Source organism: Vulpes vulpes, unplaced genomic scaffold, assembly GCF_048418805.1.
Source record: "Vulpes vulpes isolate BD-2025 unplaced genomic scaffold, VulVul3 u000000652, whole genome shotgun sequence".
NCBI classification, from domain to species: Eukaryota; Metazoa; Chordata; class Mammalia; order Carnivora; family Canidae; genus Vulpes; species Vulpes vulpes.
Genome location: NW_027325771.1, coordinates 247,219 through 510,011, shown reverse-complemented (window position 1 = coordinate 510,011; position 262,793 = coordinate 247,219). Strand labels below are relative to the sequence as shown.

Sequence of the window (262,793 nt, the reverse complement as noted above, 5' to 3'; positions counted from 1 at the left end):
GGACACCCGCGACCACGAGCGGCGTGAGGCTCAATCCCACGACCCCAGGACCACGACCTGAGCCCTAAGTCGGGGCTCAGCCAGCTGGGCACCTGCGCCCGCCCTGCTCCGTCTAGCTTGCCTTCCATCCTGATACTTCTTTGTGTTCTGTTTAAAAACGTTCAGAGCCGGAACAGACTTTTAAAACGGGAGAAAAACGTGTCATTGGTACGTACTCATCTTTGTGTCGTTAGGTCCCAAGAGACTTTTAAAATACTGAATTTCAGAATGATTTCCGGCCGCGTGTTAATCTTGCAGCGTTAAGTGACCCGCCGGGGACTCCCAGCCCTGCGGCAGCGCCCGGAAGAGGACGTGCGGTGCCTGACGGCCGTGGCCTGGAGGCCTGGTCAGGGCGGCGCCACCTCCTTAACCCGAGAAGCCTCGAGAAGGCGGGGTCGCCAGTAGGAGCGGGGAGACGGGGCTCTGCAGATGCCTCGGGAGGGGCGGACGCAGGGGAGGACGCAGGGGAGGACGCAGGGGAGGGCGGAGGGGGCACGGAGAGGTGGACGGAGAGGAGGATGGAGAGGTGGACGGAGGGGGAGGACGGAGGGGAGGGAGGGGGGATGGAGATGTGGATAGAGAGGTGGATGGAGGGGAGGGCGGAGGGGGGATGGAGGGGAGGGCGGAGGGGGGGACGGAGGGTGGGACGGAGGGGAGGACGGAGGGGAGGGAGGGGGGGACGGAGATGTGGACAGAGAGGTGGATGGAGGGAGGGCGGAGGGGGGATGGAGGGGAGGGCGGAGGGAGGACGAAGGGGGCACGGAGAGGTGGACGGAGAGGAGGACGGAGAGGTGGAGGAGGGGAGGACGGAGAGGTGGACGGAGGGGGGACGGAGGGAGGGACAGAGGGGAGGGCGGAGAGGAGGGCGGAGGGGGGGATGGATGGGAGAACAGAGGGGAGAACAGAGGGGTGATGGAGGGGAGGATGGGGGTAGACAGAGAGGTGGACGGAGGGGAGGGCGGAGGGGCCTCGGGCGGCGCTGACCTTGCGGGGTCACGAGATCAGCCACCAGGTCCCGGGCGGCCGCGGCCAAGGAAGCAGAAAGAACGAGGGCGAGGCGAGGGAAGGCACAGAGAAGGGGCGCCCGAGGGCGACCGCGGAGGGGAGAGGGCGCGGGGGTCGCTGCCACCCTAGGGCGGCCCAGGGGTGCCCGGGCTTCCCCCGACATCCGTCCCGACCTCGACGGGGGCTTCTAGCAGGAACTAGTGCGGCTCTGCCACCAGCGACCCACGCAGTCGCGTCTCGGGGAGAATAAGGGAATTTAACCCCGAAAGGTGTGACGAACACGGGGGTTTAGTATCACGGCTCCGAAGTCAACTCGACACCAGGACCTTATCCACTGCGGGAAAGGAGGGGCCGGGGGAGCGGCCGGGAGGGGGCCGGGAGGGAGGGGGCGGGAGGGGCGGGGAGGGGGGGCAGGGGGAGGGGGGCTGCACCCCGGGAAGCAGGGAGCGAGGGGAGAAGAGGCAGGCCACGAGGTGGGGGGGGGGGGCTGCCGCTCCACGCGCGTCCGGCGGACTCCAGGGCCTGCGGGCGGCGCAGCCTTGCGACTCCTCCCCAGCCATGACCCGAAGAAGCGCGCCTGCGAGGAGGCTTCTGGAAAATGTTTGGCTTTTCGGTCAAAAGAGATGGATGAGGCTCAGTCCAGCTCAGGCCACGACCCGGAGCTGCGCGACCGCCCTGCCACCTGGGCCACACGACCGGCGACACCAGCCGGGGCACCGCTAACGCTGGAAGCCCGGCCCGCGGCTGCCCCAGGCCTGAACGGCTGTAGGGGGGCCACCCCCGGTGCCCCCTTCCCCGCGGTAGCCGAGGGCAGCCACGGAGCGAAAGACCATCCTAAGAAGATGTCTTGGGGCGCCTGGTGGCTCCGCGGGGGAGCATCCAACTGCAGCCCAGGGCATGACCCCGGGTCTCCGGATCGAGTCCCGCGTCGGGCTCCCTACATGGAGCCTGCTTCTCCTTCTGCCTGGGTCTCTGCCTCTCTCTCTCTCTCTGTGACTATCATAAATAAATAAAAATTAAAACATTTAAAATAGTAAGAAAAAGAAATGCATTTTCTGCTCAGCCCCATCCCCCCAGCCCCTGAGCCTGAGCCCCTGGAGGCCATGTCCGTGGTCTCAGTCCGTGGTCGGACGGTCCATGGTCCGTGTCCATGTCCGTGGTCTGTGTCCATGGTCCATATCCGTGGTCCGTGTCCATGTCCACGGTCCGTGTCCATGGTCCGTGTCCGTGTCCGTGGTCTGTGTCCGTGGTCCTTGTCCGTGGTCCTTGTCCGTGTCCGTGTCCGTGGTCCTTGTCCATGGTCCTTGTCCGTGGTCCTTGTCCGTGTCCGTGTCCGTGGTCCATGTCCGTGTCCGTGGTCCATGTCCATGTCCGTGGTCCATGTCCGTGTCCATGGTCCTTGTCCATGGTCCGTGTCCGTGGTCCGTGTCTGCAGTCCATGTCCAAGGTCCATGTCCGTGTCCGTGGTCCATGTCCATGTCCGTGGTCCATGTCGGTGTCCGTGGTCCTTGTCCGTGGTCCGCCGCCGCAGCGGCCCTGCCCGGCTGCCAGCGCCCCACTCTGCGCACCACGCCCGCTGCGCCCTGGAAGCCCCCGAGAGGCCCGCGCCCGAGCCCAGGGGTCCCCGTAGAGGGGCGATAGCAGGACACGCAGCAGGACAAGCGGAGCCAGGGCCAGGGCCTGTGGCCACCACCCAGTGCGGCCTCCTCCCCCTGAGGTCTTGCATCCCGAAACTCTGACTTTTGAACCTGATTCTAAAGGAACTTCAGCACCTGCAGGTCTAAAGTCACAGGAAAACTCATTCACGTTCTGGAAGGAAAGGCCGTTTCACAGACTTCGGGGCTTTCTCCAGGAAGGAGCCGCGCAACCCCCAAGCTCCAGGGCGACCCGGGGAGCTGCCCCACGGTAGTCCGTGCGCCCTAGCACCCTGGGGCATAGCAGGACTTCGCCATCGCGTCCTGACCCTTGTGACAACGCGGTGATGGTGACACAACAGGTGTGACTTCCAAAACCATGTTTTAGTTCAAAGAGCAAATATTCATTTGAAAAGTAGGTTTACTCTCAGCTGATTGTGCAGGTGTCCATCGCAGAAAGTTATAATACGTAGAAAAGTAGAGAAAAAGGGGGAAAAATCCTCCGCACCCCAAAGAAAACTACCATGATTTTAAAGTAATTTTTTAAATGAAACATAGTTGACGTGTAACGTCATGTTTCCAGCATACGATTTGATGTTTGTATGGGTTGCAAAGCGCTCAGCATCGAGAGTCTAGTACCGGTCACGGTACCGGTCCCCACGCAGAGTTACATAGTTTTTTCCTTGTGAGGAACACTTTTAAGGCCTGTTCTCAGAGGCTCCCAAATACGCATGAGTGTCGCTCACCGCGGTGCTTGCCGCGCCTTCCGCCCGGTGAGCTTCTCGTTCAGTCTTTGCACCTTCACGCTATTTTGACTCTGGCATTCCACCGCTTGGACGATTTATTTTGCACTTTTTTTTTTTACCTGCCGTTGTAACATGCATATTTTCTCAGGATATTGTTACTCTTATTGTCCTTTTTTATGGTTGCATACTACGATTTACTTATTACCAGTAAAGAAATGCTTTTCCCGTTTGCTTCCAGAGTACCTTGTTAGTGTCCTTCAGGCAAAAATCTTCAAGAGTTTGGCCTTCGTAAAATCTACCCGGCTGACGAGTCCTCCTAACCGCGCGTTTTTCCTCAATCCTTCATTGTCTCATGAACATCCTCAGGTACGAATTCCTTCTCCATCTGCTACATCTACTTTTCCAGGCTGCATTATCACAGGTGGAGCTGCTGCTCTAAAAGAAACAAAGTTTTGAGGTGCCTGACTGCAAAGCTGCCTCCCAAGCTGTGGTGCCAGCCAGGGCGCCCCAGGCACCTGTACAGTCCGCCCTCGCCGCACCGGGTGGGCATTTTAAAAAATATTTACTTGCTGGTAAAAGGTCATGTCTCATTATTAGATCAATTTACATATCTTCGATGACCACTGAGATTGGTACATCTTTCCAGCAATTTATTAACCACCTATATTTCACGTTTTCTGAAGGATTTCGGTCCTGGGTTAGAAGCAAACCTCACTTTCCCGCTAAGAGAGAAAGCTGGCTAAGTCAGGGAGCCCGGGAAATAAGTAATTTGGCCCCCCACCCACTTTTGTCTTTAACTCCTCAATATCTAACAAAACAAGTACTTTTTAAAAGACATGCCGCAAGCTGGTGCATCTCTGCCAGTTTACAAATGGGTAAACCGAGGCCCGCAGCCTCACAGGAGCGTCTGTTGCAGACTCCACTGTCCGGGGACGAGCTGCCCGGGGCCGTGCGCCCTCCACTTCTCTTAGGCTTAAGGCCTCCGAGGCCCGCAGCATAGAGGCGGTTTGTGTCGGAACTTCCTGGGCAACGGAGGAGCACAACTGAGAGCAGGCGTGTCCAGACGGGGCTGTGGGGACGTGTGCTTCGAAGTCAGGAGCCGCGGCCTCCGTCCGTGGCAATAGAGGGGTCCCGCCTCGGGCAGCGCAGATGCACGAGGGAAAACTCACAAGTGGGGGGACTGGCCAGCGTGAGCGCAAATCCGTTTTTAAAAGACCAAGACACAGAAATACCACAACCTCCACTTAAATCTTAAAAGATGGATTATTTTACAACGGGATCCTGAGCACGTGGCAGCGACACAAGCCGCCGACCTCTGGCAAAGGACAAGTTGGGCCCGACCTCGAGCAGCGCCCGAGGCGCTCTGGTCAGACGGGCAGCCCGGGAAGGTGAGACCTTAGAGAACGGGAAAACCCCACATTTAAGAAAAGCCTAAGAGCTAGAATCTGATTTCGAGCTGGCAACGCCTAAAAGCTAAGAAAGAGAAGATTCCTCAAAGGAAAAGATGCAGAGAAAAGAAGTTTAAAGCATCGAGACAAGAGGGGAGAGAGGGAAGGGAACCTGGCCAAACAAACCGAAATTTCCAGCTCCTCATCCAAGCTGAGGGGCGAGGATCAAACCGGGATCGCACCGGCGACGCCCAGAGGAGGCAGAGCCGGCCTGGGTCACTGGTCACCTGTCCCGGGCCGGGTGGGGCCAGCGAACACCGGGAATGGCGCGCAGAACACAGCCCTGGAGATAGGAGCCCATCCGCTCGCTCCGCTCCAGTAATTCGACTTCCAGGAAAGAACCCGAGCTATAGAGAGGTTTTCACATCCAGGGACCTGTCATAGATTATTTATGGAAATGACAATTTCTGAAAAATGTAAATGTCTCAGAATGAACTAGTTCGATAAAAAAAGGATCTCTCCATCAAAAGATATTTAATAAAAAGGGGAAAGTGTTAGTGGTGTTCGTAGTGACAAAAATTATAAAGTACGTGTGTGAGCAGTGGTGATACTCGATATAGTCACGGATAATTCCTTGGTTTTCTTCTTATACCTTTCTGTGTTTTCCACACTTTCTAAAATAGCTGCTGTGAGTGTGCGTGGTGCGTGGTGTTGGTTGTTGGTTCGGGAGATTTGTGGGACGGCAGCCCAGGGAAGTGTTCTAGATAGCCCCGCTCCCCTCCCCCTCCACACATGTTTAAAGCATCTTGTTGGAGCCGCACAAAGGACTATAAAATCGAGACTACACAGGTGGGTTACCAGGTAAGCTTTCTTAATGAGAAATTGGGAAGAGTGAATAGCAAGTTTGACGAAATCATTTTTTCATAAAGCTGTAAATATTATAGAAGACACATAAGAGCATAAACGACTGCAAGATCAAAGACTCTGTGGAACACATCCACTAGGAACGAAGGAAAATTTATAGACCGAATTCTTTTTCTGAAGCCAGTTCTCTGTGAGTGTCCAGTTTAGTGACTGCTTAAGTTATACCTGCAATTTTCTGAGCTGTCCACTTACTTTTCAAGTTTGTAAACCAACACATCGACAATTCCCAACCAATGGGCTAGCATTTCTCCAGAGAGCTACGAAAATATACCTTGCATTTTAAATGTAATAAAAAGCATGACTAAACATGCCTCTGTTCTTCATAACATAGAAGGACAACATCTGGTCATAAAAAAAATGCATTATACAGAGTTGTAAGGATGCCAGATTCTTATTACAGAGAACTGTTTTATCCATTTAGCCCAATTTTCCAGATGTTTTATTACTTGGAGACAGGAGAATTGTTGAAACTAGTGATTGAAGCCTATTTATTTCAGGGGGCTCGTCTGCAAGCCATAGGAAGCGGTTCAGGGACAAGTAATTTATGACAGGCCACAAGGCGCTGTTTGAGGAGGGCTGTCATCCGGGCACAAGTAATGCCAACAAAGGGCAAAATACCCTATTTTATTTTATTTTTTTTTTAAATACCCTATTTTAGAAACACCCAGCTTCATTTGCAAAAATCGCCTCTCACTTAGTTGTCATTTCACATGCAGATATTATGCGTGTAATTGGAGCAATTTCCATAATAGTAGGTCAAGTTGGCAATGATCCCGAGACTGGCCCGGGTTGGCTGTGACCAGAGCCTGGTTCTCATCGTCCACGTTCAGCAAAATTCTCAGTTGGACCAGTTGGAGGTCTTGTGCTCAACAGGATTAGGTTCAACAGGAGCAGGTGTCACTTCCCCCACCTTTTCACCAACAAGTCTCCATCGCGCGTGCGCGTGCACACACACACACACACACACACACACTAGCCTTGGGGCATTAGTGGAGGGGGGCCTGGCAGCCGTAGTCACTGCAGCTAATTAGAAGGCACCAAACTGTGGCCCATTCTCCCCATCTGTCAATCCAAGTAGGGATTCCAAGGGAGTGGAACCCTTCTGGCGTCACACCTCTGAAGGTAGCATCCCGGCCTTCCCTTCACACTCAGAGGCATCGTGGAGATGTATTCTCAGGCTAAAGGGCCACGTTGCAAACCGATTCAAGTCCCTGTGTCTACAGCAAGTGTTAGGTAGCTCACGCGTGTTCGGTCCTACGTGCTGGGGCCTCGGTGCTTGACTCGGCAGGACACAGGGAGAGGACGGTGTAGCCTCTGCATATGCCGGTCCTCCGCCTGACAGCCTCGTTTTATTACAATGAAAGGGAGTCCCAGAGCAGATTGTGCAGCTTGTGCCCCCGTTCCCTAACATGCAGGATGAAGATGACCCGAGTCCGCTCTGCTGAGCTGGGCAAGGTCCCCTCCTCAGGCACTCCCGTGTTCCAACCAGCTCTCTGCCCAAGAGGCTCACTCAGGGAAGGAACGAGGTTTTTCCATCAGGATTAGCCAGATTCCTGGCTGGGTCAGGGAGCTCAGCGCACGGCCACCAGGAGAGCACAGGCCGTGCGAGCCTGAGCCGCACTGCTCCAGCGGACCCAGGCTGGGCTCCCGTCCTTGCTCAGCCTTTCCAGTCAGCCTCGGATGCCAGTTCTGTATTCCACCAATGGGAAACCGCTCCGGGCATTCCTTTATTTTATTTATTTATTTATTTATTTATTTATTTATTTATTTTTAGGATTTTATTTATTCATGAGAGACACAGAGAGAGAGAGGCAGAGACCCAGGCAGAGGGAGAAGCAGGCTCCACGCAGGGAGCCCAATGTGGGACTCGATCCTGGGTCTCCAGGGTCATGCCCTGGGTGGAAGGCGGTGCTAAACCGCTGAGCCTCCAGGTGCCCCACTCCGACATTCCTTATGCTGGTCAACTGCACTTTTGTCATTAAATTTCAAAGACAATAATTGAATGTGTAGTCCCAGGGTGTATCTTCTTGGTTAGGGTCCTTCGGGGACTCACTTCTCATGCCTCAAAGTGTGAATTTCTGATTACGGGTCCTCAAAGGCTGTTTCCACATGCATCACACAGTTTATGCTGGATAATGGTAAACTGAATCATCCCCAGTTTATGGCATCCACCATCTAAGAAGGGCAGATTGGTCAGGGTCGAAGGTTCCCAGAGCACAGACACCTATTCTGTTGCTCCACCAAAGGGTGGAGCCTGGCTCTTTGATATGCAGCTGTAAACCAGCCTCTCTGAGGCTGGGCTGGGGGCAGGGTCCCTAATGGAGACCCGGATCGGTTGTGGGGGCGCCTGGGGGGCCGGGTCGTCTCCTGAGCAGCAGCAGTGAGTCTCTTCCAGCACCTACTTTTGTTTTCTCTGCACACTTTGTTCTTTGATTTTGAATTCTGCTTTTTACTTCTCAGACTTCACTCTGATCTCTTCTTTATAACCTCTTCATCTTTCTTCTAGAAGGGGCGTTACGGGGGAGGGAGGAAGCAGTTCTTTAGATTCAGGCTTCAACAGCAGAGGCTGCCACCTTTACCAGCTAAGAGTGTCTTTTCTTAATGTTTGTCTATTTGTTTAGGTAATCTCTGCACCCAGGGTGGGGCCCACCCTCGTGACCCCAAGATCAGGAGTCACATGCTCTCCTGCCTGAGCCAGCGAGCCATCAAGCCAGTGGGGGGCCCCTGCCAGCTGAGAGCACTTCAGAGAGGAGCCTACCCCAGTGGGAGGAGATGGAGAATGTGCGTTAGGCCAGATGGGGCCCTAACCCTGGCCCTCGAGCCTCCCAGCAGTGCCCCTCTGAGCTGCACTTTCCTGATCTGTAAAATGAGCCAAGCCCTCCGCATCTTGGAAGGTTGTCCTAAGGGTTTGAGAGACTGTGCGTAAAGATTCTGGGAAAAGCAGGGCTTTTCAAAGGATAGCACCTTAGCCTCCAGGAGCCACTAGCTGTGGGCACAGCACCCACGGAGACACAGACACACAAGTCGTGGGCAGTTGACCGAAGTGTAACCCATGAAGTGTTCTAACCGTCTTTAGTCTTGAGTAATTTGGTCTATAAAGGATGGTGTCTCATCTCATTCTGTTTTTAATTGTACACGTATTTGAACACAGCAAATAGGGCTGAACATTTGTTCATAAACTCCTTAGCCAACCTCACCAACTGTTCCTACGCCATTTATCGACCACCTTTCTTTGCCCTGCCCTGTGACGCCTTCTCCAGCCCTGTCACATTCTCACGTCTAACATGTGAGGCCAGAGCTCGCTGCTGTTGGCCTGTCCCATTGGCCGAGAGGCAGCGCACTCACGGTGCAGTGCTGCGGGGAGTGCTGGCGAGCGGAGCCGGGTGACAGGGGCACCGCGCGGGGTGGCCACCCAGGGGCAGGCCTTCCAGGCCACACGGTGCCATCTGAGCATGAACAGGGCCAGGGGGCAGGTCGAGGCTTCATCAGAGAATGGAAAGCAGATATCTGGGCTTGGCTGGAGATGAGGGATATAGGGGACGAGGGAGAAGGATGGGAAAGTAGCAGGGGCCGCAAAGTGTGATGGGCTGGAACCCAGGTCAACAAGGAACTACCCCGGGGGCTGCTATAGGGGTGTGTGACCGTGGAAGACATCGACTTGCTGTCCTTCAGGCCCAAGGCCGTGCGGCCACACCAATGACAAAACGCCAGCTGTAAGCAGGGACGAGAGTGCCACAAGAGCATCCCCACCAAAGTGCTCCAGGCCGGTAGACTCCCTGTCTTCTGGTTCATCCTACCCAGATGTGACCTCACCTCCGCCAAATCTATGGAGGACCAGAAGTGACCCAAAGGTCCATCACCTGGTAAAGGGGAAAAGCCATTTGTGGTGTATCCGGTGGAGTATGACTCAGCAGTTCATGGGAATAAGGAGGGACACATGCCACACGAATCTCAAAATAATCATGCTGAGTGAAAACAGTAAGATCAAAGAAGAGGACAAACTGTGTGGCTTTATTTCTATGATATTCTAGACAATTCCAACCGATCCGTGGTGATAGGGAGCTGATCAGCCGTCGTCTGGGTGGGGTGGGCGAGCTGAGTGGGGAGGGGAGGGAGGAGGAAGGGAGCGCAAAAGGACTAGAGGAGACATTTGGGGGTGATGGATCAGTCCGTTATCTTGATGTGGTGATGGCTCCACTGTCACACACATAAAACCTACCAAACTGTATACTTTAAATACGTATACGCGGTGTATTATATGTCACTTACACTCTATAAACTTGTAAAGAAAAATCACCTTGCCTTACTCCTGCTAGTTCTCACCGGACAGATCTGGGCAGGGGCGCCTGGGTGGCTCTGCGGTTGAGCAGCTGCCTTCAGCTCAGGTCATGACCCGGGGCTCCCGGGATGGGGCCCGATCCCGCTCAGCCGGGAGCCTGCTTCTCCCTCTGCCTCTGCTGCTCCCCTCCTATGCTCGCTCTTCCCATCTCTGTCAAATAAATATATAAGTAATCTTTAAAGAAAATGGATCTGGGCTGAAGCTCAACCGCCGACTCCCAAGGTGAGCCTGGTGCACGAGGAGGTTGTAACCTCTGGATATCAGAGCTGCTTCCTGGCCCTCATACTCTCTACAGTCGGGTGCTGGGGCTTCCTCCGCAGATACGAGGAACGTATTTTCCTCTCGCATGGAGTCCGGCACCTCGGAAGGCCCAGGCAGTGGCCACTCCCTGACTATATTGTCCCTGCCTCTCTTCTCACCCAGGCCCTCGTGCGCTTTGCTCCTGGGGACGCTGCGATCTGAGCTCTTTCAGCTGTCCCCGCAGATGTGCTGCTTGCTCTCGGGCCATGGCCCGTACCCTCACCCCCTCTGGCCTCACGATGTCGTGAACTGTCGGGTGCGGTGACCAGGTCTTTGTCCCCCTGCCCGTGGTATACCCGTGGGCCACTTAGGCTGCCCCCCTTGCTCAGATGGGGCGGCTCTCCGGCAGCCACAGCTCCCTCATCCAACCAGTGCACCTTTCTTTTTTTTTAGATTTTTATTTATTTATTCATGAGAGACCCAGAGAGAGAGGCACAGACCCAGACAGAGGGAGCAGCAGGCTCCACGCAGGTAGCCTGACGTGGAACTCGATCCCGGGACCCCCCAGGTCACACGCTGGGCCGGAGGGGCCGGCCAGGCCCGGACGCCTGCTGTGGCCAGAGCGGGAACGCCAGGGCCACACTCACAGGCCAGACCCGGCTCAGGCCCATTCCCGGGGTCGCGGAGCCTGAACCCCACACGCTTCAGGACCGAGGCCGTGCGTGGAGAGCCGAGAAGTGCTGTCGGGGGGCCATGCAGGGCCAAGGTCGGAGGAGCCGTCCTGCTTCCTCGGGGGCAGGGGCTGCCCAGGCCAGGCTGTCTGTCCCCCTCAGTCAAGTGCATCAGCTTCTGGGGGCGCCTTACCCTCCCACCCCGCACCCCCGCTCCAGCCCCTCACAGGCCTTTCCTGGCCCGAAGGCAGAGTGTTCCCGTCAAGACTGTCACGGGCCCAGGTGGCATGAAGCCAAGAAGCGATGACCCTTAACTCACGTGGAAAAAATGCTGAGCTTTCCCAGACCCCCAAAATAACCTCTTTTAGCTTTTCTGATACCGGAAGACACGCGTCGCTAATGACACGTGGAGACCAAGCGCGGGGTTCGGTGGCTGTCCGAAGGCCAGGCGGCCTGAGGCTCAGATGCTGAGTGTGGTCCTGGGAAGGAGGTGCCCCCCACCCCCCGCTGCCTCTTTTTTTTTTTTTTTTTTTTTTTTTTCACAAAAGTGAAAGCCCTCTTTGAATTTCCTTCAGTCAGTGGAAACTGCTGCTAAGGCAGGTCTTCTGTGACCCGCGGTGCCTGCTGTGACCTTCCAGGAAGTGGGGCGTCTGCAGCAGAGAAGCTGGGGACTCCCCTTGCTCTGAGGTCCACGTGCTGACCAAGCTGAAATCACAAGTGACTAAGTGACAGAGACGGTGCCCCAGGAACCCCTTTCCTGGCACCACTGGGAACTGAGCCGGTGCGACTCCAGGCCACAGCTGTAGCACGGGCTTCTGCACGGGGCGCCTGGCTTTCTAGTCCCGCAGGAGCAGTCGCCCAAGGGAGTTCGGCCGCGAGTGGCTGTGGGCTCTCACAGGCCTGAGTGAGTCACACTCCTGAGTTCATAGCCTGCGCCTGACACCCTGTGGCTGATGCTGCTACAGCGGCCTGGAGTGGATCCTGCTCCTCACAAACTAAGCCTTGAATGACGAATAAATTGCCCACCAGGCTGAGTGAGAAATATAAATTTCCCGAATGCCTCTTTCCCCCTCAGTCCCCACGGTTCATTGATCCACATAAATAGTATCTAAATAAGCTTGTTTTAAAGAAAGAATTTTTCTGGCATTTGTTAAAATGGGAAGGAAGGGACGCCTGGGTGCCTCAGTGGTTGAGCATCTGCCTTTGGCTCAGGGCGTGACCCCGGGGTCCCGGGATCGAGTCCCGCATCGGGCTCCCTACAGTGAGCCTGCTTCTCCCTCTGCTTGGGTCTCTGCCTCTCTCATGAATAAATAAATAAAATCTTTTTTTTTTAAAAAGGAAGGAAGACTTAATTCAAGACCATCACAATAGGTGTTAAGACTACCAAGAGGGGGTGCCTGGTTGGTTCAGTGGATAGAACATCCGACTCTTGATCTCAGGGACGTTGAGTTCAAGTCCCACAATGGGCATGAAGCCTACTTAAAATAAAAAAAAGGGGGGGGGTATTGGGATCAACTCTGAATACAACAAAGACAGCTGGGGGTTTATAGCCAATGAGCAGAGTTGGGCTGGGGGATGTCAGTGGATGGAAAGTTACTGAAAGGAAACCTCTGCTGTAGGGCAGATGCTTGCTAGACGACCTAAGAGGGTTGTTGCTAGAGGAGGCCAAGGTGATGGGGTATGGAAGCTGGGGGGAGACTCGAGGAACAGACTCAGTAAGAGTCTTGCTGGGACTGGGCTCTGCTGGTCAGGAAGAGGGCTCAGAAAGGCTTGACCCAAAGTTGAGTCGAAGAGAATGTCTCTGTCAAGCGGTACGTGCAAATATGCTCGGCCCAGGATATAGAGGCTGTGCTAGTTCTATTTCTCTTCCCCATTTTGCTAACGTCTTAGGTCAGGCTGGGAGAGAGGCTTTATAGCTCAAGGAATGGAAGTCACCGAAGGTCAGAGTGCCCGGAGCAGGGTCATCCACGGAGGAAGTGCTGTGATCAGAGAGCTGGGCAGACAGATCCTGTGCCACTGTGTGAATCACTGGAAGGAACATTGTACTTTGTTCTCTGGGCAGGAGGAAACGAGCCATTGATATGTTTTGAGGAAGGAAGTAGCATGACCTAGTTTATATTTTACAAAGATTTGAGCAAATGTTTCCACGCTGGTTGAGGTGGAAATGAGGCTGGTGGTATAAGTAGTCAGTGGAAAGATCTTTCCAGGCCAATGGCCTAAAGCTCTACTTCATTCTTTTGTCATTTCTGGGGTGGACTGGGGGAGGAATTCTATAATCAACAAAAAAATGACAGACCTAGGAGCATGCCTAAGAAATAAGAAATAAGGAAGTCCATGTAAAGTCATCTATGAGACTTTGGTGACAAGCATAAAAACTTTATAAATTAAGGGAATTATTTCTAAGTGAGCAGACTCAGTGATGACAGTTCTCCCCCAGTTCATATACAGAATCTATGCCATTCTAATAATATTCGACAACTTTTCTGAACGTTGGCAATCAAGTCTTTTTTATCTCAGCAATCAAGTCTTTAAGTTAATGTGGAAGGAAATATGATTTTAAAATGCCCAGAAATTTTAGAAACAAGAACAGTGTTTGTGTACGTCCTTCGATATATCAAAGCACTATTCAAAATTACAGTGATTTTAAATATTATAACATTGATAGTTTAGCACTTGGACCAGGAAAAGATACATAGGCCAACAGCACAGAGATCCTTAGAATTACATATCTCTATGAAAATTTAAAATAAAGCATAGAAAGTGAAGAAAGAATGGCCTATTCAATAAATGGCATTTTGACAACTGGCTATCCATCAGGGTGGGAAAAAATTTACAGCCTTACCTCAACTATGCACAAAAGTAAACATCAGTTGAGTAAAGTATATACTTCAAAAAGGAAACTGTAGAAGCATTAGAAAATAGGAGAATTTGTATCATCTTTGAATTCTAATCAAGACAAGTCTTAAAGCCATAAAAGGAAAATTGAAAAATAAGAGCTCAATCTTTCTCTTTTTTTACGATTTTATTTATTTATTCATGAGAGACAGAGAGAGAGACGCAGAGACACAGACAGAGGGAGAAGCAGGCTCCATGCAGGGAGCTTGACACGGGACTCAATCCCGGGACCCCAGGATCATGACCTGAGCTGAAGGTGGCACTAAATCGCAAGCCACCCAGGCTGCCTGAAAAATAAGAGCTCAAAAATCGTTAAAACCACTTTAAGACAAAATGTCACATAAAGACAAAAGAAAATGGAGGGACTGGTAGAACATTTTTGCAGTATACAGTAGAGATTACTGTCCATAATTTTTAAAACATTCACACAAATCATTAAAGAAAGAAAACCCAAGGGATGTGAAAAAAGCTCTTACTGGAAGAATATATAAAATGGTCATTTTATTCAACTTCATGAGTAATCAAGGAAGCACAAATTAAAACATGTTTTCAAATTGGGAAAGATTAACAACATTGTGATATGAAGTTGTGGGGAAATGGATATTCTCCTACACTGTTATCGATTTTGGAGACAAACTTGGCACCATCTATCAAAATTGTATTTGTATACATCTTTTAAGTGTTGTTAATGTGTCAGACAGCAATAGGTTAAAAACAACTATTTTGGTCCCTGGAAGTCAGGCGCAGCCATAACGCACTCCTAAAATGAAGGAGTGCTCTTGGATTCAGGCAGGGGACAAAAGCTGGAATGATTTTGAAGACAGTATTAGTGAAATCATGACCTGCCTTGAAAAGACTGTTAGTAGAAGGATATAGACCTGAGGAGGCTCGGTTACACTAAGGAGAGCGAGGAAACTCCTGCTGGAGCCTGGAGATGATGTGATCCTTGTCACCCTGGCAGGAAGCCAGCAACGCACTGGCCTACAGGAAGATGTGCCTACTAATGAAGATTTCCAGCTAGAGTATTCAAGGTGCCTCCGAGCTTCATCTTTCTGCTGTACTGAAATGTAAAAGGAACAAGATAAAGGAAAGGAAGGACTGGTAAACATCTCGCTGCCAAGACTTAATCGTTTTTTATAATTTCCAAATTTTCAGGGGCATTTGGGTGGCTCAGTGGGTTAAGCATCTGCCTTTGGCTCAGGTCATGACCTCAGGGTACTGGGATCCAGCCCTGCATTGGGTTTCCTCCTCAGCCGGGAGTCTGCTTCTCCCTGTCCCTCTGCCCCTCCCTCTGCTCATGCTCTGTCTCATATACATACATCATATATATATATATGTATATATATGTGTATATATGTATATATATATATATAAAGATTTTATTTATTTATTTATTTATTTATTTATTTATTTATTTATTTATTGTAGATAGAGGCAGAGACATAGGCAGAGGGAGAAGCAGCCTCCCCGCAAGGAGAGCCCCATGTGGGACTCCATCCTGGATCCTGGGACCACGCCCTGAGCCGAAGGCAGACGCTCAACTGCTGAGCCACCCAGGCGTACTGGTCATCTAAATATTTTAAGGGATGCCTGACATCTAAATATTTTAAAGGTATGTTTCAATAAGACAATAGGGTTTCCAAGGATGCCATTCTCAGCAGAAGCCCAAAGTAGAGAAGTGCGTACCTTAAAGAAATTGGTGGGCATAACTTTTGTGTAATGGCATGAGCCTTAGTCAGATTCACAGGGAATCAATGGTTTTTAACAGAAATACATCAGCAGAAATGCCTCCAGTCTGAACTGAGAAATAGGGGCAGTGCCAGGAGAAAAGATGTCCTTGGACTCCGAAGTTCCACAGGTGGAGACGCCTAGTCAGTTGCAAATGTGTACTACCGTGAACGAGAAACTGTGACTCAGAAGGTAGAACCCAAAGCCAGAGAGTGGAGTCAAGAGTCCTGGAGAATTATTTCCAGGCTTCGAATCCTAATCAAGGAACCTCCAAAATTTGCCTGGCTGGTTTTGGGAATTGCTATAGACGCCTTGGTGCTTCTCATTTTCCCTCTTTTGAACGGAACTGTCCATACCGGTTATCCCAGGTCTTTTGCACCATAGTATTTTACAAGTGTACTTGTCTCAGATTATTTATTTATTCAAGAGAGTTCTGTAGTTCAAGAGAAACTGTACTAAAGGATTTTAAGGATACATTTAGGAGCCTCATCCATACTTAGAACTAACTTAGATGCCAGCATTCTGGATTTCAAGCTAATGTTCTAAAAGGATGAGACTTTGGGGTTTCTTGAGAGGAAGGGAATATGTTTTATATGTGGAAGGAATAGAAGTAATTTGTGGTCAGGGAGTAGACTCCTCCCTTCAAAAAGTGTAGCCTAACTTCTCTCCCCATGGATGTGACTGTCGTTAGCAACACACTTCTGTGAGCGTGAATGTTGCGGAAGTGTCACCTACAAGACGAAGCCATGGAAAGGCGTCGTAGCTTCCTCTTTGCTCTTGTTCTCTTTTGGATCACTTGGTCTGGGGGAGGCCAGCAGCACAATAAACCCATGGAGAGACTCACGTGGCAAGTAACTGAGGCCTTCAGCCAACAGCCAGCAAGTCACTCGGGTCTCTTGCCGACGACCGCGTCAGCCAGCTTAGACTCACATCTTTGGCATTAGCCACGCCTTTAGAAAAATGTCTTCGGATGATTGCAATCTCATGAGAGACTGAGCCAGAATCACGCAGCAAAACTCCTGAATTCCTGATTCACAGAAATGGTGAGATATTTATCATCTTACCATTTGTTGCTGTGTTTTTTTTTTTTTAAGATTTTATTTATTTATTCATGAGAGACACAGAGACTAGGCAGAGGGAGAAGCAGGCTCCATGCAGGGAGCCCGACGCAGGACTCGCAGGACTCGATCCCGGGTCTCCAGGATCACACCCTGGGCTGAAGGCGGCGCTAAACCGCTGAGCCACCAGGGCTGCCCTATTTGTTGCTGTCTTAAGCTATGTTTTGCAGTAATTTGTTGCAGCAAGAGACAGCTAATACACAAGGTAAAGTTGTCATTAAGGATATGGTAATTGCAACAATACGAATTGGAGATTAAATCTTGGATAAATTATGCTGTTAGCCTTCAATTAACAGTAAAAAGTGGCAGTGAAGGTGGATACTGCAAATTAAATTTATATTAATTATAAAAAAAGGGAAAAATAGTGTGCCACTAATGCTTGGTCTTATGGAAGAAGTATATTTTAGGCACGCCCCATAAAGTTTCTTTGAAGTCTTTTCTTACAGCTCTTTGCCAAAATTTTGAGAATCCTTACTGTAGTAGATATGCAGTTTGGGCCTGTCTAGCATCCCTTTCTCTTTCTTCTGGTAACAGACCACCCTGTTAAAAAACAAAATTCAACTGAGTAAATTGTAAGATCTAATTGGCTTTATTCAGCGATTAATGAATCAGACAGCATTCCCATCCAGCAAGTAGAAGGGAGCTCTGCTGAGCTAAATAAGAGAAATGTTTTTAAAAGCAAGATAGGGCATTAAAAAAAAAAAAAAGGAAAGCATTTATTAGCAAGGAATACATTGGTTAGGCAAGGATGCCCTCCTTAGGAGTGTATGGGGTCTATCAGTTAAGTTTCCTAATGTTGACTGGGAAAGCCCATGGTGACCGGTTAAAGGTTATATTCCTGGGGGGTCGAAATCATATTTAGGTTAGGTATTAAATCTTGGTTTACTGACTCAGGGCTTTAACGTAAGTGATGCCGTTTTGGGACTGGAGTTCTTTTGTTTTGGTTTTCAGATTATTTATCTATTCAGGAGAGGCAGAGGGAGGAGCAAGCTCCCTGCCCGGAACCCGATGCAGGACTCCATTCCAAGCCCCAGGAATCCTGACCTGAGCCTGAGCCGAAGGCAGATGCTCAACCACTCAGCCACCCAAGTGTCCCTGTAGTTTTCTTTTTTAATTTGGGGAATATCAGCATCCTCCATTCCATGTGGGTCATGTGACTTCACTCAGTCTGCCTTAGGGGTGGGTGTGAAATTGAGCTTTTCAACTGGGATCTTTTATCAGGAATGATAGGGATGAGTGGGGGACCTAAGCTTCCTGGACAGGTTGTACCTGCTACCCATGAAAAGGGCTATCACGAGGCCTGTCTGACAATGAAGCCAACAAACAGGGAGAAAGACTGAGTTGAAAAATAGAGGCATATATGGAGAGGAGAGAGGAAGGGGGGGGACATCTGATCCTCACGGGGTCTGGTGACATTGTTTCTGCTTGCTTCTAGGTCTGCTATTTTATCTCCAAATATTTAGAGGGGCCTGCCACAGTAAGTATTTAAGTTGTTCTTAGGAATTCATTATAAACGGAATCTTTCTTATCTTTCTTTCTTCCTTTTTTTTTGGAGGACGGGCGTTTCCACGTTGGGTCAAATGGTGAGGGCTGAGTCATTGCAGCACACTTCCTAGTTGTAGAGCTAGTTTGCGTCCTTAAACTTTGCTCTATTAAATTGTCTTTGAACCAGACTTATTTAATAGTCTAATAAGGCCAATAAAGTATTCGACATATTTTTGTTCTCTTTTGTAATTGTCCTGTTTTTAGTTTTCTTGAAAATGACAGTCTGGCAATAATATTAATCCTTGGTTAAAACCTATTGCCTCTTTATATCAACTGCCTAATAACCTGGGTCCCTGGTGTCCTTCAAGCGCTTCAGGCGTCCTCGGCCAACAGCCTCTTTTAACCTGCCCCCTGTTGCGAACTCTGCCCAGGGCGGGGGGGGGGGGGGGGGGGGGGGGGCGGCTGTCCGCCGGGAGGTTTCAGTTCGGGCTGAGCTGCGGTCGGAGGACCTTCTGCGCTGCGGAGCCACCGACCCCCCTGTGTGGGCGCCCTCTCCCCCCCGCCCCAGGCCGGTTGGGGCGAAGGCGGGGCCGGGGCATCGGGGGCGCGGCCTGGGCTTGGACCGGGGGCGGGGCAGGGCCGGGCCGGGGCTTGGACCAGGGGGCGGGGCCGAGGCTGGCTGGGGCGGGGCGGGGCTTGGACCGGGGGCGGGGCCGAGGCTGGCTGGGGCGGGGCGGGGCTTGGACCGGGGGCGGGGCCGAAGCTGGCTGGGGCGGGGCGGGGCTTGGACCGGGGGCGGGGCCGAAGCTGGCTGGGGCGGGGCCTGGACGGGGCTTGGACCGGGGGTGGGGCTTGGACCAGGCGGCGGGGCTTGGATCAGGGGGCGGGACCGGGGCGGTGGGGGCGGGGCCTTGGCCTGGCGGGGGCGGGGCCTGGGTCGGGGCTTGGGCCGGGGGCGGGCCGGGGGCGGGCCCCGGGCGGAGAGGGCGGGGCGGGGCGGGGGGGGGGGCTGGGAGCAGGAGCAGGGCCGGGGCGGTGGCGACGGCGCCGGGGCCTGGGGCGGGAGCATGGGCGGGGCCGGGGCGGAGGGGGCGGGGCCTGTAGGGGCGGGGCGGGGGCGGTCCCAGCAGCCCCGGGGCGGGCCCGGGCGGGGCGCGCGCTGTCAGCTGACTCCTCCGCCCTGGCGCCGGCGCTTCCTTCCCGGGCTCGGGCGGGAGGTCGGGTCCCGGGCTGCGCGCACCTGCGCCGACCGGCGGACCGACCGGCGGACCGACCGGCGGACCGACCGACCGACGGACCGAGCGAGCGCGCGCAGCCGGGCGGCCATGGGTCCCCGCGGACTGGGGCTGCTGGCGCTGCTGGCGGCGCTCTCCCCTCGCTCCGCCGCCGCGTCGGGCCCGGCGCTGTGGCCTCTGCCGCTGTCGGTGCGGACGACCCCGCGCGCCCTGCACGTGTCCCGCGAGAACTTCTCCGTCTCCCACGACCCCGCGTCCAGCGCCGGCCCGTCGTGCGCCCTCCTGCAGGAAGCCTTCCGGCGGTGAGCGCTCCGGGGCCGGGCCGGGGCTGGGGCCGGGGCGGGGGGTGGCTCGGAGGGGCCTCCTGGGCGCCGGGGCTCGGGGGCCGCGGGAGGAGGTCTGGGGAGAGCCGCGCCCCCGGGACCCCGCGCTCGGCTGGGCCCCGCACCCCGAAATCCCTCCAAGGAACCGTCGGTCTCCGTGCGGCGCCCTGGCCGCGCTCGGGCCCCCGCCCCGCGGCCCCCCGCGCAGCCGCGTCGTCCCGCGGAGGCCCCCGGGCTCCCCAGGTTGCGCCTCCTTCCAGTGCGCACTGCGGCGTGGTTTTCCCTGCAGGACAGAAGGCAGCTGGTGGGGAAAGAAATAAAAAAGCGAAACCAGAGGAACCTGCTGGCCCACATAGGCCTGGAACGTGAGGTCGGGGTGCAGAGACCCTGCATGGCTTATTTTTCGCCTTCACTTTTGCACTGGACACGGCCACCTTAGACACGCGCTTCAGTGAGCCTTTGGGACTGAATCTGCTAAACCCCATCCAATGGCCAGACTCGGGGTGAAGTAGTAAAACCAAGCTGGCTGGTTGCCGCGGGATACTGAGAAGGAGAAAGGTCATCCGGAAGGAAGATCGTGGCTGGGAGATCTTTTTAAGAGGCAAACAGGGTGAACACACTTGCATTGGGACTCGGTCTGTAAAATTGTATTTTTCTTCTGTGCCATACCGTCCGTTAAACAAGGACTCAGGAATATGCTTAAAACGACGAGGACTGTGGCAAGAAGGCGTGGGAGACAAGTTGATGGTGTGATGCCCGAGGCTCCAGTCAGCTGTGAGATGGTTTAAAAACAAGGCTTGGCATTTTGAGGCAGCGCGGGTGATTAGCTGAAATTTGGCTAATTCGTGCCTGGTGTGTGAGGCAGCTGTTGCTAATCATACCCTACATTGTTAGGAAGCAGGTTATAAAGCATCAACCTGGACGCCTAGGACGTGAAGGTATTCGGGCGAGCATTCCAGGAACTCAGAGGGGTCAGTGTGGGTGTGGACTGCAGGGATGACAGGGATGTCCCAAGGCACTAGGTGCTGGGGAGCACGCAGTCCAGGCCCTAGTAGGTCAGAGGCTCCTATCTTCGAAGGGCCCAGCCTACATCACAGACCCTGCTTTCAAATACTATGCATTTTGCAAGCAGAGAGTTTGCTCTGGTGCGTAACAGCTTCCTCAACTCGTAGAGCAGGATCCATCACTCATACATCTTTTTTTTTTTTTTTTTTTTTTTACAATGAATAGCTCCATTCCCTCAGCTCCTGAAAGGCAAAATTAACCCCTGGACACCACTGCTTTAGAACCCTTTGAGTTTTCGGTTAGAAGTTTTAATACCGGGATCCCTGGGTAGCGCAGCGGTTTGGCGCCTGCCTTTGGCCCAGGGCGCGATCCTGGAGACCCGGGATTGAATCCCATGTCGGACTCCCGGTGCATGGAGCCTGCTTCTCCCTCTGCCTGTGTCTCTGCCTCTCTCTCTCTCTGTCTGTGACTATCATAAATAAATTTTAAAAAAAATTTAAAAAAAGAAGAAGTTTTAATGCCCAGGACCAAGGTTTTCCTTATTTGGGACAAGCCAGCAACCAAGTCAGATCTCAGAACTGCTGGCAACTTTAATTTCCTTGTTTGTTTGTTTGTTTTAAATGTGCTTCACTGTGGTAAAATATGTAGACGATAAAGTTTACCTTCTTAGCCATTTCTGAGTTTATAATTAGTGATCTATTTTTTTTTCTTTCAAGATTTTATTCATTTGACAGAGTGTGTGTACACACCTAGCAGGTGGAGTGGCAGGAGAGGGAGAAATAGACTCCCCGCTGAGCAGAGAGTCCAACGTGGGTCTCCGTCCCAGACCCCTGGGACCACGACCCAAGTCCAAGGTGGATGCTTAACTGAGCCACCCAGGCGCCCCAGCAGTTCAGTGATCTTAATTTTCTGTCTGGTACCCACATACCAGAGAAAGGGGAAATTAAAACAACATTTAAAAGTATCAGAAGACCAAATAAAGCTTCAAAGTAATTCTTTAAATAACATTTTAAATAGATTTTGATAAGCCAGAGAGGTTGTGTATGCTACTTATATGTAAGAACATCTTGTGTGTTTCCAGAAAAGTAAGGAGAAGTAGGAAAGTTCCAATGAGTTTGGAAGTGTATGGAAGTTAACCAGCGAGAGTGGAAAGGATGAAGAGGCTGAGAGCCCTTCCCGTGGGAAAACTTTGGCAGATTCAGGAGAAAAATTAAGATCGCTGAATTGTTGGGGTGCTTGGGTAAATTTTCAAGGCCCTGTTGAGAATTCTGTGGGCTGATGACCTCTTGGAGGGGGGAGTGGTGGTTATATATTAGCTTTTTGGGGAAGATAACAGGAACTGTGACTGAATCAAGCTTAAGCAAGAACAGCTCTTTTTTTTTTTTTTTTTTTTTTTTTTAAGAACAGCTCTTATCTCATACTTGAGGAAGTCCAAAATCAGAGAGGGTTTTAGTTGACTCAGTGGCTCAGCAGTATCGTTAGGAAATCCATGCTCTTGCCATCTCTGCCATTTTTAGTGTGGCTGCCACCAGTCCAGGTGTCACGTACTGAAGAGTGGGGCTCTTGTAGCTCACTTGGTGTGGGAAACCTATGCCCCCAGCACCCCTGATGGCCCACCTCCTGCTGGTGATCATCGGCTTGGGTACCCAAGAGGGTTGGGATTGCCATTACTGGTTCTTTTTTTTTTTTTTTTTTAATTTTTTTTTTTTAATTATTATTTATTTATGATAGTTAGAGAGAGAGAGAGAGAGAGGCAGAGACACAGGCAGAGGGAGAAGCAGGCTCCATGCACCGGGAGCCCGATGTGGGATTCGATCCCGGGCCTCCAGGATCGCGCCCTGGGCCAAAGGCAGGCGCCGAACCGCTGCACCACCCAGGGATCCCGCCATTACTGGTTCTTAACAGCAACTTCATACGAGGCACTCGGAAGTGTGGGGGTAACTTCTCAAGTTCCCGTGCCTGTATCCCACTCGCAGAGATTCCGAGACGGTCTGGACAGCCCTATTTTCAGAAAGCTCCCCCAGAAAAATCCAATGTGCAGTTGGAGTGAGAGCTTGTTGTTGGACCAGGTCTGGGTAGCAGGGATTGGAGGGGTCAGCTGCAGGGTCCACGGCCACATATGCATCGAAAATGTGACTACAGTGCTTTAAAAATTTGTTTGAATTTATTTCTCACACAGATACCATGGCTATATTTTTAATTTGGACAAGTCACAGCATGGCCCTGCTAAACGTAACAGTGCGGTGGAGTTAAAGCAACTTCTCGTCTCCGTTGTCCTTGACTCGGAGTGTGATCTTTACCCCAACGTCACTTCAGATGAGTCCTGTGAGTACCTGTGCAGCGCGAGTGCAGCGTGTTGGGAGCTGCTCGTTCCGGCCTTACGTGCCCCAAATAGGTTCCATGGCATGAACTATTCTGAGTTCGTGGTCAATGAGTTAAGTTTTAGTTTTAAAATTATCATTAAAGTTTGATGATAAAAGTAATACCTAGTCATTGTAGAAAATCTTTAAGTGTTAAGTGCAGTAAGTGAAGAGGAGGAAAGAAATCGTTCATAACCCCAGTGCTTAGTTAATGACCGTCGCCTTGGCTGTGTTGTTTCTGTAGATACGTTTAAATATTATATGTAGATTTAAGCATAAACCTATAAAAGGGACATGAGAATGGTGTAATTCTGCTCATGTGGCTTTTGTATTCTGCTCTTTGGCCTAACGTTATAAACATGTATTAAATATTTTTCTGTGAAATCATTTTTAGTGCAATGACTTAATTGGCTAATCCCTTATTTTTGGACATCTAGTAATTTTTTTTATTTTGAAGATAAATCTATGCTTATATCCATGATCTCTATTTATAATCTAATTTGATACAAAGATAATGCAGAATGGGGAGTGGGGTGGGGCTATTTCATTTTACAATACAGTCAACATTTAGCTATAGGATCCTTTTGTTGCCTAAGACGTTCGGGCCTTTCCCAAATTGTGCAGGAAGGAATAATTGGGCGGGCCTTTTTTCTGGGCCTCTTGACTAGGAAGAATATGGAACTACAGCAAGGAGGCAAGGGAAGCCACGCGAGGCCGTAGGTGCTAGATCAGTACGCACAGAGCAGACTGTGGGCAGGGCGGAAAGATAGGGGGTAAGAGAGGGGCCGCTCCTGTGTCCTCAGACTACCTAACAGACAGTTGAGTGTATCTCTTCATCCTTTGCATAGAGATCAGGTTTCTTTCTTTCTTTTTTTTAAAGATTTAATTTATTTATTCATGAGACGCAGAGACCCAGGCAGAGGGAGAAGCAGGCCCCTGCGGGGAGCCCGATGCAGGACTCGATCCCAGGACCCTGGGGGGTTACGCCCTGGGCCGAAGAAGACAGACGCTCCACCGCTGAGCCCCCCGGTGCCCCGAGATCAGATTTCTTAATACATCTCTGAAGAATAAGTACATTTCTCTTCAATTCTCTAGCTGTTCACAGAGAAACAAGATTTTCTGACACCATGTGACACGTGATTTCAGTTGGCAGCACTCAGACCCTTCACAAATTAGGTTTTGTAATCTGAATTGAGACAGAAGTGGTCATTCACTCCCTAAGGAATCTCTGCTGTCTGTTAGCAATACTGATGACCAATCGTAAATTCCAGAAAATGGTAGTGTTTTGAAACTGGAGGGTTCTAGCTTGTCATCAATTTGGCTTTGCAAACTTCTTTATTCTGAAAAGGAGGCTTCTTAGGACAAGCTGGTTGTAAAATTTTCTCATTGAAGGATAAACTAGTCAAGTTTTGAACTAGTTGATGATAAAATGAACACAGATGCAAATATCAACTGTGGTTCCGGAGTGTGAGAAAATGTTGAAGGAAGTGACAGGTGCTACAGCATCACGTATTAAAATGAAATTATTATGCCCTGGGACCCAGAAGTGGACTAGTTTCTGCTGCGGAGAATTAATTACATGTAATGAGGATGTTCGACGCAGCTTGCTTGAATGTGAAGAGCCCTGAACAAAACTACTTGTTCATGGGTCCGGGGATGACTGGGTAGACTTCGTGAGCTGGTGCGGAGGACTCCTGTGGAACAGTGAGGAATGAAGGCGCAGAGTGAGAGAGCGAGCTTGGAGAGCCTGAGGTGCACAGAGGCCCCATGCAGGAGTTGCTACCGTTGGTGTGTCCGCACACGGGGCAGTACTGCGGTCGTTGCACGTCTGTGTGTCAGTGCACAGGGGGAGGTCTGAGAAGTGTCTTCTGATGAAAGTAGAGGGAGGTGAGTGGGCATCTCAGGCCATTTTAGCCTTACCTGTTTTATTTTTGAAGAATCCTGTCTTGATGCTGTTTGTGTGTCCGGTCCTAAACACAGAGTAGTTACAGTTACAGCACAGAGTTACAGTAGTAGCAGTAGAGCACAGAGCGGGGTAACTGAGGTCAGGGGTGCCACTCCCACCCCACATCACGGAGGTCGTTGTTGACACCAGTAACTTGGTTTTGAAATAAAACTTGAAATTCTACAGCTTAGGTGTCTGTATGTACGGGACACAGTGTCCTTTTACCTGCTCTGTCTGGGGGTTTTGCATTGAGTTGAATCAGGACCCTTGTTACGATCGGCCATCAGCTACCGAAGTGTTTAGCCCGGAGAACACACACGTTAGTGGCTTTTAGGTGACTTGTGGGTGACCGTGTCGCACTATTTCTGAGAGACCCCAAAACATGTGCATTAAAAACTGTTGTGAAACAGCGGCCAGTGAGTCTGGTGGCCAAGAACTTGATGGAGACGGAGAGGAGGCCGGATTAGGCCGCAGCCGAGGAGCAGGCCTGCTAGCCTGGCCGTGAGCGCCCTCGGCGCCCCTCCCAAGGAAAGGCCGCCTCGTCAGAGGCTGTCACCCGGGAGGTCGCATGCTTCCTGGCCGTCGGTGGAACCCGCTTCCGGTAGGTGCTGCCGGGTGCCCTGGGAGCCAAGCCGGAGGGCGAGGGCGACCCCAGCCCGTAGCGGGGCCTTCCCTGCTCTGTGGCCGGTCCCCTCCAGGCCTCCCCGGGGTCTTGGGGACGGCACAGCCCAGCCGAGTGGCATTCAAGGCCCTGAAGCGTTGCCCTCCGTGTCCCCCCCCGTGTCCCCCCCCCCAAGCAGTGGGGAGCCGGAGGAGATGGGCGCGCACTAGTCTGTTGAGGGGCACGAAGCTGAGTGTAGCTCGGGTGAGGTGGCAGGTGTGTCGGGGGAGGGGGGGGACGTGCAGGCTCCACAGGGGTTCCGGGGGTGGTGGCGCTTGCACCGTTGATCTGAAACCATACCACGGGGATCCCCGGGGGGCTCAGCGCCTGCCGTCGGCCCCAGGCTTTGATCTCGGGTCCCGGGATCGAGTCCTGTGTCGGGCTCCCTGCGCGGAGCCTGCTTCTCCCTCTGCCTGGGTCTCTGCCTCTCTCTCTGTCTCATGAATAAATAAAATCTTTAAAAAAAAAAAAAAAAAACCAACCAAGGAACCATAGCCGAAGTAGGAAGCTCTCTGCTGAGGGTCATGGAGGGAAGCGGGGCTGGGGATTGTTGACCTGCGCCCCTGCTGGCTGGAGGCCGCCTGGGGACAGCGGGGACGGGGCCTCAGGGCGTCCCTGGAGAGTACCGGCAGCCGGGGGAGGGCCTGCAGCGGGGGGCGGGGATGGTCCCCAGACACGAGTCTGTGCTTAAATACATCCATCGTGTGTCACTGAGGGATTAACCACCTTCTCCCCCCATGCAGATAGTTTGGTTGTGAAAGCACCGGTGGCTTTCCTCAAGGCCAACAGAGTGTGGGGAGCATTGCGAGGTAAGTTCTGTGTAGTCCGATTGTCGTTTTCGAGTAAAGATTTGTTTCCATTTGGTGCTTTGGAAAATCAAGCACAGCAGGAGTTTGCTTCCTCGGTCCCTCTGCAGGGGGTGTCGGGTATTCCCAAAATGACTTTCACGGAACAGGGAGAGATCTTTAGGCCTCGCAGGGGACGTGGAGGCGCGTTCGTCCACAAGCGGAGGTCGCTGGTCCCTTGGCTGTGTGTCCACAGGGCCTTCCCGGCCGCTGCGAGTGACCTCGTGCGGGGTGTGGCCTGGCCTGCTGCCTCGCGAGTGTGCCCCCCCCCCCGCCCCCGTCTAAGAAACGGACTTAGTTATTCACAAACAAAAGGCCCGAATTGATTCCTGAACCTGCCAGGGCAGAAGCACAGAAACAGATGGAGAACGTCGCCTGTAAGGCCAGCCTCCACGCAGCAGCCACGGTTCCCACGGGCGGCCGTCGGAGGGACACGGGGCCTGAGCTGCTCGGCTCCTCCAGGGGCCTCCTGGGCTCGGTCCTGCTTTTGTTACCGGTTTTCATCGGGACCCTTTGGAGAATTGGGTGATTCTGCTTTGGTTTCTGGGCCAGGAGTCACTTGATCCTGAGAATTTTGTGAGGGGACTGGGAGAGCCTCGGCCACAAACCCGGGGTGGGGGGTCGGTCCCTGGGGCTAGCAGACATGAGCGCAGCCCAGATGCGGGGCGCAGAGCCGCTCCCTGAGGGGCTGGAGGCAAAGGGTGGGAAGAAACCCCAGAGGTCCCTTCTGGATTTCAGAGCTGGGTCAGACTTTGGGTTTTGGCACATTTCCTTCCGCTGTTCAGAAGCTGCTTTCTCTTCCTCTAATTCGAAGAGACTTCCAAGCAGTAGGGCTTTAAAAAAGGAAGAGACTCTTCCTTAATGTGAACGGACCAGGTTTGGGTCCTTGACACCGGGCGGCCTGGGTCTGCTGCGGGCCGGGCGTGAACACGGGCGGCCGGCGGCTCTCTCCTCCCCTCTGGTTGCCTTCAGGGTAACGCAGGGCTTGTAAAAGGAGTTCGAAACTTTTGCCTCCTCCTCTGTTTTTTTGGAAAAGTCTGAGAAGAGCGGGTGTTGCTTCCTTAAATGTCCCGTGGCGCTCGCCCGCATGGGGGGTGGCCCTGGACGGGGGGGGGGGGGGGGGGGGGCTGTGACCAGCGACCCGGCCTCCCCGGCCCAGTGAGCAGCGCTTCCCTCCGGCGTCTTCCCATCTCGGTCCTAGGAGGGCGTCACACCTGTTGCCTTAATCGCTCAGCTGTATCTCATGGTCTTTCTGTTCCCGGGGTGTCACTTAGGGCTCCTCCCTCCCTCCTGACCCCCAGGCCGCCTTGAGGGGTGACAATTGTAAAGGCCCGGCTGCTCCCGTGGCTGCTCCCGCGACTCTGGATCTCGGGTTGTGGGCTCCAGGCCCAGGGTGTGGAGACCAATTAAAAATGAAAATCTTTAGGGACAAAAATCATGGAAAAGTCAAGAGCAGTTGGAGGAACTGGCCCGTAATGGTAGTGTATTAAGGAAACAATCCACTTAAGTGAAAAATGCCCGGGACAGAGTCTGCAGCTGTGAGCAAAACATCGTAGGCCTTTACTTGGGTTCTTATTTATAGCTTCATGGTGGCTTGGGACCGTCTCCCCTCTGTTAACTTTCTGTGATCTCTGAAGTTTTGCTATATTTTATCATAAAAATTCTTTTTATAATGCCATAAATTTCCTTGGTAAGTGGTGTTTTGTTGTATTAAATCGCTATTCATTTTGTGTTTATCATTCAAACAAAACTGTGGGTACAGTGACGGTAAAGCGTTTTAATGAGACAAAAGCAACAGGGATGTTTTTAAAAAGCTGAGCTTTGATTTTAGAAAATATGTTAGAAGGTGTAGGTCTAACATTATTTTTAGTTTTATTTGCCTTTTCTCATTATGAGTGTATGTTAGTATAATGCAACTTTTTTTGACTCAATCTCATATATAAATTAAGGCAATAAACTATAAATTTTACTCTCCCTAGGTTTAGAGACCTTTAGCCAGTTAATTTATCAAGATTCTTATGGGACTGTAAGTATGATTATTATGTTACTAAATTGTTGGATAGATGTATTACTATAAAAAAAAATGTAAAGTCTTTAGTTGTTTATTGCATTTCTTCTTTCCAGATGTTTAGCTTCTCTGGTAAATGTAAATTTCCTACTTGTTCTAAGTCTTTTATCCAGTGCTTGCATAAATGTAGGCCTCTTAACTAAGCTCAAGTCAAGAGAAAATTCTAAAGTTAGTTTTATTTTGTTTTCTAGTTTACCATCAACGAGTGCAACATTATTGATTCTCCAAGGTTTCCTCACAGAGGAATTTTAATTGATACAGCTAGACATTTCCTGCCCATTAAGAGTATTCTTAAAACCCTGGTAGGTGATTATTTTATGTCACCCGTTTTCTATTCTGAAGCTTCGTCCTTTCATGGTGTTACTGTGCGTGGGTTACTGACACTGCTGTATGGGTGGGAATGGGGCGGTTGCCGGTCCTGTACTTGGGCACTGAGCTCTGGAAGGGCTGTTTCCTCCACTGAGAAAGTCAGTGTTAAATGTTGGCACCGCCACTTAATTTATTTGAAGTGGCGTAGAAAGGAGGCTGGGCACTGCCCGTACCTAGGGAGAGGTTCCAGAGGAGCATGGACTTTTCCGATGGTGGGAGTTGGGGGTGAGGCTCCCAGGAACTGTTTCTTCCTGTCCGCTCCTTAGTGGTTCATGCTCACCGTCACCACATGGGCAAGTTCTCCTCCCATGTTCTTTTGCGTCTTCCCTTGATCGCTTATGAATGCACCGTATTATTAGAAAGTGATTTTTATATTTGCATGAATATCCTAAATGTTTTTTCTCCAAAAGACATTATTGTTACTTTTGTGAAAGAAATAAATGCTTGGTCTAAAAAGTTTCAACAAACATGTGGCATAAAATAGGTAGTAATCCCATAATTGCTTTTACCAAAGGTTGACATAAATTTCGGTGTCCCATTTATCTCTTCTTACACTTAAAAATGTAATATATTAACACACAGGACATGGCTTTTTAAAAACCTTGAATGGAATTGCACTTTTTCTACCTCAAAAAAACTTGTTATGGCCATGTTTTTATGAAAGAATATGTAAGGTCTGTATCTTTCTAAACAGTTAATTATTATATTTTATATACCATGATGTGAATTTAACCATTCGCATGCTGATGGACACCTAGGTTAATTTATCACAAACAGTCCTGTAGAGTAAGTATTCTAACATTTGCATATTCATCAGGATTATTTCCCAAATATAAATTCTTGCAAGTCAATTTCCGGGCTTAAAAATGGACACACTTTATTTTAGGGGGGATTTTAAATTGTTACATATGATCAGATTGCCTCTTAGAGAGGTCGTGCAAGTGGTTGCGTGGCCAACAGGGGGGCACACTTTTGCCATATTGTTTGTTCATCTAATATCTCTGTGTTTTAATTTTCACTTCTGTGATATTTTAGTGAATATAAGCCTCTCTTATTAGATACTTGTGTTTTTAATATTGTAAGCTGCAAATATATTTTCAGTGTCCATTTTTTTTCTTCTGGAATATTGATTCCTTGTTGATATAAGAGCTCTTTAATGTTAATGTTATATTTGTTTATATACTTGTTTATATATATAATATATATATATTTATATATATATTTGTTTATATATTTGTTATATATATATTTGTTTATATACAGTGATACTTTGGTATTTGCTTGTTTATATATGCTTATCCCTTGTATATTCTTGTGAAGTTTTCCAGATTTTTTTTTAAGATTTTATTTATTTATTCATGAGAGACAGAGAGAGAGAGAGAGAGAGAGAGAGAGAGAGGCAGAGATACAGGAAGAGGGAGAAGCAGGCTCCATGTGGGGACCCGATGTGGGACTCCATCCCGGACCCCGGGGTCACGCCCTGAATCGAAGGCGGCGCTAAACTGCTGAGCCACCCAGGCTGCCCACTAGATGTGTTTTTTAAACTATAGTGTCTTTTTCTGTAGAAGTAAAAATAGTTTTATATGTAGTATAATATCTTTCAATCTAACCTTTTATTATTTTTTGTCTTGGGAAGTGAGCTAAGAAAGGACTCCAGAACAAGGATATAAATATAAAAATAACCTCCCAAATTTTCTCTTAATATAGTTTTTCAGGGCGAGTGGCTGGCTCAGTTGGTAGAGCATGGGGCTCCTGATCTCAGAGTTGTGGGTTTGAGCCCCACACTGGGTGTAGAGATTACTTAAAAAAAAATGTCAGGGGCATCTGGGGGGCTCAGTGGTTGAGTGTCTGCCTTCAGCTCAGGGCGTGACCCTGGGGTCCTAGGATTGAGTCCTGCATCGGGCTCCCTGCAGGGAGCCTGCTTCTCTCTCTGCCTGCGTCTCTGCCTCTCTCTCTGTGTCTCTCATGAATAAATAAATCTTTTAAAGAAAAAAAAAAAAAGTAGGAAAAATATGTTTTTTAAACATTTTATTTTATTTTTTATTTATTTTTTTTAGATTTTTATTTAATCTAAATGATCATGCTGTCATCTACAGACCTCATTCTTTGATCAGTTGTTCCGATCAGGTCCTTTGTAAATTCAGTGTCTAATCTGGGATCAGGTGTTGAGTTTGTCACGTCTCTTTAGCACCTACAGTTTGGTACCGTTTATCTCCCTTGTCTTTCAAAACCATGACATTTTTGAAGAGTTTAGCTCAGTCACTTTGTAGAATGCACTTCAGCCTGTGTTTTTACATGAGTAGATTCAGGTCATGCATTCTGGCAGGAATAAGACAAAAGTGATGCCATGTTCTCTCCATAGCAGGTGGCACCTTCTTTATTCCATCACCGGTAATGTTAACAGCCAGGATGTTGACACAGGTCATCCGCCAGGTTTCTCGCTGTGAAGTCAACTTAAAAGTATCTTGGATTGGGGACCCTGGGGGCTCAGTCGGTAAGGGTCTGCCTTAGGCTCAGGTCTGGATCCCGGGCTTCTGGGATTGAGCCCCATGTCGGGCCCCTGCTCAGCGGGGAGTCTCCTTGTCCCTCTCCCTTTGCCCCTCCCTTGGTTCGTGCGTGCTCCCTCTCACATAAAATCTTAAAAAAAAAAAAAAAAGTCCCCCAAATATATTTTGTATTTGTTAATAAAAAAAAGTCGGTGTCTTGCGGGTGGTATTATGAGATGACGGAAGCTTGTTCTTCAGGCCACGTTCCTCCGCTGGCCTTAGCGTCCCCCCCGGGGTCCTGCCTGGCCACTTAGTGCTGGGGCGGCTGCCAGGGGCTGGGTTCCCCAACAGGGAGGTGCCGCGTCCGAAGGCATTTTCCTGTGAGGTGGAGCCTCGCTCGAGGTCCGCGTTTTCATCAGTAGGTGCTCGGGGCCTTTACCGAGGGCTGCGGCCGCTCCTGGCCCTGTTGGCAGCTTGTGCCGCCGCCCCGGTGGGGCCTCGCGCCGCATCCTCGGGCAGGTGCTCTCGGCCCGTGACCTTCCGCACCCATCGTCTCTCTTTCCCGGTCCTGGAGCCACTCTTCTCCCAGGAACCCGTGCAGCGGTGCGGGAGGCGGGGGCCCGAAACCTGGGCCGCGGGGACCCCTGCCTGCCCCCCCACCCCCCCGCGCGCAGGCCGCAGCAGGGACCGCACTGCACCTCCACGAACACATACACACTTGCCTTTTCTAACACCCGAGCTCCGTTTGTTCCTGTCACTATTATTGAGCCATAACTAGTGTGCGGCAGCCTGGCAGCTCCCGGGCACAGCCTGTGGCTCCAGCAGCGCATCCTTCCCGCCGCTTGTCATCCTGTCACCCGCGGCTGTTCGGCTGTTCCGGCCTCGACCTCCCTCCCCGCTGCACTGTGGACTCCGCGACGTCCGCGTATCAAGGCCTAAGTCTGTGTGTCTCTGTCTCCTTTAGCTGCTTGGACCCCGCTCGCCCCCCCCCCCCCCGCCCCCCGCAGCTCCCGGGCGTCCTCCGTGTTCAGGGGCTGCTGTCTTGCAGGTTCTTTGTTCGCTGGTTTTGTTGCGGGGATTCGGCGCAGAAGGGCAGTCGTGGGCACTCGTTACTCTCAGACCTGCTTCTCTTGGCCTCCTACCTTCTGGGCCCTTCCGTGTTGTTGCAAAGGGCAAAGTCTCATGCTTTTCCGTAGCTGATTTTCCGCTGTGTGACTGCGTATAAGCACGTGCTACATCTTGTTCATCCACTCGTCCCGCCGCGGACGCTGGCTGCTTCCGTGGCCCGGCCGCTGCGAGCAACGTGGGACAAACACTGAAGGCTGCAGAGGGGTTTTCAAATGAGTGTTTTTGTTTTCTTCGGGGAAACCACTAGTGGCATTACTGGATCATATGGTAATTCTGTTTTTGATTTTTTGAGGACACTCCCCATCCCACAGTGACAGCACCGGTGTACATGGCTACATAGCAAGGCACAAGGGTTTCTTTTTCTCCTCATGTTCCATATCCAACCCTTGTTATTTCTTGTCTTTTTTATCTTAGCCATTCTGACAAGTGTCAGTTGATACCTCATTGTAGTTCTGATTTGCATTTCCCTGAGGAATGATGTTGAGCACCTCTTCATGTGTCTATCGGCCATATGCAGATCTTCTTTGGAAAAATATCTCTTCAGGTCCTCTGCCCATTTTTAATTGGATTATTGGGGGGTTTTTGCTGTTGTATAACTTTATATATTTTGGATATTAACCCGTTACGGGATATATTATTTGCAAGTATCTTCTCCCATTCAGCAGCTCACCTTTTTGTTTTGTCGATGGCTCCCTTCACTGTGCAAAAGCTTTTTATTCTGGTGTAGGCCCAGTAGTTTTGTTTTTGTTTCCCTTGCCCAGTGAGTCATATCCAGCAAGATGTTGCTCATGCTGAGGCCAAACAGATTACTGCCCATGTTTTTTTCCAGGAGTTTTATGGCTTCAGGTATCCCACGTAGATTTTTAATCCATTTTGAGTTTATTTTTGTGTATGGCATAAGAATGTGATCCAGCTTCATTCTTTTGCATGTGGGGGCCCAGCTGTCCCAACACCATTCATTGAACACTGTCTTTTCCCCGTTGTATGTTCCTGCCTCTGCCTCCTCCTCCATAGACTAATTGACCTGTTTCTGGGCTGTCTGCTCTTTTCCACAGATTCGTGTCTGCTTTTGTGCCAGTATCATGGTGCAATCCCTACAGCTTTGTAGGGGTTTGTGTATAATTTGTATATTTTGAAATCTGGGATTGTGATACTACCAGCTTTGGCCTTTCTCAGGATTATTTTGGCTCTTCAGGGTCTTTTGTGGTTCCATACAGATTCTAGAATTAATGTTTTACTTCTGTGAAAAATGCTTTTGGTATTTTGATGGGGATTGAACTGATTCTGTAAATTGCTTTCTGTGGTGTGGACATTTTAACTGTATGAATTCTTGCAGTCTGTGAGCATGGGCTATCTTGCCACTTGCTCATGTTGTCCTCAATTTCCTTCTACAATACTTTGTAGTTTTCAGAATATAGGCCTTTTTTTCCCCCTCATTGGTTATTTCTAGGTTATTTTATTCTTTTTTTTTTATTTTTATTTTTTTTTTATTTTATTCTTTTTGAAGCTGTTAAGTGGGGTTGTTTTTTCCCTTTCTGCCATTTCATTATTAGTGTATAGAAATGCAACAGATTTATGTACATTAACTTCCTATCCTGCAACTTTGTTTTTTAGTGGAGCCTATGGTGGACATATAAATATCATGTCATCTGCAAGCTGTGAGTTTTACTTCTTCCTTACCAATTTGGATGTCTTTTATTTCTTGTCCGCTTGCAGCAGCTGGGGTCTTCTATACCTTGTTGAATAAAAGTGGGGAGAGTGGGCATCCTTGTCTTGTTCCTGACCTTTGAGGAAGAGCTCTCTCAGTTTTCCACCATTAAGGATGATGCTAGTTGTGCATTTTTCATATATGGCTTTTATTATGTTGAGGTCTGTTCCCTCTATACCCACCCTGTTGAGAGTTTTTATCATGATTGGATATGATAATCATATCCAATTTTGTCAAATGCTTTTTCTGCATCTGTGGAGATAATCACATGGGTTTTATCCTTTCTCTTGTTAAGAAAGTGATTGATTTGTGAATATTGAACCATCTTGCATGCCTGTAATAAATCCTACTTGATCATAATGAGTGATTTTTAATGTATTTTTTGCATTTGATTTACTGATACTTTGTTGGGGATTTTTACATGTATGTTCATTAGAGATAGTGGACTGTAGTTTTTTTGTAGTGTCTTTGACTGGTTGTTGATTACCTGGGCAGGGTAATGCCAGCCTCATAGAATGACTTTGGAAGTTTTCCTTTTTTTATTTTTGGGAATAATTTGAGAAGACTGGTTAGTAAAATTTACTTGTGAGGTCATCTGGTCCCTGGACTTGGATTTGTTGGTCGTTGATTACGGACTCAGTTCCATTACTAGCAATCCATCAGTTCAGATTTTCTATTTCTTCTGGTTCAGTTTTGGAAGATGATGTTCCTAGAAATTTACTCATTCCTTGTATATTGTCCAATTTGCTGGCATATAATGTTTTATAATAATATAATCCTTTGTATTTCTGTGGCAGGGGTTCTTTCTCCTCATTCATACCTATTGAGTCCTCTCTGTTTTTCTTGATGAGTGTGGCTAAGAGGTTCATCAATTTTATCTTTTCAAAGAACCAGGTCTTAGCTTCATCTTTTCTATATATTTCTTTTACTGTCTATTTCATTTATTTCTGCTCTAATCTTTATTACTTATTGCCTTCTGTTAGCTTTGGACTTTGTTCTTCTAGCTCTTTTAGGTGGAAGGTTATTTATTTGAGATTTTTCTTGTAACTTGAGATTGTCCTATACTGCTTTAAACCTCTCCTTTAGAATAGCTTTTGCTGTATCCTAAAGATTTTGGACTGTCGTGTTTTCATTTTAATTTGTCTCCATGTATTCTTATTTCCTCTTTGATTTCTTGGTTGTTCAGTAGCATGTTATGTTGTTTAGATTCCATGTATTTGTGTTCTTTCCAGATCTTTTCTTGTAATTTCTGGTTTCATACCTTTGTGGTCAGAGAAGATGCTTGATAGGATTTCAATCTTGATATATTGAGACTTGTTTTGTGGCCTCATATGATCCTGGAGGATGTTCCTTGTGCACTTGAAAAGAATGTATATTGTTATTTTTGGATGGACTGTTCTGTATATATCTGTTAGGTCCTCCATGTAGTGTAATGTGTCATTCAAAGCCACTGTTTTCTTCTTGATTTTTGTCTGGATGATCAATCTATCTATTGATGTAAGTGAGGTGTGAAAGTCTCCTATAGTATTGTAGTACTGTCAATTTTTCTGTCTGTGTTAATTTATGTATTTAGGTGCTCCTGTGTTGGGTGCATAGATGTTTACAGTTGCGACAGCCTTTTGTTGGATTTTTCCCTTCTTCATTATATAGCGCCTTTTTTTTTTTGTTTCTTTCTTGATACAGAGTTTGTTTTGAAGTCTCTTTTGTCTCATGCAAGTATTGCTATCTGGGTTTTTCTTTCTCTTCCATTTGTATGATATATGTTTTCCAGCCCTTCACTTTCAGTCTATCTGTTCTTTTAGTTCTGAAGTTAGTCTCTTGTAGACAGCATGTAGATGGGTCTTGCTTATTATCCAGTCAGTCACCTGTGTCTTTTAATTGGAGCATTTAGTCTACTTATATTTAAAGTAATTATTGATAGGTATGTACTTATAGCCATTTTGTTTATTCTTTTCTGGTTGTTTTTGTAGTTTTTGTCTGTTGCTTTCTTCCTTTGCTCTTTGTGGTTGATGCCTTTGTTTAGTGTTATGCTTAGATTCCTTTCTCTTCATTTTTGGTGTGTCTATTACAAGTGTTTGGTGCTTACCATCTTACGTATATAGCAGTCTATATTAAGTTGATGGTTGCTTAAGTTCAAACGTATTCCAAAAGCACTAAATTTTAACCCACTCTCCATGTTTTATATATATCATGTCATATTCTACGTCTTTTTTGTGTGTGTATCCCTTCACTGATTTTTGTAGATTGGAATTTACTACTAGGCGGTTTAACGTCCATACTGGCATTATAAGTAATCTGCTATTTTTATTGTGTTTGCTTTTACCTATGAAATTTTTTCTTTCATAATTTTCTCCTATTTATTGCCTTACCTTTCCACTTAAAGAGTTCTCTTTGACATTTCTTTTAAGGCCAGTTAAATGGTGGTGAACTCCTTTAACTTTTGTTTGCCTGGGGAATGCCTTTTCTGAATGATAGGCTTGCTGGGTAGTGTTCTTGGTTGCCAGGTTTTTGCTTTCAGCACTTTGTATCATTCTGCTCCCTCTGGCCAGCAAAGTTTCTGCTATAAAATCAGCTGACAGCCTTATAGGATTTCCCTTGTGTGTAACTGTTGTCTGTTGTGGCTCTAAAACGCCCTCTCATTATGCCTGCTGGTTATTTATTTATTTATTTACTTATTTATTTAGAGCAGGGAGTGGGGCAGGGACAGAGGGAAAGGAAGAGAGAATCTCAGGTAGGCTCTGCATTGAGTGTGGACCCCAACACGGGGCTCAATCCCACGACCCTGAGATCATGACCTGAGCCCAAATCAAGAGTGGGATGCTTAACCAACTGAGCAACCCAGGCGCCCCAGCATTTGTTGTTTTAGTTATTATGTGTCTTGAAGTGGACCTCTTTGTGTTTCCTGGATATGGGTGTTTATTTACTGCCCAAGATTAGCTAAGTTTTTAGCTATTTCTTCAAATAAGTTTTTTGCTTTCTTCTCTCTCTTCTCTTGGGATTCCTCTAATGTAAATGTTGTTACAGTTGATGTCACTGAGTCCCCCTAAACTATTCTATTCTTTTTTTGTTTGTTTTTTGCTGTTCATTGTGGTTGCTTTCTGTTATTGTGTCTTACAGATCGCTGATCTGTTCTTATGCATCTTCTAACCTGTTCCCTCTAGTATGTGTGGTTCTTAAAAATTTCATTTACTGAATTCTTTATTCCTTCTTTGTTGATAGTCTGAGCTTCTCTACTCTTTTCTCAAGTTCAGAGAGTATCTTTATGACCATTATTTTCTATAAATTCTAGTTAGTTAACATACAGTATAATATTAGTTTTAGGTATGACCATTACTTTGAATTCTTTATCAGGTGTATTGTTTTTCTCTGTTTCATTGAACTCTTACTTTGATTTTTGTCCTGTTCATTTGGGACCTATTTCTATCTTCTCATTCTGTCTCTCTGTTTCTATGGATTAGGGAGATCGGCTGTGTCTTCTGGTCTTGAAAATAGTGGCCTTGTGTAGAAGAGGTCCTTTGATGCCCTGTAGCGCAGCGCTCCTGTTTCCTCAAACCAGCTGCTCGAGGCAGGTCTTTGGAGGCCACATGCACCCTACCGTTGTGCTTGGGCTGTGTTTGCCATTAGGACATTGCTGTTAGCCCGTAAACCACCGTGCCTGCTCAGAGTACACACTCAGGGTTTGGTCCCTATACTGCTGAAGGGCCGGGGTCCATGGTGGGCTAATAGGTCGGGGGAGCAGCAGTCAGACTAGTTGTCTGGAGTTAGCCTCTTTGTCACAGTTGCGGGGACACCGACCAACAGGACTTTATCTGTGAAGCCAGCTGACAGGCTCAGCTGTGCAAACTGCAGGTGTGCTGGGATACGGGGTATCCTCCTCCTCTCCGTGTGGCAGGAGTCACTTTGGAGGGATACCTGCTAAGGCTGGTGGGTTGAATGGGACAGGCCATATGGTGCTAGCAAGATGGGTGAAGTGTTAGTGTTCAGCTGTCTAGGCTGGGGAAGGAGAGAGAGAGAGAGAAACGGTGCTTGCCAGCACTTAGCTTCTTAGAGAAATCTCCTAAAGATCTCTGCCTTGTTCTGAGATTAGTAAATAAATCTCCTTCGGTCCACCCCAGGCTCTTTCCAAACTGCGACTTTGGTGCTGTGTCCATAGTTGCTTATTATGCTTGTTCTTTAAGGGCAGAACTTCGCTTCCTATTGCCCTCTGGCTCTTAGAGTTAAGCCCATTGATTTTTAAAGTCCCACTGGTTTCCAAACCAGATGTTAGAGAGACTCCTCTTCCTGGTGCAGGTCCCCAGTATCTGGGGTGCCTGGTGTGGGGTTTCATGTCTCTGCATGAGTCCCTCCTGCTTGTCGTTAGGTCTCACCAGGGCTTATGTTCCCAACCCCGTTTCCACTCCTGTTTCATGTGGCCTTCCCTCTGGGATCACCCGTGGAAGGTCTGTTGTGGCCGTCTTCAGTGTTGGCTGTCCACGTGCAGCTGTTACCTTGGCGTGTCAGTGGGACAAGGTGAACTTGGGAATCTTACTACCCTATCTTCTATCTGACTCCTACATCTCTAGGTCTAATTCTATATCTTATCCATATTAGGGGATGGCAAACTAGAGCCCAAGGGCCAAATCCAGTCTGTCACCTGTCTTTGCTAATGAAGTTCTACTGGAATACAGCCACGTCCATTGGTTTATACTTTGTCTTGCTCTACAACTGCAGGATCAATTGTGACAGTAACCAAAAAATGCACAAAACCAAGATATGTACTGTTGGGCCCTTTATGAAAAAAGTTTGCAAGCCCCTGGTCTTTACTGAGGAACTCACTCCTTTGATGGTAAAAATCCTGTCACTATTCAATAAAAAACGTCTACTTCTTTGCATAATTCCCTTGTTAGGTAAACTATGTCCCAAATGCATCAGCAAATCCTTTAAGCCCTGATGAAGGAGAAGGGTTAAGTTTTTAACTCTCTGGTAGGGGAAACTAGTCTCCCCCTCTTATATTTTTTTATCTTTTTCAAGTAGTCTGCTTATATTTTATATAAATATTAACATTGCTTATTCCTCCAGAATACACATAAAATTAATAATGATTTCCCCCCCAAATTTCTGGGAATATTGCGTTTTTACCAGGTTTCTTTCATTTCTAAAGGAAGGGATGGCACTCAAATCTTAGAATTGTGTTGAATTATGTAAATGACTTTTTCTGTGGGGATTATAAATCCTGGTGCTTCGATACCTCCATTGTTTCCCCTGCTCCATTCCCAAATATGATAGCAGCCAAGAACTCCTTTCCATTCTTGGGCAACCCTAAAATATTTGGAATGTACAAGAATGCTACCTTCTCACAGAACAAAGTTCTAGCTCCCTGTTTAGAATTAAATACAAATGCTGAATAGGCTTTTTGAAAAGTGATATGCCGCATGAAGTACAGATAAGTAACTTGGGGGACGTCGGTGGCTCAGTTGGTTACATGTCTGCCTTCTGCTCAGGTCATGATCTCAGTATCCTGGGATCGAGCCCAGCACTGGGTGCCCTGCTCAGCGGGGAGTCTCCTTCTCCCTTTCCCTCTGCCCTCCACTCATGCTCTCTCTCTCCCTCAAATAAAATCTTAAAAAAAAAAAAAAAAGATAATTTAAATTTCTTTTGCATTCTTGCTTTGCTGAAAAGAATTTAAAAGGAAGTAGACACACTGGAAACAATCCTGAATACAGGTAAGTAAATTGAAATTGTATGTGTATCGTATCTGTGATATATAAATTTTTTATATATGTTTTCTTGCAGGATGCCATGGCTTTTAATAAGTTTAATGTTCTCCACTGGCACATCGTCGATGACCAGTCTTTCCCTTATCAGAGTGTCACTTTTCCTGAGTTAAGCAACAAAGTGAGTAATTCATGTTATTGTACTCTGTCTACAAAAATGTTTGTATGGTTTCTTTGGAAGTTTTTAGCTTAAGTCTTACTTATGGATAGCATTAAAGTATAAAAGTTACATGTTTGTGGTTTAAAAACTTTTTTAGTAGGCTGTGGCTTACCAATTTAGATCCATCCATAAAACTTACTACAACTGTTATTATGAATGAAAACAATCTCTAGTAGTTACACAAATAAACTTTAAAAAACTTAATGTAAGAGACCTGAAGCACACATAACTAATGTAGGGTTGAGTATTTTTATCACGTAGTCTGCAGTACTGGATTCTGTAAACGATGTTTTCTCTCTGAAAAACTGCATAGAGAATTTTAGAGATGAGAGCTCCTTAGAAAATAACGGCTGTCTCATAAGTGTTCAAATTAAGTCTATTATGAAACCCTTGGAGGTGGGAACAAGCCTCGGTGTCATCTCGCTTGGTAACTGACCTCCTCATCCAGAGTTGCAGTTAGGAAGGAACTCTGTGTGTTGTCCTCTGGTCACAATTCCCACGCTTTCTCCAGTGTTATGTAGTATAGGTTGAAATGTTAGTGGTACTCCTGTTTGCACTTGCTTTTTATTACACAAAATCTCACACACATGCAGAAGTAGATAATGACTTCCATGTTCTTGCCACATAACTTCAGTAATCAGTACTTGGCCAGTCTTGTATCACCTGTACTCATCCTCCCTTGCCACCATTACTTTTAAGGAAATCCCAGACACCATATCTCATTTGTAAAAAAGGAATGTTTTTGTTAAAACAAAAACCCCATATTATTGCAGCTGAGAAATTAACAATCTAGCTAGCCAACAGTTATTTACATTTCCCCAAGTGCCTTTACCTTTTCTTAATGAAAAAAAATTTATTTGCAATAGGATGCAAATGAGTTCCATATACTGTGGTCAGTTAATATGTCCATTAATTGTCTTTTGATCTATGGGTGTCCTCCCTGCCCATATTTTTTTTTCTTGGTAATTTGTTATTTTTATTAAACTAAATCATTTGTCTAGTTCCCAAAGTCTGAGTTTTGCTGATGACATTTCCATACTGTCAGTTAATGTGTTCTTCTATCTCTAATATTTATTCTAAGTAAGTAGATCTGATCTTGCTTGGATATAAATTTGATGGGGTGCATGGGACAATACTACTTCTTAGGAGTTGAGCATTTATATTTATGTATAACTTAAGATATAGCTTATAAATTATATGTAATATTTATTTATATCTTAAAGGTGCTACAGTAACACCTTTAATTGACCTTTATCTTTAGTTACAACCCATACTCATTATAAAGGGATTGAGAGAAATGATTACCAAAAAAAGCCACTTATCAAAGCATGTCTGAGGGAATTTTTAAAGCTGATAATAATTAAAATGACTTTGAAAGGTGACAGCCCAACTCTGTCATAGTGTGTGAATTTTCATTCTAAAACGGACAAGGCAGTGTATTCAGTTTTCACAGATTTGACTTTGGAAGTCAAACATTTTATTTCTCTTTTGTTGTATGGTTACGAGGTTGAAATAGCATGACGGTAAATGTTCCTGAAACAAGAGGAGCTAGTAGAGATAGTTCCATTAGTAAATCCAGAAATAACCCACAGTGTGCTGAGCCTACTGATAAGATATGGTAAATAGTTTAAATGAGTCCTCCAGGTGCCTGGCTGGCTCAGTCAGTAGAGCATGGGACTCTTGAGGGCATGAGTTTGAGCCCACACTGGGCACAGAGGTTACTCATGAATGCATGAATGATTAAGTATTTTTTTTAAGATTTTATTTATTTATTCATAGAGGTACAGAGAAAGAGAGAGGCAGAGACCCAGGCAGAGGGGAGAAGCGGGCCCCATGCAGGGAGCCCAACGTGGGACTTGATCCCGGGTCTCCAGGATCATGCCCCAGGCTGCAGGCGGTGCCAAACCACTGCACCACTGGGCTTGAATGAATGAATAAGTAAATAAAATGTGGGGATTAAAGAAAAATTTTTAAAACTGAGTCCTCCAACATCACATAGGACTATTTAATACATTGTGATACTAGAAAAATGACTTGTCCAGTATCATTGTGCAAATACAACTGTTGAGAGTATCCTGGACAGATCCATTCCATATATTTTAATAAATATGGCTTTTATAGGGAAGCTATTCTTTGTCTCACGTTTATACACCAAGTGACGTCCATACAGTAATTGAATATGCCCGATTACGAGGGATTCGAGTCATACCCGAATTTGACAGTCCTGGACATACACAGTCTTGGGGAAAAGGTAAGGAGTGTCTGTCTGCAAGTTGCAAAGAATGAGTACCTGAGGTCCTCCATCTTTTATGAGCTGGTGTTTATTCATTTTGTTCATAAGTGTGGTTTGCACAAAAGTAGCACTGTCGACAGATGGAATTGAATAATTATTGTGAGCAAGGTACGATGGCTAGGCACTGCCTAAAATATGACAACAAGGGCTAGAGGAATTACAAGTAGAACATGCTAAGTGATTTTAAGAAATAGTTTCATGGATGAGAAGGACACTTAAAATGCTTTTGAGGGATTAAAAAAATACATTTATGTTTCTGGTAAAGGGAATATCATGAAGAAAGGCAGAAGTTGGAGTGTAAGTGCAGCAAATAGTAAGCACTAGAGGGTGGTTAGGAACTGGCACTGGAGCCACAGAACCTGGCTTTGAATCCTGTTTCTGCTTTTTATAACCTGAATGGCCCTGAGCATGTTAAAGAATGTCTCATCTCAGTTTCCCCATATCTAAAATGTAGTAACTGTCATGTAATTTTGTTGAGGGTTAAATAACAATTATAAATGCTTGCTTTATATTCATTCAGATAATACTGAGGGCAGACATGGGAGATAAATCTGATGAAATACATGTAGAGGGAGGGGGGCCTTGGGTGAGGAACGTGGGCTCCATCAGGACACATGGAAACAAGTGAAAGAGGAGAATCATCACATAATGGGAACCACACTCCGGGGAAACCTATGTGAGGAAGAGGTGACAGACTGGAAGTAGAAAGAACCTGAAGTCCTAGACCAGAATGGCGATAATGGGAATGGAAAATAATGTACGGAACTGAGAGACATTCTGGGTGTGTGGTCCATGGAACTTGGCAACTGACCAGCTGTGTGGAGAAGGACGGAAAGTTCCAGGGAAGGAGCAGGAGCAGCTACCCTAGGAACTTACTCAACAGAGAATTTAGCTTTTGTTAGACGGCATTTGAAGTGCAGCTGGAATATCTAAAAGTGTCAAAAAAAAAAAAAAATAGATAAATTTAAAAATAAAAAAGAGTGTCGAGCAGGGAATCTGAAATACAGATTGAAGCTCAAGAAAAAGGGTTTGGGTGAGCTGGAGATTTGGGAGTTATTAATATTTGAGATATTTGAAGTAGATAAAATAGAATGATGGAAAAGGAAACAGGCACAGGGGATAGAACTCAAGAATCAGTTCCATCATCTTACTTACTTGGAGGAATTTACCAAGGTAACTCCTAGTTAATGTGCTTATTTTTTTCTGTATAAACTCACAGCTTTTTAAAAAAAAAAAAAACAGCTTAAAAATAAAATAGTATAATCACGTGCAAAGCCTTGTCTTCGTGATTAAAATACTACTTCTTTCTTCTAGGTCAGAAAAACCTCCTGACTCCATGTTACAACGGACATAAGCAGTCTGAGACCTTTGGACCCATAAACCCTATTCTGAATTCAACTTACTCCTTCCTGTCTCAGCTTTTCAAAGAAGTTAGTGCAGTGTTTCCAGATCAGTTCATTCACTTGGGAGGAGACGAAGTGGAATTTAAATGTTGGTATGACAGTTCTTTAAAATCCTTATTTTTTTTTACCATTGCATTTGAAGTAGGTATTTGAGGTCTCCACATGAAAAGGGAAGATGTGGGGAAAGATCTCTGCTTGCAAGGTTTTAAGTTAGTAAGATAACTGGAGAATACAAGCTTTTAGGAAGGAGAATCAAGATGTGAGAGACAGTGGAGATTGAAGACTACAGTGAAGGGCGATGATTAAGTGGGGGAGAATTTTTTCAAGTAAAAATGCTCTTTGCCAATAGCCTTAGATGGAGAAGAGAGGCATGAAATAGCAAACTAGGATAACCCATAAAGAAGTTATTCTCTTTTAAGATTATTGATTTGAGAAAGCGAGCGTGAGCAGGGAAGAGAGGGAGAAGCAGGTTCCCTGTGAGCAAGGAGCCCAATGTGGAACTCGATCCCAGGACCCTGAGATCCAGACCTGAGCGGAAGGCAGATGCTTAACCAACTGAGCCACTCACGCATCCCTCATAATAAAGTTTTTAGGCTCAAAACTTTAAGTTTTAAATTTGCACAAATAAAGGTAGGGATGTGTGCTGCTTGACAGAGACTGGGTTTATCAAATTCTAATGCAATTTTAATCACTGTTTTTGTTGAAGGGAGTCCAATCCAGAAATCAGAGATTTCATGAAGTGGAAAGGCTTTGGTGGAGATTATAAAAAACTAGAATCTTTCTATGTTCAGAAGTAAGTTTTTGTAAGCCAACTTCTATTTTATTTGATCTGTGCCTTTTGTAAAACTTTTAGCTGTGTAGTTGTTTCATTTTCTCTCCACTCCTTGTCAAAGTGTAGATACTGTTATACTTTGTTATACGCAGTGTCAGTGAAAAATCATCAAAAGAAAATAGTATCCACAGCTTTCTTTGAAGCAATGCAATGATGACTAAGGCTTGCAGGAAGTGTCGGAGGGTAGCACTCAGCTGCTCAGAGATTTCAGTGCGAAGCCCTGGCTTCCCTGTGAAGTCTTTATCACCGTCCAACCTGTGGAATTCGTTCCCTTTGGTCAACTCCAGGAACATTTCTTTTACTTCCTGTGATGTCCAGTACGATAGGCGCAGCTGCATGGGGCTGTAATTCAGGGACTTAGATCAGCCACATTTCACGTGTTCAACAGCTGGATGAGGCTACTGGCTCCTATGCTGGAAAGCATGAGATAGGATGTCTTGATCATTGCCGAAACTGGGCACTGCTCTAGATTAGTGATCAGTAAGCTTTTTCATTAAAGGCCCAGAGAGTAAAATCTTTTTTAGGCTTCGTGGGCCCCATTCTTGTTTTTTAAACAATATTTACAAGTGTGAAAACCATTCCTCGCTGATAAGCCATACAAAATCAGGCTGTGGGCTGTCGTTTGCCAACTCTTAAATCAAGGCAGCTCAGATTCCAGCCTTTTCCTCTTTTGCTTTTTGTGTGAAATTACATTCTAATTAATGTAATCTAATTAATGCAATTAATGTAATGTTCTAATCTAATTTCTAATTAAGAAATTACATTCTAATTTTCTAATCCTGCAGAAAAATTGGCATTGTCTAAATACCAGGAAGTATTTTTGGATTGTCAGCAATCGTTGAATGTTACGTAGTTGACATCACAGGCCAAATCAGTTTCTTCTAAGATAGCCATGAAATTACCAGAAGTTGTGGTTTATATACTACGCTGTGAATTGCCATGTCTTCCCCACTTTGGGACGTGCTAATTATTGGCCCATTCCTTCAGCACATGACTTTTAAGTCCTCTGCTGTGTGACATTCTACGCCATGTGCTTGAAAGAAGGAACCCCAACTTCAGGTTCTGCTATAAAGCTGTGCTGCAGTGAAAGGCCTGCCAACATGACAATCCTTTATAGAAAACTTTAAACGTTGTTAAGCTCGTGCTCTGAAATAACTTTTTTCCCCCCCAACGGTAGGGTTTTGGATATTGCTTCAACTGTAAACAAGGGAGCCATAGTCTGGCAAGAAGTTTTTGATGATCATGTGAAGGTGAGAAGTATGAAGACTGCTTTTGATTCTGATAATAAGAGAGACTTATTAACATCTTGGAAGGAAGCACAGTTGTCCTCAACATTACAGGGAAGTTAGCTTACCTTTTAAACTTTCTGTAGACTGAGATTGTGCCACCTTTCCATCTCTCCCTTCCACCCTCTCCCACGTTCCTCCCCCCACCATCACATTATGTCACAAATCAGAGTACTTTGAAGTAAATTCTTTTTTCACAAGGGCAGAACAAACAAGAATGAAGGAGTCTTTATAGCTACAAAGGTAGTTTTAAATTGTCAACAAACACGCTTTTTACTTTCCTTTGGGTAACTGACCGTTTCAAATCTAGTTACTAGTATTACCCTTAGAGAAGGGTTAGTGACGTCTTCCAAGTAAGGATAACAGCAGTGTACAGATGGGAAGAAAGCCTTAGTCCGTTATACCTAACTGGTGTCCTGTGTAGGCAGAGGTGAAATCTCCAACCTTAGGGTTGATGAAACTTCTAATTTCAAGGCCCTACAACCATTGTGTTTAGTACTAAGAAGGGGAAATTTTTTTTTTTCAAGAATCTTAGGTGGTTACTTTCCTAATAACTACGATGGCTTCAACTTTCATTTGTAATTGTTGGCCCTAATCGTACATATCCTTTGTAACTTTAATAGCTTCAGCCAGGTACGATTGTTCAAGTATGGAAATTTCAATCATATAGTGAGGAACAAGCTCAAGTCACAGCCGCTGGCTTCCCTGTCATCCTTTCTGCTCCTTGGTACTTAGATTGGATTAGTTATGGACAAGACTGGAAAGGTTACTATAAAGTGGACCCTCTTGATTTTAGTGGTAAGTGACATACCCATTACGTTGATTGGCTAGTTTTCTTCCTTAATTTACCACTAGGATATTATCAACTCACTATCCTCACTTTTATGTTTGATTCTTGATTTCTTAAGAAAAAGAGAAGGCCCTGTTCATTTTAAACCTTGTAAAAGTATCTGTTTCCACCAATGAGCATTGTTACTCACCCTACAGTTCAAAGACTCTGGATTGCATTAACCTTGTATCTCCTTCAATGGGCCTTTCCACTGTAAGACACTGAAGGAAGGCTATAGTCTACTTCCATGGGTTTCGGGCTGTGTTGTTTTTGGATCCTGAGGAGTTAGGCATCCTTCGGGGAGGCGACAGTAAGAGGAACAGAGTGGTGGAGCCTTAGGCTCGCAGATCCCTGTCCTTAAGACCAGCTCTACTTTATCCAGCTTTCTACACCAGATTTCACAAAATTTCCTTCAAGAAGAAGGATTTTAGTGTTAAAAAATACTTCAAAACTGTAGGTCTGTTAGGAATTGACCTTTCTGCAGAAGGTATTTTCTGAGAATCAGAAGGTGCATCACAGGAGTTAATTGTCACAAGTACCCGATTAAGTTTTCATAAAATTGAAATAAAGTAAAAATATGGTAACAAGCACTGTGGAGATAAAGTTTTCTACCCTTTTTGTGTGAAAAACCATGAATACCTCCCACGGTTCTGTGGACCCCAGAAGTGTTGGCCTACAATAAAGGTAGAATGAGAAACCAGTTATTGCCTCTGTGTAAAAGCTTTGAGCAGCTTACTTCATTCCTATCAATTCAATGATTTTAATGTAGGTTCTCCAGAACAGAAAAAACTTGTCATGGGTGGAGAAGCTTGTCTGTGGGGAGAATATGTGGATGCAACTAACCTCACTCCAAGATTATGGTATGGAATTTAAGTGGTAATGTGTGAATTAAAAATTAAAGTGCCTTATTTCTTTTTCTCCAAGTGGGGAAGCACTAGAAATATCCCCAAGCATATACTTTAGATACTTAAGAAAACATGCATTTAAATTGCTTTGGTGGACATGTTGGTTTACCTTTCAGGCCCCGGGCAAGTGCTATTGGTGAAAGACTGTGGAGTCACAGCAACGTCAAAGACCTAGAGGATGCCTACAATAGACTGACAGTTCACCGCTGCAGAATGGTCAGGTAAGACCTTTTCAAAGCAAGGACACGAAGTCCAGGGTGATTTTTTTTTTCTCTCTGTAAATAGAAATGTATAGCCTCTAACAGTTTCCAGTTTATAATTAATCAGTAATTTCTGTAGGAAACATAATTATTCCTATATGGAAAAGAGATTTGATTTGAGAAAGAGCGAGGGAGAAGCAGGGAGCCTGATGAGGGGCTTGGTGCCACAACCCTATCATAACCTGAGTGCCCTGATATTGACCTTGGTGTAACTTTTAATTCCATCTTGACCACTTTAACAGTCTTTTTTCATTAATGAATGCTACAGCTAGTGATCCAAACTATAACATCAATCTAAAACCTCTCTAATTCATACTTTATCTGTTCTAGCCGGGGAATAGCTGCAGAACCTCTTTATACTGGATATTGTAACCACTGAATACAAAACAAAAAATGAGCTTAAACAAAGAAGAAAACGCTACAATCAAGTTGATTATGAAATCATGGAAATTAAAATTTCATATAGTTTTCAAATAAAATATCTTTTTAAAGATTGAACCTCTATCTCATTAAATATTACAAATAGAAGACTGGCATCTTGTTAAAGAAGCTCAAAAAAAATATCGTGGTGACACTGAACATGTTCCATAGTAATAACTTTATAGATACATAATACAGTTCATGTACATAACTTTCAACATCCAAGTTTATTATACAGAGCAGAATGCACAACTCCAGTGCCCCTGTCAGTTCAGTAAAACAATAAAAATTCTTCTTAAGAAAATGCAGTAGGTAGGTGCTCTCGAGTGTGTCTCCAAAGACCTAAAGCACTTGGGTCAAGCCACTTCGCCGGCTGAGCAGTATAGATTGGTCTTGAGGATTCATAGCTTGATAATTAGATAGTTCTAAGGCAAAAGTAGCTGAGCCCGATGTAAGCGTTCGAAGCACAGTTGAATAACCCTAATCAAAATAAAATTTAAGACCGTTGTCAAATTTAACCAGCAGGAAGAGAGAGGTGAGGCTCAGCTCTTCACCATTATTAGGAAAGGTGATGATGTTACTCATGTGACTTAACCACTGTGGCAGGAACTATTTGATAGGGAGATACTGTGGAGGGCAGGTATCTAGTGTGGGTAAGCTTCAGGTGTATTCCCTGGTCTCCACACTCCGTAAGGTAGCTGGCGCCACAATTTGATATGGCATAGCTCAATCTTTGAGGAGAATGGAAATAATCCCACCAAGCTGATGTTATCCCTTGGATTTCCTTAACGATTTAAATCCAAAGACCTAACTAACCTCGCCTCCTATAAATTAAAGCCCCGATTGTCTACTTTTCAGCATAAATATCCCCAGTATTAAAAAGAATATATACTTCACAGTCGCTGAGTACCTACCATAATTTCTGCTAAAGGCACAAATCCAATAACAATTTTGTTTTCCTGACGAGTCTGGATTTCCTGAATGGTTCCTCTTCTTTGTGCCAGATCTGCTAGCACAGGGCTGAGGTAATCTCCAGGCACCGTCACCTCGAGATTCATCAGGGGCTCTAACACTTGCTTATCAGCTTTCTTCAGAGCCTAAAGAAGTTAATAGAGTTTTAAACACCCTTCCTAAAATTAGAAATCAAATTCCCATTAGATTCATAACCACTTGAACACAAATTTTGCCTGTCCTTGTAAGCCTAGAGCTCTAGCAACAAGACATAATAAGCCTGCTTTCACTGTCTACAAAGATAATAAACCAGGTACATGGCCAGGGGGTGCTTAGTAAAGCTTGGTTATATAGAGCACCTATGAACACATGGCCAGAGATAAAATGAAAGAAAATGGTTTTCCCCTTCCACTCATAGTCTGTGTCAGGGCAAATCAAGAAATATACTACACAAACATTCTCAACAAAAGGCAAGAAGAAAAAGCACATAAATGCATAAACTGAAAAAAGCCACTGAGGCACACAGGGCAAGTAGTTACTAGATAAAATGAAAGCACCAGGGTCCCCAGGAGAGACAGTCTCTCAGACTATCGCTACATCAGACAAACTCTGGGTAATGGGTTTTGGAGGACACTGCTAAGACCATAAGTACCAGTGGGTCTGATTTTAAAAGCTGCCTTACTGCTGGAGCCTGCCAGAGTTCAACATGTTACTGTTTAACAAAACCATTTCCTATAAATTCTAAGCCTCTGGTTATTAGGTGGGATGTTATAAACTGAGACTAAGCAATGGCAACTAAATACGGGAGCTGGGGCTCTAGAATGTGCCCTCACCTTTACGGTTAGCTGTTCATCGTTCTGTTCCCGCTCTACCACCCACCCCTCACTTCTTAATACTAAGGCCTTAGAGGGGGCATGATCACTGCCTGTATTGTTAAGTAAAGGTTCTGGGGCCTTGAACCCTTTCGTCCCTGATTTGTCACCACCTCCTTTCCTGCCCTTCACCCAACCATTAAAGATGGGACACATGGGCAGCCCGGGTGGCTCAGCAGTTTAGCGTCTGCCTTCGGCCCAGGGTGTGATCCTGGAGACGCGGGATCGAGTCCCACATCAGGCTCCCTGCATGGAGCCTGCTTCTCCCTCTGCCTGGGTCTCTGCCTCTCTCTCTGTCTCTCATGAATAAATAAATAAAATCTTTTTTTAAAAAAATGGGACGCATGAGTAAAACCAAGAGTATATTCTCCATCAAAATTTCAAAAAAAAAAAAAAAAAAAAACAAAATTTCAAAACACACATAGTAAAACAATCAGTTCTTCATAGCTTTAAAATCTAGCCAACTGAAAGGGCTCGACTATAGAAAATACATCTAACAGTCCTTGAATGAAAATATTACTAAAAAATAATGACCATCAATCAGCAAACAACTATAAATCCTCTCTTTTTGCAATTCTTATCCAGAGCTTTGTTGCCACTTCACGTAATATCTTTTGGCACAAAACGGAGTGGAACAAGATAAGAATTAAAAGGAAAAGTGCTGCAACAAGGAAAGGACTGAATGCTGTGTTACTAAGATACACAGCATCTGTCCTCAGCTTCCTCTTCACATTCTTTCTCTTGGCAAAACCGTACTTTTAAGTTTCAAAAACGTCTATGTAGCTTCCTCAAAAACCTTTATATTCCACAGACTACGGTCTGAGTACTCCGGCCTTTACGCCACTGGCCTGCTTTGCGACAGTGTCCAAGTATCACAGAGCAACCCAAGATGACCCCATCATTTCCTTTCACAAACATTACTGTGTGCTTTCCTACTCTGTGGATGACTTCATAATCTTCAGTTCACCTGGCCGTGCATCTCTGACTTTCCTTTCCCCAAGTAGCTGTAAGATTTCCATTCCCATTGCCAACAAGCTCGTTCAGACCCAGGCCCTTCTCTGTCCTGGACTGTCTCCTCCCTACTAGTTCCTCCTGTATTCCAGGGATCCCTGGGTGGCGCAGCGGTTTAGCGCCTGCCTTTGGCCCAGGGCGCGATCCTGGAGACCCGGGATCGAATCCCATGTTGGGCTCCCAGTGCATGGAGCCTGCTTCTCCCTCTGCCTGTGTCTCTGCCTCTCTCTCTCTGTGTGTGTGTGTGTGACCGTCATAAATAAAAATTTTTAAAAAAATAAAGATTTATTTGAGAAAGAAAGAACAAGCAGTGGGAAGGGGCAGAGGGAGAGGGAGAGAGCAGCAGACTCCCTGATGAGCAGGGAGCCCGATACGGGGCTTGATCTCAGCACCCTGAGATCATGACCTGAACCAAAGGCAGACACTCAACCAACTGAGCCACCAGGTGCTCCCAAGCAAACAATATTTAAATAATGCTTTTGGAATGTACAGTTTTTTTAAATAAAAAAATTTTAGGAAGTATGGACCTGAGGGGTGTCTGGGTGGCTCAGTCAATTAAATGTCAGACTCTGGTACTCAGCTCAGAACTTGATCTCCACACTGGGCATAGAGCCTACTTTAAAATAAAAGGGGTGGGGGGCGGAGGGAGAATGGGAACGCCTGGGTGGCTCATCAGTTAACCGTTTGCCTTTGGCTCAGGGCATGACCCTGGGGTCCTGGGATCGAATCCAATGTCAGGCTCCCTGCACGGAGCCTGCTTCTCCCTCTGCTATGTCTCTGCCCCTCTCTGTGTCTCTTGTGAATAAATAAACAAAATCTTAAAAAAAAAAAAAATACTACGCACCTGAACACACAGAGACATTAAGGGGCACCTTGGTGGGTCAGTTAGTGAAGCGTCTGCCTTCAGCTCAGGTCATGATCCCAGGGTTCTGGAATCAAGTCCCACACTGGGCTCCCTGCTCAGTGGAGAGTCGGCTTCTCCCTCTCCCTCTGTTCCTCCCCCCTTGCTCATTCTTGCATTCTCTCTCAAATAAAAAAAATAAGATCTTTAAAAAAAAGAGAGAAAGACATTAAATTCCACCTTAATAAATAGATAAATAAATAAATTCATTCATTCATTCATTCATTCATTCCACCTTCCTAAGTCAGGGACTTAGGGTATTTACATCAACTTTTTATAATTGTGGATTCAAATGAGCTGTAGAAAATGAAGTCTCAAACACAGTCTAAAATTTTAGAAAATTGTTTTAAAAAGCAAGTGTTTTAATAATGCACATCAGTCACCTACAAAAGTATAGCCTTCCCACTCTGAGAGGAATGCATGGAGTCACCATTTAGCTTAATTCAGCTCTGGTAGCTTACTGAGGCAAGATGCTCAAGGACATGTAGGGAGGTAACCATTCCAAGAAGACCAGATTGCTTGATACTTTCATAAGGTTAGGTGCTTATCCTGAATCTTTTTTCTTTTCTTTTTTTTTCAATGAGACTTCTCTGATTTCAGTGATCCTTGACTAAGGTAATCTTACTCAAACAGGAACTCCAGAATTGGAACCAACATTACATCTTTAATGTCCTTTAGATTATAGTTCATCTTGGGCCCGGGTGGCCCCTAAAACGTCCCCTACTCAAACCACCAAGCTTACCTCTAACACCTGTGTGTCTGGGATGGGGAAACCAGAAATGCCAGTTAAGGAAACCTGCCTCTTTGTCAAAATCAGAAGATATTTCCTGGCCATCATGTTTTTTTTTTGTTTGTTTTTTTTTGTTTTTGTTTTTTTTTATGATAGTCACAGAGAGACAGAGAGGCAGAGACACAGGCAAAGGGAGAAGCAGGCTCCATGCCGGGAGCCTGACGTGGGATTCAATCCCGGGTCTCCAGGACCGCGCCCTGGGCCAAAGGCAGGCGCAAAACCGCTGCGCCACCCAGGGATCCCCTGGCCATCATGTTAAAGAGTAATTTCCTAGGTCCTCTTTCAAAAATAACCCTGGTGGTTAAGAAATCAAAGACTCTCTAAGGTAAAAAAAACTCTTATTGACTCTAAGGCTCAAAAGGCAACAAGTTTAAGGCCATGCGAAGCACAGCTGCCTGTGGAGCAATGGTGCACCACTGTCAGGAGAGTCACCGTAAAGCAAAAAGGATAACACAGGACAGTTCTATACCTTTTGTACGCATCTTGAGACACAGGCGGAAATCATAGTTGTGGAGGTACCAGGATGGATTATCAGGGAATGTAAAGTAATTGCCACATCTTGAATTGGGGATCCAAGCAACGGTCCTAGGCAAGGGGAAAAAACAACTGGGTTAGCACTCAGTATGCAAAGAGGAGTAAAGACAGGGAGGGGACTTCTGGTTGCCAGTTCACGAAGGCAGTTTAGAAGTTGTTACTCTGTTCCAGCAAGAAAGAAGCAGAACAGACTGAAAAATCAACTCTTCTGGAATCCATAAGAGAGATGACAAAGGACAAAACCACTGCCCCAAAAAACTCGAGAGGCAAGTAAACACAGAAGTCACAGCTTCCTGGAGTAGAGGCTCACTAGCCCAGGAACCACTGCCAGGGTAAGAAAACCTCAACTATAATTGATGAACTGCTGGAAGCTCAGTGTGGACAAGTTTAGGAGTTAAAAACTCCAGGGGCACCCAGTCATAAATCATAAGGGGGACCCCCACAACTCAGTGAGATTTACCTCCAGGAGCTCAAGCAGATTCTTACCAAAAGTGTCAGAGAAAAAGCTCCTTATGCTGCCGACAGAACAACAGGAGGGAAAGGAAATCACTGAAATACTCCAGAGCAATCTGTTCTTACAAAGGCTTGCTGTCAGGAACTAGTTAACTAGAGCCTAACCAGCAGGGGCATCAGCAGGACCTAACTGACTTGGGTGAAGTACCAAACTCCAGTCTACCCTAGCCATCCTATCCAACCAGGGTAGGGGTGGGGGTGTGGGGTTGGGGGAAACACGTGCAGTTCCCAGTCCTGAGGCATGGGCTCACTGTAAGACTGAGTCCTAATCCTAGGATTAGACAATGCTTCCCTTCCCCCACACCGACCTCCACATTACTAAAGGTGTGTTTACAGCAGTTCCTTTTAAACAGTACATCATTTCTGGCCACCAAGAAAAAATTACAAGGCATATTAAAAAGCAAAAGCACAATATGAATACAGAACAAACATCAGAACCAGACATGGTAAAGATATCGGAAGGATCATGTCACATGATTTACTACGGACTTGAATAAGGTAGACCACATGCAGAACAGAGAGATGGGCAATTGAAGCAGAGAGAGAGAGAAGTCCTAAGAAAGAACTAAAACAAATGCTTGAAATAAAAAACAGTAAAATAAATGAAGAATGTTTTTGATGGGCTTTTAAGTAGACTGGATACAGCTGAACAAAGTGCTGAGTTAGAAACTGTAGCCATAGAAACCTCTAAAAGTGAAAAGCAAAGTGAAGACTGGGGAAAAAACAATCAAACAAAACCCCCCAAAAAACCCACCCAGAACAGAATATCCAAGGACTGTGGGAAAATGGAAAGGGTGTAACATACATATAATGGGAAGAAGAAAACACTATCAACGCTAGAAAGAAAGACTGAAATAATCTATAATACTAGGAGCGACTCAGGGATTGATTGTGATACTAAAGCTTACTCTTCTTTGAGTATCTTACCTTGGAGGCACGCACTGTGAATTCCATTTTCAATGGCCTCTTGGGAGGCCTTTGGAAGGTCTTCACTAACACATCCAGCATACTTGAGGACTGGCGTAACACAGCACGTTTCATTTGGTTTTACTTCCAGTTCTACGGTCACAAGATGTCGTTTGTCTCCTAAAGTTCTATCTAAGGTATCTATAAATAAATGGATTATAGTACCTCACAGATTTGTTCCAGAAAAGATATCAAGGTGCCACAACTCACAAAATTACCATCAACAAGTTCAAGGTCTTAAGAAGATAAAGTGGGAGAAAACATTACAGTGGCACTAAATACAATATGAACAGGTCAGAGTAAAAAGTTCTACCAAGAAAGCATTTGCTTCCGTCTTTACCAATGTTAAAAGCCAGCTATGAATCACTCATTAATGTTACTTCAGTGTTAAGATGTGTTATGGAAGAAGATCTCAGAGTTTTGATATGCAGATGACACATTTAAACTTTCTGAAGTATCTTACATGAGTGAAATTCTTTTAATTGCAAAACTGTTATTTAACAGTAAAACATTTAGAGTACAAAAGGTTATCTAATGAAAATTAAAAGGCTTTTTTAACCCTCTCACCCCACAAACTGCTAAATTCCATATTCTTCTAGTAATGTTTTTTAAAGATTTTATTTATTCATTCACGAGACACAGAGAGAGAGACAGAGACAGAGAGACAGAAACACAGGCAGAGGGAGAAGCAGGCTCCATGCAGAGAGCCTGATGCGGACTCGATCCCGACACTCCAGGATCACACCCCGGGCCAAAGGCAAGCCGCTAAACCACTGAGCCACCCAGGGGTCCCCTCTTCCAGTAATGTTTTATGCATTATGATTTTTCTCAAAACTAGTGACTTTTTTTTAAAGTATCTCTCATTTGCTAACAACCTATAGCTGTCACCAAAACTATGCTGTATTTACGTGAGGGACCGTGTAACAGAACGACACATAGCCCAAATTCAAACTAAAAATTATAACCTACAATTCCTCTTTATAATTCCTTTTTAAGCTTATTTTTATATTATGAAATATTTTTTTACTTAAAAATAAACATATGCATAAGCTAAAAATAAAGGGAATATTTATGAAACCTAGAACTACACAGAAATAGACCATTACCAGAAACCTACAAGCCTTCCAAAGCAACCACTATCATGATACAATCATCCCTGATTTTCCAGTCATACCACATATGCATGTATTCCTCAACAATACAGTTCACTCAGTTGTTTTGAATTTGCTATTCTATTATGTACCCTGCAACTTCTTTTGCTTCACATTTTTTTTAAGATTTTGTTTTTTTGTTTATTTAGAGAGAGAAACAGAAAGAGAAAGAGAGAGAGAGAGAACAAGCGGGTGGGAAGGGCAGAGGGAGAAGCAGGCTCCCCGCTGACTAGGGAGCCCAATGCAGGGCTTGATCCCAGGACTCTGGGATCATGCCTGAGCCAAAGGCACCAAAGCAGACACCTGACTGAGCCACCTGGGACCCTCCATTCACTTTCAATCTGCAGGTGTCTGTCTGAAATGAGCCTCTTGTAGGCAGCATATAGATGGGTTCATAGTTTCAACTTCTGGTGTTATGGAAGTCCTACCCTAACCTGGTTAGTAAGATAATTCTGTACTTTCTTTCAAAATTTGAAGGTCTGCCTTTCATAAAATTTTGGGGTTTGCTGTTTTTCATATATTAGCATTTCTTTTTCTTTATACTTTTGTGCTATATAAGGAAAATTTGCAATTCTTCTTTCATGTTTAGGTTTTTTTAATATTTTATTTCTTAAATAATCTCTACACCTGATGTGGGGCTCAAATTCACAATCCTGAACTCAAGAGTCATACGCTTTATTGGCTGATCCAGCCAGGCACCCCCACGTTTAAGTTTTCTGATTCAGTTGGAAGTGATTTTTGGTTATGGCATGGGGTAGGAATCTAATTAAATCTCTTTCCATATGGATAATTATCACAGGCCCATTTATTAGTCAATCCATCCTTTGCCTGTAATAACACTGACTGTAATAACACTCTTGCATAAATTAAATTTCCAAATATGTAGTAGTCTGCTTCTAGGTTTTCTAGTGTGTTCCAATAGTCTATTTGTCTGTTTCTAGCTTAATTAGTATCATAACCACTGTGGTTTTATAATATATACTCATGTCTGATACACTTCTTTGGGTAAACTTGGTGGCTTCACAATATTTAATCTTCTTATCAATGAATACTATGGTTGTCCATTTAACTTGGCCTTTTAACTTTTGTTGTAACTTTTAACTTTTAAAAATTTTGTGGATGTACACAATGCCAACCTGCCCCTCATTAGTGATGGATTATCATATTACTACAGCATCTACTTAGTGGTTTTTTTTACCTTGCAACTAATAAGCACTCTGTGCGGAGACACTTCAAAGACTATGCAAAGATATGGTGCTCCTCAACAAGATACCCAATATTAAACAATCACAGTAACTACAAAATTACTATTTTCCCACTCCAACCCTCCTGTCTTAGCATCTAAGAGTCAGCAGTTGGCATTCCACTCTAAGGAAGAATCCCCTCTTCTTTCCCATTTGTTTATCTATTGTTAGTAGGGGACTCACGAATCCCTACTTTGTCTCAATGGCCTATACCTATTAGACTTAAATGCTATTCTAGTTCATTCAAATATGGCCAGTAGAGCCTCAAGTTGGTTCCTGTATGCTTATGACATGCCCCCACCAATATTGAGCATTTCCTTTCTTTTTAATACACCATAATGTTCTATTGCTTATTCCAATGGTCTCTTGTTCCTAATAGGTTTTATCTTTTATTTCTTCAAAAATAAATATCCTTCTTTTATATTCTGCATCCAATAATTCCAATATGAGAAGCCTTAACTGTTCTGATTGATGCTGTTTCTACTGCTTTTATGCTCACTGCCTTTTCTCATGATACTGTAATTTTAAAATATTTTTTGAATTGTAAATTAATACTCCTTTATCTGTGGGACTTTCTTTGCAGAATGGGTTAAAGATACATTTATCTATGTTTGTTTTTTCCATTAGCACTTTATTATTTTTTAAAGATTTTATTTATTTATGAGAGAGACAGAGAGGAGAGAGAGAGGCAGAGACACAGGCAGAGAAAGAAGCAGGTTCCATGCAGGGAGCCCGACACGGGACTCGATCCCAGGTCTACAGGATCACGCCTTGGGCCAACGTGGTGCTAAACCGCTGAGCTACCACCCAAGGCTGCCCTCCATTAGCACTTTTTTTTTTTTTTAAAGATTTTATTTATTTATTCATGACAGACACAGAGGGAGAGAGAGAGAGGCAGAGACACAGGCAGAGGGAGAAGCAGGCTCCATGCGGGGAGCCCAACGGGGGACTCGATCCCGGGTCTCCAGGATCAGGCCCTGGGTTGAGGAGGCGCTAAAACGCTGAGCCACCCGGGCTGCCCCTCCATTAGCACTTTATACTAAATTCTTCTCTAGAGTTTTTCTTCCTAAACCTGGTTCTTATGAATTTAGACTAAAAACCCTATCAGAAGCCAATGATTACAAATTCTTAGAAATTTTGACTCTTGCCCCCAGATATAAACAAGTTTCCTTGTCCTCTTCTTTTATGGAGACTTTCCTAGTAGTTCATTATTTGCATGATCATGTGACCTTCAAGTATTAGGTGAGAGATAACTACTACAGATACCTCCAGAATAGCCAGTAGCTTTGGTGCAGACTTCTTTTCTGAGATTCCTGCTCCAGCTTCCTTTCTGACTTCTGGAAACTTCTATCATGTTCTAACCAGTTCAGACATTAATAAAAAGATGTTATTTAGGGGCATATAGGTGGCTTAGTAGGCTAAGCAGCTGACTCTTGATTTTGGGTCAGGTCATGATCTCAGAATCATGAGATCAAGCTGTGCGTCGGACTTTGTGCTGCTCGTGGAGTCTGCTTAAGATTCTCTCTCAAAAATGAGTGAAAATAGCAGTGAGGGTGACAAAACATGACAGACACCTAACTCTGGGAAATAAACAAGGGGTAGTGGAAGCAGAGGTGGGCGGGGGTTGGGGTGACTGGGTGGATGGGCACTGAGGGGGGCACTTGGTGGGATGAGCACTGGGTGTTATGCTATATGTTGGCAAATTGAACTCAAATAAAAAAAATTTTTTTAAAAAGTTCTCTCTCTCTGCCTCCAATCCCCAACTTGTACACACTAAGAAAATTTTAAAAACTAAAGATTTATATTTTTCCAGCATTTTAGTTTTTCCAAATAAAAAATCCCAAAACAGAAATCCTCAGATCATTTGCTCCTACATTCTGCTTGTTTAATTTTTCAAGTTTTACTGAAAAGTAACCACCCAGCCTTTTTTTTTTTTAATAAATCACTGACTTCCATCTAGTTATCCTTTTTTTTTCTAGTTATCCTTAGTATCTTTTCTTTATTTATTTATTTTTTTTTCCAGAAATCTATCCAGGTTTACTCCTTGGGGGATGAGCAAGCATGACTGTCATGTTTCTGTGCTTAAGAAAACCAAACTGAAACTACCATATACAGAAAAAACAAGAATTCTTAAATTTTGGGACAGAAATATAAAACTGTACTTTCTCAAGAACATCACCAGCAACAGATGATATTATTTTCCACTCTAGTGGTTGAGTAAAAATAACACAGGGACTTCAAGTTCTTATACTCATTCTGGTATTGAGGATTAGCATGAGCCACCTGCACCAAGGGCTTATTCTACCCCAAGACCACCACTGAAAAGCGTACTTCTTTGATGAGGCTTATCATTTGCTTGATGTAATGAGTGGTAAAGGAAGAGAGCTGGGTTAAAACAAAGCAGAACAAAATTCTAAGAAAACAAGAAAACATATAAAACCTATCCCCAAGGATGCAAGATACTAGTGAATGTGAACCCTGCTTTCAGAAAACAGATCCTGGAAAGACAGAGAGAGAGTGAGAGAGAGCGAGAGAGAGAGAGAGAGAGAGAGAAATAGCAAAGTCTAAATGTTTTATTTTTTACCTGTGGCATGAACTACATTTAGGATGGTTTCTCGGTATGCTACCTGGAGAGGCCCTAAATAGGTTTCCAGTCCATATTCCCTCTTGATTCGGTCATGAATAATCTCAATATGTAACTCCCCCATACCACATAGGATGGTCTGGTTAAAAGAGAAAGAAAATAAAACCAAAATCAAAAAATTATGTTTATCATAGAATACTATATAAAGGTATGATATCAATGCTATTTTTTTGTTAATTACAAACTGAGTTTCTTTGCAAATTTTTTTGGCTCCTCCTCAAAACAGTTTAACTTTTCTGAGTGGAAGAAGTCAATTAAAAGGGAATTAACTGCTGGGTACCTGGCTGGCTTAGTCAATAGAGCATGCAACTCTTGATCTCAGAGTTGTGAGTTCAAGTCCCATGTTGGGCATATAGCTCAGTTAAAAAAAGAAACAAAAAAAATTAAAGTGAATTGGGGGAGCCTGGGTACTCAGCAGTTTAGCGCCGACTTAGGCCCAGGGCGTGATCCTGGAAACTCGGGATCGAGTCCCACCATCAGGCTCCCTGCATGGAGCCTGCTTCTCCCTCTACCTGTCTCTGCCTCTCTCTCTCTGTCTCTCATGAATAAACAAAATCTTTTTAAAAAATTAAAAAATAAAAATAAAAAGTGAATTGGTAGGCTATTCTGTCCTTATTACATGGTAGCTTAATCAGGCAAGTAGGATCTAGCTAGTACTATACTCCCCAACCATATAACTTGGTTCTAGTCAATGCGACATGAGTATAACTGATGCAGGCAACCTCTGGCTTATCCCTTTAAAGAAATAATAAAGCCCTTTTTTCTTTTTTTAAAGGTTTTATTCATTTATTCATGAGAGACACAGAGAGAGAAGCAGAGACGTAGGCAGAGGGAGAAGCAGGCTTGATGAGGGACTCCATCCCAGGACCCCCAGGATCACACCACTGGGCCAAAGGCAGAGGCTCAACTGCTAGGCCACCCAGGCGTCCCAAGTCCATTTCTTACTAAAGATGTAGGAAACTGCCTTGAGAAATGCAGATGAGGGCAGCATCTTGTTAACTGGAGGATGGGATAACCTTTTCCCCAAACATTCCCAACAACATTGGCATTTTCCAATCATCCTGGGCACCTTAGAGTTTTGTGAGCAGTCAAATCTTTCAGGCTAGCTTGGACCTTTATTCAACAAAGAAACTGACTTTTATCTTCTTTGAACCAGCTTTATATTTAGGGCCTTTGTTAGAACAAGTCAAATCTGTATGAAAACCAATTAAGACATGCTTTTTGGAAAATTTCTGTAGAACAATGGTTATTCCTTAAGAATATCTTTGTGTATGAGAAACAGTGTAGTGCAAGGGACCCATAGCTGCTCAATCTAACTCTTATGCCACCTATGTAGTGTAGAATTAACCTCACCCAAAGAGAGATATGGTCCTTTCTCTCAGCTACTGGTACATTATCTCTAGGCCAGAATGCTGCCCGACAAAAGTGTCTTTGCTTGTCTGGGGCCTATGCCCACCAGATTGTTTAATGATGTGATTTATGATGTAGGCTTTGGAACAGCCCCTATCAGTTCTAACCTGGAGAATAAAGGTAGTGTAGTCTCAACTTAGAGGATGTACTAGTAACTACAGGTCAACCACATGAGCAGTGTGTAATCAAGCCTTAATAAGAACTCTGAACAGGGCTGGGGTGAGCCTCCCTGGTTGGCAATACTCTTTAAAAAAAGGGTTGGGCAGCCTGGGTGGCCCAGCGGTTTAGCACCGCCTTCAGTCCAGGGCCTGATCCTGGACACCCAGGATCGAGTCCCGCATCCGGCTCCCTGCAAGGAGCCTGCTTCTCCCTCTGCCTGTGTCTCTGCCTCTCTCTCTCTCTCTCTTTCTGTCTCTCATGAATAAATAAATAAATAAAATCTTAAAAAAAGGGGGGGGGGAGGGTTAACACATCCCTGAAGATGAATGAAGATACACATTTAGCATCCTCTCAGATTTTGCCCTATTTGTCTCTTCCTTTGGCTGGTTCTAATTTTATCTTTTTGCTACACTAGAACTATAAATGTAAGGAACAAAAAAAAGAGGAGAGGATTATTCTGTGTAAAGTTTTTGTACTTTAATATAAAGTTATAGAATTGGATTATTTGTGAAAAAGAAGTTGTAGAACAATACAAATAGAATGACTTGTTAGAATATTTGTGTGTGTATATATCCCATATATACATATATATATATATATATATATATATATGTGAATATATATGGCAAAAATATATTGTGCTTTATAACACAGCACAAGACATCTGGTAGTGTGAAAAGTTATTCACATTTTCAGTGGTTACCTGTGTAAAAGACAATGAAAAAAAAAAAGGGAAACTTTAATTTTGTACTTTGTATCCTTGTGTGTTATTTGCTATTAAAAATATATATATTGGCATTTTTAACTTTTTAATTATTTTTATTTCTTTATTCATGAGAGAGACAGAGAGAGAGGCAGAGACACAGGCAGAGGGAGAGCAGGCTCCCTCCCTGCAGGGAGCCCAAGGTGGGACTCGATCCCACCCTAAGCCAAAGGCAGACACTCAACCGCTAAGCAACCCAGTGTCCCAATATTGGCATTTTTTAAATGAAAATTCTTTCAAATAAAAAGTTCGTTTTAACTGCTTGTTTTAACTGTTCGTTTTAACTGCTTGTTTTATCCTACAGTATTAATAAATCACTACCTCATTTAGCTGGCATTTAGGAAATAAAATATCCCTGTTTTTCAGATTAACTAAATCAATTTATCTGTAAAGACAAATGTATAATCTTTTAAAGAAACTTTCTCTAAAATTTTATATACACTTTACCCTGCCTTCTTAAAAGATGAAGAATGGAACATGTGTCCTTCTACTGTAATATAACATACACAACAAACTTCATACCACCTACTTTAGCTTTACTTCCTCCCACTCTGTTAGGGTGTAAGCAGTCACTGCTCCCCCACAGTGACATTAAAAGCACCTGTGCATCCTCCCTTTAGTATGCTCAGTCTATAAGCCTTAGCATTAAAGGCTCAAGGCTTTGTCTTGGGCTGAACCTTATTTCAAAATTTCACAAAAGGTTGTCTTCTGGAAAGCTGAAATGATAAAGAGTGGTTTACAAAAGTGAAGTGTAAGTAATTGTATTGAGAAACTAACAGCTTGACAGTCAATGTTATAATCAGAAATTTGTATTATGAGAGAAATTTTTTCTTTCAGAGGCCCAGATCAAGCTCTTTTAGATCTATGCATTTAAACACACACACATACAGACACACAAATGCTATTATTGAAGGATTTCTGGGATTAATTAATAAAATGTGTACCTGTCCAGAGTCAGGATCTAGCTTCACTTTCAAACTGGGATCTTCACGCTGAAGGCATTTCAATGCATAATCCAAATCTAGAGCATAAACGGTAACTGTTATCTCTACAATTCATTTTTTAGATAATGTAAAATAAGTATTAAAGGGGGAAAGAATGAACTAGCAAACAAACTTTGAAAAAAAGAATTCAAATGGTTATAAATGCTTTATAGAGAACAAAAGAAAATAGTAAGATAGTGATAGGAGGTTATCTGAGAATGAATGATTTGCAAAAGGCCTCTCCAAGATAACTTAAATGAGGGCACAAAAATCCTGAAGAAAAAGAATACCAGACACAGAAAATGGCTGTACTAGGACTGGTACTGCTAACGTAAAAATAACAAGATATAGCCAGAGTAGCTGGATATTAGTGGGTAAAAGGGGGAGCAGCATCAGATGAAGTGGTGAAGGTGTGCCAGGAATCATATCACATAAGGTTTCATAAGCTGAGGTGAAGAGTCTGTATTGACACTGGGAAGCCACTGAAGAGTTTTAATTTGGACAGTAACCATAGATCAATCTAGGAGCTGACAAAAGAGCAAAATGCCTTCAGAAACAGAAGCAATATTGAGAAACTGACAAAAGGAAACTAAATTAAACTGAAGAAAGAAATGCTAATATGATCACTCTATGCTGAACTATCGCACCCAAAGAGGAAATAAGACTATTTACATTAAATATGGGCTCTGAAGTCATATGACATTTAAATACAATCAACTAACTGTTAAATGTATTGTCCCTCTTTACAAGAGATGTTAGAAGTTTCACAGACATAAAATGTGGCTGAAGAGTTGAGCAATGGATTAAAGAACCAACCTCATCAGCCACACATTTAAAGTGGTTTTAGGGACATAAAGCAGGAATACAAACTTCTAGACATGCACTGTCCAAGTAGTAGTCAGTAGCCGACTCATTAGGATATTACCAGTACAAACTGACATGTGCTCTATGTATAAAATACACACTAGGTTTCAAAGACTTAATATGAAAAGAAAGTAAAATATCTCATTAATTTTTTATATTGATTACATGTTGAAATGGTACTGTTTTTGATATACTGAGTTAAATAAAATACATTATCAAAATTAATTTTGCCAGTTTAACTTTTTTTTTTATGTGGCTCTAAGACAATTTTAGGTTAAAGTGGATATTGTATTTCTATGGCATTGTGCTCTTCTAGACTCCTGACATCCTCTAGTCGGGTCCAAGGACCAGCAACACCGGCATCACCGGGGAACCTGTTAGAAATACAATCTCAGGTTCCAGACTGAATCAGAGTCTGCACTTAACAAGAATTCCAAGAGATGTATTATATACGTTAAAGTTAAGGGGCATTATTTTAGATAGTATCTTATCTTCAGATTTTCAAAGAAAGAAAGAATGCTTATGACACTGTAGCTTTTGGAATGAAAACACAGAAAATTTATTATAAATAAATTCATTCAAAAACACTTATAAATCTATCCTTCAGGAGTGTTTTGAGATGAAAACAGGGTGTCAAGTGCTAAAAACATGATTATGGGTTAAATACAATGGAGGGCCAGAAAAAAGAATATGGAGATCTGTTTGAAAGAAGTCTAAGGAGGACTCTAGGACATCCCCTGCCCAGTGGGGCTTGGGACCTCTAAGCTAATGCCCTGAGACTTAGTTTGGACACCAAACTTCTCCTCAAGGAATTAAAGCTGAGGCAGGAAATTTAAAATTGGCCGGTATAACTTAACCTCAATCCCACAATTTGAATTCATGTGCTCACATTATGTTTGAAGTGACTTTCAAACATATTTTTAAAAACTCAGATATCTTGTTTGGGGTCTAATGTAAATGGGCAGCCTGATCCTCCTCCCCTGGAGTCAAGACTACACTTAGTTGACCTCATGGCATTTTAAGGTGACAAGAAAACTGCTGCTACACTTGTTTTAGCTTAATGCTATTTCTTTGCCAACTAGAGAAGCAGAGACCTAGCTTCCTCCAGTATTTAGGGGGCTGTCTTAGACCAGTACTCAGACTTCTTTCATGTGAACTCCAGTTCCAATGGTGAGGAACTAGAACCCCTAATGTGGCTAAGGATCTTCCCCTTTCTTTCCTCCTCAGTACTCAAGAAGGAATCTTAAAAGGAACACATCTTCTTCCTCCTTACTCCATTCCTCTGTCAGGAACTCCTCCGTGATGCCAAAGGCTCTAGTAGCCACTGTGCTGTAACTAAGGACTGGATCTATGCACTCAGAGTCAAGGCAGAAAAACTGGAGGCTGGGTGCCTAGTGACCTGGTAGAGCCACCCTCTGACCCTGGGCTACCAACTCAAGTCATATTTTACAAGGGAGAGAAATAAACTTTTCATTAAAATATCTGTTATTTGGGGGGCTTCCGTAATATGTTAGCCAAAGCTAAGTGGAAATAATACAGCTAAAATCATATTTATATACCATATTAAGGAGTCTGAATTTGTGCTGTAATGAGGAGCCATTGAAGATTTCTGAGGAAACAGGCTAAAGAATGAAGTACACAACACTCAAAAAGGTCAAACAACATTAACCAGAGTATGTAATATCTTCACTGAGTTCTAAAGGTTGGGCGAGGAAGAAAGGAAAAGGAGTATCTTATAAATGGTGATGAGACAATGAATTAGTTATGAATTGGTAACTGTCTATTAATATAACTGGAAAGGCAGTCCCGATGCTGGTTACTTAGAATGCCACAGACAGTACCACAAGAACAAGAGTAGGGAAAAACAGGATATGCAAAAAATGGCCAATATCTAAGAAAATAAGTTTGTAAAAATCAAAGCATCTTAAATAATAAATGAGACTAATCACAAGTAATACTTATCCATAAATTCTGATAAAATTGAACTCAATTATGTAAGAAACCTTTTGAGGACATAACATAACTATTTCTATCTAAATTATCAGAGCACTAATTAATACATCAAAACTATTTGTACCTGGCTGCTTAGCCACTGATGGAGGCTCTATGGTACAGAAGAAAACAGGTTCTGGAATCTCCACCCCAGCCAATAAAAGTCTCTCTGCCTCACTGTTTTGCCTAGGCTTCTTTTCTCCTTCCCTTTCGGCTCGACGAGCTGCAGCTAATGCACTGGACTTGGATGAGGCAATGGTGTCTCCAGTGGCTGTCTGTAAGCAAACAAGATGCCTTGGAAAAAAAAACAAGCTCTTGGCAAGCACTCAGCTTCCACCAAGATTCACCAAATAGGAAAAATTTTCATGTGACACTTTCAACAGAACTTAAAACAGAGACAAATTCATAAAACTTGCTGTAACTTTGCATAGGTAAATTTGAGTAAAAATTCTATCCAAAATGCTGCTATGATAAATCCTAACAATAAAACATTCTCTTTCTTTCTCTCTCTCTCTCTCTCTCTCTCTCACACACACACACACACACACACACACACACACACAGACCCCCCCACATCCAAAATTCATCTGGTAAAACAAATGTACCTTCCTAAATTTTCAATCAGGGCAAAATAGGCTAGTTCTACTAGAAGTCCATTCTAGAGTTTTCCCACCAATAAAAAATTATTTTGGGGACGCCTGGGTGGCTCAGCGGTTGAGCGTGTCTGCCTTCAGCTCAGGTCATAATCCTGGGGTCCTGGGATCAAGTCCCACATTGGACTCCCTGCATGGAGCCTGCTTCTCCCTCTGCCTACGTCTCTGCCTCTCTCTCTTTGTGTCTCTCATAAATAAATAAATAAAATCTTTAAAAAATATAAAAAATTTTTTGCTCTTTTACAGAAAATCTTCTATTAACTAAAATAAGCAATAAACCAGAATTTTCTATGCAAAATTGATAGCTTAATACTCGTTATTTTTTAAAACTATAATTTCAAAAATAAATAAATAAATAAAACTGTAATTTCACTTTTAAACTTAAATATTATATAGTTGGGTGCCAGTTTCCTTCTCTGTAAAGATATTCCCGGGCAGCCCCAGTGGTGCAGCAATTTAGCGCCGCCTATAGCCTGGGGTGTGATCCTGAAGACCCAGGATCGAGTCCCACATCAGGCTCCCTGCATGGAGCCTGCTTCTCCCTCTGTCTATCTCTGCCTCTCTCTCTCTCTATGAATAAATAAATAAAATCTTAAAAAAAAAAAAAAAGATATTCCTACTGAAGCAATAGTTCAAACGTATTTGTGTAACTCCAAATATGTACATGGAGCTCCTGCCTTTGGGAAAACAGAGGATATTTTCAATGCTGAAAGTCCAGTATTTGGACTGTGGTAATTTTATTAATTTTTTTAAAGATTTTTATTTATTTGTGAGAAACAGCGTGAGCAAGGGGAAGGGATATGGGGAGAAGGAAAAGCAGACTCCCCACTAAGCAGGGAGCCCAATGTGGAACTCGATCACAGGACCATAGGATCATGACCCTGAGCCAAAGGCAGATGCTTAACTGACTGAGCCACCAAGTGCCCTGGACTGTTGAAATTTTATACTAAGAGATCTTGATCCGTCAATTAATCATAAAGAGATTAAAAAATGTTCAAAGTAACAATGTTTATCCTAAATGCCAAATATACCAAAGTTTAATGAGAAAATGTATTCAATTTAATCCATATATAAATGAAATGTCCTTATAGTTTTAACCTAGCAAGAACACATACAACATCAACTATTTTCATCCATTTACCTGACGAAAGTTATGAACTGCCTACTATGTGTGATGCACTGATCTAGGGACTAAAGATACAGAATAAAAGACACTAAAATCCTTGCCCTCAGGAAGGATTCTTCTCAGGAAGGAGCCTTCCTTCATTAGCAAAATATCTTCAGTTATTATCTGGATCAGTTATGAGGTTAAACTGTCAGCAGTGATCAAAACAGGAGAAAAACCAGTAGCAAAATATTTATTAAACTTATAACACAGGTATGTAACCATGAATAGTATATTATTTTACTCGAAGTTGAACTTCATGTGAATATACTCCATACTGTTTATAGTCTTCTGTAATCTTCTTTCCTTCTATTATGAAATTCAGGCACATTGATGACTAGGCCTACAATATTCATAATCCCCTACTGATGCTATTTGGATTGTGGGGTTTTGTTACATCAAAATATCTGCTTTCAACTAAGCATTTAAGTTAGTATTTCCTGGAGAAACCATCTGGTCACTTACATGTTTAAGGCCAACTGTCAAAGCAATATTACCAGCGGTCAGTGAAGGGATTTCTATATGTTGGTCAGCAAATGGCAAAAGAAGACGGCTTATTCTCTCCCTGTAAAAATCATCACTCATATTAGTAAAAGAATTTTTAAAGAAATGAGTACAATTTTACAAAATAACCTAAGCTGCTACTTACGTGCAATTTCCATTAATATTATAGATGGCCGACTGGGGTTTTATCGTGCCAGAGTAAATGCGCATAAACACCAGTGGTCCTCGCTGCTTGTCATGAAGAACTTTAAATGACAGGGCACATAAGTCACCCTTATACCACTGCCTATAAATTAAGACATTACAGAAAAGCCTTTAAAATACACTTCTCATGTTTCTATGCAGATCATATCAGAATCATTGAACAAACCCAACCTCAATGTCCTCCCTTTTATCTTCTAGTTTAGCTACTCAGACTGATTGAATAATGTCAGTACTGACTACAATTCCCTTCCTCCACTGGACTAAATTATTCCTCAAAACTAAAATAATAGATCCTTTCACAAATATTACCTCTACTTGCAAATAATTCCACTGCATAGAGTTAATTCCTCAGAAAATATACCTAGGGACATCATACTACTTCTCACAAAAGCTTGTACACGGTATACATATAAGGTAGGTACTTTCCAATTACTACTTTCACTCCTTCCCACTTTCTCTCCAGTTGCATAACCACAGAAATCTACACTATAAACTTGAACTTGTTTAAACGACCAAGATTCTCACAGATTGATGTCCTTAAATTAGTGTGCATTGGTAAGTTTCAGAAAACCCGAATCCCTATGAAATTATCAAATTTTACGAACAGGCACATTTTTCTAAGGAAAAGCTCCTGTTCTCCTCAGTTTCAAAGGCGCCCATGACTCAAAGTAGGCGAGACACTTCTATTAAATATTATTGTATATGTTATATTCTCTGCCATTTTACAGGTAAGAGGTTAAATAACTTGGAAGACCTGGAATTTAAATCCAGACAGCATACAGTCCAAGCTCATAATCACTTTACCATTAATGCTTCTCCAATTGAGAGCACATGTAAAGTGATTCATGTTCTACTTAAAGGATTAAAGCCCATTTCTAACTGCCATTTTGTACAATGCTCACGCAGATTTTAGAGGATTGATCACGAAGTACAAAGCTGTTAGCAACAAAAGAAGTAAAATGATGACCTTTCTTTATAGCCACAAAGTATTTTGAGCTTATTAAAAAGCTTGAAATCTAGTATAAACATAGTTACAGAATATTTATCAAACATCCCCACTATACTGTTTTGTAAAAAATAAGACAGCTTAGTAAACACTTCTACTTTTAAACAGCAAAAAAGCCACACATTCTACCTCTATCTGTAAACATAGCAGGTTACAAGAGATAATGACAAATGTCCCTTTCAAGTAACATAGAGTTCTGTATTATTTATAATTTATTCTTCACCAATGTTATTCAAAAATGATGATTCAACTACTCTTTGTGAAACAAGAGTAAGATTTTTTCAAGGATGTAAGATTTTAATTTAACACGTGCATACTTACAGAAATTCATAGTTGCGCTCTTCGGGTGAAGGCAAGTACATAGTAATAGCATCTAACAAGGGCTGGACCCCTTTGTTTTTCAGGGCACTTCCACAAAGCACAGGCACTGCTGTCTGAGCCAGGGTTACTCTGTGTATTGCAGTCTGTAGCTATAAGGCAGAGATAGAAGTATTCTGTGTGCGGTATACTGGCCTCGACCAAAGTAACTCAGAATTAGATGACCTCCCCAACAACTATGCAAAACAGAACTACTTAGCTCACTTCCACTGTTCTTTCTGGCTTTATTATTCTTTACTTTTCTTTATAACACTAATCACTATTTGGTATCTTGGATATGTATTTATGGTTTATTGTCTGTCTCCCCACCCACTAGAATACAAAATCCATATAAGCATTATAACGAGTCCCAAAAAAACACTGCTAAATCCCCAGAAGCTAGAAAAATTACTTCGAATAAGTAGGTTTAAAAATATTTTTTTAAAAAAAATGTTTATTTATTTATGATAGTCACAGAGAGAGAGAGAGAGAGAGAGGCAGAGACATAGGCAGAGGGAGAAGCAGGCTCCATGCACTGGGAGCCCGATGTGGGACTCGATCCTGGGTCTCCAGGATCGCGCCCTGGGCCAAAGGCAGGCACCAAACCGCTGCGCCACCCAGGGATCCCCTAAAAATATTTCTTGAATATACTTCTGATTTAGCATTTATAGTCTAATAGAGGAACTGACCAGAAAATAAAACTGTAACTATGAATTATAATTGTTCAAAGGAATTAGACCCACATCCAATCAAATCCAAAGAAAAATGAAAAATCAAAGTGGAAATCAAATTTGAAAGACCTCAAAAACCAAGAAAAACTTGGGTGCGCTTGCAAGTTATTGATAAGAGACATGGTGGGTCAATTCTATCTCAGATTATAAGCTTTTTGAAAACAGAAATCATGTTATGCGACTGTAAGGCACAATAAACATCACACCTAACATTTAAACATTGAACAAAAAATAATTTCTATAATTAAGGCATTCAAAAGAAAAATACTTTTTTCCGTTTCTAACTTCAAGGTCTCAAAATTAACCTAGAGACTCATGTTTTTCTTAATTCCTTTTGTGAAAAGTAAGTGATTTTGCTGGGCTCATCCTGGTCCCCATTACACATACCACCACCTAAAAACATGTTACTTGCAGGGGGTGCCTGGCTGGCTCAGCTGGTGGAGCATTCAGGGCCTAACCTCAGGCTCTAAGTTCAAGCCCTCCATTGGTCACAGTTTACTTAAAAAACAAAACAAAACAAAAACCAACTTTAACTGTGTAACTCTTGTTTCACAAAGAAAACTAAAAATTAAGTTTGCCAAATTTGTGGGGTAAGGTTCCTGGCAGAAAATAACAGAAATGCCTTGAAGAAATCTGTCCTAATTCAATGACTACCACTATTTAACATGGCTATTGTCTGGCTTAATGTATTTGAAAAGAAAACAAAAAATTAAAGACCTATAATGAGCTTCCAAGAAAAATTAAATCATATTCAGAAAAAATGAGAAAAATAATCACTGCAGCAGTCTATAAAACAAATTTTCAATACAAAATTTCTACCTGTAATTTACCTTAGCTACTTAGAAAAATGATCTCAATGAAAATGCTGCAAAGAAGGAACATTTAGCTTATGCTGACTCAACAGCAGTAAAGATTCAATTTCTGATTTTGTAAAGTATATAGGACAAAAGCAAATCATTACCATTATTTAAGTACTTGTATTAATAGCGACTTTACCTTAAAGTTCTCCTAATGCTTTCTAATGCTATGCAAAGTTGAAAAAAACAGGACACATGAGACAAAAATCATACCACATCCAATTAATAAAATTTCAAAGCAAATGAATAAAATTTACCTTTTCAGCTGGTAGCAAATCAAAATTTTCACTAAATTCTCCTAAAACCAAGTCAGCAAATTCATCATCCAAATCTGCAACCTATAAAGAAAGGTTTTAGTTCTGTAACTTACTTTTATTGTCACAGCTGTTAAGTCCAAATACCATAAATGTGCATTATCCAAATATTTCAAGACAGCTACATGATCTATCTTATCCAGGTCAAGGAACTCTCCACATCTGCTCAGGGGACAAATAGTGCTTCTTTCAAAGGAAAGGAAAAGGGATTAAAAGCTGAAGATAGGCTATTATGAGTTCCCTATATTATTCATGGAAGCAATAGCCAGATAAAGTATGTCAATAAAGTGCTATCTACTCAGAGTGCTCAAAAGACATAAGATACAAAATTTACCATCAGTGATAATATATATGATGGATTGCTGTTTTTAGATAAATTTGGAAGTCTTAGTTCATAAAGTTTCACCTGGTAGTCCTTTCACATTATAAATGTTCACATCTCCTAAGGCACTCCAATTAAAATAACTCATCTTATTGTAATCCTGCACTGAGGGAACAGATTTAAGTTGGGGGTGGGGTAGGGATCAAAGGCATCATTTCAGCAATAAAAATGCAATTATCTAATTCATGTTCTTAATCATCTGCCTGTATGAAATAGAATTCAGCTGACAATAACTTTAATAAAAGTTTCAAAAGTTTGTGAAAGTACAAGGGAGCAAAACATTCAAACTTGGGGGAGAAATACTCCTAACCGCTAATTATTGTGGAAACATAACTAATCATTCTACTGAAAAGCAGCAGATATGATGGTTAAACACAGCTTCTGGAGTAGCTCCACTACTTACTAACTTGTTCAAAATCTTAGGTCAGGTTACATCATCCCTCTTTACCTTGGTTATGCATGCAGATAATACTAGTACCTACCTCATAGGACAAGGATTAAATAACCAAATCCTCTTTCTAGGACATACATAAGTATACAGTAATTATCACTATTCACCTCCAGAACACAGGAAGTTGATTCTAGTCCACATTAATCTTACTCTCTAAAAAAAATTAATTGTGATAAAATATAACATAAACATTACATAAAATTTACCATCTTAACCATTTCTAACTGAACAGCTGAATAGTGTTAAATATATTCACATTGTTGTAAAACTAAACTCTGGAACTTTTCCAATCCACAAAACCAAAAAATCTGTCCCATGCAACAAATTCCTCCTCAACCTCCACTCTCTTAACCCATGGCAACTATGATTCTACCTTCTGTCTCTATGAATGAGACTACCGTAAATACCTCATATAAAAGTGGAATCACTACAGTATTTGTTTTTGTGATTGGCTTATTTCAATTAGCATAATTTCATCAAGGTTCATCCACATTGTACTATGTATCAACAGCCTTCCTCTTTAAGGCTGAATAGTATTCCATTATATGTATATACCACATTTTATCCACTCATCTTGTTGATGAACACTTGGGTTGCTTCCACCTTCTGGCCATTATGAATAAGGCTGCTATGAATAAGGATGTGCAATTATCTCTTCAAGACCCTGCTTCCAATTCTTTTGGCTATACATCCAGAAGTAAAGCTGCTAAATCATATGGTAATTCTATTTTCTGGTTTTCTGAGTAACCCCCCCACCCACCCACCCATTTCCCACAGTGGCTGCATCATTTTCATTCCTACCAACAGTACACAAAGGTTTCAGTTTCTCCACACCCTTGCCAGCACTCTTCTGATTTGGAGGTTTCACAGGAGATATCCTAATGGGTGTAATGTGGTCTTAAATTCTAAATGCATACCTACATATATATTCCTTGTAATTAGCACGTTATTATTTTGTATAAGTCTCAAATTTTATTTTCATTCTATACCATCATGTTCTAAGACATGCACAGACAACAAAGAAAACCTCAAAGGGGAACCAATTATGTACCCATTTATTAATAAATGTGAATTCCACTTTCATTATGTTTATGGCCTCCCAAATTAGAGAAGTGGTTTAGCAAAGTGGCTAAGAACTTGACCTCCAAATGCAGACAGTCCTGGGTTTAGATTCCAGCTCTGTTACTTTTTAGCTGTGTAACAACTTATTTAAGGATTAAATTATAATGTAAAACACTTAAGCTAGATCATCATAGGTCCTCAGTAACTGTTACCCAATAATAAAAGTAACAACAATTGATATCCTGTTAATGATAAATTTAATGATTATTATGTAGGATAATGGAAAATAATTACTTCAAAAAATTAATTCATACAAAAGATGAATGAAAATGGTGTGAGGATCTATTCTGAACAATTTATTTTTTTAATTTTTATTTATTTATTTATGATAGTCACAGAGAGAGAGAGAGAGAGGCAGAGACATAGGCAGAGGGAGAAGCAGGCTCCATGCACCGGGAGCCCAACGTGGGATTCAATCCGGGTCTCCAGGATCGCGCCCTGGGCCAAAGGCAGGCGCTAAACCGCTGCGCCACCTCAGGGATCCCAATTCTGAACAGTTTAATTTAGAACTAAAAAAAAAAAAAAAAAAATCGGGCAGCCCCGGTGGCGCAGCGGTTTAGCGCTGCCTGCAGCCCGGGGTGTGATCCTGGAGACCCGGGATTGAGTCCCACATCGGGCTTCCTGCATGGAGCCTGCTTCTCCCTCTGCCTGTGTCTCTGCCTCTCTCTTGCTCTCTCTGAATGAATAAATAAATAAATCTTTTAAAATAAATAAATTAATTAATTAAATGAATGAATGAATAAATAAATAAATAAAAAATCAAATGGTTTGGACTCCAATATTTTTCTCTACCAGAAGATTCAGAGAGTTTAAGGCATGTTTTACTTATTAAACTATATATACCAACAGTACTATATAAATATTCTAAGTATTAAGAATCTTAGTATTTTTCATTAAAATTTGAGGGTGAGGGCACCTGGAGAGCTCAGTCCGTTAAGCATATGCCTTCAGCTTAGGTCATGATCTCAGGGTCCTGGGACTGAGCCCTAAGTCATGGAGGGGGTGGTGATGAGGGAGTCCCTGATCAGCAGAGAGTCTTTTTCTCCCTTTCCCTCTGCCCCTCCCCCTGTCATACTTCACTGTCTCTCTCAAATAAATAAAATCTTAAAAAAAGAAAAAAAGAAACCTTGAGGGTGGATGAGGTCCAGAGTTCTTTATTAACTATAAAATTAACGACTTTAAATTTTTCTAAGTTAATGTGACTTTTGATACAGTAAAAGATGGACATAACTTTTGACTCAGTAATTCCATCCCCAGGTGTGATCCTAAACAAATTCTTTCACGTGTACACAAGGAGATACCTACAAAGATGTTCACCACAATACTCTTTCAAACAGCAAAAAATACATAACCTCAAAGTCTATCCACAGAAGAACAGACAGTAAGTTGTGGTATATTACTTCTTGAACATTGTACAAGATTGAAAATGAAGCATAATCACACATAACAGGAATGAATCTGCAACAAAATGTTATAGAGTACAAATAACATCATTTCATTTATGAAAAGTTGAAAAACATGGAAAATTAAGTCCTTCATGAATATATCCATTTGTAGTAAAGTAAAAAGCAAAGCAATGAAAGAAAAACAGTAGAGTCAGGATACTGGTGGTGACAGGTGTAAATGATTAGTGGAAAAGAGAGAGAGAGAGAGAGATAGTAAATGGCACACAGAGATTCAAGAGTATTGCTAATATTCTATTTCTTAACCTGAATGGTGCAAATGTGGGTGTTCATTCTATTATTCAGTATACTTCATATCCCATATGCAATTTTATATAAAATTTCACAATATATGAAATATTTCTAAAGTTTCTAAATATGTATACAAATAAAAGTATTTATTTCACCTGTTCAATTAAGGCATTCCTTGCTTCTGTTGTCTCCTTCAACAGTTTAGCATCACTCATTTCCAAGAGAGGTTTCCTCTCAAAGTCTTTTCCATCCTCTGATTTACGATTCCAAACAAGTTTTTCTTTACTTACAACATCTACAACTCCTTCAAAAGCTTTGCCTTCACCAAGTGGTAACTGCAAATCAGAGATTAACTTTGTTAAATGACCACTCAATTAGAATTGCACTGGTGCTGATAAAACTGATCTTTCTCTACTTTCCCCCAACTGTCTATTATCATTATTACCACAGTCTTTATTTTTATGCCAACTTCTTTCAAAAAAGATGTGAGATAGTTTTAGAAATAGATAAGTCGCAATAAAACAACAAGCTGATAAGGAAATGTAGAGGGTTTTTTTTTTTTTTTTTCTGTTGTTTTTTTGAGAGAGCGAGCAAGCGAGCAAGTGAGCACAGGCAGCATGTGCCAGCACAGAGGGAGAGGCAGAGGGCGAGGGAGAAAGAACCTTAAGCAGGCTCCACACTCGATCCTACAACCCCGAGATCATGACCTGAGCCGAAATCAAGAGTTAGACACTTAACCAACCACGCCACCCAAGTGCCCCTGGAGTTGCTATTAATCAACCCAATATTTATCAACCAACCTGTAAAAGCAAAGGCTTTGCCTTCAACTTCTCTCTGATGCTTTCAACTGCATACTTAAAACTGCAGAAAGCAAAATAACTAGAGTTAAAAACATTAAGATTCGGGCACCCCAGGTGGCTCCAGTTTAGTGCCACTTTCAGCCCAGGGTGTGATCCTGGAGACCCAGAATCCAGTCCCATGTCCGGCTCCTTGCATGGAGCCTGCTTCTCCCTCTGCCTGTGTCTCTGCCTTCCTCTCTCTATCTCTCATGAATAAATAAAAATAAAATCTTTAAAAACACAAAAACAAAAACATTGATTCTTAAAACAGGTTTAAGAATGTTCTCTAAAATTAGAACCCTTTGTACTGTCTCTCAGGTTCATCATTTAAGTTTTCCATAGAACAATATGTTGAAAAAACTTTCAATGTCAATTTCAGATAAGAGTGCTTGAGTATCTACTGTAATCCTGCCACACAGGTATCCAGGGTACTACTGTAAGTTTCACTTATACTTTGAAATTAAGATTCAATAAACTGATTAAGGTCACTGATAATAAAATGCAATCAGGAGATTCAAATGCATGATTTGTGATTACAAGTCCATAATTCTTTCCAACAACTTGCTATCACAAACAGCTACCTTTTTTCCAAAAGGCAGCCTAATTTTTCTATACCTTTATCTTAGGCATTCTTAGTATCACGTTATCAGTTTTAGAATTACTGTAGAGAATTAGATAAACAGAAAGCATACTGCGTGGTTTTAGGAGAAGGATAGTTTATGCTTTGTTTTTGCCACTCTCGTATCACAGACCAAGATCTTTTTTTTTTTTTTTTAATTCATTAAAGACACAAAGATACAGAGAGAGAAAACATGAGCTGGGGGAGAGGCAGAGGGAGAAAGAGAATCAGACTCCCCACTGAGTTGGGAGCCCAACATGGAGCTCGATCTTAGGACGTGGAGATCATGACCTGAGCCAAAAGCACACTTAACCATGTAAGCCATCCAGACACCCCAGATCTCTCTCATCACATTTCCCCAAAATTCTTAATATTCTTGATTCTCTGAATTCTCATTTCCTCAGAACCATTTATCCATTTTGGATTAGCATCCTGTGAGTCTTTGAGCATTACCACCACATCTCAGGATTAACCTTTTTGCCCTATATGCAGGTCTTAAAACATCTATATTCTCTCCCAGTTGCCAAGGGAGAGCCCATTAGCCAGTAACTAAGGAAAATCAGGAGACGGGAAACAATCATCTATCCTCTACCTTTAGCAATGATGAGAAGCACCATAGCCTTCAGCAAAACAGTGATTATATAATACTGCCCTAGACAGAACCAGTGGAATCAGCAAGACATCACTGTCAGGATTCTAGAAAATAGGATACAGCCTCTCTGCGTTAGAATCATGATTCATCATCTGTCAGCTCTCTATTAATCCCACACTGCTATTCAAGCTACGAACTACCTGCTTTGAAACTTTTAAAAATGGGATTGAACTGAGATTCCATGGAATATTTATACTCTACAGGAAACAGCTGTTTGTAAATTTAAGTTATAGTCCACTAAAGCTCAAAGTGTATTTCTACTTTAATAAGTGAAAACACAACACTTAAAATACCTTGCTCCAGTTTTGTCCATTTTGTTTAAAAAACAGATTCGAGGTACCTTGTGTTTATCAGCTTGTCTCCATACTGTGAGAGTTTGTGCCTAAAGCAAAGAAAAAGGAAGAAATACTCATACTAGACAAAAATAACTGTTACTATGTATGGAACAAACAGATCTAAGAAACTATTATAACATGGAATTGGGCTCTGTTCTAGCACATAATTAGTCCTGTTGCATTCACACTTCTAGAGGCAGTCACTCTGCTGCTAGTAGGCTAACAAAGCTAAGAATGTAATGAGGTCTGATGAAGAGCAAACTTCAAACTAAGAATACTAATTTGGGTGATTTAGGTTGCTACACAAAGAGAACAATACATCTGGAAGGTACGGAGAGTCATGGAAAGATGCCTTAAAATTAAAAAATGTAATTTTTGTCTGGTTTCACCTTACTTAGTACAGATCAAATAATACTGAACTCCTAAGCTTGCTGACCTGTGAAATATGGACTTTTGTCTTAATTCATATAGTTGTGTCATTAAAAGAATAGGAGTGTACTACAAAAATGCTATTGTAATAAAAACATGTATTTGTGAATGTGTGAATGTTGTTGTAAACTAAAGAGGATTTAAAGAAGAAAAAAAAGCCAGTAACTGTATTTTTTTTTTAAGATTTTATTTATTCATGAGAGACAGAGAGGCAGAGACACAGGCAGAAGATCAACCACTGAGCCACCCAAGTGTCCCCAGTAACTGTACTTCTAAGTAGCAATTCTCATATACTTTTCTATTTCACTCCTTTTAATTCTACTTTTTAAAAATATATTTCAAAAAAATAAAAAATAAAAAAAAAAATAAAAATATATTTCAATAGTTCCAGTCTATTACAATATCTGTGCCTAGTGGATCCCAAAGCCCTGAAACAGCATAAAAAGACTAATGTAATGACATTAGCTAAAATAGAAGCCACTTTATAATTTATTAATTAAAATTTATATAGAATAAAAACACTCATCTTAAGTGTACAGTGAGTTCTGATAAGTATAGTATAGCTATCCCAATCAAAACATGGAACATAAGTTTTCTTATGCTCTACCCCCCAATAACAATCTGTTCTCATATTTGTCACCACAGATTCATTCTCCCTTGTTTTGAATCTCATAAATAACGGCTTTTTTTGCTCAACATAAAGTTTCTGATACTCATTTATATTGTTGGGTATACCGGTTCATTTTTTCTTTCTCTCTTCTTTATTTTTTTTGGCTAAATTCCTTTGTATAAATGTGCCAGCTGGTTTTCCTATCTGCTTGTGGATGAGCACTTAGATTATTTCTAGTTTAGGGCTATTACGAATTTAGCTGCTATAAACATTTTGAACAAGTCTTTAGAGGACAAATGTTCTCATTCTATTGGATAAAGATGTAGGAGTTTCAAGTGCTGAGTCGAAGGACATGTGCAAATTTCACTTTATAAGAAACTACCAAGGTGCCTCAGTAGCTCAGTCAGTTAAGCATCTGCCTTTGGCTTAGGTCATGATCCCATGAGCCCTGTGTCTGGCTCCCTGCTCAGTGAGGAGCCTGCTTCTCCCTCTCCCTCTGCCCTTCCCCACTACTCATGCTTGTTCTCCCTTGTGGTATCTCTGTCAAATAAATAAATAAAATCTTAAAAAAAAAAAAACCCAATCTGCTAATCTTCTAAGGTTTAATTAATATTTTATAGTCCCACCAACACTGTATAAGAGTTGTTCCACATCCTCAACCAATATTTGCCATCATTATTCTTCTTAATTTTGGCCATTCCTGTGGGTATGAATTGTCTCTTTGTAATTTTAATTTGCATTTCCCTGACAACCAGTGAGACTGACCATCTTTTCATGTGCTCATTGGACCATTCATATATCTTCCTTGGTGAACTATCCACTGAAGTCCTTTGTCCATTTTTTTTTCTTGGGTTGTTAGTTTTTATCACTCATTTGCAGTTCTTCAGATATTCAAGTCCTTTATTATACCCATGTACTGTGAAAATTTCAGCACATACTTCCTAAAACAATGATATTTTCCTACATACTCAGTAGTGTTAAAGCACTCTGGAAATTTAACATTCATACAATACTTATCTAACATGACAAATTTTCTCATAGCCTACAACCTGTCTTTTAATTTTTTAATTTTTTTCATTTTAATAAGATGTAATTTTGGTACGTTCCAATGAATCAACTTTTCTTCTGTGTTTTTTATGCTTTGTGTCATTAAAAACTGTTAACCTATCCCTAAGCTTGTAAACAAATGTTACTTTTCTTCTACAAGTTATACAGATGTAGCTTAACACTATGATGCACTCCAAGTTAATTGTTGTGTATGGTGAGGTGGGGAAAGGTACACTATAAATTTTCTAAGAAAAGATACTAAAAAATAAACAAAAACTCCCATCAACACCTGCTAGCTAAAAGTCCACCTACCGTTGTAGCATATAAGTGGTTTCTGTGTCACAAATTCAGAAACTTTCTATTCCAACATTTTCAATCTTGTAAATGCCATCTGTCAATGACTATGAAATTTACAAGAGTCATAATGACAGAAGGAACACAACCATTAGGAAATGAACTGATTCAGAAAGAGATGGAAATAACAATGCATAATCAACCTCAGACCTCAGGGTCAGGCTTTAGATCTGCCTGTCCAGAGTCCTCAGGTGAGGCTTTCAAAAACTGTATTATTTCCCCCAATAATTTTTCATTAAGAAAAATGTCAAGCCTATAAAAAATGGTGAAAGAATAATACAATAAACATCTTTGTACCCTTCATCTAGATTCACCACATATGAACACTTTGCCACATTTGCCTTTTTTTTTAAAATACGTACATATACACACATTACATGAGTGACTATGGGAGTGTGGCATTTGGATCTACAACAAAGAGCATAATTAACTGACAGCATGGTCTCCCAAAGCCCAGCTAATGGCTGAGTACAGCAGAAACGCTAATGTAAGCTATTCCTTTAAGACACGTGGAACTTAAAAAAAAAAAAAAAAAAAAAGACACGTGGGACTTCTCCAACAGGTGATTTTGGCTTGAGGATTCCCCATCAATTTCACCAAACCCTTTTGGGAACTGCACTGTAATCTGAGCCTCTTCCTACCCAAACCTTCTTTTATGGTCTCCTAATGGACAGATGTCAGATCTGCCCTGTGGTGTGATTCTTCTCTCCCATTGCTCTTTTCTCTTCTTTATTCTGCACAAGCATTTCCCCCAGTAAATCTCCTATATATCTAACCCTATCTTGGCATCTACCGCACAAAGTACCCAAACTAACAATATACGTGTATATGTGGGTGGAAGGTGAACCACTAGATTAAGATGCACGTATCATGACATTTTGATCCTAAATACTCCAGCCTGTATTTTCTAAAAATAGGGATATTCCCCTACATAACAATTTTCAATGATCACATTCGGAAAAATTTAAGCTGACACAATACTTTTTTCTAATAACATATAGGCCAAATTAAAATTTTTCTGGTTTTCCTAATGACGTCCTTTTTAACTTTCTGGTTTTGGATCTAGGATCCAAAAGATCATATTACATTTAGTTTTCTTGTATCTCTATTTTTTTTTTTTTTTGGTTTTTTTGTTTGTTTGTTTTTGCTTTTTTTTTTTTTTTTTAAAGCAAATTCTTTTTTCTTTTAAGGTTTATTTATTTATGATAGAGAGAGCGGCCAGGAGGAGGGAGAAGCAGGCTCCATGCAGGGAGCCCGACGTGGGACTTGATCCCAAGTCTCCAGGATCGCGCCCTGGGCTGAAGGCAGGCGCTAAACTGCTGAGCCACCCAGGGATCCCCAGTATCTCTATTTTTTAAAAAAGATTTTATTTACTCATTTTAGAGAAAACACAAGTGTGGGGGTGGGGTGGGGGTAGAGAAGGGCAGAAGAAAAGGGAAAAGCAGACTCCCCATGGAGTAGGGAGCCCAATGCAGGACTCAATCCCAGGACCCTGAGATCATGACCTGAGCCAAAGGCAGATGCTTAACCAACTGAGGTACTCAAGCACCCCTTATCTTTAGAATCATTTAAACCAAAACAGTACCTCAACTTTTTACTCCCAATCATTCACCTTCCTTGCATTTACTTTTTTTTTTTTTTTCCAATTTCTGAAAAGCCCCATCCAGCTGTTTTACAGAATGTCTTTCTGTCTTTCTGTCTGAATGTCATCTGTCTTCTCATGATCAGATTGGGGCCGAGCAGTGTGTCAGGAATATAACATTGGTAAAGTTGTGTCCTTCTTAGTGCATCCTATCAGGAAGCCCATGGTGTCAGTTTGTATCATTTGGAGTTATGTTAATTGTGATCACTTAATTAAGGTATCATTTTTAGTAAAACTTTAAAATTAGAAGAGCTGAAGATGATTCTATATTCAACTAGAAGAACTGAAGATGATTCTATATTCAACATGGAGCCCATCTTGAGATTATAAGAAAAATGGAGATAGATGTCAACTAAAAAGTGTGTAAATAACCCCAATATAATTTATTATAAATCCATTTTTAAGATTTATTCAAGAATTTAATACGTATTAACTGTTGGGAGATAATTCTTCATGGGTTTTTAACCTTTCTACATATTTTGTTAAGAGAGGCAGTGAATGCCTGTTTTTAAAAGATGTTGATATAATCAACAGCTTAGCAAGACAGAGACAGTGTCTCCCTCTGGATTGAAAGGTCGATTTTGCTTGTAACCCTGGAAGATAATGTCTGTCTCCAGAGCAAACAGCAAGTAGGTTTACTGCCCATTATAAAATATATGTGTTTTCCAACCACAGGGTTCCCCTGTATGTGCAGCTATCACTTGGCTCCCTTTGGGTCATCCTGTGGAACTGGGGCTTAGGGAACTAATTCAAGATAATATTGATACTCTGGCTATTGCTATTTCATTGCTATTTCTGTGACTAATAAAGTTCTTTGTCTCTGACTCAAGAGTCTTTTGTCTTCTGCCACCATGCCATAAAACTGTGGCAGATTAACTAGTTAGCTCGAAAGTAAGGTAGAACCTCAAGCCCGTCATGGTTCTCACCACAACTTTCCTATTTCCTACAGAAAAGAAACTTTCCTTTTACTATCAAACATCTGAGATCACATATAGATCATACTACAATATTAAATTCCAATTCTTTCATCATAATTTGATTTATATAAACCCCTATCAGGTTATAGTTAATTAAATCTGATACATTCTACTTTAAAAAAAATAATCACGTTATTGTAGCTTCACTTTACTTTGGCAGTATTTTTACCTCTACACCAGCAGAAGCATCAAACACAGCTACTGCACCATCCAACACTCTAAGGCAGCGCTCAACCTCCAAGGTAAAGTCCACATGACCTAAGAAAAAGATGAGAAACATACACTTAATCTTTAAAAAAGCATGATCCAGCAATCCTACTTTTGGGTATATATTCAAAAGAACTGAAAAAGGAGTCAAAGAAATATTTGCAAACTATGTTCATAGCAACACTTTTCACAATAGCCAAAAGGTGGAAACAACCCAAATGTCCATCAATGGATGAATGGTATACATATAAAGTTTTGTATATATACAAATATGTTATATATGTAAAATGGAATGTTATGCAGCCTTAAAAAATGAAGGAAATGAAGGAAATCTTCATATATTACAACACAGATGGATTCTGAAGGACTTCATGCTAAACAAAAAAAGCCAATCACAAAAGGACAAATACTGTATGATTCTACTTATATGAAGTATTAATCTCCTAGATAAAAAAGGGTAGACAGGTAGTTAGTTACAAGGGACAGGAGGTGGGGACAAACAAGAGTAGTTGTATAGTAGATACATAGTTTCAGACCTGAAAGATGAAGTACTTCTGGAGATCAGTTTTACAACAATGTAAATATACTTAACTACTGAACTGTACACTTAAAAATGTTTAGGATGGTAAGTTTTACCTTACATATATATTTTAAAGATTTATTTATTTGAGAGAGAGAGGGAAGGAGTAGGGGGAATGGGTTGGCAGGGGGAGGAACATCCTGCTGAGCAGGAAGCCTGACCCAGGACCCAGAGATTATGACATGAGCCAAAGGCAGACACTTAACTGTCTGAGCTACCCAGGTACCCCTATATATATATATGTTTTGTCACAATTTAAAAGAAAACACATCCACAACAAAAACCTCCAATAATGTAGCATCTCTGCATTGCTAGAACAGTACCATACCTGGAGTATCAATCAGATTGACTCTATACCCCTTCCAATCAAATGTAACAGCAGCAGATTGAATAGTAATGCCTCTTTCTCGCTCTTGAGCCATAAAATCTGTCACCGTGTCTCCATCATCAACATCTAACAAAGAAGACGACGACACAGTTAAACTTGATACCAAATACATTTCACTGCGGTATGATATCTACTAGACAGTTTATTTATTTTTTTGCAGAGAGAGAAAGAGAGATACTCTGAGACAGAGTGTGTGGAGCGTGAGCAGGGGTGGAGGGACAGGCAGAGGGAGAGAAAGAATCCCAGGCAGTCACCACCTGAGCAGAGCTAGATCCCAGGATCCTAAGATCATGACCCTGGGCTGAAATCAAGAGTAGGAGCTTTAATCAGTGAGCCATCCAGGTGCCCTTCTACCTGACATTTTAATTTGCTTTAAGACTGTTCATAAAATATTTGGTTTAAAAAAAAATATTTGGTTTAATATTTATGGCCCTTAGATTAAATAAGTCCTTATTCTAGAAAAAGCTTTTCCAGCAAAATTAGTAATTTTTCCATAAAAAAATAGTTTTTCTGTAATAACTAAGATAAAATTTGTTTAAATACTTTAATTTTACTGAACTTGATATTCCTTTCATTTTTTCCCCCTAGTTTACCTTTCATTATCCTTTATGTTCCTCATGGCTGATTCCTTGACAGGGCAATGAAAGGGCCCAGACAGACCTAGATTTAAGTCCCAACTTTACCATTACTACTCTATTATCTTAAACAAGTTACTTAACCTAGTTTGTAAAATATGAATAAAGGCAACCTTGCAGGGTTGCTCTAAGAATGAAATGAGTAAGTAAATGGCAGGTACATGGAACAAGGTAGAGAAAAAATTCCTCCAAAGTTAGATTCTCCTTTTCAAACCCTTTTCATTAAATGTTCCCCCAAAAGGCATTTGTTTGTACAAATGAAAATAAAATCTTGGTAGAATTTCTACAGTACAAAGCCATGGATAAAGTTCATCTTGACTAAGCAAAAGGTCAAATTATTCTGCATTAAAATTCTTGAATTATATACATTGTATTCTGATTAAACTTATATAGAAGTAATGAAAATGAGCTCATGTTTATCATTCAAAATTCAAAACCCAAATTATCATGGCCTTATACTATGTCAGCTTATGTAGTATCAGTTCAGTTATCAAGTTCAGTAAAATTAAAGTATTTAAACAAATTTTATCTTAGTTATTACAGAAAACCTATTTTTTATGGAAAAATTACTAATTTTGCTGGAAAAGCTACATAAGCTGACATAGTATAAGGCCATGATAATTTGGGTTATGTAGCATGACACTACTTATGTCAGCATTAAACCTCTGAAATCCTAGCCAGGTTCCCCACTGTTTATGCATGTAAACGTGCATATAAATGTATAATGTACCAAAAGAGGGAGAAACAGCAAGAAATATGGATTTGTCAGGACCTCCAAATATCTATGTTAAAGAATTACATCATTATTCACAACATAACCAAGCAAACAAGCAGCATTAATGAAACAATAACCAAGTAGCTAACCAAAAGTTCTAAACAGTTTTTTAAACATCTGTAGGAGGAGGGAGTACAAGATGACAGAGTAGGAGGACCCTACACCCACCCCAGTCCACGTTTACCACTAGGTTATCACTCACATCCACGTCCATTAACTGGAGAGCAATCTGAAGACTAGCAGAACAAACTCCACAGCCCGATGCAGAGAAGTAGCCAGCCTGGGAGAGATTAGGGAAAGCGGAAAGGTGGTGGAGAGGTGCCCGCAGGAGGGAGAGAAGAAAAGAAAGCACCAGGGAAAATAAATCCCTGTACAATCTGGCCTAGAAACCAGAAGGGCTGAATTCCATGAGTTAGTATAACCAGCAGACTTGGAGTCTGGAGCTCTGAAGGTCAGCTGACTCAGCACTAGGTGAGCAAGGAGGATGTGCGATAGCCAGGTCCCTGCCCTTTAAGAGGTAAGAGTCTGCACAAAAGGCAACATAGAAGCAACAGATGGCACAAGGGGAAGGAGATCCTTTTATTTGGATTTCAGGACAGATTGGGGAACTTCCCTGGAAACAAAGGAGCTGGCAGGTGGCATTTTCCTCCCCTATTCCTCGGCATTAACACAGAGCCACCTGCCAGGAGAGTGCTGCACAGACACTTGCTACTAACTTGTGAGCAATGCACCATGACCATGAGTTCTCCCCAGGACTCGCCCACTCCAAGTCTGCCATCCCTGGACTCAGGGCAAATTTTTTCAGCATTATGCGTGCCCCACCTAGTCGATGCCTCTGCCTACTGTGCCACCACTGCACTCTGGGGGGATGTGGCCAGGCCTAGCAGCTTGGTGCAGACTTTGTGAAGACACGTGTGCCCTGCCCAACCGCCACAGGCCCCCAGCCCCCATGCACACAGACCCACGTGCCCCTTGCTGTGACCTCAGACATGTGCCTTGTGCCAGGCTGCTAACACGTGCTGCACAAATGGCTACCACCACAATGTAGGGGATCTGGACCTAGGACTAGTGACTCCACAAATTTTGAAAACAATGCTGTACCCGCCCCCTAGCCTTTCTATGGTCATGCCCCCTCAGAGCCAGTCTGCCTGGGTCTCACTAGCACCCAGAGAAAGCAAGTACAGCTCCCAACAGGGAGAGTCTGTGCAGAAGTCTAAAATGAAAAGGAAAGCAAAATAGTAGGATGCAAGAAACACACAGAGGGGACTCCATTGAAGTGTCACATTCTGGTGAACAGGAAACACTGTGCTGCAGGGAGATACAGAACCTCTCCTTCATGAAGCCACTACTTTAAAGAGCATGAGATTTTAACTGACTTTCCTACCACACAGAAAAAGAACACAGAGATAGACAAAATGAGGAGACAGAGGAATGTGACCCAAAGGAAAGAACTTGACAAAATCACAACTGGAGATACAAGTGAAAAAGAAGTTAATATACCTGACAGAGAATTTAAAGTAATGATCATTTAAAAAAATAAATAAAAAGTAATGATCATAAAGATATTCATTGAACTTGAGAAAAGAGTGGACATTATTGGTGTGATCCTTAGCAAAGAAATAAAATAACATTATCAGACATAAAGAACTCAATAAATGAAGTTAAAAAAATGATAGATGGAATAAACAGTAGGCTATAAAAAACAGGAACTTACTAGTGACCTGGAGGACAGAGTAATGGAAAGCAAATAAGCTGAACAGATGAGAGAGGAACAATGCATAACAGAAATAGACTTAGAGAACTCAGTGACTCAATCAAGTATAACAACATTTGCATTATAGTGATCCCAGAAGTAGAGAAAGGGGGGCAGAAAATGTATCTGAAGAAAAAATAGCTGAAAGCATCCCAAATGTGGGGCAGGAAACAGAGATCCAGATTCAAGAGGCACAGAGACTCCCAACAAATTCAACGCAAGGAGGTTCACACCAAGACACAGAAAAAATAGTGATAAAAAAAGCATTTTAAAGAGAAAAGACAGTTACATACAAAGAAAACCTTATGAGGCTATCAGCAGCCTTTTGAGTGGAAACTTTGCAGGCAATAAACAAGTGGCATGATATATTCAAAGTGCTGAAAGGAGAAATATTTGCAGCCAAGAATACTCTATCCAGCAAGGCTATCATTTGGAACAGAAGGAGACAGAGTTTCTCAGCCTAACAAAATCAAAGGGAGTTCAAGACCACTAAATTAGCCCTATTAGAAATATAACAGGGGACTTGCAAAGACCACACAGTGAAAGTATAAAAGGTAAAAAACACAAAAGTATTAAAAATAATTATTTCTGTAAAATTCAGTCCATATACCTAAGATGTTGCAGGGGGAAAGGAGTAAAGAATGGGTTTAAATTTTAAAAGAAAGTGAAGGGAGGGAGAAACATTTATCATGCAAATGGATGTCAAAAGAAAACTGGAGCAGCAGTATTTGTATAAGACAAAACAGACTTTAAAACAAAGTCTATAACAAGAAACAAAAAAGAACACTATATAATAATAAAGGGTACATTCCATAGCAAGAGAATATAATAATCACAAAATATTTATGCATTCAACATGGGAGCATCCAAATACATTAAACACTTAATAACAAACTTAAAGGAACTAATTGATAATAATATAGTAATAGGAGCAGATTGTAACACACCACTTGCATCAAGAGACAGATCATTCAAAGAGAAAATACACAAGGAAACAAGAACTTTGAATGCCAAACTGGACCAGATGTATTTAACAGACACATTCAGAACATTCCATCCTAAAATAACAGAATATACATTCTTCTGAAGTGCACAAAGAATACTGTCCTACTGAGAAGATCACATATTAGGCCAAAACAAGTCTCAACAAATTATAAAATTATAAAAATCAAAGGCATATCACTAATCTTCCCTGATCACAACACAATGAACTAGAAATCAACTACAAGAAAAAAATTTGGAAAGAGCAGATATATGAAGGTTAAATAACACACTTCTAAACAATGAATGGGTCAACTGAGAAATCAAAAATTACATGGAAACAAATGAAAATGAAAACACAACAATCCAAAACTCTGGGATGCATCAAAAGTGGTTTTAAGAGGAAAGTTTATAGCAATATAGGCCTACCTCAAGAAAAAAAAAATCTCAAAACAACTTAAACTTACATTTAAAGGAGCAAGAAAAAGAACACATGAAGCCCAAACCCAGCAAAAGGAAGGAAATAATACAGATTAGACCAAATATGATACGTCAACTAAAAAAAAAAAAATAGAACAGACCAACGAAACCAGGAACTGGTTCTCTGAAAAGTTCAAAATTGATAAACCTCTAGCAAGACTCATTAAAAAAAAAAGAGGACCCAAATAAAATCATTAATCAAAGAAGAGAAATACCAATACCATAAAAATACAAACATTACAGAATATTATGAAAACCTATATGCCAACAAATTGGACAATTCATAAGAAATGGACGGATTCATAGAAACATATCTCCCAAAACTAAAGCAGGAAGAAATAGAAAATTTGAACTGGCAATGAAATTTAATCAGTAATAAAAAAAACTCTCAAAAAACAGACGTCCAGGACCAGACCGCTTCACAGGCAAATTCTACCAAATATTTATAAAGGTAATACTTATTCTTCTCAAACTGTTCCAAAAAATATAAGAGTAAGGAAAACTTTCAATTTTATTCTATGAAGCCAGTATCATCCTGATACCAAAACCAGTAAAGACACTGCCAAAAAAGAGAACTACAGGCCAATCTCTCTCATGAATATATATGTAAAACCCTCAACAAGATACTAGCAAACTGAATCCAATGTATTAAAAAAATCCAATTGGGGCAGCCCCGGTGGCGCAGTGGTTTAGTGCCACCTGCAGCCCGGGGTGTGATCCTGGAGACCCAGGATCGAGTCCCACATCGGGCTTCCTGCATGGAGCCTGCTTCTCCCTCTGCCTGTGTTGTGTCTCTGCCTCTTTCTTCGCTCTCTTTGAATGAATAAATAAATAAATCTTTAAAAAAAAAAATCCAATTGTATTAATCCAATGTATTAAAAAAATCATACATTCCTAGGATACAACAGTGATTCAATATCTGTAAAACAATTAACATGATACCTCACATCAATAAAAGATAAAAACTATATAATCATTTCAACAGATGTAAAATAAGCATTTGACAAAGTACAACATCCATTCATGATAAAAATGTTCAACAAGGTAGGTCTAGAGGAAATATACCTCACATAATAAAAGGCCTTATATGAAAAATCCACAGCCAACATTTTACATAATAGATAAAAACTGAGAGTTTCCCGACTAAGGACAGGAACACGACAGATGTATCTACTATCACCCCTTTTATTCAACATAGTACTAGAAGTCCTAGCCGCAGCAATCAGACAACATAAAGAAACAAAAGGCAACTAAATTGGTAAGGAATAAGTCAAACTGTCATTACTTGCATTTGACATGACACTATACATTAAAAAACCCTAAGCACAGAGGTGGGCACCTGATGGGATGAGCACTGGGTGTTACACTGTATGTTGGCAAATTAAATTTAAATTTAAAAAAATCAAACAGGATCCCTGGGTGGCTCAGTGGTTTAGCACCTGCCTTTGGTCCAGGGTGTGATCCTGGAGTCCTGGGATCAAGTCCCACATCCGGCTCCCTACATGGAGCCTGCTTCTCCCTCTCCCTGTGTCTCTACCTCTCTCTCTCTCTCTCTCTGTGTGTCTCTCTCATGAATAAATAGAAATAAAATCTTTAAAAATAAATAAATAAAATTTAAAAATGAAACAAAACAAAACCCTAAAGACTCCACCACAAAGTCAGGTCATAGGATACAAAATCAAGGTTCAAAAATCTATTGCATTCTTACACACTAATAGTAGAGCAGCAGCAAAAATTAAGAAAACAATCCCATTTACAACTTATAACTGCACCAAAAATAAAATACCTTCAAATAAACTTAACCAAAGACGTGAAAGACTTGTACTTTAAAAACTATAAAACGCTGATGAAAGAAATTCAAAATGACACAAAGAAATGGAAAGATATTCCATGCTCAAGAATACTATTAAAATGTCCAAAATGCCTAAAGTGATCTACATATTTAATGCAATTCCTATCAAAATATCAACATTTTTCACAGAACTAGAACAAATAATCCTAAAATTTTTATGGAACTACAAAAAACCCTAAATAGCCAAAGCAATTTTGAAAAAGAAAAGTAAAACTAGAGGTATCACAATTCCAGATTTCAAGTTATATTACAAAGCTGTAGTAATAAAAAGTATGGTACCTGGCGTAAAAATAGACACATAGATCAATGGAATAGAACACAAACCCAAAAATAAACCCAGAATATAGTCAATTAGTATTTGACAAAGGAGGAATGACTATCCAATGAGGAAAAGTCTCTTCAATATATCATGTTGGGAAAACTGGACAACCACATACAAAGAAGGAAACCAGACCAGTTTCTATCACCATACACAAAAATAATCTCAAACAGAATAAAGACCTAAATGTGAGACCTGAAACCATACAAATCCTGAAAGAGAACACAGGAGGTAATTTCTTTAACCTAAGTTTTAGCAACATCCTTCTAAATATATCTCCTGAGGAAAGGGAAATAAAAGCAATAATAAACTATTGGGACTACACTGAAATAAAATGTTCTGTGTTGCAAAGGAAACAACAAAACTAAAACACAACCTATTGAATAGGAGAAGATATTTGCAAATGACATATTCAATACTGGATTAGTATCCAAAAATATATCTAAGAATTGATACAACACCCAAAAACAATCCAATTAAAAGATGGGTAGATGTGAACAGATGTTTCTCCAAAGAGGACATACAGATGATCAACAGACACATAAAAAGATGCTCAAAATCACTCTTCATCAGGGAAATACAAATCACAACCACAATGAGCTACTGCCTCACATCTGTCAGAATGGCTGGGCTCAAAAACACATGAAAACAAGTGTTGGCAAAGATGTGGGAAAAAAAGGAATCCTCTTACACTACTGGTGGCAGTACAAACTGGTGGAGCTACTGTGGAAAACAGTTGGGAGGTTCCTCAAAAAGCTAAAAATAGAACTACCCTAACAACCCAGTAATCACACTACTGGGTATTTACCCTCAAAATACAAAAACACTAACTGAAAGGGAAACATGCACCCCTATGTTTATTGCAGCATTATTTACAACAGCCAAGATATGGAAGCAATCTAAGAGTCCAACAATAGATAAATGAATAAAGATGTGGTGTACACACACACACACACACACACACACACACACACACAGGAATAGTATGGCTATTTGTGGCTTTCAGCCACAAAGAATAATGAGATCTTTCCATCTAAACACAGATGGAACTAGAGGGTATCAGGCTAAGTAAAATAAGTCATACCAAGACAGACAAATACCATATGATTTCACTTATATGTGGAATCTAAAACAAACAAAAAGCAGAAGCAGACCCATAAATACCATGAGAACTGACAGCTGCCAGAGGCAAGGAAGATAGAAGGATGGCAAATGAGTTAAGGGGACTGGAAGACTTCTGGTTACGGAATAAATAAGTGCTGGTGATGAAAGGTACAGCATATAGACTATAGTTGATGGTGTTGTAATAGTGTTGTGTGGTGTCAGATGGTAGCTACACTCATGGTGAGCACAGCATAACATACAGAGCTGTTGTAGAAGCAGAGCTGTAAAAACAAACCCTGAAGACATGGGGCTACATATTAAATAAGCCAGTCACAAAAATACACTCTACAATCCCACTTACATGAGGTATCAAATTAACAGAAAGAGTGGAATGGTAGTTTCCAGGAGCTGGGCAGAGGAAAATATGTGGAGTTATTATTTAATAGGTTTAGGATGGGTTACACAAGATTAAAAAGTTCTGAAGACTGGTTGCCAACAGTATAAATATATATAACACTACTTAAACGTGCACTTACAAATGGTTAATATGGTAAATGTTACATGTTTTTTTAACACAGTTTAAAAAAAGGTAACTTGAACATTACTTGTGCCACCTCATCTGGACCCTTGCTTCAGGGATATCAGCTGGGATGTGAGGGAAGAATTAAGATCATATTTGTGTCACGACAGAGGAAGCCTGATAATGTTCCATGTTTTGCTGTTAAGAGCCCCATTAACATAGCAGTAATTTTATGAAAAAAGCATGTGTTCATGTTTTGGAAACTATCACCATGAATGTTCTTGTGAACATTCTATGTGAAGTTTCAACCAATTTCAAAGGTCTAGAGAAATGGTTCCCAATAGAATGCATTTCAAAATTTCTGTGGAGCTTTTTTTTTTTTTTTTTTTTTTTTCCTGTGGAGCTTTTGAAAAAGATATTTATTTCCACTTCTGGTAATAAAGACATCATGAAAAAAAAAAAAAAGAAAAAAGAAAAAGAAAAAAAAAAAGACATCATGACCTTGACATTTCAAATTTCAAAACAAAGTATTTTACCAGAGATAAAGAGAGGCATTTCATAATGATAAAAAAAGTGGGTTTATCAGAGACAACAATCATAAATGTGTATGAGATAAACACAGTTTCAAAATATATGACACAAAAATAGACCAGGGGCAGCCCCAGTGGCCCAGCGGTTTAGTGCCGCCTTCAGCCCAGGATGTGATCCTGGAGACCTGGGATCGAGTCCCACATCAGGCTCCCTGCGTGGTGCCTGCTTCTCCCTCTGCCTGTGTCTCTGCCCCTCTCTCTCTCTCTCTCTCTCTCTCCCTGTGTCCCTCATGAATAAATAAAATGTTAAAAAAAAAAAATACAGACACTAGGCCACACTACATACTTGCTGAATCTTAATCTCCAGAATAGAGCTAGGGCACTGTCATTTATAAACAAAATAGACAGGGCAGCCCGGTGCCTCAGTAGTTTAGCGCCACCTTCAGCCCAGGGCCTGATCCAGGAGACCCGGGATAGAGTCCCAAGTCGGGCTCCCTGTATGGAGCCTGCTTCTTCCTCTGCCTGTATCTCTGCCTCTCTCTCTCTCTCTCTCTCTCTCATGAATAAAATCTTAAAAAAAAAAAAAAAAAAAAAAAACTACACGGGAATTCAAATGTGCACAACTGGTCAAGAACCATAGTTTTTGACACAATTAAAAAATAAAAACAGGTAAATACTACTACTACTGCGGGTTGGATTAACAAGACTTTCTTCTACAGGAGAATTTGACCTTTGGTTAACTTTCTGGTTCTTTCCTTCTAGAAGCCAAAAAACACAACTTATATTGCAAGGCAACATATCACATAGAAAAAATAATTTGTGATTGGTAAGCTACATCTGAACTGGGAAGAGCTTTATGTAAACTGTAAATAGCTGATGGAGATACATAGCTTTACGGTTCAGAGTGGGATAGGACATGTCCTTTGTAGTAAACCTCAAGATAGCCCACAGAGCTAGAACAAAAGGTATCTATTCCTAACAGACATGAGGATGGTAAGCCACATTGTTTCCTGTGAATCTTATTACGTTAAAGTAACCTATCACTTTTGGGGAGCCAAAGATGGATAGCTCCCAGAAGCTATGTGGACTTGAAGTGCGGAAACAAACCTCCATCACCGGTGTGCTGGGAAATTATGGTTCCTGTCCTAATAGCCTTCTGAGTAGACCAGGGTGAACTATGGCCCAAAATAATCTGTGAATCTGAATGTTTAGTTGAACCTAAGAAGACTCTTTAGTGGATGTCACAACTACCTTATCTTTGTGTTGTGGTTTAGATAATCATTGCTTCCGTGTCATACTCACGATCTCTAGGTTGACTTCTTAATCAAAATATTTTCCAATGATGTGTTTGCTAATGGGGGTTGGGAAGAGGAGGAATCCATTCTAACCTCCCAGTGATCCTGTGTATCCAGAATAGTACAATATTCTTTCTGTCGTGGTCGTTTTGCCTGCATCAATATGAGCCATAATTCCAATATTACGGATTCTGTTAAAACAGTAGGAAAATGAAGCACATAGTACAAGATGGACATTAATGAAAATGTAAAACCAAAATGTCTGTGCAATACAAATTTCAAAGCTGGTTAATATTTCAGGAATTTTTATAAGGCATAAAACCCAGATAAACAGAAAACGTATCCCTACCAAATTATTCTGACAAAACAGCTAACAAAAGAGCGAACTATCTTACAAATCTTTTATTTCTATGCTGCTTTTATTTCTAATGCTGTTACTGCATTAAAAATACTCAGTATTGAGATGAATGGATAAAGAAGATGTGGTTTATGTATACAATGGAATATTACTCAGCCATTAGAAACGACAAATACCCACCATTTGCTTCAACGTGGATGGAACTGGAGGGTATTATGCTGAGTGAAATAAGTCAATCGGAGAAGGACAAACAGTGTATGTTCTCATTCATTTGGGGAATATGAATAATAGTGAAAGGGAATATAAAGGAAGGGAAAAGAAATGTTGGGAAATATCAGGAAGGGAGACAGAACATAAAGACTCCTAACTCGGGGAAACGAACTAGGGGTGGTGGAAGGGGAGGAGGGCGGGTGTTGGAGGGGAATGGGTGACGGGCACTGAGGTGGACACTTGACGGGATGAGCACTGGGTGTTTTTCTGTATGTTGGTAAATTGAACACCAATAAACATTAATTTAAAAAAAAAAATACTCAGTATTGAATTGAGCAAAAAATAGCTTTTAAGATACATACCAACACCTATCTATAATTAACTATGATTTATAATTAGCTAGGGCAGAAAGCTGAATTAACAATGCTAAATTAAGCCTATGACAGAAACTCTTAACTTTTTAAGCAGTATACAGAAAAGAGTATATCAATAATAGTACTTACTTAGCTATGGGAGGACTGATGATAGAATGAAGAGATTTGATATCATTTCCAACTAAACCTAATGGAAAGAGGGTTATATATATAAAAGTTTAAAATTTTTCCCTTTAATTTACACATCAAAGAAGTACTTTTAGGCAAATACTGTAACTCCAATTAAAGAAAATTCCAAGCTAAATAAAACACTCATTTACCTAAAAATTATTTCCCTGTACTTTGTAAAGAAAAGGCAATGTAAAAAAGAAAGAAAGAAAAGAAAAGAAAGAAAAGACAATGGATGATATAAGATAAAGTTTTTAAAAGTCAATTTCTAGATCATATTTTTAGAAAAATATAAATTTACCCCAATATTTGCCACCCTCTATAATTCTGTAATAGACATAATAACAGATGTAGAATTAGAATATTCATAGCAATAATCTTAAGGCCACAGCTAGTGAAACAAAGAAATATAAAATGCACAGTCTTATAAACCTACACTGTCAAGGCTTGAAGAGTTAAAGAGTGATCCCCATATCAGATAATAATGAATTTTTGTACAATTTGAATTCTATCTTCCCTCAGTAATCCCAAGCACACAGTACCTTTAAAGATGGCCTGAGAGAAATCACTGAACAGGAGCTATAACAATCTAATACTTTTAAAAGGTCAAGTAGTATTTCTGGAATACAAAAAGCCCATAATAATCTACTCTGTGCTTATCATGTATTTTATTAATAATATTAAAGCAAAAATGCAGTTACACTTATAATTTTAAGCTATACCTTCCTACTATTTAAATCAGTTCTGCAAAATTTCTCTAATAAGAACAGTTCTACTGTATTTTGAAAACCTCATGGCAGTTTTAAGACTTACAGGTGATCTGCATGGCTATAGATAAATCTGCATGACAAAATATAGAAATGCAGATACAAACCAATAATGCAGGCCATTCAATTCACATGCTATTACAGCTCACACAGCCAATCAGTATTTTTACTCTATGATTCTCACATGACAAAGATGGTAATGAGAACAGCCACATAATGAAACCAGTTTCAAGTCTCCCATGTGCTAGCTTACTTCAAACCCAGGAGGACCATTCAGAATTAGTTCTTCAAGCATCAAGCTTTTAATAGCCATTTTACCTAATACAAACTGTCCCAGATAAATATTTAACCAACTACTCTTAAGAACTTTTAAAATAAATTATTTAGGCAAACCTCTATTGACAGAAAATACTTTTGTATAAAAACCGGAAACGAACTAGACAAACAGTATTTTGCAGCAAGAGCACTCTACAAGTAGACAGCCCTCTAAACTCCTGAGGCAGCTGCTAAAGCCAGCAACACTTCTCTTTGTTTAGCTCATTTGGACAGCCAGCAGGTAAGAAGTACACACCTACTGTTACTCCCTTCTGGCATCTATCAGAATACTTCCAACTCCTAATAATGTCAAGAAAAGAGCCAAGAAGTAAAAAAAAACTATTTTCAAAATGGAGACCCTTAATAAAGGAATGTTTGCCAACAAGAGAAAGCAAAAAAGCAGTTTAAGTACAGTGAGAATAATCAAAATTTGTACCTGGTAGAGAACTGTAATTTCTTCCAGGAGGCACATACGGCTTTAATCTTTTCAAACTTGCTCTTATTTTAGAGCAAGGCATATTCTAGTGAGGAGAAAAAGAAACTTGACATTAATTTTCTTTTAGCATGACTTCTTAGAGTACTTTTAACATCTAACTATGCTTTGTCAGAGAACAAAGTACTCTTGAATCTCCTCAAAGTAGTCCCAATTTAACTCCAGCTCCTTTAAAATGTGACAACCCAAAACTAAACTACAGGAAATAACAAAAATAAAACTAATGGGGATCCCTAGGTGCCTCAGTGGTTTGGCGCCTGCCTTTGGCCCAGGGAGTGATCCTGGAGTCCCGGAATCGAGTCCCACGTCGGGCTCCCGGCATGGAGCCTGCTTCGCCCTCCTCCTGTGTCTGTGTCTGTCTGTCTGTCTCTCTCTCTCTCTCTCTCCTTCTCACTGTGTCTATCATAAATAAATAAATAGATCTAAAATAAAATAAAATAAAATAAAATAAAATAAAATAAAATAAAATAAAATAAAATAAAACTAATACTGACATGGTATTTTGAGCTGAGTTTAGAAGGTGGTTCTCTGAGATATGCAGCATTATCAACACTGGGAACACAAATTCTCTGGACTTACTCCAGACAAGAGAATCAAGAACTCTGAGGATAGAGGCAAACAGTCTGTGGAGCTCCTTTTAAAAATTGAAGTAAAATTAACATAATGCTATATTAGCTTCAAGTGTACTGAACAAGCTGTGGTTCAACAAGTCCTCCAGGTGATGTTTTTAAAGACTGATTTATTTAAGAGAGAGAGGCAGAGTCCCAAGCAGACTCTGCATGGAGCGCAGAGGCTGAGATAGGGCTCAAGCTCACGACCCAGAGATCAGGACCTGAGCAGAAACAAGAGTATGATGCTCAACCGACTATACTACGCAGGCACCCCAACCTCCAGGTGAGTCTGAGAGCTACGGTTTGAACACAGAATCCTGAAATTTCCAGAGAACCCGAAAAGTTAAATGTAATCTCTCACACTGGCTACTCCTTGATTCTCCTCTATAAGTGCTAAGAGCTGGTGGGGGTCCCAGAACTCAGGATTTATTATAGTGGCTACACCTTAGAATCACCTGGGAAACTTTAAAAATATCTGAGGGGGAAGAAGTTGGAAGAACTAGGACCTGGCATTTCAAAAAATTCCTGAGGTATCGAGGTATCTTCTCCCAGTGTTTCCACACAGAGGTTGAATATTCTCCATCCCTATTTATCCCAAGACCATTAGATACACACATTATGACTGGAATACATTTATTTCCACTACCATCACCCCCCCACCAATACATTTAGAATTGTTACACTTAGTATATATAATAATTCTGGGTTGTCACAACATGCCCTTTTTGATATCTTGGAATGCATTCCTGTGTTTTCTGTATTACTTGTACATTAGTTTTTAGATTAGATTTTTAGAAATAAAACACTATTTTTAGAAATAAAACACTATTATCCTAAGGAAATATTTCAAGAGTAGAGACTCAAAGCTATTTCAATTTCCACTGCATAATAACCAGGCCAAGACAGTAGCTACCTGTCACAGATGTGCAGTCTAAAAGCATCAGCAATGAAAACACCAAAGAAAACGTGTGTAACTCCTCCCTCGGGCCACACTAATGACCTCGAAATGGAATATACAAATGGATAGTCTTTAAAATGCTACAGAGGGAATTAAAGTAACAAGATAAATTTACAGACTAGTAATAAGGTGTGCTGATTCTTGGTCACAGTTTCTCCCTGTTAAGAAAAACTGATGAAAATAAAAATATGCTAGTTTAAGAGTATATTAGGCATTTTTGGGAAGTAAAGTAACTGAAGTTGCTGAAGTACATTTAATTTTATAAGAAACGCTTACATTAATGTTCAGGATGGGTATTTTCTTATTATTTACTCCAAACTTCCTCAAGTTGGACAACATGTTGACCCTCTGTTATTCTCTGAAAAAGAAATAAACAAGATTTTAAAACTAAGTTTATGTATTATATGTAAGACATACATAAAGCAAGACATATGTAATATATACGGTAAAATTATATTTTATAAAGTAGGTACAATATTTTTAGCTATCAAAAACTCAGTGCATCATTCAGAAACAAAAATTCTGAAAAAATATGAGAAATGGTTCTCAAATTAAAATATTCTTTATTTTTTTCAACATGCTTTAATTCTTCAAGATATGAACATATTCTGGAAAAAGAGATTAAAGAAACTTACCACAGCAATTACAATGCTTTTTGTTTTGTTTTTTTTAGATTTTATTTATCCAATGAGAAACACAGAGAGGCAGACACATAGGCAGAGCCACCTAGGCGCCCCAATTACAATGTATTTATGTAATTATACAAAATTTAGTATAGGAAGGTAAGCATCTACATGTTAACTCAGTAAATTCTCATTGATAGTCTTACTGGTTTATCTGAATATTCTGGTTTTTCTACCATAAATAAGTAAAAAATATATACAAAATGAAGTCCTCTTCAGGAATTATAAAACTAAGTATCTTTAGTTTAAAAACATTCCCTGAATATTAACTATGTTTCAAGTACATTATCAAAGCTATGAGAAGTTCATGGAAGCACCTGAGACTGGTTGGGAAGCAGATAGCAGGGAGACCCTGTGTGCCATGTTACAGTAGAAGCCATGTCCAAACTTTTTACTTTGGGGCACCTGGCTGGCTCAGTTGGTGGAGTGTGTAACTCTTGACCTTGGGGTTGGGACTTTGAGCTCTACACTGGGAGTGGAGATTCCTTACCAAAAAAAAAAAAAAAAAAAAAAACGGTGAAATCTTTAAAAAAATTCATTACTTTTACTCCTAAATCTCTTCCTTTTTGTCTCAAAACAGCCACACTAACTCTCATTTATTTTTTTAGCGAGAGCATAAAGAGTGAAGGGGGAGGGGAGGGAGAATCTTATGCAGGTTCCATGCTCAGCAAGGAGACCGATGTAGGCAGGGCTTAACGTCACCACTTTGACATCATGACCTGAGCTAAAATCAAGAGCAGACTGATTAACCCACTGAGCCACCCAGGCACTCCTCACTAACCCTCATTTAGGAAGTCACCAAATCCTTTTGATTTTATTTCTTAAATATATCTTGAACCCATTCCCTCTTCTTGACTTCCAGTGCCAAAGTTCAGGATACTTACAACACTCATGCATGTTCGATCCATTCAATGTAGAACCACAGATTTTAACACTAGCAAATACAAATAAACTCACTAATAAGGTTTGACTCCACACTGCAACTAAGCAACTACCACTTGTCAAAGGCTGGTAGAGCATCTAAGGTCATCTACAATTGTCTGAAAAGACTTAAAATACTCTTCCCTTCCCCCAATCACCTATATGACCTATGTATAATGAGGCTGAATTTTCATCAGATAGTTCAACCAAAAATAAAAATCATACACACATAGTAACAAATACAGAAAGTGACAGGAGATGCCAGCTATTTTCTATTATGCCCAACACTGAAGAAACTTGCAAAATTGTAAGGCAATGTAAAACTTTCCTCAAACTAAGTTATTTTTGCTTTGGAAATAATAGATATTTCTCATACATCTATATTACTTATATTAAGATTTAGTGGATTAAGTTTAAGTGAATTTCTAAAGTACTGTAAAGTTTTAATTCTTAATTAGTTGAATATGAATTATAACCCATATAAACAATACTCTTTAGAGTTCTAAATCATTTTTAAGAGTGTGAAGGATTCCTACAGATTAAATTTTGAAAGCTTATTCCAACATCATGTTTCCTCCAAGTGAATGCCCATGATTATTTTAGGTTATAGAAAAACAAAAACGGTTTACTAGATAAATATTAGAAGAACTAGCCAATATGACCCATTTTGCAGATACTAATGCTTATGGTAATTTTTTTTACTTTAAAATGTGAATTTGAGGAAAATTAAGTAAATAACACAGGTGACATTCAGATATGACCAGTCTTAAAAAGTAGTATTCAAATCACTGAAGTGGGAAATACTGCTTTATTCCATATTCTTCAAATAAAGAACCTCCTCTCGTCACTTACCTACTCAAAAACATTTAAAGGTTTCTAATACAACAAAATCTACCCCCAACTACTGTCACAGCCTTATACTCTCCTATTCCCTACTCTGTATCAGGGAGCTCTTGCCAAAATTCCCCCAGAAACATTATACTCTGGTGCCTTCTCACCTTAGTATGTAACACAGCCACTGCCAGAAAGCAGTCCTAGAATCCTCGAGACCCCACCCCCCCCATACCTTTTCAATTACTATTAGATCTTCAAGGCCCCGCTTGAAAGCTATTCTCAATTTCCTGTTTCCATAACGCTTGGATCTTACATCTACTTGTGACAAATAGAGTATTAACAAGCTCTCCTTTATTGTGAGCTCTCCAAAAGGAGGGATCTTTTTCTAGCACTGCCCAGCACAATACTTCATTTCTTCACCTATTAAGTTGATTAGGGCCCTCCAGTGATTTACTTCTTCCCCATGGATCAATGATTTTCAAAAAAAATAGCTGCCTACTACTGGTGCCATCAAGTAAGTTATGCTATAAAAGGTCCAGACCTCCTTAAGGCCTAATAAAGCGCTCATTAAATGCTCTAACACCTGATGGTAAAAGAGCAATAATGAGGAAGAAAAAAACAGGTAATACCCATCCTACGTTATTAGCAACAAGTTACACTACCATAAAAAAAGAATACATGGATTTCAAAAAAAAAAAAAAAATCAGTAGACTATCATGCCTGTGAAGCTTAATATACAAAAAGAGAAATCATAGGGGCACCTGGGTATCTCAGGTGGTTAAGCATATGCCTTTGGCTAGAGTCATGATCCCAGGGGTCCTGGGATGGAGCCCTACATCAGGCTCCCTGCTCAGAGGGGAGTCTGCTTCTCTCTCTCTCCCTCCTGCTCCCCCTGCTTGTGCTCTCACTCTGTCAAATAAATAAAATCTTAAAAAAAAATCATAAAATATATCAGTATGCAAGCAAAATTGAAGGTGATGTTAAATCAAGTAATATAAGAAAGAAGATCCTAAAGCAAGCATCAAGTTAAAATGGTCTGTGTTTGCAGATGGTATGTTACTGTACTTAGTAATTTCTCCCAAATTAGAAACTCCACTTCAGATTTGTATCATATCCAGTGCTTTTTAGAAAAAAATATCAAGTATGAATTAGGCCAGTATGTTTATTATTGTTAACCCTTAATATCATCTTTTTTTCTATACTGAATAGATCATCTCATACTATTAATCTAAACATTCATTTTTACAATATTTCTAGCACAAGTTCTAAAACAAATCATCTAAAGTTATGTAAATATTATCTAAATTTTAAAAATCAGTTCTAGCCTTTAACTTCGTTCAAGAAAAAAAGCTTACCAAAGTAACTTTTACTTGCTAATAAACAGCTCAAGTACTTACTTTTAAATTTAGGTCAACTGTATCAATAAAGCACTTTCCAATTCCCTTGTTTATCTAACATTTATTGGAGCAACGCAAGAAGCTGGTTATTAGAAAATGTAAAAATGAGAAACACATGATTCCCAACCTTGAGAATACCGTTAGCTTTAAAAACTCTAGTCTGTCTCCTGCATATCACAATAGCAAATGACTTCATTCATAGTAATTTTTACAAAGCTCTTACTACTATACCTGCTCCTCTTCTGTAAAACAAATAAGCTTGGCTTAACCATACACAATCAATAAAAAGCATCCTCTCACATCCTCCTGACTTCTCACTTATAATCTCACCTATAGCAATAAATACTATCCAAAGTTTCATCCAGTCAGAGGAATACACTTCATGCTTCTGATTGCCAAAATGTAGAGTGGGTATCTACTATATGCTTTTGGTAGATAAAACGAAGAAGTGATATCCAACTTGCCCTTGCCAGGTATATAGGAAGTCAATTTTTCCAAAAAAGTCTGACGTTGATCTGCTTAGGCCATTTTTAGCTGGCAATCATTGCTGAAAAGATAAACAACACAGCCAACCACTATGCTGCCTCTATTTTACACAAATCAAAATAGGTCTACTGCCTAACCTTTAGAACTTACTTTCTATTCCTGGATCAGATGGCAAAAAAGGGCATGAGTGGATTTGAGAATCATAAATGGGAAAAATCATACTGATGAGTTCACAACTTAACAGCTACTAAAATTTTCCTTAAGCTGAAAGAACTGTAACAGGAAAACAACAAGGATAAATCTCACAATATTAAGCAAGCGAAGCCAACACAAAGAGTTCACACTGTACGATTCCATTTATATAAAATACAAAACAGGAAAAGCTAATCCGTTATGTTACGAGTCAGGATGGTATTTTCACGGGAATGGCAGTGACTGGGAAGAGGCAGGAGGAAGGCTCCCGGGGCGCGCGGGTTAATGTAATTTCTGGACTCAGGGGCTGCTTATCTGTGTGGTCAGAGTCCGAAAACCCACTGAAGCATATGTCTACGGTATGCACTTTTTACGTGTGTTTTACGCCTCTTTTTAAAGCTTCCCATACACTTCTCATAACAGAAATGTCAAGTGGGCAAAGATCTGACTAGTTTACAGAAGACTTGCTGGGTTCCCAAGTCTTCTGTGACCTCGGGTCAATCACGTAAAGTCTCTGCACCTTTCTTTCCATCTATCCCATTCCCGGGTCAGTAGGAGAGCTAAGTTCGGGGGCGCCCGGGGGCTCAGCGGCGGAGCGTCGGCCTCGGCCCCGGCCGTGACCCTGACCCCGGGGTCCCGGGATCGAGTCCCGTGTCGGGCTCCTGCGTGGAGCCTGCTTCTCCCCCGCCTGCGTCTCTGCCTCCGTGTCTCTCATGAGTAAATAAATAAAATCTTTAAAAAAAAGAACTAAGTTCACTTACTCAACAAGAATTCGTCGTTACTCTGTCCTATCACTGCCTCCTAGTAAACGTGTTGAAAGCTGAAACGAAAGACATCCCTGCCTCAGGCCGTGTCTATCCTGGCCAGTGGAGACCGGCGATAAACAGAAGGAATTAAACACTTAGCGGAGAATCAGGCAGGAAAGCGGAACCGGGTGGGAGCTGCAAGCAAGGCCCCTTAAGTGATACTTAAAGGACGTTTAAGCAAAGACGTCGGCGGTACGGGAAGCAAAACCCCGGGGAGTTCTAGGAAGCGACATCACGGACTTCACTGCGCCTGAAGATGCTGGTTCGCATTCGGGTCTTCAAGAAAATAAATCGCCCTAGAAGATGGGGCGTGAAGAGCCTCACACCAGACCCACCGCGGTGCCTCCACTCCGGGCACGAAGACTCGGGGACGGCCGCGGCCTCGGGCACTCGTCGTCCCCCCCCCCCCCCCCCGCTGACCGTGTCCCCATCCCCCCTCCCGCCCCGGCTGGCCGTCGTCCGGTGCCCGCGGGCGGCGGGTCCCGGTACCCACCCGGCACCAGGTCGCTCGGAGGCCGGCTTCCTCCCGCCGGGCCACGCCACCTGCGCGAACGCCCCGCCACCCGCAGGACCCAGGGCCTCGGAGCCGCCACTTCCGGGGGTGCCACGCTCAAACGCCGCCTGCCGGCACCTTCCGTCCTCCAGGCCGAACGCGGAGAACGCGGGCCCGGAACCAACGTGGCGCGCCTGGCGCGCTTCCCCCGGAGTCGGTGGGCGCGGGGCCGTCTCTTTCCGTCGCGGCCGGCGCGGAGCGAGCTCGCGGGCCGGGAGCCCGAAGCTAGAGAGCCTCTTGGCGCCCGGCGGCTGCTCGCGGCGGCCCGGCGGCCGTCACCATGGTGAGGGGGCAGTTCGGGGCCCCGGGGAGGCGAGGGGAGGGGAGGGGAGGGACGGGACGCAGACCCGGACGGCTGCCGGCGCCGCGGTGTGAGGTCCCGGGCTCCGCGCCGCGGGCGGCCGCTCACCGATGCGGAGCGAGCTTCCAGCCAGCCCGACCGCCACGCGCGCTCTTCCGGCCGCCGCCTGGTCTGCGGAGCGGCGCTGCGCTGGCTTCTCTCCCGGCTTCTGCCCGGGCGGCCACGGCCCCGGCGGTCGGGTGGCACCCGGCATTGTTCCGTGCTGGGGCGGCTTGGCCTCGGCAGTTTATTTTTGCGTTCTTTAAATCCACGCGGGCTGTGACCACATGTCCCGAGTAAAAGTGGCGCCTCAAGTAAAAACAGGCGCTTCAAGGCCACTTGTGAGGACGGCGTGCCGTGTGGCCACACGAGGCTTCCGGTTTCATTCGCTAAAGACGGAAAACAGCCCACATATCCGTGAGCCGGTCAGAGGGTCGGGAGTGACACGTTCCCGCGTGGACCGCTGTCTGGCGGTGGAAAGGGTCCGGGGCCTGACACGGGTGGGAATCTGAGCAGCCGTAAGTGGAGGCGGCCGCCCGAGGAGCCCTCCGTGGAGGCGTCGGAGGAGCCGTAAGTGGAGGCTGTCGTCCGAGGAGCCCTCCGCGGAGGCGTCGGAGGAGCTGTAAGTGGAGGCGGCCGCCTGAGGAGCCGTAAGTGGAGGCGGCCAAGGAGCCCTCAGTGGAGGCCGTCGCCCGAGGAGCCGTAAGTGGAGGCGGCCGTCCGAGGAGCCCTCCGTGGAGGCGTCGGAGGAGCTGTAAGTGGAGGCGGCCGCCTGAGGAGCCGTAAGTGGAGGCGGCCAAGGAGCCCTCAGTGGAGGCCGTCGCCCGAAGAGCCGTAAGTGGAGGCGGCCGTCGGAGGAGCCATAAGTGAAAGCAGACACCAGAGGCTCCATGCTGTAGGTGCCGCTTCAGGTCCTTCCCGGAGGGGGAAGGCTAGAGGGATACCTGCAGGTGCGAGGTGGACGACACTGTCCCCAGAGTACGACGAGGTTTTCTGAGGTGATGGAATGTTCTCTATCCGATTGGCGGTCACAAAGCTGGGTAGTTTGTCGGAGTGTAAGACTACGCCTCTTAGCACATTTCATTATATGTGGAGTGTACTTCGATAAAGCTGAGAGATTCTCTGATAGAAACTATGAATAATGATGATGATGTCATTGAAAAACCAGATTGCTGGTGTTCCACAGGGGAAAAGAGACCCTGGAATGAGGCCATCCTCTGTGGTCGAGCTGATTTTGGACAGATCCCCTCAACGAATGGTGACTTTCCCTGAGATTCTTGCAGACGTAAATCCTCGCGTCTGATCCCATCCAGGACCGAATGTACTGGGCGCGTGTCATGGGCGTGGGCTTATTAATAGCACGAGAGTTACTTAAGCTAGGGAACATTGGGGTGACTTAAGGCCTTTAGATGGTGCTCAGAAAGTTCTTTTAGTTTAGTTCTGTCAATTTTTTAAATTAATGTTTCTTTCGTTTTAGCCACAAAATGAATATATTGAGTTACACCGGAAGCGCTATGGCTATCGTTTGGATTACCATGAGAAAAAGAGAAAGAAAGAAGGTCGAGAGGCTCATGAACGTTCAAAAAAAGCAAAAAAGATGATTGGTCTGAAAGCTAAGCTCTACCATAAACAGCGCCATGCTGAGAAAATACAAATGAAAAAGACGTAAGTGCTGAGTTCTTTAACAAGTTAATATGTTTTGAGTAATAGTTTTTAAAACTAATGATCTTCAATCTTTTTCCTTCTTGTCAGTATCAAGATGCATGAAAAGAGAAACACCAAACAAAAGAATGATGAAAAGACTCCACAGGGAGCAGTACCTGCATATCTACTGGACAGGGAGGGGCAGTCCCGAGCTAAAGTACTTTCCAATATGATTAAACAAAAGCGAAAAGAGAAAGCGGTAAGAGATAAAAATTGAAGTCTTTTATTTCTTTTTTGTTCAGGAGAATTACTAAAATTTAATACTAGTTATTTTCTTCAGTTTAGCTGGACTTCATCATGTTTCCAATTACTCTTCCCATTATTTAGATACAAAGTCTTTGTAAAGTTCATTTTGTATTAAATATTCGAGTAATAGGCAAGCAGCCTGGGTGGCTCAGCGGTTTAGCACCGCCTTCAGCCCAGGGTGTGATCCTGGAGACCCAGAATCGAGTCCTGCGTCAGGTTCCCTGCATGGAGCTTGCTTCTCCCTCTGCCTGTGTCTCTGCCTCTCTCTCTATCTTTCTCTGTCTCGTGAATAAATAAATAAAATCTTTAAAAGTAAATAAATAAATATTCGAGTAATAAGACATATGCTTTCTCATTAAGAGAACATGTTAGCATTTAACAGGTTTTTAAAGTTATTAAAATAGCAGACATTGTTAGTGTTTAAAAAGTATCTAAAAAGTTAGTAAGGCATGAATCTTAAATTCAGTATTTTAACAGCTTCCTATACGTGACACTTCCTAATGCTGTGCTCCTATGGAGAAAGATACAACTGCTTCTATCTGTTGGTCTATACTGCTAAAATTTGTTAACAAGTAGAATAGTGGAAAACCCTTTAACTGATTTAACTTAAGTACAAATTTAGCATTTTTGTTTAATACGCTTAGTGTCAGTTTTGTGTATTATGTCATACATTTTATGTATTATGCTTAGTGTCAGTTTAGGGTAAAGTCTGCAGAAATCAGAAAACGGTATAAATACTGTTTATAAACATCTGTAGATAAAATTGACAAATCCAGGTAGCAACAGATCCTAATTTGATTTTAAAAATCACACAGCCAGATACCTGGGTGGCTCAGTGGTTGAGCGTCTGCCGTGGGCCCAGGGCGTGATCCTGGAGTCCGGGGATCGAGTCCTGCATCAGGCTTCCTGCGAGGAGCCTGCCTCTCTCTCTCTCTCTGTCATTCATAAATAATGAATGAATGAATGAATGAATGAATGTTTTTTTGATCACACTGCTTGTATTTTGGTGTGCGCTATCTAAAGTTAGAATGGTGTAAATTGAGAAATGTTAGAGGTTGTCCACTTAACTCCTCCTCACTTTACAGATAAAAAGAGTGAAGTCCAGTTGGTTGTAAATCATTCTGCATGGTCATATATTAATGGAGTGATAGAATTGCTTTTAGAATCTGTATTGCTCGGGATCCCTGGGTGGCGCAGTGGTTTGGCGCCTGCCTTTGGCCCAGGGCGCGATCCTGGAGACCCGGGATCGAGTCCCACGTCAGGCTCCCGGTGCATGGAGCCTGCTTCTCCCTCTGCCTGTGTCTCTCCCTCTCTTTCTCTCTCTGTGACTATCATAAAAAAAATTAAAAAAAAGAAAATCTGTATTGCTTCAGTTTTTTCATAGAATTTTCGTTCTACAGAGGTTCAAAGTATATGGCGATGATTTTGTCTTACTGGTAATGTGATCTAAAAGGCCACTCATGGTGGATACAGAGATACATTTTTTTTTTTAAAGAGATACATTAAGAGGTGTTTTGACACTACTAACCATCTAGTGGTAAGCACATACACTGTTTCGAGAAATCACTGCCTTATTACAGGTGGCATTTTTCATCCATAACAAGGCATTGAGATCTTTAGCTTAAGCAGACTATTTTATTTATTTATTTTTTAAGATTTTACTTATTAACAGAGCCAAGGGACAAGTAGGGGGAGCAGCAGGCAGAGGGAAAGGGAGAAGGAGGCTCCCCACTGAGCAAAGACCAAGATGGCCAGTCTGGATCTCAGGACCCCAGGACCATGACCTGAGCCAAAGGCAGATAGTTGCTTTAACCAACTGAGCCACCCCGGTGCCCCACAAACCATTTAATGTATCCATGATAAGAAGCTTAATTAATTCCAATTAATTTGGGGCTTTTGAAGAGACAGTGCAGACCTCTAGAAAACATTGGAGTCAAAATCTTGATTTAGGAAAAAAGTGAATCCACTATTTTGTACACTAAAACATACTTTTTTGTTCTCATTGCCTTTTACTAATATAAATTTTGACTGTGGTCTATTTTTAGGGAAAGTGGGAAGTTCCTTTACCCAAAGTTCGTGCTCAGGGAGAAACAGAAGTATTAAAAGTCATTCGAACAGGAAAGAGAAAAAAGAAAGCATGGAAGAGGATGGTCACTAAAGTCTGCTTTGTTGGAGATGGCTTTACTAGAAAACCACCTAAATACGAAAGATTCATTAGGCCAATGGTAAGTCCCTTGCTAGAGTGGGATGGATTAAATATTTGTTGCTATGTTATATAAAATACAATTTCCTGTGAAAAAAGATTGAAAGACATTTTTAGGTTATTTTTTTTTTAAGTTATTGATAGGGGTGGCTTAACAGTTTTCCACTACCGTCAAGAATCTTGTCTTCATCTTTGTAAGACAGGATATGAAAAATCATTACCAATCACCAGACAGTGCTGGTGAATCCTGATTTTTAAATATGTCATATTAGTATCTTCATTTTCCATGTGAGGTCATTGTACTCATTCCACAGGTTATCTATATGCTGATACTTGTTCTGAGAACAGTTAGAAAACGGGTAGGACTGCTTTTTCAAGAAGCAATTCCCATTTAATAAGAAAATTATCTAAATGCTTTTGAAAACATTCAGTATGTAGTCATTGGAAAAAGAATTTAATATAAAAGTGGAACTTTAATTTCTGTAGACAACAGTGATGGTCAAAACAATTCTCCTCCCCTTTCCCAAATGTAACTGAACATTTGGTTGACCATTGAACAGCGGGTACCCACCCCCTGCAAAGATGTAAAATCCACATAAAACTTTTGACTCCCCCAAAACTAAACAGACTACTGTTGCCTAGAGCCTTACTGATAATCTAAATGATCAACTAATACATACTTGTATGTTATGTGTATCATATATTCTTAAAGCAAGAGAAAAGTATTCAAATCATAAGAGAAAATAGATCTGTAGTACTGTATTTATTGAAAACATCTGCATTTAAGTGGATCTGTGCCGTTCAAACCTGTGTTCTAGGTTCAACTATCTACTTTTCTAGAATCCTTTTAAAGTGACTGAATTGCTCCCCTCACTGGATATCCAACTTGCTTAGAAAAAGTCAGAGGAAGGTTGGCCGTGTTACCTTAGCTTTCACTCTGAATAATTCTTAATGGATTAAAATGTTGGCCAACAGCCTGTTTGTATAACATGCCCTTCTATTTACATATTGTCTATGGCTGTTTTTCTCCGCAGACTTTGAGTAGTTGCAGGAGACACAGTATGAGTGTTGACTATTTTCAGCCATCCCTGGATGGTATCATGAACTGCTCTGTGTTGATTTCATACTCATAATCTTCTAAATACAGTTTGGTAACTTTATCAGTTCTGTAGGGAGGAAATATACTAATAAGCTGTTACAGGCTTTCTGTAGCCGGGCAGGTACATCTCATGAATGAGTCCGTTACTAAGAACTTAAGTATCGTTACCCTTTATTCTCTCAAACAGGCAAAAATCAATTAAGAGACTGTAAAGTGTTGTGGCTTCTGAAGTATTATACTCCACAAGGTCAGATGTAGGTGACTGGGGTGATTCCAGGTGATGAACAGACCTCTCTGGGCTCTCTCCAGTCTCTGACCAGTATTCTCATTAGTGAAAAGCTGACAGTCCACCCTCCTTTTTCATCATGTAAAACAGCTGAGGTCTAGAGAGCCTTGAGGTCAGGATAATTTAATTCCATCGACACACACCACACCGTTCAACCCAGGAACCAGTCATTTCACCTGCCAATCTTTAGCTTATCATTCAAAAAAAGGGGCGGGGGGGGGAGGGAGCTGTAAGGTTAATATGCTTAAATGAGCTATTTGTATGCTCCACCATAGTGCCTGGCATGCAGCAGAGTCCTCAGGAAACATAGGTAACAGGATAAATCTGAGTACGATGCAAGGCAACATGCTGTGGTAAAAACTTAAGGAGTATGTGTTAAGGGTTTTCTCTCATGTATTTATCAGGTTTTTTAGTCTGTAGAATTTTAAGTATTTAATTTGATGCCTTAATATTTGACATTGTTCATCCATGGGGGGTTTTTTGACTTGGAAGACAATTGGAAAAGCAAAAAGGAAGAAGCTCATCGTTGTTAACATTTTAGACTCGTATAATATTTTTGTGTTTGACTTACTAGGGCTTACGTTTCAAAAAGGCCCATGTAACACATCCTGAATTGAAAGCCACCTTTTGCCTGCCAATACTCGGTGTAAAAAAGAATCCCTCATCCCCACTATATACAACTTTGGGTGTTATTACCAAAGGTACTGTCATTGAAGTGAACGTGAGTGAGTTGGGCCTTGTGACACAAGGAGGCAAAGTTATTTGGGGTAAGTAAACTTTTGAATACGGAGCTGCTGCTGTTCAACAATCCTAAGATTAAAATTTTTCAAGTTGATAGAAAGCACACAGCAAATTTTAATGCAGAAGAGCTAGATTAAGTTAAAATAATGTAAATCAGGTTTAAATCTTTAGGAAGAATACTTTTTGTAGACAAAGTAGTGGATGTGATTCTTTTTAACTTAGATTATTGGTTTCAGTTATATAAAGTGTACTTTATTGTTAGATTTAGGACTGTTTTAAAAGGCATTCATTAGGAGGGAAGCAGATGGAATAAGTTATAACCAAAAGACATTGGAAGAAAATACAATATATTAACCATGAGCAGAGGAAGGGAGACCTATATTAAACACATCGCCACACTATTTCAGTAATTAAAAATAGGTGTCATGCAGCAATTTTAATTCTTCCCTTGTTTTCTTAGTTTTCTGCCTTTAGTGTCCAGGTATTTCTAAACTTTAATGTTCTCTGAAATTAAAGAATACCTTCCAGCTTCTTGAGTCTTTATATGAGTCATTCATACTTCATATTGGCTGACCTCAACTTTAAAATAAGTTTCAAATTAATTTAACCTAATTAAAACTTGTTGCATTTTCTAGTAAGAAAAGTATGTGGAAGGGATCCCTGGGTGGCGCAGGGGTTTAGTGCCTGCCTTTGGCCCAGGGCGCGATCCTGGAGACCCAGGATCGAATCCCACGTCGGGCTCCCGGTGCATGGAGCCTGCTTCTCCCTCTGCCTATGTCTCTGCCTCTCTCTCTCTCTCTGTGACTATCATAAATAAATTAAGAAAAAAGAAAAGTATGTGGAAAAGCAGCAATGCTCAGGTCGATCCAAAGGCTTGTTGATACAATGCACTAACAGAATGGAGCAGACCACCATTTGTAAAAAGTGTAAAAACAGCATATGAAAATTGTTTCCGGAACTGGTTTGATTTTGAGTAAAATCTCATTGATCCTACTATCACTTTTTTCTTTCTTAAAAGTGGTAATAGAAATATTTTGGGCAAAGTTCATTTTTATTAGTATTAATATCCCTCTTTTTCCCATTTTGTTTTTTTCAGGAAAATATGCCCAGGTTACCAACAATCCTGAAAATGATGGATGCATAAATGCAGTCCTGCTGGTTTAACAGCAGTTTCAGACAAGTAATCCCTTATAATTACTGAAGACTACACACCTGTCAGGAAGACCATCATTGTTGTGGTTCTGGATGCTACCAAACAGCCTTACATATCTACAGTCATCAAGACATTTATTCTACTGTAAAAAAGTTGAAATAGACATTTATTAAAATAAGTCGTCTTTATTTTTGAGTCTTTTTAGCATTTAGATGTTCATGAATTTGAATAATTTAGAAAAACAATCATAGTTAATATCTTGGCCCAGGACACCTGGGTGGCTCAGTCAGGCGTCTGCCTTCGGCTGGGGTTGTGATCCCAGGATCCTGGGATGGAGCCTTGTGTCCAGTTCCCTGCTCAGTGAGGAGCCTGCTTCTCCCTCTCCCTTTCCCCTTGCTTGTGTGCGTGCACTCTCTCTCTCCAATAGATGGATAAAAAAAAAAAAAACTCTTGGTCCACATCTGCATTAAGAAGTGGACACTCAGCAATGCAGACCTCTTGTTCCTGGAAAACACAGTGTAGTTGAAATCCTCTTTTATCATGAAGGTCAGTGCACACTTAAAGAGCCTAGACTACAAAATGGTCATTTCTGAGACCTTACCTGAAGTCTCTTCCACCTCATTTTTCTTAATGCTACATTTCTTAAGATTAATAAACACACGGTAGCGTTCATTTAGAAAGTATACCAAATTACAGGAGAAAGAAGGTTCAGTACACTAAAAGTTCAGAGGGGTTTAGATAAATCCTTTCACCTCTGTCAGTGAATTTATATTTTAAACATTTTTCTCTCAATCATGTATAGTAATACCTACCTGGAACTGTATTTTCTACTCCAGATATATGGAGAAAAATGCACCAAAATGTTTATGCTTTCACATTTTTGGAATGGTCACAAACTTAAGTAATGCCAGGTAAAACCATTTAAGAAAAAAAAAAACTGCACTGATACCCTTAAAGAGAAATTTGTTGGCAGTTACTTCAGTAATCTAAAAAAAAGGCCATGTTTTAGGTTTGTAAGCTTGGTCAAAGCACTTTTGTGATCTGAATTATGTTTGTGGCTTTGAGCTTTAAGGTGTCCATAGTATTACATTAATCTATGATCACGTTAATGGTTTTAAATTCTGTTTATTTTTAAAGTCTGTCTTGAAAGTACAACCAATGTGATTAATTGTGCCTTTAACAAAATCATTTAATGTCTAAACAAATTCAATATCTAAACACATCTTTGTCGATTAAAATAGGGAAAAGGGAAAGAATATCAAAACACAGGCCAAGAAACAATCACAAAACATTACTTTTAAACTTAAAAAAAAAAAAAACTACCAAGAAAACAAACTTTACCTCAGTAAGACTTGCTATTCTGAATAATGTAACATCTTTTCTAAGTTCTGTAAACAGAGAAGTTTTAGAACACATACACACTTAGGAAAAGAAAGGCTAGTTCCTTGGGAATGACTATCCAATATGATACAATTACTTCAGGATGACAGAAGCTGGACCTTTCTCACAATTAGATTTTAACAACTGATTTTGCCACTAATAGAAGTGGGGAATGTGTGAATGACTAAGATTTGGAAGGTTAAAAAAAAATAGACTAAAGGTAAGCACAGTCCTACAAAACTCAGTATGCTTATTTTTTAGAACCCAAAATAAGCAAATTATCTTGTACAAAGAAATCTTGATAGTAAGTATGCCAACAAAAGCATAACATTTGTAACTAATCACACCCATGAAAGACTGGATAACACCTTAAAAACACCAGATTATACAAGGCAGAAATTTCTAAAATGCTGTTACACAGATGAGTAATGTTAGTATAAATTCTGTATTTACATTAAGATCTGTATCAGTTTGCTGGTGTGACCAAACCTTAGACGGTAATCCCTAAAGGGAAAGCAGTACGTTAGAGCAGATATTTAGATACTAAGGAAAGACTCGATTTGATGTAATCCTAAACCTTCAAGATGTTTTCTCAAGTCACGGAAACAATGTTTTAGGTAGTGTTCTGGTCAGCTAAAAGTGAACCATTAATCACCAGTAAGTGTGATCCTTGCCGTTTTATTCTCTGCTGTGAATGGAAACATCATGAATACAGACATTTTAAGTAGAAGACTGACATTGTCATGCTATTTGATTTTATAAAAAATCATAATAGATCCTCTCACCTTTAAAAGGTGTAGAGGAGCTTTATAATAAATTCTTAAATATATTTCTGTGATGTCTAGCAATTGGATAATTTAAACTTGAAGGAACTAAAATTCTGCTAATCTCTATGTTTTATATTACACAAGGAAATATACATGTATTTACACAAACTGAAGTGAAATCCTTTTCCAGAAATAAAACGTCTAAACAAGAAAAAAGTTCACAAAGGACTATATAGAATGTTGACAAGACACTCAACAACCAGACTGGCTGAAATCAGATTTCAGTCCTCTGTAATTTTCGAGTTTTTCTAATGCCTTGTAAAAACTAAGTATCTGATTAGTTTTATTTAGATTCCTTATGGAGAAGAAGTTTTGTTATAAATTCTACACTTACTGAGTATAGAACTCATACTGAACATGAACGTGTTACTGAACACAAAAGTAAGGTTTTTCTATGCTACCTAGCTTTCTCTACCATCTACAAACCCCCAAAATAACATTTTCAGTCAGAATGATATGCAATAAAAGTTTTCTTGAATCCTAAGCAAAAAGTACTACAACTGCTTAAAATGCTCTTGTTGTTTAAGAATAAACCAAACAAGTTTAACAAGTATGAGTTTATACTGTTTAGTCCCGTTATATAAGAATAACCATGTTCTGTGAACTCCGCAACTATATTCACATATCAATAGTTGTCAGTGAGCTCAATCTTAAAACTACACCCTTTTAAAGTATTCTCAAGAGAACAATGAGCAATCCAAGTAAAAAAAGTAAACTGTTAGGTTTTTAAATCTATTTTGAGAAATTAAAAATGGAAAAGTTAAGAATTTACTAAATCTTCGTATCTTAATTTCCCTAATTGTGGTAGTAAAGTTTCTCACAAAATCTATAAAATAGCATAAACATGTGACATATACTAGTCCTAGTACCAGTCATACTTATTTTTTCAATTAATTAGCATTTGTTGAGAGAACAAATGGCCAAAGTGCTTTAATTTTCATTTGGGGTGAAATCATCTGGCTTGTCTCTGACAATTAAGGGAAATGTAAGGGATACAAGTATTCAAAATTTTACATGAATAGGAGGGTTTACTGTTTTGTCTGTTTCACATTTTAACTTAGCTCATTAGACCTAAAACATCAACATTCCAAAATAAAATTTAATGACATCACTGGACTGCAGACTGGATAAACCTTTGACATCAGTCCTCGTGAGCACCTCAAATAATGACACAAAGTCACAATGTGTTTTCATTTAAGGACCAAGTGGTTTTAAAAACAATCCACATGGTGCCAAAGCATTCTATGAGTTAACTGCAAATCTGAGCACACACAATACTTCCAAAGAGTAAGACTGTTTTAAGATTCTCTCTGGATTCTAAGAATAAGCATTTTATTCATTTTCAGATAAATTATGTTAAAATTAACAAGAGAATTTGTTTTTTAAGTTTTACTAGGCAAAGGCCTTTGCTGTCATACCACAATGTATACACACAGGCTAGCTTGTAACCCTGTCGTCACAGAGCAAACTAAGAGTGAGCAAGACCAAAGCAACAAGCCAGGCCTCCAATGCGATCTCAGCTCGTTCAGCTGTTCCTGCCGTCTAGATCTAAGATTGTGGGGCACAGTCCAAACCCATCCAGAAGCCGGCAGACAGGCAGGCAGATCTCTCGGCAGGAATCACTCTGAGTTAGGGAAGTGGATGAAAGCTGAGAAGAACAGACGATTCTAGAGTAAAGGCAGTGGCAGGATTAAGGAGAAGCCTTAGGAAGGTTTCTCACACTTCTGAAGTACACGTTAATTACATGAGGACAAAAGTATCGTCCCCCGCTTCAAATGAAATTTTCTATGATTATATTAGTGCCCACACACCAGAGTTAAATCTCTAGCAGTACTGTAAATATTAGACGTTAAAAGACTGAGATGGAACCAGATTTTATACCTTTCCTCAGACACTGAAGTCAGAGAAGAAACTGCATCTATACAACTAATTAAGAAGCCGATATACCACCTTCATAAACCTTTCACCATAAATTTCTGTATTTGTGCTCTCATTTAGTTGAAGTACATTTTCATTTACTGACATTTTTGTTTAGACATGCCTACATTTAAAAAAATGATTAGTTTTGATCTTTGAGATAAAACTTCTAGAACCCTCACCAAGTTTACTATTAAAATCCATAGTATAAAAGATTTCTGTGATCCTTACAAGTAATGGAAAGCCTACTACTTTCAGTTTAATTTAAATTTCCTGAAATATTAATGGTCAGATGTCTCCAATTGCTAAAGAAAATATAGTATGATCTGGTTTCCATGGTTAATAAAAATAAAAAATTGTATTTACACTGAACAGCCTGAAAAATTAAAAAGAATGGTGAATCTTAGGTCCTAAGGGGGAAGGGAAAACTGGTATCATAAATAAGTTCAAAGTGGAATTTTGGAATTTTTGCCCTGTGCCCCATGCCATTTATTAATTGCCATATTTTAAAAACAACAATTATTTTACAAAGAAGAGGGTTTATCATCTGCGTATCTTCTTCATTCATGTCAGCTTGGCTTTCTTCTTAGCAGGTCCTTTATGCCCTTTGGCCTTTCTTCTTAAATTCCGCCTGTCTACCACAGGTACTTCCACTTCTATTTCCTCTGAGCTGCTGTCCACAGTTTTTTCTGTTGCCTGTGCAAACTGATCCAGTTGCTCAGAAGACGCTTCAGACTGCTCCTCTGACTGATTCTTCTGTCCCGCATTCTGTGAAAACGGCACATCTTCAAGTTCAACCTCTATCAGAGAGCTCTGAGGAAGAGCTGTAGATGTTTCCTGGGATTCAGATACCCCCTCCTCACCCTGGTCTTCCAATGAAGAAGTAGTGTTGGGTGATAAATTTTCAGAGATCGATTCCTCAGAAAATTCCGCTATCACAGAGTTTGGAAAACCACTGTCGGATCGTTCTTCATTTGGGATAGTAGCAGCATTGTCTGAACTCCCAAAATGTGCTTTCTTTCTTGAAACCAGCGGCAGTTTCTCTTCAGTGTGCCCTTTTTCATCAGATGGGCCTTCATCTAGCAACATTTCTGAGTCAGTTACATGTGAGGTCTAAAAATAAAGAACCCGGTGAACAAACTTTTGCAGTACAATTCTTACATAAATCACACACTAATACGCAATGACAATGAACTGCGTTGTCAAGAATTCAGTACGCATAGCTTTTGTTAATTAGGTATACATAGTCTGAATACAAGTCTTATTTCACAACTGTCTTATGTGATAATCTGCTTCTTGCTTTGAAGATACAATTAAAGTAATCATTTTATCTCAAAAAGTACTTAGAACATTTTAAACTTCTTATCAAGTTTCTTCAAATCAAGTTTTTAGTTTCTTGGTATTACTGGAGCCAGAACCAAGAGCCCTTTGGAGTTTGACACTGGGCCAATCCACTAAGTTTGACTATAATTTCATTAGATGATATGTAAGGACAATGGAAATATTATTCATTTATTTATTTGAGACACTAATAAGATAACACTATACAATAGTTTTTTAGTCTTAGGTTGGAATATTTGAAAGTAAAAATGAAATTTCTCTTAAAATACTCTATCAGCAGTGAGATATGTGGATAAGGTTAGAAAGATTTGAATTTATGGACTATTACTGATTGCATTTTCTGAAAATACCTAATTTAGCATAATAAATAACATATAACTAATCTTCCTGAAGGACTATATACATCAAGGTGGAGGAAAATATACAAACCACAATACCGCTTCCGTTTCACCGACACTGGAACAGCTGGACTAGAAAAAATTAAGTTACTTCCCTCTTACCTTGTCCTGTGCAACAGTTTCAGGGGGTTTTGAAGGTTCTACCACCAGTGGAACAAAAGCAGCAGAGTCTTCACTGGAATTAAGAGACTGCAATTTCATTTCTTCATCTAAAACTTCACTGGCAGAGTCCTCCTCTTCAGTTATAAGTGAGGTTTTAAGAGTATCATCCATTATCTCACCATTCATAGGCTCTAATTCAGAGTCCTGCATCATTGGGGGGAAAGAAGTCAGGACACAATGATAGACTAACTTATCAGTCTTGCCAGTCTCTACCTGTCATACAGCAGGACTCAAGATACAGTCTCCCAAATAGTCCTATTGAGGGAAAGAGGAAACTTTTCAGGCAGGGTCAGTAAAAGAAAAGAACCCACAAGGAGCCCAAACTCCTTCTGTTGTCATGCAGACAGCAGACAGACCATGGTGCTCTGCAGACGAAGTACAGGTCAGAGATGCAGGAAAGAAACCCTGCCCCCTTCTTGTTCTTCCTTATACAGCCATCAAGAGTGGAACCTTTTCGGTAATAAAAAGGCCCCAGATACTCTAGATTTGATGCCAGCCAGCTCTTTACAGGACACTAGCTAATCAGCACTTGGAATCTTTGGGGACCATGGGAAGTTAGGGGTTACCGTGCCAGGGGGAAGCAGCGGCACTACCAGTCTTGTGGGAAGCTGAGTTGGGATACAGCTTCTTACTGTAAGAAGAAAGCCCCCAATCTCAGTCAGCTCCATATCCAGTCAACTTTGGGTCATTTTTGTGAACAATCTTACTCCTTATATCACACTAAATATAGACATATCAGTGAGGTGATAACACAAACTTTGCATTTCTGAAACTCTTCTGCCAACATTTATCAATGTAAAATACTTCTATTTAATGTTTAATAGTTCTAATGAGTCTTAGTGACATTTTGATAGACGGCATTTTATTACCATTGTAAAAATTAAATAATGATGCAACTCAAGCTCAGTAACAGGTTTGTCCAGATTATGTAGGATCCCTAAAGTCATAGGGATACTAAAATCAAGGACTAAAAAAATTTAAAAAAAAAAAAAAAAAAAAAAGGACTAAAAAAATTTATCTTGCCAGACAGTATGCAGAAAATAGACTGCACACAGAAGGTAATTATAAGAAAGCTCATAAAATGATCAACTAGGGTAGGAAAAAATGTTGAAAGAAAATGATATAATCAAGCAAAAGCTTAAAAAACTCAGAATGTTGGTAACTAAATGTAAGAAGCAACAGAAGAGATGAACCTGGTTTCTTTAAGTTTTAGGTTTGGGAAAAGAATGGAAGATTATTATTTTTTTTTTTTTTTTTTTAATGATGAGGCTCTATCTTCTTTTCTTTTTTTTTTTTAAGATTTTATTTATTCATGAGAGACAGAGAGAGAGAGAGAGAGGCAGAGACACAGGCAGAGGGAGAAGCAGGCTCCATGCAGGGAGTCTGATGTGGGATTCGATCCCGGGGCTCCAGGATCATGCCCTGGGCCAAAAGCAAGCACTAAACCACTGAGCCACCCAGGGATCCCAAGAATGGAAGATTAAAAAACAAAAACACACAAAGGAAAAAAAGGCTCAATACAGAAGTGATAAGAAAGAATAGATTATGTTGAATTTAAGATGATAGAAGACATCTGTCTACATAGAATATTCAGAAGACAAGTAATACTGTGGCATTATAGACTGAATCAATATTCAAAGTCTAGAGTTATTGGTCACCCCACAGAAATGAGAGTTCAACCATCCAACTGGATGCATTTTCATAGAGAAGACATGAACCAAGAGCAGAAAGCCAAGAACTGAGTTTTCTAGAATGTCCACAGATAAAGGGGAAAAAAGGAAGAAGCACAATAGTCAAATAATAAATAAAACCAAGACAGAACTTCAGAGATAGGAAAACCAAGAAACCAAAATACAATAGTGTTGGGCAGCCCCAGTGGTGCAGCGGTTTAGCGCCACCTGCAGCCCAGGGCGTGATCCTAGAGTCCCGGAATCGAGTCCCACGTCAGGCTCTCAGCATGGTGCCTGCTTCTCTCTCTGCCTGTGTCTCTGTCTCTCTCTCTGTGTCTCTATGAATAAATAAATAAAGTAAAAAAAAAAATACAATGATGTTGTAAAGCCTACATTACAGGGGCCGAGAGAGTATTAAGGAAGACACAATAGTCAGTGCAGGTAAGGAAACCACTTGAACTCAAGTGTCAATGCTGACCTACGAGAGCATGTGCTCAATGTATCGCTGGACAAATGACACCTATTGCATGAAGCACATACAGCATAGTCTTCAGTTTTTAAAAGAGAAAATAACACAAATATATATTCCTTTAAACATCTGGGTGCAAATAAATCCCTTTTAAAGATGTGCACATAAATCCCTTTTAAGTGTCCACATTTTTTTACAAGACAAGAAAAAAATGCATTTACAAATACAGTTTCATGCAACAGAGAAAGCAGGAACAAACCAAAGTTAAGAAAATAAAATTGGTAATGTAGTTTCACTTGTTTGGATGCTGGCTAACTTGGCAAACAGGTAAAAGACTTTTTTTTTTTTTTAAGATGTATCCACTATTTATTCATGACAGACACAGAGAGAGAGAGGCAGAGACACAGGAGGAGGGAGAAGCAGACTCCACGCCAGGATCCCGATGCGGGACTGGATCCTAGGATCCCAGGATCACGCCCTGGGCCAAAGGCAAGTGCCAAACCGCTGAGCCACCCAGGGATCCCCAGGTAAAAGACTTTTAAAGAAATGTAAGCACCTATAAAAAAGAAATAAGGAATCTCTAGAGAGCCAAAGATAGAAGACACTTAGGAAAAAGAAGAGAAGAATAGGAAATGGTAAAGAAGACGAAAAAAGAAGGTTAAGGACAAATATTTGAGGAGCTACAGCCATCAGACCAGACCTTACAGCATTCTAACTGATTCTACAAGATAGACCCCGTGGTCACATAATTTGTGTCACTTAAGTATGTTTACTCTCTCAAATTAATCTGTATTTTAAATGTACAGAGGGATCTTACTAACTAAACATCTTCAACTTTACCTTTACTGTAATTCAAACTTTTAAAAATTCCGTTTGACACATGAAATACTTGTAACTTTATCCTCTCCCCAACTTGAGTACCTGACCTTGCTTAGTATAGACATATGCTTTTTAGCATTAAACACAATTCTACTACAACTCTAAAATATATCATATTTTTCTAACAATACATGATTACAAAAGTTAAAATTTAGTCTACGTTCATTCACTTTATTTAGGAAGTGAGATCTCGTACCTTTTCACCATCTTGCTTTTCCAGGCGTGGCTGGGCTTCTGGTGCAGGCCGAGCATCCTTATCACTACTTTCATCCTCAAATTCAATCACACTTTGTTCAGGTTCTTCTTCCAGGAATTCTTCTGAGCTCTCTGATGTGCGTGCAGTAGATTCCAATCTAGAAAAGAAAACCACTCTTACTTGTTTTATTAAGGATGAATAAAGTAACACTTTAGAGAATCAACCAAATGTTGTAGTCAACAACTAACCAATCTAACAGGTCCAAAACCAATCTCCTCCTCTCACAAACTTGTCCTCTTTCCTACCTTGTTCTCCAGTCTGAGTAGTAACACCACCATGCCCTCAATCACATAAGCTAGATTCTTCTTTTACTCTATCCATACCTCATTGGCTCTCATTCTATTAAATGAACACACATCCCAATTTACATAAAGCCAGTCCACTTCATAATTTTGTCCCAGCTTTGGCACAATCATTAATAATGCCCCTTTCATTCTCAAAGATATCAGTTTGGACAATAAATGATATAGTTTTGTTCTACCTCCAAAATGCCTTTCAAACATATCCCTAATTTTCTGTTCCCATTTTCATGGCCCTCCCTCAGGCCGCAATTCTCTCTGGACCACCATAACTTTGTTCCAACTCCTCTCTATACCTGCAGTATGTACATTCTTTAGTAAAGCTGTCAGAGGTCTGTTTATAATACACCCATCTCTACTTGTGACAGTCAGAGCTCAGAAAATTCTTTGGTTCTCTGGCTTAAGGGAAAAGTGTACCTTCTTACAAAGACTAATATGACTAGACCCTCATTTATATATATGTATCTTTATCTATCAGTCGATTGATAGACATATTTTTTTAAGATTTTATCCATCTATTTATCCATAAGAGACAGAGAGAGAGAGGCAGAGAGACAGAGGGAGAAGCAGGCCTGACACAGGACTTGATCCCCGGACCGGGATGACACCCTGGGCCAAAGGCAAATGCTCAACTGCTGAGTTGAGGGACATCCAGGGGTCCCTAGTTATATATTTTTTAACACCCGAAACATCTTGTTTCTTTGAATTAGGAATCTAGGTGTGGTTTAGCTGGGTATCTCTGGCTCAAGACCTCATAGAGTTGCAATGAAGCCGCCTATTGGGGATGCAGTCTCATCTGAAGGCCTGACTGGAAGTGTTCCCCCCTCCAATCACCCCGTCCAAGCTCTCACTCATGCAGTTGTTGGCAGCATTCAGTTCTTCATGCAGGCTAATAGACTGAGGGCCTAATTCCTTGGAGACTCTTGACACATGGTACCTCCTCGTAGTGCTGCTCACAGTATGGCTACTTGCTTCCCCTGCATGAGTTATTTTGCTGTGCCACACCCACCAGGCAAAGGAGGTCTTCTTGCTCATCGTATCACCAAGTACTTCAAGGAGTCATTCATGCTGCTACAGTACCTAATGGCCTGGGACCCAGACTCTCATATTTTTATTTCCTACTAGATGGTAACATTTACATTATAAATCAGTTATCCTTATTAATACTCCTCTTAGCTTTTTGCCTTTGCTCATGCTATTCCTGTAGTCTAGATCTGCATGGTGCAAAGCAGTAGCCACAACACATGTCATGATTTACATTAATTAAATAAAATGAAATTTAAAATTCAGTTCCTAAGTTGCACTGGCCACACTTTAAGTGCTCAATGGGCATACTAGGTAGGGCCATTTTGGACAAGGCAGATAAAGCACATTTTCATCATCACATTAAGTTCTCTGGACAATTCTGTTATACATCAGAAGTCAACAATATTTTCTTTTAGGTTTTATGGGCTACCTGGTCTCTGAACAACTACTCAGCTTTGCCACTGTAATGCAAAAGCAAACATTCAAACATGTAAATGAATGAACATGGAAGTGTTACATTAAAGTCTTATTTATAACAATAGGTAGTCGGTCAGATTTGATCTACAGACCATAGTTTGTGGACCCTTAGCCCAGAACATCTCTCTCAACTATGCTCATCGAGTTTCAAATTATCTTTCAAGCCCTGGTCCGAATGCCCAATCTCTCTATCCCCTCAATTAGGTTCAGTCAAATCTCTCCTCTGCATCTACACTGTTTTGTACCATCACAAGCCACCCTATATATTGAATTAGAAATCACTATGCAGCAAATTTTTCAAGAGCAAAGAGGAAATTTTGTTCTTCCTAACAGGTGAGTAAGGAGTCAACCATTTAGTTTTACTGTCACTGTTCTATTTAGGAAAAACAAAATTCCAAAATAATTCTGGGATGTTCAAGAGAAAATGCACTGTGAAATTCCCTTCTAAAAAGGGTACTACATTGAAATGTTACACAGTAAGAAAACTATGCTTATCTAATCTCTTATCTTTTCACAAATTACTAGATTTAAATATTTAGTTATATTTGCCTTTGGGCAGCCCTGGTGGCTTAGCAGTTTAGCGTTGCCTTCAGCCCGGAGCATGATCCCGGAGACCCAGGATAGAGTTCCATGTCAGGCTCCCTGGGTGGAGCCTGCTTCTCTCTCTGCCTCTGTGTGTGTGTGTGGGTGTGTGTGTGTGTCTAATAAATAAAATCTTAAAAAAAAAAAATAGTTATATTTGCCTTTAACATGAATTTTCCACTAATATAAAACATTTACATAATTACTCAATTATTCAAATTTAAAATTTACATAATGAAATTAGCATAGCGACAGAATCTTCTACTTGAATAAAATAATTTCACAAATAAAATGGCAAACCTATGAATGGTTTAAGTCCGGAACAGCTGGTAGGACTATAAGGATTAAAAATTCTAGTTTTACAGTAGAATTTGAAATCTTGCTTTCTTTAAGATTCCAAGGAAGATAGAGGATAAAGGTTTTTTGACCCAAATGTTCTGTTGATGCACCTGGCTATTAAGTTCCTAGAGGAGATGACTGAACCACTTACAGTTATTGCTAATTTGTGTCATAGCCAATAACCCAGTAAATGAATCAGTTATAAAATAAAACTTAGGGTTTTTAAAAAAACTGACTAAACTTTAGCATTTTTTTTTCCAAAGACTTTATTTATTCATGAGAGACACAGAGAGAGAAAGAGAGAGAGAGAGAGAGACAGAGAGACAGAGAGACAGAGATACAGGCAGAGGGAGAAGCAGGCTCATGCAGGGAGCTTGAGGCAGGACTCAATCCTGGGACTCCAGGATCATGCCCTGGGCTGAAGGCAGGCACTAAACCACTGGGCCACCCAGGGATCCCCAAACCTCAGGATAATCACTAGAATATTCTCTTGGATTTTCAGACATGAGAGATTAAATCGTGGATTTATTTTACTCTCTTACTAGCAACTTCTCCCCATAATATGTCAAAGTGAGTGCAATCAGTAATCCTACCGAAGAATTGAAATACAAACTTTTACACGAAGGTGATTTGCTACACAAACAATATAATAATAGCCTCCACCTTAAATACTAAATACTAATAATATGAAAATGAAGGGGCACTTGGGTGGCTCAGTCAGTTAAGCGTCTGCCTTCAGCTCAGGTCATGATTTCAGGGTCCTGGGATTGAGCCCTGCATGGGGCTCCATGCTCAGTGAGGATTCTGCTTAACCCTCTCCCTCTGCCCCTGCCCCTCATTCTGCTTGTGCTATGTCTCTCTCTCTCTCTCTCTCTCAATTAAATAAATAAAACCTTTAAAGAATATGAAAATAAGAATAACAAAATAATGAGAATAAAATAAGTAACTTTACTTGTTTATTGAAGCTGTAGGTAAAGCCTGGAGCGTCTTTTCATCTTCTCCCTGAGAACTACTAAATTCAGAATCCTGAAACCTCTTCCCAATCTTTGGCCGCTTTAGATGACTACTTCGAGTACGAGTGGAAACTGGTGTCTTATCTTGACCTGAGAAAAAAACAGCAGAACTATAATTAATTCTGTATGTCCTGAAAGGATTACCTGTTACAATACACAGAAATGTAAGAACTATGCTAGCTTACATATATTCCCACAATTACACATGTCTTTCTCTCACTTATATCAGGCCATGAAACAATGTCTTTTTTCAAAATTATGAAATAACTTTGTACTTTCATTCCTCACATTTCCATATTGCCCTGAGCTCTGCAATGTATATTTTCATCTTCATTTATATTCCTTCCCCCCAGTAATCTTGGGAAATAAACAAGGAAGACATCACTCTCCCTATTTTACAGATAACAAAATGAGGAAGAGAGAGGTATGATAGCTTACTTTGTTCACATGGCAAGACCAGTGGCAGTGGTAGCATTATAACTCCCCTCTAGATCTTAGAGCAGGATAAGTCTTCACTTACTCTAAGGGACATCTCCCAATTCTAAATTCTAAGCATCTCAAATACTGGTAGATTAGCTGAGTTTCTTACCTTCAGAAGTGCTTGCAAAGGCATCTTTTAGAGAGTCAATCTAAAATAGAAATACAGAAGTTTTAGAACATTTTTTCTCCCTGTGAATCTACTTAAGTCGATGTCAAAGACAATCTTGTGAAACATTTTTCAAATAGTACTTTTTGTATTCACTACTCATCAATTAAGGAAACTTAAGAAATTAAAAGGCTATGTTACAGCCTGTTTATCTTGAGGCTGAGCCCTCACCAAGCCATCTAATATGTTACCGTGTGACTCACTGGAGGTTCCTAGTGTCCCATCCTCAGCTACTCTCCTCTTCTCTGTCCATATGCTCTCCCTGTGTAATTTTATCTACTACCTTTACTTCAACATCTATTTGCTGACAAATCCAGATATACCATTTAATCTCCCCAACTTCTTTCTTGATTTCCAAAGCTCTTTTTCCAATGAAATGTGGATGCTCCATCCAATTTCACAACCAACCTGTTTCAAGCTGAACTCTTATCTATTCCCAATATTATTCCTATCTTAGTTAATGGCAATGACCATTCAGTCAGCCATTCTGGCCAAAAACCTGTGAGTCAGTAATTACTTCTTCTTAACCTGCACTCAGTGAACCGCAAAGCCTCTCAATTCTAACTCCAAAAAAAATCTCTCAACACTGCCCCCTCCTTTGTATTACTAATGCTTTAGTTCAGGCCTTTATCATCTTTAATGTGAATTATCCCAAGAGCCTCATCTCTGGTATCCCTCACTCCACCACATGCTCTGTAATCTGCAACCTGATGACAGAGATGCTTCCAAATCACAAACTGTACTACTCTTTGCTTTAAAAAAAACAAAACCTGGGGCAGCCTGGGTGGCTCGGTGGTTTAGCGCCTGCCTTCGGCCCAGGGCATGATCCTGGAGACCCGGGATTGAGTCCCACGTCGGGCTCCCTGCATGGAGCCTGCTTCTCCCTCTGACTGTCTCTTTCTCTCTCTGTGTGTGTCTCTCATGAATAAATAAATAAAATCTTTTAAGAAAAAAAAAAACCTTTAAAAGTTTATCATTGCCTAGAATACAGACTCTCAACCTCTTCAAAACCAAATACGTTTTACATACCAAACGTTCCATTTTCTATCACACCTGTTTTGGGGTTTTTTTCCCCACATGCTAGACTCTGGAATACCCTAACCTTTGTTATGTAACTCACAAATGCCCTATGAAAGTCAGCTTGGTTGCTACTTCACCTATTCCAATCCTTGGGTAGAGTCATGCATACTCTGCTATATACCTTCAATCGCTTGCTACATGCTCTATTAAGGCAACTGTAATCCTGTAGTCTTCTTATTTGTTTCCAATAATGGACTATCTACTTCTCCCAGGCTTGTAAGAACCATATCTTTGCATATTCAGTGCTTGCCACAGTATCTACTTTATTACATAAACCACAATTCATTCATTCATCAACATACTTAATGTCACCCTACCATATAGTAGGCACAGAGACTTTAAGAAGGTCTACTGACAGGACACAAACAAGGATAAACTGTGACAGGTAGGACAAAAATCCTATCTTCAATAAGTCTGTAGTTCAACTAGAAGGTTAACACACAAATAAAAATTTTAAATAGGTTACAAAGAGCATAAAACAAGTGCATGTAATGTTCTATGCCACAAAACAAGAAAAAGCAAGTAGAAATACCACCATCACCTAAAGAAGAAATTATGTAGTGATTAATTCACAGTCAAAACATCAAGTTGAAAAAAAAAAAAAATCAAGCTGTACACCTTAAATATATACAATTTTTGTCAATTATATACCTCAAAAAAGCTAAAAAAAAAAGTTGTTAAAATAAGCAAACAAGACCACTTCCCCATTTGTTTAGCAATAAAGAGAGATAAAATAGTTTAATGTGAGAAATATTTTCCTTGAATTAAAATCTTAAAGTAATCTGAAGACTATGAATTTCTAAAACAAAAGAAAGTTGAATTTATGCTGCCAACCTTATGACCTTTACCCAACCATTTAAAATTATTTGGCTTATTATTAAGGTAAGTTATTACTCTCACCACATATATAGGAAGAGGTCTTTTTCTACGTTCCCTGATATTATGATGTCTAACCAATGCTGAATAAATCTGAATATATCTAAAGAATTTGGACCATATATAATCGAACGCAGGCTTATCATTTAATTTCAATTTCCAAATGTAGAAAAAATAAAAACAAAAAATCTAACTCCTTATGTAATTGTGTGATTTATGTTATCCTTAAAAATGTTTCAAAAAAATTGAGTCAACACTCATGCTAATTACGGAAGGAATAAGAGATAAAAATAATTCCCCAAAGCACTTGTCCCTGGAAAGGTTTACCTAGTACTTTCAAAATGAATTATATTCTACAAAGACTTAGCAAATAGACTCAAACTTCCCACAGTAACTTCATAACCTTTGACCTACTACTAATTTCACTCCTAGAAATTTATCAGTGCAAGAAAAGAATTACATAGGCAAAAAGATGTATGTATAAATGTGTTCACTGCTGGGTCACTTACATATGCAAAAACCTTAATATGTCAAAGAAATAAACAATGGAATTTACAAACAATAGAAAATAGTATGCTGCTATTTAACAATCATGTTTTAAAACAATAATACCATGGAAAGTTCTTATAATATCATGTTAATGGAGGAAAAAGAAGCATGACAGAAAACAAAAATATATGCATATGTTTTATAACATATTAAATACAAACACAAAAATGTTAACAGTTGCTGTATTTACGTTAGTGGGATTACAGATTTTTATTTTCTTTTATATTATTTTGTGAAATTCCATTTTTTTTCAAAGAAAATAAAGTCCTTAGTAAGCAATTAACAGGGGATAGCAAGAAAACTAACACAGTAAAAATTTTAAAATTACGTAACTTTGATGAATGAACTGTAAGATTTACAAATTAAGTATCAGCTGAATCTAAAGAAATAGAAAGATTATTATTTCCTACAATAAACATACAGTGTACCTACAGTTAGCTGCATCTCACTAGACTGATTGTCTTCAGTTTCTGCTTCATATTCTGGAACAGATTCAAGACCATATTCTCCAGACATAGATCTTTTAGCTTCATTTTGAGAAACTGCTGTGTATAGAAGAATTTTTAAAAATTGTAAGCCAATCAGTATTTCATTTTAATTATAACATGGTTTGTACTGATTTTCACAAAAGCCCTGAATAGCATCCTGAACAGAAGAGTGTTAAAAATCTAGGTGTGGAATACAATCTCCTTCACCAGTATCTTATAATGAAACCCCGTAATTACAAAAGTACTAGTTATCTGTATTTAGTGAGTTTGAGGAAAGATGCATGAGACCAGGAACAACTCTTTGATTCCCTGATGCCTATTCTATGCTGATTCAGTATCTGTTTCCTTTTCACCCACCAATTCCTACCGAAATGTTAGATTTTGCTGGGCTACTATTACTATAATTCTAGGTCTTCTTATTATTAGCAACTCATGTTAATACACAACAAAAATTCAAACTTTAAAAAAGAATGTCTGTTACTATAGAGGTCACACTACAATATAACAACTCTGGGCTAAGTGACACAAACATTAAAAGGCACCGTTCTTTAAGCTGGACATGTGTTCAATCTTGAAACCTGTAATTCTTACCTGTAATTTTAAGTGTTTCTCTCTGCAATGCTCTGGTGACTGGTATTCGCTGGTACCAGTGTCCAACACCTTCAACCTCCCAAAGGAGTTCATGGTCTCCTGGATACTTTTCAAAGTACTGCTTGCAAGCTGAAAAATACATTTACAATTTTCTAGAAATCCCAAATACCAACTTTTTTGGAAAACAGAAAGAAGACAGAAAGTTAGCTGCCCAACTCACTTAATGGGACTAGCATAACACCAATGCAACTCAACTACAGTCTCATTTATGAAAATTTTAATATGACCAAACAATAAAAATCTTAATAGAAGATGTGCTTTACCTTTAAAAATTACTAAATATTACTGAGGGACATTAAAATTAGAATAATACGATTATTAGATTTAATGAGTATAAAACTACCCATTCTCACCAATTAACTGGCAATTCCCAACAAGTTTGTTTTGTAAGAGAACTTGTCAAAACTTGATCCCAAATTCAAAATGAAAGAATAAAGGGTTAAGAAAGGATATGGAAGAAAAGGAAAAAGAAAAATTAAGGGGAAAAAAAATCCCAACAGGAAAGCAGCACTTATACGCTAAAAACCTGGCAAACAACAGAGGAGGCATTATATCTCGGGGTAGGGGGGAAACTATCAAAACCATAATGTTAGAACAAAAATCCATATACAAGAAAATAAAGTCAGGGCAGCGCCGGTGGCGCAGCGGTTTGGCGCCGCCTGCAGCCTAGGGTGTGATCCTGGAGACCTGGGATCGAGTCCCACATGGGGCTCCCTGCATGGAGCCTGCTTCTCCCTCTCCCTCTGCCTGTGTCTCTGCCTCTCTCTCTGTGTCTATGAATAAATAAATAAAATCTTAAAAAAAAAAAAGAAAAGAAAAAGTCAGATCCTGACCTCATATCAATACCATTCATAAAATTAAATTCTAGATAGATTCCAAAACCTACTAAGAAAAGCAAATAAGATAATATCTCCTGGACATTAGGGTGCTAAATCACTTCTCATGAAGAAAGATACAAAAATCACCATCCATAATGAAATATTATGATAAACTTGTTAAAGTTTAAAACTTTCCATCAGGAACTGTGCAAGAGAACTTTCTTTAAAAAAAGTTCTAAAATTGAATTAGAAAGACAAAACAATCCCCAAAACAAGCTGGCAGATACTATAAAAAAAGAAATTTACACGTAATGAAACTTGAAAGGTCACTTAACAAAGGTAAAGATGGCAAACCTCACTAGCTGCCAAGGAAATGCAAGACGAAACAACTAGATACCTTTTCACAAACACCCAATAACCCAAGCATCCAAAGAATAAAGAAAATGGAAACTCCCACATTCTCCTGGTGTGAGAATAATTATGCAAAGACACAATGTATGCTCCAATTCTACTGCTGGGTATATACCCTAATGATTTATACATATGCATGAGATGACTTCTATAATATTCATTACAGGGCCGTTTTTAAACAGGGGTGAGGAGTTCAACCTAAGAGACCATCATTAAGAAATACATAAATTAACTTTTAAAGTATATAAAATACTACACAGCCGTTACAACAGATTTCAGCTATATATCAACAATGAAAACTCTGTAAAAAAAGATCAGTAAAAAAATAAGTTAGTAAATGCAAAAATGTCATTTATATAAAGTTTAAAAACACATTAAACACGGGCAGCCCAGGTGGCTCAGCAGTTTAGCACCACCTTCGCCCCAGAACCTCATCCTGGAGTCCCAGGATGGAGCCTGCTTCTCCCTCTGCCGGTGTTTCTGCCTCTCTGTCTCTCATGAATAAATAAATTTAAAAATCTTAAAAAAAAAAAAAAAAACACACATGCAGCCTCTGTGGAAAATAGTTTGGTAATTCTTCAAAAAGTTAAAACACAGGGGCACCGGGGTGGCTCAGTGGTTGAGCATCTGCCTTGGGCTCAGGTCGTGACCCCGGGGTCCCGGGATCGAGTCCCACATCCGGTTCCCCACAGAGAGCCTGCTTCTCCCTCTGCCTGTGTCTCTGCCTATGTGTGTCTCTCATGAATAAATAAATAAAATATTTTTTTAAAAATGTTTAAACACAGAATTACCATATAACTTAGCAATTCTACTCTCAGCTATATATCCAAAGGAACAGAAAGCAGAGACTCAGTTATCTGTATACCAATCTCCACAGCAGCATTTTCCACAGTAGCCAAAAGGTAGAAACAACCAACAGTCTGTCAAAAGATGAATGAATGAAATGTGACATATACACAGAGTAAAAATATACTCAGCCATATAGAGGAATGAAAAATTTTTAAAGGTTTATTTGAGAGAGAGAGCACATGCGTGCGCGTGCACTTAAGCAGGGGGAGGGGGGAGAGGGAGAGAGAATTCTCAAGCCCACTTCCCACTGAGCATGGATCCAGACATAGTGCTTGATCCCAGGGCCCTGAGATCATGACTGAAGCCAAAATCAACTGTGGGGTGCCTGGGTAGCAGAGTCAGCTGAGTGTCTGACTCTTGGTTCTGGCTTAGGTCCTGGTCTTTGAGGTGAGATTAAGCCCCACGTAAGGCTCCGTGCTCAGGGCAGTCAGCTTGTGTTTCTTTCTCCCCTTCGCTCTGTTCCTCCTTTCTTTCTATGCATGAGCTCTCTCACTGTCTCTCAAACAAATAAATCTTTAAAAATAAAAAAAAAAATTTAAAAGAAAGTCAACCACTTAACCACCTGAGCCACTCAGGCACACCAGAAAAATTCTGATATATGCTACAACATGGATGGTCCTTAAATACTATGCTAGGTGCAGTAAGACACACATAGAAAAACCAATACTATATGATTCCACTTCTATGAGGTACCTAGAATAGGCAAATAAAGACAGAGTGAATGTGACTAACGCCACTGAACTGCACATCTACAAATAGTTTAAATGATAAATATTATATATATTATAGCCCCCAAAAAACTTAAACATTAAAAAAATAATAAAGCAAACTAGGTACACCTGGCTGGCTCAGTCAGTAGAGCATACAACTCCTGATCTTGGGGTTATGTGTCTGAGCCCCCCACTGGGTGTAGAGATTACTTAAAGATAAAAATCTTTAAAAATAGAACTACCCAGGGTGCCTGGGTAGCTCAGTCTTCAGCTCAGGTGGGTCCTGGGATCGAGCCCCATATGTTGGGCTTCCTGCTCAGGGGAGACTCTGCTTCCCCCTCTGCCCCTCCCCCTGCTCATGCTTTCCTTCTCTTTATTTATTAAATAAATAAAATATTTTTTAAAAAAGAATTTTATTGTAAGAGTGTCCTAATGCTGTATGTAGAATACTCAAAACTTTTAAGGAACAGCTAATACTGAGGCTCCTGGGTGGCTCAGCGGTTGAGCGTCTGCCTTTGGCTCAGGACATAATCCTCGGGTTCCGGGATCAAGTCCCGCATCGGGCTCCCTGCATGGAGCCTGCTTCTCCTTCTGCCTGTTTCTCTGCCTGCCTCTCTCTGTCTCTCAGGAATAAATTAATAAAATCTTAAGAAAAAAAAAGAATAGTTAATGCTGCTTAGCTGATAAATGTTCTTTCTTGTGGGCTAGACAAATCTGGATTGGGAGCTTCAACTCTAGTCACTTTTTCTAAAATGCTTCTTTTGGACCTCATACTAATTATGTAAGGCATTCTCTCCTATTTTAGTCATTAAATTCAGACAACTCAATGTGGCCTACTGTGCTTCTTTTCTCCAGCTTCTTCCTTTAGGAAAAAAAAAAAAAAGATTTTATTCATTGATTTGACAGAGACAGAGACAAGCAGAGGGAGGGGCAGGCAGTGAAAGTGAAGCAAGCCTCTGGCCAAGCAGGAGCCCAACGCAGGGCTCAATCCCAGCATCCTGGGATCACGACCTGAGAAGGCAGACACGTAACTGAACGAGCCACCCAGGCACCCCTCAACTTCTCCTTTTATGGGTATGGAAACTAAAACTAAAAAACATGAGAAACCTGTTTTATATATTTATACATACAGGGGGAAAAATGAGAGAATAGTATCCTAATGTCAATGTCTCTATTAACCAGAGTAACAATTATTAAAGTTTTGCCATATTGTTTTCATTTAGGGAGAATTAAATAAAACCTTGTAGATACTGTTGATGTTCCCTTTGGACCCCTCCCTAATCCCATTCGCCTTTCTCCTTTTCTCCCCAGAGATAACAGTTTTCCTGAAGTTGGTGTATATCCTTCCTGTCCACAGTTTCAAACTCAGACCTACGTCCATAAACACTATAAAGTGTTATTTAGTTTTTTTTTTCTTTCAGCCATGTGCCCAGGGTAGTTCTATTTTTAATTTTTTGAGGAAACTCCATATGGTTTTACACAGTGTCTGCACTAGTTTGCACTGCCACAAACAGTGCAAGTGGATTGCTTTTTCTCCACACCCTTGCCAACACTTATTTCTTGAGTTTTTTATTTTAGCCATTCTGACAGGTATAAGGTGGTTATCTCATTGTAGTTTGGTTTTTTTTTTTTTTAAGATTTTATTTATTTGGGGATCCCTGGGTGGCTCAGCGGTTTGGTGCCTGCCTTTGGCCCAGGGCGCAATCCTGAAGTACCGGGATCGAGTCCCACATTGGGCTCCTGGCATGGAGCCTGCTTCTCCCTCCTCCTGTGTCTCTGCCTCTCTCTCTCTCTCTCTCTATGTCTATCATAAATAAATAAATCTTAAAAAAAAAAAAAAGATTTTATTTATTTATTCATGAAAGCCACAGAGAGATAAGGTCATCAAAGAATAGTAGACATCTAGCAGCCTCAAGGAACTACTAATTAAGTTGAAAGAGAAAACCAAATGGAAATCCAAGTTCTTCAAATATAATAAGCATTGTACAAAAACAGGAAGAGCAAGAAACAGAAAATGGAGATCCCACATAGTCTAAAATTTTCTATTTTCAGTATATTCCTTTATTTTCACACTTCAAAGAGTGTTACTCACAAAATGATACAAGTGAGATCAATAAAACATTATCAGGCAATCTCCTACCTACACTAAAGGATAAATGGCATTAAAACTCACTTAGACTTTATCCAAAAATAGACATGCACCTGTAATTCATTTGGTATTCAACTTATCATTAGAATTAGAAAAGAGGTTGTTTTTTTTTTTATTTTATTTATTTATTTGAGAGACAGCAGCAGCAGTGGGGAGGGGCAGAGAGAGAAACAGATTCCCTACTGAGCAGGAGGCCCGACATGGGGCTCAATCCCAGGACTCTGAGATCATGACCTGATCAAAGGCAGCTGCCCAACGGAGTCACTCAGGCACCCAGAAGAGTAAGTATTCAGAGATTCTGCCTACAGTGAGGGTGTTTACATTCCTTCCCAAATTCAATAAAGCCATAATTAGACTTTAAGGAAAAGGTCATTTTCAGATAATCCAGCTGTACACAAGGGTCATTCCATTCTCATGTAGGGGTCTACCTAGCAATTACGATTCAAGATTGACATGCCATGCCCATTCTTGTCTTCTGGATTTCTGATATTAAAATGAGGGAGCAAACTTAGAACAAAAATATATTTTCAGTGGAAATAAACATCTCCAATTAGACTAAAATCAATGGTAAATTATATTTTATGAAATATACTATATATATACATATACATACAACATATACAATACACATATTTTATGAAATATTAGATACTGGTTCTGGTTGTTGCATAGCTATGAATACAGTAAAAACTGCTGAATTATACCCTTTAATAGAGTGAATTTTATGGCATGTGAATTATATTTCAACTTTTAAAAAAAACCACCACACCTCCAAAAAGCCATATACATGAGATAAGGACACATTTGCAAAATGAAGCCCTACAGACCCAAAGAATTCAAATTTCGTTAACAATGACATATGCACATTTACAATATTCTGCAGAAACAACTCAGGAGTGACGTGGAGACAAGTTTAATAAATGTTTTAACTTAATTTACCTGTGTACATGAGAGAGGAGAGAGGATACCGCAAGCCAAGTGCATCTTCTGTAAAGGAATCAACAAAGTCCTCCAGCATATGAAGTCCAAAATCTTTGCCTCGATATTTCTTTCTTACAAACATTGTATCAAGAACTGGCAGTTGGTAGCTTTGGGTAAGAAATGAGGCACATATGCTTCCTGCAGTCATAAGAACAGAAACCCAACAATTTTTCACATTAAAAAGGCCATATATGTATCTATGTTTAAATAACGTGAGTTAAAATTTTTTTTTCGTGAGTTAAAATTTTTAGTTAAAAAAACTAAAAATGGTTAGTTTTTTTCCTACATCAAGAATGTTAAAGAAATGTACCAATTTCATAACAGAAAATACTTCCCAGGTGCTATTACATCACAATGTATACATGTGATAATGAGAAAAGCTATGTATTTTATGTTTATCAACAGTATCATCTAATACAAATCACTATTACCATATTATGAACTATATACTAGAATATGTATGCATCACTGCCTACAGACTTGTACAACTTTAAAACTCATCAACTATTACGTTTTAAAACTGGAAGAGTATCTGATGACTGTATATAGTATATAATGCATGAAGTATCTCATTACAACTTTAGTACCTGAACATCCATCTTCTCCCTTTTTACTAGAGAGTACACTTTCATTTTTATCTACTCCATGATGGCAAAGAAATGTATCGGTTCTCCAGATTTTGAGGACTACAGATTAGGACTAAATGGAAACAAACATGTGTCTTAGAAATGGCTAAGTCAGCAATCTTTTTGCTGTGAATGTATTTTTTAAAATATCCTGTAAGCTTAAGGTTAAACAGAAGAAATAATGTAACTAAATATGTCTATTACACAGCTATAGTGATTTGTCTTTTTAAGAACACCTGATTTGTGTTCTGACCCTCCAATTAGATGTGTTAGCTTCTTTAACACATTTTAAGACAGTATATATGTTGTAGACATCATGGTGGGGCATCCCTCTCTCTATTAATTTGAGAGATAGTTCATAATTATCAGTCAATATTCTATTCTTTTTATGCCTCAAATTTAAAAAACCTATTAAAACAAATTTAAAAACCTATTAAACCTATTAAAACAAATTTAAAAAACCTGTCCTCAGATCATTCACATGATTTCAGGTAATTCTAATAATGTAGTTTAAGGAAGACATAAAATTTCAGGTAACAAACATCTCACAAATTGACTTTCACCAATCATATCATTTGATGAATTGGTCAATATGACAAGATCTTTTTTAGTTGAACCAAATAATTTGAATTGTTTTTTATGAAATTGGGGAATTTCAGCAACTTTCAGCAATAGTTTCCAAGACCATCAACTAATTTAAGCTTAGAACAGGTAATTCTTATTGCTTAGATTCTAACTGGTGACATTCAGTTAAAAGGTCTTATATAATGGATATAGTTACCAATGCTATATACTTGAAATTTGATTTTAAAAAAGTAGATAATGTTATCACTACAAAAATCGAGAGAGAGAGAGAGAGAAAGAATGGTAACTATGTGCAGCAGTATCGGTCAATTAGCTTGATTTTGGTATTTCACAATGTATACACATATCAAATCACCAAGTTGTACACCCTAAATATGTATCACTTTTGTCAATTTTACTCAATAAAACTGAAATATATAAACAAATTACTTGTAAGAGTCTAACAGTTTCACCAACATGTTACTATGACCCTAATTATTTTTAATGCCTTGAAATCAGAGTTCCTTTCATAACTGCTAGTAGTGATGACAAAAATCAAGAGACATTACTTTATAAGCACTAATAGTTCAAAGGACAAAGCAAAAATGAGAAGTGAAAGCACTATCTAGTTCTAATTCTCAATATAAAGTCTGATGATTTACTATGGTTGTTTTACTATTGTACACACTTCAGGTTCCTTACAAAGTATAGTAATTATATGAAGGAAATTTTCCACAAATTGATTATTTTTGTTTTCACACAAGCATTTCTTCTAACAGAGAAGAGGTAAATTCCAGAGTCTTATATTGTTAAAATGGTAAATTTATGGAACTAGTAGTATTCATAAGGTTTAAAGTTCTTCTATTATTCATTTGTCATGTACATATTCATTGCAAAAAATGATGCTGATTCTCTTCCTTTACTTAAAAAGTTATATACACTTACCCTTGAACAACTTGGGAATTGGGGGCATTGACCCCCTGAGCAGCTGAAAATCCACTTATGACTTCTGACTCCACAAAAACATAACTACTAATAAGCCTACTGGAAGACTTACTGATACCAAACAACACATTTTTTTGTTGTTGTTTATGTATCATATACTGTTATTCTCATCATACAGTAGGCTAGAGAAAATAAAATGTTATTTAAAAAGTCATAAGAGAAAAAAAAAAAAGTCATAAGAGGTTCACCCGGGAAGGCTCAGTCATTTAAGCATCCTACTCTTGGTTTCAGCTCAGGTCATGATCTCAGGATCCTGGGATCAAGCCCTGTGTCAGCCTCCACACTCTGAGCTTGTCCCTCTTCCACCTCCTTTGCTCCTCCCCCGATTCATGCTCTAATAAATAAATAAAATCTTTTAAAAATTTTTTGAAAAGCAAGCCATAAGAAAAAAATATGTTTATAGTACTATACTGTATTTATTGGAAAATAAAACCCACATATAGTAGACCCATGGAGTTCAAACCTGTGTTGTTCAAGGGGCAACTATACTTTGTAAATGTTCTATCAGGGGATCCCTGGGTGGCTCAGCAGTTGAGCGCCCGCCTTTGGCCCAGGGCATGATCCTGAAGACCCAGGATCGAGTCCCATGTCAGGCTCCCGCATGGAGCCTGTTTCTCCCTCTGCCTGCGTCTCTGCCTCTCTGTCTGTGTCCCTCATGAAAAAATAAAATCTTAAAAAAAAAAAGTTCTATCAGTATACAATATCAAATAAAGAGCAGAAAAACTTCCCATGTTACCAGTCTTCAGACCCATCAACAGCTGTAAACAATAATACAATTACCTAGTAAAGCAAAACCACAATCTAATTTAGATGAAGTTTTCATTAAATTTTTTAGTTATAATTAAATTTTGCATTGCACATATTAGGCTGAATACTTATAATCCTCAAAATTCCACCTTTGGCCACATTCTTCTATATATTCTCATCTTCTCCTAAGGCTTCAACCATTGATCTAAATTTTTAATTTCCATAATGCATGAAACTTTTCCAAGATCAAGAATGGAAAAGCCCAAGGGACACCTGGGTGGCTCAGCGGTTGAGTGTCTGCCTTTGGCTCAGGGCATGATCCTGGAGTTCTCGGATTGAGTCCTACATCAGGCTACCTGCATGGAGCCTGCTTCTCCCTCTGCCTGTGTCTCTGCCTCTGTCTCTCACGAATAAAATAAATGAAATCTTAAAAAAAAAAAAAAAAAGAATGGAAAAGCCCATATAAATGTAACAAAAATCACATGATTAGTTGAATAGAGAAAAAACATTTGACAAAATCCAACACCTTTCATGATAAAAATTCTCAATGTCCTAAACCTGATAAAGGGACCTACAAAAAACCCACAGCTAACAGCACACTTAATGGTGAAAGACTGGATGATTCCTCCTAAGATCAGGAACAAAACAAAACTGTTCACTGTCACTGCTTCTATTTAACACTGTACTAGAGGTTCTAACTAGGCAAGAAAGGAGATAAAGGGCAGCCAGACTAAAAAGAAAGAAGTAAAACTACATTTATCAATGACATAATTTTATATAGAGAAAATCTTAAGGAATTCACTGAAAAATTATTAAAACTGATAAAAGTTCAGCAGTTCAACAAGGCTGCAGGATATAAGATCAATATACAAAAACCAATCGTATTTCTATACACCAGCAATGAACAATTTTTTTAAAAGATTTTATTTATTTATTTGAGAGAGAAAGAGCACAAGCAGGGGAAGGGGCAGAGGGAGATGCTTAACCGATTGAGCCATTCAGGTGCCCCAGCAATGAACAATTTGGAGATGAAATTAAGGAAAACAATTCCAGGGGCAATTGAGTGGCTCAGTCAGTTGAACATCTGAATCCTTATTTTGGCTCAGGTCATGAGATCAAACCCCACATCGGGTTCCATGTTCAGCACAGAGTCTCCTTGAGATTCTCTTTTTCCCTCCTACTCACGTGCACTCTAAAATAAATAAAATCTTTAGAAAAAAAAGAAAATTCCATTTATCACAGCATTAACAAATAATAAAATTCTTACGGTTAAATTTAAGAAATGCAAAGCTTGTATACATACTAAAACTACAAATACTGTTCAAAGAAATTTAAGAACATCTAAATAAATGGAAAGACATCCATGTTCATGAATCAGAAGACTTAATACTTTAGATGTCAATATGTTCCACAAATTGACCTAAAGATTCAAAATTCTCAGCTAAATCTTTTTACAGAAATTGACTAAATTAGACACAATTTAGTCGCATTGTGACTAAATGCGAACACCTGCAAAAAGCCAAAACAATCATGAAGAAAAAGTTGGAGGACTTGTATTTACCATCTTAAAGCTTACAAAGCTCCACTAATCAAGACAGTATGGTACTGGCACAAGAATAGACACAAAAATCAATGGAGAAGAACCAAGAGTCTAGAAACAAAACCTGGTATTCATGGTTAACTGATTCTGGCAGGGGTTCCAAGGCAATTCTATGGAAAAAGAACAGTCTTTTCATTGAATAGTTCTGAGACAACAGATATTCACCTCGGCAAAAATAAATAAATAAATAAATAAATAAATAAATAAATAAATAAATAAATAAATAAATAAAAAGTTGGACTCCCTTCCTCATACCATATACACAGATTAACTGCCAATGGATCATCAATCTAAATGTAAGACCTAAAGCTATAAAATTCCTGGAAGGAAACATAGCAGTAAACGTTTATCACCTTGGATTAGACAGAGCTTTCATACATAAATACCAAAAGCAAGAAAAAAAAATTGGATTTCATCAAAATTTTAATATTCTGTGCTTCAAAGGACACCATCAAGATAGTGAGAAGACAACCCACAAAATAGGAGAAAATATTTCCAAATTATATGTCCAGTAAGAGACTTGTATCTAAAATATATAAAGAATGTTTATAACTCAATAATAACAAAATCCAATCTTAGAATGGGCAACGGATTTAAATACTTATTTTTTCAAAGAAGACATACAAATGGCCAACAGGTATGTAAAAAACTGTTCAATGTCACCCATCAGTGAGGATATACAAGTCAAAGCAACAAAGGATGCCTTCACACCTGTAAGGATGACTACTACCAAAACAAAACAAACCAAAAACCCAAAGACAACAATTGTTAGTGAGAATATGGAAAATTGGAACCCTTGTACATTGTTGATGGGAATACAAAATGGTATAGCCACTATGGAAAACGGTTTAGAAGTTCCTCAAAAACTAAAAAATAGAACTACCGTATCATCCAGCAGTCCCACTTCTGGGTATCCAAGAATTGAAATCAGGATCCCAGACCTCAGCAATCAGTGTTCACTGCAACACTATTCACAATATCCAAGAGGTTATGACAACCTAAATGTCTACTGATGGATGAATAAAGAAAATTGTGGTATATACATACAATGGAATAATATTCAGTCTTTTAAAAAATAAATCTTGTGATACATGACAACATGGATGATGAAGACATGCTAAGTAAAATAAGTCAGCCACAGAATACTATTAACAAATACTGTATGACTCCAACTATTTAAGTTATCTAAAATAGTCAAACTCAAAGAAGCACAGAACAGAACCATGGTCACCAAGGGCAGGGGAGATGGAAATGGGAAGTTGCCAATCAATGGGAATTTCAATTAAAGCTTCATTAATACAAGATTAGTAAATTCTATGGATATTCTGTAACATTATTCCTATAGTTGACAATACTGTATTCTACACTTAAAACTTTGTTAAGAGTAGATCTTTTGTTACCTGTTCTTAAACCATTAAAGTAAACATTAGAAGAAAAAAAAGATAAAGATTTATCTTTAAAGATAAATAATCCAGACAGAACATAGTAGATTAGTGGTTCCTAGGGATCGTAGGGTAAGGGAAATAAGTGACTGCTAATGGTCACAGGGATTCTTTTTGAGGTGATGAAAATGTTTTGGAATTTGTGCTGATGCTTGTACAACTTTCTAAATAGGCAAAAAAATCACTTTATAATAGAGTGAATTTTATGATATGTGAATCTTGAAATAACTACAATGAGTGAAAGAACCCAGGCGAACACAAAAATATACATACTGAAATGATCATAAAATTCCAGAAAAAGCAAGCTAATCTATAATAATAGACTGCAGATAAGTGTTTGCTTGGCAGTTCATAGTGGGAGGAGGGATGGTTATAAAGAAACACAAATTTTGGGGGATAATGGGTATGTTTATTATTTTGATTATGGTAATAATTTCACAGCTATAAACATATATAAAATACAACAAATTGTAAATTTTAAATATGGGCAATTTTTTAATGTCAGTTACAATAAAGTGCGAAGGGGAGTAAAAAAAAAAAAAAAAAGACAAACCAATTTAAAAATGGGTAAGATTGGGATCCCTGGGTGGCGCAGCGGTTTGGCGCCTGCCTTTGGCCCAGGCGGTTTGGCGCCTGCCTTTGATCCTGGAGACCCGGGATCGAATCCCACGTCGGGCTCCCGGTGCATGGAGCCTGCTTCTCCCTCTGCCTGTGTCTCTGCCTCTCTCTCTATCTCTCTGTGACTATCATAAATAAATAAAAAATTTAAAAAAAAATGGGTAAGATTTACTGACCAAAAAAAAAAGGGGGGGGGGGGCCAAAGGATCTAAATAGACATTTTAAAAGGAGACATATAAATGGCCAATACTACATGAAAAGATGTTCCACATCCTTAGCCATTAAGGAAATGCAACTGAAAATGACAATGCCCTGACACTTCACATCTACTATACTGTCCAAAATCAAAAAGATAAATAAAAACAAGTGCTGGTAAGGATGTGGAGAAACTGCACATTGCTGATGGGAATGAAAAATGGTGCAGTCACTTTGGAAAATCATTTCGTGGCCCCTCTAAAGGCTAAAATTAAGAGTTACTATATGACCCTGCAACTCCACTCTTTGGTGTATACTCAAGAGAAATAAAAACATATCTACACAAAAACCTGTACACAAATGTTCACAGCAGCCTTATTCATAACAGTCAGAAAGTAGAAACAATTCCAAAGTCCAACAAATGATGAAAGACAATATTGGTACGTCATAAAAGGCATGTTATTTGGCCAAAAAAGGAATGAAGTGGTAATGACATGCTGTAACATGGATGAAATTTGAAAATAGTACTCTAAGGCAAAGAAACTACTGTGTCTGATTATATATAATATGTAGGATTCTATCTGTATGTCCAGAAAGGACAAATCTACAGAGACAGAAATCTATAGAGGCAAGTTTCTGGTTGCCTAGATAGAGCCAGGTGCTAAGAGCTGAAAGTGACTGCCAATGAGTATATGGTTTCCTTTTGGGGATGATCACAGTGATCTAAAATTGGTTATGATGACAGTCGTACAATTTGGTGACTCTACTAAAAAAAAAAAAATCAAATTGTATAATTTACATGGGTGAATAGTATGAAATGTAAATACTACCTCCAAAAGCCATTAAAATTTTAAAAAGAACAGGGGCACCTGGGTGGCTCAGTCGGGTTAGTAGCCAACTCTTGGTTACAGCTCAGGCCATGATCTCAGGGTGGTGAGATTGAGTCCTGCGTTGAGCTCGGCACTAATTGGCACTAAATGGGGAGTCTGCTTGGGATCCCCGCTCCCTCCCTTGGCCCCTGCCCCCATGTATGCACTCACTCACTCTTTCAAAGTGTTCTCGCTAAATCTTCAAAATATTTTTAAAATTTTTAAATACAACAAAACAAATTTATACATGTGATTCCATTAAAACATTTATAATCAGATTTTTCACAGATTCTCAACCAACCTGATCTTCCCTTAGTGGACCAAGTTTTCAATAAATCTCATCACTACTCACTCAGCTGCTTACAGCAAAAAGTCGAGAATTCATCCTTGACTCATTTCCTACATAGCTCATGTACAATCCATCAGAAGTCCTGCCTCAGTAGCTTCATAATTTATCTCAAATATGATTACTTCTATCTGTATCTCCCTTGTCTAAGCCACCATCACCTCTTACCTGCAAAAGTCTCTTAACTAACTAAACTCAATACCTGCACCCTCTCCTGGGTTAGTTAAAAGAGAGTTAGTTACTGGTTTTAAAGGTAAATCAGATTGTGTTAACACCCATGTTCAAAACCCTTCAGTGAATTCTCATTACCCAAAGAATAAATTCAAACTCTTTCCTAGTCCTAGAACGCCATTCAGGATACGGCCCTGACCCTCTGCATCCCCATATCACACACTCCCTCTGTTGCTCTTTCTGAAACACCTTGAACTTGCTTCTGCCTCAGGGCTTCTGCATTGCAGTGCTTTGCCTCAAAATCTCTTCTCCCCAAGCTTCACATATCCCATCACCCCTAACTTCCCTCAGAGATGCTCACCCTGACCTTTCTATATAAAACAGTACCGCCCACACACATACTCACAAATTCTACTCTCTTACCTACTTCAGTTTTCTTTATAGCATTGTCTACCTGGGATTTATTGCCAACTCCTCCTCTAAAATCGAAGCTCCCTGAGGTGAGTCTACACAATTTTTATTACTAACTCTCCATTTCTCCTTCTTGCTCTTTCTCCTGCTCACTTTCTTCTGTTCTTCTTTCCCTATCTACATAGCATGTTTCAAAATAAAATTTTCACAGGAAAAAAAATTTTTTTCATAGGACCATTCAGGATCTATTCAAATTCAAGAACAGATAAAGATAACTCTGTCACACTTGAGTGACTTTCTCCCCTTGTGGAATCACCATTTCTTCACTGTCCACCAGGAATAGGTCTTCCCTCACCATCAATAAATACTGGTCTAACGCCTCACAGAGGCGTTAGACATTTGGCAGTCCCCATAGAACACATACATAAGGTGAATTCTAAACAAATAATGTGATTATAGCTACATGAGCTCTCGTCATATACCATCAGACAAGTATTCTCACCACAGTCTTGATGCTTTCTAAATCAGTTACAGTCACGTCAGCTGTCATTAGCAAACCAATACGAAAAGCTTAACATAAGAAAATACTCCTTTTTTCCTAACAGTCCCACATAGGTGTTCCTGCACAGTGAACGTACAGTCATCCAAGAACTGTTTCAGTTACCTGTTTTTGCTCAACAAACCATCCCAAAATGTACTGGTTGAAAACAAAATCTTTCATTTTTTATCACAACTTTCATGTGGTATCATATGGGTAACTGGAACAGCCAAACGTCCAAATGGCTTCACTCCTGTAAAGTAGTTTGTATTGGCTGCTGACGGGAAGCGCAGCCGGGCTCGCCACTGGGAACCTCAGTTCTCCTGACCGCAGCTGTCTGGGCTTCCTCACCACACCACAGCCTTGAAGTAGTCTTATTTCTTACAGAGTAACTTAGCTTCTAACTGCACCAAAGTGCAAACTTCCATGCTTTCCTAAGGTTTAGCACAGTGTCACTTGTGCTGCATTCTACTGGTAAACCATGTCACAGGTCCAGCCCAATACAAGCAGACTACGCAAGCACAGAAATACTGGAAACATGTTCACTGGGGGCCACCAAAGTAACAGGCACTCAGGTTCCTTCCATCTTGTGGTTTCCCATCCCCCAGGTCTTCAAAATCCTTTGCATTCAGCAGACAGATGAAGAAAAAGAATGAATCTTAACCGCTTTGATCCAACATCAAACATACCATTTTTCATGATTTTAGGAACTAGTCACACGGCCCCATTTAGCTGTGAAAGTGAGTGGAAAACAGAATCCCTGACTGGGTAGCTACTGGCCAGTGACTAGAATATAGAAGATTAAGCACAAATATTTGATGAACAGTTGGCAGCCTCAGCTAACTTTCCCCTTTCACTTATCCCCCAGTAGATTAACATTTCCTTTTTAACTGTCAGGAAGTCAATGAGCACTTCTCAGCAGACAGCACCTTCTGCTGTCAGACTCCCTCCATAGTTATATTTGGTTATCTCAGGCTGTTTCCAGTAACTTATATCCTCACACCAATATTCATAAACACACTCACTTTATATAAAAGTTTTGACTGATGTCATCTACATTTTAAAATTACACTGATTTCTGAGACACCTGGCTGACTCGGTGGAACATTCAACTCTTGATCTTGAGGTTGTGAGTTCAAGCCCCACGTTGGATGTGGAGATTACTCAGAAATAAAATAATAAAAATCACAAATAAATAAATAAATTACACTGACTTTTGTCAAAACCCACACCTCCCCCATGTGACTGAACTTCATTTCTCTATGATCCACACACAGACACCTTCTGATCCCTATAAACGACCACTTTGAAATTGTTTAACTGATCTTTCTGGTATTTACTTCCGTATCTCTAAACAACTCACTACTTTTCTCAATTGTTTCCATTTTAGGCATCAGCAACCACCTTCCTAGTAGAGCAGATGAGAATTTAGCTCTTACATACATTCGTCCACTCCAGTCCCAGTTCCACAGAACCACACTTCCTTAGTGCCCTGCGGGCATCGTTTCACTTCCAGGGTGCAGGACTCACATGGAGGAATCTAGTCATTCTGATTCTTGATCCTCTGTACAAATACTTCTCTCATTCTCTGGAGACTTAAAAAGTCTCTCTATCCCAGATTTCTGAAATTTCATAATAATCTATCCCAATCCATTCTGACAGATGCTCAATGGGCCATTTTAATGTAGAAATGCACGTTCTATAGTTCTGAGAATTTTTCTCGAATTTTCATTGATAACTTCTTCCCCTCTGGTTTTTGTTCTCTCATAAAACATCTATTATTCAGGCCATTCCTGTAATTTTCTTACATATTTTCCATCATTTAGGGTTTGGTTTTTGTTGCTCTTCTTTATGATGAATTTCCTAAACTTTATCTTCCATACATTGAATTGTGAATTTCCAAGAGCTCTACATTCTTTTAATGAATCTTGTCCTCATTTCATCAGTGTAAGGACTACTCTTACTTTCCAAAATTAAGTCTTGTTTTTCATTGCCTCTTCCAAATTGCTTTAATTCTCTTTTGTTCTGGTCTCCATAATTCATACCAGTGGCTTTCCCTAACTAAGCTGTTTGTTCATTGTTATGAATGAGACATTTAAAAGCTGATTAGATGTTCTGCGTGCATGGCGGTGACTGCCAACAATGAACTTCATGGAAGGGTGATCTGACTGGGACCTTTCCTAGGCAAACCACTTATATTGGTATTTATGGAATTTTTCTCTCTCAACCAATTCAAATGCCTCAAAGGAAACATTTTTGCTCATGTTGTAACCTCTAAATAATTTGGGAATACCCTGTATTCACACATCTCTGGTAACATCTAAAATTTTCACCTTAAATTTCAATAATTTCAAGGATGGAATTTCTGGCATATTATCAATATTAACTTTTAAGAAACTATTATAAAATTATAGACATATAGAAAAGTCACAAAAACATACAGAGTCTCATATACCCTTCATCCAGCTTCCCTAATATTAACATCTTATAACATCAAAGTATTATCAAAACCCGGAAATGAATACTGACAAGATACTATTGACTAGCAATCTTATTCAAAATTCACCACTTTTGCCACTAATGCCTTTTTTCTGTTTTAGAATCCAATCCAGGATTCCATACTCGATTTACTGTAATATCTCTTTAATTCTGGTCTTTGATAATTACTCCATCTTTCTTGTCTTTCATGATTTTGACACTTTAGAGATTACTGATCAGTTATTTTGTAGAACAACCTTCAGTTTGGCTTTGTCTAACATCCTCTCATTATAAAATTAAGGTTATGTGTCTTGAGCAAACAAGAAATGATGTTTTGCCTTTCTCAGCACATGATAGATCAGAAGTCCATGGTATTGCTAGGTCTTATTTCTGGTGATATTAACCATGATCTATTAGTTAACATGGTGTCTGCCATGATGCTTTATGTAAATTTACTATTTTTCCCTTTTCAATTAACAAGTAATATTAAAGATAAACAAAATTACATCACCCTTCTAAATGTATCACATGGACCCTAGAAAGTATTTAGGGTCAAAATTTAATAACCTTCATCAACCATTCAATGAACATCTATTCCTTAACTACTGAACTAAGCAATCCTTAACACTCAAAAATGTTACCATGTTCCTTTTTCTTGAACTTCTATTGTATTTTTTCTACAAAAGGTTATCCTGATGTAACATATTTTTATACTTGGATTACATACTTATTATCCAGCTGTTGTTCACTGCAAAAACATACCTCTACATAAATATTTTTTAAATTTCTTGTGACCAAAGGGTTCTAATTATCAAACCAAAAGAAATTTTGGAATATCATTATCATTAACATTAGTACCCAATGGATCAAAACACAAGTGTATTATACATTGGGAAAACTAATTATTAGGCAAAAAACAAAATTTCATTAAAAGTATATCTATAAAATAAAAGGAGCTTCCTCATTTTTTTATGGTTTATGAATCCATGAATGAATATTACTTAATATGAGAAGGAGACAAGGTTCAGCATTAATCCTATTCCTTTTTTGTTTTTTTTTTTAAGGTTTCATTTATTTATTCATGAGAGACACAGAGAGAGAGAGAGGCAGACACAGGCAGAGGGAGATGCAGGCTTCATGTAGGGAGCCTGATGTGGGACTTGATCCCGGGACTCCAGGATCACACCCTGAACTGAAGGCAGACAGACCCTTAACTGCTAAGCCACCCAGGCATCCCCTACTCCTATTTTTTTTTAAGACAAAAGTGCTTATTAATAACCACAGAAGGGACTGAAAACCTTTTGTTATAATGTTATTCAATTCTCTGAGCTCCCTTAGTTATATGCCAGATTTTGCATAACAATATACTGAAAAGAATGGTTTTTAATAATCTGACATCTATGTAACCCAAAAAACACACAAATAAACTCTAAGTCCCCCACAGTAAACTCTCTATTTCAGGCTAAAAAGAATTTATATAGTTTCTTAAATTTCATTGTACTGTAATAGGATTTGACTTCATATACAGTCTCCTCTTATATATTAAAACTATTTTTATAACCCAACAAATGTCCCAATATAATGATTTGGCATTTAATTTAAAAATCATAAACATAAGTGATATAAGGCTACAAATTTGTTTAATCAAGATTTAATCTTTTTGCTAATGGTACACGTTTTTTTTTCCTGATAGGTGTATTAGCAATTTATCTATCACAAAGTGTTTAAGTATTTGTTTTGGACAGTTTTTCCAAAATGTTGTACATCTGAGTTTCCTTTAAAAAGAATACTTCCAGACTGAATTAAATGGTTACTAAGTCAGGACGCCTGGGTGGCTCAGCAGTTCAATGTCTGCCTTTGGCTCAGGGCATAATCCCAAGTACAGGGATTGAGTCCCACATCCGGCTCCCTGCATGGAGCCTGCATCTCCCTCTGCCTGTGTCTCTGCCTCTCTCTCTTTCTCTCTCTCTCTCTCTCTCTCTCTGTCTCTCTCATGAATAAATAAATAAAATCTTTAAAAAAAAAAAAAGAGGGAAAAAACTAAAATAAATAGTAAGGAGGTAATCCAATTAGTAGAGAAGTATGGAAATGCTAAAAGTGGTAGACAAGTAGCATTTGAAAGTTCAAGGATATAAAATTTAGTTAATTTCCACAACAAGCAAAAATAGAGGTCAGGTTGTAAAGGAGAGAAGGAGCCACAAAAGCACATAAAAGAAAAAGAGGCACACTCTTGGAATCAAGTACTGATTAGAAAACTGAAAAAGGAATATTATGCCCTTTAACTGTGTACTTTTAAGCTCTAAATAAATTAGTATAAACTAGTATGTGCTCTAAATGTTTATGAGCTAGTTTCAAGTAAGAACTTTCCTGGAGGCAGTATGAGAAGTTTTTTTTAAAAAAAAAAAAAAGATCTCCCAACTGCCATAGGAATAACCCTGTATAAAATAAAGCATAAAGTAATCAAAATATACCCTAACCCCAAAGTTATTAAACATTTTTAAAAACCCTAATGCCGGGGATCCCCGGGTGGCCCAGCAATTTAGCGCCATCTTCAGCCCAGGGCATGATCCTGGAGACCCAGGACGGAGTCCCACATCAGGCTCCCTGCATGGAGCCTGCTTCTCCTTCTGCCTGTGTCTCTGCCCCTCTCTCTCTCTCTCTCTCTCTCTCTCTCTATCTCTGTGTGTGTGTGTGTGTGTGTGTGTCTCATGAATAAATAAATAAAGTCTTAAAAAAAAAACCCTGATGCCTTTTATGCAATGCTTCCATCCAACATTATTATTCTGCCCTTCTGTAATGATATTTTTCTGAAGTTACATAATGTATTCGTTCTATCTCAAATTTATACAAGAATAAAACAGCCTATTAAGGAGAACCAAAGTATTTATTAAAACAGCAAACCAGCTAGGATGCCTGGATGGCTCAGTCAGTTAAGCATCCAGCTATTTATTTCGGCTGAGGTCATGATCTCAGGGTTGTTAAGACTGAGCCCCATATCAGGCTCTGCACTCATCGGGGAGTCTGCTTGAGATTCTCTCTCTGCCCCTCTCTCCCGATTGTGCTTTCTCCTTCTAAAATAAATAAGTCTTTGAAAAAATAAAATAAAACAGCAAACCAGTTTAAGCTACCGATCACAATTTTTTATTCCTGAGAAAAAGCAAACTTCTCACTGACTACATGAACTAATTCTTATCCTAAGTGTTGTCCTAATCATGTAATAAACCCATCAGTCACAACAGTCCTGCAAATCAACAGTGAATTTGGTATGATCTTTAGATGTGATCAAACCAAAAGGGATAAATTTGGAAGGCATGACTTGTGAAAAAGGCTGAAAATAATGTGAGTGTTCTCTATGAAAGGTCTTTTGCTCAAGGTACAGAAAAGGCCAACTTTTTTATGTGGTGGTTTTAAAGTGTAGGGTGAATGTGTGTACATGGACCAAGCACATTAGATCTTTCTGGCTCCAATACCTCTATAGAGGAGAAATGGCAGGAAAATAGGGAAGGCATGATGAAGTTGCACCCATCTTTTATAGGAACAGGGTCTAGTTGGATCTTAGTATCCAAAAACCCAAACTTTAGAAGATTAAGGATTTCTTTTTTTTTTTTTTAATTTTATTTATTTATGATAGTCACACGCAGAGAGAGAGAGAGAGAGAGAGAGAGAGAGAGAGAGAGGCAGAGACACAGGCAGAGGGAGAAGCAGGCTCCATGCACCGGGAGCCCAACGTGGGATTCGATCCCGGGTCTGCAGGATCGCGCCCTGGGCCAAAGGCAGGCGCCAAACTGCTGCGCCACCCAGGGATCCCAGATTAAGGATTTCGAAGCTAGCTGAATTCTATAAATATAGTGGTTTTTATGGTAATCAGCAAACCTGCCTTTGATAAATCAGGCTGAATCAGCTATGTGAGGCAGACAAAGACAATACATTTTGTCCACGGGCAGATAGCAGTTTTAGAAGGAGACCGTAATAGTGATAGCAGCAGGAATCAACTACTTTAAATGAAGGGAAGGACATGGTAAGGAATCAAGATAGCCAAATATGAGGCTCAATGCACAACTCTCTTTGTACATACATGGAGAAATCCTACCCTCTGTCAAATGTTTATTTTTGTTTTGTTTTTCAAGACTTTCCTAACAAGCCTCATGTACACAGATAGGTAGACTCAAAGTACTCCCAAGAAATACTAAGTAAAGTCACCTCAATTTAAACTCTAAAGAGTCATTTGAAAGGATACTGACATAGTTGGGGTCTAAAAAAGGAGGTTTCTATAATAGATACTTCAAGTAACTTTTAAAGACTCACCTGTAGGCTTAACTGAATAAAAACCAATGGCCTCTCCTTTCTTCCACAGAATCTTAGCGTAATCAGTACTGCTATGACACAGGAATGGTATCTCATTTCTCTCCATTTCCTGTTTTCTATAAATAATTCGATTCAGAACATACAGAACCACTCTCTCCCCAAGAGTTCTCACCTGGAAAGAGAGTCAGACACCAGGCACAACAGTTATGATACGCATCCATTCAGAGATGCCATCTACCTTGCTTCCTGCTTCTACACCTCATACTAGCATTCAAAGCACTGGAAATACACTCAAAATGATTTCTTAAACCTTCCATCACACAGATGAGATGAATCATTCACAGCAATAACAATTCATATCTACAAACACATACTATGCATGGAATACTGCCTCTCAGCAAAATTCTAAAACAGGCAAATGAGTTTCTAATGTACCAATCCTCAGCATCTCTTCCTTAGCGCTCAAGTGTTTTCTTTCCTCTTCCAGTTGCCCAGATCCAGAGTTTCCCCCACCGTAAGTGCTGCCCCCAACACCTCTATTGCTTCAACTCTTTTTCACCCCATTCTAGCCTCAATAGTAAATTAAAAAGAGCAGGGGGGAACCAAAAAAAAGTTAGGTTATCCTCGAAGACTTTGAGAACAATAACTTATTTGATGAGCAAGGCCATACTTATCTTCTTAGAAAAGGAATCTAAAAACGAAAGAGAAAGAAAGAAAGAAAGAAAGAAAGAAAGAAAGAAAGAAAGAAAGAAAGAAAGAAAGAAAAAAAAGAAAAGAAAAGAAAAGAAAGAAAAGAAAAGAAAAGAAAAGAAAAGAAAAGAAAAGAAAAGAAAAGAAAAGAAAAGAAAAGGAAAGGAATCTGTCTCATCTTTTCCAGGTAAAATGTTCATTTAACAGTCATGTCTTGGGCATCTTAACTATAAGGAATACCCACTTCACCCCACATATATACCCACAGACCCTACAGTGGCACAGGAAAGTGTGATAAAAACAAACATGGGGCACTCACAGGATGGAGGCAAAGGCTCACTTCCTATATGCAGAGCCACATGGTCGCCGGGACCCCCTCACCAACTTTCTGACATCAAAGGATGTGGTTTTCCTTAGACATCTTTTCACCACTCAAAACAAGAGTTCTATCCATAAAGTCTATTCCCCCTCAAGTCTCCTCAAGGAAAAACAAGAGTGCCCTCTAATTAAGTGAATGAAGAACAAAAAGTATGAACTATACACACACTACTCTCAAAAAATAAAACAACAACAACAAAACTACCTTAACCATACTACACACTAGGGGATGCCAGATACCAAATACAAGAAATGACAAAGCTCACTAGCTTTCAAGGCAACCCATTCCTTCCTTGAACAGCTCTGACCACTATAAAATTCTTCTTCATACTAAGCAGACTATAACCAAAAACTGTACTTTGAAGAAACCAAGACATTCAACTAAAGGAAGAGACTGAGTGAATGCAACGTGGGGTCCTCTCCCTTGAAACTGCTCCAGATCCTTAACGTCTCTCTTTCCACTGGGACTTGGCAGACATTAATAGATCCGAACACTGAAGATATTGCTAAGACAATGGGACTTTGCTATATAGGCATATTTTTTATTAGCTGTTTTGCTTACCTTGGCTTTAGTCCCAATTAACTATAGCCCAAGCGTTTTCATATGCACTGTTTTAGCTTGTTCTTCATGGTGCACATGTGCAGTTAATTTTTTGAACCTCCGGGTACTACTTTTCATTGTGTTACATGCTGCTCTTTGTTTCTGAACTCTGCCTTTCATAGACTGGTTTCTCCCATCAAGCACTGTGGCAGGCAGAAGTGATCAGCATACCAGCTATGTATGCCTTCCTCTCAGTAAATGATAAAATGATGACCAGGACAGAAAAAAAATGATAAAGTTTGGTAGTACGCCCCCAAGGACCTCCCTTCTATTCCACTCTTTAGAACGCTTGAGTAGACCACGTAAAATGGCCCTTCTGATAGACAGGTTTCCTGGTCAGTCTCTCCTATAGACAGAGAATACAGGCAAACACATAGACAGAACTAGCCTTTTCTCTACCCTTTAAGAAAACCAGAAGTTAACAGGTCGATTCAGGTCACTACATTTCAAGTAACCCCAAGGTATTCACTCTTCCTCACCCAAATTTGATACTTTTTGGAACCACGTAAAATTAAGGAAGTTCAATCAGACTACCAGTTTCATCATAACATTGAAACTCTAAGGGTTTAATACAACCTGGTTATACTAAAATGGAGAAGTGCTCAATAATTTCATCAACTATCAATGTTTAGGGGAAACATACTGTAAAACAGCCTCAGAAGAAACACTTTTAAATTACAGGATCTTGTTACCTGCTTAAGCCCTTCTCTAGAAGGAACAGATGTTTTCACAATATCATCAATAGCCCACCACTGATCAGCAAGGTAAAGTGCCACAGCTAAAACAGAATAAATTATTATTAACATTTCAGTCTTACAGTATGCAATATTACTATTTGAAAAAGCTTATACAGGTAACCTTATTAAATACACCCACACTTTTAAGACAATGTGGCCCCATTTACACCACTTTTATTTCACTCAGTAAACATTTAATTACAAATAAGTAAAAAAAAAAAAATTACAAACCAATGAAAATTTTATTTTCTGAAATTTAGTTTGAAACAATTTTTTAAGCTCCTTCATGTAGCTACTTTTTTTTTTTTTTTTTTTTGTAGCTACTTTTTAATAAAGATCTTATTGTTTGGAGAAAACTTCCTCAATTGATAAAGATTAAGCAGAAAAGAGACCTGTGAGTGAGTCCTCAGGTGCAAAAAGAGCAAGAATTTTCTCAGTCTGATCTCCACCATAAAGAGGTACAAAGCCTACATTTGACAGGCTAATAGGAATCTGAAATGACAATTGATTAAAGAATAGTGAAGAGTTTGTTAAGAAAACATAGGGCAAAAACACCATGCTTCTACCAAAATATTGAACTTTCTCTACATTAATACAAATTACATAATTTAATTTCATAGAAAATATTTCCAGTCTCAAAAAAATTAGTAATCAGACTTCCCTTTTGCAAGAATCTTATTATTTGGGGAAAAAAATTAAAGTTTACTTCCATAAATATTACTACTATGCTCTAGCCACATATCTGAATAAAAACAAAGGCATGATATGGAACATAAACTCATTAAAAAACAACTATGTTTATCATCTGTTATTTAGACAATCTCACGGGGTAAATCTCATTTTATGGTCAAAGACATCAGATAGGTACATTTGTTTTCCTTGTGAGATACAGATGATACTTTTAAGATTTTTCTACCTTCATTTATCTGACCATAATTCCCCATTTAGAGATAATATTACTATTCAGATAATTATAAAATATTGGCGGTTTATAAGAATAAAATTTTTAAATCCTGGTGCTTTGGAAGAACAGATTTTAAAGAATCCTTTAAACATCATTTTCTGGAAGAAAACTCTGAGGCCAGCACAGTGTACAGAACTGGCCTACCATCTATTTCACAGTGGAATGCTAATGATCTTTCCCTCACAATACATCACACTTATAAATTAGAAAGTTGGATAGAAAAACAGATAATTTGTGACATAAAAATATGTAATTGTTTTGCTGATTTTTTAATTCAAAATTTCTAAAGTCACAAATTCCAAATCTAAAGTAAACTTAATTTAGTTAGCTCAAATGCCATAACCAGTCTTAGCAAAACAACTTACATATAATTTTAAAAGCAAAATATAAATATTAAGCAATAACCTGTCTTTTTAAAACTTGATCATGCTGCTGTACTAACCAACCAATATTTACCCATTTTACTCAACAGTCTTTGGAGGAAAACTTCAAAGGTGATTAATTAACATTTTTAAATGAAAAATAATAAGAAGATACTGATTTCATGTATAAACTCAACTTAAAAGGTTGACAAAAATCACCTTCGCACACCTTACCGTAATATTGAGAAGAGAAAAACGTTCAGGATTTTCAGGGTCCCCACACCTTAGATCTGACATATAATCTTCAGCAGAATTTTCCAGTTCCTCATGACTGCAATTATCCAGCATATCCACAGGGAATGCCATTCTCTTCAACAAACAATATGGGACAAATATTTTAGAAGACGAAATGTTATCTTCTTTTTACTCATAGAAAAAACTTTTTACTTTAATACCACACTTTAAAAAACCTTTGCTAAGACAGACAACAATCTGAGCCTGATGATTGAAAATATACATAAAAAAAAACTTTGAAATATTCATTTGTACTAAAAATAAGCAATGAAATAGGCAACAATGGGTAATTTCCTAAAAGATAAAAATATACAGGCTAAGGTATACATATTTGCATATATACACATCCATTTTTTTTTAGAAGATTTTATTTATTTATTCATGAGACATAGAGAGAGGCAGAGACACAGGCAGAGGGAAAAGCAGGCTCCTTGCAGGGAGCCCAATGAGGGATTCAATCCCAGGACCCCGGGATCACAACATGAGCCAGAGGCAGATGCTCAACCACTGAGCCACCCAGGTGTCTCTATACATATGCATTTAAGTATATCCTCCTATATCTGTCAACATATAAACCACTATATAAAAGGACAGATACATGGGAACTTCTGGGATTAACAAAAATATTTTACAATCCTATAAATTTTCTTTAAAAAAATCGCTGAATTGGACAGTTACGATAGATAAATATTATGGCATGTAAGTTACATCTCGTATATATGTATGTGCATATATATATATTTTTAAAGCCAGCATCTTAGTGGGGACACACTAAAGACTTTCCTACTGGGGTGCCTGAGTGGCTCTGTCGGTTAAGCATCTGCCTTTGGCTCAGGTTATGATCCCAGGGTCCTGGGACAGACAAGCCCCAGTTGGGCTCCCTGCTCAGAGGGGAGTTTGCTTTTCCCTTTCCCCTCCACCTTATGCTCTCGCACATGTCCTCTCTTTTGCACTCTCTCAAATAAATAAATATTTTTTAAAAAGACTTCCTCTACAACCAAGAAAAATAAAGACTCTACTACTATATAAAATTATATAGGTATTTGTCAATGCAATTCGACAAGAGAAAGCAATTAAAGGCTTAACAACTCGAGATAGGTGTAAGGGTTAGGGAGAGACTCTAAGATCCCATCTACAAAAGCAAAAATTAAAATAGGCTTAAGTTTAACAACAATAAACAACAGGAAATCTATTTAAGTCTAAAACACTCCTGAAAGAAGCAAAGTAAACAAACTAGGAAAAGACAAACCATGTTCTTTGGAAAGGACACCTCAATACCAAAAAGATAGTAGCTCTCCCTAAGATAATCTATTAATTTAAGGCAATCCTAATGAAAATAGCTTTTTTTTCCTGAAGCAAAACGAGTTAATTATAAAGTTAATTTGAAAAGGTAAATAAGCAAGAATAACTAGAAAAATCCTCAAAAGGCAGAGCAATGGCTGGAGAAAGGTATAAGACTTGTCAGATATTAAAACATAGTCTAAAACTTCTAGGGACTCATGGCTGGCTCGGTTGGTAGAGCATGTGACTCTTGATTTTGAGGTTGTGACTTTAAGCCCCATGTTGGTCATAGGACTTACTTAAAAATAAATAAAAAAATAGAATAATTGTTTTTTAATGGGGAACGGAGTGTACCTGGGTGGCTTAGTCGTGGAGCATGCAACTCTTGATCTCAGGGTTGCAAGTTTGAGCCCCCACCTTGGGTGTAGAGGTCACTTAAAAATAAAATCTAAACAAAACAAAACAAAACCATAAAACTTCTGTAACAGGCACATGAATACACAAACCAATGTAATAATAAGATATGGAAATAAACCCTAAGATCTATGGAAATGGAATACAGGATTAAGGGGAGCTATCTCAATCAGAAGGGGTAAAAAGAACTTTTTTTTAATAAGGTAGTATTGTTTCATTGGTCTTATGGTATGGTTAAATCAGACAATTTTGCCCATCTTTGAACTTCTTATATCTAAAATCATACAGCAGGCTTTCTATTATGTCAACTCTTTTCATTCAAGGTTATTTCTCTGAGAAACAGCAGCAGTGTTGGTGATGCCAGTTAATTTGTCCCCTTTTATTGCTATGTAGTATTCCATCATACCCAAATACAGTTTATTTACCTATTCTCTTACTGATGGGCAGGTGGGCTGCTATGAGCGTTTGGGCAGGAGTATTTTGGCACATATAAATGCACTCATATGTGCTAGATATGTATATCCACACTTAACCAATCTTACTAAAAGTAGGATGAGAACTCCTATGCATCCTCATGTGATATGACAAGAAAACTGGACCCAAATCTAACCAAATCATTAGACAAATGTGAAATGAAGCCTTACGTATACAGTCAGCCAAACTTAGAACTCTGTTTCTACAATAAATATACAGCATGGAGTTTTACAAAAAAAGGTGAACACTAACGTAAGTTAAACGAAACTTAAGAGACATATCAGATGCATGGAGAGGATCCTGATTTGTGTACTCTTTAAAATGTCCATCATAAAGTTAAATAAAAACCTACAATCTACATCAAATACCGAGCTACTAGTTCTTAAAGAGTATATATAAAGCAATATAGATGATTTTGCTTTAAAAATTCCCTATTTTGGGGGTGCCTGGGTGGCTCAGTCAGTGAAGTATCCGACTCGACTTCAGCTCAGGTCTTGATCTCAGGGTTGTGAGATCAAGCCCCATGCTCGACTCCACACTGCGCTTAGAGCCTACTTAAAAATATATAAATACCTAAATAAAATAAAAGGCAGAAGAAAAGCAACTGAGAAAAGCAAAGTTACTTTTCTCTGAAATGACCTTCAAATCCATTTTATCACAGCAACAGTATTAGACAGGAATTGAATATCTGGTGGAAATATAACAAACACATAAAAGGACATACACGGTAACAGTTATAGTTAAATACAGTTTTCTGGGGTAGCCTGGGTGGCTCAGCGGTTTAGTGCTGCCTTCAGCCCAGGGCATGATCCTGGAGACCCAGGATCGAGTCCCACGTCGGGCTCCCTGCATGGAACCTGCTTCTCTCTCTGCCTCTCTATGTCTCTCATGAATAAATAAATAAAAATATTTTTAAAAAATACAGTTTTCTGAATTTTGAAGATATGGTGATAATGACTGAAATATTGGTCTTAGGGACTTTAAAACTTGGTATACATATGACTGGGAGCCTAATTTTATTCAAATAATGCTGTGTGTATATGTGTCTTGGTTGGATCTCTCACTTCAGCTCAGGTCGTAATCTTGGGGTCCTGGGATCAGACCCCACGTTGGGCTCTGAGAAGTCTGCTTCTCCCTCGCCCTCTGACCCTCCTCCTACTTGTACATGGTCACCCTTGCTCTCTTTCACAGAAAAATAAATAAATAATTAAAGAGGCTCCTGGGTAGCTCACTTGCTTGAGCATCTGCCTTCAGCTCAGGTCATAATCCCAGACTCCTGGGATAGGGGTCAACACCCACGTGAGGCTCCCTGCTCAGCAAGGAGTCTGCTTCTCCCTCTCCCTTTGCCCCTTCCACTGCTCTTCTCTCTCTCTCTCTCTCTCTCTCTCTCTCCCCCCCTCCCTCCCACTCTAATAAATAAAATCTTTAAAAAATAATTATAATAAAATAAAACCCAGAAATAGAACACACAAATTCACCCCATCTGTTAGTAACCATAAATGTCTAAATAAAAGCAGAAAGAAAGAAAAATTTGCCAAACTACTGATAAAAGCTGTACCACAAGACTTCTAGCCAACTTACGAAAATGAAAAAAAAAACAAAAAACCTTTATGTTTCAAGAGAGATCAACCAGGAGCTTGGGTAAGTAAGAGTAAGGAAAGGCTCAATAAAATAAAACAACAGCTCTACTGTGAAGGCAGCTTACTTTTTAGTTTGAGTAACTCTTTTCATCTGTATCAAACTCAGTGTATAACAGCAAACTAAAGTAGCGGGAATTCAGGTCATGATCTCAGGGTCCTAAGATCAAGCCCTGGGTGGAACTTTGCACTCAGCGGGGAGTCGGCTTCAGAATTCTCTCTCTCCCTCTGCCCCTCCCCTCTTCTCACTCATTCTCTCTAAAATAAATCATTCTTTTAAAAAAATTTTAGATCAAACTAAAAACACAAGATAAATGGTGAGTAGTGATGAAAGAAGCATAATTAGGACACTAGTTAAGAGAATGTATCAACTGTTTTTACTCTCTTATAGAGAAGACCCCAGCTTTATATCCAAGCAACACATTAAGAGATTTTTAATATACCATACCACTGACTACATGAAGCTCAGGAAAGATTACCATTACCCTTAAACCAACTCAAAAGACTCTCTTGAAAATTAACAGCCACAACAAGCTATGAACGAATATATTTAAAAATTTCATTTGCTGGCAATGCCTAGGTGGCTGTCAGTTAAGCATCCGACCCTTGATCTCAGCTCAGGTTTTGATCTCTGGGTTGTGAGTTCAAGCCCCGTGCTGGGCTCTACACTGGGTGTGGAGGCTACTTAATTTTTTTTTTTTTCATTTGCTGGGGCACCCCGCTGGCTCAGGAGGTGAAGCATGTGACTCTTGATCTTGGGGTTGTGACTTTAAGCTACACCTTAGGTGAAGAGATTACTTAAAAATCTTTTTTTTTTTTTTAAGATTTTATTTATTCATTTAAGAGAGAGTAAGCGGGGGAGGGGCAGAGGGAGAGGGACAGGCAGATTCCATGCTGAGCACAGAGCCTGACTCATGGCCATACCATGACCCTGAGATCAAGACCTGAGCCAAAATCAAGAGTTGGATGTCCAACCGACTCACCCAGGTGCCCTAAAAAGATTTTAAGTTTGTTTAAATAATAAAAATTTCATTTGTTGATGGTAATCATAATCTAAAGGATGAAACATAATGTTTAAACCCTGCTGACAAAAACTTGGTCTATAAAAAGCACAGTTGACTCTCATTCTCTGTCAAATAAAATCTTTTTTTAAAAAAAGCACAGTTGATTATAAAATCATACAATATGGCATTCTAGATAATACAAAACGGACACAGAAGGAAAAATAGTCTTGACAGAGAAACAAGCTTATAAGTGATTTTCTTTTTCATCTGCTGTTACTGTAAAAAGATTTCAAATGCTAATGTCATGTTTTAAGTACTTTTTTTTTGTTTCATTATTCAAAAGAAGACAATTCTGTTACACAGGCAAAGTAGGTGTTCTGAATAAAGAACACATTTCGCAGAGCCCAGAATTATTTTAGGGCAGTATACAGTCTGAGATGAGAGGTCTTGGTTTCTTACCTAATATGCTTCAAGTAAGAGTGAAATGCGGGCCCACCCATTAGTCCACAGCAGATTAAGCCTGAATAGGAGCTGGTCTCCCTAAACCATTGATCAGTTCTCTACCCTGGTATTGCCCAAGCTTCAATAATGCATACCACCATGGACATTTTCCTAGGGTGTTAAGTGCCTATATCACTATTTAATTATGTTTCTCAAGTCACTTCTCTTTTTAATTTTCTTTTTTTTAAGTAAGGTTTGAACTCACAACCCCAAGATCAAGAGTCAAATGTTCTACCAATTGAACCAGTCCAGTCAAATGCCCCTCAATTCACTTCTTTAAAAATACACACATACGTCTCTCCATCTTCTTTTCTTCCCTCCTCTTTTTTAAGTTGGTAAAACATGCATATAACACTTACCATTTTAACCATTTCTAGATTTACAATTCTTAGCAGTAAGCACATCTGTACTATTGTACCACCATCACCAGTCTCCATTTCCAGGACTTTTACCATCCCAAACAGAAATTCTGTACCCGCTAAACAATCATTCCTCATTCCCTCTTCCCCCATCTCCTGCTAACCACCATTCTATTCTGTCTCTATGAATTTGCCTATTCTAGTAACTTAAGTGGAATCAACAACAATTATCCCTTGATGTCTGGCTTATTTCACTTACCATAATGGTTTTAAGGTTTATCCATGTTGCAGCTGGTATCAGAATCTCAGTTTACTTTTTTAGAAACATTTACCCTAAACTATAAAGTCACCAAAGTGACATTAGATTATACATTTTCCTAGTCAGCATTAAAATTTCTAACTACCATCATTTAAATGTTCATATGAATACTCCTAGGGGTACCTGGGTGGCTCAAGTCTGTTAAGTGTCTGCCTTTAAGTGTCTGCCCCTAGCTCAGGTCATGATCCAGGGTCCTGGGATTGAGCCCCAGGGCATATTCCCTGCTCAGTGGGAAGTCTGCTTCTCCCTCTGCCCCTCCTTCCTGCTCATGCTTGCAGTCTCAAAAACTAACTAAATAAATAAATCTTAAAAAAAAAAAAAAAAAAACTAAATCACCAGTATTATATCAGCACATTTTAGAAAATATTGCACTATAGGTATAGGCGTGCATACCAGAAGGAGGATGCTATTACAAATCAAAGGCAATTAATTACAAAATGACTAAATTAATTAAAGTGTAAAAACGGAAATTCATTATCTTTCATTCTTTAATCGTTTTAGATGACCATTTTTAAACAGAAAAATAATTGCTTCTGGGCTTATTATTAAAGAATATTCACATACACACACACACACACACACACACACACACAAAGTGAAACAATTGTTTTCCTGCAGTCCAACAATTTAAAAACTTTGAAATTTGCATAAAGACCATTACTGGGGAGAGAAATGTTGCCAAGAAGTTGTGATTTATGAATACGGTTTAAAAACAACTATAGCATCATAGGTGTTAAAATGAAAAGAATTAGCAAGTATTTCTCTAATTCCAAAGGCCCAGAGACACACACATACACACATCCCCCTTCTAATATGTTTATGAGTTGCAAATCTGTTCTTAAATCCATTACTTTTATTACTAGTTGCTCTTAGTGCTCAATTTTATTGGCTAAATAATCACCTAAAAGTAAGTAAATGAAGATTAAATAACTAGAAATTATTATAAACCAGTAAGTTAACAGCAACAGGTAACATTTACTGAGAAATGACCATATATCAGACTTTTAAGAGATGGCCACATTGAAAATATAGTGAGATATTTCTATTAGCCCCTGTATATTGATGAAGTAACAGAATATCCTTACCACTACTGGGGCTAAAATAATAGAAATCCAGACAATTAAATATACCTTCCAATATAATTATTTTTACTCAATATGCAAAATCATATTTGTCATGGTTATGTGACATCTCCTTTTGTAAAATATTGCTATAATTCCCTTGTAATTAAATATTCTATTCACATATTACACCAGAAAGAGCAACTGGAATTGGAATTCTATGCACAACCCTGGTTCTTGGGTCAGCTCTACCACTAGCTAAGTCAGTGACCCTGGGCAAGTTACTTACCCTCTTTAAGCTTCTGTATTCTCATTGGTAATGTGATGCAACTGGACAGGATAATCCTAAGGACCTTTTCACCTCTAAAGGTTTGTAATGGCTTATAAAAAAAAATATACTGGTGAACTTACAACTGTAAACTACCAGCCTTATGGTGGTTCTGCCACAGTTTAGCAAGAGAAAGGTGGTAAAGCTCTAAAGAGAAATATAGGTTGCTATGATAAATCACTTCTTCTTCTTTGTTTTTCAGCTTCTGTTCTGTGTTACATAACTGTAAAGCTGTCAGATCAAATTTTGTCAAATACTTTAAGCTCTACCCATGAGATAAACCAAAAGGGCTAACTAGATTCTACATGAATGAGAGAGCTTAGTGTTGCCTTAAGCAAACTAACTCATCAAAAAATTTGCGCAGAATGAATAATGAAGTGTAAAAAGTGTCCAAATTAATTTATAAATTAAGCAAATGTTCTGCTCATTAATCCTGGCTAACGTGTATAAAAACACAATACTAATACCTCTTACATAAGAATTTTAAGATGCTCAGCTGCTTTTTCACATACATCTTTTAAAAATTCCACCCCTTTCTCCTGAAAAATCATATAACTATTTGAAAGAATGAATGTTCATAGAAAGAAAATATGAGAATGAGAAAACAAATTCCTATTATTGTGATTTTTTTCCCTATTAAAGGTTAATTATTAGGTGTCAACTACAGGGCAGCCCAGGTGGTACCAAGGTGGTGCAGCGGTTTGACGCCGCCTGCAGCCCGGGGTGTGATCCTGGAGACTAGGGATCGAGTCCCACGTCAGGCTCCCTGCATGGATAAAATATTAAAAAAAAAAAAAAAAAAAAAAGATGTCAACTATACTCTTAAAAACGAAGAATGTATTTTATAAATTCGTTTCCTAAATTTTCAAGATTCTTCTAGATTATTATGATCATTTGGAGACTTTAGGGGGAGAGGAATATTTTTAAAATATGGACATTTTAGAGCTGAAAGAGTTCTTAGGAAAAAAAAACCCAATTATCTCAACCGATCCAAGTCGTGATCCTACCTCTCCTGATTGTTTCCCCAACACTGAAAATGGGTTAGGTATCCAGGCAACATAATTGGTAACGCTCTCAAACTTTTACAGAAAAAGCCTGTTTCTGAACCTTATTTTGATTCTTCTCTGATTTTCTCTTTTCTAACATCATTTTTTCCCTAACTAACCTAGTCCCTGTATTCCATTAGCTCAATGATCTCTTTATCTTACCCTTTATTCTTCTACTCTTCCTGCTCTACAAAAGACCCTAAACCCTACCTTTATCCTTCTCCGGTGTTAGAGCTGAGATTCTGAATACGATAGAATAAAACTAGTGAATAAACTGCTCCAACCATTAAATCTCAGGTTGGCTCCATGCTTCTCACAAACCCTCTCCTGTTCTCTGAGAAAGAAAAAAGATTTGATCACTTGTGGGTGAGGACTGCCTATACATTTAAGGCTAACAGAGCAGGAAGTTAGAAGGGGAGTTCATGCCTGTTGCTTGTTTTAAGTAGGAAGCAAAATCAGCTAATGTGTTCAAGGACACAGTCTAGTAAAGTGGCAGAACTAGTATTTGAATCCATGCAGTCGGGCTCTGATGTCTATTCTTTTTACTACAACTCTATGTTTAAAAGTAGAGCATTAAAAAATAATAATAAATAAATTAAATAAAATAAAAGTAGAGCATTTTAGGAGTCCTGCAATGGTTAAAGACTGCTTACACCTATCAGAAGTCTTACACAGTTTCTAAGAATTTAATTCTCTCTTCATATTCAGGAAGATGATCCTAGATCTAAGACATCATTTAAACATGGAAGTACAATCTTGGGTGGCTCAGTGGTCGAGCATTTGCCTTTGGCTCATGGCATGACCCCGGAGTCACAGGATCGAGTCCCGTATCAGGTACCCAAGGGGAGCCTGCTTCCCCTTCTGCCTCTGCCTGTCTCTCATGAATAAATAAATACTAAAAAAAAAAAAAAAAAAAAAGTGCCATCTCTCCTGGATGCATCTGACTGACAAAATTTAGTTTACGTGCCTGCCTCCAATCAGCAAGGGAGCGAGAATGTGATGGGGTGGGGGGAGGTCTACCTTGGAAAGGCAAAACAGAACCCATAAGGCTAAATTGTTATCTTACTATCTATATACTTTGAGCAAGATCTAGAGAGAGCTACTTACACTACTCAGATACATATGCAAAGAAGTACAAATATGCTTATAACTTAAGCTTCCACTTGACTATTGTAGTGCAAAAAGGAATACATTTGCCTCTAGAAGATGCCAGCTACTCTAGTACTTCATGACCCAGATTACTGAACACTATTTATAATCTCCCAGAAGCAGTTTCCAAACTCAGGGGGGAAAAAAAAACCAAAATAAACAAAACCAAAATAACTATTTATATGAATACATCATAAAATTTTGTCTCTCTCAAAACAAAATCCTTTTACCTGGCTTCTTTACCCCGTAACAGATCTAATTTTATAGTGCTTCATTAAAGTTAACAGGAATTTGGCACAGTAAAACTCAAGGACACAAGCAATTATTAAAAACAGGAGTCTCAACAATATGTGCAATGTTGTAGTAGATATCTTCAACATAAAGTATCACAGAGGCTTATCTCATTTAGAACCATAAAGTCTGATGTTTTCACTTTAAAGGAAATACATCTAGCCCAAAACAAAAGCAAAAACAAAACAAAACTTGGTGCTTAATTCTGGCATACGATTTATGAAATATTCTGCTGATTCACGATCACCATGACCCATCCCACTGCCGAATATTTTCACTACACAACTAAGAAACATAATCAAGGGTTGCCACTATGGGCAGAGATTAATACCAACTTGGAAAAAACAGATTCGGAACGCAGGCTCCCCATACCTCCTTCCCTTTCAGGCTTCTCCAACTCTGCACTTCCATCCATGGCCCTAAACACCTGTTCTTGCAAATCTCTGGCAACCACAGGTGGGTTTGCTCACCCAGATTGAGAAAACTTGTTTTCTTATCTCTCACTGGCAATAAGCCTTCAGAGAAAGAGGTAAGTAATAGTAGTAGCCTTCTTACCTGACTTCAATACGTATTTACTAAGTAAATGAATGAGTGAATGAATAAAAGTTTGTATAAACAAATCACACGATGCTAGGAGGAAGAACTGCTGCAGATGATACATGTAAGGTTTTGCTGCTAGATGAAAAGCAGTACCTGGAACTTCAACAGGCAGGGACAGAGGGGGAAACGCTCTAAAAAGATGGAGCACACTAAATGGAAGCCAGAAAGCAAGCTGAAAACGGCAAGCAGTTGGATTTACCAAAAGACGTAAAGTATATTAAGAGAAATACTAGCAGGAATGCAAGAAAAATCCACTGAAGACAGAACATAAAAGTGCAAGAATACCATACTAAAGAGCTGGAGTTTACTTGGGATGCAGGAGGCAATTTAAGGATCTTGAGCAGGAAAGAAACATTCTAGCATATGCTTTCAGACAATCTGTCCCACAGCTGTACATAGGATGGATTAACAGAACTGAAGGGAGACAAACTGAGAAACTCTGAGAAATACCTTGTGCATACTTCTTTTAATATACTTAACACATTAACATGTGATCTTTCTTCATCTGTCTATACTGTCACGTTCAGAACTCCACGGAAGTATAATCCATTTGGGTCAAATTATTTGCCGTGTCTTCTAACTAATAACGTATGTGTTTATACTTGATTACTTGAAGAAAGAAGATAGGAAAAAGAAGTCTTAATTTACAAAGGAGTAGTATCAAAAATTCATTTATAATTATTTTCTAAAACTCAAACATGATTTCCAATGATGACTTTTATGGAAGTCTTTAAAAGCTTCCTTTATGGCTTATTTGCTTTGCACCAGGAATGATGCCCTAAACGTTATCTCGCTGATTCCTTCAAATGATTCTACAAGGCAGGTATTCTTTTTTCTTTTTTTTTTTTTTAAGATTTTATTTATTTATTCATGAGAGACAGAGAGAGAGAGGCAGAGACATAGATGGAGAAGCAGGCTCCCTGCAGGGAGCCTGATGCGGGACTCGATCCCAGGATCCGGGGATCACAATCTAAGTCGAAGGCAGATACTCAACCGCTGAGCCACCCCGGCATCCTGAGGCAGGTATTCTTAACATGCAGTCTCCCAATAAGGAAACTCAGGTTGAGTAAGTTGCCCAAAATCACACAGCTAGTAAGTGGCAAGCAGGCTCTATATTTAGGCAATCTGTCTCCAAGGGATTTAACCTGGAGCCCAGATTCCCAGGTCAAGACAAAAGGCCAATATAATCCAGGATGTATCTCATCACACAAGTAACACTGAATACATCAAACATATTGTGTAGTCACTTCTCAAGAGTTAGATATTTTAAATCTTGTAAAATCTTTTCTTCAGACTTTAATGCCTGTTCTAATAACTATGGTCCACTGTCTTCAGAATTTTTAAATGGTTATTACACGATACAAAGCAAACTTTATTATTATAAAGATTCTCTGCTTTATTCATAATCAGGAAATGCAAATTGGGACCACAACTAAATACCACTTTGTACCCACTGGATAAGCAAAAATTAAGGAATCTATTAAGTGTGGGTAGTGAATCAATAAGACTATTTAGACATACTGGTAAGAATGCAAATGGGTTCAAATACCTGAGAAATAATAATGGTTTCATGTGTCATGTTGCTCATGTAAACAACTAGAGATATTCCAGGAAACATGAATGAAAATATTCTGAGCAACACTCTTAACAATAGCAAAAATTTGAGAATAACAGGATAGTGGACAAGTCATGCAGTCAATACAGCCACATTTCACAATGGGCACATGGAAGTAATGATGAGTAAAAAAATCAGGCATCAGAGAATATAAATGCTATGAAATACCTTCCAGATTTTCAAAAATAAGAAGTACCTGGGTGGCTCACTGGTTGAGTGTCTGCCTTCAGCTCAGGGCATGATCCCAGGGTCCTGGGATGCAGCCTCGGTTGGGCTCCCTGCTCAGTGGGGAGCCTGTTTCTCCCTCTCCCACCAGCTCCTGCTCTCTCCCACACATTCTCTTTTCTCTCTCTCTCAAATAAATAAAGTCCTTTTAAAATTTAAAGTAAAATAAAAGGGAAACATAAAAACTGTCAAAGTAGGGGATCCCTGGGTGGCGCAGCGGTTTGGCACCTGCCTTTGGCCCAGGGCGCGATCCTAGAGACCCGGGATCGAATGCCACGTCGGGCTTCCGGTACATGGAGCCTGCTTCTCCCTCTGCCTGTGTCTCTGCCTCTCTCTCTCTCTCTCTCTGTGACTATCATAAATAAATAAATAAATAAAATTTTAAAAAAACACTGTCAAAGTAAAATGCCTACCAAATATTTCTTTAATTATGACAAAACAGCTAAAGAAAAAATGAAATTCACTAAGTTACATTACAGTTTTTAAGTTATTCATTGCTGAAGGACAGAGATAAGACCTTAAATTTTAGATGACAGTAGACTGTAACATGAACCATGAGCAAAATTTTTAAGTTAAAGCAAAATAACCCTAGACTAGGGCTTCTTTATTACTGTTATGACTGTCCAGATCCAGAGATGGAAAAGCATCCCTTTACTGTTCATGGGTCAGACAGCATCCATAGTTTTTGATTCCACTCCGGCAACTTTTTAAGAAAAATCACACTGAAAAACTGGAATGCCTCCAATGGAAAACAGCCAGGATGGCAAAGGATCTAGACACTACGGGTACAATAGATGAGGAACAGGAATTGGGAGAAATTAGTGAAGGAAAGCCTTGGGTAAGGGAAGCAAGGAAGTTGCCCTTCAAATACGTGAAGAGTCTATATGCAGATGAAAACTTGAGAGTTATTCTGCATTGTATCTCAAGGGCAAAAAGAATGGGCCATTCCAAAACAAATGCTACCCACAAATGAATTACATCCACATGAAAACACAGCCAACTAGCTAGTCAAAGAGCAAACTCAGGATAGGAGAAACATCTCTCGGCCCTAAGTACGCACAGACAAGAATGTCTCCAAGCCAGTGTCAGAGTTCTGGAGAGGAGCATCAAGAGCGCACAGATTTTAGCTGAGTGGTCATTTACACATCAAACTGTAAAACCATATAAATTATTGCATAAAACTATGCCTCTTTTGGCCATTCTGAGAAGCTGCTCAGATAGAAAAAGTATTCTCCAAACAAAACTTACTCAGAATCACTTCAATTTCTTTTTTATAAAAATATATATATTATCAATAAGTCTCCCCAGCCTTGATATGAGCTAGGGGCGGTAGAAAGGGAGGTGGGCGGGGGTGGGGGTGACTGGGTGATGGGCACTTGATGGGATAAGCACTGGGTGTTATTCTATATGTTGGCAAATTGAACATCAATAAAAAATTTAAAAAAAAAAAGACCACAAAAGAATCCAATCTGTAAAAAAATAATAAAATAAAATAAAAATAAAAAGAATCAATTCTGATTTTAAAAATCATTGAAAAACAAAAGTCTCCCCAGCCTTAAAATTAATTTCAAGTACTTTTAGATATATCTTATTTTCCAAAGCCAAATATCAAGACTTCAAATACATGCTTGCTTTTTGCTAAACTTAGCTATATTTTCCATCATGAGCATAAATAATACAAACAGGACCAGATTTAAAATTAGAAGGTAAGGGATCCCTGGGTGGCGCAGCGGTTTAGCGCCTGCCTTTGCCCCAGGGCGCGATCCTGGAGAACCAGGATCGAATCCCACGTCGGCCCCGGTGCATGGAGCCTGCTTCTCCCTCTGCCTGTGTCTCTGCCTCTCTCTCTCTCTCTCTCTGTGACTATCATAAAAAAAAAAAAAAAAAAAATTTAAAAAATAAATAAATAAATAAAATTAGAAGGTAAGTTCTGGGGCACCTGGCTGGGCTCAGTCAGAAAAGTGTGCAACTCTTGATCTCACGATCATGAGTTCAAGCCCTATGCTTTGTAGAAATCACTAAAAAAATAAATAAACCTAAAATAAAAGATAGGTTCTTAGTCTAGAATCCACAAAAGCCGCAAAGGGTTTAAATGGTTTATACTTTATTTCATGCAGTGCAAAAGCTCTGGTTGACAAGCAGATCACAATTAATTTTAAAAAAGAAAAGCAAAGTGTTACGTTGTACACAGGGTGGGTATGAGAAGGTAACAAAAGGGAGAAAAACATGAGGAACACTGAACTTGGTACTTAAAACTATCCTAATTTCCTCAATATTAATAGCTCACCTTTTGATATATTATCACACTTAACTCTGCCAACATTTTAAGATAAACTCTGTTATAACTACTCTTTTATAGATGAGAAAACTGGGGCCCAAAGAGATTAAACATTTTAAAAGGCAGCTAGAAACAGCAAAGCCAGGTTTCAAATCCATGTCTATTTGCCTTGAATTGTGGATTATTATACTGCCTCTGAATAGTAACTACCGTTAAGTGAAGAATCAGAGTCAGTTCATCAGGTATTAATTGGGGGCTGACCCAAACTTGAAAGCACTGGTATTTACGTGTAAAAGATTTCAGACTAGGGGTGCCTGGGTAGTTAAGCATCTGCCTTTGGCTCAGGTCATGATCTCGGGGTCCTGGGATGGGGCCCCAGTCTGGCTCCCTGCACCGTGGGCAGCCTGCTTCTCCCTCTCCCTCTGCTGCTCCCCTTGCTTGTGCTTTCTCTCTCAAATAAGTAAACATAGAATCTTAAAAAAAAAAAAAAAAAAAAAAAGAGAGAGAGAGAGAGATTTTAGACTATAAAATTACTTAATACTACAGTTTATTTCTTTATCAATTGTTGTATAACAAAAAGTCAAGCTTATTAACATTTTCAGCACTCCTAGTCAGTCCTCAACTGGCTTCTCCCCTCGTCATTAGGCTGATAGTACTCTTCTTAAAGCCTCCCTGACCTCTTAACTCTCAAATTCAGTGGATTATTTTCACCCTCACCCTCCTGACCTTATGATAGACCAAACCCAACTGATGATTCTGCTATTTCAATATTTCTCTCCTTCCCTGGACCCTCTCTCAATTCTATTTCTTAGTTTCCTTCCCTCAGTTCCTTTCAGCAGCTGACCCCTCTCCACTGCACAAACCATAGCTGCAAAACTCTGTGTACATTTATAGACTTGAAGGAATCTTTAACATTTTAATCCACAAAAATTGGGGATCCCGGGGTGGCTCAGCGGTTTAGCGCCTGCCTTTGGCCCAGGGCGTGACCCTGGAGACCGGAGACCGAGTCCCACATCAGGCTCCCTGCACGGAGCCTGCCTTTCCCTCTGCCTGTGACTCTGCCTGCCTCTCTCTCTCTCTTTCATAAATGAATAAATCTAAAAAAAATCTTTAGGGATCCCTGGGTGGCGCAGCGGTTTGGCGCCTGCCTTTGGCCCAGGGCGCGATCCTGGAGACCCTGGATCGAATCCCACGTCAGGCTCCCGGTGCATGGAGCCTGCTTCTCCCTCTGCCTGTGTCTCTGCCTCTCTCTCTCTCAGTCTGTGACTATGATGAATAAATAAATAAAATCTTTAAAAAAAAAAAAATCTTTAAAAAAATAATAATCCACAAAAATTCACTTAAACTTCATGAAGGGGAGGTTTATTTGGTTTTGTGTCCCTTCACATACAACAGACACTCGGTGTTTACTGAATTAAAGGAAAGCTATCTTTAGTGTTGGCTAAAAGTAATGTCTCACTGGAGCCAGCAGTACCTACAAATGGTATATATTTTTAAAAATTATGTGATGTCACAACCTTCTCAGACAAAGAATAGGTGGGGCTAAGGGAATGGTTCCCTCCTCCAGAGAGGATAAACCTTAAGGTCTCATATACCAGCCCTGAAACTGAATGAGCCTAATTATTTTAGGATGTCTTTAGTAAATTATCAGCTTTTCCCTGATTATTTTAAACCAGGACACCTTTTCCATAATAAATTCAACTCTGAGTAATTGTTGGAAAGAACTGTGAAATATCCTACTACCTATGAAGCATACCAACCTTCGAACTTTCATTTCAGGGTTAAATATACAACGGATCAAAAGCCAAATGATGTGAGGAGAAAATCATCTTAAACACAGCAATTACGCAATTCCTTTCTCGTTTTAGAATCACAAAATCTTAGAAACGGGAAGAAACATGAAAGTTTGTTTCATTTCCTGTTCAACCAATAATCCTTTCTACAGAATCCTTCGTAAATCCTTTGGAACCTCTGCCTGAGTATTCAATCCTCTTATATTCTAATTACCTTTAAAAAGTATATCTCTGTGCATTTTTAGGCACATAACACACGTAAGGTTTTAAAACCATTAGCACCAGTAGGCTGAGTGACAGACTCTTGATTTCGGCTCAGATCACACCTCAAGATCAGGGGTGAGATGAGCCCACCTCAGGCTCCCCATTCAACAGGGAGTCGGCTTCAGATTCTCTTTCCCTCTTTCCCTCCAACTCCTCCCTCTCCCAAAGTAAAAGTTCCCTAAAACAAGACTTATCTCCTCTCCAGGTCCGAGCTAAGCTCCCTTTCACCTCCATATTTCTCCTCCTAGGCGACCAGGTACCTGGGTGGCTCAGACGGTTAAGCATCTGGCCTCAGCTTAAGTCATGATCTCAGGGGTTCCTGAGATCCAGCCCCGTGGTAGGCTCCACACTCCTTGTCCCTTTCCCTCTGCCCCTCCCCACACCCATGGCTCTTCCCACCACCCCACCAAAGAAACCTTAAAATTAAAAGAGGGAGGAGGAGTAGGAGCTAATGGAAAAAAACATTAAGAGGATTTTTTTTTTCCTTCTCAATTTCCCAAACATTGGTAACATGATGCCCAAAATCACAAACCACATTAATCCAAGCCGGAGTTAATAAAATACTATAGTACCAATTTAGTGAACCTCTGTAAACTGTGTATTAACAGAATCAATGTAAAGGTGTCAGAACTGTGGCTCAGAGCTGAACTTGCCGGGAGGATCAATCTTATTCCCCGCTGACCTAAAATAGCGCCAACCCCTTGCAGACAATCTGTACTTTTGCTCAAGTTCTCTACAACAAGGCTCATCTCTCAACGTCCAAGGTCCCTTTCACCTCCGTGATTCTTCTCCTAGAACGTGTCACTAATGAGAGGCAGGATATTTCTGTTTAGAGCAATATCATAAGAGTGACAAATTTTACTTATTATAAAACACTGTGTTTTATCCGAATCAGAGTTGTGCCCTTTACTGTACCTTTACTAGAAAAGGATACCACCTGTAATGATTCTAATACGATTCCGGACTACTGTCAAGTCAGACTAATTTGAAACTTTTCACAACCTTAAATCCACGGGTGAAGCATCTTAGGCCATTACAATCACTCGTGCAGCAGGCTAATATTGCTCCTTATATTCTAAGTTCCCTAAACCAATCCTCATCATAAATTCAAAGAGAGGGGCAGCCCCGGTGGCGCAGCGGGTTTAGCCCCGCCTGCAGCCCGGGGCGTGATCCTGGAGACCAGGGATCGAGTCCCACATCGGGCTCCCTCTGCCTGTGTGTCTCTCTCATGAATAAACAAATAAAATCTTAAAATAAATAAATGAATAAATGAATGAATGAATTCGAAGAGAGGAGGCTGCTAGGACACCCGCAAACTCACCCTGCAAGACTGATGCTGTAAGGCTTATCACAAAGGGGCCGTTCCCGGGCTCCCCTTACTATTCCACGCCCTGTCCTCCCCTCAACACAGGAAGTTAATCTGGTCCGTGTGAGGCACCAAAAATCTTTCCTCCTGTGGTTTGCAGACAGAGCCCGCACACCTCGGGTGCAACCAGGCCACCTACGTAAACACATGATCCGTGGAACCTCAAAGCCAGACCCATCCTGGTGAGTTCCCTCCGAGGCCCAGCCGAGGCCGAGCGTGTGTATTATGCAACACCACCCGGCCAGGTTCTAGGCCCGCGACGCCGCGTAAGCTGCAAACGGCGCCCACTCAATCCACCAGGCGCTTCGGCACAGTTTCGAGAAGATACATCAAAACAGGAATTACCAGATCCTCAGCAACCCTGAAAATGACAAACTGTGGCAGCTGTGATTCTCAGTTACAACTGTCCCTTCCGCAGGCTTCGAGGGCCCGCTTCCGCGGCCGGCCCCCTCCCAAGTCGTCCCGCGGGGGCACGGGGTCGGCGAAGGGGGCAGGGGGCCTGCAGCAGGTGGGCGCCTCGGACTCTGCGGAGCGGCCTCAGGGACCGACGAGGGAGCAGGATGCGCCACCGTCCCTGCCGCTGCAGCGCGGGTCCCTGAGGCGTAGCGCGCCGGCTCCAGGCCCCGCTCCCCGCTCCCCGCTCCCGGGGCGCAGGCCTCCGCACAGCGGGCCGCGCGGTGTCAGACCCGGGGCGGCGGGGGGGGCGCGTTCCAGGGCAGCACCTCCGCGGTGGCCGCGCCGGGAGGCGAGGGGAGGGACGCGGTCCCAGCGTGGCCGGGGTCCCCCTCAGCACCCGCGCGGCCGGGCGCGCACCGGGCGGCGCCTCCTCAGCGGGCGGCGCTGCACCGAGGCCGGCGATCCCCCTCAGCACCCGCGCGGCCCGGAGGCGGAGGTGAGGGACGCGGTCCGAGCATCCCCGGGCCCCCGCGCGCCTCAGCCCCAGCGTCTCGGCGCCGCTCCCCGGGCGGCGCTGCACCCAGGCCGGGCGGCGGCGAGCGCGGGCAGCCCCAGAGGCGGCGCCGCGGGCGGGCGCGCGCGATCCCGGCCCTGAGGACGACGCCGGCGGCCCCTCACACAAAATGGTGGCGCGACGCGGAGGCCGCGCACCTGGGGAGCGCCGCACGCCCCTCGTGGGGCCCGGCCGGCCGCCGGCAGCTGGACGCGCGCCCGCGGGGAGGAGGGCGGGGGGGAGGGGGGGCCTCGGCCTCCGCCTCCGGGAGGCCCGCGTCGTCGCGGGCGGGGCGGGGGGCGCGGGGTCGGGCGCGGCGGCCACAGCCGCGGCCTCAGCCCAGACCCGCGCGGGCGGGCCGCGCACTCACCTCGGACGGGCCTCCGCAGCCGCCGGCGCCGGGCGAGGAGGCGGGGCCACGGGAATGAATGGAGCGGGCGCGGCGGGCGGGGGGGCGACCCCCGGCGGGTCCGGGCCGCGCCGCTCGCGGCTGCCAGGCGGGTGCGGCCGCCTCCGTCCCCGGGGCCCCGGCCGCCCGGCTGCTCGTCGGCGGCTCGGCCGCAGCCCACCGTGCCCTCCGCCGGCGTGACGCACTCGCGCCGCCGCGCCTCAGCCCTCGCGCCGCGCCGCGCCCGCGCCCACCGCGAATCCCCCCGCCCGCGCCGCGCCGCCCCCCCGCGCCGGGGACGCCGCCCTCCCCCCGCCCCCCCGGCCGGGCTGGGCGGCCGCGGGCAGGTGCGCGCTCCCCCCGCCCCCCCGGCCGGCAGCGCGCCCGCGGCTGTGACCGCCAGGCTCCAGCGGCCTCGGCCGTGTGGACGCGCCGGGGCCTGGGCGGAGGGGCTGCGCCCGCCGGGACCCCCTGCCCCCCGGCCGGCCCGGCCCCGCGCCCCACTCCCGCCGAGCCCTTTCGCTCGCTTCCCCCGCTCGGAACAAAGATGCGCTCTCCGGGATGTGAAGAAGGGCGGGTTCCGCGGAGGTGGCGCTTGCCGTGGCTCAGGTGCGTTTGAGAAATGTGAGGATGGTGTGCAGGGAATTCGAAGATTTCCTTTTACGTGAATTCTGGAAAATAAACTCACCGTCCAGGAGCCGGGGCGTTGTTTTCCGCGCATCCAGGAGGTTTGAAATGATTTCTTGCTCGGCTTGCAAATACTTGGCAATCACAACACCAATCTTTCACAAATTTAATAGTGATCAAATTATTGATCGCTATTTATCCTTTCATTTTTTTTTCTATTTATCCTTTCAATAAATACTTCAAAGGATACTTGTCGATAGAGACCTATTAGACTCGGATTTTTTTTTTTTTTAAGCAAATAGGCTTTCCTGCCTCCAGTTGCTTTTAAGAAACAACCTCACATCAACCATGTTTCATTTATAATATTTAGCAGAAATCTTAAATGTTACACACCATTTACCATTTGTCCTAGACCTTTAAAAACTAGACCTAACTGAGCAGGAATTTTGAATATAGCTGGGTTTTACACAGAGCAAATGTTGAATGAACTCATAAAACTTAGAAATTTGTATTTCTGGAGTTGTATGTAAGTAGGAATCCCCACCGTAAACCCAGACAATTGCCACTTTGGGAAGACCTTTCTTTTCTTTTCTTTTTTTTTTTTTTTTTTTTTTTTTTTTTTGCTACCAGAGGCTGCAGTTGTTGAAACCTTAGGCCTCAATGCTAAACTAGCCAGAGCAACCTGTTTGTAATGTTTGAAATGCATGGTCTTGTCTGACTTTTAGCCCTACTTTTAGTCAGGGGGTGCTCATGCCTGGGAAGCGGGTCTCCCAAATGTCTGGCCACTGCTTGGAATCACAGCGGCGCCCCCCCCCCCCCCCCCCCCCCCCCCCCCGCCCCATCCAGGCAGCTAAACCCAGCTCTTCCTGTGGCAAGGATGCTACCTTCTGAGACCCACTGAAGAGATGCTGCCTCCTGTTAGGTGAGGAGTGTCCCATGAGGACACTCGGACTGCATTCTCTTCACTTGCAACATCATGTGGCCTTGAGTGTTTAAGGAATTAAAAAAAAAAAAATTCCCCATTTACTTACCTCTGGCAGAAATTCATTAAATCTTGCTTGTCCGTTTACCTATACTCTTGAGGATCCATTGAGCCCTTAGTGGGCAAAGAACTAAATTTTATGATAGTCACACACAGAGAGAGAAAGAGGCAGAGAGACACACAGGAGGAGGGAGAAGCAGGCTCCATATACCAGAGCCCGGCGTGGGATTCAATCCCGGGTCTCCAGGATCGCGCCCTGGGCCAAAGGCAGGCGCCAAACCGCTGCGCCGCCCAGGGATCCCAAATAGTAAGTCTTTATCAGAGTAGTACACGCTTTAAGCCACTACCAAAACATTTTGAAATAGGTTTGAGGCTTTTGTCCAAAAACTTTTCTGGAATGTAAAACGATTATCGTCTTGGCTTTTGTTGTTATACATGCTTCCTTTAATTGTTATTTTGTTAAGTTATAAGCAGAAGGAGGGCAGCCTGGTTGGCGCAGCGGTTTAGCACCGCCTTCGGCCCATGGCGAGATCCTGGAGACTCAGGATCGAGTCCCGCGTTGGGCTCCCTGCATGGAGCCTGCTTCTCCCTCTGCCTGTGTCTCTGCCTCGCTCTCTCTGTGTCTGTCATGAATAAATAAAATATTTTTAAAAATAAAAAAAAAGTTATAAGCAGAAGGAAACACAGTAAGAGTTTCCATTTCATTTTTAGTATATGTTAAAAAGAGAGTGGAACCATGTTAAGAGAAGCTTGCCGCAACTGGATTTTGGAGTTTGCTGACACAAATGACCCAGAGAAGAGCCCTTAAATTGCAGTGGAAAAGAGGAATTTCTAATTGCTAAAATAATGGCTAATGTTTTGGACTGCTAACAAATGGCAAGGTGCTCTACTAGCTTATTTGTGGAAATTAGCTCATAATCATCCTTTGAAGTACATGCTAATGTTATCTCCATTTGACCTGAGAGAGATAGAGGCACACAGAGAAGCTAAATAATTAGCCCATGATCACACAGCTAATAATGCTGCCAGTGGGACTCAAGAGCATACACCCTTAACCAGTATTCTGTACCACCTTTTATGTGTACAAAATCCTATGCCATATGATTGGATTTTGCTTTTGAATCCCTAAAACATACCAAATACTCAAAACATACCAAATACTTCATGTTTCAGTTATTTCCTAGATCTAAGTTTTTTTCAGGTTCTAGAGCACAATTATAAGTTTTACTAATATTTATTTAGTGTATGGAAGAAACACGATTCCCCAGAAGAGATTTGTTACCATCTTTGACCCTCTATTAGCTTTAAATGGGTAGAATTAGGATCTAATATATGGAATACATGTATTTGAAATTCATAAAATCACAGTGAGAAGCTTTTAATAACTGAGGCAGCCCAGGGACTTCCAGATCTAGAATATTAACCAATTAGTTAACTAGTTAGCTAATAATGTCAGCCATGGCAAAGGAGAAATGAGAAAGCAACCTTTCCTCCTTGAGCTAGAAGAAAAGGGACTCCCATTTCCTAGAATGTTCTGTTTCTTTCCCTGGTACATAAAATATGTCATAGGAATGATTTCAGGATTAAATGCAGCAGTTTGATGGGGTTTTCTGTGTCAGGCACTATATTTATCCACAGATTTCAAATTCCTGAGTGATACTATGCACCATGGGTGGGGAAAAGGTAAAAAGAACCTGAAGAACAAGAGAAATATCAGGTTTGAGAAGCCCAGTTATACTTGTTTCTTCTGATCGGTTTGGTCTAATATGAAATAGATGTTTAATCACAGAGTAAGTATTTGGTAAGTTTAGTTTGAGTTTAAGAGAAATAACATGGGATTTTTCAAGTTAGTAATGAAAAACTACATACATACATATTTGCATCTGTGGCAGATACTACCCAATTGCCTAGGTCAATATTTGTTCCCCCCTTTTCTCCGACTGACTCAATGTTATTCAGGTGGCAATGTGCCCAACTAAAACTATTTTCCTCTCCAGACTCCTCTTGCAATTAAGATGGCTATATGATCATTTTGGGGCAATGGAATGTAAGCAAAAAATCATTAGGAATGGCTTCCAAGAAAGCTGCTTTTCTGATAAAAAAGAAAGATTCAGATACCCCTTTGCCTTTTGCCATTTGTACTTTTTTCTTCTTCCTGCTTGAAAGGAGGACTTAAGTCTGGGATCAGAGTAGCCACCTTGAAGCCATGAGCTGACCATGGGAATGAAACCCATGTGTAACTATTCCAAGAGATAGGAACCAGGGACAATGATGACTTTATGGAGCTGCCACACCAATTACACACACTGCCTACCTCCAACTCTTCTCTGTTACTTGCCAACAAATGCGATCCTAACTAAAAGTCAAACACTACCTCCTTGATAGATCTAAAAATAAAATAAAAATAAACAGTCTTCTCTAGTGTATATACTATATAGTCATTATTCTTTGATTTTGCTGCTGTGTTAAGTAACTGAATTTTTGCAGATATCAGTGCTCTCTGTCACTTACCTACCTAATAGTGGAGGGGGGGGATAATTTTTGACTGTAAAAAGAATCTCTTATTTTTTCACTAATTTTTCTAGAGATGGGGGAGGGGAAGAGAGAATCTGAAACAGGCAGCATGGAGCCTGACACTGGCCTTGATCTCATGACACCAGCATCATGACATGAGCCGAAATCAAGAGTCCGACACTCAACCAACTGAGCCACCCAAGTGCCCGTTATATTTAATCCTATATAGTGTATTTGATTTTAACACATTTCACACATGACCTCAGGAAGTCTCTAATATCACCACGGGAAAGGATAAGTGGCTATAGTCATCTAGAAACAAGATGGTGGCCAAACTGATCACCACACCATATACATAAAACACAGGAAAGCAAAATTATGTTTTTTGTTTTTAACTAAAAACAAGTAGAAGGGATCCCTGGGTGGCTCTGCGGTTTAGTGCCTGCCTTGGGCCTAGGACATGATCCTGGAGTCCTTGGATCGAGTCCCACATTGGGCTCCCTGCATGGATCCTGCTTCTCCCTCTGCCTGTGTCTCTGCCTCTCCCTCTCTCTCTCTCTCTCTCTCTCTCTTTGTGTGTGTCTCTCATGATAAATAAAATCTTAAAAAAAAAAAAAGTAGAAGAATCAGGATTTAGAGAGGGCTCCTAAAATTAGATTATGTAGTTTGTACTTTATAGAAAGCAACCTGGTGATACATATCAAAAGTGTCAAAAATATGAATGTGTTCCCATAATACTACTACTAATACTACTAGAAACCTATCTGAAGGAAACCTTAGGAAGAAGAAAAAAGTTATGCTTATGAAGATGTCACTGAAGCACTTTTTTTAAAAGATTTTTAAAATTTATTCATTAGAGAAAGAAAGAGAATGGGGGTGAGCAGAGAGAGAGGGAGAGGCAGACACCCTGCTGAGTAGGGAGCCTGATGAGGAGCTTCGTCCCAGGACCCTGGGATCATGACCTGAGCCCAAGGCAGATGGTTAACCATCTGAGCCACCCAGGTGGCCCTGAAGCACTTCTTTCAAACTTTTTTTTTTTAATTTATTTCCTTTAGTAATTTCTGCATCTAATGTTGGGCTCGAACTCATGACCCCGAGATCAAGAATCACATGCTCCTCCAACTGAGCCAGGCAGGCACCCTTGAAGCATTTTTATTTTTAAAGAAGGCCAAAATGTATAAATACTGTAACAAATGTCTAATAATAGATATTAATTAAAGAAATGCAAAATGTTTGCCTATCTTATTGCAGGCAGTAAGAGGAAATATTTTTAATTGCTAATAGCAACTGGGAAGGCTTATTGAAACAGCTAAATGCTATAATAGGATGGCATGCAAAATGGAACACCCATCTGGAAGCAATGCATCATAATCTCCATTGTCATTATTGTTGGGTTATATTTATTGAACACTTCTTTCCCAGATACTGTACTGATGGGGTTCAGAGCCTGCCATTCCAGAATATGCCACTTTGGCATGCAGATTACTTGGAGCTAAAGATAATTGAGACCCAACAAACTCAAAAAGAACTTTTTACTGCCCCTTTAACTGATCTAAAGAAATTCAGATAAAGGGCACCTAGATGGCTCAGTTGGTTAAGTGTCTGCCTTTGGCTCAGGTCATGATCTCAGGGTCCTGGGATCAAGCCCTGCATTGGGCTCCCTGCCCAGTAGGGAGTCTGCTTCTCCCTCTCCCTCCGCTCCCTCCCAAATAAAATCTAAAAAAAAAAAAAAATTGAGAAAGGCTGTACCAGGAAGAGACCTATAACAAAGATAATTTTAACATAAGAAAGACTTCTCTTCATGGCATGGCAAACATTTGTTTACCAAGTATTTGCTCTTCCCATCTTCCTATGAACTATCTTTCTCCCCTTTGAAATCCCAGATCCTTACCCTCTCTTTAGTTCAGGATAGCATGTGAACCTCAAATGCCTGATTTTTGGAGAGACTCTCAGGTCTTAATCGGGCCCCTTAAGTTTTAATTAAGATTTTCTCCTGTTAATCTGTCCCATGATTTTTTTTTTTTAATTTTTTTTATTATTATTTTTTTTTAGTTATCTCTACCCCCAATTTGGGCCTAGAACTCATGACCCCAAGATCAATAGTCTCATGCTCCACCAATTGAGCCAACGAGGAGCACCTGTCTCATAACTTAATTATTAGACCAACCAAAGAAATTAGAATGGAAGAAAAGCTTTCTTCCCCTGCAGTACTGAATATCTGACCTTTGTTGTCTCCCTTAATTCTCACGCTATTTGAAGTAGACACTATATCTTCATTCCAGAGATGAGGAAACAAGTTTAGAGAGGCACAGAAACTGACCAAAGATGCTGGAGCCGGTAATTGACCCCCAGTGTAAAGCAGGAATTTGCCCATTGCTCTGAATTACTCTAGACTTAGGCATGAGACTATAGACTTAACTATACCTCTTCTCAACTAATATATATCTAGCTTCTAGAAAATATTTGTATTAACATCCTCTCACCCAGTATTTATACACCTATTAATTCAGCACATGTCTTTTAAAATGTTTATTATGGGCCAGCCCAGGTGGCTCAGCGGTTTAGTGCCGCCTTCAGCATGGGGTGTGATCCTGGAGACCAGGGATCGAGTCCCATGTCCGGCTCCCTGCATGGAGCCTGCTTCTCCCTCTGCCTGTGTCTTTGCCTCTCTCTCTCTCTCTCTCTCTTTCTCTCTCTCTCTCTCTGTCTCTCTCTCTCTCTATGTGGGTCTCTCACAAATAAATAAAATCTTTACAAAAAATAAAACATCTATTATGTCAGGCATTGTGCTAGATGGACTCTGTGATGTGGTAATGTGATGAAGGGGATGGGCAAAGCCAACAAGAAATGTAGATACGGTGTATAGAATAGCGGTTTCTGGCAGAACTGAAAAGACAACCAAGGCTTTTAGCAAAGTGCAGAGTGTCAAGAAATGAGGTTATTCTTTTAAAAAGTCCTGGTCAGCCATGATAAGGAGTATGGACTCAATCCCAAAAACAATGGGAGAGCCATTTTAGGAGTTTAAATTTCAGAGTCACATGACTACACTTGCATGTTAGCAAATATTCTCAGGCTGCAATGTGGAAATTGAATCTAAGAAAATAAGACTGGAGTTAAGCCAGTTATGGAACTGATATAGACTGATGACAATCTGGTCTAGAGGTCATAGTGAAGATGAAGAGAAGTAAATGAATTCTCACACTCAAAGGTAAGAAGCAGAGTGAACAGGACTTGGCAAAATGTGCAATGTACTAGAGAAGACAGGTAAGACCACAAGGTTTTTGGCTTGAAGCATTGGGTGGATGGTGGTGCTGCTTCCTAAAATGCCCAGTCAAAATCAAATAGGATCTAAATTTTTTTTAACTTATTTTTTATTGGTGTTCAATTTTCCAACATACAGAATAACCCCCAGTGCCCGTTACCCATTCACTCCCACCCCCCAGGATCTAGATTTTGAAGATCTAAATCTTCATAAGAAGATCTTGCATGGGAAGCCGAAATGTGACCAGAGAGGAAAGGGAGATTGTGGGAGCTGCGTGTTCAGTAAAGGTAAATCCACCCTTCAGAATTTATCCAAAGGAACTAATTAAGGATAAACACAATGATTTGCCTATACGACTATTTCAATATTGTTTGTGATAGGGAAACATTGCTGGTGGATAAAGGGCCAGAAAGTCCACCAAGAAGTTGCTAAATAAATGATGGCACATCCAGTATAGCAACTGTAGAATCTTATATCATTTTAAAATTGCATATTTTAAAAGATTTTATATATTTATTCATGAGAGACACAGAGAGAGAGAGGCAGAGACACAGACAGAAGGAGAAGCAGGCTCCCTGCCGGGGAACCCGATGTGGAACTCGATCCCAGGCCCCGGGATCACAACCTGAGCCAAAGGCAGACACTCAACCACTGAGCCATCCAGGTGCCCCTAAAATTGCATTTCTAAACAATATTTAATAATATCGGAAAATATTTTTTTAAATATTTTATTTATTTGTTCATTATAGAGAGAGAGAGGCAGAGACACAGGCAGAGGGAGAAGCAGGCTCCATGCCGGGAGCCCGACGCGGGACTCGATCCAGGGACTCCAGGATCACACCCTGGGCCAAAGGCAGGAGCTAAACCACTGAGCCACCCAGGGATCCCCCAATATCGGAAAATATTAAGTGGAAAAGACATCTGTTTAAAAAGCACAGTACTACTTTTGCTTTTAGAATTATGCTAATCATACAAATATATTCAGGGAATATATAGATCATAAGGATATATATATTGAAAAGTTAATAGAAGTTAGAAAATGGATTAGAAAGAGGCAAAGTTGGAAAATGGATTAGAAAGAGGCAAAACAGGGTAGTGGGAACACTGGATAGGTGATTTATATTTTGTGGTTATTTTTATCATTTTGCATGATGAACATAAAAATCCTTTTATAATTAAAAATTTAATGTTTTTTCTTGTTAAGAAATGTATAGCACGGGGACACCTGTGTGGCTCAGTGGTTGAGCAAACAGTAATTCTCTTGGCAGCCATGAGCTGTTCCAGACAGAAACTTAAGCAGGATCAGATCATTCCAGGGCTCTGGGCTGCTAGAAGCCATGCTATAGTTTGCTCAGTTCTCCTACTGTAGGGGTCTGGATGCGGTCATTCTTGCCTAGAGTTTGGATCAGTCCATTAAGCGTCTGCATTTGGCTCGGGTCGTGATCCCTGGGATCAAGTCCCACATTGGGCTCCCTGCTCAGCAGGAAGTCTGCTTCCCCCTCTGTCACTTCCTCTACCCCTTCATTCTCTCTCTCTCATATAAATAAATAAAATCTTTATTAAAAAATCCCAATGCAAAAAAAATGCTATCTTAAAAAAATAAATGAGTTCCTGTACTTTAATTCTCACCCACTGCCCTACCAGAGTCAATTTGTTTTATCCATAAATTGAAATGTTTTTAATGAAAGTAAATTTCTAGCATATTATTTTGGGTTTTGGTGGCATATTCCACACTCCGAGAACATTGTTATGCAAACACTCTACTTAACTAACTAAACAGTATATAGTACTTACACTTGTGTTTGCTAAAGATACAGGAATTATAATCTCACCCCCACCCCCATTCACCTCCCCACCCACCTGTTCAACACCGCCACCACCAGCTTCCTTTACTGATTTAGAAAAATATTGCAAAGTAGAAAGTGGCAACATTATTAATTGGCTTTCTTCACGTCAGCTACCTGCACAAGGGACTCCATTAACAACTAAATTCTGTCCTGCAGATAATGCTAGGACAGAAAATGCTTTCCACATAATGATTTACATATGGAAGCCGTAGATATTGTAATTAAGAAAAACATAAAGCAAAGAATCCTTTACTGCAACTTCAAAACCCAAAATCAAACCAACAAAAACCTATGAAACTCTGAATACTCTAGCTCAACTAGGATGATTAGAGGGGGATAAAAAAAAACAAGCAAGACACCCGAATTCCTTTATATTGGAAAGGAGCAAAATAGAACAGTACTTTCAACCCAAAGACACATCCAACAGCAAAAGGCACGTCCTGCCTGCCGAGGCTTAGAAGGTCTTCTGCTTCCCCCACATCAAGGCTGAAACAATACACAATGTCTCTCAATTTTTCTGCCTGGCCCAGGGTTGAAAAGCTACAGTGGAAATGAGTAGAGCTGGGTGGGGGATGGGGTGGACTAGGCCTTTGGAGTGGCGCCGGCCTCCTTTGCTCCCTGCTTGCCAAGCTTTTCCAGCTTCTGTGCTAAAAATGCAGAGTTCTGAGTCTCTTCCCTAAAGATTTCAATCCAGGAGATCCAGAATGGTGAATTAGGGACAAAGGGGGCTAGCCAGGGCTAGGTAGGGGCCATGAAATCGAGCTCACAAAAATTCAAAAAATGCTGAGCTGTGAGGAACCCAGAGATAAGGGAACAAGCCAGGCTACCCTGCCCTAGGTGTGGGCAGGGAGGGTGCCTTTTTTATGACAGTCATCTGAGACCAACAAAGAATAACGTGGGGTCCCTGGGTGGCGCAACGGTTTGGCGCCTGCCTTTGGCCCAGGGCGCGATCCTGGAGACCCGGGATTGAATCCCACATCGGGCTCCCGGTGCATGGAGCCTGCTTCTCCCTCTGCCTGTGTCTCTGCCCCTCTCTCTCTCTCTCTCTCTCTCTGTGACTATCATAAATAAATAAAAATTTAAAAAAAAAAAAAAAAAAAGAATAACCTGACCCCAAAGAAGAAGTAGCCATTAAAGATATTATTACTAGTCCTTACTCCATGCTGATATCCATAGATGGGTTAAAAGGATTTAAGTTCCCTGGTTGGCTTTCAATAAAAGCCCAACCCTACAAGCCCTCAGGGGCAACCCTGTTGGGACCCCTCTCACTTCTGACAACTTTCTCTGTCTCTTTGCTTAATAAACTTGTATCCCTTTACTCACCCTTCTTTGTCCATGAAACTCATTCTTCAACTGTGTGAGACAATAACCAAGCTCCCCTGTATCGATGGGACCAAGGAATCCTTATTTTATTTTTTATTTTTATTATTCTTTAAAAAGATTTATGTATTTATTTATTTTTGAGAAAGAGAAAGAGTGCACAGAGCAGTGTTGTGCCCAAGATTACATATCCGAGAAACCACCAAGGAGCCGACACCGATGCAAACACACGAGGGTTTATTAACAAGCTCGAGCTTGGGTCCAAGTGCAGGGACTTGGACCCCAAGGGGGGACCTCCAGACGGAGGGGAGGAATTTCTCAAGTTCTGTTTACATTCTGATATGGGGCTTTCAAGGGCATTAAGCTCTGTTCTCATTCTGATATGGGGCTTCCTGCCACTGGCTTGAGCTCTGTTCTCATTCTAACATGGAGCTTAACTGCTGTAAGGTAAAGGTCAGCTCTTATTCCCAGGGGCCTGGGATGGCTGTACTTGGGCTAACACTGAACTTCAGGTGGAATGGCCTTAATTTCCTCGGCCTCCACAAGCAGGGCAAGGGGCAAAGGGAGGAGACAAAATTTCAAGCAGACTCCATCCTGAGCTCAGAACCTGACCCAGGGCTCAATCTCATGACCCTGAGATTATGGCCTAAACTGAAATCAAGAGTCAGATAGATGCTTGACTGACTGACCCACTCAGACGTCCCCCAAATCCACATTTTATTTACCCAATTTTTTAAATTTTACTTAAATTCAATTTGCCAACATATAGTATGACACCCAATGCTCATCCCGTCAGGTGCCCTCCTCAGTGCCCATCACCTAGTACTGCATCCCCCCAAAATCCACATTTTAAATAAGCACCATAGCTATGATCTTTATCAAGACTCTGAATAGATAGTGAGGCTAATTAACACAATAAAAACACTGAGATGAGACAACGAGTATCATACATGTATGACTAAGTGAAGGGATTTAAACTTCTGATTTTTTTTTTAATTAAGATCTGACATTTACAGTAAAGGGCATACAGTCTCTAGTATTCAGTGTATAGTTAGTTCATTGAATTTTTAGTGTGTGAACAACTAGATAACTCCACCCAACTGCTATACTAAATAGAAATTAGTATACTTCTATTATGAAATGTTTTGTATCTAGCTTCTTTTGCTCACCCTTACGTGTATGATAATCAACTGTGTTGTTGATTGTTGAAGTAGCTTTTTTTTTATTTCTGTGTACTATCCCATTGTATGAAAATGCCATGATTTATTTACCCCTTTTCATATAGATAGACATCTATCATTTCAAAATCGCTTGGCATTTCCATATGAATTTTAGGATCAGCTTGTCCAGTTCTGCAAAAAAGGCAATTAGATTCTTATACAGATCACATTGAATCTATAGCTCAATTTGTGTAGTATTGTCATCTAAAAAAATATCATGTCGGGATCCCTGGGGGGCGCAGCGGTTTGGCGCCTGCCTTTGGCCCAGGGCGCGATCCTGGAGATCCAGGATCGAATCCCACGTCGGGCTCCCAGTGCATGGAGCCTGCTTCTCTCTCTGCCTATGTCTCTGCCTCTCTATCTTTCTCTGTGTGTGACTATCATAAATAAATAAAAATTAAAAAAAATATATTTAAAAAAATATCATGTCTTCCAATATATAAACAGTGGATGTCTTTCATTTATTTAAATCCTCTGCTTTTTGTGGGTCTTGTTTGCAGTATGCAAGTCTTGCACTTCCTCAGTTAATTTATTCCTATTTTGTCTTTTTCTGATGCTACTATACATGAAATTGTTCTTAATTTAATTTTCAGATTGGTCATTGCTTGTATATAGAAATTCAATTGATTTTCGTATATTGACCCTGTATCCTGCTACTTGAATTAACTTATCAGCTTTAATAGTTTTTTGGTGGGTTCCTTAGGGTTTTCAACACACGAGATCATGTAATCATGCAAATAGGAGTTTAACAGCACTTCAGCTGATTTTAAGGATTAACTTGCTTCAGGCTAATGCCCTCCCCGAGTGCTGACCTAAGTCTCTGGATCATGGACCTTGAGAAGTGAAGGCCCCAGTGTTCCCAGGCCCCAGGGGCCAGCAAGCCTCTCTGAGGCTGCCTTGGCTTTCTGATTAGCATAGCAATTTTTTAGCAAAATGTTTTTCTTTTTTAGGCCACACAAATGATTTTACTAACCTCCCTTTGTGTATCTTGTAGACCTTGCCCTCCTTTGAGGAAAGAACAAAGTAGTCCTACGCATCACAAAACAGGAACTGTACCTCCTCACACATCCCTCAAGCACTGAGATAATGTCTGTAGCTGGCACCACGGAGTCTGCACATGATCAAGACATGTTGCAGGCCACTGCGTTCCCTTTGCTGAGTAACTGCCCTAAACCCTTTTAAGAACCCCTGGGCAAGGCAGAAACCTTGCAGTTGGTTTTGGTACAAGACTCTGCCCTCTCCCCAGGTGGCTGGCCTCCTGAATAAAGCTCAAATTCCTTTCCAATGAAACCTTGTCTCTTGAGAATTTGTCTTTTCAGTGACAGGCAAACTTGGGATTGGGATTCAGAAACAGAAGTAGTTTCACTTCCTCTTTTCCAGTCTTGATTCTTTCTTTTCTTCTTCTTCTTCTTCTTCTTCTTCTTCTTTTTTTTTTTTTTTTTTTTTTTTTTTGCTTTTGCCTAATTGCTGGGCCAGAACCTCCCACACAATGTTAAATAGAAGTGATGAGAATGGACATCTTTGTCTTTCTTGTTTCTAATCTTAGGGAAAATGTTTTCAGTATTTTACCAGTAAGCATGATTTTAGCTATGGGTTTTTCCTGAATGATCTTTAGCAGGATGAGAAAGTTTCCTTCTATCCTATTTTGTTGAGTGTTTTTATTATGAAAGGGCATTGAATTTTGTCAAATGTTTTCCTCTATTTAGGTGATCCTGTGGTTTTCCTTTATTCTATTAATATGATGTATTACATTGATTCTCATATGTTGAACCAACCTTGCTTTCTTGGGGATAAATACCACTTGGTCATGGTGCACAATCCTTTTTTTATGATATGAGATTTAGTTTTCCAGTGTTTGCAGAGGATTTTTGCGCCTATGTTCATAAGTGATGTTGGTCTGTGGTTTTCTTTTTTGTGATACCTATCTTCATTATCATATTATATTTGTCTGACTGGCCGGGTCTGTATTGTGCCTGCAGGACGCTGTACTCTGTATTTGGACCAGCGGGGGAGGCAGACATGCCCTGAGACCCCTGGAACCCTCTGGAGTCGGACTCCGGAGTGGTCTGGAAGAGGAACGGAGCCCTGGCACTCCCTCCTCTTCGGGGAGGGTCGTTGTTCGCGACCACTCCCATCTGAATCCGCCGCACCAGTCCTGTCATCTGTGTACGTCTGTTTGTTCTGTGTCTTCCTGTCTTCCTCCTCCCCACTCACCTCTTTTCTACACCCATGGGGCAAACTGTAACCACCCCTTTAAGCCTCACTCTAGATCACTGGAAAGAAGTCGCCGGCCAGGCACACAATCTTTCGGTCGAAGTCAGAAGACGAAAATGGGTCACCTTCTGCTCCTCAGAATGGCTGACTTTCAACGTCGGGTGGCCCAGGAATGGAACTTTTAATATTGACATTATCTTGCAGGTGAAGGCCCTGGTCTTTCAGCCAGGACCCAATGGACACCCTGATCAGCTCCTGCAGACTCTCCTCACCACGGAGGAGAGACAGCGCGTCTACAGAAAAACGTCCCCGGGGCGGATGGGAGGCTGACCCAGTTGCCTAATGAAATTGAGGATGTTTTCCCCTTGGTTCGCCCAACCTGGGACTATGACACTGCTGCTGGTAGGGAGCGGCTCCGTCTCTATCGCCAGGTACTCCTAGCGGGTCTCAAAGGGGCAGGGCGACGCCCCACCAATTTGGCAAAGGTACGTGCTATAGTGCAGGGAAAAGATGAGACGCCGGCAGGTTTTCTGGAAAGATTAATGGAAGGCTACCGTATGTATACTTAAAGAAAGAGAGAGAGAGAGAGAGAGAGGAAAGAGAAAGAGAAAGAGAGAGAGAGAAAAAGAGAAAAAATAAAAGAGATAAAGGAAACGCAATAAAGAACTGACTGGGATACTGGCCACCATAGTACAGGGCTCAGGGAAGAGTAAGTCAGGACAGAGTAAGGACCTGGGAGACAAAAGAAAACCACGGGTTGAATGAGACCAGTGTGCCTACTGCAAGGAAAAAGGACATTGGGTTAAAGATTGTCCAAAGAAGGGCCTAACGCAGGGACCTAAGAAGAAGCCCATTCCCGTTCTGTCCCTAGAGGATGAAGATTAGGGGTGTCAGGGCCAGGAGCCCCACCCCCCGAACCTCGGATAACCCTTAAAGTGGGGGGTCAACCAGTGACCTTCCTGGTTGATACGGGAGCTCAACATTCAGTTTTAACTGAGGCAGAAGGACCCTTGAGCTCTATCTAAAAGATGCATTCTTTTGCCTAAAGTTAAGCTCTCAAAGCCAGCCTATTTTTGCCTTTAAATGGAAAGATCCTGAGACGGGATTCTCAGGACAACTCACTTGGACAAGGCTACCACAGGGATTCAAAAACTCCCCCACATTGTTCAACGAAGCCTTGCATCAGGACTTGGCAGATTTCCGAGTTGGCCATCCGGACCTCGTTCTCCTGCAGTACATGGATGATTTGCTCATAGCGGCTAAGACAGAACAGGATTGTGTAAAAGGTACGGGGGCCCTGCTCGAGAGACTGGGAGGACTGGGGTATAGGGCCTCCGCCAAAAAGGCCCAAATAGGCCAGACAAAATAAAAAGGGCCTTATTGACCGCCCCTGCCCTGAGCCTCCCAGATGTAACCAAGCCATTTACACTATATGCTGATGAACGCCAAGGAATAGCCAAAGGGGTCCTAACTCAGAAACTGGGACCCTGGAAAAGGCCCGTGGCATACTTTTCAAAAAATTAGACAGCGTGGCTGCAGGATGGCCCCCATGTCTCCGAATAATAACGGCTGTGGCAGTCCTGGTAAAAGACTCAGATAAGTTGGCCTTCGGCCAACCCCTCACTGTGGTGGCCCCCCCATGCCATAGAGACAGTCATCCGCCAGCCGCCTGATCGATGGCTCTCAAACGCTCGGGTCACCCATTATCAGGCCATGTTACTGAATTCCGAGCGGATACGGTTCGGAACGGCTACATCCCTAAACCCGGCCACCTTGCTTCCAGAAGCCGAGTCCCCCTCCCTGGTAATGCATGATTGCCACCAGATCCTAGCCGAGGTCCATGGCACCAGAGGGGACTTGACGGACCAGCCTTTGCCAGATGCTGAAGCAACCTGGTACACTGATGGGAGTACAGCAGAAAATTGAGTATAATTCACTGTCCTGGGCATCAGCGAGGCAACGACCCAGTAGCAGAGGGGAACAGGATGGCTGATGAAACAGCACGAGCCACTGCACTAGGCCCACAGGAGGATGGACAGAAGCATTCCCCACCAAACGAGAAACTGCCCAGGTGGTTGTCAAGAAAATCCTAGAAGAAATTTTCCCCCGGTTTGGACTGCCCAAGGTAATAGGGTTGGACAAAGGCCCCGCCTTCGTCTCCCAGGTAAGTCAGTTGGTGGCCAGATTACTGGGGATAAATTAAAAATTACATTGCGCATGCAGACCCCAGAGCTCAGGACAGGTAGAAAGAATGAATAGAACAATTAAAGAGACCCTAACCAAATTGATATTGGAGACTGGCACTAGAGACTGGGTCCAACTCCTCCCTATGGTTCTGTTCCGAGTCCGGAACACTCCCGCGCGCCATGGGCTAACTCCTTATGAGATTCTCTATGGAGGTCCCCCACCAGTAACTGACTTACTAGATTCTGCTTACTAGATTCCTCTTGCTAACACTCCCGGTTTACAGGACAGGCTAAAGGCGCTCCAGATTATCCAGCACCAGATCTGGAAACCCCTTGCAGCTGTTTACCGCCCCGGAGACACAACCGACCCACACCCGTTCTAGATCGGTGACTCCATCTACGTCAGGAGACATCAGTCCAGGGTACTACTAACCACCGCAACCGCCCTAAAAGTAGACGGTATTGCTGCTTGGGTCCACGCCTCACACGTCAAGCGTGCCCCATCAATGAGCACCGCTGATGCCAGCCAGGACGGACCGGGTGAGCCACTCCAATGGAAGCTCCACCGCACCCAAAACCCGCTCAAGATAAGACTTTCAAAAATTGTTCAATAACAGTTGTTATATTCCTACCTCTCCTAGCGCTCTTCACCCCCGCCAAAGGTAACCCTCATGCCCCCAAAAGGTTAACCTGGCAGGTACTAACATCTGGGGGTGACGAGGTCTGGTCCACAACTAAAGACTGCTCCCGTCTGGTGGCCTAACCTATATCCTGACTTATGTAAGCTAACCATAGGGGCCCCCAGCCCATGGGACCTAGAGGGATACTTTGACACCTCTAGGGCCCCCAACCGAGAAAGCCCCCCCAGGGCGACTGGGATTAGACCCATGGGGAGAATGTGGCACGCCTGACAGAAGGGCCATGCTAAGCACTCTTTCCTTTTATGTCTGTCCCGAGTACCACAGAGATCGCAGGCTAAATCCCACCTGTGGAGGGGGGGAACACTTCTATTGTAAAAATTGGGGGTGCAAGACTACGGGAAACACAGGATGGGAGGCCCTCCTCCTCCTGGGATTACATCACTGTCAAGGCTAACTACACTCACCCAGGGTTACCAGGAACTCTGCAATACTACCACCCTGATTTTAGGGACTGACTCTTACCTGGTGCCCCAGCCGGGAACCTAGTGGGCATGCAACTAAGGCCTCACCCCCTGTGTATCTGCTCAGGCCCTAAATGACTCTGAGGACTTCTGTGTTATGGTGCAGATTATGCCCAGGGTATTCTATCACCCTGCTAAAACTCTAGAAAATCAGTATGATGAACATCCCACCCGTTTTCGGCGCGAACCTGTCTCCCTAACCCTAGCCGTTATGTTGGGACTAGGGGTCGCTACTGGGGTGGGTACTGGCGCAGCTGCTCTGATCCAGGGCTCACGACGTTATATAGAACTCCAAGCAGCTGTAGATGAGGATCTACAGGCACTAGAGCAGTCCATTTCTAAGTTAGAACAATCCCTCACCTCACTTTCAGAAGTAGTACTTCAAAACAGGAGAGGCTTGGATTTACTATTCCTGAAAGAGGGAGGACTGTGTGCGGCCCTAGGAGAAGAATGCTGTTTCTATGCAGACCATTCTGGAGTCATCAGGGACTCCATGGCCAAACTCAGGGATAGGTTAAATAAAAGACAAAGGGACCGACCGGGAGGCCCAGCAGGGCTGGTTTGAAAGCTGGTTTAACCAGTCTTTAACCAGGTCATCCCTGGATGACCACCCTAATCTCTACCATTATGGGCCCTCTAGTTATCCTGCTCCTACTGCTAACTTTCGGCCCCTGCATCCTCAACCGGCTGCTCCAGTTCATCCGAGAAAGATTGTCTATTACCCAAGCTCTGGTATTAACTCAACAATATCGGGCCCTCCAAACTGAAGAAATAAATGTTCCCTAAGATTTTAAGATTAAAATCAGCCCAAACAAAGAGGAGGGAATGAAGAACACCCCCCACCCCCCCACCCCCCCCCACCCCACCCCCCCGTGAGTAGGACCAGCCTTAATCCAGAGGCAGCCCATCCCTGTGCCTCCCTGGAATTTAAGCAACAAAAAATATTCTGGTTGTCCGAGATAAGAAAACCATTCCCCCTCATGCCCTGACTGAAATGTCCCTGAACAGGTTCATGTTGACCTTCTGAGAAATCAATAACCTGGATGTTATGCTACTCCCCCGGTTTCTTTGCCTTTAAAAGATGCCTGTAATTGCTAATCGGGGCTCTCTTCCTCCTCGGAGGCGGAGAGCCCATTTGCGCAAACGTTCAATAAACCCTCTTGCTAATTGCATCTGCCTGTCTGGGGTCTGAGTCTCTGGGGCGTCCACTGGGACACGTTGGCACCCGTGAGCCAGGGTCCAACACAAGTTAGAAAGTAATCTCTCCTGTTTTTTGATAGACTTTGAGGATTTATTCTCTTCCTTTCCCCCTTCCTTCCTTCCCTCTTTCCTTCCTTCATTCCTTCCTTTAACCTCTACACCCAACGTGGGGCTTGAACTTACACCACTGAGATAAAGAGTCACATGTTCCACTGTCTGAAACAGCCAAATGCCACTGTATTAATTCTTTAAATGTTTGATAGAATTTAGCAGTGAATCAATGTGTACCTGGGCTTTTTTTGGTGGGTATCTTTGTTTACTAATTAAATCTCTTTACTTACTGTCAGTCTATTTAGATTATCTACTTTTTCTTTTCTTTTTTTAAAGATTTATTTATTTATGAGAGGGATAAGGAGGTAGAAGTAGAGAATTTTCAAGCAGATTCCCCACTGATTGTGGAACCTGATGTGGGGCTTGATTCCATGACCCATGAAGTCATGACCTGAGCTGAAACCAAGAGTAGGATGCTTAACCACCTGAACCATCCAGGTGCCCCCTATTTTTTTTCTTGAATCAGTTTTGAGTATTTATGTGTTTTTAGGAATTTGTCCTTTTCATATAGATTGTCTAATTTGTTGACACACATTTGCTCATAGTGTTCCTTTATACTCTTTTGATTTCCGTAAGATGGATAGTAATGACCCCCTTTTACCTCTGATTTTAGTAATTTGGGTCTTCTCTTTTTGTCATGGTCAGTCTATCTAAAGGCTTTTTAATTTTGTCATTCATTTCAAAGAACCAGTTTTTGGCTCTGTTGAACTTCTCTGTTATTTTTCTTTTTCTATTTCACTTGTTTACACTATAGTATTTATTATTTACTTCATTTGTCCATGCTTTGGATTTAGTGTGCTCTTATTATTCTAGTCTCTTTAAGTAGGAAGTTAGGTTATTGATTTGAAATCTCCTTTATGGGATCCCTGGGTGGCGCAGCGGTTTGGCGCCTGCCTTTGGCCTGGGGCGCGATCCTGGAGACCCAGGATCGAATCCCACGTCGGGCTCCCGGTGCATGGAGCCTGCTTCTGTCTCTGCCTCTCTCTCTCTCTCTCTCTGTGACTATCATAAATAAATAAAAAATTTTAAAAAAAAATTGAAATCTTCTTTATTAATGTAGGTCTTTTTTTTTTTTTTTTAATCTAGGTCTTTACAGGTATAGACTTCTCTCTTGGCACTATTTTTGTTGCTTCCCGTAAGTTTGCAATGTTGTATTTTTGTTTTCATTCACTTCAAAATACTTTTAAGGCATCCCTGGTGGCTCAGCAGTTTAGCAGCTGCCTTCAGCCCAGGTCGTGATCCTAGAGACCCGGGATCGAGTCCCACATTGGGCTTTCTGCATGGAGCCTGCTTCTCCCTCTGCCTGTGTCTCTGCCTCTGTCTCTCTCTCTCTCTCTCTCTCTCTCTCTCTGTATCTCTCATGAATAAATAAATAAAATCTTTAAAAAAAAAAAAACCTTTCTAAATTCTATTGGGATTTCTTCCTGGACCCATTAATTATTTAAGAGCATGTTGTTTGGTTTTCATATACTTGTAAATTTCTCAAATTTATGTTATTAATTTCTAATTTCATTCCACTGTTATCAGATAACATACTTTGCATGATTTGAATCTTTTAATGTTTATTGCAATTTGTTTTATGGCCTACAAGAAAGTCCATCCTAGAGACTATTTCATGTGTATTTAAGAAAATGTGTATTATGCCGATGTGGGGAGGACTGTTCTATATATGTCCATGAGGTCCATGAGTTGGTGAATAGTCTTGTTAAAGTCTTCTATTTCCTTGCTGCCTTTTTTTTTTTTAAGATTTTATTTATTTATTTATTTATTTGTTTGAGAGAGAGAGAGAGGGAGATAGAGAACAGGTAGAGGGATAAGCAGACTCCCCACTGAGCAGTGAGTCTGATGTGAGGCTCAATCCTAGGACCCTGGGATCATGACCTGAGTCAAAGGCAGATGCTTAACTGACTGAGCCCACCCAGGCACCCCCTTTGCTGCCTTTATTTCTAGTCACTCTATCCATTATTGAAAGTTGCATTTTTAAGTCCAACTATAATCACTGAATTGCCTATTTCTCCATTCAAGTCTGTCAAGTTTTGCTTCATGTCTTTTGGGGCTCAGTTTTAGGTAAATATATACATCTGTATAATTATTATATCTTCCTGACCGTTTTATCATTATAAAATATTCCTGTTTACCAACTTTAGTATTAAAATTTACTTCGAGGGATTCCTGGGTGGCTCAGTGGTTGAGCGCCTGCCTTCGGCCCAGGGCAGGGATCGAGTCCCACATCGGGATCCCTGGATGGTGCTTGCTTCTCTTTCTGCCTGTGTCTCTGCCTCTCTCTGTGTCTCTCATGAATAAATAAATAAAATCTTTTTTAAAAAATAAATAAAGTTCTCTTTGATATTGGGAAGCCTGAGTGGCTCAGCGGTTGGGCGGCTGCCTTCGGCTCAGGTGGTGATCCTGGGATCTGGGATCAAGTTCTGCATCAGGCTCCTGTGAAGAGCCTGCTTCTCCCTCTGCCTATGTCTCTGCCTCTCTCTGTGTGTCTTGTGAAGGCCGAGAAAAATCAAGGCCATTCCACCTCAAGTTTAGCATTAGCACAGTACAGCCATCTTAGGCCCCTGTGAATAAGAGCTGAACTTTATAGGAAAAACTGCAGAATGTCCTCAATGTCCTAGGCAGGTAATCCCATATCAGAAAGACAACAGAGCCCATACCTGTGGTAGAAAGTCCCATATTAGAATGAGAACAGAGTTCAATGCCCTTGAAAGCCCCATATCAAAATGTAAACAGAACTTGAGAAATTCTTCCATCCCTTCTGAAAATCCCCTAGACCAGCCTATAAAAAACACAGCTGTAACCCACTTCGGGGTCCAAGTCCCTGCTCCACTGTGTCTGGTATACTTGGACCCAAGCTTGAGTTTGTAAATAAACCCTCGTGCCCTTGCATCCGTGTCGGCTCCTTGGTGGTTTCTTGGATTCGCAATCTTGGGCACAACATGTCTCTCATGAATAAATAAATAAATCTTTTTTTAAAGATTTTATTTACTTATTTTGGGGGGCAGTGAAGGGAAGTTTATATATTGCTAGAATTTTGGTGGAAATGAGGAGGATCCAGGGAGTCAGCCAGATGGCCAAGTGAGATTGTTCCCAAGTGAATCTAAGTGAAGACTTTGAGCTTTCTTTGGTAGTGGATCTCAAAAGAAATGCCCTTGGGGCATAAATCAATCTACTAAAACTTCAACCTGGCTATAAGCTAACATCAACTGAGGAACTTTTAAAATAAGGGCCACGTCAGACCAATTGAACCAAAATATGAAAATATGTGGAAGTGACTCTGGGAAAGTGTGTGTGTGTGTGTGTGTGTGTGTGTGTGTGTGTGTGTGTGTGTGTGTGAACTCCCTAGGTGAGTCTTAGGGACCAAGAGTTTTAAATCCCACAAAGTCGATGCTGATACGCATAACATCAAATTACACTGTTGGGGAAAACAAGCATTTATTTAGGGGTATGGTTATTATGAGCAGTTTCTTTTTAGTTTAAGTATAATAAAATTAGGAAAAAAGGACTGATAAGTGACATGAACAGAGAAAAATGAAATTATATTTCTTTTTAAAGCTCTCTATATATGTTTTTTAATGATTTTCATTCAATGGACATTTATTGAGAATCTATAACATACAAAGCTTTGCACTAAGACTATGAGGGTTTTTTTCCTTAAAGGTAGGAAATGGTTCTTCAATGTTATTACAGTCTGGTTGGGAGATATAAATGATTAGTGATAGAACAAGGGAGATAGAAATACCATTCTTGAAGAAACAGAGGGCTGGGAAAACACTGTGGAGGTAACTCTACCAAGCGGTGGGAATGCAGAGGCTTTACAGAGAAACCAAGATTTGAACTCAGCCTTGAAGGATGAGCAGAATCTCAGTAGGTAGAGAAATGGGGTAAAGAGGGAAGATTCCCCACTTGGGGAAGAGTAGGAGCAAAACCTTAGCAATGAAAGAGTGCACGTAATTCACACCTCATTTTCTCCTGGAACTACTGCAATGGGTCCTGGCTGGTCTCTAGCCTGTCCCCACCTCCATCCTCCTGCAGCCCAGGCCTCTTGCCACGCAAAGGACCACAGCTCTTGTATTTCTATAAAACACTGGGCAACTCATTAGAAAAATGTTCGTTATTAAAAAAAAAGTTCATTATTAGTCTATATCCACATGACGTTATCTAAATATGCATTTAAGATTTTTGTATTACCAAATCAATGTATGCTCTTCTATTAAACTCAACCCAGCAGGGTATAAAATAGGAAGTAAAACAATTCAGCCCTGAGGTAAGCACTTGATATAGGTAGGTATGTATCTGTTTGTCTATCTCTGTTTCCCTCTCTCTTTCTCTATCTATATATATCTCATCCTTAAGTGAGAGGCTAGCTGAAAACTGCATTCAAGGGACACTTGTTTCTCAGAGTTAAGGACAGCCCATTTCCCTGTGTCTCTGCACTTACTGTTGAGATAGGTTCTAGCTCCCTTACGTACTAGGCTAGTGGAAAGCTGCATTCAAGGAATGCTTGTGTCCTAGAGATATTGCAGTGTGTTTTTACTGAGCCTCCACACCTACTGTGGATATTTGTTCTAACTCCCTTAAGGAGACGCTAGTTGAGAGCTGCATTCAATGAGTCCTTGTTTCAGTTAAGTAAATAGTATTTCCATGGCACCTCCACACCACCTACTGTTGAGATAGGTTCTAACTCTGTGCCGCTTTCCCAAATGGCACCATATCAATCTGGGTGGGTCGCCGGGCTTTCTGGTGTTACTCAAGTGTCCTCAGTCCCTTGGGATTTAGAGCCAGGCCCTGGGACTGGTTTGGATCAGAACCTAAACTAGGGTTAGGGTTAAGGCCCTGGAGCTTGGAAGATCCATCTTATCTGCCTCCCCGGAGGGCTCAGTTGAGGGGGAGGCTCAGCATGAACCTCAGGTTCTCAGCTGATGTGCAGGGGGCACTGAACATTGGCCTGGGCTCAAGGAGCCCTTGGTCTGTCTTGGGCTTCCCCTCTCTGCCCCTCATCCAGGTGGCACTTTTCCACCTGGGGGGTTGACAAACCTTTAAGCTGTCGCTCACTAGTTCCCCATCCTTTGGAGTCCAGAGCCAGGCCTTGGGGTGTGGTTGGGGCAGAGCCCAAATTAGGGCTGGGGTTAGGGCTCCAGAGCTCAGATAGTCCTATCTGCCTGCATGAGGAGACCTCCTGGGAGGCCTGAGTTGAGGGCAAGGCTCAGCATGAGGCTCAGGTTCAGAGCTGATGTGCAGGGGGCCATGGAATGTGTTTACTGGGCTTTGGAGGCCCTTCTGATTTTTCAGGTTGGAATCAATTGCCGGAATTCCAAATTTCACGATGTCATCTGGGTGCATGGGCGAGCTTTCTGGTGTCACTCATGTGTACTCAATGCCTTGGAATTTGGAGCCAGGTTTGGGGGCCTGGGTTGGGACCAAACCCAATCTAGTGTTAGGGCTAGGGCCCAGGAGCTTGGATGCTCCAATCTGTTGGCATTGGGCTAATCTTCCGGGAGGGCTGAGTTGAGAACAAGGCTAAGTGTGAGGCTCAGGTGCATGGCTTGGGTGCAGGGAGGTGCTGAACTCAGAGCCTCAGGGGACTGGTCTCAAAGGTCCCTTCAGATTGTTCAAGCTCTATCTCTGTGCTGCTTTCCTAAATGGCACCATATCAATCTGGATGGGTGACCGAGCTTTCTGGTGTCACGCATGTGTCCTCAGTCCCTCGCTAAGTAGAGCCAGGCCCTGGGGCTGGTTCAGATCAGAACCCAAACTAGGGTTAGGGGTAGGGTGTGGAGTTCCTGGAGCTCGCAACCTTCTATCAGCATGAAGCTCAGGCTCGAAGCTGATGTGCAGGAGGGTGCTGAATATTGGCCTGGGCTCAGGGAGCCTTTTGTCTGTCTTGTGCTCCCCCTCTCTGACCCTCATCCAAATGGCAGTTTTCTATCTGTTAGGGTTGGTATTTGTTCTTTCTTTCTCTCTTTAAAAAAAAAAAAATTCATTTATTCATGAGAGATACACAGATAGAAGCAGAGGCAGAAACATAGGCAGAGGGAGAAGCAGGCTCCCCAAAGGGAGCCGATGTGGGACTCGATCCCAGGACCCCAGGATGACACCCTGAGCTGAAGGCAATCGCTCAACCACTGAGCCACCCAGGTGTCCCTGTGGAGGCGGAGAAAAATCAAGGCCATTCCACATCAAGTTTAGCGTTAGCACAAGTCCAGCCATCTCAGGCCCCTGTGAGTAAGAGCTGAAATTTACGTTACTTCAGTTACAGGAAGAAGACAGCTTACAGCTTAATGTCCTACAAAGCCCCTATTAGAATAAGAACAGAGCTCAATGCCCTTAAAAGCCCCATATCAAAATGTAAACAGAACTTGAGAAATTCCTCCACCCCTTGTGAAGATCCCCTAGACCAGCCTATAAAAAACTAAGCTGAATAGTTCTGGAAGTCCTCGCCTCAGCAATCAGACAGCAAAAAGACATTAAAGGCATTCAAATTGGCAAAGAAGAAGTCAAACTCTCCCTCTTCGCCGATGACATGATACTCTACATAGAAAACCCAAAAGCCTCCACCCCAAGATTGCTAGAACTCATACAGCAATTTGGTAGCGTGGCAGGATACAAAATCAATGCCCAGAAATCAATGGCATTTCTATACACTAACAATGAGACTGAAGAAAGAGAAATTAAGGAGTCAATCCCATTTACAATTGCACCCAAAAGCATAAGATACCTAGGAATAAACCTAACCAAAGAGGTAAAAGATCTATACCCTCAAAACTATAGAACACTTCTGAAAGAAATTGAGGAAGACACAAAGAGATGGAAAAATATTCCATGCTCATGGATTGGCAGAATTAATATTGTAAAAATGTCAATGTTACCCAGGGCAATTTACACGTTTAATGCAATCCCTATCAAAATACCATGGACTTTCTTCAGAGAGTTAGAACAAATTATTTTAAGATTTGTGTGGAATCAGAAAAGACCCCGAATAGCCAGGGGAATTTTAAAAAAGAAAACCATATCTGGGGGCATCACAATGCCAGATTTCAGGTTGTACTACAAAGCTGTGGTCATCAAGACAGTGTGGTACTGTCACAAAAACAGACACATAGATCAATGGAACAGAATAGAGAACCCAGAAGTGGACCCTGAAATGTATGGTCATCTAATATTCGATAAAGGAGGAAAGACTATCCATTGGAAGAAAGACAGTCTCTTCAATAAATGGTGCTGGGAAAATTGGACATCCACATGCAGAAGAATGAAACTGGACCACTCTCTTTCACCATACACAAAGATAAACTCAAAATGGATGAGAGATCTAAATGTGAGACAAGAGTCCATCAAAATCCTAGAGGAGAACACAGGCAACACCCTTTTTGAACTTGGCCACAGTAACTTCTTGCAAGATACATCCACGAAGGCAAAAGAAACAAAAGCAAAAATGAACTATTGGGACTTCATCAAGATAAGAAGCTTTTGCACAGCAAAGGATACAGTCAACAAAACTAAAAGACAACCTACAGAATGGGAGAAGATATTTGCAAATGACATATCAGATAAAGGGCTAGTTTCCAAAATCTATAAAGAACTTATTAGACTCAACACCAAAGAAACAAACAATCCAATCATGAAATGGGCAAAAGACATGAAGAGAAATCTCACAGAGGAAGACATGGACATGGCCAACATGCACATGAGAAAATGCTCTGCATCACTTGCCATCAGGGAAATACAAATCAAAACCACAATGAGATACCACCTCACACCAGTGAGAATGGAGAAAATTAACAAGGCAGGAAACCACAAATGTTGGAGAGGATGCGGAGAAAAGGGAACCCTCTTACACTGTTGGTGGGAATGTGAACTGGTGCAGCCACTCTGGAAAACTGTGTGGAGGTTCCTCAAAGAGTTAAAAATAGACCTGCCCTACGACCCAGCAATTGCACTGTTGGGGATTTACCCCAAAGATTCAGATGCAATGAAACGTCGGGACACCTGCACCCCGATGTTTCTAGCAGCAATGGCCACAATAGCCAAACTGTGGAAGGAGCCCCGGTGTCCATCGAAAGATGAATGGATAAAGAAGATGTGGTTTATGTGTACAATGGAATATTACTCAGCCATTAGAAACGACAAATACCCACCATTTGCTTCAACGTGGATGGAACTGGAGGGTATTATGCTGAGTGAAGTAAGTCAATCGGAGAAGGACAAACAGTGTATGTTCTCATTCATTTGGGGAATATAAATAATAGTGAAAGGGAATATAAAGGAAGGGAAAAGAAATGTTGGGAAATATCAGGAAGGGAGACAGAACATAAAGACTCCTAACTCTGGGAAACGAACTAGGGGTGGTGGAAGGGGAGGAGGGCGGGTGTTGGAGGGGAATGGGTGATGGGCACTGAGGTGGACACTTGACGGATGAGCACTGGGTGTTTTTCTGTATGTTGGTAAATTGAACACCAATCAAAATTAATTAAAAAATAAATAAATAAAAGTGAAAAAAAAAAAAAAACTAAGCTGAAACCCACCTCGGGGTCCAAGTCCCTGCTCTGCTGTGTCGGGTATACTTGGACCCAAGCTCCAGCTTCCTTTTTTTTTTTTTTTTAATTTTTATTTATTTATGATAGTCACACACAGAGAGAGAGAGAGAGAGGCAGAGACACAGGCAGAGGGAGAAGCAGGCTCCATGCACCGGGAGCCCGACGTGGGATTCGATCCCGGGTCTCCAGGATCGCGCCCTGGGCCAAAGGCAGGCGCCAAACCGCTGCGCCACCCAGGGATCCCAAGCTCCAGCTTCCTAATAAACCCTCCTGCGCTTGCATCGGTGTTGGCTCCTTGGTGGTTTCTCAGATTCGCAATTTTGGGCACAACACTTATATCTGTATTGATTAACTGCCTAGCTGTGAGTACTACCTCATGTTGTTTTTTGGGGATGACTTTCTCCATCTCCTTATTATGTCCAGAAAAGAAAGAAGAAAGAAAAACAAAATATAAGAAAAACAATAATAAAAACAACAAAACCCCCCAAAACTAGATTCTGGGTGTGTTTTGGCCTGCTTGTTAAAATAATCTAGATCCCAAAACAAGAGGGAAAAAAGGTAAAGTACAATGAAAATAAACAAAAATAAGAAATATATAAGGTATATACGTAAAAATAAAAGTTAAGCAATTAATACAAAAGAATCGAAGAAAATAAATGAAAATAAAGCAAGCGGGATCCCTGGGTGGCACAGCGGTTTGGCGCCTGCCTTTGGCCCAGGGCGCAATCCTGGAGACCCGGGATCGAATCCCACATCGGGCTCCCGGTGCATGGAGCCTGCTTCTCTGCCTCTCTGCCTGTGTCTCTGCCTCTCTCTCTCTCTCTGTGACTATCATAAATAAAAAAAAAAAAAAAAAAAAAAATTAAAAAAAAACAACTTCTTTAAAAAAAAAAAAAAAGAAAAGAAAATAAAGCAAGCCCCGCTCTCCCCGCGGAGCGGGAGCTCTGCGGCCTCTGTGGTCAGTTCACCTGGCGGCAGCGAGGGGTCGGGGCGGGATCTGGGGGCGGGCCCGCGCGCCGACGTCAAACCTGCCTCCGGGGCGATGCACCTGCCTCGGGGGCGATGCACCTGCTTCCGGGAGATGCACTTGCCTCGGGAGCGATGCACCTGCGGGTCAGAAGCGGGGTCTGGCCTCCCGCGGGCGGCGCTGTGCTGCCCCCGAGCCTTGGCGCTGAGGGCAGGATGTGGGCGGGGGCACCGGGTCCCCTGGGCCTGGGGCTGAGCATCCTGCCCCCCGGTCTGCAGGGGCCTCCGCAGAGGAGCCCCCGGGCCCCGGGCCTCCGCAGCTTCTACAGACCCTGCGTTCACCCTGCCTGCGTCCCGGCTTCTGTTTGTTTTTTGATCTCGGACAAGTGACTGAGTTTCAAACCCCCAAGTTTTAAGGGCTGCCCTGGAGGAGACCCGTGCTCCTCCTGCCGGGAGGGTCTCCTCCCACTTCTGGCCTTTGCTGGCCCGGCCCAGGGACGGGCCCGTGACTGCACAGGGGTTTGCAGTTTAGGCCACACAAGGCAGACAGCTGACCCTAGTCCCATGGCTCTTGGCCGGGGTCCCCGCTCCTGGGCCTGGGAACCATTGGCGCCACCGTCCTTGGGACCCCAGGGATTTGAGCCCATCCTGTCGCTCCAGGGGCCGCCCCCCACTTCGCCTCCCCAGCACCGTCAAGGCCGGCATGTCCCCCACTCTAGCAGACTTCTGAAAGTTCTGATTTTGTGCTCTGCTGCTTATAATACTGTGCGTAGACCCGTCAGCTGGCTCTGCCCCTGTGTGATCCGGGGCTGTGTCCCCCCCAGACCAACTGATTGATTTTCTTTTTAAGATTTTATTTTTTTGTCATCTCTACACCCACATGGGGCTTGAACTCTCCACCCCAAGAACAAGAGTCGCCTGTTCTTACGAACCACACCGAGCGGCCAGGCTCCCTTTGATTGATTGATAAGTATTAATTGAAGCCTATGGGCTGCCTGTGTCAGGGCAGAAACTGAGCCCCCGCGTCGAGGTGCGGTGGAGTCATTGGGACCTTGATCGATGTTAAAGAAAGCAGAGCCTCCCCGGGAGCCCAGGGAGCAGGGCCCACACACGTGACAAGTTGGTCATTTCCTTTACCAGGAGTCATTTGACTGCCAATTTATTTAAATTGCTATTCAGTGGCGAAGGTCGTTCTAGGATGGGGATACAGCGAGAATGTTCTAGGTTCAGAGGTAGCTAAAGCTCCCCCGTCATGGACTCGATGTCCCAGTTGGGTGCAGAGGTAGGCGAGCCAGCAAAGAAATGAGAAACATGGCCCTGGGGTGCCTGGCCGGCCTGGTCGGGGGACCTTGATCTCAGGATTGTGAGTTTGAACTCCATGTTGGGTGTAGAGAGGACATAAAAATAAAATCTTTAACAAATAATAAATGGATGAACTAATAAAGCATGACATCGAAGGTAAGTGCTTGCTTCAGGACAAACCTCAAAGCGGACTATGTCTAACCTGCGACCTGTTCTTGATCGCCCTGCTTGCGCTCCTTGGCCCAGATGACGTCCTCCACGAGAGACGGTCCCGCCCGAGTGGGAGTGGGCTTCCTTCCCTGTAAGGCCTCTGCCTCACCTCGTTCTGCAGGAGAGAAGAGCCCTGAAGGCACGAGCTCGGGGGATCAGCATAAACCTCGGCGATGATCCTTCCCGATCCCGGGAGCCAGAGCTCGGCCTCCTTTTGGGACACAACGTCGTAAAGAAGCCCGTGTGGTCAGTGGCTCGGATGCAGGGTGGAGGCCGAAGGAGAATCAGGAAGAACAAAATAGGGGGGAAACCAGAAGCTGAAGGAGAGGAGGACAGATGTCAGCATCTGGAGCCTTTGCGGGGACCCGGCGTCCTTTCCCAGAAGGGGCCCCCCTCTGTAGGGTACTTCCCGCCGCCCCGCGCTCCTCATCGGCACCCGCAGGCACATCACCGGGCCTCCAGCGCCTCTGCAGCTGTGGTCTGTAGCGTCCTTCGTGTGTCCTACCGGGGACCCCAGCATCGTGTCTGTAACCATCCGGCTGCTGTCTGACAACGATCGGGGGATTCTGATGTTTGTTGGGTTTGGGGGGTGTGTGTGTCTGTCGCTGTGCCGCGATCTGATCCTCGGGCCGTGTCATCCTGACGCTGAAATGGTTGAAACACTATCATTTCTGGTGTTGGGGCTGGGCGGCTAGCTGGGTTCTCCTGGCCGACCCGGGCTCCCTCGTGCTGTGCCATCCCACCGGAGGGTCAGCTGAGCTGGAAGGCCCGGCTCGGCCACATTCCCGTGGGTGGCAGTGGGTCCCCGCCGAGCGCCAGCTGCTTCTCTTCTCCCCGATGCCTCTCCAGCAGGGAGCCAGACCTCAGGGCTGCCCTGGGGGGAGCTCCTGAGGAGCCGGCTGCCCATGGGGGGAGCCCTGGGGCTGCCTGTGTGTGGGAGTCGGGGTGGGGACGGGGCTGGGGTCCCTCGGTCCCCTGCGCTGCCTGCCCCCAGGCTGAGCCCCATGCTCACCCAGCCCCTACTCTCTAGGGCGTGCAGGGTGCCCTCCACACTCTGGTGCGAGAGATCCAACAGCACCAGGTGTGCATGCTGAGCCCGCCCGGTGAGGGTGGCCCAGCTGTGTGAGCTGCAAGGGTCTGCTGTCCTGACTTCCCTTCCAGGGCCACGCTGACCACCCCATGGGCCCTCTGTGCTCCAGGCGCACAGGCACGGGCGGGGAGGGGAGGAAGCACCCCGGAGCCCGGGCAGCCCAGGCCCCCTGAACAGAGGGAGCACAGACCTCCCAGGGCGCTTTGCACAGACCCTGGTGACCTGAGGCTCCCCGGCTGTCACTCTGTCCCAGGCCCGTCCTGGCCCCGGGCACAGGCTGAGTCAGTAGAGTCTGTGGGGTCCTGACCCTGGCGTCTGGCCGCCACTGGAAGGGACGTGGGGACGTCAGCTGTGTGTGCCCAGTGGCGCCCCTGCAGGGGCTTGTCGGGGCCTGGGCGGTGCCCCTCCTCCTCTCTGGGGGGGTCTCTCTGCACCCCGTGCACAGAGCTCCGGGAGATGCAGAAACAAGCCGGCCATGCATTTTCACACAACACTTTATTGAACTTGCAACAGCAAACGGGCTCAGAGCAGAGGGTGCGTGCCTTCCCCTGGGAGACCGTCCTGTCCTTAGAGGAAAGCGGGAATCCCACAGGGGTGCGGGTGCTGGAGTCCCCCACCTGGGAGCCTGTGCGGACTCTGGGTGGGGACGCGTGTCCTGAGGTTGGGGCGTTGAGAGGCGGTTCTGAGGACAGCAGGGCTGACCTGGACCTGCGGCCCATGGGCTCCTGCACTGGGTCCCCACAGGGCAGCTGGACCTCAGCCTCGGGCCCCTGGGGCTGGATGACTGACTGCTGGAGCCCCAGCACATGGAGGAGCCTGCCTCCTGGTGTGGGTGTGGGTGGGGCCCACAGGCCTGCCCCTGCTGCCCTGCCCTGGGGTGTCCCAGGATCCCCAGGGCTGCCCTAGGTCTGTGACCTGGATCTGTGGGCCCAGGAGGCCACATCCAGCTGTGAGAGGGCTCGCTCAGCCTGGGGCCAGAACCCAGGCCTGGCCATGACCCTGGGGGGCTGGATCCCATTAGTCTTCGTGCTGGGCCTGGGGGGGTGCTTGAGTAGCCCCTGCCCCCACAGAGCCTGGGGCCAGGCCAGCCCAGGTCCCTCTGTGTCAGGGGCTGGTGTCCTGTGCGGGGGGTGCCGCACTCTGGGAGGGACAGCAAGACAAGGCAGGGCATGGTGACGGCAGGCCAGAGCCTCTGGGCAACCGCACTCACCGTCACGTTCTGCCCCCGAGGCCCATGAGCATCGAGCTGCCCCGTGGATGCAGAGGGCAGAGGGTCCTGGGCCTGTGCGGGGCCTCGTGGCAGTGGGCTCAGCGCCGCCCTGGCTCTGCCCTGGCTGTGCCCGTCACTGCCCAGCGAGGGGCACTGCCCTGGCTGTGCCCGTCACTGCCCAGGAAGGGTGTCCTGGGCCCGACAGCGTCATCCCTAGGGGGTTGGGGGGACCCCGTGATGGAAGTCCCGGGAATGCTCCAAGGCCTGGTCCGTCGTAGGGTCTCTGGGGTGGCCCAGGTAGGTGCCGAAGGGAAGGGGACCCCATTTTTTGTTTTCAAGCCCATGTCTGGGGGCCGCCTGCCTGCACCGTCTTGTTGCACTGGGAGGATAGGGAGGGAGTTCCATCACTGGGGGGGAAGTTGGACAATGGCCTGGCCAGGAGGGGGTCCAGGAGGCTCAGGCTGGGTGGCTGGGCCCAGTAGGAGGCCTGCTCCTCCACCCTGGGTGGTGTCTCAGAGGCCAGAGAAGGGAGGAGAGGCCCGGGCGCCAGGGACACTTGCTCCAGGCCCAGGGGCCTTGTGGGGAACTCCTCAGGTCCCGCTGGAAAGAGGCCGACGGGGTCAGCATCTCCAGCAGGCTGTGTGTCCCCCGCTGGGGGCCCCGGGGATCCTCACGGCTCCCACGTGGCCCCCTGGCCTGACCCTGTGCTCAGCCCCCCACACTGGTGCCCGGGCCCTGCAGTGGGTGCCCGCATGCCCAGCCCTGGCCTGGGGTCCCCAAGGCTGGAGCAGAAGAGGAGAGCCCCAGAGATGAGGATGGGGGCCCCAGAGGCTCTATCCCTTGTGGGCAGCCCCAGCAGGCCGAGTCGGGAGGGGCTGGGGCCCTGAGCCCACCTGGGGAGGGGGGTCTGGTCGCACCGCATCCTCTGGAACTGGGTCATGGAGGCCTGAAGGTGTCTGAGCACCGCCTCATCCTCCAGGGCCCAGGGCTGGGCCAGAGAGTCCTGGAGGAACTCCCGGAGCCCTTCCAGGGGCAGCTTCAGGAGGCATTCTGGGCAGTGGGCAAGAGTCAGACCCAGAGGGCCCCGCCCTGTGGCCCCCGGTGCCCCCAGGGCAGCGGCTGGGGTCCCACTGTGCCCAGGAGCGCTGTGGGCAGTGCACTGGCCAGCGTGGCCCCTGCCCGCTGCTCCTCTCAGGGAGCCCTGCTGCACCCGCCTGCCCCACCGTCCCCCCTCCCCAGGTCTGGGTGCTGCTCAGAGCACAGGGTCACTGCCCCTGCCCCCCCCCCCCCCCAGCACACCTGGGCTCCCAGGGGCTCACTTACTCCTGTGCACCTTGAGGATGGTGTAGGCCATGGCCATGAGCACCCACTCCCCATCCAGTATATACACATCCCACAGCTTCAGGATGAGTGAGAAGGGGGTCTAGGGGACAGTGGGGTGGGAGGAGCGGCCTGAGCAGGGCCCCTGGGGGGCTCGGCTGGGGCTAGGCTAGGCCTCCCTTCTGCCCACAGCCCCTACCGTCCGCCGGCTGCCTCTGACGAGGCCCCACAGCCCCCCTGTGCGTGCCCTCCTCCCAGGGAGATCAGGGCTCCTGGCCACTCCAGGTTCCGACCCCGGCGAGCACCCCCCTGCACTGCTGGGGGCACAGACTCTGTCCCCACTTGACGACACCACGCCTCAAGAGGACCCCAGGCTGGCCGCCCAATGGGCCAAGGGCCCGTCCACACCCCGGGCTGACCCGGCCTCCCCCAGGGGAGCTGAGGCAGAGACGGCCCGCCCCCCCCCCCCCCGAACCTCCTCCAGGGACCCTCTGGGCTTCTCCAGGTCGGGCTGGGCTGCGAGCCTCAGCCTCAGGGCCCTGGGGTCGGGCCTGGCTCGTCTGGAGGGTGGGGCTGAGCTGAGCCCTCCCCGGGGGCAGGGGGCAGGTCCGGGAGCGGGGGTCCCGGGCGGGAGGCCTCACCCAGCCGAGGAAGCGTTGGGGAAACCACTTCGGGGTGTAGATTCTGGTGGACATCTGCTCCTCGTCCTGGCGGTAGGGCAGGAGGTGCTCAGGCCCCACGCCTTGGCCCCTGGAGCCAGGTGGATGCAGGCCCCATGGCCCCGCCCAGCCCTGAGGGCACCCCAGGCCCCAGAGGAGGATCGTCAAGTCCCAACTCTGGGCAGCTCGGAGGGCTGTGCCCCCCACTCCCTGCCCCTGGCCCCGGGGACGGAGCCTCAGGAGCTCCCACTCGCCATGTGCTTCTTCAGGTCAGGGACAGCTCTTTCGAGGAAGTGCTCATGATGAGCCTGGAACCTGAGGAGCTTCTGGAAGCCTGGGATGAAGAAGCCTGAGAAGGCTCCAGGCCCCCACGATCAGGGCCTCCTCCTGCACCAGGCGGGGTGGGGGATGTTGGGGCAGGGGCCTCCGCCCACGCACTGACCCCTGTGTGCCCACTGCCCTCGGAGCCCTGACTGGACCCACTCTTCCCAGAGGGCAGGGCTGCCTCCCAGGCCGGGGATGCGGGGCCCGGGGACCCTCGTCCTCACAGAGACTCCGTGGGGCGTGGGCTGGGGGCTGAGGACCAGGCCCAGCTGACCCAGCACCCTCTCTCCTGCAGGGGCCGCCACAGGGACAGGCGGGTCCCCAGCCCTGAGGGACAGTGGGTGCAGGCCACGAGGAGGGTGATGGGCATGCATGGCCCTCTGTGGGGCTTGGGAGTGAGGCTGGGGGTCCCCGGGAGGGGGAGACACTGCCCCCTGGGCCCCATGTGGACGTGGGCTCGCAGGGAGGCCTGGGGGGCAAGCAGGCAGCCGGGAGGGAGGCTGGGGGAGCAGTGGGAGTGCGAGCCTGGCCTGCAGATGGTGGGGTGAGTGGCCATAGCTCCAGGACCCCGAGGCCACCAGGGAGGCGGGGCCCTTGCCCATGGTGGGGTGGGCTGGGGGGTCCCCGCCTGCCCCCTGGTGCAGCAGCCTGCAGGGAGGCCCTCCTGAGCTCCCCTCCCGCCCGGCAGCCCGTCAGTCCCCTACCGTGCATGGCGTGCCTGTCGTTAATCATCAGCTGGGCCAGCACCCAGAAGGCGTCCGGACCAGCACGGACATCAGCATCCCAGGCCCCACTACCAAGCTCTGCAGCCGCGGTGCCAGGGCCCCTGTCCTCAGACCAGCAAGAGGGGCCTCCATGAGCTGTGCCAGGCTGCAGGGGACCCGCCAGGTCTGGAGACCCCCCTGAGGGCAGGTCGGTCCCACAAGGAGAGCTGGGCCAGGACACCCCACGGGGCCGGGGAGCATGTGAGCTGGGGTCCTCGGGGACCCTTCTGGAATTCTGGAATGCTCTGTGGAAGGGGGCGGCCTCCTGGGCGCCTTGGCCTCATGCCCTTCAGGGGAGTGGGAGCCTCCCCCCCCCCCCCCCCCCCCCCCCCCCCCCGTTCTCATCAGTAGTCCCGCCTATCAGGGTCCAGACCCAAGTTCTAGGATGGCCGCGGTGCACCTGGCCCTCGGGCACACAGGCCCTGCCTCCCCTGGGAGGTCTGCACCCAGCCCCCTGCCCATCCTGGAGGAGAGAGACCCTCCCCAGCATCTCGGGGCCTTGGAGCTGGGGCCCTAACTGTGAGTCCCGCTGGTCACCAGCAATCAGGACAAGGCCGCCTGTGAGGCAGGAGGTGGGGGCAGGGACACTCACAGTGTCGAACACCAAGTAGGCCGCCAGCACGTGGAACAGGGCTCACTGCCTAGGAGGGGGGACAGCGGGGGCTCTGCTCAGTCAGCCCCCGCCCAGCGAGGCTGTCGAGGTGCTGACACCCGCCCCACAGGCCCCACAGCCTCAGGGCCCCTCCGCGGGGGCCGATCTCTGGGGTCAGGTCTGCGCACGGGGACAGGCAGCGACCTCACACGTGCAGCATGCAGGGGGTTATGTGCACCCTGGGGTGTCCGATGCCTCCGTGTGGCTCCCGCCGTGGGGTGTGCAGCTCTGGGCTCCCCCAGCACCGCCAGCACCCCCTCCAGCCCTGGAGCGGCACCCCTGCACGCCCCCTGGGAGCCAGTGCTCCCCCTGCCCCGGTCCCTGCAGCCCCTGACGCCTCTCCTCCCCTGCCCTGGCCTGGCCCCGTGTCCCGGGAATACCACCAGCCCCACGTGGCCCCTGCCCCGAGCCCATGCAGCCAGGGCGTCCGTGGCCCTGAGCGCACCCCCAGGCCTTCCCAGGACTGGACTCTGTGGGGGGACCCCAGGCCCGCCCATCCCAGAGCATCTCGGGGCTCCAGGTCTGAGCCGCCATGAGGAGAACAGGGAACGTTGTGCAGGTGTGACCCCGATACAGGCTGCGAACCCCTGGGGTCACTATCTGAGCCTGTGGGGGGGTACGGGGTGCAGCCCCCTCAGCACTGCCAGGAGCCGCCTGATGCCCCCCGCACGGAGACCTGAGTCTGCACCCCGGCTCCGTGGCCCCCGGGCCCGGGCTGCTGGAGGCTGGCTCCCCCTGGGCCAGGGTTCACAGGTCAGCCTAACCTGGCCGTGCTCTGAGGGCCGCAGGGGCCCCGGGGGGGGCAGCAGGTTCCCTGCCAGGAGGAGCACCAAGCTCTCGTGGGGAGATGGTCCGAGTGGCCCCCCGGGAAGCCCAGCCACCCTCGCCTGGTGGCTCCCCAGCCCTGCCCCTGGCACCCCTGCAGGTCACCCCTGGGGTCCCGGGCTCCCACACCCCCCGCCCGCTGCACACAGAGGGAGCTGCACCCTCTGCTCCACCCACCTGCACCCCCCTGTCAGGGGCTCCTTGCCTTCCCCCCTCCCCATGGCCCCTGGGGACTCTACAGGACACCCAGGCTTCTGATGGGAGCAGGCCGTCCAGAGAACCCCAACGTGGCCGGGGAGGCTGAGCATGTCCTACAGGGGGCAGCTGCACTGCGTCCTTGTGGGGGTGGGGGACAAATAGTGTAGGGGTGGGGGGTGTGGGAGTGTGGGGGGATGATGTAGGGGGATGGCGTCGGGGCGGTGGTTGAGGGGGATGGTATAGGGGCCTGCAGACACAGGGCACCCCCTTCTCTAAGGTGCACACGGAGACGTCTACAGATAAAGGCGACCCCAGGCTGGGGTTTGCTGTGACCCCTGCCCCTGGGGCCCCATGTGCTCAGGGCAGGGCCTGCCTGGACTGGGGGCAGCATCTGGGGGTCGTCATACTATGTGTGCTCACCAACTGCAAATTGTCTAAAATAAAATGCACCGAATTCAGAAGTACATAAAGCACCAAGGGTGGGTGTCACCCTGACCTGTCCGACCCTTGTCGGGTCCATGTGTCCCAGTCCAGCCGCGGCCATGCACCCTGGCCCCCAGGTCCCCTTACTGCCCCCCACGCCCCCACCCCGGCCCCCTGCTCTTCACGGGGCCGTCCCTCACCCCCTTGGGGTTCAGCTCAGACAGTGACCCCTGGAGGCCCCGTCCTGGGGCCTCCCCATCCCCGAGACCCTGGGGGTGGGGGCACGGGGGTCATCTCCAGCACCCTACCATGTGGCAGTGTGTTGTTTGTTGCTGTTGCTCACCCTGGCTTCAGAGACCCTGTGTCCCCTGCACAGAAGCCCCTGGGCCTCCCCCGGGCCCCCGAACCCCGCTGGCCCAGCAGCCTCACCCGACCCCGTAGCGGTCCCAGAACATGGTGTGACTGCAGAACATCTGGTTGATGTCCAGGTTGATCTGCATGATGTCCCGGGAGGAGACCAGGGCCGCCTCCTTCATTTCCTGCAGGGAGACCCCGGGAGGAGGAGCCGGCATCAGGGACACAGACCCCAACCTGTCAGCAGCTGCTGTCCTGGGCAGGGAGCCCTGGGGCCACCATGGGAGTGTGTCCTGCAGGAACCTCCTTCCTTCCCCTGGGAGGCCGGGGATGGCGGGAGTGCCCACCATGCCCGCGGGTCCTGCGTGAGGGCCTGTGCCCAACTGTCTGTGCGGGGAGAGGACCAAGGGTCAGCCCTGGACAAAGAGGGGGGACATGGAGGATCAGCCCGGTGGGGAGGGGACATGGGGGGTCAGTCCTGGTGGGGAGAGGACTGAGGGTCCATGGGGAGTGGAAGGGCCCCACCCGGTATTTCCTGGCATTCCTGGCCTTAACCTGGTTGACAGTAATTGCAGCCACACCTGTTCCCGCACCTGGGGCGGGACCCCCTTGTAGACTTGGCACCTCAGCTGCAGGGAGGAAGGCAGTGCTGGTGAGAGGTGCTCAGGGAGGCCCCTTGGAGCCCAGGGAGCGCAAGGCATCTAGAAGTTTCCGGCTTTGGCTCCAGGTGTCTGCGGAGAGGCTGGGTCTCCCTGGAGCTGGGCCCCGTCCCCCACGAGGAGCAGGGACCGTGGCCCCAACCTGACTCTCCCCCACCACCGTCCCGGGAAGACTCTCCCCAGGCAGGGGTCTCCCCCCAGGACGGGGCAGGAGGACACTGAGGGCGGCCCCCCAGCTCTGTCAGGACAGAGAGCCCTCAGGGGCACCCAGCGCCCCACCTTCTCGCTGGGGAGGTAGTGGTCCCATCGCTTGAGCATTTTTATCCATTTGTCGCGCGCCGGGTCTTCTGGTGGAGTTTCTGGAAGAGGACAAGCGGGGGCTGCAGATGAGGCTCCAGCCACAGGAGGTGGGCGCTCGGGCCGCGTCCAGTCCCCCGCGGGACCCGGAGGAGCCAGGAAGGCACAGGGCACCCCGTGGACCACGGCTCCTGGTCTGGGGTGCATTCCCGGCAGCCCGTGCAGCGCTGGGACGGGGGACTGGGGAGACACCCGGGGATGTCCTGGGGGACGGGGTGCAGACAGCTGGCCCCAGCACCACCCCCACGTCCTGCCCAGGGCCCAGGATGGGCTCTCACCTTGGCCTCGTGGGGGCTGGGGCCGGGCAGCTCCTTGTCCCTGGAAGGCAAGTGACGCAGAGCCCTGAGGCCCCGGCCCCACAGTCACCCCTGCCCCATCTGCACGCAGGGGCCTGGGGAGGGCAGGGCTCCTCCAGGGAGGGCAGGGGCTGCCAGCAGCCTGAGGGCGGGCGGGGGCGGCCTTCTGGGGGGTCTGAGAAGGGTGTTTGCTGGTGGTGGGCTGGGCGGGGACCCCTCTGTGCCCCCAGGGGGTGACCTGCCCCCCTCCTCGATGGACCAGCCCAAGAGCTGTTAGCGTGGCCCAGGTGCCCCGTGACCGTCCCGCTGAGGTCCCCCCGCCTCCCCAGGGCCTGACTGCCCAGCGTCCAGCCGGCCTTGCCCTGCCCCCTGGCCGTCCCCCTGCTGTCCCCTGACTCCCCTCTCTGCTGTCACCTCTGCCTCTGGCCCATTTCACCTCCTGTCCTGTCAGAGCCCCTGAGCACGACCCACCCCTGAGCCATCCCAGCAGCCACTGGGCTGTGAGCAGGGCTGAGGGGGCCCCACCTGGGGTCTCCAGCCTCCTTCAGGTTCTTGTGGGGCTGTTGACCCATCAGCCTAGTCCCCTGTGACCTAGGCCACTGGGCTGTCCCCTCCCTCGTTCCCACCCAGGGCAGCCCCCTCCTCCTCTTCCCTCCTCCTGCCTGGTGGGGCCCTCCCTCTGCGGCTCCCCCTCCCTCCCTGCCCTGGACTGGTCCCTGGCATCTAACTGCAGCCCCGTAGAAGCCTTCGGGACTGTGGGGGCCCTGGCTGGGGGTGTGGGTGAGAGCACCCCTGCGTACTCGCCCCAGACCAGGCCGTCCCCCAACGGAGAGCACGCCCCAGCCCCAGAGCCCCTCACCCACGGGAGCCCCTGCTGAAGGGACTGGACCCCTCCTTTCTCCCCCCCCCCCCGATGCAGGAGGCAGACACCTGGGCCTGCCTGAAGCAGGCGTGGAGGCCCCTCCTCTGAGTGTCCAGGGGCCTCCCCCGGGCCCAGCTCCCTTCTTGCCCATGTCCCGGGTTGGCCTCCGGGGTGTCTCAGCTGCAGCCCAGCGCAGACATGGCCCTCAGAGGGCTCCAAGGGGATGAGGTCCTGACCTGGGGGGGGGGGGTCGGCCTCCAGAGAGGTGTTCCTGCAAATGCCACCCCCCCTGAGATGGATGAGAGGTGTCCAGGGGACTCACTGCAGAAAGCCCTGGTGGTCGGTGACCTTCCACAGTGACAGGTCCTGTGGAGACCCTGCTTGGTGTGCCTGCAACAGAGGGGGCTCCATGGTGGGGACTGATCAGAGCAGGGAAATGGGGACAGGAGGGAGCAGAAGAGGTCCTCCCTCCCCTGAATCCTGAGAGAGCGCCGACCCTCTGAGATTGGCTGGGCACCAGAGGAAGGGCCTGTCTGCCTGGTGGGCACAGCCTGACAGCCTCACCTGCTTCTATCTATCAGTGACGATCCCCACCTGGGCCTGACCTGACCTGGTGACTGTGGTCCTCACCTGGGCCTCACCCGGACCTGGTGACTGTGGTCCCCACTTGGGCCTCACCCAGACCTGGTGACTGATCCCTACCTGGGCTCCCCTGACCTGGTGACTCTGATCCCTACCTGGCCCTCAACCGGACCCAGTGACGGTGGTCCACACATGGGCCTCACCTGGACGTGGTGACTGTGGTTCCCACCTGGGCCTCACCTGGACCTGGTGACTGTGGTTCCCACCTTGGCCTCACCTGGACCTGGTGACTCTGGTCTCCACCTGGCTCTCACCTGGACCTGGTGACCATGGGCCCTACCTGGGCTCCCCTGACCTGGTGACTGTGGTCCCCACCTGGGCCTCACTTGGACCTGGTGACTCTGGTCCCCACCTGGGCCTCATGTGGATCTGTGACTGTGGTCCCCACCTGGGTCTCACTTGGACCTGGTGACTCTGGTCCCCACCTGGGCCTCATGTGGATCTGTGACTGTGGTCCCCACCTTGGCCTCACCTGAATCTGGTGACTCTGGTCCCCACCTTGGCCTCACCGGGACCTGGTGACTCTGGTCCCCACCTGGACCTCACCTGGAACTGGTGACTGTGATCCCCACCGTGGCCTCATCTGTACCCAGTGACTGTGGTCCTCCACTGGGCTTCACCTGGACCTGGTCACTGTGGTTCCTACCTGGGCCTCACCTGACTTGGTGACTGTGGTCCCCACCTGGGCCTCACTTGATCTGGTGACTCTGATTCCTTCCTGGCCCTCACCCAGACCTGGTGACTGGTCCCCAATTGGGCCTCACCCAGACCTGGTGGCTCTAGTCCCCAACTGGGCTTCACCTAGGTGACTCTGGTCTCCACCTGAGCCTCATGTGGATCTGCGACTGTGGTCCCTACCTTGGCCTCACCTGAACCTGGTGACTCTGGTCCCCACCTGGGCTCACCTGGACCTGGTAGCTGTGGTCTTCATCTGGACCTGGTGACTGTGGTCCCCACCTGGACCTCACCTGTACCTGGTGACTGGGCTCCTCAGCTACCAATGACTAGGATCCAGGATGGACCCTTAGTTGCTACTGACACCGGGACCATCCCCAGGGTCTCACTTGTTCCTGGTGACTATGGTCCTTGTCTGGGCTGACCTGGCTCATCCTTGGCTCTGATCCTCTCTTGGGCCTCCCCTGCTCTTGCAGGTATGGTCCCCCCCGTTGTGGGTGTGTAGTGTCTATGGTCCCTTCTGGGCCTCACCTGATGGTACTGGGACACGGTATTGGCCCTTTGCAAGGCCAGCAGGGTCTCCAGGTCTTCCTGCATCGTGCTGCAATCCAAACACATCCAAGAATGACGGCGCATGAGAACCTTCCGAGGATACATGTGTCCAGGTACTCCCCGTGGGCAGGTGCCCCTCTGTCTGACTGGAGCCAGAGACAACCCCGTAGCGCCAAGGGGCACAGGCTGGGCTGGAGCATCACACACGGGCCCTCGCTGCCTGTCTGTCCCTCGCTCACCTACAGTCCACCTTCCCAGCCACTGTCCCAGGACACACCGTCATGCTGGGGTCACAGAGCGCTCCCACCCCCACATGGGTGGGGGACCCAGGGGCTCCAGGGAACTGCCCACCTGATGCTCGAGGGTGATGTCTCCCAGGCCGGGGCCAGCGCAGAGATGGTGGTGGGTGGGCCGGCCAGCTAGTGTCCCTGCGGGCTTGCGGGGTGGCGGGAATCGAAGGTTTCTCTTAGATTCCACAAGCACAACGACCAAGGGGAGAAAGCGATGGACTGGACTTCATCAAAATTAAAACCTGATGCCAGCAAGAGTGTGACCAAACTCCCTGCCCTGAGGGCAGCGATGTGTGAATAGCCTGAGGGGGGCCTGGGGGAGCACAAGGGACTCTGCGTTCCAGTGCGTGAAGAGCAAGCCTGCTCACGGGCCCGGGGGACCCAGCGGGCACAGGGCAGGATGGGGCGGTGTCAGTCACCCCTGTCGGGGTCCATGCGTCTAGGACAGGCTGCAAAGGTCATGGCTGGGTCTCTGCACAGCACAGGGCTTACAGGGGAGCGGGGGTCCCGTGGGAGCTGCCCGAGTTCCGACTGCAACCTCCTTCCCTGGACAGGGGCAGCAGGGTGGCCGCTCTCACCCCATGGGGCTGTGGAAGGAGCTGCTCACGGTCATCGCATGGGGAGTCGGGGTGTTGTGGACCCCAGCCCGGGAGGCCTGTGCCCCCACCCGGACCCACAGGCCCCACTGTGGCCCGCAGGGAGCAAGGATCAGCTGCCACTCACCTGTGACCTGTCGCTGTGCGAGCGCTTCCTCTTTATGCACTGGGGTACTGGGGAGAGTGGGAGGGTTGGGGTACTGGGGAGAGTGGGAGTATTGGGGTACTGGGGAGAGTGGGAGTACTGGGATACTGGGAAGATTGGGAGGGTTGGGGTACTGGGGAGAGTGGGAGGGTTGGGGTACTGGGGAGAGTGGGAGTACCAGGGTACTGAGGAAAGAGGAGTACTGGGCTACTGGGGAGAATAGGAGAGTCGGGTTGCTGTGAGCCAGATCCGGAGCACGAGTGCCTCCAAAGGTCTGTGGACGCAGAGTGGGCACCAGGCAGCGGTGGAACCTGGGGGCACCACAGTTCTGCCCACAGTGGGGTCCTGCATCATCACTGTGGGCAGGCGGGGTCCAATCAGCACTTAGCCCTTCACCCTGAAGGCCGAGGGTCCCAGGGGAGGGTCCTGTCCCCACGCCAGGCAGGAAGGGGATGCAGGCACCCTCCCACATCCTCAGTTCCCAACCTCGGGCCCTGCAGGCCTCCCGCCCTTCAAGGCAGACTGGGGGCCACAGATGTCCCCCGCCCCCCAGGGTTCACAGTATGGGGTTGCAGTTAGGAACATTTGAGGGGCTCCTGGGTGGTTCAATTGGTTCCACGTCGACTCTTGAGTTTGGCTCAAGTCAGGATCTGGAGGTTGGGCGTGGAGCCTCGCATGGGGCTCGGGCTCCAGTGGGTGAGGAGTCCGCTCCAGGTTCCCCCTCTCCCTCCGCCCCCCCCCCCCCCACTGCACCCTCTCTCAAGTAAATCTTCTAAAAATTAGCATGAAGACATGTGAGCATCTTTATCCCCTCTGCAGAGGTGCCTTCGTGTGTGTAACGACCGTGTAAATGCCTTTCACAGACCCACTGGGAGTCCTACCAGAAACCCCTTTTCCTTGATATTTATTGAAGTACAGTCGACACACAATGTGACAGTAGTTTCAGGGCTACAACTAGTGACTTGACAATTCTGTGCCTTACTCAGCTCCTCCCACGAGAAGCGGCGTCACCGTCTGTCCCCGTACAAAGTTGTCACAACAGTACTGACTCTATTGCCAGGCTGTACTTTCTAAATTTCTGGGATTTATTTATTTAGAACCAGATGCTTATAGCTTTTACTATTGTTCATCCATGTTGCCCACCTCCCCACCGCAGCCCCTCTAGCCATCAGTCAGCAGGATCCATCCCATTAATCAGAGAAAGGACATGGGGCGGCCCGGGGTGGGGTGGGGGGGCTGGCGCTCAGCGCTTTAGCGCCTGCCTTCAGCCCAGGGCGTGATCCTGGAGTCCCGGGATCGAGTCCCACATCGGGTTCCCTACATGGAGCCTTCTTCTCCCTCTGCCTGTGTCTCTGCCTCTCTCTCTCTGTCTCTCTGTGTCTCTCAAGGATATATAAATAAAATCTTTAAAAACAAAAAACAAGAGAAAGGACAAAAAGCATACGATCCCCTCAAGAGTTGCAGAAAAAGCATTTGACAAAATACAACATAAAAAAGCACAGTGGGGGGATCCCTGGGTGGTGCAGCGGTTTGGCGCCTGCCTTTGGCCCAGGGCACGATCCTGGAGACCCGGGATCAAATCCCACATCGGGCTCCTGGTGCATGGAGCCTGCTTCTCCCTCTGCCTGTGTCTCTGCTTCTCTCTCTCTCTCTCTCTCTGTGACTATCATAAATAAATAAAAATTAAAAAAAAAAAAGCACAGTGGGTTTTGAGGAAATGTCTATCAACAGAGTAAAGGCCGTGTAGGAAGACCCGCAGCTGACGTCATCCTCAAGGGTGAAAACCTGAAATCGTCTCCCCTAAGAGCAGGAACAAGCCAAGGAGGTCCCCTCTCAGCGCTGGAAGTCCTAATGTAGTCAACAGACAGGAAACAGCAGAGGTTCCACACCTGGAAGGGGGGCGTCACACTGTCCCTATTTGCTGAAGACGCGGCACTAGAAACAGGAAACCTGAGAGCCTCCACCAAAACCTGTTAGAACTAAGGTGTGAATTCAGGAGTGTTCAGGGACACAGAACGACCCTACAGAGCTCAGTAGCCTCGCTGTGTCCGGACAATGAGCCTCAGGAAGGAAATTCAGGACGTGACTCCCTTCTCAGGAGCATCACAGAGAACAAAGTAGTTAGACTGAACCAAGGGAGTATGAGACTTGTGCGCTGAGACCCTCCAGGCTCTGGGAGGCCATCCTGGGCTCATGGGGCGGGAGCCTCAGCTTGTGAAAATGTCCGCAGTTCCTGAAGCCACCCTCAGTTTCAATGTCACTCCTATCAAAATCACGGTGGCAGTTCTTAGAAATAGAAAAAAAAAACAAAACAAAACCCCACGAATGACCCCGGACAGCAAGTCAGTATTGGAGAAGCAGGACAGAGCGGGACGCAGCACTTTCCTATTTCAATCGATGTCACAGATACGCAGGATGAACCAGCGCGGTTCTGGGCCCGGCTGGCTCTGTTGGTGAAGCACCTGACTCCTGACCTCGCCCCCGGTCCTGATCTCAGGGTCGTGAGTTCTAGCCCTGGGCTGGGCCGTGGACGAGGCGTGGAGCCTACTTAAACAAACCAGACCCACAGGGGGTGGTTCCGGCATCAACTGAAGGAGCAGAACAGAGCCCAGAAGGACATGTGCTCTGATACAAGGGATTTTTTTAACTTAATTTAAACCCAATTAGTTAACAGTGTAGTGTATTATACTTTCAGAGGTGGAATTCAGGGATTCACCTGTTGGAGAGAACAGCAGTGCTCGTGACATCCCGTGCCCTCCTTCACTCCCGGCCCCCGTTACCCCACCCCCGTCCCTTCCCCTCCAGCAACCCGAAGTGTGTTTCCTAGGATTAAGAGTCTCTTTTTCCTCCATCTCTGTTTCCATCTTATTTGTCTTTTCTTGCCTTCACAGATGTTCCTCTGCTTTGCTTCTTTAATTCCACCTGTGAATGACACTACACGGTCATTGTCTTTCCCGACTGACTTATTTCACTTAACATGATCCCTCTAGTTCTGTCCTTGTCACTGCAAACGGCGACATGTCCTTCTCTTTGATAGTTGAGTGACATCCCAATCTCTCTCTCTCTCTCTCTCTCTCTCTCTCTCTCTCTCTCTCTCGCCACCATCCGTCTCCATCCTCTTTGTCCATCCTCTGCCCCAGGGCACCGAGGCTCCACCCACAGTGTGGCTGCTGTGGACCCGGCTGCTGTGGACATTGGGGCGCAGGTGTCCGGCGTCTCCCCGCGTCTCTATCTCCCAGTGCGCTCCAGGCCGCGCACCTGCGGGTCGCAGGGCGGCTCTAGCGGGAACTTCCCAGGAGCCTCCGCGCTGTCTCCAGGGCAGCCACACAGGCCCGCAGCCCCGCCCGCAGCGGAGGAGGGTGGAGTGGCTTTTGCGGGATGTGGTGAGAGTTTGGTCCACATGTCACGTCGCGTCCCGAGGGCTCCAGGTCACCGTCAGTCAGTCTTCCTGGGCAAGCCGGGGTTGGGCTCCGCGTCAGGGAGACGTTTCTGCAGCTCACGGCCTCGGCTGGAGCCTGGAAGGAGGCGGGGGCGGCCTTGCACGGGGGGGGGGGGGGGGGGGGGGGACCACACACACACACACACACACACACACACAGACACACACACACACGCCATCTCCCAAACGGCCTCCTGCGGCGCCTGCGCATCCCGCAGGGGGCGCCGAGCCCAGGCTCCGCCCCGGGGGCGCGTGCGCAGTAGCCTCGTCCGCCTGCACTGACGGGAACCTGAGTGTGCTGGGGAGGCTCGGGGAGGACGTGGGGTCGCGTCCATGCTGACAGGGGCCGGCCGCAACAGGGCCCGTGGGAGGGCTTCCGGGGATGAGGGGAAGTGTCCACGCTGAAAGGGAACCCGGCCTACATAGGACCCGCGGGAAGGCTTCAGGGGGACTTAGGGTTAGGGTTAGACTTAGGGTAAGTGTTAGGGGTGGGGTTAGGGGTTAGGGTTAGAGTTAGGGTTAGGGTTAGGGGTGGGGTTAGGGGTTAGGGTTAGGGATAGGGTTAGGGTCAGGGGTTAGGGTTAGGGGTTAGGGTGAGGGGTTAGTGTTAGGGTTAGGGTTAGGCCTGGGGTCAGTGTTAGGGTTAGGCCTAAGGGTTAGGGTTTAAGTTTAGGCCTCTGGGTTAGGCCTTGGGGTTAGGCCTCAGGGTTAGGGTCAGTGTTAGGGTCAGGGTTAGGTTAGGGTCACAGTTACAGTTAGGGTCATGGTCAGGGTTAGGGTCAGGGTCAGCGTTAGGGTTAGGGTTAGGGTTAGAGTTAGGCTTCAGGGTTAGGGTTAGGGTAAGGGGTTAGGGTTAGGGTCAGGTTTAGACCTCAGGGTTAAGGTTAGGGTTAGGCCTCAGGGTTAGGGGTTAGGGTTAGACCTCAGGGTTAGGGTTAGGGGTTAGGCCTAGGGGTTAGGTTTAGGGTTAGGGTTTAGGGTTAGGGTTAGGCCTGGGGTCAGTGTTAGGGTTAGGCCTAAGGGTTAGTGTTTAGGTTTAGGCCTCAGGGTTAGGCCTCAGGGTTAGGGTAAGGGTTAGGGTTAGGGGTCAGGGTTAGCAGTAGGGGTAAGGTTAGGGTTCAGTTTTGGGTTCAGGTTCAGGAAAGTTAGGGTTGGTTGAGGGTTCATGTTGCGTTTGGGGTTAGGATTCAGGTTAGGATTCGGGTTAGGGTTAGGTTTAAGGTTAGGGTTCGGGTTAGCGTTAGGTTTCGGGATCGGGATAAGGTTTGTTTAGGGTCAGGGTTCGGGTCCAGGTTAAGGACCCCACAAGCTGCTCCCTTTGACTCATTTGTCTCTTCAAAAGGACACCCCTACATGAAGCCCTCCCATTGGAAATCAAGAGATCTATGTGATCCTGGGCTGACAGTCGCTCCCCAAAGACAACCCCCGCAGTCTCCCAACCTGCTCTGTGGAGGCATCAAAGTTCTCCTTCTGGATCCAAGGACCAATCCGAGGTTTACTTGATATTTTACAAACACTTTTTTTTTTTTAATTTTTATTTATTTATGATAGTAACAGAGAGAGAGAGAGGCAGAGACACAGGCGGAGGGAGAAGCAGGCTCCATGCACCGGGAGCCTGATGTGGGATTCGATCCCGGGTCTCCAGGATCGCACCCTGGGCCAAAGGCAGGCGCCAAACCACTGCGCCACCCAGGGATCCCGATATTTTACAAACACTTTTAAGGACGTTTTTAAAATTCTTTTAGAGAGGGAAAGAGAATAAGCAGGGTGAGCTGCAAGGGAAAAGGGCGAAGCAGGCTCCTCACTGAGCAGGGAACCCAATGGAGGTCTCAAAGCCGGGTCCCTGGGATCATGGTCTGACCTGAATGCAGAGGCCTCACTGACTGAGCCACCCAGTGCCCTCCTTGATCTGATCGTCCATCCTAGTGGTCGAAATGTGGGTGGATCCATTCATCCCATGTGGCGGCCATGAAGATGTCACATCTAACCAACTGTGGACATGCGTGCCTACGACAGGTCGAGTGATTGTCTGACACTCTGATTAGACTTGAGACCGAGACACTGTGTCGACTGTATTCTTTCAATGATCTTAGTGCTTAGAGACGTGTCTGCAATCCTAGGCGCTTTATCTCTATTCTTGGAGAAAAGAATCCCAACCAGCACTTTCCGTCTACTGAGTGGACCTTGAGCTGCTCTGCCTTTCCCAGTGACCTGTGCTCGGCACATGAAGGACAAGGAGCAGGGCCAGTTAGATGGAATCCCAGAAGTCTTTTGCAAACAGGAAAACGGCCTGCTTTCCACGTGCTTCTATACACCCAGGGTGCCACAGGCCCATGAGGCTTGATGTGGAGAGCTTCTTCGCTGGGGAGAGACAGCTGCTCCACAGGAAGATGCCCAGCAGCCCTTTCGACAGGGCCAGGCAGCAGAGAAGTCTAGGCCATGTTTTCTGTCAGGATTGCCCACAGTAGCCCCATGAGGTTCATCCTCTTCCACAGACCTTCTCAGAGGAGGAAAAGGAAGCTCAGAGAGGTACAGTGACATTCCCAAAACATGCCGGTAGTAGAGGCGAGCCTCAGGCCCTGTGCTGTGTATGGGGTAGTCACTCACCTGTGGAGCTGCTGGCCCAGGACCCTTTGGGCTGTGCTGAACACCTGGTAGACACGGAAAACGACTGCGTTTTCTGAGAGGCTCCTCTCCTGGAAGGATCACAGCAGGGACTGTACAAAAGTATCCATTCTGCCTTCGCGGAGCATCCGCATGGTCCAGGCCTCACCCGGGGTCAGAGTGGATGATTCCTTTCCACACCAGAGACACAAGGAGGGGCACTGCAGTCAGCTTCCAAACCATGGGCCACTGGGAAGAACAGGGTCTGGTGCTCAGCCCAGAGACACCCATCCCCTCGGGAAGTTGTGCAGGACAAAGGACTTCAGAACCCACACAGAAAAAGGTTCTAGGGATCCTGGGTGGCGCAGTGGTTTGGCGCCTGCCTTTGGCCCAGGGCGCGATCCTGGAGACCCGTGATCGAATCCCACATGGGGCTCCCGGTGCATGGAGCCTGCTTCTCCCTCTGCCTGTGTCTCTGCCCCTCTCTCTCTCCCTCTCTGTGACTATCATAAATAAATAAATTTTTTAAAAAATTAAAAAAAAAAAGAAAAAGTTTCTAGGCTTCAAAATACCATTGGTTGGTTGGTATGCAGGGCAGAGCATTGGTAACTTCAACACATTCCAGTAGCTGAACAACACCTGCATTTCTCTCAACTCAGAGCTTTTACAGAGACCAGTATTCCATGGAGTCATCCGTAAACATCCCACTGCAGATAGAACACAGAGGGTTAGCACCTCAAATGCTGCTCAAGATCCCACAGATTGGGCCTGAGAAGAGACCAAAGCATGGGCTGCGTGGCGTTTCCCCTAAGCTGATGGACCTTGGTCTATTCCTGACCTAGGGAGGAAGGATCAGGGAAGAGCACCTCCTTCGGCAGGCCCCAGGGCAGCAAATTGTTTCTAGTCAGGGCTCTTGGCTTGCCCTGATCATCTGTGGGTCCTGACTTTCACCATGAATGGGACTTGCTTTCAGCCCAGACAGGCCATGCTTGTAGTCGGTGGCCTGATGCATCTGTGCTTCTCAGGGGGAGATGGAGTAATTGAACCCTTGGAGCAACTCATCCAAGATTTCCTGTGTGGATCTCTAGACAAAAGACAGAGCCAGCTACTTGGGTCAAGAGGCATCAGAGGGCTCCCACCCAAACTGGGCTTCCAGGTTATGGCAGATCAAGCAACTTAAACAGTCTGTGGGGACACACAAGGTGCTCCTTGCAGCACGGCAGACATGGCAAGAGAATGGCATCATGTCAAGTGCCAAGGGCCTTGAACGGCTGAATCACTGTGGCAGAAGGCCCCATTGATGGAGTACTACGAGGACCTCTAAGGACACAGCACATGACCTGTTGGGCCTACAATGATCTGATGTGTTCTGGCACATGACACCTTAGAGATAAACATAGAGAATGGCTTCATCCCACCCTTCCTTTTGTCTTAAATCACCCTCTGTAGTGTGATCTTTTGTGAGGCCTGCAGACGTTGTGCAACAACAGTGGAGCTGCATTCTACACAGGATACCTGGGGCGCGTGGGTGAAATAAGGAAAATGGTAGTGAAATGCAGACACTCATTGCTCTGAGTGAAAAAAACAAACCACCCCACTCCTCAAAAGCATGAAATCTATTCTGCACCATTCCAACCTAGGGGAACAGTGTCTTATCACCTCAGACGTAGCCGCAGGTTAGGAGTGTAGGTTCAGGTGTCTTTGCGTTTGGGCCTGTGCAGCACTCGTGTGGAAACACTACAGGAGGGCCCCAGGGATCCCTCCATGTTTGTGTGGGGGCCATCTCTCAGTGGAGAACCCTCTTCCCATTCTCACCTGAGAACAGCACTGCTCCTTGTTTGCCTGGTGCACCCGATCATTGTCTAGGGAGTTAGAAGAGTTGAAGCCACAGAACATCTCCTCTAAGATCTGGGTGCAGCTCTGCAAATACAGTGCCCCATATGAACAGGGCCAAGAGATATTAGGGTACTCCGTCCACAACACAACAAGGGGACATTCCCTTTAGAAATCGTGTTCTCCGCTTCACATCACAGGGGCAGCTGAAGGGACATCTGGCAAGGAGAAGCCAGATGAAAGAGACTCTTGGGCTCATGACTTACATACCTGAAGTTGAGCTTGGCCCTCAGCACTCACCTTCTCATCTTGCCTGCTATGACCTGGCGTCTGAACACCAAAGACGTGTCAAGCTTCCCAGCTGTGGCAGCTGGTTTCTGCCCAGGAAGGGCATGTTCCTCTCCTCTGTCCCCTCTACACACACACACACACACACACACACACACACACACACACGGTCTCACACTAACACACCCTCTTACACATACACAAACGGACACACACCCAATGAGGGTGAAAGAGGTGCGAGTCCCCTCAGCTGAGATTACAGTGTGGCCTGCTCTCCAGTGGCTTCGTCCAGGTGCCTTGCGGTACCTGTTGAGGTCTCCCGCACATAACCAGAAGCCTCGGCGAAGAGGGCCGAGCTGACATCCATAGCGACATGAACATCTCTCTGTCTGGACTCTCTTAAGCTCAGAGCCACTGAAAGTAGGGCCACAGCAACAGAGCATCTTGTTCTCTTCACCGGCTCCAGTTAAGTGAGCTGGAAAGAGGGACATTGTTCAACCCAGCTTCCTGGTTACCAGAGTTCTAAATCCGTTACACGCCTGTCCCCAAGGAAGTGATGTCACTTTTTCAAGATTCCAGCCCTTGGGCCCCTCTCTTCTGTCAGACCTATCCAGAGCCCCTTCTTGGCAGATGACTGCTTACCCCATGCCATCTCCTTAACTGTACCTCAGGAGCCAAAAATGCCATAGCCACAACTCTCTGAAAATGCAAGGAAGGTCCTACTTTTCTGGAGACGGAGCTGATTTCAGACCTTCCTTTCTGTGCTTGCTGTCCCAGATCTGTGAGGTATCTAACCCACCGTGTCTCTCACATAGTCCCCAGGTTCCCACCCTGCACGGTGATAGAAGAGGCAGAATCTCCTTCCTAGGGACATCATCAGGGGTCTATGGATGATATTTGTAATGCACGTGAGCTTGTGGCCTGTGTGTCTGAGGTGCAATTTTAATTATGGTGCATTGACATGAAGGGGTGAGATGTGGCATGGGGTTACCACTTGAAAGTGGCCTGGGTACCAGCAATGTAATATCACAATGGTCACTTTACCTCCGGCCTCATTTCAATGGGGGCAGCATGATGGGGTGGGAATGCTACAAGATGCAGCCATGGTCATCTTCTGTAGTCAAACCGTCCAGTTGTGTCCTGTTCTATTTTGAATGAGACTGAGGTGCCTCCTTCTGGGCTCTGGGGGTCGCAGCCTTCACAATGGCTCCCACGATAATGACCTGTGGCATAAATATCCCTGTGTCACTGCGGGGTGTTTCGTGATGGGTTTTGACCAACACGATATATCCAACACAATGGTATGTCACACCTAAGTTCCAAATGGAACTATGCTTAATGTTAGTGTTAGGCTTTCGGTTGGGGTTAGGGTTAGATTTGCAGTGTAGCATTAGGGTTAGGGGTAGGGTTAGGGTTAGGGTTAGGATTAGGGTTTAGTGTGAGTGTAAGTGTTACTATTAAGCTTACGGATTAGGGTTATGGTTAGGGTTCAGTTTTGGGTTCAGGTTCGGGAAAGTTAGGGTCGAGTGAGGGAAACCCTTGTGAGCAGCCATTACTAATTAATTATGGCCTGTTGTGGCCCAATCAAGTCCAGTATTTCTAGATCTTTGAATTTTTAAGCTAGAATATGGATTTTATGTGAAATCTCCAGATCTTGTAGATGTTTGCTCATTTTAATACACTAAAAACTGAACAAATTACACCTATGGGTTAAACTTGGTTCTTCTGCAACAAGTTTGCAATCTTTGTTATAGAGTAGTGGTTCTCCAGGTGGTCCCTGGATCAGTAGCATCAGCATCACGTGCCACCTTAATAGAAATGCAAGTTCCCAGGCCTCACTTCATCTCTCCTGAATCAGAATCTCTAGGGCTGAGGCCCAGGAATCATGTTTTAATAAATCCCCTGGGTGATGTGTGCTGAAGTTTGAGAACCATTCTTTTGTAGCCTGGAAGTTGATAGCACAATTTTTATCTGGGGATAGTTGTAAAGACAAAAGTTCATTGAATACCCTCCTGTAGATTTATCAAGTGCGTGTATCAAAAATACCAGATGTATATTGTTGCAGATACAGATGACTGTTTATGTATATATAGATTTTTGCCAGCATCAGAATATACAATGATTAAATCACATTTTGTTCTTTTTGTCCTTCTTCTTCTCCTTCCTTGCCCCTCTGCTCCTCCATCACAAATGAACTTAATAGTAACTCTGCCACATTTTGACTTTACTAGAACACATCTTAGATTTTATTTACTGGTGATTAAAAGATATGTTTGTTGCTAAATTGAGTTTTATTTGTTAGAACTTCCATCTCTAGTTATCTTTTAATTTGAGAGTGAAGTTTAACTTATATGGTTTTATGTAAACCTGGCCTCCTAATAGCTGACCAGGTTGTTCACATTTTAAAGGCCAAGTGTACCAATATTTTCCTCCATTCTCAAGTGTTGAGATGATTGCTATCCTGATGATTGTTCTGAAAATGTTCCTTTTTGTGTTACCCATAAGCACAATTTATTCATTTAAAAGTCCTGAATATCTGGCTAATCAAATTAATCATGCATTACATATAGATAATTTCCTTACATTTTAAAATACACAGAAAACTTTTTATAAAAAGTAAAGCTTTTTATGATAGGAAAACTTCATGTATGTCTTGTATAATGAAGTGCTAAAAGTGTCCTTTCGAGTATTTATAATGCTGAGATTGAGAAGTTTGGTATAATATGATTTAAAGTAATGGATAATGGTATTTCTCTGACTTATTTCACTTAGCACAATAATCTCTAGCTCCATCCATGTGATTTTGCTCATACGTGGAATTTAAGAAACAAAACAGAGGTGCCTGCCTGGCTCAGAGGAGCATGTGACTCTTGATCTCACAGTCATGAGTTCGAGCCCCACATTGGATGTAGAGATTATTTAAATAGGTAAACTTAAAAATCAAAGGGGAAAAAAAGAGACAAACCAAGAAACAGACTCTTTAGTTATAGAGAACTGATGGACACCAGAGGGGAGGGGATTCGGGCATGGGTTAAATAGATGATGGGGATGAAGCAATGCACTAGTGATGAGCACTAGGTAATATATGGAAGTGTTGAATCACTGTGTTGCACACCTGAAACTAATACTACACTGTATGTAAACTAACTGGAATTTAAATAAAAACTTAAAAGTAATGGATAATGAATTAATAAAAAATGGACCAAATTATATTTATACATAATATTTATTAATGAAAACATGCTTATATCCACTGGGTAAACCAGACTTGAATACAACATTGCCAATGAGACAAACCGCATCAATTTTCAAACAACCAGTAACCAAAGTCACAACTCACCCTAGTAATAAAGTGAAATCAGACCCCTAGTAATAAAGTGAAATCAGACCCCTACGTCAGGTAAGGATCTAATTAGTTCTCCAATCCTATTTGTCAGAAAATTCTGTTATTTTTACCAGACATAGTTCAAGTAAACTGGTTAAAATGGAAGATATTTGGAAAGAAAATTGCTTTATGTTCTAGGCTATTACATGAACGCTGGAGAATAACTGTAATATAATATTTAGGTAAAATGTTTTAAGAAAAAAGTTACTAGATTGAATCTAAATATTATGGACTACATTTTTTTTTTGTTTTTTTGTTTTTTTTGGTGACCATTTTCTTTTTTTTTTTTAATTAATTTTTATTGGTGTTCAATTTACCAACATATATGGACTACATTTTTATGCTTTTGTGTGGTAATGTACATCAGATTTGCTTTTGCTAATATTAGTTTTTTTTAAAGATTATCTTTCCAGAGCATAATATTCCCTAAGGGGATGAAGCATGCAGTTTGTTTTGCTTAGTTTAAAAATATTTTCTATTACATAAAAACTACTTTTGTTCTGATTTCTTATTATATGAAAGCTGTCCCTCCCCTTTTGAAAAACAGAATTAAATAAACTTTGTCAATATGGTATATTGTCTTGTGACTTCTTTTTGCATAAATTGAGTTTATATTTCTCTTTATTATTGCTTCAAGCTGTATTACACCAGAATCTGTTCTTAGAAAAAAAGTATTATCTGAGAGGCCTCCCTGCAGCTTAATAATGTCACATAGCCAGGGGAGGGAGACTTGACAAAATGTTTACCTTTCCAATTAACCTTGCTTATTCACTCCCTAGTTGTGGTCTATAAGTTTAGGCACTTTGGAAATTTTTAGTAGCAATTGGGGTGAGGGAGTGGAGGGAGAAACATCTGTACCTATTTTTTCTCTCCTTTCTCTGCCTCCTCCCACTTACAGATTAGAAATGTTGATTTACCTACGATGGTCGGTTATCTTTCGCTCTCGTATTCCCCATTTAGATGTCTCACTCCACCTTTTCATTTGAATTTTGTTTTCCATTAGTCCCTCAAGTGTCTCATCTCCAGTCTTCATAAAGGATTGGGCCAAAACTTTCAGACAGTTGCTCTAGAAGAAACTACATAAAGAAATTCAGTTCCCACATCCTCTGTAGTGTTTTTTCCTCTTCAGGTGAGCCAGGAAAACAGAAGATATTTGGAACCACATTGGATCAGCATCTTGCTAGAGATGCCTCAAGATATGAAGTTCTAAACTTGCTTTACTGTTGGTCCCCAAGAGATTCAACAGGGGCCATGTAAGTGGATCACATCCAGTATAAAAGATGCGTACCTGTATGTGCCTTTAGGCTCTTGTCACCACTTAGGTTTTCTCTGAGCCAGTCAGCTTTCTGTACCAGGCTTTCCCCTTCTGTTTTACTACTGTGATAGTCACCAAACCGCTGGTGGTTTTCATATATTCATTACAACAGGGAAGGAATTCCACCGTTCTGACCTCTGCCCACCTGATTGTAGCCATTCTCTGATTGTATTCTCTCTTAGATACTGTCTAAAGTCTTGAACATCTCGTCCTTTGGCTTTTTGGTGATTTTTAAATCGTTTCCTTGTACAGATTTTTATCAGTTGAGAATTTTCAAAGCATGTAATTGGGTAAAACAGTTTGCCTCAAAAACGCCCAAAAGATAAAGAAAGTGGAATAACTAACTACTAATAACAGTTCCAAACCGGAAACTGGAGTTCTTATTGAGAATAAGTAGTTGATGGATTTTATCCTAAACTTTTCTTTGCAAAATCATTCTCAATATAGTCTATCTATAAACGCATGTATTTTACAGGCCAATTGAGTAGCAAATTATGGTGATTTAAACAGTAACTTAATTGTTTTCTGTACCTAAGTTCAGTCACAGATTTTAACAACTGTACTAACTGTATTTGCCGGGTATTTACCTGGCTCTAGAGAACGCTGGTAACAGAGAGTTTTAAAGCTGAAGTAATCAGTCAGTTGTTCCTTATTCACTGATACATTGAGTCATTTTGTATTTTCCTTCTTTTATTAAAGTTTGTGGCATTGTGCTCAGATGAAAAGAGTATGCCTGAAAAGCTAAAAATCCCTCCCCTCCCCACCTGCACCCAATCTTATGTCATTTTAACCCAGATCTTTTGAGGATTTTATCTTCCTTTTAGCTTGCATAGACAAGAAGTGTTAAAAATATTTAGGAGGTCAGCTCTCCAAATGCTTGAACAGTTTTCCCTTTATCCTCATGTCACCTGACAGTTTTGGCTGTTTTTGATTATAAGAAGGCATTAGTTGTCTTTCCCCTGCCTTTACCTTCAACATAAGAATTGAGGTAATATTTGGCTACTGTCCCACTAATAGGATTTCAAAATAAAGGATGGGGCATTGGGCAACTGTAGGAAAATAGCAGAGACAACTTTTATATTAGTGTTTTAAAAAAAACATTCTGTCATTCTGATTATTCCAGTATAGATTCAGGCTTTTAAGTAAAGGAAAGAGTATATTTTACAGATATGTGCTAATCAACTGTTGTTGTTCAGGAGATAGTTGACCAAAAAAATTGAAAATATAATTCTTGCAACTGTGCTTTTTACACAGCCTCCTTGAACTAGATTGGCAGTATAAATTGCCAGATATTCCATTTGGAGAAGTTATTTTGATCATTCAGAAAAAAAAAACTAGACAAAGAGGTTTTTATTTTTGAGACTCCTGTAGATACAAATGTTTTTATTCCTTCATGCCACAGTCTTTTAAGAAGGCACTCAAGCTAGTGGTATTATAATTATTTTTAGAGGATTGAATTTTGAGACTTAGAACTAGGATTAGATTTTTGGATTTTAACTAGGTTCAACCTTGAATAGGATAGGTTGAAGTGATTAACTTAGATGTGAAGCTATCATAGAAATGAATAATTCTGTCTTATATAACAAACATCTTATGCTTACATCATAATATGGCAGTTTGATTTGAATTCTATAAATTAGATGACATATAAATTTCTAATGTATTGATTACTTGAAAAATGCCTTAGCTTTAAAATTGCAAATTAGGGGAGGGGGGAGAGGCAAGATGGCAGAAGAGTAGGGTCCCCAAATCACCTGTCCCCACCAAGTTACCTAGATAACTTTCAAATCATCCTGAAAATCTACGAATTCGGCCTGAGATTTAAAGAGAGAACAGCTGGAACGCTACAGTGAGAAGAGTTCGGGCTTCTATCAAGGTAGAAAGACAGGGGAAAAAAGAATTAAAGAAACAAAAGGCATCCGAGGGGGAGGGGCCCGCGAGGAGCCGGGCTAATGCCCGGGCGAGTGCCCCCAGGACAGGAAAGCCCCGTCCCAGAGAAGCAGGAGCTGCACCAATCTTCCCCGGTGGAAAGGCGCTAGCAGGGAGTTAGAGCAGGACCCCAGGAAGGGCGGGGATGCCCTCAGACTCCCTGGGACACTAACAGACACCTGCCCCCGGGGAGAGTGTGCCGAGCTCCCTAAGGGCTGCAGCCCGCGGACACGCATTGACCCGGGAGCAGCTCAGAGGGGCTCGGGCGGCTGCTCCGCGGAGGGGGATGAATCCAACAGCGCAGGCCCCGGAGCACTGGGCACTGGGACACAGCCCAGGATCCTGCCTCCCCCCGGGACAGGCAGAGGCCGGGAGGGCCCAGACAGCAAAGACGCTCCTGCCCGGAGCTGAGCGGATCAGCGGCCCCGCCCCGGAGCCCCCAGGCCCCTGAAGACAGAGAGCTCCGTAGTTCCTGCAGGAGCTGAATCCAGGGCTCCAGAGCTGGCCGCCGCCACTGCTGTTGTTCCTCCTGGGGCCTCACAGGGTAAACAACCCCACTGAGTCCTGCACCAGGCAGGGGGCTGAGCAGCTCCCCCAAGTGCTAACACCTGAAAATCAGCACAAAAGGCCCCTACCCCAGAAGACCAGCTAGACGGACCAGTTCCAGGGGAAGTCAAGAGACTTAAAGTATACAGAATCAGAAGATACTTCCCCGTGGTTTTTTTTTTTTTTTTTTTTGCTTTTTGATTTCTGTTTGCTTCCCCCACCCTTTATTTTCCTTTCTTTCTTTTCTTTCTCTTTTTCTTATCTTTTTTTATTTTTTTCTTCCTTTTTCTTTCTTCTTTTTCTCTTTTCTTTCCTTCTTTCTCTCCTCTCTTTATCTCCTTTTCCCAATACAACTTGTTTTTGGCCACTCTGCACTGAGCCAAATGACTAGAAGGAAAACCTCACCTCAAAAGAAAGAATCAGAAACAGTCCTTTCTCCCAAAGAGTTACAAAATCTGGATTACAATTCAATGTCAGAAAGCCAATTCAGAAGCACTATTATACAGCTACTGGTGGCTCTAGAAAAAAGCATAAAGGAGAATTTAGATCTAATCAGGCAGAAATTAAAAATCAATTGAATGAGATGCAATCCAAACTAGAAGTCCTAATGACGAGGGTTAAGTGACATAGAAGACAAGTTGATGGCAAAGAGGGAAACTGAGGCAGAAAGAGACAAACAATTAAAAGACCAGGAGGATAGATTAAGGGAAATAAACGACAGCCTGAAGAAGGAAAACCTACATTTAATTGGGGTTCCCGAGGGCGCCAAAAGGGCCAGAGGGCCAGAATATGTATTTGAACAAATCATAGCTGAAAACTTTCCTAATCTGGGAAGGGAAACAGGCATTCAGATCCAGGAAATAGAGAGATCACCCCCCCCCAAAATCAATAAAAACCATTCAGCACCTCGACATCTAATAGTTAAGCTTGCAAATTCCAAAGATAAAGAGAAGATCCTTAAAGCAGCAAAAGACAAGAAATCCCTGATTTTATGGGGAGGAGTATTAGGGTAACAGCAGACCTCTCCACAGAGACCTGGCAGGCCAGAAAGGGCTGGCTGGATATATTCAGGGTCCTAAATGAGAAAAAAAATGCAACCAAGAATACTTTATCCAGCAAGGCTCTCATTCAAAATGGAAGGAGAGATAAAGAACTTCCAAGACAGGCAGGAACTGAAAGAATATGTGACCTCCAAACCAGCTCTGCAAGAAATTTGAAGGGGGACTCCTAAAATTCCCCTTTAAGAGGAAGTTCAGTGGAACGATCCACAAAAACAAAGACTGAATAGATATCATGATGGCACTAAACTCATATCTTTCAATAGTAACTCTGAACATGAACGGGCTTAATGACCCCATCAAAAGGCGCAGGGTGTCAGACTGGATAAAAAATCAGGACCCATCTATTTGCTGTCTACAAGAGACTCATTTTAGAAAGAAGGACACCTACAGCCTGAAAACTAAAGGTTGGAGAACCATTTACCATTCAATTTTTTTTATTTTAATTTTTATTTATTTATGATAGTCACAGAGAGAGAGAGGCAGAGACACAGGCAGAGGGAGAAGCAGGCTCCATGCACCGGGAGCCCGACATGGGATTCATCCTGGGTCTCCAGGATCGCGCCCTGGGCCAAAGGCAGGCGCCAACCGCTGCACCACCCAGGGATCCCACCATTTACCATTCAAATGGTCCTCAAAAGAAAGCAGGGTAGCCATCCTCATATCAGATCAACTAAAATTTACCCTGAAGACTGTAGTGAGAGATGAAGAGGGAAACTATATCATACTTAAAGGATCTATCCAACAAGAGGACTTAAAAATCCTCAATATATATGCCCCAAATGTGGGAGCTGCCAAAAATATCAATGAATTAATAACCAAAGTTAAGATATACGTAGATAATAATACTTATACTTGGTGACTTCAATCTAGCACTTTCTACCCTCGTTACATCTTCTAAACACAACATCTCCAAAGAAATGAGAGCTTTAAATGATACGCTGGACCAGATGGATTTCACAGATATCTACAGAACTTTACATCCAAACTCAACAGAATACACATTCTTCCCAAGTGCACCTGGAGCTTTATCCAGAATAGACCACATACTGGGTTGCAAATCGGGCCTGAACTGATGCCAAAAGATTGGGATCGTCCCCTGCATATTCTCAGACCATAATGCCTTGAAATTAGAACTAAATCACAAGATGTTTGGAAGGACTTCAAACACGTGGAGGTTAAGGACCATCCTGCTAAAAGATGAAAGGGTCACCCAGGAAATTAAGGAATAAATCAAAAGATTCAAGGAAACTAATGAGAATGAAGATACAATCATTCTAAATCTTTGGGATGCAGCAAAAGCAGTCCTGAGGGGGAAAAACATTGCAATACAAGCATCCATTCAAAAACTGGAAAGAACTCAAATGCAAAAGCTAACCTTACATATAAAGGAGCTAAAGAAAACACAGCAGATAGATCCCACACATAGCAGAAGAGAGTTAATAAAGATTCATTGAGCAGAACTCAATGAAATCGAGACCAGAAGAACTGTGGAACAGATCAACAAAACCAGGAGTTGGTTCTCTGAAAGAATTAATAAGATAGATAAACCATTAGCCAACCATATTAAAAAGAAGAGAGAGAAGACTCAAAATAATAAAATCATGAATGAGAAAGGAGAGATCACTGCCAACACCAAGGAAATACAAACGATTTTATGTTATTTTTTTAAATTATTTATTTATTTATTTATTTATTTATTTATTTATTTATTTATGATAGTCACACAGAGAGAGAGGCAGAGACATAGGCAGAGGACGAAGCAGGCTCCATGCACCGGGAGCCCAACGTGGGATTCGATCCCGGGTCTCCAGGATCACGCCCTGGGCCAAAGGCAGGCGCCAAACCACTGCGCCACCCAGGGACCCCTACAAACGATTTTAAAAACATATTATGAACAGCTATATGCCAATAAATTAGGCAATCTAGAAGAAATGGACGCATTCCTGGAAAGCCACAAACTACCAAAAGTGGAACAGGAAAAATAGAAAACCTGAACAGGCTAATAACCAGGGAAGAAATTGAAGCAGTCATCAAAAACCTCCCAAGACACAAAAGTCCAAGGCCAGATGGCTTCCCAGGGGAATTCTATCAAACGTTTAAAGAAGAAACCATACCTCTTCTACTAAAGCAGTTTGGAAAGATAGAAAGAGATGGAGTACTTCCAAATTCATTCTATGAGGCCAGCATCACCTTATTTCCAAAACTAGAAAGACCCCACCAAAAGGGAGAATTACAGACCAATATCCCTGATGAACATGGATGCAATAATTCTCAACAAGATACTGGCCAATAGAATCTAACAATACATTAAGAATATTATTCACCATGACCAAGTAGGATTTATCCCCGGGACACAAGGCTGGTTCAACACTCATAAAACAATCAATTTGATTCATCATATCAGCAAGAGAAAAACCAAGAACCATATGATCCTCTCAATAGATGCAGAGAAAGCATTTGACAAAATACAGCATCCATTCCTGATCAAAACTCTTCAGAGTGTAGGGATAGAGGGAACTTTCCTCGACATCTTAAAAGCCATCTACGAGAAGCCCACAGCAAATATCATTCTCAATGGGGAAGCACTGGGAGCCTTTCCCCTAAGATCAGGAACAAGACAGGGATGTCCACTCTCACCACTGCTATTCAACATAGTACTGGAAGTCCTAGCCTCAGCAATCAGACAACAAAAAGACATTAAAGGCATTCAAACTGGCAAAGAAGAAGTCAAACTCTCCCTCTTCGCCAATGACATGATAGTCTACATAGAAAACCCAAAAGCCTCCACCCCAAGATTGCTAGAACTCATACAGCAATTTGGTAGCATGGCAGGATGCAAAATCAATGCCCAGAAATCAATGGCATTTCTATACACTAACAATGAGTCTGAAGAAAGAGAAATTAAGGAGTCAATCCCATTTACAATTGCACCCCAAAGCATAAAATACCTCGGAATAAACCTAACCAAAGAGGTAAAGGATCTATACCCTAAAAACTATAGAACACTTCTGAAAGAAATTGAGGAAGACACAAAGAGATGGAAAAATATTCCATGCCAATGGATTGGCAGAATTAATATTGTGAAAATGTCAAGGTTACCCAGGGCAATTTACATGTTTAATGCAATCCCTATCAAAATACCATGGACTTTCTTCAGAGAGTTAGAACAAATTATTTTAAGATTTGTGTGGAATCAGAAGACCCCAAATAGCCAGGGGAATTTTAAAAAAGAAAACCATAGCTGGGGGCATCACAATGCCAGATTTCAGGTTGTACTACAAAGCTGTGGTCATCAAGACAGTGTGGTACTGGCACAAAAACAGACACATAGAGCAAAAGAACAGAATAGAGAACCTAGAAGTACACCCTGAACTTTATGGTCAACTAATATTCGATAACGGAGTAAAGACTATCCATTGGAAGAAAGACAGTCTCTTCAATAAATGATGCTGGGAAAATAGGACATCCACATGCAGATGAATGAAACTAGACCATTCTCTTTCACCATACACAAAGATAAACTCAAAATGGATGAAAGATCTAAATGTGAGACAAGAGTCCATCAAAATCCTAGAGAAGAACACAGGCAACACCCTTTTTGAACTCAGCCACAGTAACTTCTTGCAAGATACATCCATGAAGGCAAAACAAACAAAAGCAAAAATGAACTATTGGGACTTCATCAAGATAAGAAGCTTTTGCACAGCAAAGGATACAGTCAACAAAACTAAAAGACAACCTACAGGATGGGAGAAGATATTTGCAAATGAGGTGTCAGATAAAGGGCTAGTTTCCAAAATCTATAAAGAACTTCTTAAACTCAACACCAACGAAACAAACAATTCAATCATGAAATGGGCAAAAGACATGAAGAGAAATCTCACAGAGGAAGACATAGACATGGCCAACATGCGCATGAGAAAATGCGCCGCATCACTGGCCATCAGGGAAATACAAATCAAAACCACAATGAGATACCACCTCACACCAGTGAGAATGGGGAAAATTAACAAGGCAGGAACCCACAAATGTTGGAGAGGATGCAGAGAAAAGGGAAGCCTCTTACACTGTTGGTGGGAATGTGAACTGGTGCAGCCACTCTGGAAAACTGTGTGGAGGTTCCTCAAAGAGTTAAAAATAGACCTGACCTACGACCCAGCAATTGCACTGCTGGGGATTTACCCCAAAGATTCAGATGCAATGAAACGCCGGGACACCTGCACCCCGATGTTTCTAGCAGCAATGGCCACAATAGCCAAACTGTGGAAGGAGCCTCGGTGTCCATCGAAAGATGAATGGATAAAGAAGATGTGGTCTATGTATACAATGGAATATTACTTAGCCATTAGAAACGACAAATGCCCACCATTTGCTTCAACGTGGATGGAACTGGAGGGTATTATGCTGAGTGAAGTAAGTCAATCGGAGAAGGACAAACAGTGTCTGTTCTCATTCATTTGGGGAATATAAATAATAGTGAAAGGGAATATAAGGGAAAGGAGAGAAATGTGTGGGAAATATAAAGGGAGACAGAACATGAAGACTCCTAATTCTGGGAAACGAACTAGTGGTGATGGAAGGGGAGGAGGGCAGGGGGTAGGGGTGAATGGGTGACGGGTACTGAGGGGGGCACTTGACAGGATGAGCACTGGGTGTTTTTCTGTATGTTGGTAAATTGAATACCAATAAAAAATAAATTTATTATTAAAAACAAAAATAAATAAATAAAATTGACCACAGCATAACCCTTGGTAATAAAGTCAAATTGTTTTCCAGTTATATCAAGTATGTATGTTTTATATGTCCAATTTTAACATAAATGAGTACCCCTTAGAATAAGGTCTTATTTCTCTGTATATTTTATACAGAGGCCAGAAAATTGTACAGATTTGGTAAAAATTTAAAGTGAAATATTTTTTGACATTTTTAGCTAAAATTAGCACCTTCAATATTGTCCTTTTTTTTTTTTTTTATGATAGTCACACACACACACACAGAGAGAGAGAGGCAGAGACACAGGCAAAGGGAGAAGCAGGATCCATGCACCGGGAGCCCGACGTGGGATTCGATCTCGGGTCTCCAGAAACGCACCCTGGGCCAAAGGCAGGCGCCAAACCGCTGTGCCACCCAGGGATCCCCTATCGTCCCTTTCTGAAACAGTTTTCTAGGACTATCTGGCCTGAAGGTATTGCATAAACATTAAATAAAATGTAGTAGACAAAAAAATAGGGAGTAAAAGTTTTCTTAGTTTTCATTTTCTCTTGCTTTCTACCTGATGACAAAGCCACCAAGGGCCAAGAGGTACAGCCCTACCCTCCAAGGGCCAAGGGGTAAAGAGAAAATTTAGTAGATAGGACAATTAGATAGATTCACCTTAGTTATCTGAGTCCCACCTGAAATTCCAAGGGATGAGCTTTCATTATTTTTGGTTACGGAGAATCAAATTAAGTTATTGGCATTCATATTCTTTCAGTTTATTTCTTGGCTCTGCTTTTCTTTACCCTAGTTTCATAGTGGTAAACATGCTCTATTTAATGAACTCCTGAAAGTTCTGGGTTTATTTTTATAGCTTAATTATAACAGAAAAGAATATTCTAACATTTACAAAATTTTTATCACATCGAGTTTTACTGAACTGACTTTAGTTTCATGCCCAACATTAATTGAGTTCTTATTTGTAGAGAGAATATGATCATTTGTAAAGCCCAGAGTAGAAGTGTAGTCTTGAACTAATCATGGAGTCCAAAGCCTTGATTAGCTAACTATGGTTTATAGATCCGCATATGACTTACAGAAGTCATTCTACCAAAAGAAGATAATGAAAAAAAAGAAAAAAAGAAAAGAGAAGAAATGGAAGAAAAAAGAAAAATTTATTGAAATAGAGAAAGGTGTGTATGTGTGTATGTGAGAGAGAGGGAGAAAGACAGAAAAAGTCAGAAGAGACAGCAAGAGAGAGGGAGATTATTTAGGATATAGAAAAGCAATTATCTACTTCAAAACAATTTGACTCTATACCAGACCATATGGTAAAACTGTAGGAAGCATCCTCTAAGTACGTAACTGCTACATTACGAAGTTTTCCAGATTTTTAAGTAGCATATCACATATATAAAATGACAAAGCACTACAATAAATTACATTAGCAAGCAATGGAATCAGCATGAGAATCTCTAATTGCATCTCTACACTCAACCCCAAAACTGAATCCATCATCATTTCAGAATACACGTAGACGAGTCTTTGCTACAAACTGATTGGGGATTGCTGGTACTGGATAGACATAGCCTCTGGAATCAAGCAGAAATGAATTTGAATTCTGTTTCTCTGACTAGCTATGTGACAAGAGTAACTTATCGTACCTCTCCGAAGTGCATTTTTTTACAAGATAAAATCAGAATAATTTATTCTACAAGTTTTTATTTTATTTTGTTTTTTAATCTGGAGAATACTGATTTTATATTTTCAAATTAGCCTTAAAATGTCTCAAAAAAAAAAAAACTTGTTGTTGCTATGTTATAGATGTAGAATTTAAGGAACACAGTTAGTTCCAAGATGAATAAAGAATAGCTGATAAAGCATCAAATGTGATCTCTCTCTCCAGGATGCATTTTATTCTTAATCAAAATTACTTGATTTAGTACACATACATGAGTCAGTATTTATTTACTTATTTACTTATATGGCATAAAATGTAAAATAAAAATAATATACAATATTTTATTACACTGGCATAGTGGGTTTTTTTCAATTCTCAAGACAAAGGATGATATTGATATTTTAATCTCAACTTCCCACTTTTAAATATATTTATTTAAAACAATAGAGAATGTGTATCAGGACATAAAAGCCAAGGAAAAGTAAAATCCCAAGGAAGATATATAATTGTTTCGAACTTATCAAGATTTTGCAGAAAATCAAATATAAGAACAAAATATACCGCATAGATATAAAAATAATTAAGTCTCCACGAAGTAATATATATAGTTGACTAAAATAATCTTTCAAGTATTTTCTACATTTAAATGGAAGAAGCAGAGAAGAAATGAGTCAAATTTGAGAATGTTGGGATGCCTGGGTGTCTCAGTGGTTGGGCATCTGCTTTCAGCTCAAGGTGTGATCCCGGGGTCCTGGGATCTAGTCCTGAATCAGACTCCCAAAGGGGAGCCTGCTTCTCTCTCTTCCTGTGTTTCTGCCCCTCTCTGTGTGTCTCTCATGAATAAATAAGAAAAATATTTTTAAAAAATATTTTTAAAAATTGAGAATGCTTACAATGGAACAGAAAAATAAAATGCTTGCTTCACGTGCTGTTTCCTTAGAGTATAAATAAAGGGATTCAAAAGTGGAGCAACAGAAGTATTGAGAACTGCCACTCCCTTCATCAAGGATATCCTCTGTTTGACTGAGGGTTTAAGGTACATAAAGATGCAGCTGCCATATGAGAGGGATATGACAATCATGTGAGAAGAACAGGTGGAGAAAGATTTTTTCTCTGGTTGGCAGAAGGAATTTTTTAAATTGTCAGGGCAATATATGTGTATGATAGAATTACTAATGCCAAAGTGACCAGCAGAGTCACCAAAGCTAAGATGAAATTCATCATTTCCAACACGTGTCTGTCTGTGCAGGAGATCTGCAGGAGGGGAGCAGTGTCACAGTAGAAATGATCAATGACATTGGAATCACAGAAGTCCAGGCTTAAGCCTAAAATGAGTCCTGGAAAGATGATGAGGAAACCAGTGATCCAAGAGCTAAGGACTAGCTGGATACAGATTTTGCTGCTCATAATGGTTGTGTAATGCAGGGGCTTGCAGATGGCGACATAACGATTGTAGGACATGACAGCCAGGAGGTAACATTCAGATGCTTCAAGAAGGAAGGCAAAGCAACTGAGTTGCACACAGTTATAAGAAATGGTTTTGTCACCAGTTGCCATGCTTACAAGCAATTTGGGGATGCAGACGGTCGTATAAGAAATTTCTAAGAAAGAAAAATTTCGAAGAAATACATAGGGGTCTTGAGATGTGAGTCCAGCAAAGTGAGGGTAATAATAACTAAGTTGCCTGAGATGCTTAGCAAGAAGGTGAGGAGCAGGAAGACAAATAGCACAATCTTCAGTTTTGGGTCCTCCATCAATCCTGCTAATATAAATACTGTCACAGTTGTACGGTTTTCAATCTTGACCTCTTGATATGCTTCTGCTCTGGTAAAAATATTGAGAAAACAATATGCACAGGAACCAATAGTAAATTATTATTATTTTGCCTAATTTTATGGTATTATTTTTAAATAAATTATTTAAAATTTATATATATAAATATATATAAATTATTTTTTTATTGGTGTTCAATTTACGAACATACAGAATAACACCCAGTGCTCATCCCATCCAGTGCCCCATTCAGGGCCCATCACCCATTCACCCCTACCCCCCACCCTCCTCCCCTTCCACAACCCCTAGTTTGTTTCCCCGAGTTAGGAGTCTTTTTTCTTCTCCCTTCCCTTATATTCCCTTTCACTGTTATTTATATTCCCCAAATGAATGAGAACATACACTGTTTGTCCTTCTCCGATTGACTTACTTCACTCAGCATAATACCCTCCAGTTCCATCCACGTTGAAGCAAATGGTGGGTATTTGTCGTTTCTAATGGCTGAGTAATATTCCATTGTATACATAAACCACATCTTCTTTATCCATTCATCTTTCGATGGACACCGAGGCTCTTTCCACAGTTTGGCTATTGTGGCCATTGCTGCTAGAAACATCAGGGTGCAGGTGTCCCGACGTTTCATTGCATCTGAATCTTTGGGGTAAATCCCCAATAGTGCAATTGTTGGGTCGTAGGTCAGGTCTATTTTTAACTCTTTGAGGAACCTCCACACAGTTTTCCAGAGTGGCTGCACCAGTTCACATTCCCACCAACAGTGTAAGAGGCTTCCCTTTTCTCTGCATCCTCTCCAACATTTGTGGGTTCCTGCCTTGCTAATTTTCCCCATTCTCACTGGTGTGAGGTGGTATCTCATTGTGGTTTTGATTTGTATTTTCCTGATGGCAAGTGATGCGGAGCATTTTCTCATGTGCATGTTGGCCATGTCCATGTCTTCCTCTGTGAGATTTCTCTTCATGTCTTTTGCCCATTTCATGATTGGATTGTTTGTTTCGTTGGTGTTGAGTTTAAGAAGTTCTTCATAGATCTTGGAAACTAGCCCTTTATCTGACACCTCATTTGCAAATATCTTCTCCCATTCTGTAGGTTGTCTTTTAGTTTTGTTGACTGTATCCTTTGCTGTGCAAAAGCTTCTTATCTTGATGAAGTCCCAATAGTTCATTTTTGCTTTTGTTTCTTTTGCCTTCATGGATGTATCTTGCAAGACGTTACTGTGGCTGAGTTCAAAAAGGGTGTTGCCTGTGTTCTCCTCTAGGATTTTGATGGACTCTTGTCTCACATTTAGATCTCTCATCCATTTTGAGTTTATCTTTGTGTATGGTGAAAGAGAGTGGTCCAGTTTCATTCTTCTGCATGTGGATGTCCTATTTTCCCAGCATCATTTATTGAAGAGACTGTCTTTCTTCCAATGGATAGTCTTTCCTCCTTTGTCGAATATTAGTTGACCATAAAGTTCAGGGTCCACTTTTGGGACCATTGATTCTGTTCCACTGATATATGTGTCTGTTTTTGTGCCAGTACCACACTGTCTTGATGACCACAACTTTGTAGTACAACCTGAAATCTGGCATTGTGATGCCCCCAGCTATGGTTTTCTTTTTTAAAATTCCCCTGGCTATTTGGGGTCTTCTGATTCCACACAAATCTTAAAATAATTTGTTCTAACTCTCTGAAGAAAGTCCATGGTATTTTGATAGGGATTGCATTAAACATGTAAATTGCCCTGGGTAACCTTGACATTTTCACAATATTAATTCTGCCAATCCATTGGCATGGAATATTTTTCCATCTCTTTGTGTCTTCCTCAATTTCTTTCAGAAGTGTTCTATAGTTTTTAGGGTATAGATCCTTTACCTCTTTGGTTAGGTTTATTCCGAGGTATTTTATGCTTTTGGGTGCAATTGTAAATGGGATTGACTCCTTAATTTCTCTTTCTTCAGTCTCATTATTAGTGTACAGAAATGCCACTGACTTCTGGGCATTGATTTTGTATCCTGCCACGCTGCCAAATTGCTGTATGAGTTCTAGCAATCTTGGGGTGGAGGCTTTTGGGTTTTCTATGTAGACTATCATGTCATTGGCGAAGAGGGAGAGTTTGACTTCTTCTTTGCCAGTTTGAATGCCTTTAATGTCTTTTTGTTGTCTGATTGCTGAGGCTAGGACTTCCAGTACTATGTTGAATAGCAGTGGTGAGAGTGGACATCCCTGTCTTGTTCCTGATCTTAGGGGAAAGGCTCCCAGTGCTTCCCCATTGAGAATGATATTTGCTGTGGGCTTCTCGTAGATGGCTTTTAAGATGTCGAGGAATGTTCCCTCTATCCCTACACTCTGAAGAGTTTTGACCAGGAATGGATGCTGTATTTTGTCAAATGCTTTCTCTGCATCTAATGAGAGGATCATATGGTTCTTTGTTTTTCTCTTGCTGATATAATGAATCATATTGATCGTTTTATGAGTGTTGAACCAGCCTTGTGTCCCGGGGATAAATCCTACTTGGTCATGGTGAATAATTTTCTTAATGTGCTGTTGGATCCTATTGGCTAGTCTCTTGTTGAGAATTTTTGCATCCATGTTCATCAGGGATATTGGTCTGTAATTCTCCTTTTTGGTGGGGTCTTTGTCTGGTTTTGGATTTAAGGTGATGCTGGCCTCATAGAACGAATTTGGAAGTACTCCATCTCTTTCTATCTTTCCAAACAGCTTTTGTAAAATAGGCATGATTTCTCCTTTAAACGTTTGATAGAATCCCCCTGGAAGCCATCTGGCCCTGGACTCTTGTGTCTTGGGAGGTTTTTGATGACTGCTTCAATTTCCTCCTTGGTTATTGGCCTGTTCAGGTTTTCTATTTCTTCCTGTTCCAGTTTTGGTAGTTTGTGGCTTTCCAGGAATTGGTCCAGTTCTTCTCGATTGCCTAATTCATTGGCGTATAGCTGTTCATAATAAGTTTTTAAAATCGTTTGTATTTCCTTGGTGTTGGTAGTGATCTCTCCTTTCTCATTCATGATTTTATTAATTTGAGTCTTCTCTCTCTTCTTTTGAATAAGGCTGGCTAATGGTGTATCTATCTTATTAATTTTTTCAAAGAACCAACTCCTGGTTCTGTTGATCTGTTCCACAGTTCTTCTGGTCTCGATTTCGTTGAGTTTTGCTCGAATTTTAATTAACTCTTTTCTTCTGCTGGGTGTAGGATCTATCTACTGTTTTTTTTTCTAGCTCCTTTATGTGTAAGGCTGGCTTTTGTATTTGAGTTCTTTCCAGTTTTTGAATGGATGCTTGTATTGTGATGTATTTCCCCTTCAGGACTGCTTTGCTGCATCCCAAAGATTTTGAACGGTTGTATCTTCATTCTCATTAGTTTCCATGAATCTTTTTAATTCTTCCCTAATTTCCTGGTTGACCCTTTCGTCTTTTAGCAGGATGGTCCTTAACCTCCACGTGTTTGAGGTCCTTCTAAACTTCTTGTTGTATTTGGTTCTAATTTCAAGGCATTATGGTCTGAGCATATGCAGGGGACGATCCCAATCTTTTGGTATCAATTCAGACCTGATTTGTGACCCAGAATGTGGTCTATTCTGGAGAAAGTTCCGTGTGCACTTGAGAAGAATGTGTATTCAGTTGAGTTTGGATGTAAAGTTCTGTAGATATCTGTGAAATCCATCTGGTCCAGTGTATCATTTAAAGATCTTGTTTCTTTGGAGATGTTGTGCTTAGAAGACCTATCGAGGGTAGAAAGAGCTACATTAAAGTCACCAAGTATAAGTTTATTATTATCTTAGTATTTCTTCACTTTGGTTATTAATTGGTTTAAATGTTTGGCAGCTCCCACATTCGGGGCATATATATTGAGGATTGTTAAGTCGTCTTGTTGGATAGATCCTTTAAGTATGAGATAGTATCCCTCTTCATCTCTCACTACAGTCTTCGGGGTAAATTTTAGTTTATCTGATATAAGGATTGCTACCGCTGCCTTCTTTTGAGGACCATTTGAATGGTAAATGGTTCTCCAACCTTTTTTTTTCAGGCTGTACGTGTCCTTCTGTCTAAAATGAGTCTCTTGTAGACAGCAAATAGATGGGTCCTGATTTTTTATCCAGTCTGATACCCTGTGCCTTTTGATGGGGTCATTAATCCCGTTCACGTTCAGATTTACTATCGACAGATATGAGTTTAGTGTCCTCATGATATCTATTCAGTCCTTGTTTTTGTGGATTGTTCCACTGGACTTCCTCTTAAAGGGGAATTTTAAGAATCCCCCTTCAAATTTCTTGCAGAGCTGGTTTGGAGGTCACATATTCTTTCAGTTCCTGCCTGTCTTGGAAGCTCTTTATCTCCCCTTCCATTTTGAATGAGAGCCTTGCTGGATAAAGTATTCTTGGCTGCATGTTCTTCTCATTTAGGACCCTGAATATATGCTGCCAGCACTTTCTGGCCTGCCAGGTCTCTGTGGAGAGGTCTGCTGTTACCCTAATACTCCTCCCCATGAAAGTCAGGGATTTCTTGTCTCTTGGTGCTTTAAGGATCTTCTCTTTATCTTTGGAATTTGCAAGCTTAACTATTAAATGTCGAGGTGTTGAATGGTTTTTATTGATTTTGGGGGAGGTTCTCTCTATTTCCTGGATCTGAATGCCTGTTTCCCTTCCCAGATTAGTAAAGTTTTTAGCTATGATTTGTTCAAATACATATTCTGTACCTCTGTCCCTTTTGGCTTTCCCGGAAACCCCACTTAAATGTAGGTTTTTCTTCCTCAAGCTGTCACTTTTTTCCCTTAATCTATCCTCATGGTCTTTTAATTGTTTTGTCTCTTTTTTCCCTCATTTTCCCTCTTTACCATCAACTTGTCTTCTATGTCACTCACTTATTCTTCCACCTCATTAACCCTTGTCTTTAGGACTTCTAGTTTGGTTTGCATCTCATTCAATTGATTTTTAATTTCTGCCTGATTGGATCTAAATTCTGCAGTCATGAAGTCTCTTGAGTCCTTTATGCTTTTTTCTAGAGCCACCAGTAGCTTTATAATAGTGCTTCTGAATTGGGTTTCTGACATTGAATTGTAATCCAAACTTTGTAACTCTGTGGGAGAGAGGACTGTTTCTGATTCTTTCTTTTGAGGTGAGGTTTTCCTTCTAGTCATCTTGCTCAGTGCAGAGTGGCAAAAAATAAGTTTTATTGGGAAAAAGAAAAAGAGAGGAGAGAAAGAAGGAAAGAAAAGAGAAAAAGAAAAAAGGAAGAAAAGAAAAAAGAATAAAAGAGAAGGAAAAGAGAAAGAAAAAGAAAGTAACAACAACAACAAAAAAAAAAGGGTGGGGGAAGCAAACAGAAATCAAAAAGCAAAAACAACAACAACAACAACAACAACAACAACACGGGGGAGTATCTTCTGATTTTGTATATTTTAAGTCCCTTGACTTCCGTCTAGCTGGTCTTCTGGGGGAGGGGCCTGTTGTGCTGATTTTCAGGTGTTAGCACTTGGGGGAGCTGCTCTGCCCCCTGCCTGGTGCAGGGCTCAGTGGGGGTTGTTTACCCTGTGAGGCCCCAGGAGGAACAACCACAGTGGCGGTGGCCAGCTCTGGAGCCCTGGATTCAGCTCCTGCAGGAACTACAGAGCTCTCTGTCTTCAGGGGCCTGGATGCTCCGGGGGCGGGGCCACTGATCTGCTCAGCTCGGGGCAGGAGCGTCCTCGCTGTCCTGGGCCCTCCTGGCCTCTGCCTGTCGCGGGGGGAGGCCGGATCCTGGGCTGTGTCCCGCGCCCTGTGCTCCCGAGCCTGTGCTGTTGGATTCGCGCTCCCGGCCGCGCAGCCCCCTCCGTGGGCTGCCGCCGCCCGAGCCCCTCCGAGCTGCTCCTGGGACCAGCCGTGGGTGCTGCAGTCCTTTAGGGAGCTCGGCGCACTCTCCCCGGGGTGCAGGTGTCTGTTAGTGTCCCAGGGAGCCCGACGGCATCCCCGCCCTCCTGGGGTCTTGCTCTAACTTCTTGCAAGCCCCTTTCTGTCCGGGACGATTGGTGAAGCTCCTGCTTCTCCAGGATGGGGCTTTCCTGTACTCAGGGCACTTGCCCTGGCCTTCGCCCGGCTCCTCGCGGGGCCCCTGCCCCTTGGATGCCTTTTGTTTCTTTATTTCTTCCCCCCCCTCCCCCGTCTTCCTACCTTGATAGAAGTGTGAACTCTTCTCACTGTAGTATGCCAGCTGTTCTCTGTTTAAATCTCAGGCTGAATTTGTAGATTTTCAGGATGATTTGAAGGTTATCTAGGTAATTTGGTGGTGACAGGTGACTTGGGGACCCTACTCTTCTGCCTTCTTGCCCGAAGATTTCATTATTTTTGATGGCTAGGTAATATTCTATTGTATATACATAGCTCGTATGTTTATCCTCTCATCCCTCGATGGACATCTGGGCTCTACAGTTTGGCTATTATAGATATTGCTGCTATAAACATATAAACATTGGGGGGCAAGTGTTTGCATCCTTTGGATAAATACCTACTAGTCCAATTGCTGGGTCATGGAGTAGTTCTATTCTTGACTTTTTGAGACACCTCCATGCTGTTTTCCAAAATGGCTGTACCAGTTTGCATTCCCAGTTGTTTTATAGGTCCATGGAGAACGCATTGTTTTACACCAAGAGTCAAGGAAGTATATGTCAATATCCCTCCCTATTGTGGCTTACCAATGTATTGAGGTGACAAAATCTGTGCTTGAATACAGCAATGTATTCAATGTGCCATAAACTTAATGGTAAATGAGATTCACTCTTACTATGGGGCTTATGGATGGAAGGAGATTAATAAGAACAGATGTTTTTGTTTTTGTTTTTTTTTAAAAAAGATGGATCCAAAGCTAAGCATTGGAAATAGCTTAGGAAGCAGAGTAAGGCATTTTACGTAGGATAAACACTGTGAAAAGGTGTTTAAGAATGAAAACTCATAAATTAACAAAAATTTATCAGAGAGAATATAATAACTCTTTTCTCCAGGGAGTATTGAAGGTTCTAGAGACCTGGTTATTAGTGCCAAAGTATAATAGCATCTTCCTAGTAGTAACACACATTCTCCCAAACCTAAGGAATAATTCCTGAGGCAACTAATTGTATTACAATGGATAGAGTCATTTGAGTCAAAAACAGATCCATCACCCCCACAGGTAATAATTTTATCAAACCAGACCTAGTTTTACTCCTGCTCCCCAGTCCCCTAGATATACTGGAACAGTGTGCTATTATGTTTAGCAAGCCTATTACTTTTATTTATGTTTACATTAAAAACTGAAAGAAAATTTTCCCCAACTATAAAATCATGAACACTTTTAGTCAAAAATGGTGTCATTTATGTTTAATTCAATCCCTATCAAAATACCATGGACTTTCTTCAGAGAGTTAGAACAAATTATTTTAAGATTTGTGTGGAATCAGAAAAGACCCCGAATAGCCAGGGGAATTTTAAAAAAGAAAACCATATCTGGGGGCATCACAATGCCAGATTTCAGGTTGTACTACAAAGCTGTGGTCATCAAGACAGTGTGGTACTGGCACATAAACAGACACATAGATCAATGGAACAGAATAGAAAACCCAGAAGTGGACTCTGAAATGTATGGTCAACTAATATTCGATAAAGGAGGAAAGACTATCCATTGGAAGAAAGACAGTCTCTTCAATAAATGATGCTGGGAAAATAGGACATCCACATGCAGAAGAATGAAACTGGACCACTCTCTTTCACCATACACAAGGATAAACTCAAAATGGATGAGAGATCTAAATGTGAGACAAAAGTCCATCAAAATCCTAGAGGAGAACACAGGCAACACCCTTTTTGAACTTGGCCACAGTAACTTCTTGCAAGATACATCCACGAAGGCAAAAGAAACAAAAGCAAAAATGAACTATTGGGACTTCATCAAGATAAGAAGCTTTTGCACAGCAAAGGATACAGTCAACAAAACTAAAAGACAACCTACAGAATGGGAGAAGATATTTGCAAATGAGGTGTCAGATAAAGGGCTAGTTTCCAAGATCTATGAAGAACTTCTTAAACTCAACACCAACGAAACAAACAATCCAATCATGAAATGGGCAAAAGACATGAAGAGAAATCTCACAGAGGAAGACATGGACATGGCCAACATGCACATGAGAAAATGCTCCGCATCACTTGCCATCAGGGAAATACAAATCAAAACCACAATGAGATACCACCTCACACCAGTGAGAATGGGGAAAATTAGCAAGGCAGGAACCCACAAATGTTGGAGAGGATGCAGAGAAAAGGGAAGCCTCTTACACTGTTGGTGGGAATGTGAACTGGTGCAGCCACTCTGGAAAACTGTGTGGAGGTTCCTCAAAGAGTTAAAAATAGACCTGACCTACGACCCAGCAATTGCACTATTGGGGATTTACCCCAAAGATTCAGATGCAATGAAACGTCGGGACACCTGCACCCCGATGTTTCTAGCAGCAATGGCCACAATAGCCAAACTGTGGAAAGAGCCTCGGTGTCCATCGAAAGATGAATGGATAAAGAAGACGTGGCTTATGTATACAATGGAATATTACTCAGCCATTAGAAACGACAAATACCCACCATTTGCTTCAACGTGGATGGAACTGGAGGGTATTATGCTGAGTGAAGTAAGTCAATCGGAGAAGGACAAACAGTGTATGTTCTCATTCATTTGGGGAATATAAATAATAGTGAAAGGGAATATAAAGGAAGGGAAAAGAAATGTTGGGAAATATGAGGAAGGGAGACAGAACATGAAGACTCCTAACTCTGGGAAACGAACTAGGGGTGGTGGAAGGGGAGGAGGGCGGGGGGTGGAGGGGAATGGGTGACGGGCACTGAGGCAGACACTTGACGGGATGAGCACTGGGTGTTTTTCTGTATGTTGGTAAATTGAACACCAATAAAAATTAATTAAAAAGAAAAACAAAAACAAAAAAACAACAAAAATGGTGTCATTTAACAAATCAATTTCAGATCCTCTACAATTAAAATGAATTAGAATAAAAAATTATTAATATAAATTAAGTACTCATAGTTTTAGATTTGTTTTCAGTATGTGAATTATAAATCAGTCTACAAAACACTAAAACTTCCAAACTGTTATTCTTAAAGCCATAGAAACAGAATTATTCAGGCAAAGGTTTTCGTTTGGTGATGTTCATACTTTTTATATTTCCATCGCAGGATAAGGCACTTAGGTTTACTTTTTTTCTTTCTTCCCAGACGTCACACTGAAATGTGTAATTCTTAAAATAAGTTTTAACACTTATAGACATTTCATGATTACCTATTAAGCTAATACAATACAGTACTAAAATTAAACAACTATTTATCCTATCAAATGATTATGGTTTATTCCCAGGGAATGCTGTAAACTGTGTGCATATTTCTCCAAGGAATTCAGATTCAGAAGCAATATTTCCCTGAGGATCTTTGGCTTGTTTACTACACAAGAGATGCCAAAATATACAGACTCCTTCCTATCTCCTTCAACTATGTTTTCAGGAGATGCTGTACAAAATATAATATAGTAAAGCACCATGTACCCCCTTTACATCCATTAATTTATTAATCCATTTATTCCTTCCTAAAATACCTATTCATTTTGTGGTTGAAATATAACAAGCACTTCTGTACATCTAGGGCATATGTCCTGAGAGCTCCCCTACCCCTTCTTCCCTGTGAGAACCTGGTGACAAGTCTATGAAATCTATGAAGGGAGCTCTTACAGATACCTCATTTTTCAGCATGATAAAATGCCTATACACATCATAGTCAAACTGATAAACACCAAAGAAATGAGAAAATCTTAAGTGTAGCTAGAGAAAGAGGCTACATTACATACCATGAATATTAGAGAACAATGGCTCAAACGATTTCTAACTTCTTTTCAGAAGCTATGGAGGCCAGAAAACAGGGGAATTTTTAGAGTGCTGAAAAAAAGGCTAATTTAGAATTCTATACAGTGAAACTATCCTTCAAACATGAAATGGAAATAATATGGTCTCATTCATTTGGGGAATATAAATAATAGTGAAAGGGAATAGAAGGGAAGGGAGAAGAAATGGGTAGGAAATATCAGAAAGGGAGACAGAACATGAGGACTCCTAACTCTGGGAAACAAACTAGGGGTGGTGGAAGGGGAGGAGGGCGGGGAGTGGGGGTGAATGGGTGACGGACAATGAGGGGGGCACTTGTCGGGATGAGCACTGGGTGTTATTCTGTATGTTGGCAAATTAAACACCAATAAAAAATAAATTTATTATTTAAAAAATACATTTTCAGATAATCAAACTAAGAGCATTTTTCAGTAACACATTTGTACTATAAGAAATGCTGCAGGAAGTTCTTTAGCTGAGGAAAACAGAATCCAGCTGGAAAACTGGAATTTCATGGAGGAATTAAAAATACCAAACATTGTAAATATTGGGGTAAATATCAGAGACTAAATTGTTTTCAATGAAAAAAAAATTTTTTTCAATGAAAATTGAAATAAATAAGAATTCTTCACAAAAATTTAAATATATAATTTTATATATAATACATTAAAATAAAATTTTAAATACCATCACAAAAATGCTTTGTAGAATAAAAGAAAAATGGATGGGCTGAACAGCAGAAAGGTGATTATGAAACAAAAGAGTCAGTGAACCTAATGATTAATAGAGACCACTCATTTTGAAAAACAAAAAAAGTAAATTATATTTATTTAATAAACAGAGTCTATATGACCTGTTACAATGGGATCAATTACTAAGCATGTCATACTGATTAACATCTAATAATTTGGTAGTAAATTTTGTTCGGCTATTATAAATATCGAAGTATAAATAATTTTAACACACTAGGTACAACACATGTAGTATTTTAACAGAAATTACCTGTCACCAGTTATTCAGTTAAAATACTTTATATTTGAAAAGAATGAATAATGTTTATTAAAATGACTACATAAGGGGTTTATCCCAAATGAATATTGTGGCCTTATATTCACACTGTTATAGGAAACACTACATTTAAGTGGGTGCAGGTTGTCTTTACTAAAGACAACACTGAACTCTGCTGTTCCTGGTTACGCAGCGGAATCTGAGGAGCAGATACAGACCCCACTGTACGGTTCGGACACTTAGCAGCCGTCCTGGGCAGTCCGTCTCCTGTCCCGGGCGCCTGCTGAGGATCCTAACTCATCACTCTGGATTGCTGAATTTAGTCTACTCTTTTTTTTTTTTCTGAAGCAATTTAATTTTATCGGAATCCAGGACACAACAAGAAAAACACCCAAAACCACATGGAGACAGAAGACGAGACACAACTCCTCCCCCACCTCCCCCCTGGCCCTAGACTGGGGACGTTGGGGGGCAGGACAGCTGGGGGAGACCTTGAGCCTCAGTCCAGCCCAGGGGGCTCCAGGCCTGTGGGGGGGGGGCTGGGGGGGAGGGGGAGGCAGGGCCCACCCCCACGTTGGATAGGCTGAGGGAAGGCCCCCCTGAAAGGACTGCTCCCTCCCCAACACCCCTGCCGAGGGGCAGGTAGCCCACAGCAGCACGAGGGCCCAGGGCCATGGACACATTCATGATTGAGAAGCAGCTGGAGGGCAGGAGGAGAGACATAGGATTATCTGGGCAGAATCACTTGGGGGAGGAGTGGTGGGTGGGGCCTGGAATGATCCGAAAGACAAGGAAGCAGAAATATTTTTATCGGGGTCGCCTGGATTGGGATGAGAACACATCGGCTGGGCGCTACGCACGAGAAAACTGCAAACCACTGCGGCGGTATCTGACCTCAGAGGCAGAGGAACACCACCAGCTCTTCGATCTGATTGAAAGCATGCTAGAATATGAACCTGCTAAGCGGTTGACCTTGGGTGAAGCCCTTCAGCATCCTTTCTTCGCCCGCCTTCGGGCTGAGCCACCCAACACCAAGTTGTGGGACTCCAGTCGGGATATCAGTCGGTGACGATCAGACCCTGGGCCCCTCTGCATCTCCTCCAGCAGTGGGTGTCCAGTCCAGGACACTGGTGCTTTTTTATTTTTATTTTTTATTTTTTTTTTAATTTTTATTTATTTATGATAGTCACAGAGAGAGAGAGAGAGAGGCAGAGACACAGGCGGAGGAAGAAGCAGGCTCCCTGCACCGGGAGCCCGACGTGGGATTCGATCCCGGGTCTCCAGGATCGCGCCCTGGGCCAAAGGCCGGCGCCAAACCGCTGCGCCACCCAGGGATCCCACTGGTGCTTTTTTATACAAGAGAACAGAGCCGGAGCCTGCCCCTTCCCCCGGCTCCTTGTATACCTGTGAATATGTGAAATAGTGTACATACAGAAGAGCTTGTACCTGTTGCGCCCTCCCCGGCTTTGTACAGAGCTGTTCCGTCCTGCACATTTCCCACCCTCCCCTGCCCCCTCACAGTGGAGTTGGACAGGGGCAGGAGGAGAGAACCAGGTGACACCTATCCCGTGTTTTATAAGGAATTTTGTACAGTCTTTGTGAAATAAAAATGACGTGCTTCATCGGACCCCCACCCCTGGAGTTTGAGGTGCTGGAGGCTGGGCCAGAGGGCTGCGAAGATTGGCAGCCCTTCGGAGTTTATGCGTGAAGGGAGTCCACCTTACCCTCCCGAGCCCACAGCCCACGGGTCCCGTTTGTCTTGGGAGGGTTGTGCTCGTGGGCGGGGTGCTTCTCCGCCGCGGTCCGGTGGGAACCCGGGCTAGCCAGAGGCCAAAGCAGGATTCCCGCCGGACGTGTGGGCGGGCTGAAAAAAGAAAAAAAAAAATAATATCATAGGGTCTAACATATATATTAGATCTTTAACACACACACAGATACATAATGTGAATTTTAAAAAGCAGAGGATATAAATCAGCATTGTCCAATAGAAATATAATGCAAAATACAAACGTAAGACACATTTATAACTTCAAATTTTCTAGTAGCCTTATTTTTTAAAAGTGAAAGAAAACATGTGAAATTAATTTTAATAAGATAGTTTAACCCAATACATCCAAATTATTCTCATTTCAACATCTAATACATATTTAAAAATGAATGAGACCTTTTACTATTTTGTACTGTCTTTGAAATATGATGTATGTTTATATTTACAGCACATCTCAGTGTCGACTCACCACATTTCAGTTTTTTAGTGGCTACCAAATTGAGTAATGTAAACATAGTTAGACAATATAATCTATTTGTGGTTTACTTCTTCATTTTGCCTTCTCAGTGGCTTTGGACCAAATTCATTGTATGTATGAAAAAACATGTGGTAGTTAAAAACACACCCATAAACAACTAATGGGTCAAAGAATAAATCACAAAGAAAATTAGAAAACACTGGGGACAAATGAAAACAGACACATAAGATACCAAAACCTATGAAATACAGTGAAATCAGTGTTCAAAAGGAAATTTATAGCTTTAAATATCTGCTTTAACAAAAAAGATAGATCTCATATGAATAATATAACTTCAAACTTACAGATACAGAGAAAAGGAGCAAAAGAAACCCAAAGCCAGCAGAAAGAAAGTAAATAATAAATACTAGTGAAGATAAATTAAATAGAGGAGAAGGGGAAAAATAGAGAAAATAAATAAAACCCAAAGTTAGTTCTTTTGAAAGGTCAACAAAAGTTGACAAACCCTTAGCTAGATTAACCAAGAAAAAAGGAGAGAGGGCTCAAATTGCAAAATCAGGAATCAGAGTTCGTTCATGACTATTGACCTTGTAGAAATAGAAATGGATACCAAAATAAATTATGAGAAATTGTGTATCAACAAATTAGATGATCACAAATTACCACTTACTTGGTGAAATAGAATATCTAATAGATCTATGGTTATTAAAGAAATTGAATCAGTAATCCAAAATCTCTGAATAAGACTAAGGCCCGATGAATTTTCCCAAAGCTTTAAAGAGTTAAGACTAATCCCTTTCAAACTCTTCTAAATATGGAAATTATGATACCCTTCCTATTTATGAGGACAGCATTACTCTGATACTAAAACCAGCTAAACACATCACAAAAAAAGAATAATACAGATCTATATCCCTTATGAATATGGATGCAAAAATCCTCAAAAAATACTAGGAAAGCAAATTTAGCTGTATTTAAAATAAGATTCCATGATAAAGTGGGATAGAATGTAAGGTGATCCAACATAAAAAAATCAATTTACATAATTCATCAAAGATGGAAGATGAAATAAAGGGGGAAAAACTTGATTATTGCAATCGATGCAGGAAAAGTCAACATTGGACAAAATTCAAAACCCTTTCATGATAAAATAAAGCAAACTCAGAGTAGAAAGGAACTTCCTAACTGCTAACAAATGTTCATGAGAACCCCACAGCTAATGTCACTCTCCCCTAAACATTAGGAACATGACAAGGATGTCCAGTTTCCCAACTGCTATTCTTCATTGTTCTTGAAGTTCTAGCCAGAAGGGTTAGACAGAAATAAATAAATAAAAGACACTTGAATTGAAAAGAACTCTCAGGGATCCCTGGGTGGCGCAGCGGTTTGGCGCCTGCCTTTGGCCCAGGGCGCGATCCTGGGGACCCGGGATCGAATCCCACATCGGGCTCCCGGTGCATGGAGCCTGCTTCTCCCTCTGCCTGTGTCTCTGCCTCTCTCTCTCTCTGTGTGACTATCATAAATAAAAAAAAAAATTAAAAAAAAAAAAAAAGAAAAGAACTCTCAGTTCTTTATGGAAAAAAATGCATGGAATTGTTAAGTCTAGAATAATCCCATACATCTATGGCCAATTAATTTTCAAATAGTTACAATGACTACAGAGAAAATCTGGAAAAAATATTTTCAAATCACATATCTGATAAGATTCTAGTATCCAGACTATATAAAGACAACAAAAACATGAAAACAATCATCAAATAACCCAATTTTAAAATGTGCAAAGGGTTTGAACAGACATTTCTCCAAATGGCCAACTAGGACATGCAATGATGTTACACATCATTAGTTATCATAAAAATGCATATTAAAACCATAATGAATTACACTTCAATTATGGCAGATGTGGCTATAGAGAAATTGGAAACCCAGTACATTATTAGGGGGAATGTAAAATGACCTAGCCACTGTGGAAAGTTCCAGAGATCCATTAAAAAAAAAGTTAAACATAAAATTGCCATGATTCGATAACACCATTTCTAGGTATTGACCCAAATAACTGAAAGGAGGTTTGCAAATGTTTGTATAATATTGTTTATGACATCATTATTTGCAATAGCCAAAAAATAAAGTAGGACAACTCAAATATCCATTGACGGATGGATACAGAAAATGTGGTATATATTCATAATGGAATATTATCCAACCAATGAAGTATTAATACATGCTTCAATATGGATGAACCCTGATATCACGATCCTAAGCGAAAGAAGCCAAACATAAGAGGTCCCACATGGTATGATTTCACTTACATGAAATTTCCAAAATTGGTAAATCCACAGGGATAGAAAACAGATTGGTATTTGTCAGGGTCTCAGGAAAGAAGAGTTGGGAAATGACTGCTAAATGGGTAGACTTTTCTTTTGAGTGAGCAATGTTTGGAACTTAATATGAGTGGTGGTTGTAGAACAGTGTGGATGGACTAAACACCACTAAACTGTACATTTTAAAATGGTCTACTAAAAAAACCTATGGCAACATCATCAAAAATACAATTAAAATTTTTAAGGAAAGGGAGTATTAGAGAATTATATCACATAGTTAATGCAAATTTTATTTTCTGGACTTTACGATTTTAATAGCTTAATTAAATGTGTGACTGGTTATCATTGTCTTCATCCTAAATAAATCTCATGTTTGTTCCTGATTCTATGTTTATACATGTGCATTCATAATTTGGGGATTGTTTTCTTAAAAAAGAGCACTGCAATGTGAAGAAACTTAAATATCCTCAAACTATCCACACTTGGGAATAGGAGAAAGGTAAAATGAATCTCCATGTTGCCATATTGGAAACAAGCATTTCAATCAATACAAGGTAAGTTGTGCATCAGGCCTTGAAAGCAATGAATTCCAATAAGGCTGGAAGGAAAAAAAAATCAGAAACTGTTAGAGCTGAGAAAAAAAGAGAACAAAAAAGGGAGAGTTTGCCAAATGTATTTGAGTCTACTGAGGACATAGCTGTACTTTGGGAGGTTACCTGAACAAAGAATATTGAATTTTTACATTATGCAATTTTTAACAATTGAGGTATAGTTGACATACAATATTATATTAGTTTTAGGTGCCCAACATAGTAATGTGACACTTAGGTGCATTGCTAAATGCTTGCAACAATAAGTGTAGTTACCATCTGCTATGCATTTATTTTAATGAGAAATGAAACCCAGTGGAAACAGAACATTGTTTAAAAAAAGACAGAGTACAGGCCAACATGTGGCTCCGATAGAAGAAAATTTCCACTGTCAAGATAATGTAAATTAGTATAAAAATCCAACTGATAATTACAATAACAATTATTTTCAAAATCATAAAAAAGCTAAAAAAGAGATGTGTATAGGAGGGATGGGAAATACAAGAATTTCAAATGCTTATCTTTCATATTTAGGCCAGTAAGTAATTTCTAACTCAACATATTAAGAAGTAGTAATGTATATAATAGAGGAAGCAAAACTGTTAACAGCTGAGGGCTGTGGAGAAAAGAAGTTGGGGTGGATGAAGGCTGGAGCAAGGGACTACTAATTTCCATTAATAAGATTCTTAGATTCTTGACTTTTTGAACTTTGAAGATGTATACCTTTAATAAAAACGGAATAATAAATTTACTGAATTAATATTCTGAGAAAGAGGAATAACAACACAATAATGATGTAATTTGGTATACACACCATTCCTTAGAGTCATAAATAGTAGTTTTGGGGGTAATTTGTATTGGTTTCTTTAAGATAAGACAAGGAACTAAAGAGGAATTGAAGTTCATTTTATTCAATTGGTAGTGACCCTTGTTTTGTGATATAAAACTTACATTTTTTCTCTCATTTTTCTTTCTTTTTTTAAGTTAAGACTTTTACTATTATTACTAATACTACTTTAGAGCAGATTTAGGTTCACAGCAAACTTGAAAGTCCAGGGATTTTCCATAACCTTTTACCCACAAGTGATATTGGAGCCTCCTCCAATATCAACAGCCCCTGTCAGAGTGATACATTTGTTACAACTTATGAACTTTAACTGACTCATCATAATCACCCAGAGTCCGTAGTTTATAGTACAGTTCACTCCCACATAGAGTCTTTGGGTTTGGACAAATGTATGACACGAATCCATCATTATGTTATCATATAGAGAATTTTCATTGCCCCCCAAATCCTGTCTATATCTACTCATCCCTAACCCCTTTTCCCAGCCCATGGCAACTACTGATCTTTTTCTATTTCCATAATTTTGCTATTTAATATACATACCATAGAGTTACAATCATATGGTATGTACGTTTCAGATTGGCTTCTTTCACTTAGTAATATGCATTTAAAATCCCCCATGTCTTTTCATGGCTTGATAACATTGTTTTTTTAACAGATATTTTCCTCATTTTAAAATATTTTGTATTAAAGTTATTTTCAAATGTTTCCAGAATTGCATGAGTTTGAATTATTAGTTTTCAGAGCTGCTTATTTTATTTAAAAATTGGGAGGAACTACACCAGAAGGTTTTTATAGAGATGACACCTCGAATTGAATATTTTAAAAAAATAGCTCATCATTATTCCTCTCTTCTCCAAATTTCTTCCATGCTCATTTCCCAGGATTTCGCTTATTATGCTACAATTTACTTAATGACATTGTCTATTTCTTATTTCATCATGCTCAAAACTTCAGAATAACCAATTGATCTCATATAAAAAAAAAAACCTAAATTTTTAAATTCTTCAACACATTCAGTCTCTAGTTTGAAGGATACCCCAGAGACCCCAGATCCTAAGTATACGGGGATGAAAAAATATAGCAGACAACTTTCTGCCCTGAAATGACTTAGAGTTATCTAAGAGTTAGCTAGAACAGAAGGGTAAAAGAGACAGTGAGAGAGAGCAGAAAGACATGTAGAAATTAATATTAATGGTGTCATAAAGAACAAAAGACTGAGATAAAGTCTATAAAGAAGGGAAAGTTCTCCTCACATATCGTCTTTTTTGAGAATGACTCTTTTGTGGAGAATACATTTAATTAGAGGCCTGGAATTTGGAGGTAGAGTAGGAGCAAAGGTAAGGACAGAGGTGAAAGAGAACTTGAGGAATGGAAAGAGCGTCAGTGTTACAACTGGTAACAGCAAATAAGAAAAGAGTGAAAGAGGATGAAGATGAGCAGTGAGGAGCTGTGCCAAGGATTCTTACTGGCTACTCATTTTCTGCAATTCAGTTAGGTTTTAGGACATAATTTTAGCAAAGAAGTAGCAAAAATGAGTTAAATTTTAGAGAACATACTTTTATCTTCTCTACATAAAATAGATTGGGTGAGGGAAGGAAGCAAAGATTCTTCAGAAGGTTATTACAGGCTACTAGTTAGACCAGGTAGAAGGCAATGGTAGACTGGATTTGAATGTTAACAGCTGGAGAAGACACTGAGTCTAATCACAAATGTTTCCTGCTGGACACACATTGAGACTGGACATCCTGGACATTTTGCATTTTGGTGTGCTCTATAATTGGATTCTTATGAATGGAGATTATGAAAATGACCTCCAGGCTTACCAATAAAAACCTCCCATGTGACACCACTCTCTCTTCCTCCCTCTGTTGGCTGACTGTAGATACCTGTTGAAGATGGAAGAACCTTCAAAGTCAATTTCTGAATGATTGGATAGAGTAGGGTAGGCACATCCCATCCTACAAACAAAATCTCTGCCATCCATGCTGCATGTTTGACTTTAAATTTTCAGGAAATAGTTTTCCATTGTATTAAATCTTTTCAAAACATGAACTGATTCCTTGAAAGTAAGAACAGTGGCTAAGCCTTCAGAGGGATAATGACCAGAAGAGAAAAAAGGGAGGATTCCGTCGTATTGGTAACATTCTGTTTCTTTATCTGAGGGCTACTTATGTGGGTATGTTAAATTTGTGAAAAGTGACCAAGTTATATAATATAATAGTACATTCTGTACATACATTTTTACTTCATTGAAATATCTTTAAATATCTAATATGTAGCATTGCGATGATTTTAAAGTTTATTTGTTACAACAGTAGTATTTGTTTTAGGTACTTAGCAGTAGAAATAAAGAAGGTAAAATGAATTGAAATAAAATTTTCTGTAGAATCAGCCAAATTTTCTACAGATCGGATGTAGACAGATAACAGCTGCAAACGTTAGACTCCTAAACTCATCTCCTTTCAATCTAGATCTCATGAGTTTGACCCTTCCATGGTATGTCACACATTTAATTATTTCCTTTGTCAATGATGACATGTCTTGGTTTTCAAATCCTGAAACTAATTAAGTCCCTAAAACTGCCACTCTAGAGGATGCCTTGAGAGGTTTAATATAGGTAAATATAATATAAGCCCCTTATTGAATCAGGATTCAAACTTTTAGCAATAATCCCCTTAAAGTCTTTCACAATATGGGTTGGGGATTTCATATTTCCCGTGTGGAATGTATACTTGTCATGGTTATGTAAGCTGTAACCTCCAAAAACTCCTTCTGGCTTACAATATATAGCTGCTTTAAAAAGAAGATTTTGTCTTGGTTTTAAACTTGAGTTTATAGATTTTAGAGTTTCCTCACTTAATAAATAATTCACATATTTTTAACATATTTGTACAATGATCTCCAGGGAAATCTTTCCTTCTTTTAAAAATTGTTTCATCAGTGAATCCTCTTGAGATCAGTGGGAGATTATGCAAGAATGATTATAGTTCTTGCAATCTGAAAAACTACAAAAGAAGCAATTGTGCTTCTCATGCAGGCTAGAAACATCACAAAATAAACAATGAGACTGAAATCTTTTTTTACCACTCCTTCTAAATATTTAAAAAAACAAATATATTAATTTTAAATGTGATGCAAAAAATGTTCTCCAAATTTAATATAATCTAAATTGGAGGTATGGCTTTAAAAAATAAGAAATGAAATTAGGTTTCTGTCCTGATAAAATCTTTTTTTTATAAATTTATTTTTTATTGGTCTTCAATTTGTCAACATATAGAATAACACCCAGTGCTCATCCCGTCAAGTGCCCCCCTCAGTGCCCATCACCCAGTCACCCCACCCCCGGCCCACCTTCCCTTCCACCACCCCTAGTTTGTTTCCCAGAGTTAGGAGACTTTCATGTTCTGTCTCCCTTTCTGATATTTCCCACTTATTTTTTTCTCCTTTCCCCTTTATTCCCTTTCACTATTTTTTATATTCCCCAAATGAATGAGACCATATAATGTTTGTCCTTTTCCGATTGACCTATTTCACTCAGCATAATACCCTCCAGTTCCATCCACGTTGAAGCGAATGGTGGGTATTTGTCGTTTCTAATGGCTGAGTAATATTCCATTGTATACATACACCACATATTCTTTATCCATTCATCTTTCGATGGACACCGAGGTCCTTCCACAGTTTGGCTATTGTGGACATTGCTGCTCTAAACATCGGGGTGCAGGTGTCCCGGCATTTCATTGCATCTGTATCTTTG

The 262,793-nt window shown here is 42.6% G+C and overlaps 6 protein-coding genes and 1 pseudogene across 33 annotated transcripts in view; 3 read left to right on the top strand and 4 right to left on the bottom strand.

Annotated features, from left to right (window-relative positions):
• The first annotated feature begins 19,352 nt into the window (after positions 1–19,352).
• HEXB (hexosaminidase subunit beta) lies at positions 19,353–48,564 on the top strand. Its single transcript, XM_072745343.1, has 14 exons — positions 19,353–19,749; positions 22,955–23,100; positions 26,485–26,550; positions 28,566–28,612; positions 28,846–28,956; positions 40,118–40,219; positions 42,380–42,509; positions 43,866–44,046; positions 44,661–44,747; positions 45,964–46,036; positions 46,696–46,870; positions 47,671–47,761; positions 47,923–48,027; positions 48,397–48,564. The coding sequence occupies exons 1-14, from the start codon at positions 19,538–19,540 to the stop codon at positions 48,443–48,445; spliced, it is 1,575 nt and encodes a 524-aa protein (XP_072601444.1). The 5' UTR covers positions 19,353–19,537; the 3' UTR covers positions 48,446–48,564.
• Positions 48,565–48,647: 83 nt separating this feature from the next.
• Positions 48,648–105,635, bottom strand: GFM2 (GTP dependent ribosome recycling factor mitochondrial 2). 8 transcript variants are annotated; one of them, XR_011999147.1, is made up of 22 exons: positions 104,664–104,799; positions 99,128–99,209; positions 97,226–97,310; positions 95,669–95,726; positions 94,691–94,788; positions 84,294–84,419; positions 83,348–83,436; positions 78,078–78,166; positions 76,475–76,535; positions 75,830–76,009; positions 71,969–72,049; positions 70,088–70,236; positions 68,702–68,842; positions 68,518–68,617; positions 66,320–66,509; positions 63,340–63,416; positions 60,004–60,142; positions 54,986–55,165; positions 53,481–53,596; positions 52,165–52,366; positions 49,401–49,583; positions 48,648–48,966 (listed from the first exon to the last, which is right to left on the bottom strand). XR_011999147.1 is itself a non-coding variant. In XM_025982290.2 (22 exons), exons 3-22 carry the CDS (start codon positions 99,188–99,190, stop codon positions 48,829–48,831), a joined length of 2,343 nt encoding a protein of 780 aa, XP_025838075.1. In that variant the 5' UTR covers positions 99,191–99,209; positions 104,126–104,184; positions 105,133–105,635; the 3' UTR covers positions 48,648–48,828. The 8 variants fall into 8 exon arrangements, 7 of the variants coding, with proteins under 7 accessions (XP_025838075.1, XP_025838066.1, XP_025838095.1 ...); XM_025982290.2 differs by lacking the exons at positions 52,165–52,366; positions 104,664–104,799 and adding exons at positions 104,126–104,184; positions 105,133–105,635; XM_025982281.2 differs by lacking the exon at positions 52,165–52,366 and adding an exon at positions 104,126–104,184 and having other exon boundaries at positions 104,664–104,985.
• Positions 104,869–112,673, top strand: NSA2 (NSA2 ribosome biogenesis factor). Its single transcript, XM_025982339.2, has 6 exons — positions 104,869–105,006; positions 106,541–106,728; positions 106,816–106,966; positions 109,059–109,238; positions 111,176–111,368; positions 112,439–112,673. The coding sequence occupies exons 1-6, from the start codon at positions 105,004–105,006 to the stop codon at positions 112,504–112,506; spliced, it is 783 nt and encodes a 260-aa protein (XP_025838124.2). The 5' UTR covers positions 104,869–105,003; the 3' UTR covers positions 112,507–112,673.
• Positions 112,674–113,604: 931 nt separating this feature from the next.
• On the bottom strand, positions 113,605–175,199 carry FAM169A (family with sequence similarity 169 member A). Of its 16 annotated transcripts, none has more exons than XM_072745331.1 (14): positions 175,004–175,105; positions 157,315–157,408; positions 155,620–155,754; positions 154,452–154,551; positions 154,015–154,100; positions 151,654–151,825; positions 135,697–135,876; positions 129,761–129,889; positions 129,114–129,226; positions 126,120–126,159; positions 125,470–125,620; positions 121,735–121,891; positions 118,461–118,664; positions 113,605–117,732 (listed from the first exon to the last, which is right to left on the bottom strand). In XM_072745331.1, the coding sequence occupies exons 3-14, from the start codon at positions 155,749–155,751 to the stop codon at positions 117,184–117,186; spliced, it is 2,013 nt and encodes a 670-aa protein (XP_072601432.1). In that variant the 5' UTR covers positions 155,752–155,754; positions 157,315–157,408; positions 175,004–175,105; the 3' UTR covers positions 113,605–117,183. The 16 variants fall into 16 exon arrangements, with proteins under 16 accessions (XP_072601432.1, XP_072601429.1, XP_072601431.1 ...); XM_072745328.1 differs by lacking the exon at positions 175,004–175,105 and adding an exon at positions 174,792–174,862; XM_072745330.1 differs by lacking the exon at positions 175,004–175,105 and adding an exon at positions 174,030–174,271.
• Positions 174,052–193,527, top strand: LOC112907192 (uncharacterized). Of its 6 annotated transcripts, XM_072745344.1 has the most exons (4): positions 174,052–174,576; positions 182,588–182,693; positions 188,773–188,959; positions 191,478–191,561. In XM_072745344.1, the coding sequence occupies exons 1-4, from the start codon at positions 174,052–174,054 to the stop codon at positions 191,485–191,487; spliced, it is 828 nt and encodes a 275-aa protein (XP_072601445.1). In that variant the 3' UTR covers positions 191,488–191,561. The 6 variants fall into 6 exon arrangements, 4 of the variants coding, with proteins under 4 accessions (XP_072601445.1, XP_072601448.1, XP_072601446.1 ...); XM_072745347.1 differs by having other exon boundaries at positions 187,788–193,527; XM_072745345.1 differs by lacking the exon at positions 188,773–188,959 and having other exon boundaries at positions 191,478–191,710.
• Positions 193,528–241,245: 47,718 nt separating this feature from the next.
• LOC112908261 (olfactory receptor 6C74-like) lies at positions 241,246–246,327 on the bottom strand (annotated as a pseudogene).
• An 8,521-nt stretch (positions 246,328–254,848) lies between these two features.
• LOC112910704 (olfactory receptor 6C6-like) overlaps positions 254,849–262,793 on the bottom strand; it is a 10,577-nt gene continuing 2,632 nt past the window's right edge. The window contains exon 2 of the mRNA XM_072745394.1: positions 254,849–254,893. Coding sequence (XP_072601495.1) covers positions 254,849–254,893 — 45 coding nt within the window. The remainder of the gene's footprint in view (positions 254,894–262,793) is intronic.

Excerpts from the sequence above, each read along its gene's own strand:
- HEXB (XM_072745343.1), top strand. The coding sequence starts at position 19,538 with ATGGGTCCCCGCGGACTGGGGCTGCTGGCGCTGCTGGCGGCGCTCTCC. Across the intron at positions 19,750-22,954 it reads CTGCAGGAAGCCTTCCGGCG|ATACCATGGCTATATTTTTA; the intron begins GTGAGCGCTCCG and ends TTTCTCACACAG. Across the intron at positions 44,748-45,963 it reads GAATCTTTCTATGTTCAGAA|GGTTTTGGATATTGCTTCAA; the intron begins GTAAGTTTTTGT and ends CCCCAACGGTAG.
- GFM2 (XM_025982290.2), bottom strand. The coding sequence starts at position 99,190 with ATGTTGTCCAACTTGAGGAAGTTTGGAGTAAATAATAAGAAAATACCC. Across the intron at positions 95,727-97,225 it reads AAATTACAGTTCTCTACCAG|GTTTAGTTGGAAATGATATC; the intron begins GTACAAATTTTG and ends TCTTTCCATTAG. Across the intron at positions 66,510-68,517 it reads TGACAGTTGGCCTTAAACAT|ACAGCCACTGGAGACACCAT; the intron begins GTAAGTGACCAG and ends GTTTGCTTACAG.
- NSA2 (XM_025982339.2), top strand. Across the intron at positions 106,967-109,058 it reads AAAAGCGAAAAGAGAAAGCG|GGAAAGTGGGAAGTTCCTTT; the intron begins GTAAGAGATAAA and ends GTCTATTTTTAG. Across the intron at positions 109,239-111,175 it reads AAAGATTCATTAGGCCAATG|GGCTTACGTTTCAAAAAGGC; the intron begins GTAAGTCCCTTG and ends TTGACTTACTAG.
- FAM169A (XM_072745327.1), bottom strand. The coding sequence starts at position 155,751 with ATGGCATTCCCTGTGGATATGCTGGATAATTGCAGTCATGAGGAACTG. Across the intron at positions 129,890-135,696 it reads CTCCTCTCTCATGTACACAG|CTTGCAAGCAGTACTTTGAA; the intron begins GTAAATTAAGTT and ends TGTATTTTTCAG. Across the intron at positions 117,733-118,460 it reads AAACTGTTGCACAGGACAAG|ACCTCACATGTAACTGACTC; the intron begins GTAAGAGGGAAG and ends CTTTATTTTTAG.
- LOC112907192 (XM_072745344.1), top strand. The coding sequence starts at position 174,052 with ATGACAAACTGTGGCAGCTGTGATTCTCAGTTACAACTGTCCCTTCCG. Across the intron at positions 174,577-182,587 it reads CGCGCGGCCCGGAGGCGGAG|GATCTAGATTTTGAAGATCT; the intron begins GTGAGGGACGCG and ends CCCACCCCCCAG. Across the intron at positions 182,694-188,772 it reads GAGCTGCGTGTTCAGTAAAG|GACGCTGTACTCTGTATTTG; the intron begins GTAAATCCACCC and ends TTGTGCCTGCAG.